General features: G+C 39.9%; 18 protein-coding genes across 20 annotated transcripts in view; 8 read left to right on the forward strand and 10 right to left on the reverse strand.

Moving 5' to 3' along the window:
- The window catches only part of slc5a6a (solute carrier family 5 member 6a), a 33,755-nt gene extending 26,267 nt beyond the window's left edge, over positions 1 to 7,488 (forward strand). The window contains exon 17 of the mRNA XM_080832897.1: positions 4,255 to 7,488. Coding sequence (XP_080689023.1) covers positions 4,255 to 4,380 — 126 coding nt within the window. The 3' untranslated portion in view covers positions 4,381 to 7,488. The remainder of the gene's footprint in view (positions 1 to 4,254) is intronic.
- Positions 7,489 to 12,892: 5,404 nt separating this feature from the next.
- Positions 12,893 to 25,239, reverse strand: ephx1 (epoxide hydrolase 1, microsomal (xenobiotic)). Its single transcript, XM_080860732.1, has 9 exons — positions 25,088 to 25,239; positions 21,927 to 22,113; positions 14,963 to 15,143; positions 14,643 to 14,852; positions 14,331 to 14,460; positions 13,904 to 14,118; positions 13,714 to 13,822; positions 13,480 to 13,602; positions 12,893 to 13,362 (listed from the first exon to the last, which is right to left on the reverse strand). Exons 2-9 carry the CDS (start codon positions 22,107 to 22,109, stop codon positions 13,161 to 13,163), a joined length of 1,353 nt encoding a protein of 450 aa, XP_080716858.1. The 5' UTR covers positions 22,110 to 22,113; positions 25,088 to 25,239; the 3' UTR covers positions 12,893 to 13,160.
- A 3,305-nt stretch (positions 25,240 to 28,544) lies between these two features.
- On the reverse strand, positions 28,545 to 31,933 carry srp9 (signal recognition particle 9). The gene is made up of 3 exons (XM_080833296.1): positions 31,757 to 31,933; positions 29,120 to 29,188; positions 28,545 to 29,015 (listed from the first exon to the last, which is right to left on the reverse strand). The coding sequence occupies exons 1-3, from the start codon at positions 31,826 to 31,828 to the stop codon at positions 28,896 to 28,898; spliced, it is 261 nt and encodes an 86-aa protein (XP_080689422.1). The 5' UTR covers positions 31,829 to 31,933; the 3' UTR covers positions 28,545 to 28,895.
- Positions 31,934 to 33,395: 1,462 nt separating this feature from the next.
- Positions 33,396 to 40,434, forward strand: rpl7l1 (ribosomal protein L7-like 1). Its single transcript, XM_080833410.1, has 6 exons — positions 33,396 to 33,448; positions 34,811 to 34,919; positions 35,658 to 35,821; positions 35,972 to 36,109; positions 39,067 to 39,176; positions 39,292 to 40,434. Exons 1-6 carry the CDS (start codon positions 33,435 to 33,437, stop codon positions 39,498 to 39,500), a joined length of 744 nt encoding a protein of 247 aa, XP_080689536.1. The 5' UTR covers positions 33,396 to 33,434; the 3' UTR covers positions 39,501 to 40,434.
- Positions 40,435 to 52,351: 11,917 nt separating this feature from the next.
- Positions 52,352 to 114,415, forward strand: ncoa1 (nuclear receptor coactivator 1). Of its 2 annotated transcripts, none has more exons than XM_080832498.1 (20): positions 52,352 to 52,830; positions 64,013 to 64,169; positions 66,123 to 66,228; positions 85,644 to 85,810; positions 86,529 to 86,644; positions 86,774 to 86,951; positions 88,524 to 88,703; positions 90,510 to 90,608; positions 92,397 to 92,537; positions 92,717 to 92,864; positions 93,030 to 94,041; positions 94,931 to 95,081; positions 100,787 to 100,922; positions 103,058 to 103,226; positions 105,252 to 105,551; positions 109,065 to 109,160; positions 109,374 to 109,758; positions 109,898 to 110,075; positions 110,157 to 110,328; positions 110,475 to 114,415. In XM_080832498.1, the coding sequence occupies exons 3-20, from the start codon at positions 66,140 to 66,142 to the stop codon at positions 110,640 to 110,642; spliced, it is 3,885 nt and encodes a 1,294-aa protein (XP_080688624.1). In that variant the 5' UTR covers positions 52,352 to 52,830; positions 64,013 to 64,169; positions 66,123 to 66,139; the 3' UTR covers positions 110,643 to 114,415. The 2 variants fall into 2 exon arrangements, with proteins under 2 accessions (XP_080688624.1, XP_080688623.1); XM_080832497.1 differs by having other exon boundaries at positions 52,352 to 52,492.
- A 4,024-nt stretch (positions 114,416 to 118,439) lies between these two features.
- mettl14 (methyltransferase 14, N6-adenosine-methyltransferase non-catalytic subunit) lies at positions 118,440 to 127,743 on the reverse strand. Its single transcript, XM_080833262.1, has 11 exons — positions 127,439 to 127,743; positions 125,356 to 125,444; positions 124,731 to 124,815; positions 124,295 to 124,372; positions 124,008 to 124,095; positions 123,353 to 123,443; positions 123,044 to 123,185; positions 122,833 to 122,925; positions 121,419 to 121,535; positions 119,956 to 120,166; positions 118,440 to 119,034 (listed from the first exon to the last, which is right to left on the reverse strand). Exons 1-11 carry the CDS (start codon positions 127,502 to 127,504, stop codon positions 118,736 to 118,738), a joined length of 1,359 nt encoding a protein of 452 aa, XP_080689388.1. The 5' UTR covers positions 127,505 to 127,743; the 3' UTR covers positions 118,440 to 118,735.
- A 3,308-nt stretch (positions 127,744 to 131,051) lies between these two features.
- On the forward strand, positions 131,052 to 144,300 carry aig1 (androgen-induced 1 (H. sapiens); the record flags this gene model as incomplete). Its single annotated transcript, XM_080832306.1, has 5 exons — positions 131,052 to 131,192; positions 135,987 to 136,142; positions 139,934 to 140,035; positions 141,940 to 142,055; positions 144,120 to 144,300. The coding sequence occupies 5 exons, from the start codon at positions 131,052 to 131,054 to the stop codon at positions 144,298 to 144,300; spliced, it is 696 nt and encodes a 231-aa protein (XP_080688432.1).
- Positions 144,301 to 150,274: 5,974 nt separating this feature from the next.
- adat2 (adenosine deaminase tRNA specific 2) lies at positions 150,275 to 155,661 on the reverse strand. 2 transcript variants are annotated; one of them, XM_080833217.1, is made up of 7 exons: positions 155,584 to 155,661; positions 152,160 to 152,281; positions 151,969 to 152,073; positions 151,024 to 151,174; positions 150,807 to 150,913; positions 150,632 to 150,704; positions 150,275 to 150,526 (listed from the first exon to the last, which is right to left on the reverse strand). In XM_080833217.1, exons 2-7 carry the CDS (start codon positions 152,277 to 152,279, stop codon positions 150,498 to 150,500), a joined length of 585 nt encoding a protein of 194 aa, XP_080689343.1. In that variant the 5' UTR covers positions 152,280 to 152,281; positions 155,584 to 155,661; the 3' UTR covers positions 150,275 to 150,497. The 2 variants fall into 2 exon arrangements, with proteins under 2 accessions (XP_080689343.1, XP_080689342.1); XM_080833216.1 differs by lacking the exon at positions 155,584 to 155,661 and adding an exon at positions 152,910 to 153,021.
- On the forward strand, positions 154,485 to 160,283 carry pex3 (peroxisomal biogenesis factor 3). The gene is made up of 12 exons (XM_080833215.1): positions 154,485 to 154,673; positions 154,866 to 154,997; positions 155,931 to 156,012; positions 156,092 to 156,135; positions 156,220 to 156,341; positions 157,067 to 157,133; positions 157,409 to 157,463; positions 157,609 to 157,759; positions 157,969 to 158,039; positions 158,145 to 158,267; positions 159,626 to 159,722; positions 160,009 to 160,283. The coding sequence occupies exons 1-12, from the start codon at positions 154,604 to 154,606 to the stop codon at positions 160,090 to 160,092; spliced, it is 1,098 nt and encodes a 365-aa protein (XP_080689341.1). The 5' UTR covers positions 154,485 to 154,603; the 3' UTR covers positions 160,093 to 160,283.
- Positions 160,284 to 174,396: 14,113 nt separating this feature from the next.
- atf3 (activating transcription factor 3) lies at positions 174,397 to 180,695 on the reverse strand. The gene is made up of 4 exons (XM_080833760.1): positions 180,644 to 180,695; positions 180,005 to 180,249; positions 179,785 to 179,892; positions 174,397 to 175,224 (listed from the first exon to the last, which is right to left on the reverse strand). The coding sequence occupies exons 2-4, from the start codon at positions 180,239 to 180,241 to the stop codon at positions 175,024 to 175,026; spliced, it is 546 nt and encodes a 181-aa protein (XP_080689886.1). The 5' UTR covers positions 180,242 to 180,249; positions 180,644 to 180,695; the 3' UTR covers positions 174,397 to 175,023.
- A 936-nt stretch (positions 180,696 to 181,631) lies between these two features.
- nsl1 (NSL1 component of MIS12 kinetochore complex) lies at positions 181,632 to 184,794 on the reverse strand (the record flags this gene model as incomplete). The annotated part of the gene is made up of 6 exons (XM_080860332.1): positions 181,632 to 181,823; positions 182,861 to 182,928; positions 183,870 to 183,924; positions 184,157 to 184,284; positions 184,383 to 184,455; positions 184,618 to 184,794. 6 exons carry the CDS (start codon positions 184,792 to 184,794, stop codon positions 181,632 to 181,634), a joined length of 693 nt encoding a protein of 230 aa, XP_080716458.1.
- A 2,698-nt stretch (positions 184,795 to 187,492) lies between these two features.
- On the reverse strand, positions 187,493 to 203,107 carry flvcr1 (FLVCR choline and heme transporter 1; the record flags this gene model as incomplete). The annotated part of the gene is made up of 10 exons (XM_080858270.1): positions 187,493 to 187,579; positions 187,980 to 188,047; positions 189,583 to 189,694; positions 191,127 to 191,232; positions 192,966 to 193,076; positions 193,809 to 193,912; positions 194,897 to 194,964; positions 195,294 to 195,434; positions 199,759 to 199,903; positions 202,526 to 203,107. The coding sequence occupies 10 exons, from the start codon at positions 203,105 to 203,107 to the stop codon at positions 187,493 to 187,495; spliced, it is 1,524 nt and encodes a 507-aa protein (XP_080714396.1).
- Positions 203,108 to 210,512: 7,405 nt separating this feature from the next.
- angel2 (angel homolog 2) lies at positions 210,513 to 220,684 on the reverse strand (the record flags this gene model as incomplete). The annotated part of the gene is given in 11 exon segments (XM_080831753.1): positions 210,513 to 210,734; positions 210,900 to 211,073; position 211,758; positions 211,762 to 211,921; positions 213,476 to 213,515; positions 214,098 to 214,206; positions 214,361 to 214,782; positions 216,226 to 216,295; positions 218,532 to 218,749; positions 220,305 to 220,612; positions 220,614 to 220,684. Coding segments are annotated over 11 exon segments (1,587 nt in total). The 3' UTR covers positions 210,513 to 210,720.
- A 7,890-nt stretch (positions 220,685 to 228,574) lies between these two features.
- txlnba (taxilin beta a) lies at positions 228,575 to 237,625 on the forward strand. The gene is made up of 10 exons (XM_080860483.1): positions 228,575 to 228,671; positions 229,778 to 230,077; positions 230,529 to 230,620; positions 231,561 to 231,710; positions 232,670 to 232,864; positions 234,198 to 234,317; positions 234,532 to 234,606; positions 235,810 to 235,902; positions 236,030 to 236,125; positions 236,262 to 237,625. Exons 2-10 carry the CDS (start codon positions 229,789 to 229,791, stop codon positions 237,390 to 237,392), a joined length of 2,241 nt encoding a protein of 746 aa, XP_080716609.1. The 5' UTR covers positions 228,575 to 228,671; positions 229,778 to 229,788; the 3' UTR covers positions 237,393 to 237,625.
- Positions 237,626 to 237,872: 247 nt separating this feature from the next.
- On the forward strand, positions 237,873 to 250,228 carry LOC308382812 (SRR1-like protein; the record flags this gene model as incomplete). The annotated part of the gene is made up of 5 exons (XM_080860334.1): positions 237,873 to 238,034; positions 248,863 to 248,961; positions 249,248 to 249,399; positions 249,747 to 249,792; positions 250,037 to 250,228. 5 exons carry the CDS (start codon positions 237,873 to 237,875, stop codon positions 250,226 to 250,228), a joined length of 651 nt encoding a protein of 216 aa, XP_080716460.1.
- A 2,147-nt stretch (positions 250,229 to 252,375) lies between these two features.
- On the forward strand, positions 252,376 to 255,758 carry LOC308382813 (GTPase IMAP family member 7-like; the record flags this gene model as incomplete). Its single annotated transcript, XM_080860335.1, has 3 exons — positions 252,376 to 252,385; positions 252,830 to 253,231; positions 254,779 to 255,758. 3 exons carry the CDS (start codon positions 252,376 to 252,378, stop codon positions 255,756 to 255,758), a joined length of 1,392 nt encoding a protein of 463 aa, XP_080716461.1.
- Positions 255,759 to 270,225: 14,467 nt separating this feature from the next.
- Positions 270,226 to 280,805, reverse strand: heca (hdc homolog, cell cycle regulator). The gene is made up of 4 exons (XM_080833538.1): positions 280,527 to 280,805; positions 275,615 to 276,706; positions 273,875 to 274,029; positions 270,226 to 271,614 (listed from the first exon to the last, which is right to left on the reverse strand). Exons 1-4 carry the CDS (start codon positions 280,681 to 280,683, stop codon positions 271,450 to 271,452), a joined length of 1,569 nt encoding a protein of 522 aa, XP_080689664.1. The 5' UTR covers positions 280,684 to 280,805; the 3' UTR covers positions 270,226 to 271,449.
- Positions 280,806 to 283,130: 2,325 nt separating this feature from the next.
- On the reverse strand, positions 283,131 to 287,142 carry abracl (ABRA C-terminal like). The gene is made up of 3 exons (XM_080831862.1): positions 287,068 to 287,142; positions 284,655 to 284,720; positions 283,131 to 283,737 (listed from the first exon to the last, which is right to left on the reverse strand). Exons 2-3 carry the CDS (start codon positions 284,713 to 284,715, stop codon positions 283,559 to 283,561), a joined length of 240 nt encoding a protein of 79 aa, XP_080687988.1. The 5' UTR covers positions 284,716 to 284,720; positions 287,068 to 287,142; the 3' UTR covers positions 283,131 to 283,558.
- Positions 287,143 to 288,358: the final 1,216 nt, after the last annotated feature.

Here is a 288,358-nt window from a genome sequence, read left to right on the forward strand (position 1 = left end):
TAAGAAAGAAAGTTCCACTTCTGTTACTGCATGCTGGTGGCTGTCAAGGTTATGCCGAATTGGTGTCGAACGGTCCCTGTTCCTCTGTTTACATCTTTTTTCCTCTGTGATTTTTCTTCCGTTGGTCTCAAAAATTGTAGTCACTTGGTGGACTGTGTGGCACCACTGCTATTCAATTCAGTTGAATTGATTTATATAGCGCCATTAAAAATAAACATAGTCTCAAAGCGCTTTACAGAGTCCAAGATTTGCATTAATGGAGCAAGTGTACATCATGAGTACATACAAGTTGCAGGGTGCAAAAAGGGAGAGAGAAATTGATCTTACAACATAGTGGGGATTTTATTGGTTTTATTAAAAGCGAATGTAACTCACTTAATTCCGAACTGTTTTTCATAAAAAAGATTTTTTGTTATAATTTAGAGAAATTGAACATGATACTGGTTACTTATCATTGTGCCTTTGCGGTGCACTCTCATATGTTAAAACGTCAAAACATTGCAATTGAAATGGCATCACAGGCATCAAAGTTAGTCCTATGCTTTTACAAACCAGCAAACTTTGCTGTTTACAGCATACCAAGAAACTTAAAAAACATGGACCTTGCAGCTAGAAAGCATTAATATCATTGGTGGGCTAGACATCCAACCCTCCCTTATGGAACTTTGTACTCACTAAGAAAAGAAAATCTCCAAAGGTAGAGTTCACTTTGTACACTGGCTATCTAGCGAGCAAGCAAATTATAACCCTTTCAAAGTGAATATCTAGTCATAAACTAATCTTATGCCAGGAACCAAAGTTAGGCTTGAGTGTCTGTAGCAAACTTTCCCCATTGATTAACACTACAATTTCATTCACACACTGTACAAGAGTTTTTTTTGGCTTTGGCACATCAGGGGCCGTATTCACAAAGAATCTTAGGGCTAAAAGTAGCTCATAAGTGGCGAATTTAGGAGAAACTCCTAAAAATAATGGGCGTGTCAGTCTTAAATTTAGGACTCCTATTTTTTTTTACTAAGAGCAATTCACAAAATATTTTATCCCTAAAAGTAGCACCTAAGTCTAGGACAGCTTAAAACTCCTCATGAGGACTCCTAAGTCACTAAGACCTATTCACAAAAAGTCTGAAAATGGCTGAAGCCAGACGTAACGTGTTGGAGACAATGAACGAGTCTGAATTGTTGAGAAGATATCGTTTAAACCGTGAAGGCATCAACATTTTACTAGAATTAGTGCGGGATGCAATCACGTCTCCAACTATCCGAAACAACCCAATCAGTCCGGAAGTTAAATGTTTGATAACATTAAGATTTTTGGCTACGGGGAAAATGCAACTTTGCAACGCAGACGACTTCAGAATATCGCAATCACCGCACTCTGTAGACCACACATTGTACAACAGTTTATCCGGTTCCCTTTGGACAATCGGCTACTTCAAAGGATCAAGGTCAATTTCATGGCGTTTGCAGGAATGCCCGGTGTCGTGGGTGCCATCGATGGAACACACATTAAAGTAATTGCTCCATCCAGAGATGAGGACGTCTTTGTAAACCGCAAAAAGGTACATTCAATTAATACACAGATAGTGTTTGATCCAAATTTCACAATCATGGATATTGTTGCGAAGTGGCCTGGATCTACTCACGATTCGCGCAGTTTAATGGAGAGCGCGGTCTGCGCCAGCACCATGTACCTGCTGGATGCCACTTGGGTGACGTGACAGTGGCCATCCATGCAAGACATGGCTTTTGACACCCTTCCTCAATCCACAACCGGGAGCACAGTTGAACTACAACATGCAAGTATACGCATGAGGCCTATTTTGGTGACACAATACCTGTAGCCGCGACGGCTCTTTTAAAGTCCACTCCGCAATCTCCATCCTACATTGTGACTGGAGCGCATACCACCGCTTCTCGCAGTCATCGACAGAGCGACACACGGCAGGGAATGAAGCATTTATGTTAACACATATGTCCTCCCATGCCTCACGCATAGTTTGCAGGGTGCTTTAATTATTACTTCTTTGATTTCATGCAATTTCCGTGTTTTTTTCGGCAATTTCTCTTTCTCTTAACGTGCAAAGCGTCATTCTCGTTGGATGCACAAACTTGTCATCATGCGTGTGCATTCTGCTAAGTGCACTGTCCATAACTATTTAATATGACTTAATTTGAAGCCTAGGTTATTCTCTTATTTTCTGTTTATTTAGTGGGATCGTTAGGGGGATGTTAGGACTGAGTTTTTAATGAGAGAGCCTGTCAACAACCAATCACCGTCCTCACCCCTTCTAAACTCGTGCATGAGAAGCGACGTCATCCATAGCAACGGAGTTTTTATCTTAAGCTTAGGAGTTGGTATTATCCTTAGTATGAGTAGGTCTGAGAGCCGTTGTGAATCACTTTTAAGAAATTACTCCTACGTAAAAGGTTTTAGCGCGAGTTAGGAGCACTCCTAGTGGTAAGATAAAAGGCTTTGTGAATACGGCCCCAGGAGAGGCTGGCTGACTGATTACTACAATGTAGCATTAGTATTATCCCTAATGTTTGAAAATGTACATGACTATATAACCACCACTAAAGTGCAGCATGGTCATGTAGTGTTTATCATGGAGAGTTTTTTTCCAATTTGTGTTTCACGATATTATATTCTTAGACTTAATCGAAGCTGATATGGATTATAAGGTTTGATCCCTAGTAGAGGATGGATACCCGACCCGAGCCTGTTGGAACCCGTCGGGACCCGACGGGTCAGGCTGGGTCCGGACAAATATTTAGAAATTATATTCGGGCTCGGGTCTCGGACACCTCAGCCCCGATAATGCATTGAACATTCCATATTCAAAATATCTTAATAAATAGTGAAGTCAACTGTCTGCTTAACATGATGCAGAAATCCGTTTTGAAGAAAAAAATGAATCACATTTAGGTCCTAAATAAACAGCCTCCTTGCCGTGGAGGGAATTTGTTTATATCCGTTACAATGCGATTACAGGTAGCAAAATGGCATTACGGAGGAAGTTAAAGAGAAACTGTCATCTGGAGAGTTTAAAATGATACTAAACGAAGGGAAATCTACTGAATGGAGATATTTCTGCTAAGTAGTCGATGCAGTTTCTAATTAGGCTGTTGGATATGTCCAATGAAAGTGTGAAGTTTTAATGAAATATGATTGATTCAATCCTCGTTCTCCACAACAACATGGCATAAACCTCAATGGTTGGATGTAGATAGTTTTATAATGAACGTCGGCGTGCAAAAAGATCTTCAATGGTAAGATTTGTCTGTTGTGCCTCCTTTGGTGTCGCATAAAACGTAAGTTTTATTAAAGCATAGTGTGTGTAATGTGTAGCTATTTCATTCTGTTTGTTAACCTCTCCTGCTGTCTGTCTCTGACCGTAGTTGGAGATTGCAGGGGAGTAAAATGCTCCAGGGCTGCTGGTTAGTAAATAAATGCCAACTGTATTCTTTCTGAGGATTTATGCATGCACTATGCATCACCGTTCCAGCTCTACGACACCCGCCTTGTATGTGCTCCTCTTAAAGGAGGCGCACCATTTTAAAACACATTCTTGCAAGGTGAATCATTTAATTTAATTATGCTTATTGGCCTTCTTGTGCACGCTTGTGCGTTTAACAGCGCTTGTTTGTGTGAGCGAGCATTTATCTGTTGATGCCCCAGTAAAATAAAGCCAGGCTATTCATAAAAAACGTACGTAAATGTGGCAATAGTATGAACAGTTGAGAAATTCATTACGTCGGGCTCGGTGAGGGTTCAGGAAAAAAAGATATAATTTAATGGCTGTCGGACTCGGTTACTACTCTGTTGGACGCGGGCCGCGCCTCGGACAGAAAAATTTGGCCCGATCCATGCTCTAGTCCCTAGGTGTGTGTGTCCCTTTGTTCAAACTTCACGAAATTTCACAAGCTGCATCACTACCACATTCTTTACAATGGCCAATCAAATTTTGTTTTAGTGAGGATGAAGGAGTTGTGCAGATGTACAGAAAAAGTACATCTCAAAGGGACTGGAAAGATTGGGCAGATCAGTCTATAAAGGTCAAAGGTCAACCTCATGTGAACAGAAGTAAAACAATGATGCTGACCCTGTTGATCTGAAGGGATACTGTGAGGTAGTAGGGACACTGAATTGATGATCAGTGTTTTCAAGGCATATGAGTATTTTGACAATGTTTTAAAATTCTTAGACGTCTGACTTGAAATATCCCCATATGTGTTTCTATCTGTTGTGCAGTCTCGAGCATTGGACCAGCAGCCCTATCGGATGGCTCAGAAGGAGGGGAATGGTGTGCCTTACCCCCAAGATGAGGAGAAGTGTCATGGAGAGGAGGCAGTGGTGGTGCAGGAAACTGCCATGTGAGGCCTCTTACCCGTATGTTCTGTTCATTCTGTCCACAAACGGAGAAGAGGATCTCTAACCTGTACCCTCTGTTCATTCTGTCCACAAACGGAGAAGAAGAGGATCTCTAACCTTTATCTTCTGTTTATTCCGTATACAAATGGAGAAGAAGAGGAGGCGGCTGAGACTTCCATATTTCTAAAAAAAGAATAGTTTGAGTCTCTTTGAGATATCCCTTTATAACAAAGTTTGTCAATGATTAATGATGTGTGTACTAATTAGTAGCCATGAATAGCCATACATTTTTTGTTCATCTGTGACTGCACTCCATTACCTGTAAGTCTTAGAGCAATGGTTCCCAAAGTGTGGAGCGGGCCCCCGGGGGGCGGAGATACAGCCATTGGGCCCATGTTGAGGGCAGAAAAACTCAACGGAAACCAAACAACGGTCAGATTAATGATGCCAGTGCTTTAAAATAGTAGCCTTTAAAAACTATTTGATGATAAGTTTATAACCTGGTCAGGGCCTACTGTTGCGCTTATATATTAGGGATAGCTCGCCTAATTATTAATACAATGGACAAGTGCATAACTGATCCAAAGAATGAAACGATAACTAATCATGAAACTGTATGTGATCCGGACAGATTTGATCCATTTAAAGTCAATGACCTGAAGCAGTTTTTTTTTTGTAATGCAAATAAAACAGTGTTTACCTGAATAATAAAAAATTATGCTGTTCAAATGAAGCAAAATGAGACCATGTTTAAAATAAGATATGCAGAAGAATGATCTGTTTTTTAAATTAGGGATAGGTATTAAATAAATTATGATAATAGTTAAATAAATTAGGGATAATAGTTAATTTAAAGGTGGCTATATGAGCGTCTCAGGCTTGGCCCCTCAGTGTTCAAATGGGGGCTTGCCATGGAAGGTTTGGGAACCACTGTCCTAGAGATCTCAAAAGTTAAAGGTGCAGTCTGCAATTTTGGCAAGGTTTTTCATATTTGATCTCAGCAGCCAATGAAAACAAATCCCTCCCGTCTGTGCTGCTGAAACAACGTGTTGATTGTCTGAAGTAATATATAGCTGAGCCAGACCCACCTTGTTTGTTTCCCATTTTCAGGGTCAGGAGGTTTGCAGAGGTATTTTGAGCACTGAATGGACGAATATTGTATTGGATTAGAATCGGGAATGGACCTTGAAAAGACCAATCTCGTTAAACGTTACCAAAGTTAATTGACTAATTTTCATTTGCAGAAGTGGATTTAGCCAACTTGCTTTGCTCTAGCACGATTAAACATTAGTGGTAGTTCTTTAAGTTAACCTGCTTTGCCTGAAAGTGCTGTTGCAAATACAAAATTGAAATATTAAGCTAAATGATCATCCCCAAACTAGCTGTCCTGAAGATGGTTGTACACAAATTAAAATGTTGTTTGATTCATTTCCTCCCTTTTTGATGTTGTGACAACTGTTGTATGGAATCCATGATATGGGTTTGTAAATGAGTGTGAAATGTTCAAATGATGGCTGGATGTGTATGTGTTGATCAACAGGTGAAACACTGTTTTATACGTTGGTCTTCATCTGTGATTATTTCAATAGAGGATGATGGCCTGGAAGATTAACATGTTTTGCATACCAAAGTGCAAACTGAACTACATTCCATAAAATCTTGTTAGAAGGCTTTTAAGCAAAATAGCCTTTCGTTTTCACCAGCCACTTGTCCTTTTCATGTATTGTTTGTGATGTTAAATGTGTTTTTGTAGGTTTAACTCAGTGGAGATGTTTGCTAGAACTACTCAGATATGTTGACTTGGGGTTCATTATGGACATCTTATGTGTTTTAAAGTAGAACATGACTTAATGACTCCATTTCAACAGATTTTTCAATATAAGATTGTGTCCATCCACACATCAGGGAAAGCATACAAGAACATTTCTGTAGCATTGAAAGAACCCAAGAGCACGGTAACCTCCATCTTTCTCAAATTGAAGAGATTTGGAACCACCAACATTTCCTAGATTTGGTGGCTCAACCCTCAGTGCAGCCCAATCAGGCCTTTATGGTGGAGTGGCCAGACAGGAGCCATTCCTCCGAGCACAAGGTTGAGCTTGAACGATTCTGCTAAGAAGAATGAGAGAAAGATGTGCCAAGCTTGTTAGCATAATTTCCAAGAAGACTTTAGGCTGTCATTGCTGCCAGAGGTGCCCTAACCTAGTACTAAGTAAAGGTTCTGAATACATGTGTTTGCCTTGTCATTGTAGAGTATTGTGTGCAGATTGATGTGAAAAAAAAATGAATGAAGTCCATTTTAAGATGACCCGAAAACCTTGAAAGTGTCTGAAATCATCCACTGCATGTCTGCTGAGATTTGTGATTCGAGACTGCACAAACATGTCTAAATGGGAATGCCACTGGAAATATTATGGGCTGTCATTATCCAGTCACCAAAATCTTGCTATGTTTGTTAAATGGCCAGTCGGGTTGAGAGCTAGTTGTGCTGAATAGAGGGTTGAGGGGGTGTTTTCTTTTTTACGTATACATTGTGACATTGTAGTACATTTCCCTGCTGTGATTTACAGGGAATTTCATCTAGTTGATAGATGGATTTGATTGTAAAAAATACAGAGAAGAATTGCCATTGCAATGCCAAATATGTGTACAGTAGTTATACATTAAAACATGAAATCTGCTAGTATGGCATACAAGAGACAGTTCTGTTATATGTAATTATACAATGACAAGATTTATGGTATTTTTTGACAATGAAATCAGGTTTACATTCAGGGTTTTTCTGGATTGCACAATGCCTTTGTTTCAGATGATGGTTGCTACTTTATGTTTATATAATATATTTTATGTCTTATTCTGATGGCTATTGCATATGCCATATGCTCTGAGAATATGACTTTTCAGGAATGTTCCTGGTCTTTATATTCTGTGATGATTGAACACAGAGTGTATTTAGGATATCAAGAAACTTCTAGAATTGCTTACTATATTGTGGATGAATAACAGGAAGATTAGACATTTATGAAGGCTTAGTCTTGCATAAGATTTCAAAAATGCTAATGTGACTTGACAGAAATGTGAAGTTCATTTTCTGAAATCATTGTCAAATTTGCGTTGTACACACTGTATTTAGACAATGATCAGAAAATAAAGTACTTGTTCTTATACTATGTAGTTTGAGTGAATCCAGTGCGGTCCAATGCAATACATATGTGATGCTGAGGAAAAATATTTACCATGGCACTATGAATTTAATTATTAATCAAACTCAATGCAGTAACGGTTTCATGAAATTGTTCTAGTCATCAAACTTAATTTTCATCAAAGAATACTCAATTACACGATTGCAGCCATTTAGCACCAGAGCTTGTTAGTGTTCTGAGATACTCAGGAGAAATTTCAACCAATATCTCTGACTTGAAGGGTTAAAATCTGGTGAGTTTGCATGCTAGTCCGTCAAAAATGTTTAAAAAACTGCTTCAGGTCATTGACTTGCATGATGAACTCTGCACCATTTACTGGCCACGGTGGACCATAAAGATAGAGTGGTTACCTCTGGTGCATTGCTCTTCGCTCTCAGTATAAAACTCCCACCATACCAGCACCAAAGCAGCCCATACCAGCACCAAAGCACCCCATACCAGCACCAAACCGGCCCATACCACTACATTCTCTCCACCTGGCTTGCAGAGGGAATCAAGTTCTCTTCCAGCATGTTCTTGCTTGTTCTGGCTCACAGTGGAGCCTGCAGAACCTCAACTTCTAGTAGCCTATGCACATTTAAGGCTCACATTAGTGTGTGACCACTATGATTGCCATAGTGAACCACTGAACCACTCAACATGATGAACCACTGCCATCTCTAAAAATCAACCTTTAATCAGACAGCAAATACATTGTGCTTGCAGTTAGGTTGTAAAAACTACATGTCACTTGATCCATTCTATTTTTTTATATAGTATTGTTTTACAGTACGTATTCTTATATGGAGCATTGTTGTTTGTATTTTGAGTATTGTTTTTACTGTGCATATTTCTGTATTATAATGTGCTTGATTTATATGTCCTTTTATCCCTGGTTCTTTGAGAGGGATGTTCAAAAGCACAGACAATACAATATTGAATCTCCATAGTGACCATTAGGTTCATGGTTACCTGGCTGACCCTGAAGGCCCTTCATCCCAGATAACTCACTTTGGTTGGGTAGGCAGGTCTGGGAAGACAGTTGATTCCAAATCTCTTGTGCACTTTCAATGCTACAGAAATGTTCTTGCATCCTACCCCGTATATGTCTTGACACAATACTAACTTGCAGGTCTGCAGACGATTCTCTCGGCCTCATGGCTTGGTTTTCACTCTGAAACTGTGAGACTTCATGTAGACAGTTGTGTGCCTTTTGTAGTTACATCCAGTGAATTCAGTTAGGCACAGGTGTACTCCAATCAAGTTGTAGAAGCATCTCAAATACCATTAATAGAAGTAAGATGCTCCAGAGCTCAAGTGTCATAACAAAGGGTCTGAATACTTGATATTTCAGTCTTTTATTTTTCAATAAATTAATAAAACAAAATATCCGTTTCCTGTTCTGTCATTGTTGAGTATCATGTAGATTGCTTTGTTTGTGCATTCATTCAGTGTTTGTCATACAAGTTCTGGTAGCGAAAAACTGCTACTGCTGGTAAGTGAAGTGACCTATTATGGGACAGACAGCAATGGTCCTTAGCTCGTTTGGTTCTTTTCCAGACCAGAGGGGAATCTCTTTTGCTACACTCTATTGATAATCATTTCTTATTGCTCATTAACTGTTTTCATGTGAAATGAAATATTGAAAATGAAAAATAGTTTTTCTGTTTTTTCTCTTGCTATCTAATAGCTTGTGGTTATATGCTGTATATGTACAACTCTTAGGAGTCAGAGTTCAAATATGAGGAGGACAGATCTCAAGCTAATTACGAAGACAGAAAGGAAGTTGGCTAGAATGAGTGAGTGATCCATCTTGGCTATCCTTCCTCACAGCAGTCTGGCAGTCTTCTGTGAACTTTCTCTTGATCTGTTATGATTCTCTTGAGAGTATTGGTCTGCCCCGCTCCTTACGGCAGACTGACCAAGCCAAGTCAGGGAGTGTGTCAAAAACTTGCTGAATGAATCCAACATGTGATAAGAGAGACACTAGAAGTATTTTAATTATCTTGAGGGTTCAAGGAAACTCAGCGTTCCAGACTAGAACATGTAGATACTTACAAGAACACACACACTAATGCATCAACACTCCCCTATGGAGATGCTTACAAGAGCACACACACTTATGCATCAATACTCCCCTAAGTAGAAGTAGATGCTAACAAGAACACACACACACTTATGCATCAACACTTCCTAAGTAGCAAAACTATTGGATTGGTACAGCCATGAAAACCTTCTTTCATCAGCCATGAGACAAGACATCGTGTTCAATCATCAGTTAAGTGTTATTCTTAGGTCTTAGTTAAATGTTTTCACTCATCCTTTAGCACACTGAATCCTGTTTCAGACATGCTTTTTGCCATTCCAATTTAGTCATTAGCATGAAAGAAGAGGGGATTATCAACTAGCTAGACAGATTTATAGAGTTAGCCTTGATAACTGCACATTTCCTAATGGACTGAAGCCTATATTGTGCAAGAGCCCATGCTCAAGATTTCAGCCAAGTAGTAAGTTACTGTAATAATTCTGTTCTTGTTCAGGGTGCTTTGGGGTATATTACTATGGTTCAGGACTAAAAAGATTCACAGAACTATCTCAATAACTAATTATTGCATCCATTTTTTACAGTCCTATTTACTTTTACCCTTTCAGTGCCATTGTCAACTAAAATTGTCTAAACAATGAACATTCTAGAGTGCCAAAGGCGACTTTAGTGGACAGAAGCGCATTCGCAATGAAAGATGTGCAATGGAATGAACTGATGAGTCAAAGACGATCATATGGTTATCATATAAATGTGTTGTCATATAAATTCTTGTCGATCTTGCAATCTGTACAAATGATAAGGGGCTGTATTTACTGTTTGTTTCAACAAATATAGATTATTGAAATGTGTTAAATGTTGTGCTTAATTTAGGAGGATACATTTTATAAATCTTTAATATTGCCTCATAAGTTATTTATGCATTACTGTAAATTGCACTTACTCATTTAATATTAACTACTGAATTTGCATTTATATGTACTTCTTGGTACTTGTATTTGTACTTGCAGTGTATTCGAATAATTTAGCTATTTTACATCACGTAATACTGGAATAATGTGCCCAAAATTGGAGCTACATGTATTTTTATACATTTGGTTTTGCATTTTGAAGTTGCTAGACTTTGTTTTTTTATACATTGTTACATTGTAGAATACATTGTTTTATTAGAAGTCGTCATATTTCTGAGGTTAGTTTTGTCATTTGTCATGTTGGTGGCCATATTGGCGTGGCACTGTAGGGGGTCAGTGTTCACAGCACCGTGGTCCACATGGTTATTGCTCTCAGTCACCTTGTCTTTGTTACATTAATTAACCATTTTATTTAATTTTTTTACAGTGCATGAATGTATTTAATATATTTTTATGTTCTTTGAGTGCTATGTATTTACACATACATATTTTTTTATAACATTAGATACCTTTTCTAATGCACATCACAGAAAATAAATGAAGACTTTAGTAGAGTATAGGATCAATTTAATTCAAAGGGACATCTTTAAGTGCAAGGCACAACAATATTGCAGGGTGGTTTAGTGGTAAAACCACTAGAAAATACAATGCTCACTTGCCTGGCTGTGACACAGGAGATACAAAGGTTATTAATGTTTATGGCACAAGTGAGAGTGAGAGATACAATATTTTGCTTTGTCAATGGTCTTTGCTTTAACTCCTTTGAAGTTGTTTACCTCCTTGTTAAAACAAACGCATTCCATATTTACTGCATGTTTTGGGGTCACTGTACAGGGGATGCAGAGGTCGTCTCCTGGCTGGCTGGAATGCATGTCAGCAACTTTTCCATACTTCCACAATACAGCAGGGAGCGCATCGGCCATTTCTGTAATGAATAACTAGTGAGCTTTGTCACAGACTTCTTTTCCCCCCTCTAAGTAAAGATGCTATCTTGTCTCTACTGTGTAGTGATGAATGGATTACTTTAAGCAGAAACAATAGCATTTATGAAATAACAGAAGAAATCAACCCACCTTTACTGGATGGAGAAATCCACCAGCCCTGTTTGAAAGAGTGTGCTCACTAAAGCACCTGCTCTGGTCCAGTGTTTCGGTGAGGTGGGCGATGTAGTTTGTGGCCAGAACAAGTATATCCAGCTTTGAGAGCTTGGTGTCTGGGGGCACTGAGGGTAGAGCTGCCTGCAGACTGTGGAATGCCTCTCGCAGGTTCCTCACCCGACTCCTCTCACGAGCTGCATTCTCAGGAGAATTATGAGCTTTCATCCCTTTCGCTACGACCATTCCTGCTTTCATCTAAGCAAGAAACAGATTTGACTCTTGAAGGACTGGTCCAGTGTTTGATTGCACTGTCACAATCGAGACTTTTCACTTGGTAAACTGTCAGCACTCATGGATTGATCCCCTCATATTCAGTTTAATTCAACTCTATCAGGTTTAATTAGCTACTTAGACTCTGTTAGACTGCAGGTTTAACTCACCCATTTATTTGTGTCACTGCGAGTTGCCTGTGTAGAGCCAGGAGGGGCCACTGTCTTGGAGACCAGGCTTTCCCCCATGGGCGCATCCATATCCAGAGAGTCAGATGAAGTACTTCTCAGATACTTATCCATAGGAAGTTGTTAACTGTCTGTAAATCTATCAAAATCAATACCTAAAATACTGCTTGTTGAAATGATCAACGTGCGTCTCCTTTAGCGGGCCTGATGTCATGATTCTCCTCTCTGCGCAGTGGTCTTTCTTTTTTTTAATAATGCATCTATTCCTTCCCCTCCTCTTATCCTTTACTGGTGAGGTAATGCCAGGATCTTGAAGTGCGTTGTTATTTCCTCCCACCACTTCTTTGCCTCCCACGGGTCCAGGCTGCCCAGAGAGAGTCTGCCTGTGCTGTCCCCCTCCCCATCATGAAGTTTGGGAAAAGCCAGGCCTCTTTTTTCAGCTGCAGGCTCTTACCTTGACCGCTAACCCCAGTATGTGGAAGAGCCAGGATTTTAAAATAGTCACCGTAACTGTTCCTATCGTACATTATCGAGGTCATCAGCTGTTCTGATATACCACAAACAAAAGAAAAAATAAGACTGGAGCAACGGAGTCAAATTTGATCATTTATTAAACTAAAAAACATTTAGTGACTACAATTTCAACAGTACAGATTTGGAAAGATTCATCAGCAAATAACATAACTTTTATAACTCCTACTACTGGTCAAATATGTTAAATGACTCTGGTATATGAATTTCAAAAAGTAAGATATTAATAATTACTTATTCAATAATCCATTAGTCTTTTAGCATCCCCTTAAAAAACTGACTATGCTATGAATATGTCTCAGTTTATCAATTCATCCTTAAACACTGAAAAGTCTTTTCAAACCATCCAGAAGTACAACGCAGAACACGGAGTCTCCCTCTTGCTAGTGCTTATCTCAGGCTCTATTTCACTTAACTGACAAAATGAAGTTGATTTGTTCATTATTTACTTCTTCTCCAGGATCTTAATGAAACGTTGACTGTCCTGCTGAAGGACATCATTATTTACTTCTTCTCCAGGATCTTAATGAAGCGTTGACTGTCCTGCTGAAGGACATCATTATTTACTTCTTCTCCAGGATCTTAATGAAGCGTTGAATGTCCTGTGCCATAAGCTCTGGCTCCTCCATGGCAGCAAAGTGGCCACCACGAGCCATAGGGGTGTAGGCCACTAGCTTGTGATACTTCTGCTTTGCCCAAAGTTTAGGAGTGTGCATCAGCTCGTTGGGGAAAGAAGCCAGGGCAGTGGGCACATAGACTGGAATGCTATGGATGTGGGAAGAGGGGGAAAAATCTTAAAAAATCTTTTTTTAAAGTTAAAGTTTAGTTTTACCTTTAACAATTTACAAAAATCACCAAATTTTTTTTTTTTTTGTTATGTACCTTGCATGTGGCTGGTTCAACCCCTTGCCAAAATTCTCTTTGTAGAACCGCATTGATGAAATAATCGACTCAGTCGTCCAATAGATCATCACGTTTGTTAAGAGGTCATCCAAGGAGAATTTCCTAACAAAAAAATTGTACACAATTGTTTTGAAGAGGTTAATGTAATGTTATTTAATAGTGCTGTATGTTAATGTGAATGACGATTTATTTATTTGTATTTATTATATTCACCTTTCCAGTCCTCCATCCTCAAGGTCCCTGAATTTATCATCTGTCCATGTGGAAAACTTCTCTAGTATGTATGCAGCTAAACCAACAGGTGAATCATTTAATGCCCGTCCTGTAAGATAGAAACACATGTTGGGTAAGAGGCGTTTGAGGAAACACATATTCTGATTGCCTTAGTAGCTAGTGCTCTCACCTGCAGTATCTGGCTTGGTAGACTGAATATGCATGTATCCCGTCTCCTTCACCGGCTCCACAACCAGCTTCTCCAAGCAGGGGTAGAGTCGTTTCACATCATGGTCAGTGAAGCCAAATAACTTAGGGAATCGCCAACCCAGCATCAAAGACAGGATCATAGGGAGACCAGGCTTTGCAGGAGGTGCAAAATTAATGTGCAGGCCTCTGACTGCTCTGATGGACAAGAACATTTGGGGAAAAAAAGCTTTGAATTCATTTGAAGGGTATTGTGGAAATACGTTTTTATATAAATATATTTTATTTGTATAGTGCCAATAAGGATGAGCTTTGCCCCATGTCACACCAGCAATAATAATTCTAGCCTCTGATAATATTCCCGTCACTGGGAATAGAGATGGTGTTGCACAACAGTAACAGGCACTCACTTGGGATTCAGCTGAGCCATGTTTGTAGTGATAAGCCAGCCCCAGTCTCCACCATGAGCGTAGAACTCACTGAAACCTAGCCTCTTCATCAGCTTGTGGAAGATTCTGGCTGCACAAACAGAATCAAACCCTACCCAGCCACAATCCACATTTAGTAACCATCACAGGTATTAGTTTGGATGACTTGAGGTTGGACTCTGTAATTGTATTGTTTTGACGCTATATAAATGCAATTGAATTAAATACATTAATTAACTCTGTAAAGGTTAGCTAGCGTGCACACCAGCTGTGATACTTAATGTAATGACTAACCTGTTTTATGTGGTGCCTCTGAAAATCCATAGCCTGGGATGGACGGGCAAATAACCTCAAAGGCCACGTCATCAGGGTCGACAGGCTCAGTCAGAAGAGGTAGAATCCCATAGAACTCATAGAAGGAGCCAGGCCAACCATGGACCATGATCAGGGGGAAACACTTGGTCTTTCTCTTGGGTTTCACATGGACATAGTGGACATTGATACCTGCATTTAACAGCAAGAATATGGTGATGGTTTAAAATGGAGAGAATTTATTTTATAGTTGTATTATACAGTTGACACAAATATACTTGCCACATGTATAATCAACACACCTTCAATTTTTGTTTTAAAATGTGGATATTTGTTTAATTTGTCGACTTGCTTCTTCCAGTCAAAGACATTTCTCCAGTACGTCACAACTTTCTGCAGGACTTTGGAGTTAAAGCCATAATTAAAGTGGCTGTTCTCCAAGGAAGGAAACGGACGAGTTTGATCTATTCTCCTGCGCAGGTCCTACAAAACATTAAAGTAAATTTTTAGTCTGAAATGACAAAATGGGAGATGGGAGTTTCTGTGAGAATATTTAAAATGTGTATGTTAGAAAACATCTTAAAACATGCAAAAATACACATGAAAATTAATGAAGGTAACTTATGGAGGCATAGTATTCCAGGCTTGATGACTGTTTTAACCTGGCGGGAGTTGTTATGATGACTGATGAGTATGTGTAACGGGGGGAAAATGGACACATTGAACATTTGTTTGTGGGGTGGGCCAGCCGATCTCTATCTGTGTATTTGTTCGTGTTGTGCTTGTGAGACATCCCTCCACAGGTGTTCGCTATATGCTGTCTGATTGGCAACCTATGGGATTGGTTGGGTCACCGCATAAAAGCAAACAGAGATTTCTTCTCGGGGTGCTCGCACCTGGACGACGACGGTGTTCGCACCAGCACGACAACGAAATCGACGCAAGGAGGCGAGATCCGGAGCCAGCTACTCTCTCCTCCGAGTGATAGGCCAGCACGGCGACTCTAGGAGGTTTGTTCGACGCACTCAACTGCATACCATAAAGCTCCAGGAGAAGCAGACGTCGCCAGCAGTGACAACGACTACCTCGAGACTGATCAACGCACGCTACTTCCTCGTCCTAAGGGAAGTAAACAAAACATACGTTGCCACTGAGTGATTGGGCTGTGATCCTAACTTTTGTTTGGTGCTGATTAATGTTACCTTGCTTCCCAGCCTGGGCGGAGCTGTTAGTGCACGGGAAAACGACCGCATCCGTCATTCAAACCTCTTCCTGGACTTCTGTTGGCTAGACCGTGGACTGGGCCTTATACTGGACTGTGATTGGCCTTTGGGCCCGTCCCGCCGTTAGAGAAGTGAATGGTGTTTTTAATAAGTGATGGTTAGACTTTCCACAGGCTGCCCGCAGTGTCATAATCTGTACATTGATAACCCTATGTCTAGAGATCTATATTTCCGTGTTGTAACGTTAGGTGATGGTCTTACCTATAGACTCATTTAGTCTTTAGCTGTTTGCACAAAAGATTGCAGTGTTGTATTTTGCACATGCTGATTGCCGTGTTGGATGGCTTGTATTTTGCACAACTGATCTCAGTGTTAACCACTGCTTAGTTTTTGCACATATTGATTCCTACAGCTAGACTATAAGGTTACAACATAGTCGTTTAGAATAACTCTAGCCTTCACATAATATTTATTGCCACTGTCGTCGCCTAGTCTAGCCACTTTGTTTTTAAATCGTGAATGGATGAATTTCTTTCTATGCCACTATTTTATAGGATTGTTTTCCTGTTTAAGACCTTATTAATAAAGCTCAAATATTTCATAAATACGTTTTGGCATTGTTGTGTACTCAAGGGTCTAACGATTCAACCTGCACGGTGTCATATGCATGGCTACATTTTTAGGTTGTGAAATATCAGCCTTCCATTCCATAACAATAACCAATTTCGTAATCTTAGGATTCATTTCATACTATAAGAAAATACTAGGGCTGTCAATAGAAAAAAAAAAAAAAAAAGAATTATTGCACATTTTGAAATTAATAAATCGCGATTAAAAGTTTGTTTTTCTTAAGACTAAATCTTATAAATAAACGAGTTATCACTTCAGACAGCGTCAAGACTCAAGACTATCACCAAAAAGCAAAAGAATCTCCAAAAGAGAAAATTATTCAGAAGAATAATTAATCAGGTAAGAGCCAATCCACACATCACCTCTAAAGAGTTGCAGACCTGTCTGGCAGCATCTGGAGTAAATGTACATGCGTCTCAGGCACCACATAAAAGTGTGAAGCATCCCAAGTCTTCCCATCAGTGAGTGTGTATTTGTGAGCTCCTTTCTGTTGTATCACTTTCAGAAGCTCACTGAACTGAGCAGCTTAGGAGACTTGGCATGACTTAGCATCACTCATGTTTTCATGTATAACTGTTTCGGTGCAGCTCTTTCTTGAATCATGATCTTGAGCAGCTGTGAGCTTTGGCTGGATAGAGTTTGGTTCTCTCTTTCTTCTATACATGAGCCGGAAGGGTGATATCCCTGTGGTTCTATGTGGTGTAGTTTTGTAAGCTTGCAGGAACTCAGTGACATGAGCTTGCCACAGGGCTTTCTCTGTGCCAGTGACATGAGCTTAACACAGGGCTTTCTCTGTGCAGTAAGGTTGCTTTCTTGTAACACCCGGTTTCTACAGCCCCATTTCCTTCTGAATGGTAGATTATGTGTTGGATATCTTATTCTTTCAGGAAAGAGGACTGAAGAGGTAAGCTGTCAGTCATTATCTGTCACACAGTCACCACACTTTTTTGGCTGAACAATGATCTCATGAAGGCAATCACTGTAGCCCTAGTGCACTGGAGTCAAACACACCTCTGGACATTTTGAATAGTAGGCCACCATGGTAATAGCAAACCTGTAGTCACAAGGACCAGTGTCGAATTGGCCAACAATGACTAGAGTATGTTTCTGGCAGGGTCCATCAGGCCATGGGACTGATTTCAACAGTGAAGGGGCTGTTCTTGTGGTCTTATCATTCAGCTTGCAGGACACACAAGAGGCCATGACAGACTTCACCAGCGCATCCATTTAGGCCAATAATACAAATCTCTGAGTCTCTGTTTGGTATTGACAATACCTTGGTGGCCCTCATGCACTAGGTATACCATGTGGGGGAAATTAAATGGAAAATGTATGTTTTATGTTGTTCACAAAAAAAACCCTTGGTGAGGGATGAGGTTGTTGAAAATAACATATCTTTTTTATTTCTATTTTTTAAGTGAAGTGTCCTTGAGCACGGCCTTAAAGGGTTCACCCCTCATCAGACCATGTGTGTCCTTGAACGGGTGCACTCCCAATATGAATGGATTTCTATCAGAGACCAGCTGCTTAGATGTCCTTGAGCAAGACTATAAAAGTTGTGTATAACCAGTGACCCGGGGTTCTTTCTCGTCTCAAGTTTGCTGGGACGGGGAGATCCCTGCTTGGCCCACTGAAACCAAGTCAAGACTAAAGAGATGCTTCTCACAGCTGTGGGGGTTGCCGGTGTTCATTTCTACCACACCTTGCTTTCATCATAGCCAGAACGAGAAGCAACAGCCACTGTTCTTTTAGAGTTCTCTGGATGTAATTGTGTACGGACACCACCTATGCTATAGTCTGAGGTATCTGGGGGCAGTGAGGGGTCAACCAGGACAAGTGCCAGACTGAGTAATAAGTAGTTTGAGTGTTTGGAAGCTATTTTGTACACCATTGGTCCATGTGAATGTAGTGTCACATAGCCCACCCCCTCATTGGCTATGCAACAGTTGCATAATTCTGTATGAACTTGGAGTACCATGCTGTCAGGCCAGGGAAGGACCTGAGAGAGGTGGCATCACTGGGTGCTGGAGCATCACAAACAACAACACAAATAATGTGGTCATCATTGGGCAGCAGTGGAGTCCTTCTTACTCATGGTCTGGTCCAGGTACCTCAGTTTATAGGGGCAGCCGTGGCCTACTGGTTTGGGTTTCGGGATGGAAACAGTAGGGTGGCCAGTTCAATCCCCGACCAGTAGGAAAAATGTGGGCGGGGGAAGTGGCAGACCACTGCTCTCCCATGCCCACATCCACGGCTGAAGTGCCCTTGAGCAAGGCACCTAACCCCAACCCCAATGCTCCCCGGGCGCCGCCAAAGGCAGCTCACTGCTCCGGGTTAGTGTGCTTCACTGTGTGTATCACTACCCTGGATGGGTAAAATGCAAGATAGATAGAATTCAGAGTGTGTGTGTGTCACTATCTCTGCCATAAACATAGTCACTAGGGCTCATTTCCATTTCCATTTATCCTGGAAGTAATCTGCATTTCTCTGTATTGAGAAAGTAGTCTAGCTATTTGTTACCGGTAGAGTACAGCTTTCAGGCGTGTTTAAATCACATTCATTTGATTTACTAGTTGTAAAATGAAAATAAACCCAAAAATGAGATTTTCCCAGCTCAATTGCCAGGCATGTTAAAAAATTATAGAGACATAATATGCCAAATTATAGCATCAACTGCCAATCTGATACTTAGTTTAAAAAAAAAATACTTCAATGGATATTCATGTATAACCACAATATAACTCCGCAGGCTATAAAATGTTAATTAACCAAAATCCAGAATTTTATAGGGGAAAATGGCATTCTAAATCTGAACTGCTATAATCTGAATCTCGCTGGGGGGGGCCTAGGTGGAAATTCTGTCAGGGGGCCCAGAATTCATAGCAGTGCAAACAGACACTATACTGCAGTGACGCTAATAATAATTCATGCACATCTTGTAATGTTAGAGCTTCTACTAGTGCTACGGTATAGTTATCAAGTAATCAGTCCACCTCTCTTGATGGGCTGTAAACGAGTGAATGTTATCTCTGCATTTCTCCCATCATGGACTGTCCTTCCTCCTGTCTTCCAGGAGCAGTGGGCAGCCTTTAGGCACCCAGGAACCAAGTCAAGTGATCCGTCTTGGTCAGGGATGGACAGTTCAGTTCTTCTGCATGTTTTTTTTCTGTTGGGCCAGACATGTGTGGAGGAAAGCCTTGTGAACACGGGGAGAACATGCAAACTCCACACAGAAAGGCCCGGGAGATAGCCCAACTGAGCACTGGAGGCCTGGGGAGAACCTACCCCCCAGGACCAACAGCGCCCCATGCGGGAATCGAACCCAGGACCTTCTAGCTGTGAGGCGGCAGTGCAAGCAACTGAGCCACCGAGCCACAAGGTCTGTTTAGGTCTGTCAAAGCCTAGGCCTAACATTTTGTTCTATGATGTTTTCTTACTAATTGTATGATTGCCGGCCTCGCGGCGATGTAAAAAGAAATGGAGGCAGTGTCTCAGATGTTCGTGGTAAATGGCAAATGTTTTAATGGCCGGTTGCAGCAGGCAAACACGTCAGAATGGAGAAAAAGTAAAAGAAACAAAAACCCCAAACAATAACTAATTCCCTAACAATTCAGCTTCAAAAATGCAAAGGTAAACTCTCAATAATCCTGAGTAAATTTAACAAATTTGTCGCGCTCCAAGATAAACGTTTCACTATGTCGTCTGGAGGGGTTGTAAGTTGTTCCCCATCAGATTATCGTTACCAAAGACCAGTTCTGCGACCGTATTTGTTTACCCCGGTCTGAACCATTACACGTTGCAAATCAATTAACAATAAAAAAACATATTCCGACTCATTGTTCAATAAATACATTTCCCTATCGTACTATAGACAGATTTGCACAAATACAATCATATTATATTAGATAACTTTCTACATCAGTGGTGATTGTATGTCCAATATGCCGTACTTTTCTATTGCAATTCTCAGGAATCTGAAGCACTGTTGTAGAATTCACCTGGGGTATAGACCAAGAACCAACATTTTCACAAATGACTGCATGTCAAAAACAACCAGTGGTTCACCAAAGTGCTCTACCGAGTACGTTTATCAATAGGCCTATCAATCATTCTATTGATTAAGTTTATCATTAGACCTATCAATCTTTCCATTGATTAAGTTTATCAATAGGCCTACCAATCATTCCATTGATTAAGTTGAATTACATAGCCTATTCAGTGCTCAGGTGGGCTATCTCCCAGGCCTTTCTGTGTGGAGTTTGCATGTTCTCCCCGTTCACAAGGGGTTTCCTCCACTAAGAACCCCAACAGAAAAACATGCAGAAGAACTGAAATCCGTCCCTGACCAAGACGGATCACTTGACTTGGTCCCCGGGCGCCTAACGGCTGCCCACTGCTCCTGGGGTTCTGGAGGAAGGACAGTCCAGGATGGGTGAAATGCGGAGGAAAAATTCACTGCGACCTCAGGCCTACGTGTGCGTGTGTGTGTTTGTGTGTGTCCTGATCGCCACTGTATATGCACGTGTGTGTTACTGTGTGTCGTTTGTGCAAATAAAAACTGACTACAGTCAGCCTTGTTTTATTCAAATCAATCCTCCCTCCAGGTAGCTTACAATTAATGAAGCACCATGTTTATCAACCATGTTCATCAGCCATGTTCATCAATGTTCTATTCAATGCTGCATAATTAGAGTTCACATAAGACAGTTCAGTCAAAGAGGGCCCAGGTTGGCCTTCTATGGATGGAGTTTGAAAAAACCTAAATCTAGTTTCTTGAATGAGCCTAGGACAGCTGAAATCTGCATTACGGTGTCTCATCAAAAACAGTTCCTTTTCCATACCTGTACATATTACCCATAAAAAATGTCATCCACGAGTATGTGGTATTATATTTATATTTATTATACGGTTCCTCAGAATGTTGCAAAAAGTTGAATTGATTTGAATGGGCCACCCTAACGTTCGGAGGTCGGATAAGTCTTTAAATTGATCACTGCAAAAAATGAATGAGTGCTGCCATTGGTAATGGGTTTTGTGCTTCCAATTCACATCTTTCATATAATTTAGCGTAACAGTAATTCATTGTAACGTGAAATCAGCAAGTAATGGGTTGCCATGCAACACATGACATTTTTAAGTTCTATTTGTGTGTATAACTATTTTTTCTTAGTAGAGGGTCACAAAACGGCAACAAAATCATTCAAAAGAGGTATTTTGGGGGAATGTCTTCTATTGTTTTGGCGAGTAAACGTATAATAAGCTGGATAATGGATAGTCCGGGATAACGGAAAATAACTCCCTTAAGGACGTTTTGCTCCTATTCATCCTGCTGTACTCTATATTACCCCTTCCATGTATAATAAAAAGGCATGTAATAATAGAAAACACATTTCACTTGTTTAAACTCTCTGACCTCAATCTCTTCTTGAGATGTTTCTACCAAGAAGGTGTCGATAGTCTCATCCTCAGTCTCCTGAGGTTCCTCTCCAACACCCCACCAGCCATCTTCTGTCTTCAGTATCACTGTCTTTCTCTTGAGCAGCACAAGATAGACTACAATACCCAAGATTAGAGCCACCAGTATCTCAGTGAACATGGTGCTGAAAAAAAAACATAGCCGTACATTAGTGTTTAGCATTAGCATACAAAACAAAAACAACACTATTAAATATCAGATTAGAAAAAATTACAATGATGAATGATATCATGGCAAAACATGTTTATAAGCATGTATATGTATTTATATATTGTATATTTTGGCCATTAGAAATTCATAATACTAATAGCCATTCTAAATTCATCTTCAGTGACAGGCCTGTTGGAATGTGGTTGGAACTTGAGAAAGACTTTCTTTTCAACAAACAAATGATGAAACAAACATAGAAAGTGACAAGCAAAGCCATGTGAGGATCCAAAAGAGCCTGATCAGTTTCAATTTAGAGAAAACTCCATGCCTATTCTTTAGTTTTGGTCTCTGTACAGGGAAATCCTGCCCTTGCATTTGATTGGCTGTCTGATAAAAAAGCAGTGTGTCATTGGTCTTACTCAGCCCAGGGGATTCTCTAAGCCAAATAAACACCCTTAATGTAAAGTACAATACAAGCAACAGTAAAACCATCAACTGCACATTCTCTGGTGGACCCTGACATCGGCCCTATTTTGAGGACGAAAAAGGCTAAGCAACATTCTCAGCTGAGGTACAGAATTTTAAATATGAGCGTGGCAAAACATTCTTCTCTGACAGGGAAAATTACAATATGCCAATCACAAACCATCATTGCCCAAATGTGATTGACTAATCTATCTGGAAGATTGGTGCATTATGCCTATTTCTGAAATAAGGAAGCAGAAGCAAACCTGTGTTATGGATTAATGCAATTAATCTATTATGGCTATCATCAAAGTTAACACATATCCTGACAAGCTTTTAAAAAATAATACAAAAATGTAAAGGTTAAACCCCTTGAAAGACTACAATGTAATACTCAGACAGCTGCTAACAAATGTCATCCATAACGTCAGTCGCATGACTTTTCAACATGATTGTTGCTGCCCACCACCCTTACGGCAACTGTTTCGCGTACTCGGTAACCAAACTATTAGGTCACATTAAGTCTTTAAGCAATGTTTCTCGTACTTGACAACAGGTTATGTGCCTCTGATTCACATCTTCCATGACATTCTGCAAGTAGTCCGTTCACTTATCGTAACAGAAATGGATTGTAACTCAAAAGTTATAGTAATAGGTTGCTTTTCAACACCTGAAAGTGTAAGATTTTATTTGCACGAACAGTGGAAGCCACCAAACAGCAACAGAATCATTCAAAAAGAGATATTTTGGAGTCATTCTTAAAAACTAAAATAATTGTATTTTTTTTTATTTTTTTACATTGTTCCTTTAGTTAGCCCTTCATTTAATGAGTGTGACTGGACTTGAAACTGTGTTCAGGAGGAGTGTATACTATCAGAAGGTATCATTGCAAGGGTTGTAATCTGACTCTCACACACACACACACACATTGTTATTGACTGACTGATTGTCTTTTTAATGGAATTGTATGGGAGCCGAATCACATTTTGTTTATTAATTGACTGATTATCTATATATTAATATATTGTATTGAATATTAATACAACATACATATAACAAATATAATTGTAACCGTAATATGTATTCAGCACATTGATTGTAATTCACTAACAGTTTCATATTTTTAATAACAATTTAACAAATTAAAAAAGTTGGAACAGTGCTCCAAACTATTTGTAAAAGGGAGCCTGTGTAAATATTTTCTAAACAGGTATGATAACGAAGAGCAGTGCAGAACAACAATAACACAGGATATATTGTTAAAAAAAAACAACAACAACAACAATAACACAGGATATATTGTAAATAAAAAATATGCTAATGGTTTAATGGCTTCCAGAATAGTGTTATTTCAGAGACCATCATGGTTATAGCACAGTTCAATTATGTAATGAGCTGGTCATTTCCTGTAGTTGTATTTACAGTATCTAAACCATAGTATGTTGCTGGATAAAATTCTGCTAGTATACTAGTGTCATTTTACAGATTTAGTTTTTTCAGTGATAATGTTGCCTATTCAGCATGGTGCAATGTTGGAGGACAAGGTAATTCATACGTGTATGTACAATCATGTTCATGTCATTCATATGCATTACAAATTTTTAATGGCTTTTTTGTACGTTACATACTGATATGAACCTTGACCAATCTAGATCTGAAATCAACCCCTCCAAAGTCCGCTCCGCTTTACAGCCTTATTTTTGAGTTAAGTGCAAAACAAATAAAGACCTAAAAGTTCATGGGCTTTAAGGCTGTATTTGTCTTTCCCTAACTACATGTCTGATTTAAATATAACATTACGGCATGCAACTTAAATTGTATGATGGTACCAATTTACAACCAGCTGGTATGTTTTTTACTGGAATCGACCTCATTTTCACTGCTGAAGGGCAAATACTGACTGGATTAGGCTACCAAAGTGAAATGCTGATCAAAAGTCCTCCTGATATTGTCCAACATTGTACTGAGGAAGGATTATGTAAATCGGCTACAACGAACAAGGCCCCAATAAGAGCATTACTGTAAAGTAGGCCCAAATGCGTGACTCAAGTTGAATTCCTTTGACAAGTGAGCAACACTGCGGTTTGACGATACAGATGCGATTACATTGTTAACTGTGATCCTCTCACAAAACAGTGAAATACATCATAACCACACAAGAGAACACACTAGACAGGCTAGTATTCTAGAAATTACAGTTAAGCTAATGAATGCAGAGCATGGTTCATTTAATTACCCTCCTCTTACATGGTGGCATATAGGCTTGGTTACGAGAGAAACTTGCTCGCACACACTGGTTAGGAAACCAATAATCAAACCAGTCTCAGGAATCCGATTGATTAAAACTGAAAAAGCGATAAAGTTACAGAGCTGTAGAGCAACAGCCTATTCTAAATAAGTTGGCAAGGAACACAAAGGTAGACACCAGTATTCTAAAATCAATCACCTGTAAGAATAAGAAAGAAGTTAGGTTATGCACCTACTTTATTACGACCGTTGCAGGACGAAGCACACAACAGTAGAGGCAACACAAGTGATTCCTTTCTGGCTAAAACAGTCACAACGCTAATACGGTAAGGCGGTCAGCTTCGACTTAGGGGGGCTTTTTTTTTTTTTAAAGGCTACTACGCACAAAAATGGGATTTACAGAACATTTCTATGCAGACAAATAGGCGCATTTCTAGGCATCCTTTCACCCATGCCTAGAGTTTGCGTAAAGTTTTCCAGACCGGCGAATCTGCGATGTCCGACGATGCGATCAGGAAATAAAGCTCAATTCCGGATGGGGGAAAAACACAGATGAAATATACAGCCGCTGAAAAAATTAAGAGACACTTCAAAATTATCAGTTTCTCTGGTTTTACTATTTATTGGTATGAGTTAACTCTAAAATGAACATTTTAGTTTTATTCTAAAAACTACTGACAGCATTTCTACCCAATTTAAAATAAAAAATATTGTCATTTAGAGCATTAACTACACAATAATGCTTTAATTAGGGTTGAGTTCAGAAATCAATATTTGGTGGAATAACCTTGATTTAAAACAACTTTCATGTGTTTTGGCATGCTCTCCACCAGTCCCACCTGGGAAAGGGGAACTCGTATGTGAGGATGCTGTTCATTGACTACAGTTCGGCATTCAACACCATCATCCCCTCCAGACTCGTCTCTAAGCTTGTGGACCTGGGACTTAACTCCTCCCTCTGCAAATGGATCTACAGCTTCCTGACGGGGAGGCCTGACTCGGTGACCGCACGTCATTTGTGACAATGATCACAAACACTGGCGCCCCCCAGGGCTGTGTGCTTAGCCCTCTCCTGTTCTCCTTGTTCACCCACGACTGTGCGGCAATGCACAGCTCCAACCTCATCGTGAAGTTTGCTGATAACACAACCATCGTAGGCCTCATCACTAACAATGATGAATCAGCCTACAGAGAGGAGGTTGACACCCTAACAACTTGGTGAAAATAACCTCTCTCTCAATATCAGTAAAACTAAGGAGATGATTGTGGACTTTAGGAGACGGCAGGGGGTGGAGCATACACCCCTTCACATCAACGGATCTGAAGTGGAAAAGGTCAGCTGCTTCAAGTTCCTCGGGGTCAACATCAGCAATGATTTCACCTGGTCTGCCCCCACTGATAAGGTGGTCAAAGCTGCCCGGAAACGCCTCTTCTTCCTGAGGAGACTCAGGAAGTTTGGCATGAATCCAGACATCCTCACCAACTTCTATAGATGCACTATAGAAAGCATCTTGACTGGTAGCATCTCAGTGTGGTTTGGGAGCTGCACAGCCATGGACCGTAAGGCCCTACGCAGTGTGGTCAGATCCGCTGAGTTTATCATCGGCAGGAAACTCCCTTCCCTTCAGGACATCTACCTCACAAGATGCCTCCGAAGAGCTGGCAGGATCCTGAAAAGACTGTCACCACCCATCCTTCAGACTGTTCACCCTGCTGCCTTCTGGTAGAAGGTTCCGAAGTATCCGGTCTCGCACTCGCAGACTTGAGAACAGTTTCTACCCTAAGGCCATCAGACTCCTAAATGAACAATAATGAACAATAATGCACTCTCATCACTTTACACTCGCCACTTTACTCTACACAGGCTCACTTTCACTGCTGTTTGCACTACATTTGCAAAATGTATAATATGTTCAGTATAGCTAAAAATATCATGTAGGTATGTTTATCTGTTTAGTTTCTGTTTAGTATGTGTATTTATGTTTAGAATCTATATTGTATATTTATTGTTTATCTAGTAGGTCTACTACTCTGTCTTTTCATATTCTTATCTAATGTTCAGTACTTATTGTTAAGTTATGTTATATCATGTTGGAGTACTTATATGTTTATATGTTATGTCTTGTTATGTTATGGTAGTGTGGTATGGTGTCCTGTCCTAAGAATTTCAGTGCCCAGTCCAACTCTGTTGTTCTGTGTATCTGACAATAAACAGACTCGACTTGACCAGTCTTTCACATTGCCGTTGGGTTACTTTATGCTACTCCTGGCGCAAACATTCAAGCAGCTCTGCTTCTTTTCATGGCTTGTGACCATCCATCTACCTCTTGATCACATTTCAGAGGTTTTTTAACGGGATTCAGGTCTGGGAATTGGGCTGGCCATGACAGGGTCCTGAGCTGGTGGTCCTTCATCCACACCTTGGCTGTGTGGCATGGAGCATTGCCCTGCTGGAAAAAACACTCCTCAGAGTTGGGGAACATTGTCATAGCAAAAGGAAGCAAGGTGAATGTCCATTTAAAGCCGCTCCAGCCCTTGTGCACGCTAGTGCATGAAAAAAAGTGATGCAATTTCTGATTCCGTGTAATGTGCTTTAGTGTGATTTTGGCTGGTCATGCACCTCCCAATTTCTGTAAACTGCCGTGCGCAGCTGGCGCATAAGCAAAATGAACCAGCTGGGGAAACGGGGATGACCCATTCAGCCAACCATACCTACTGCTAAACACAACACATACATACACACTAACATTGCCTGTACTTTGGAGATGAGGTTTTAACATTTTTGAGGATAGTTCCCTGGGATGACATACTAGGAGCATCCATTTGGCTGCCTAAGTCACTTGTACAGGGCAGCTGATATGTTGTACTTTGAGAAACAAACACTCAAAGTCCTCATACTTCAGCTCTCAATCAAAAAAGATTTTAACAGATAGACTAAATGTCTTGTCATGACAATCTTCTCTATTTCAATGTCAGCTTGAAGGAGCGAATAAGCTATCAAGTGAATATCTGTAAGAAACCAAACTAATTAGCTTTTGTCTTTGAAATATATCTGGATTATATCAGGATTGACAAATGCGAATTACATTTTAATTATATATGACAAGGTGGGACATTGCTTTGCATGGGACACAGACAGGAACATATAACAAATCTCAGTGTAAATTAGCTAAATCTTCACAAAATGTAGTTAGCTCTTATTGTTACTTTGACTTTGTTAATAGATAGCATTACCTTTTCTAGCTACGTGCGTCTGGACAACACATAGTAGTTGAGGTTGTTAGCTCACTATGGAACTTTCAAAATAGGATTCAAGAAACAAAATCCCACAGCACGGCTAGCTACTTATAGGTTGTTGCTGCGGTGGTCATTCACAAAACCTGCAGAACTGTCAAAGCTGTGCAGCTTCATATTGCCTGAGCTACAAAGTGGGTGTCAGTGTGTAGATTTTGGGGGCATAAATATTAATGAGTAAGGAATATGACGGCATAGTTGGGGATTGAGTCCTTCATGCATGAAGTGTTCCAATACCAATGCCACCCTGCACATGTATGATTCTCTGAATGTTTAAATAGGTGCTGGACATCACATGTTATTTAAGGGAAATGTCTGCAACATCATTCACACTTACATCTGCTCAGAAAAAAAGAAACACTTAAGGTCGCTGACCAACGTTTATTTGGTGACTGGAGATGGAACAGGCACACCTGCTCTTCACAAGAGATTGTGCTACATCTGCTCGCCTCTGATGACAAGTGGCCAACATAGTACAAAAAACCTTATATGAAAAGCAAACCTAACCCTGTAAACAGCAGCTGCCAATGCCTGATTTTAGTCCACCGTGAAATTCAAAATATACACCAGCTAAATGTCACAGATTTCCCTCAAATGGCACAATTCATTCAAACAAAGTCATTGTAATCCAGTCCTTTTCAATGTTGATGATATTGTGGCCCACCTGCTATTACTTCACAGGCTCTTCAACTGAAAGTTCATCAACCCATGTGAATCTATGGGTAGTGATTTAAAAAAAAAGCCATGACATCAATCCGTTTCCATTGCACCACAGTGAGACTCTTTTGAGACCATTAGTCTCATCAGTTTTCCATGTAGCTTTTCAACCTTCTTCACATCTTGTGCTTGATCAGTCTTGTACTGCAAACACTGAAATATATGAAACAGAAAATTTTGAAAAGTTAACATATAACTTTGAGTAGTTCATGAATGAAAAAAAAAAAAATTAATGAATTCAGAAATGTTGACCTTACCACTGAGTCATCTGTAACTTTTATGCAGAGGTTCCCATCACAGTGTCTGTACTTCAGAACCACTCGAACCTTAAAAGGAAAGAGGCAAACATTAGCTCAACAGAACTGGTAACTGGTAAACTGGTCAAAGGTAATGGGCAGAGAGGAAAACTGAAGGGGAAACAGACTGCTGTAACTGAACGTTCAGACAGGGCATATAAACAGGTGTAACTCGGCAGGTGAAATTCCACCTCGGGTGCTAGTCAGAAAAGTCAAGTTTGGCTGTCAAGTAGCAAGTTCAGTTGCAGTGCAGCTCCCGACTGCCGGCGCTGGGGGCAAGGAAGCTAAAGAGCTAAATAGCTGGTTAGTGGATTATTTGGCCCAAATATGTTCATGAGCAAAGGAAACAACAATCAATTGGTTATGTTGACAACAACTCATGTTCTACAGAAACACCATATCATTTATATAAGCATGCTATCGTTATATGTTACTTATAAGCAACTAGCTAGCTAGAGTCATTATTTTAGTGTGCTATGGGAAATAATCATTAAATTAGTCGAATTATCGAAAAAATAGTCGACAGATTAATCGATTACCAACATAATCGTTCGTTGCAGCCCTAGTACACTGCTGGGTGTTGAACCACACACTGGTACACTGCTGGGTGTTGAACCACACACTGGTACACTGCTGGGTGTTGAACCACACACTGGTACACTGCTGGGTGTTGAACCACACACTGGTACACTGCTGGGTGTTGAACCACACACTGGTACACTGCTGGGTGTTGAACCACACACTGGTACACTGCTGGGTGTTGAACCACACACTGGTACACTGCTGGGTGTTGAACCACACACTGGTACACTGCTGGGTGTTGAACCACACACTGGTACACTGCTGGGTGTTGAACCACACACTGGTACACTGCTGGGTGTTGAACCACACACTGGTACACTGCTGGGTGTTGAACCACACACTGGTAAACTGCTGGGTGTTGAACCACACACTGGTACACACTGCTGGTTGTTGAACCACACACTGGTACACACTGCTGGTTGTTGAACCACACACTGTTAACAGGCACAGCCAGCGAGAGCAGCGAACAGTCTTCTCCCGCCAGCAGGAGCAAAGAGCAGCCCTCTCCAGGAACCAGTGAGTGATCCGCCACCGGTAAGCATGGCAAGTTGGAGAACCTTGATTCACCGAGTTCAACAGTATGTGGTGGGGGCGCCCATAGAGTGGGTAGCCATGGACATGTTGGGCCAATTCCACATCACAAAGCAAGGGATCTGCTATGTCTTGGCAGACATTGACCACTTCACAAAGTGGACTGAGGCGTACGTGGACAAACCCACCGATCTGGCTGAGATTGAGGTGTTTCTGACCATTCAGATCAGCAGGGGTTTGACAGAAAAAGGGAAAACCTTTTTTTTGCTTGTGTGATGATGGGAAACCATTTTCAACTCTTGTTCTTCGGTCTTCACAAAACATGCTGAGGATGGAGAAAGGTCAACCAGGCTTAATGGTTACATGGTAAATTCGTGTTTTTTCAACAGTACATGCCCAACAAAAGGATTTTTTTTTTGGTCTAAACATTTGTAGCAGGTCAGTACTACATTAACTTCATGCATCTGTGGCACTGGAGGGGCCTTCAGCTATGACATGGCTCTAGGTAAGGCATGCCCCCACAACTCCATGCTAAGAACTGGGGCCAACCTCCCCCCCCTGTATTTTTTTTAAACGTCCACTTCTAACCGTGTCCTTTCGAGTTGCTGTGTAAAAACATAGTCACGTGCATTACAACCTAGTAATAAGTAAACAAGTGCAGAGCAGGGGTCCTTTGTTAAGGGCATGCAATGGTGAAGGCAGATCAACCTTACTCCACCTCCCAGGTTTTATTGTTCATTTTTACAAATCTCTACAAATGGTGGTTTTACACATGTCTACTCCTTTTGTTATTTGACAGTGCAAAACCGGGGGGAGGAGGGAGGCGGGCACGCCATCAAGAAGATAGGCCTACATGTTTTTATTGAGAATGTAGGTTATCCATATTTGCCTGGCGGTGAGAGGTGCAGTATTCTACAATTCCGTAGCAGTTAGAGTTAAAGCAGAACCAATTCCGAGTGAACTAAGGCTGTCAGTTCTGGCTCACATGCGATAATGGCCTAGATCTAGGTACCATCCATCCCTTATTCTGTGGTCCGATTGGACCCATCCCACGAAAATTCACACCACGTCTTCGCCAAAAGACGCAAATTAGAAGGATAAGCTTTTATCACTGGCAACTTAACGATGCTTGCAAGGGTTTTGTATGCTAGCTAAGTAGCCCCCTAGATTAAGACCAACACTCCACAATTCTTCCTTGATGACACGTTAACCCAAACTTTACACCTAACTCAAGACAAGCTAGCCCTGGAATTCGAGAGTCCCGCAGCCGCTGAAAAAAAAAAAAAGCAGTGGATTCGTGTTCAAACTGAATAGTTCAGTACCCACAAACGTAGTTGCCTTTAGCGTAAATACTTAACAGACACCATTCCCAAGTTTGGCTGGCTAAATATGAGCTAACATGAATTGGAGGTTAGCTAGCTAGCCTAGGTAACATATGTTAGCAAGCTTTCGTTAGCTATTGAGATTCAAGAATGTAATTTTTACCTTCATTGGATCTGTAAGATACAATTTCTCGGCAGCCCGGGCAAATTCGTCCCATGCTTGATAGTATGGCATGATTTGGTAGATAAATGGACGCTCGGGTAGCTTTTAATTCCTCGGCCTTCTTGATTACCCACTAATTCCACCTCATCAAAGTAACAGCAGTTATGGCTGGACTTAATTGCGTGTAGTCAGCGACGACGAAGATGTCAAATGGCCACTAGCAGTCTGAAAGCCAGCGTTAATACCGATTTTTATTTTCAAAATAAAAGTCTTAACTTATTCATTAGTTATACAGTGTCGCAAAAGGAAGAAATACATTCTAATTTAACAAACTGTTTGTGCTACAAAGTACACTTAACCTAGATGTGGGAAAATACAAACCAAACTAGAAAAAATGCTTGAAATTCCTTTAAAACAAAGAACCTATTGGTGTTGTAGGCCTACAGCTGAACACAATTATTTGTTTCTACAAAACAAATCTGGGAAACGAAAAATTCTAAATTTGACAAACAAGAGGAAAGATGTGAACATCTAAATGAGTCATGAGCCTGAGTCTTAGAGGTGAAAGATAGGCCTAAACTAATTACCTACTGATGAACTCCAAAGTGTGGCAGAAAAAAAGGCTGTGTCACATACAGCAAACCTACAATAATGGCTTATTGAATTCATTTAAATTGTGTGGGAAAAAAAATAATTGTGCATCCTTGATATGGAGGTGAAGTGAAATCCTTATAACACGTACTTTCAGGAAATACATAAATACTGAGGTCTGAATCGCCATTGTAGGTACCATGGTGCCATGAGAACAGTTTCTTTCTGATGGCAGTCACATCAACAACGCCCACTAACTCCTGTTTCAGCCCATGCTGGACAACTATTCAATGCATCATTTTGACGCAACCTTGCACAGTTGTACATTTCCAAGATTCTCCTTTTGAATTCATATTATGATAAATATTTAGCTTAGTCTGTGTAAATTTGTATTCGGATTGTCTATATTTATGTAAGATGTCGTTGTCTTGTCACCCTTGTACCCTTAACATATTTGTGCCACACAACCAAGACCATAATGTTTTAAAGCCAATTATCCTATTTATCTAAAATTTGAGATGTTCTATTATTCTACAAGCAGTAAAAAAAAAAAAAGATATTTAAATCAACTATGTGGACCTTGGTGTGACATGCAACTTTTTTCATTTGGTGATCTATAATAGATTTAATGAAAAAATGAATGATAATTAACAACTTAAATCTATATGTTGTGTACCTAATAGCCTACCATTTTATTCCATGGTTATTTGCCAGATGAGTCTTCTTAAATGACTAAATTCACAGATACAATATGCAGTGTATTTATCATGAGTAGCACAACAGTCGTGCAAAACGGCGACACATGTATCAAATCTGATTTTCAAACAAAACTTTGAAGTGGACTTGAACTTCTTATGCCTACATATTGTCACATTTTGTCTCTTATTGTCGTTGACTCCACGGAACTCACGTTGCAATTTTTCTTCTTCTGTTTTTTTTTCTATGGCAGTTGGCAAACAACTTATGGTGCAGTACCGCCACCTTCTGAATTCCCTCACCCAGTCCAGTTGGGGGCAGCACTGAGATATTACAACTGCCATTGCAGCAAACAGAAGATAAACCAGAACAAGAACTTGGAAACAACGTGATGGCGGAATCAGAGTATGTATATTGTGTTATCTTGTTTAATCTGTCTTTGTTTTTAAACGAATGTATTAATGTATTAGCTGTAACGCAAGCACATAAGTTGATGTTTCACTGATGGCAAATATTTATTTGTTTTGGAGCCGAACGAACAAGAAAGAACATGCTCGATACCAGTGTGCACACAGGAGTAACGATTACCTTCGCCAAAACAACCTCGTCCCTTATTATTGCTTCGGTGATTTAAGATATAACGTTAGGAGCTTATTGTTCTGTCGACAAAATCAATGTTAACCTTCAAACTTCAATAATATTACGTTATGTTGTGAAAAACATAATGAACAGATTTCCCCGAATTTTTTGTTGTCAATATAAACTCGGAAAAAAGTTTAGAAATTTGCGTTTGGTCGATGATTTCTCTATTATAACAATGCTAATTAACGTCGTATTTTATATCGTTGGAAAGCCTGTTTGTTTACATTTACAATGATGTCCAACTTGTAAAGATCATGCATTTGTGGGATGAGCAGTACAGCTGGTTTTGTGGGTATCACCCAAGTAAAATTTGCCATAATTGTCAATTATATTGCCAATGCTAAACAGTGAATTCTCCTGTTGGACGATCAAACCCTCGATCAGTAATTAGGAACAAACATGACATGTTGGCCATTTAAGACTTTATTCATTTAATACACCATCTGGAGCCTCCAGTAGCGGGTGGAAGATACCTACGCAGCCACAACAGCCTGGCACCTCCTCAAAAGTGTTCAATTGGGTTGAGGTCTGGGCTCATGGCAGGTATGGCAGGTTGCATTCTCTCTACTCCCACATTCTGGAGTTAGTTTGTTATAACTCTGTCTTGTTTGTTACTTGTTCCTGATCGTGAGTTTAATCATCCAATACACCACCCAACTCTAAAGTCCAAGAACAAACCACTCTAAAGTCTAAGAGTCAATACCAACATGAGCATACACTAACGGCTTTTGGCAGACTACTTTGGCAAATTTTATCTTGGTGGTACCCACATTCCCAGCTGTACTTTGTCATCCAATCGACCAAACACAAAATTCCAAACTTTCTTTATCAAGTTTATATTGTTGTCGTTACAAGTTAGTCATAAAAAGTCATCAAGAAATACTACTTCTTTCAAAATGTTCGTTGACAAAATTAACACACAGATGCCATTGATATCATCATGCGGTGGTTTTGGGCCATTGTACTGTCTACACAGCAATTTAGATATAGATTTTAGAGATGTATAGAAATTATATGGAAAAGATTTATAGACTGGGAACTTGTCTTTGACAAAAAAATGTGTGATTTTGGGAGAAACTAAAACAAACACAATGTTTTTTTTTCCCCTATTTGGTCGGCTGTCAGAACCCCGAAGGTCATCAAGTTGGTTCCTGAGAACCTTCTGAAGAGAAGAAAAGCATATCAGGCTATTAAAGCAACAGAGGCCAAACTTGCACTACTTCAAAAAAGAAAGGTAAGTCAATTATATAGCCCATGCATGCATTTATGTTTTTTTTTTTTTTAATGTTTACTTCTTGCTCCCGGTAGTAGCTGATATTTGTTATGGCGTTGGCCCTAATAACATCCTCCAGGGTCAGCTGCCTGTAGGCCATAGTCAAAAGAAGCTTACTCTCACTCACCTAGGGTACCCTTTAAGCATCTCCTCTGCAACCTCCTGGATTACTGACTGATTACGACTAGACCACAGTGTGTGTCTGAGTTAGTGCTGAAAAATGAATTGCATTTGCAATACAATCGCGAAATGATACATTTTTTCAACCGCAATGTGCACGATTACAATGTGGTCTTAAAAAAAAAAACTTAGGATGGTACATTTTGCACACAGTGTTTAAAAAGTGCATGCCTTGTGTTTAAACTTACTATGACTTTGCTTAAGTTACTTAAATGCACAGCAGCAAGGCCACTGATTTGTTCTTGTTTGTGTAATGAGCAGGTAAATCACATATTGGGGGGGGGGGAGAGAATTGCAATTTGATTATTTTCCCAAATCATTCAGACTTAGTCTGAGTAGATGGTTAGCAGCACATGAGTACTGGGACTGTACGCTCACCTTTCCTCTTCACCCAGTATACCCCAGACTTCCAAGACAACTAAAAGTCCTGTCCATTTACATTTTCAGATGAGACTGCATCACCCCGTCTACTGTAATACTTTATACAGTTAGTTAAGGGTTGGTTTTTGTTATCATCAGGTATCGAAAGGACGCCCGCTGCGGTTCAAGCGGTTGGAAGATTTCCTCAAGCATGGAAAAAGACAGCATCGTGATGAGAGACGTCTTCAAAGGGCCAATCACAGACCACCTACTGCCCTGCCACCGCCTAAAAACAGCCTGGCATTTGTTGTCAGAATCAGAGAGTAAGAGAATCTTGAAGCCTTAAAGGCTATGTCTGATGGACTGCCTCTAAGGCCATGTCTGATGGACTGATAGAGGTATTTCTGTATCATGACAGACTAAGCACGAATAAGCAAAAATTAAAACTTCTTTTTTACCCTGTTTTTCTGCAGGATTAAAGGTGTCAGTCCCAAAGTCATGAAGGTCCTCCACATGTTTCGACTGCGCAAAATCTTCAGCGGTACTTTCATAAGAATAAACCAATCATCAATGAAGATGCTGAAGACCATTGAGCCATATGTGGCTTGGGGGTGAGTTCAGTCTAAACATCACGTGTTTCTCCCAGGATGTGCTTCAGCAGCAAAGCTGTGGAGTGAGTGGTCATGAGTCTACAACAGTGGACCCTTAATGATGTGTGAATTAGAGCAGTATTTAATAGAATATTTTAGTTTTACAAAAGCTTCAGATGAGAAGAGTATAGCAAGACGGGCCGGTAGTTCTCAAGTTGAGCAGGGTTTAGTGAAGGTTTTTTCAGAAGCAGGGTTACCCAAATCTAGGGTTACCCAAATCTAGGAATGCATTTGGAAATGTTCCCGAAGTCTGTGAAGCATTATCACATGCGTGATTGCTGGCACAGTGGTGGGAGAAATGGCTCGGAGGAGGCTGGTAGGAATGGGGCCAAGTGCAGGAGTAGTAGAATGGCTACACGACAGGAGTTTAGATTTGTTGCTCTCTGTGAGAGGAGTGAGTGAGGAAACGGATGCACCACTGTCTGGAGGAAACAGGAAAGGCCTATAGTCATCCTTGTACATGTGAGGCTATCAGGTGCCCTCTGGGTGTCTGAGTGGTTCACAGAATTGGTAACTGACTCGGTACAGAAAGAAGCATAGATATCCACTGAGGGGTTTGTGTGGTAGTGGAGGCGGAGGATTGAGTAGTGTTTTGAAAGTGGAAAATAATTTCATTCCAATTCATTGTAACTTGAACTCGTTGCTGCACCTAAAACTTTAATGTTCTATTTGCGTAAAATATATATTTTTCATCAGAAGCCACGAAACGGAAAAAAAAATCACTTAAAAAGAGATATTTTGTGGCACTGCCTTTGAACCTGTGTTACCCTTCCCATGGTTTCATAGGCCAAGCTGCAGTGCAACAGTAAGTGCTCTTGTTATAACTGGGGCTTCTTGGCCAATCAACCAAGTTGCTCTTTTAAGAGCAAGCTACATCTATGTCTGAAGGTATGTGCCTTTACTTGTATGGGCTATTTTGGAGCAGATGGATCGTCTGACTTGTATTGTAATATTACCGTTCTGCCCAGTCCCAGCACATGTGGTGTTTTCTCTCTTAAGGGTGTGATTTGGTAAATGTATAGTAAAGAGGTTATTCCACACCTGGGTTGTTGAGGTGCTAATAGACGAGAGATAAACTGCAGTGAATGAAAATGATCATCTCACACTTACATTTTGATGCGGAATGATAATGAATAAAAAACTGATGGCCCATAAAGAGATATTTTGGAGGAATGTCTAATGGTTTTGACAAGTAAATGTGGAATAAGCAGGATAATGTATAGCCGGTCAGTATTGGAAAATAGATACCTTCATGAAGAAACATGTCCTGTTCGTCTGGTTGGGATTTATTTTCTGCAGCAGTTTAGGTGAAAATGATTTTACTTTTAAAAATGGTATTAGTTCATTAATAAGATAAATATGAATTATAATTTCATGATTTGAAAAATGCATTGATTTGCACTATGCAGGAGTTTAATGATGTTTAATGATGTTTACTTTGGAGGACTTTTATTTTGATATGTGGAGAATGGGAAAAGATTAGAAGACACAGAAGTAAGATTAGAGCGAAATCGTTTTTTGACCTCGCTCTCACGTTCTCTCTATATTTAGATATTTGACGTACTTTATGGATAACCTTTTATGTATGTAATGTTGCTTCAAGAGTTTAAAGTAAACAGTTAAAAACAAGTGGACTCATGGAATAATTTCAAGTGATATATGGAATGAGAGACTTAAATCGAGCGTCAAGCTAAAGCTTCAAATAGAACCTAGGAAACTACACCTCCATTATCTCTTACTATACATTATCCCTTACTTAAACCCTGGTCTCTATATATTATACATACTGGTCCCTATATACTATACATTATCCCTTACTTAAACCCTGGTCTCTATATATTATACATACTGGTCCATATATACTATACATTATCCCTTACTTAAACCCTGGTCCCTAAATACTATACATTATCCCTTACTTAAACCCTGGTCCCTAAATACTATACATTATCCCTTACTTAAATCCTGGTCCCTAAATACTATACATTATCCCTTACTTAAACCCTGGTCCCTAAATACTATACATTATCCCTTACTTAAACCCTGGTCCCTAAATACTATACATTATCCCTTACTTAAACCCTGGTCCCTAAATACTATACATTATCCCTTACTTAAACCCTGGTCCCTAAATACTATACATTATCCCTTACTTAAACCCTGGTCCCTAAATACTATACATTATCCCTTACTTAAACCCTGGTCCCTAAATACTATACATTATCCCTTACTTAAATCCTGGTCCCTAAATACTATACACTATCCCTTACTTAAACCCTGGTCCCTAAATACTATACATTATCCCTTACTTAAACCCTGGTCCCTAAATACTATACATTATCCCTTACTTAAACCCTGGTCCCTAAATACTATACATTATCCCTTACTTAAATCCTGGTCCCTAAATACTATACATTATCCCTTACTTAAACCCTGGTCCCTAAATACTATACATTATCCCTTACTTAAACCCTAGTCCCTAAATACTATACATTATCCCTTACTTAAACCCTGGTTGCCACTCACATATCTTGGGAAGCATGCATAGCCCAAAAGGAAACATTTGGTTCACTTTAAAAGGAAGCCAACCTGTTAAGTTTGTAGAACTACTTTATTTAGTCAGGACAAGGTTAACATTGGATAGTTTGCTTGATTTAATATATGATTCCCTTGTTGGTAAGCCGTTAGCTTGCTAGCTGTTTCTGATTCAGTGCTTTCTAGCTTGCCAGCTATGTTGTCTAGCAGCCGGCCAGTCAGAAAAGAGTATTTCTCGTCTCAGCGGCACAATGCTGTTGAAAGGACATAGGGGAAACATTGAATCCCTTGGTTTTCATTTTAATATTAGTTTGAATCTTGAGTTGATGTTGTGACTTGATTTGGATATGTTACTAATATCAGTTCAATTTTTCATTTTGAAGGTTTCCAAATCTGAAATCAGTCCGTGAACTGATCCTAAAGAGGGGACAGGCAAAGATCAATAAAAGGAAGGTTGCTCTCACTGACAACACAGTCATTGAAAAACATATGGGTAAGCTTAATAACCTGTTCTACTCAAACAATGGCTATGGAGCAACTACGCATTGTATCTGCAGAGTAGTATACGGCATAATCCTAAAGAAATTATCATTCATTTCTCTCATCAGGTGAACATGGCATCATCTGTTTGGAGGACCTCATCCATGAGATTTATTCCGTTGGAAAGAACTTCAAGGCAGCCAGTCATTTCCTCTTGCCGTTCCGATTGTCTGTGGCTCGCCATGCAGCCAGAGATCAAGTTGGACTCTTGAAAGATATTGGGGATGCGGGACCACGGGCAGAGGACATCAACAAAGTCATAAGACAGCTCAACTAATTGGACTTAACTTTTTGACTTGACTTTGGTAAATGTTATTGTGTTTGAGAATGGAAGGAGGGAACAGGAACGATGTCTGCAGCTACATCTCCATCCGTTGATATTGATATAATTTGCGCCATCTTTTGTTGTTCATAAAGTAATGGCAGCATGATTTCTTGGGGTGACAGTAACTGGTTGTGGAATGTGTTTATATTCAATAAAAATTCATTGTAAATTTGTAATGACTTGCATGTTGAATAAGTTTTATAAAATAATACAGTGTCTGTGAAATCTGTCATGCTATGGTACACATTAGCTCTGTTAAGAGCACTGATGTAACCTGAAACTAGACTGATGGCTCAATCAGAATAAATACTGAATCCATATAAATGAACACTATCAATATTATTGCGCATATTGAACTGGCCAGGTGTTCAATTGGACTTAACTAAACAAGGCTGCTGCATTCCTATGCAGAAGAGTGAATTTGGCTGCGGCCGGCAGCTTTGACGGTTTGAAAATTGTTGGACTTTGGCATTGTTTGTTCGTTCAATTTCCTAAAAATAGTTTGTAGGGCCTGGGTTTGTTAGGGAGGGTGTTCCTGGTACGTTAGATATTTAATCCTGGGCTTACATTAACGAAAAGGAACAGATTTCTGAAATGAAAACCAGGGAATTCCAGTGGTTAATGTATTATTGACATTGTATTATTACTATTACATTTTTTATTATGAAAATTCTGGCAACTAGAATATGTGGAGAACTTTGTCATATATGCTAAATATTTAGTCCATAGGGTTACCCTAACCCCAATTAATCTTTCCTCTTTCAACACTGAAATATTCTCACTTTGCGAACCTCTTAAATTGGTTAGAAATAACAAGAAAAGTGATACACTTCAGATGTTTTTCAAAAGCAATCTTTAATAAACATAGATGAATAATGACTGACAATTAATTCTCTCCTTGTAATAGTTTGTTTTCCTTGTCTGAGTGTGTTTGTGACGACAGCATGGATGCTCTTCAAGAATCAGATGCTCAATGGTTTGATACAGATGGCAGCTCCTGTGCCCTGTCTCTCGCCATGCCACTGCCTGTGTCATCAGATAACCCAACAAAGGGCAAAAGCTGAGGTAATATCTGAGTAAGCCTACAGCCACTCTGAACGACATGTCACTTATACTGATGCAGTTGACATTTTTCGACTAAGCAAAGTAACAACATTTACTAAGGTAGCCGCCGTTGAGAAAACTAAGATTTAATACTCGAAGCTAACTGAAAACTAGCCTTAGACATCAAATAACATGGGGACAAAATAAGCTCATTGGAACAAATAATTGCAGGATTAAAAATGGAAAATGCTATACTAGAACAAACTATCTATGCATCTCCAAAGCGCTCTCCTCTAAAGATCAAGCAGCTAGGGAGCTGCTCTGGCCATTTGTGGAAAAGGCGATGTCAGCAGGAGTAAGGTTTCCTTTTGTTGTCCATTTGCATTTGTGAATGGAAAGTAAACTTCAGTGGCACATATGCAGAGGACCCAGGAGGATGTGACCAGCAGCTACGATGATTGATCATATGGCCTTTACTGCTATTCCGTCTGTAGGTGTAGGTTAAGTAGCTTTAGATTTTGTCTAAATACAACTTTCGGTAACACTTTCTATTAGGCCTACCTTTTTAAAGGCCCTTTAATGTATACATAGTTAAAATAAAACATGCAATAGTTATCAAATGGGGTACTGCTAAGAGTGTGTGTGTGTGTGTGTGTCAGTGATAGGGGCACTTTTTGGCAGTAAAGCTGTATCTCAAAAAGTGTCTAATTGTTGCATAGTGTTACTTTAAACACAAAGTAACATAGTCATCTGAATAATAACAAATAAATAAAAAGACATTGTAGGCCAAATTGATGTGGTTGATTCACAACAGAAGAATAACAGATCAGATGAGAAGCTACAGTTACATACAGTGCCACTCGAAAGTATGTAAACCCCTTGAGCACTTAAGAGTTTTCTGTTTTACCATGATTTTTCATTTTTTTCATCACCAATTTTCCATAGATGAAATGTCAGGTTTATGTTTATCATTTGCATGTACTTGTTTAGAGGGAATTGTTTGAGTAGCCATGGAATTAGTGTATTTTCAAAAGTAAGTGAACCCTCAGCTGCATTGGTAAAGTCAAGCAGGTAACAGATTCGGTGAAACATATTTGGGTGCTTAACTAGTCAATTAAGCAAACCAATCAACTGAGACATCCTTAGGAAAAGGGTTGGGCAACACAGATTAAAAGAGATAGGAAACCAACCAAACTACTGTAGTGCCAAGGTGTACCCACCAATGTTCCCTCTAATTTTTTTCGGCACTGAGCATTTTTTTTTTTTTCTGAGCACACTTTTCAGCGCTGTGAGCAATTCGCAATCACGCAACCTGCCGAAAACGATCATGAGCCTGCGTTAGCCGATAGGACCACTGTGACATCAGATGTGCACACTGTGGCCACACACCAGTATCACACCTGTTCAAAACTTTGGATCATAGCAAGTTACATGGCTTATTAAAATAATCAAATTACAGCAGCAATTTTCATTAGTTTGCTTTTAATATAAGCGATTTGGCACAAAAATCTTGATGATGTATAATTCATGAGATGTATAGGCCCACTTAATATGAAAAAGACAAAAATCTTGTTGATGTATAAATCATGAGATGTATAGTATGTTGTATGTTATGTTAAATGTGAGAGTACTGCTTTGGCCATGGGAAGAGTCCTGCTTTGGCCTGGCTGTGGTGCAGTTGTGGCCTGGCTGAGGGTCCTCTTCTGGAAGAAATGAGACATAAACACCTTTCAGACATAACATTTGGTTCACATTGACACATTCACATTTTGCTCAATGACATGTGCTTGTGATACAGTGGAAATTCCTGTAACTCTTGGTCTGTAAAATATCTAATTACAGTTTTTTTTATTAGTATTTCCACTACCCATAAATGATCTTGTAGTAACAGCATTTAATGATTCATATCCATAAATCAAAAATATGAATAAATGTCACTAGAATATGCACACATTTTGATTTTAAGTTTACCTTATTTTTCACGTCTGTCCTTCTCACTTCTCCAATGGATGCCACCAAACACAGTTTTATAGTTAACATCATTTTCCTCCCTGTATTTAATATAGAGGACTAGCATTTTGTGTACTGATATGTCTGTGCTCTCATCTACTATCAGGGTATGCCAGGGTGCATTTTTAACATTGCACATGGTCTCATTCTGCACTATAGCATTAATTGAGTTCACAAATTCAAATGCATAGTTTTTGCTTTGCCAGCTTTCTGGTATACTGACATACTTTGCCATGTGATTGTGGATTTGTTGAACTGACAGCATTGATGCATTCATTTTGATGGCAAGTAAAACATCGTCAATGAGAATTTTAACTTGCTGGGGGTCAGATTTTGTTTTGTGTGACAGCTCGTTTCTTTTCTCTCGGTCTTTTGCGCTCTCCCGCAATAATGTACCAATCCCCTGTCCCACATTGAATCTTCGTACAATTCCAACGGCTTTCAAATGACTTTTCTGCTGAATGTGACGCTTGAGGTAGTCCAACTTCCATTCAGTCCACACCTTTCCCGCTGAAAGCTCATTTGCTACTTTGGCTTCGTTGGATGTTTTGCAGATTAGACCTTTCTCACTCGAAAAAGAAAAAATCTCACCCAGTTTCACCGCTTGCTCTTCTATTTGCACATACTCCGACAGCCATTCCATCCTAAAAGAACAGTATTTCTTTTTTACTTTGGCTTGGTGAGTGGGTGTGTCGCTGACCGTTCGTTTCGCCATGTCTCTTTAACTCCGCCGTATTGTTGTTAGCTAGCTAACCAACATGGGTTTCTTGTATACTTGTAAACATGTTTGTAAACATTGAAGGCTACGCGCGCAAATCCGCGGCAGAAAGCCATCTACCCTAATACAAATGAATACAGAAAGCCCAGTTTAAATGTATGGTTTATTACTTATTTAGCTTACCGATCCCTATTCTGTTGCCATGAATGCTTGCACACACCCTCAACATATTCCCAAACGTAACCTTGTACATTGTTGAACCCACGATGCCTGGGTACATGTAAATAAGACATGACAGATGAACAATTATTTATTTCTCAATATTTATTGATTAACATTGAACGCCACATCGAGAGAGAGCAAGCGCACAAAAGTATCTTGCAAGCATATAATGGAAAATTGTTGTAAGGATTCTCTGACATGCATGCTAGCAACGGTATTAGTTAGCTGCGACTCAACAAGCAAACTGCAACTTTTCTGATTGATATAGTAAACCTGACCCTTGCTTGATCTACAATCTGCATCGAAGTTGAAATGGGATATTACCGAATTCATTATCAAACTGACATATCATAACAACATTAACTAGAGCTAGCATTGCTAGCTACCGCTAGCGTGCTATCGGCTAGCTAGGTTCTAGTTACCAACTGTTTTACTGAACCAAAGCTACACGATTGAACAGTTTAACGGTAATTGATGAATTAACGTGAACATGGACATTGACTGGTCATGCAGTGTTCATTTTACACTTGATCAAAGATAACTAGCTCTAACAAACAACTTATTAAATGTGCACTGCATACGTTCTTCTCCTTGTGGACCACCTGGACCTCAAACCGCCCTTCTTATAGCGTGAACGCATAACCACCTTCTGTTCATGGCAAATGGATGCCTTTTCCTGGGTATACTGAACATCCTTATCCCATTGCCAACTCTGTTAGTACAGTTCACAACACAGCAACACCTTTTGCCTTCATGACATTTCTTCGACCGCTTTCTCATCCACTTTACCGTTAACTTGCTTCTTTCTGCCTCGAAATTGCGCACGCAACCAGTGATGACGTAGCCGAGAACCTCATGTATGGGCAGTGCACATAATATGTCAATGTTATGATTGGCTGCGTAGCGTAGGTAAACCGTATCTATCATTGGCAGGACACCTGTCACTCACTGTGTTACGTTGAAAATGGTACAAAAAACACATTATTGGTCGAATTAATTAGATTAGATTAGGTCTAATATTTGATATTAATTAAGACGTTTATGGTGATTTTTTTTTTTTGCGCAGCATAGATTTTCTTGTGCGCTGAGAATGTGCGAGCAGTGCGCGATTGCGCAGGCGCGCAGCTTAGAGGGAACAGTGGTACCCACACAGATCAACAATGCCGAGAGGAAACGAGATATCCAAGGACATCAGGAAGAAGGTTCTGAGAGCCCATCAGTCTTGGGAAAGCTATAAGACCATCTCCAAAAGATTCCAGCTCCATCCAGCCATCCAAGACAAATCATTTAGAAATGGAGGGCATTTAACATGACCGCATCTCTGCCTAGAAGTGGACGCCCATCAAGACCATGTGTGGGTTGACTTTTACCTGATTTATTCTTCTTCTGGTGCTTCTTGGTGATGGTCTTGATGGGCGTCCACTTCTAGGCAGATATGCGGTCATGTTAAATGCCCTCCATTTCAACTTGGCACTACAGTAGTTTGGTTGGTTTCCTCTCTCTTTTAATCTGTGTTGCCCAACCCTTTTCCTAAGCATGTCTCAGTTGATTGGTTTGCTTAATTGACTAATTAAGCACCCAAATATGTTTCACCGAATCTGTTACCTGCTTGACTTTACCAATGCAGCTGGGGGTTCACTTACTTTTGAAAATACACTAATTCCATGTTTCATGTAGTTTTTTGGCTACTCAAACAATTCCCTCTAAACAAGTACGCAAATGATAAACATAGACCTGACATTTCATCTATGGAAAATTGGTGATGAAAAAAATGAAAAATCATGGTAAAACAACAGAAAACTCTTAAGTGCTCAAGGGGTTCACATACTTTCAAGTGGCACTGTATATTTGGCAGGAGAGATGTGTAGGCTAGCCTTTCAACGGATGGTACGCCTATATGTTTTTCAGGCTTACAATAGATCATTTCCATAGATTTCCTTTGACAAGTGCAGCAGTCAAAGCAGTAGAAGTTTTTTTTCATCACAAGTCATATGGTCTGTGTGGAGGAAGATAGATGGCTTTGACCCTACTGAACACAGCTCTGAGATCCAGATACTCCAGGCACATTAGAGAGGTGAGAGAACAGAGCACAAGAAAAACACAACATGACATGGGCAAAGACATGGAGGTACTGGGCTGGATCGAGACATTTTGTAATTTCTTTCCCTTGTATGGTGTTACAAGACCAATGTTTATGTTGACCTATGTGCAATGAAGAAGAAAATAAGTAGAAGTAATGGAGGCGCCCCCTGGTGGTAGCATTCGGCACAGGGCAAATTAATGGGATTCTCCATAGAGAAGATGTCCAGTAAGTGTTATGATTATGATATGTTTTGTTTGAGATACTTTATTTAGTTAAATATAACTTTTTTAATTGATTTTGGTGATCATAATTATTATTTTTTCGAATTGTTTCAATTTTTAACAAGGTGATAAGAAACAACAGTGAATATATTGTATAGGCGCACCCACCTGTACACAAAATATGCACACAGCATACCCTAGCAATGGCACAAGATTGTTTTGTTTTGTTAGTTTAGTATTAGTTTAGTATTAGTAGCATATTGAGGCCAGTAATGAACTTGAAAGTAAATTGAATAATGTTAAAATGTTTACAATATAAATAAGCAATGCAGTTTAATTGAACTTTTTAACACCTCAATAAAACAGGAGGCAATGGAGCCTAACTAAGCTGTCACTGAGTTATCATGGCGATGCCCAGTCTGGACTTGGTAGTGGTCGAACTGGAACTCGAGCTGGCGCAATACACCGATGCAACAGGGAACTGATTCTGATCTGTGCACAATCTTAAGAGAGACAGTGGAGATGTTCTTAAATGTTCACAATATAATGAAAGTTCTAATGACGATGCCTGTCTCAACTGCTTTGGTGGAAAGGTCATTTTTGAGACATTTAAAGACATACCTGAGATCGGAGCAAAATGTCAGACATTGGGACTCATTCTCGATCATTTTCTGAAATTCTTCTGAAATGTTTCTTACTTACACGACTTCGTAAAAACAACGCAAGGGAAACACTTCCGCCGCATTCCTGCACGCTTGAAAATGCGTTCATAAGCAGCCGAAGTCTTCTCAGCTGTGTTCCCCGGGATTAGTTTCTTAAATTGATGCGCTTTCTCGTGAAAGTGGATTTGCATACATATCGCCCCGCCAGCTTCTTATTAGGGCACGCAACCGTAGAAACGTGTGCTGTGCTGAATCCACACGAAAGCACCTTGTAAGGCGAGTCATGTCTAAGCGTAAAGCGAGCAAAAAACGCAGATTTAACTTAACCGGTGCAGACATGGAGGTACTGCAGGATGTATATGTGTCCATTCTATTCCGCTATGGCTATTTAAACGCGATTGGGTTTAGTGTTTATTTATTTAGTCACTTACATTTGCAGTGTTCGTGTACATTTACATTCACATTCAGTCATTTAGCAGACGCCTTTGTCCAAAGCGACGTACAAGGGGAGATAACAGTCAAGTTTCGAGCAATAGAGACCTAGTGTAACAATAAATACTACTTTGCATAAGAAATAGAAAAACGAGGTAGAAAAGAAAAAAAGAAGTGCAGGAATGCAACTGCTGTAAGTGCAAGTGAAGCACTAATCGCAGTGACAATTAGGAAGGGAGGTGCTCTCTGAAGAGTTGGGTCTTAAAAGCTTCTTAAAGGTAGAGAGGGACGCGCCTGCTCTGGTATACAGTGCTAGCTAGGCAGTTCATTCCACCAACGTCGATCTACAAATGAGAATAGTCTGGATTAGCATTCTGGTGTAGTCCTTTTCTTTATTTAATGAAATAAAATAAAGAAAATCTTCCATCGGCCATCTTGTGGTTATTTGAGGAATCGCATTTGAGAAGATTCCGGCAGAATTACGACTGCTATTTCGTGTTCTGAAAGTCTTCTGAAGTTCAGAAGAAATCCCAGATGAGAAAACTCATTCTCGATAGCAGTTGAGAAGACTTTAAGAAGGACTTTCTTCTGAACTTCGGTGGATTTAGGAAAACATTTGCCATTCTCGATAGTTTTCTCATCTGGGATTTCTTCTGAACTTCAGAAGACTCTCAGAACGCAAAATAGCAGTCTTAATTCGGCAAAAGTTTTCTCAAATGTGATTCCTTATTTAAGGAAGCGCATTTAAGAAAGTGTTTTTAAGATAGTGTTAATGCTCAATTTGTGAGAAATCGTTGGTGACATCCTCAGAGATCCTCGGATTTAAACAATTATCCTGGTGTAGTCCTTTAATTTATTTTATGACATCACGATGCCTCGTAGAATCATGCCTATAAATGTGAAACATAATTGTTAATGATACAAATATTCTCATATTTATTATTATTATAATTATAATACAAATCCGAGGACGTCTGTAGAGTTGATGTGGACGCAATAACCAACGATTTCTCATAAATTCAGCCCTAAACACTTCTAACACAGAGCGGCCCAGTAGCAATTGCATTTGAGAAAACTCTGGCTGATTTACGACTGCTATTTTGCGTTCTGAAAGACTTCTGAAGTTCAGAACAAATCCTAGATGAGAAAACTTTCATGAATGGAGTTCAGAAGAAGTTCCTTCTTAAATTCTTCTCAACTGTGTTAAAGGCCAATGAAATCAATACATAGAACGTTTTGAGGGCGTTTGGCAGGGACTGTGAAAGTCAATATTTCATTGTAAGCTTGTAATGAATGTGTGTAAAACCTGGGTCTGGTTGCTGTTGGTACACAAAATGAGCTACCGACCAAGAAACATTTCTTCAGAAAACCATTTTTTCAAATCAATGGGCCTCATTCTCAATCTTTTTCTGTAATTCTTCAGAAATGTTACTTACACGACTCCGCAAAAACAACGTAAGAGAAACCCTTCCGCTGCATTCCCGCACGCTTGAAAAATGTGTTCATAAGCAGCCGAAGTCTTCTCAGCTGTGTTCCTTCGGATTAGTTTCTTAGATTGATTCGCGTTCTCGTGAAAGTGGATTTGCATACATACACGCCCCACCAGCTCCTTATTAGGGCACGCAGCCATAGCCAAGTGTACTGTCGGAATTTCCCAAATCCACACGAAAGCAACTCGTAACAGGTGTTTATTAATAAGATGGAGATATTTTCTTACGTTGAACTTCCGAAGTCCGTAAAACACATTTAAGAAGTCACTTTAAAAAAAAAAAAATCGAAAAATGGCTACCATAAGTGTGAAGACAGGTCACGAGTAGGCGTATAAATAGCAGTAAGTGCAGTGACAGTTCTTAGTGATTGGGTTTAGTGTTTATTTATTTATTCACTTACATTTGCAGTGTTCATGTACATTTACATTCACATTCAGTCATTTAGCAGACCCTTTGTCCAAAGTAAAACGTAATTGTTAATGATACAAATATTCTCGTATTTATTATTATTATAATTATTTTAATCCGAGGATATCTGTAGAGTTGACGTGAACGCAATTACCAATGGGTTCTCACAAATTCAACCGTTAACCCTTTTAACACGGAGTTTTTTCAAATGTCATTCCTCAACGCGAATCCTCAAATAACCACAAGATGGCCCGTGGAATCGCATTTGAGAAGATTCCGGCAGAGTTACGACTGCTATTTCGCGTTCTAAAAGTCGTCTGAAGTTCAGAAGAAAGCACAGAAGAAAAAACTATGAAGAATGGCAAATGTTTTCCTAAATCCACCGAAGTGGAGTTCCTTCTGAAATCCTTCCCAACTGCTGTCGAGAATGAGGCCCAATGTTTATTTTTCCTTTCAAAATCCATAGAGGCTCAGGCTAGTCCTCCGTCACTGGGTTCAGTGCTAGCAAGTTTCCTAGCTGGTGCTTCAGTGACCTTAAACGGAAAGAAAATGTGCTCCTAAAAAAATGTAATTGAGTTATTCTTAAAAAAAAAAAAAAAAAAAGACTAAACGTGGCTTGACATTTTCACAGTTAGATGAAAACAAAATATACAAACAATCAAGTAAACAATATTTTCCCTGCTTGTCACTGCAAATTCCTTTTCCTTCATGCTGGCCCTGACACTACTTGTCATCTCTCCACTGCTCCACCTGCCCTGACTGATCATGGGTATAACCATGCAGTCCTTTTTTTATAACAAAAAACTTCTTGAAGAAATTCTTGAAACTTCAAATTGAATCTGAAAAAAAATCTATGATCACCATAATCAATTAAGTTTATCCCAAAGCATATATGACAAGGAAGCCATTGTTGCCTGAGATGTGTTTTTTTTTCTAAAAACATCTGTCATGATTTTTTTTCACCAACAAAAATAGAAAATTCCAAAAACAGAAAAAGGTTCTAACTCTCAGAAGATTCAAAAACACAAACACAACAGGGATAGAGTATCTTGCTTGGCGGCTTCTAGAGGCTAGGAGGTCCCAAATCATGACAACATCTCTATGGAGAATCCCATTCCTTTTGTCCAGAATAAGCGGCGCTACCACTGGGGGGGCAACTCATTTACTTTCCCTTCCCACTTTCTGTGACAATAGGAATATCGTTGTGTGCCCAAACCAAAAAGTTGAGGCCAGCACAGTTGCACCCTATATATTAGGATAATACCCTATATACTCTGAGACAAGCATGTCATGAGATAGATAGATAGATAAATATTTTATTAATCCTGTGGGATAATTCTGGGATCTTGCAGCTCTCTCATATTTACAATAATTACAAACAATATATACAGACAATATGATACAATACAAACAATACAATTCAGCTGTGTACAGTGTAGGATGAAGGATGTATGGTGTAAAGTGCATAATAATCAAAGTTTAATGGCAGCTGGGACAAAGGACCTCCTATGTCGCTCAGTCCTTGAACGTATCGTGTTGAGCCGCCCGCTACTGAGGCTGCTGGACTGTCCTGCCAGGACATGGTGGAGGGGGTGATTAACATTGCCCATGATGGCCAAGAGCTTGCCCCGCATCCGTCTCTCAACCACAGTCCCCAGTGAGTCCAGGTTCTGCCCCACCACTGAGCTCGCCTTTCTGACCAGTTTGTCCAGCCGCCCAGTGTCCCTCTAGACGCGTTGCCTCCCCAGCAGACTGCAGCAAAAAAGAGCACGCTCAGATTGATAAAACATTCGCAGCATCTCTTTGCATACATCAAAGGAGCTTAGTTTCCTCAGGAAGAACAATCTGCTCTGTCCCTTTTTGTATGTCGCACCTGCGTTAGCTGACCAGTTCAGCTTGTCGTCTAGATGCACCCCCAGGAACTTGTAGGTCTGCACCAACGCGATGTCCTTGCCCTGAATTGTAATAGGCTGCAGAAGTGGCTTAGACCTACGAAAGTCAATGACCAACTCCTTGGCCTTGCTGGTGTTTAGAAGTAGGCCATTCCTGTACTCCACCTCCTGCTCCTCCCTCACACACGCCACTATAGCCGTGTCGTCAGAATATTTTTTGGACGTGACAGGACTCAGAATTATAGTTGAAGTCTGACGTGTAGAGGGTGGACAGGAACGGAGCCAGCCCAGTCCCTTGCGGAGCCACAGTGCTACTCACAACTATGAACAAAACTGCAGCCGTCCTGTTAGGTAGTCCGTAATCCAGGAAGTAAAGAAGGGATCCACCCCCATCCTTTCGAGCTTTTCTCCAAGTAGGAGAGGCTGGATGATGTTAAAAGCGCTCAAAAAGTCAACAAAATCCTCACTTGACTTCCCGGCTCGTCCAAGTAGGAGTAGGCCTGGTGAAGCAAGTGGAGGACAGCATCATCCACTCCTACTCTCTCCCTGTACCCGAACTGCAGGGGGTCAAGTGCATGTTCAGTCAGCGGTCTCAGGTGACGAAGAACCAGCCGCTCAAGTGTCTTCATGACGTGAGATGTGAGGGCCACCGGTCTGTAGTCGTTGAGCACAGCCGGGCGTGTAGCGCGTTGGTCCTTTTTTAAAAATTGAATCAGCAGTGCTATGCAAGAAAACATTATTGTACAAAGCAGAAATCTATGGGTGAATTGAAAAGTCAAACAAGTTGGTTTTATGAGAAGATAACAGTGTAAATAACATTTGGTAGCGAATGGCATTTGCATCAGTTTCGCTGGGGACTGCTTTTATATCAAATGACAGAATGTCTTCTTGTGCACAGAACTATTATTGTGCACAGGCACACACTGGACTTTAGCCCACACCCTTGGACACAGGAGGTGGGCATGCTGATCATCACACTAGAATCCCTGGGCTTCTCACTTGACTCTAGCACAACTCTTACAGTTTTGGGGAATGCCGTTTTTCTTCTGTATCCGCTGGCTGCAAATTAACAGAGATATATCCCAGTTGTTTTAAAGTGTATTTTAACACTAAGTGATACATTTAACAGGCATGTGTTTATTGTTGGTCTTGAAGCATTTCATTTTTTTCACTTCAAAAACCTCTGATGGAAAAATAGTTTAAATAGTTTACACTCAATCTAACACACAGAAATATTATATCAAAGTCACAAAAAGACATTATTTTTAAAAGCATCCCGTTCTTATAATTGGATTAAGCTATGAGTCATGGAAGAAGTTCAGTGACATCTCTGCAGGTTTTCAGAAGAAAACTAGCAGAATAAATCTGCAGAATAAGATATTTGGGTGGAAATGCTTGCGCAAACGAAAACCTGAAGGCCACAAGTGCACCGAGTAGGACCATAGATATAGGAGGGAGCAAGGAGCGGTATGTACTATGAGCTGTACTGTGCAGCCCTTCCACTAGTAGTGCACTATTTCGCGTGAGCGCGCTTCATTGACGTCATGGTACGTGCTTGTACGACATTGCCCTGTTTATTTGTGTAAAGGTTGAAAATGGCGGTGGGCAGACACCAACGCGAGAATTAATGCTTTTAAGCAGCTTGTTTTAACAATTGATGCAATACAAACAAGTTACGGCTGGAAAAGTATTCATTTTTAAAGATATTTTTGGAAGGAATCAACCAATGGAAACACAACAGACGATGTGTGGGACGTTTTAGGTAGGGAATATCTTTAGGCAGCCATCAACTGGGTAGTTGTAATTGCAGGGTTGTTCATTTCCAACCAGTATAATGTCTCAAAATGTGTTTTAAACTTTTTTTGTTAATCACGACTTTCTATTGACAAAATTATCATATCGTTCTGAAAGCGGTCTGCTGAGGAGCGCAATCTGGTTTTTCAGTGTTTGCATCTGAATGTATGCAGATAAATAATCGTTTCATCAGGTAATGTTAGTAAGCTAGTTGCTTTTTCGCTAGCAAGCAAGAAATTAGCTAGCTGGCTAGCTAGCGTGAAGTTGCTAGACATTTGGAGATCTGACAGCTAATCGATTTGACAGGTACGTAATTAAAACAACCTCTCTCTTTCCAGCAATGCAGTGCTAACAATCCGTTTTAAGTTGGTAACATTAGTTACACGTGCAACACAATACTGCTTTGCAAGTCCAATGTGCAACAAATGTTTGCATTTCAGCTCAGAGCAACCTAATTTTGCATGTGCGTAACAGTTAGCTGCATCCAGGTTGCAAGCTACATGAAACAGACGATATGATGGTAACTTGTTAGCACGTGATGACATTTGCGTTTTTTAATAGTCAGCGTTTCGACGTGTAAATATCTTAATATGAGGTTGATCTAAACTAATGTAAACATGGCTACCATACCTACGACACTTAGCAACATGAAGTGATGGTTGTTAAAGTTATGTGAGTAGTCAAATGCCCTTAATCGAATGTATTAGTATTCTGTCAGATTTAATTTGTGGCTAGTGTTAAGTTATAAATCAATTACTAGTTGGCCATACATAAATGTAGTCCCTCCTTCCTACCCTGAACTGTGATCCTTAAAAATGAATCACAAAAAGAAAATAGAAAACGCAAGTGAAGAAAATTAAACATAAAAGACAAGCAAATCAAACGTAAAGAACATTTGGGTAACTTCAGCTGTCGGGTTTACGATGCTGTTGTTTACGGTTTGTTATGGCAGCCGTTGTGCACGGCAGGTTCATTAGGTCCAGGAATGAAAAAAACTGACCATTTTAAAATTACCTTTCGAAATGGAAACTGCAATTGCTAGGTTTCACATCTGTCAGTGTCGTGTGTTATAAACAATAGCTTCAGAAGCAATAACTACCACCTCCAGGTGACTTTCCCTATCCCAATGCTGAGATTCTCAAGTAGGTGATCTTGATGTTGATAATTCAAGCTGCTAGAACCTTCAAAAATATTAAGTGTGGATATATTGTAATGGTAGTAGGCCTACATGTTTACACAAACTACTTTTCTACCACATCACCAAAACATGAATATGAAAATAAAGTTAATGACATTGATAATGGGACAATTCAACAAGACAGTGATTTATTTGGATGTTCTTGCCTTACGGAATGGAAATTCAGTTGCAATCCTAAAACTACACTGCTAACATAGTCAAGTCAACAGCTAGCTAACCTCAAGGGTTAACTGTACCTCCTGATGGAGTGGGATGGTATTTCAATAATATATACAGTACTGTGCAAAAGTTTTAGGCAGGTGTGAAAAAATGCTGTAAACTAAGAATGCTTTCAAAAATGGAAGTGTTAACAGTTTATTTTCATCAATTCTTCATAAATTAACAAAATGCAGTGAAGGAACAGAAGAAAATTCTAAATTAAATCAATATTTGGTGTGACTACCCTTTGCCTTCAAAATAGCATCAATTCTTCCAGATACACTTGCGCACAGTTTTTGAAGGAACTCGGCTGGTAAATTGTTCCAAACATCTTGGAGAACTAACCACAGATCTTCTGTGGATGTAGGCTTCCTAAAATTCTTCTGTCTCTTCATGTAAACCCAGACAGACTCGATGATGTTTAGATCAGGGCTCTGTGGGGGTCATACCATCACTTGCAGGACTTTCTGTTCTTCTTTAAGCTGAAGATAGTTGTTAATGACATTGGCTGTATGTTTGGGGTTATGTTCCTGCTGCAGAATACATTTGGTGCCAATCATACGCCTCCCTGATGGTATTGCATGATGGATTAGTATCTGCCTGTATTTCTCAGCATTGAGGACACCATTCATCCTGACCAAATGTCCAACTCCACTTGCAGAAATGCAGCCCCAAACTGGAAAGGAACCTCTACCATGCTTCACTGTTGCCTGCAGACTCTCATTATTGTACCTCTCTCCAGCCCTTCGGCGAACAAACTACCTTCTTCTACAGCCAAATATTTCTAATTTTGTCTCATCAGTCCAGAGCACCTTCTGCCATGTTTCTGCACCCCAGTTTCTATGTTTCCCTGCTAAGTTCAGTCACTTGGCCTTGTCTGTACCTGGGTACCACTGGTTTCTGCCAGTTCTGAGCTGATGCCACTGCTTGAAATCTTCCGATTTCTAAGGTAAATAAGCTTGATGTGTTTTTCATCAGCTGCATTAAGTTTCCTTGGCTGACCACTGCGTCTACGATCCTCAACGTCTTCTTCAAAAGAGCTTGAACTGCACATTTTGAAACTCCTGTCTGCTTTGAAATCTTTGTCTGGGAGAGACCCTGCTGATGCAGTATAACTACGTTGTGTCTTGTTGCTGTGCTCAGTCTTACCATGTAAATAGATAAAAAATAAACATTTATTTTTTACATTTTTCAAAGCATTCTTAGTTCATAGCATTTTTTCACACCTGCCTAAAACTTTTGTACAGTACTGTATATGAACCAGATAATCAGGAAACCACATTTCTCCCCCCTTAAGAGTAAACTACTCTGGTCAGCTTCAACATTAACGGTTACCTTAACTACTCACTATATACTGTAGACGGTAACATTCTGACAAATCATCCTGTATGATTTAACTATCAAGATAATCTAAATATAATCATAACACTTTTTACTATCTTAAAATAGATGTTCAGATGTCAACTTTTTAACTGAAAGTATCATTAGCCTATACATCAATGACAGTGTTTACAGGTGTTGTGCATTGTTTTTTTTTTTTTACAAACATCAGAAAACAATTACTAGGAAGGTGGGTGGACTACCATCCTTCCAGTGAGTCCCAGAGCGCATTCTTGCTTGCTCTTGAGGGAGCTCACTTCTATTTCACAAAGTCTCTCAGATGAGTTGGAGTCTTTTTTGTGCGCTCAGAGCGTTGCAGCACTGGTGATGAGTCTGCACTTGCGTCTGGCGGTTCAGCTGTGGGGTGAACCTTGGCTGTTTCAGTAGGATCACTCCCTTCCCCTCCCACTGATGCTGGAACAGCAGAGTGCCTGGTCAAAGCCTCAGCTGCGTTTTCTGGAACTTGAAGACTCATGGGCTCCAGTGTCATGTCAGGCATGGATGTCTTGGTCATCGAAGTGTGACGTTTACGGATCTGGTACATGTGACGTCTCATGCGCGTCCATCTCCTGTCGGCCCTGTGTTCATCTCAATGACGGCTGGGACCCACCTTGGTCCGTAACCATAGTTTCGAATGTACACGTCATCACCTGGAGAGAAGCTTCTCCATTTGCTGTGTAAGTCATGTTATGCTTTCTGTTTTAGTTGTTTCTTACGAATCTTTGACTTCACATCGGGCAGCAGAAGATCCAGTGTGGAACGCAGTCTCCAGTCATACTTTGGGGTGTTATTCTGTAATTGAAAAGAAATCTTGCTATTCTTGTTTCCAAAGTATCTCATTTAGTTTTCTAAATAACTTGTTTGAACGTTTGCAAGGCTTTTTCGGCTGGTCCATTTGATGCCGGGTGAAAGGGTTCAGATGTTATGTGCTGTATACCATTCTGTTTCAGGAATGATTCGAACTCTTGGCTTGTGAAGCATGTGCCATTGTCAGTTTCTATTGTCTGAGGCAGGCCATGAGTGCTAAAACACTGTCTGAGTTTTTCAATGGTGACTTGGCTTCTTGCACTGTCTGATCAAGCCATTTTGAATGTGCATAGATAACGATAAGAAACATCCTGCCTAAGTGAGGGCCGGCATAATCAACATGCAATCTACTCCAGGGTGTCTCTGGCCACTCTCAGGGATGGAGAGGCCTGCAGCTGGAGCATTTCTGTTTACCTGGCATGTGTGGCAGGACTGTACTTCTCCTATGTCAGCATCCATTCCTGGCCACCACATGTATGAACGTGCCAAGCCCTTCATCCTGGAGATGCCTGGGTGTGTGTAGTATAGATGTTTTAAAAGGGTGGTCCTCCCCTTCTATGGAACAACCACTCTTGCTCCCCAGAGCACAAATCCATCTCTGACACTGAGTTCAAGCCTTCTCTGGCTTTAGGCCTTGAACATTGAAGCCACCTCTTTTGGATATTATATTAATATTTCATCTTTCGCAGTCCACTGGTTCACTTGGACTGTTGTGTTGGCAGGTCTTCCACCACATCCAGCATGAGGACCTGTCTTGTGTCATCCTCCTCTACGGTGTGTGGCAGTGGCAGTGACAGCCTACTCACTGTGTCTGCGTTTGCGTGGTCTTTGCCTGGCTTGTACACGATATTGTACTCGTATGCTCTCAGAAGTATTGCCCACCATTGCACTCTTGGTGACCCCATCTGTGGCACCGGCTTCTTTTCGTGGAAAAGCGAGGTCAATGGCTTGTGGTCAGTGCTGATTGTTAATGTTCGTCCATAGATATATTTGTGAAATCGCTTGATTCCGAATATGATGGCTAACCCCTCCTTTTCGAGCTGTGAGTAATGCTTTTCAGCTGGTGCCTGCGTGCGTGGCATGAAGCCTATGGGCTTTTCACTTCCCTCTTCCATGATGTGTGACAGCACAGTGCCGACTCCGTACAGTGAGGCGTCGCATGCCAGCACAAGTTCTTTGTCTGCTGAATAGTGAGCCAGGACTTTCGTTGATTTCATCAGCTGTTTAGACAAACAAAATGCATCTTCTTGTTCTTTCATCCAAGTATACCAGTATCGGGTCGATACTTCGTTAAAATACTCATACTCGTACTCGTTTTAAATTACCGTTACCAAAAACCGATACCCAGTGTTGCGTCTTAACGCGTGTGTTTTCTTCTCCTCTACTGTCTATGCCTGCCAGGTGTGAGAGCGCCGAGTTGCATAGAAGCCGAGAGCGGTATTGCAGACAGATAAGTTGAGGTTGAACTTGCAGTTTAAATCAATTCAATAACAGCTTGGATACGATGTGTGGAGGTGGCTTGCGTAAGCTAACGGTTTCGCTAGAGATTTTAAACTTAACACGTACGACCTCCAGTCAAGGTAAGTGCTATCTTCGGCTATTTTATGTTTTGCAGTTAACTTAGAACTGCTGTTACATAGGCAAAGTGTAGGGGCTAGCCTACTGTCTTTAGCGACGCTGCGCCTAAAACATATTATTGCCATTTGCGACGGTTGATTGACGGGGACGGGAATGTATTTGTTTTCTCCTCTTAAAGGAGGACATGTGAGGGTAAAAGAGGACGTCTGCCTTGTCTTGTGTTTCAGGAATCTTGTTGACTTGCTAGTTTGTCATAAACACCTGCTAGCAAGTAGCCGCTAGCAAGATATCCCGTTAGCGATGTTAGCAAGGTTGTTTTAACACTCTTGGACATTGATGCTAGTATTACGTTTTTTTTTCCGTTTTTCCGCCTGATGCTAATATAAAGTACTCTTGCGTTAACTTATTTGCAATGTTATTGTGATAGCTATGTTGGCTAGGTTGCAAACAACTTCCCTAAAACAGTAAGAAATCGCTATACCGTTGTGCTGCCTTAACGGCGATTGAGACTAATTTTAAGATAAATTATGACAGGAGTAAGTAGGGCCAATAGTTTTCCGCGAAAACGGAAAACGGACGGAATACGCGGAATGGACCATCTGAAACGGAATGGACCACTGAAAACGGAATTGCAACTTTTCAAACGGAAACATAATTTTGTGCATCAAAATCGCCCAAAACCCCCTGTATTTTACCCTGTAAGACTGAATTTCTTTCAAATAAACTCAACAACGATCGCAACAATGAACAAACATTAATTAAAGAACAAAAGCAGTCAGAAAATGTCACGTCTGCGCTGAACTCTGCTCCGGCCACGCCCCCCTTTTCAACGGTAGTCACGCACTCTCTTCCCAATCGCATTAAAAACTAAAAATGTTAAGTCTTCTGTTGTGTTGATGGCTGTCAAACAACAATCTAAGAAGGGCACGTATTATTCACTGAGTTACCAAGCAGTCTAATTTATGGGGACTAATTAGCACTGCACTGAATTACATTACCAGAGTTATTGCTACACAATAACAATTACACAACTAATATTACTAGATACATATAATAGTGGACATTACACTAGGCAACATGGATCTCATTCATATCTCATCCAGTCGAAATCTTAACAGGATTGAACCCATCTTTATTACAGCGGATCAACATAAGAACAGAACATAGCTAAATCTCCGCTTAGCATCATGCTAATCACTACTAATAGCACGAGCAGGTAGCCCAAAATTTGGTATTTAATACACGATATATCACAGAAGCAACTTCATGAAAACCCTTACTTTCATTAAGTATGCACATAATGCCTCACATACAGGTCGAACAATGATGATTTACGCATTGGAAATGTATAAGGCACAGTATGGTCAACTACTTAGCGACAAACTGAACTCGACAGTATGTTAACTGAGGGTGCTGCACACGCACGCAAACAGCGTTGCTAGGCAACATCACTATCAACAGAGTTTTTCATACAGTTAACGTGCGGAAAGGCATTATACGGCTGTTTTTATTTTTTTGACGCGGAATCACGGAATTACCAAAAACGTGACACGGAATTTGCTTTTTTTTGACGCGGAAAACTATTGGCCCTAAGTAAGGCACAGTGTAATATCTGCACTGTTACAGTGTCAAGGGGCGGAAAGGAAAGTACTTCGTTTGACACAAGCAATTTGATTAAACATCTGAAGACGCACCATAGTGCTAAGCACATAAAGTTCACTCATGCCAGTAGCGCAAGAGACCAAAGCAACCAATCTTTACTGACGTCTTTCAAAAGAAAAAAACGTGCACGCACACACACAGAGAGAGAGAGAGAGAGAGAGAGAAGGGGAGGAAGAGAGTTGTTGATCCTTTTGTAACTGAACTGGCTCATGTTCTTATTCAGGATAGTTCTGTTCACTTTTTGTTAAGCAGACTGTGTTGTTAACTATGCAGCAAATTAAATTGCCATTTGTCTATATTTACATTTTGTCTAATGTGATGATATTGACTTTTTTTTTTTGTTTAAACCAGAAAGCTCTGTTTATTTTTGGCTCGGGATAGCCTTCTGTTAATGTTGTACTAATAGGCTTGACATAACCTGCAGAGGATAAAATAAAATCTTTCATGGAAACCAAATCTTGGAAGTATCGGTATCGGTACTCGGTATCGGCAAGTACACAAATAAAAATACTCGTACTCGTATCGGTTTGTAAAAAAGTGGTATCGGTGCATCCCTAGTGATATGATGCCCTCTTTCAGGAGCCTATCTATCTCCTCTTCTACTTTCGCTCTCATGGCATACGGAACCCAGCGGGCCTGTAGAATTTTGGACGGGCATCCTTAATGCCTTTTAACATGCCTAGTTCTTGCTTGAAAACCTCCTCATGCTTTGATAGTACTTCCTGTAGCTTGTGTGCCTCTGTTTTTACATGTTTGATTTCATCCCACTTGAGCTTTAAAGCCTCTAGCCAGCCTCTACCTAACAAGCTAGGTCCAGTGCCCTTCACTGCCACTAGGTGCAATGTTTAACTTTGCTGAGCATAGTTCACTTTTACTTCAGAAACTCCCACTACTTTGTTTTCTCTCCCGTTTATGACTTCAGAGACATTCATTTAATTTGGGGTGTTTTTATTTTCTCATTGAAATTCTTTTAATTCATAATGCTCAGACTGCGTCCTGTGTCTATTTCAAAGTTTACTTTCTTTTTATTCACTTCCACGTTGACTTCGAAAGGTTTAATTCTCTGCATTGAAGTTTCTGTATTCAGGCATGCCAGTGTAAATGCTTCTTCGTGATCAGAGCTATCATCATCATTTTGTCTCTCACACACACGTGGGTGCTTTGGTTTCACTGGGACGGGCATCATCTTTAATTTTATAACAGGTTATGGTTATCTCACGCCTTGACAACTGCAGTGCTCTTCTTACCCGCCTCTTAGCATGCACTGTGAAACCCCTATTGATGTTCTAGAACGCTGGTGTGCATCTGGTTTTCAATGAATCAAAAAGGGCACGTCAGTCCGCTGCTCATTACCCTGCACTGGCTTCTCATGGCTGCATGCATTCCATTCAAGTCTAAAATGCTTACATACGAGTGTCTGCTGGGTCTGCACCGATCTACCTGAATTCCATCATACAGGCTTTAGCTCCCTCTCGCCCGCTGCTTTCCTCCAAGGAACACCATCTGGCATTGCCATCTTCACACAAGGCAATTGCATCCTATGAATCGATGTACACAGAAGTCTCAACACTGGTCTCTGTAGGATGCACTTCCGAGGAATGTTTTTGTCTAAGTTTGAAAGGATATTCCCTTCTTGGAAGGAGAAAGGAAGATTTTTCCACATAAGGGGAGTCCTAAAGCAGAGGGCTCTGCCTCTAATTTAGATTTTTTTATATTCTTGGAATTACAGAAGACCTGCACCCTTGGAGCGAAGGGGTCTAGGTGGGCAGTAGGGTACAATTCATTCATTGAGATCATTTGGACGTAGGCCATTTAAAGCTTTGTATGAAGGAGTACTTTGCATTCAATTCTGTTTTTGATTTGGAGCTAGTGTAGAGAGGCAAGGACAAGTGAGATATGTTCATATTTTTTATTTCTAGTAAGTGTGCTAGCAGCAGCATTCTGTATTAGTTGGAAGCTATTTATTGAATTGTGAGCAGGAAATTGTTAGTCACCCATGCCTTGATATCTTTCAGGCAAGCTTCTCTCTTAGGGAGTTGTACAATTTCATCAGGTTTTATGGATTGGTGCAGTTGAGTGTCATCAGCAGAGAAATGAAAGTTCTCCCTTATTACAGCACCTAAGGGTAGCATGTACTAAGAGAAAAGAAGGGTTCCAAGCACTAGCCTACGTTTTGGGGAACTCCAAAACCTACTTTTGTACAATTGGATGACACATTGTTGACATGTACAAACTGAAGACAGTCACAAATGTAGGACCTAAACAAGGATAAAGTAAATACTAACATGGTGTTCAAGCCTCTGTTGTAAAATAGAATGATCTATAGTGTCCAAAGCAGTACTAAGGCCTAAAGAACAATACAATGAGTAGATCATTCAGAACTTCAACTAATGCCTTTTCAGTGATGGGACGGGCTCTAAAGCCAGATTGGAGGTCGTCCGGGATGTTGTTTCTAGGAAGAAAGGAAGTTAGAAACCTTTTTTTTTTTTTTTTTTCAATCAATCAGTGCTTTAAAAAAATAATTTAAAAAAATACTTACAAGGTTATATTTCCAGGCCAGGCGAAATACCTCAAGTTTGGTGGAGTACATTTTGTCTCTAGTTTTCAAGTAGTTGGTCTGGTCAGTGTACCATGGGGGCCAGGGTGCAACAATGTTAAGGGTTAAGCGAAGCACGTTTCTGACACCGTCTGTTAGTAGGTCAGCAGGAGGTGGGGATGTGCTAGTGCCACATTCTGTGCTAAGTAAGGTTTGAGGCGAATGCGTCTGGTTTTGACATGAACTCTGTTGTGAGATAAACAATGGCTGGAAAAGTGGATTGACTCAGATGGTGGCATTGGTGAATAGCATATTGAAAGTAATAAGGCCTAGGATTTTTTGTGTGTGTTTCCTGTTTCCCGACCGACCCTAAAAAAAACTGCCGACCCTAGACTTTTTTTGGGGTGGGCCGCGTTTCCCTGTCGATCTCCAAAAAAAAACAAAAAACATTTTTTCATTTTCTAACTGTTTCCTTAGGGACTTCGGAAGACCATAGTCAGAAAATATCTCTGAACACAGCTAAAGTGTACTCAGGAGGATTCTTAAATTGAACTTGAAATTGAATAAGGTGCCAGATTTCTAGAGACTTCCAGGCGAAAAACACATCGTTAACAGCCCTGTATCCAGGTTTGCCCAAACAGTAGATGCTGCGTGTGCTTTCTAATACTGTGTACGCATGGCAAGTGTGAGAGCGCTGAAGTTAAGTAGTGGCCGCGAGCGGTATTGCAGACAGATAGAGATTTAAAATTGGATATGAAGATGAAAATCTGACACATAGTTTCAGCGTTTAACTAATAAAATAATTGCTGTCTGTGGTTGCTGTCTGTGTGTTTCTTTATTTATTATTTTTTTTCAATATCTCAACAGCTCTGAAAATAGGTTTTTATGTGTGCTTATATTTAATTTAACCAAAAATGATCATAATGACAGGCTTTGTCCGTTGTGAGACCTTAGACCGGTGTTTGTCTTTCTAAATCAACTACAAAAAAGGTGAAAAGGGAAAAAAATCAAGGTTTAAAAACATCTTAAAGATGATAAAGAGCAATGGGAGGCACCTGAGCCAAATTTAAAGTGTCGTAGCAGAAGGTCTGCATATGTCAATGTGATATTTCGTTTTTTCCTCTTTTAATAAATTGCCTTTTGTCATGGGATTTTGTTTGAATTATTGTTTTAATTTAAACATTTTAGCGTAAGGCTGCAACATAACAAAATGTGAAAAAGGTGAAGGGGTCTGAATACTTCATGAATGTACTGTATTGTCAGGAGTAAACATGTAGTAGGGTGGCCAGGTGCTTTATGTGCTGTGGTTCTGCTTAAGGTTCCTTCCTGACTAACAGGGAGTTTTTCCTTGGCCCTGTCGCCATTGTGCTTGCTCTAAGTGGGTTCAGACAAGGGCTGAACGATTTGGGAAAACAATCTAATTGCGATTTTTCCCCAAAATATTGCGATTGCGATTTGATAGGCGTTTTTTTTTTTTCATTTTATCCTCTTTTTTTTACAACAAAACGTACTGAATGATTTAAATATGACCAACACAATATAAGATACATTAAGTGTGAAATATTCTTTCCCACATTTTACATTTTTATTTAACTGCTCATTACAGAAACAAATCAGTAGCTTTGCCACAGTGTATTAAGTAATTTAAACAAAGTCAAGTATAAACACAATGAATGCACTTTTTAAAGTGGCCTTATGCAGTAATTGTACTTCAGGTTTAGGGTTAGGATAAGCAGTTTTACCTTAAAATAACAGCTTTGAAAAAATTGGGGCGCTAGTTTGAGCCTATAGCACCTCGTTAGCGATTAGCAATTGATCTTTTATGCTGCTTTAATCACTGTGTGCAAAATGTTCCATCTTAACTTAGAAAATCGTGTTTTACCATATCGCAATTTAATCGCAAATGCAATTAATCGTTCAGCCCTAGTTCAGACCCTGTGCTCCATAAAGCGTCTTTAGTACATTGTATTGTTTTGCCGCTATAAATAAATTAAATTGAATTGAATTGAATAAATAAATTGAGACATGTTTTTGACTAGATTTTGTTAGCATTATTGGCTTAGTTTTCTTCCAATCTGTATTGTCTTTGCAGTCAGATGCCATTGCCAACTGCTCTTTCATGTTAACAGTGGGATGGTGATTGATGAAGGGAAGGGAATGGAATGGCCCTGGAGCCCCATCCCCACCTGACCTGAGCTCCTGCTCCTGCTCCTGCTCCTGCTCCTACTGCAGAGGATCCCAGCCCCTGAAGCCACCCATGAGTGCCATTCTGAAGCCATAGATCAAGTATGTTCAGCTCTCCACTTCAACTCCCTTGATGTACAGTTGTTCTTCACTACCTCTAACCTGTGTCAGAGGACTTGGAGTATAACAGGATTTAAATTTAGGTTGAAACTTTTGTAGCCTTCTTTTGACTGTGATTTGCCCTGACTTCAATAATAGCCTTTCCCTGTTTTTAAAGGACCAGTTCAATCAAGATTGATTTCTAAAACTATATCCAACCCAGTGTATGTTGATAGGTGAGCGATACTATTCATGGCACTTAAGATTAGTAATTTAATGTATAATTGGATAGAGCTGGAATCCCGACAAAAGACCAAAAAGGAAAGGCAAAAAGCATTTTAGTGAGAAAATGATAATAACATTAGTTAGCGTGTGTGTGTGTGTGTGTGTGTGTGTGTGTGTGTGTGTGTGTGTGTGTTTGTTTGTGTTTCAATGCACTAAGCTAGCTTTGCAGTGTTTAAAACCCTCTGAGGTGGTCTACGAAAATATTTCTGGAACGGATGTATCTCACAAATGTGATGGGAGAGATCTATGCTCTGTCCTGAAGAGTTATCTGAAGTGTTTTGAGCTACGTTAACACATGCTCCTACCTCCGTTAGCGGATTCTGCTACTGTGTGCACTACACTATTTTATATTTTTATTTCTGCAAGTATTCAAAAATGTTCATTCACTCTCAGGAAAAGTAGGTGATGTTATCTGTTGATAAATGCTGCTGTTAATAAAAGTTGTTTTTATTTTCTATTCATAAAAGTTTATGTCTGTAATGCAGACAAACAATGTCAAATAAATGTTTCTAGTTTACCCTGTGAATGACGATGTCTAGGTAAGGAGACAATGGCAGAGATCGATGAGGTTGGCTTGCACTGCTTGTTAGCTGCCCCCTCCGCTACCAAATATGCATGTTCCTTGTACATGTGATGTGCATGCGAACATGTAATGCGTGAGTTTTGATTGTTCAGACTTATATATGATATGATGCTACATATGCTAATAAATCTTTTCAGTCTGATGTTGACTGACAGTCTGGACACAGCCTTAGCATAGCACAGCAGGCTACATTCAAATCAAAGTAGAGGTGTTTGGATCACAGAGAAGAATCTTGGGACTAGGGATAGCATGATATGAAATTAGGTGGCATTGTTAATTGTGAAGAACTAACCGTGGTTTGCACAGTGTCACAAAAACATTTAACATAGTGATCATGTCAGTGGTTGCCTGGGGTTCGATTCTAGATTGCTGCCGGTTGTTTAAATCACTTTGGATAAAAGTGTCTTCTAAATGCCTGATATTTAACTTTACCCTTACCTTGAGGAATGTCAAATCAGATGAGATGTTAAAGTTTCATCTGAAGCGTGAGAGACAGATGCGTAGGCTAGGACATGTTGATAATGTATTAACTTCAAATAAACTACACACTCCAATTTAAATGATAGTTGCATTAGCTTTTATCCCATAGAGTTGTCTAGAAACATTACATTTAGCTTAGAAGACCTTCAACTTTCTAACATTAGCTAGCTAAACCTGGACGGTTCTTGCCTGGTAAGCACACATTATGTAGGGAAATGTTCCAGTATTTTAAGAATGAACACGTTCAGTAGAGGGAACCAACATGGGAGCTAGTGTTCCATTTTATATCTCATTGCAATACTACTGTATTTGTGATGAGTGTTAGCGTGATTTTGTTTTGTTTTCCATTTCCCAATGAACGTTTTATAGCATTCAGGGCACTTCAAATGGGCCCAATTTCATCTAACAACAGGCCAGTGACCCGAAGCACTGCTTCACATGGAAGAACGATTTAGTGAAGAAGCAGTCATGCTGTAGTTTTTATTAATTTTGCACCTTTTGGTGAATGAAAATATAAGTTGGATATTCATGAGTGATTTCAAACCAAACAGTAATGTGAACACAAAAACATACAAACATTTTAAACATTTTATTTTTGTTTTGAATAGGTGTGCTGAAGCTCAACATGAGTGCCAGTGAAGACGGCACCCCTGAACCGGTCTCCCTAGAGTCCCGCAAAAGGAAAGGCTCACCATGTGACACATCCGGCCAGAGGTAAGGATAGGGCAGCCAATTAAGATCCATCTCACTAAATGCAGATACATATCTACCAATGATGGGGAGATTTGCTCGACCATCTCACCACTTAATGCAGAGACATATCTGCAAATTATGGGGAGATTTGAATGCAGATACATATCTGCCAGTGATGGGGAGATTTGCTCGACCATCTCACCACTGTGGCAAGTGGAAAAAAGTATAAATGTGAAGCCCACTCTGCCTGCCTGCTGAATCTGCATTATTATTCTCAGAGCTTTTTATGTAAGTTTACAAAACAGTGCCATAGACTGTCCTATGGCTAACTATACATTAGGGAATTCCAATGGCTACCAAAGAGATATCTGAGTACTTGGTAAACTGTAAGATTGGTGTTAATAAACTGGATGTCATGCATGAAATGTTAGTAGAGGAAATTTTTGTGTAAACCAGAGTGTGGTAGAGGTTTTATGTGCAACCTTGTACTTCTGAAAGTTTCAGTTGTTTTTTCAAAGCTACAAAGGAAAGCTACATGTGCTCTTGAGTTCTCGTATGTGTATAAATTCAGTGGTGGACAGTAACGAAGTAAATGTAATTCGTTCCTTTACTTAAGTAACATATCTATGTATCTGTACTTTACTCAAGTATTTCTATTTTGTGAGACTTTATACTTTCACTCCACTACATGTCAAAGTGAAAATTCGTACTTTTTACTCCATTACATTTAGTAAAACCTCTCGTTCCTTTATACCAAAGCGAATCAAATAATGAAAGGTCAAAGTGAGTTCACAATTACACCAATCAGGATTAGCGCTATTTGCTCTAAAGTCCTTTCGGTTTGTTAAGTTTCGTTCGTTGAGCGTGAGCTACGTTGAATTCTGCATCAGTTTGAGGCTGTTTTATGCTCAAACAGCCTACGTAACGCTACATAAATTTGTAAGAAACATGCACAATCAACGGTGTTTCTGCTCAGGCTCACATTTTAAAATGCTTGCCTTTTATCAGGGCACACGATGTCGCAAACTTTTATCATGCAGTTCTTGACTCCCTCGGTAAAGGTATCACTACACACTTCTTTACAGTCTTCGGTGCAGACTGGTATGCTCTAATTTTGTGCAATTTATGCAAAAACTAGTTCCTGTAATGACATTTTCTTTCTTCACGTTTGATCTGAGGTCAAGTGTTTTGTTTTTGTACCTAGGGCTGTGGAATATCACTGCTATCACTAGTCTTCAGCTAAACTAGTATAACACCACATTCTCTGATTTTGTGGAACAAGTTCCTGTAATGGTATTTATCATTAGTCTTCAGCACAAACTAGTATAACACCACATTCTCTGATTTTGTGGAACAAGTTCCTGTAATGGTATTTATCGTACTTTGAAACATAAATCAGGATGTATGTTCAATGTTTATGTTTAAGGGTAACACAGACAGACAGATGTGATATAGTAAAGGAGCTTATGTTTAACTCCACATTTTTTTTATAATTAAATGTGCAACTAAGTTCCAAATAAATGTAAAATTAAAAAGTTGTTCTCTTGTATTTCATAACCACTTTGTCTTACCTAATGGCAATAGATAGCTTTCAATGTTTGTTGCACTATTTAATAGACAAATGTAAGACACTATTTAAAGATTGGCATTAGTGTTTTCAGTTGATTGAGCCGGAGCTTTGATGTGAAAATGATAAAAGGCCATTAGAACCATAATTCATTAAGGTACTTTTACTTTTAATTAGGGATGAGAACCTTTACGATTTTAACGATTCCGGTTCCTTATCGATTCCTGCTTATCGATTCGATTCCTTATCGATTCTCTTATCGATTCTTATTGGGTAAGGGGTGAAAAAAGAGCACAAACGGGTTTTTTACATTAATGTTCTTTTATATAAATTTCTAGAATGCTGCACACACCATAAACAGAATGTTTACATAAATAACCAAAAACTTTTATTAAAAAACAGACATTCTTGCCACTAAATATAAAACAACAATATTTAAATGCATATGTGGTGAGAGTGTCAACTCTAAAGCTACATTGACATTGCAGAGCACTGTTGATTGCTGTTTCACTCATCTATACTGTATAGCAGTGGTTCTCAACCTTTTTTCAGTATTGTACCCCCTGTGAAATATTTTTTCAGCCAAGTACCCCCTAACCAGCGCAAAGCATTTTTGATTGAAAAAAATGTTATACACAGCGCTATGCCATCATTGTCTGATTTATTAAACTGTCAGCACTGAAGATTGAACATTGAATATTGTTGTATTGAACTGAGTGCGTTTGCAATTACATTTTAGTAAGAAACTTGTGCTTGTGCTTCGCTGAAAATCTTTGTCAGTCTTGGTGGCAAGGAGGCAACTGCTATGATCAAGCTCTTCTGCAGGCACAGTCTGTTTCTCTGCTTTGTTTTGATCACAGTCATTGCAGAGGAGGAGGCCTCACATAAATATGTGGAGGCATAGGGTAGTAACTGCTCCAAAGCTTTCTCTCCCAGGTCAGGGTGCTCCTGCTTCACACACATCCAAAACTGTGTGAGTGTGGATGTGGCAAACTTCATCTTGAGTCCACGGTCAGATGACACTTCCATGAGTGTTTCCTGATTAGTGACAGAGCTTCCACATGCTTCGGACAAGAGAAATGGGTTTTTCACCCAATCCAGCTGTGTAGATTTCTCCTCCATGTCAGGAAAGTAGGAAATTGAAAATTAAAAAATGTAATCAAATTGGTCTAATGTCCCACGATGACCAACTGGACTGGAGCTCTGTCCACATCCTCACTAGAGAGAAAATCATCCATCTGCACCAAAGCAGGTAAAATCCCCCTGTGCAGAGGCTCTTCTCCACAGCTCTGCTTTCTTCAGGAAGCCTCCCACCTTGTCATACAGGTTTAAAATGCTGATGTCCTTTCCCTGCAGACATATTCAGTTCGTTCAGTTTGCTGAATATATCTGCCAGATAGCATATATTTGCAAGCCAGTCTGTGTGGCATTGGGGGATCTGTGCTCAATCAGAAAGGTCTGTACTTCAGATCGTAATTCCAACAGCCGTTTGAGTATTCTCCCTCGAGAGAGCCAACGCACTTCTGTGTGCAGCAGCAGTTGTGTGTGTTCAGCTCCCATGTTTTTGCGAAAAACATCGCGCTTATTATACAGTTACTTGCCAAAACGATAGAAGACTTTCCTCCAGAATACCTCTTTTGAATGAGTTTGTTGGCATTTTGTGATTTCTGCTAAGAAAAAAATAGTTCTGCACGCAAATGCTGAGCAATCCACCTTCTGACTTCAAGTTTCAATGACCTTCCATTACGTTAACTACGTTACTTGCTTAATGATATGCAAGGTGAATTAGAAGCAAAAAACCCGTTGCCAATGACAGCGGTGATAAACTTTCCGCAGCAGTTAATATCTAGGAATTACAAACCTGCGAACGCAGACATTTAACCCACATATGGCCCATACAAATCAACGTACATTTTGGAACATTCTGAAGAGCCGTATAATAAGTATTTTTAAATGATTTTTGAATGGAGGCTTATTTTGAATATATCTTTTTAAAAATCTCAAGTACCCCCTGGACTACCTTCACGTACCCCCAGGGGTACGCGGACCCCCGGTTGAGAACCACTGCTGTATAGAGTGTATGAGTGAATGAGTGAAATAGCAAACAACCCCTATACAACCCTTCCTCTGCTACCTACTGATCTTTCTTTTCCAGAGCAGATATACCTCAGGAAATGTCTCATAATTGTTGGAACATTACGCATCCAGGTTTAGTTTAAGTTAGTCCAATCTAAACCCCTCCCTCATTGCACTCTTGAGATAAACTAAATCTGGCAATAAAATGGCACTAACAAAATCGTTGAATTTTCTGATCTGACATGAAGCCCTTGTTATTAAGTAAACTAAAGGACTGTATATTTTCTTGTAGGTTGCTTGGTTGTATGGCTAATTGCGAACTATTATGCTTAACGCTTCTAATAGCAATGTAGAACCCACTACAAACACAATAACGTACTGAAACATACTTACTTGTATCATGCACACAATGCCTCACATACGTATTTGAACAAAGATGAGTCGCAAACTAGGCACTCAGTATATTTAAAACTTAACTACTGGAAGAGAGAGAAAGAAATGGAGGGAGAGAAAAGGAGAGAAAGAAAGGAAGAGAGAGAAAGGGAGAGAAAGTCAGGGATGAAGCGCAAAAGACTCCATTAATAATGGCGTTGCCTAGCTCCCTAGATATGGAAAGAGAAACGAGTCTTTTGCGCTTCATCCCTGACTTACCAAGGTAAAGTCCTCAAAATGTTTTATCATAACGGTGTTACTCGTGTGTTATCAGCAAACTTTCTAGAACCAACAGAGGGGAGGCAAGCACTGCCTCTGCCTCAAGCCAACGGCTGAAAATAGAAGATTCTACAGCTAAGCTAGCCTACGTTATATGACAATGTCCAACATCGCCCATTCTGTTAAGCAATTAAATGCTAAGTTTAGTTATGGGTAACACGACAACGCAAACGTTTGCTGATAACACACGAGTAACACCGTTATGAAAAAACATTTTGAGGAGTTTACCTTGGTAAGTTAGGGATGAAGCGCCGTCGTTAGTTGAGCTGCTGCAGGCATCAAAAACATGACAATCTTGTAATTTAATACCATGTTGTGTGCTCAAGTGCTTATTCATAGTAGATGTACTTCCTCCCTTTGACGAAATACATGTTTTACAGACGTTACAAGTGACCATGTTTGCATTTGTTCGAGTGAAATAAAGCCACACTTTAGATCGCTTCTGTCTAGTTGCCATTTGTGCTGCGGTCTGATTTTTTAAAGGAAGAGTTCGCGCATGCGCAAACGGCACAGAGGTCCGTTTACAGACCCGGTTTTGAATTTGGCTAACGATTCCAAAGATTCGGCTCATTAGGAACCGGTTCTAAACAAGAACCGGGTTTCGGTTCCCATCCCTACTTTTAATACTTAAGTATATATGAAGGCAAATACTTTTATATTTCTACTTAAGTGGAAATTCAAAGTGCATACTTCCACTTTTACTGGAGTAATATTTTACACCAGGTATCTATACTTTCACTTAAGTACGTAGTTAGTGTAGTTCGTCCACCACTGTATAAATTACAGATCCAGTTAAAGACTGTATTGTAAACGTTATCTTCACAACACTGCAAATATGTTTGTCAAAATACATATAAAGATGCTATGGTATTAGAAGAACATTTTACTAATTTAAAAAAAAAAAAAAAAAATTGGTATCTCCCTGAACTGACTACAATGGCTGATCTTGCACATAAGCATTATTTGGCACAGGGCGCCATTTGGAGAAATAATTGGTCGCTTAATCTTTCCTCCTCCCTTTGTCTTTTCCAGCACATACCTAAGCAATATGACAGGAATGAGAGTGGCGTTAATAAATTATATCCCCACGGTTGTGATTCGGCCATAAGCACAAGGTCGAAGGCCAGTCTATATTCAGAGACATATATTCGAGACATATATCCTTGGTTTATCCTGTTTCGCTGCAGACTTTTACAAAATAAAAGCCTTTGAGCAAAATAGTAAAACCTGCGTTAACACGCGTTAATAATTGATGAATAAACGCAAGATTAACGTTTTTAACTTGCCCAGCCCTAAAAAAATCTCTTCTGTAAAATAGAAATCTCTTCTAAAACAAAAAAATACAAATAAATACAACAAAGTGAATTGAATTGAGACTGAAGCATTGAGAGTAGAATCAGTTCTAATTTTACTAGATTTGTCAGCAGCCTTTGTCTGCCATTGTCAGCAAACCATGGCATCCTCCTCTCTACGCTGTCCGAACTGGGAATGAAAGGGAAAGCCCTCAGCTGGTTAGGATCGTACCTCAGTGGACATTGAGTTAGTCATGGCAGGGACAATTGAGCTAATACTATAGATTAAATTGCATGGGCATCCCAACCAGTCTTTGTCCAGCAACTAAAGCTGTGTGCTTAATGTTGTAAGCTTCTGAAGGTCTGTTTCCAGTAAAACTAATGCAAGTTTACTTTGTCTATATGCTTTGATATTGGCACTACTGTTATGTGATCTAATATGGTCATGAAACACGGACATTTACTACATTCAACAGCCAACACCCTTTTTCATGAATTGTGCAATGAATGACTGATGAGTCTAGCTTTACTATGTGTTAGTATATTACTTATATATATTGTTCCTGTGGATAGAGCAATCATGGGTCGAATGGGAGCTCACATGGGCTACTGATGAAAATGGTAGGGGTGGGAATCTCTTGGCACCTCACGATTCGTTTCCGATTCAGAGGTCAACGATTCGATACTAAACCGATTATCGATTCTAAACCCGTTATCGATTCTAAACCTATTGTCGATTCTAAACCGATTGTCGGTTAAGAAAAATGGGTATCTTTTCTCTAAGTTGCTTTGGATAAAGGCATCTGCTAAATTTGTAAATTGGATTAGAGTAAACGCTTTGGAGGATGGTCTCTGGCTGTAGTTCACCATTGCTCTAAAGACAGGGAAGGAAATGATGAAACTGCACAGCAGTAAATTCACCTCAGTACAAGTATGTCTATGTCTGTGTAGGTTGAGGCCGTAGGTTGTTTATGTGTTTGTATGTTTGTGTTTGCTTCTATGACCAGACCGGTCTGTCTATCAATGATTGGAGCTCCTTTAGCAGAGTGATGGAACTGCTTGTTTCCATGGCAACTCCACACAGTGCCTAACCCCAGTACAGTACATGCACACAGCCTTGGCAGTGCGCTGACCTACTTTAAGTGCTGTGTTCTCCCACACACACAGATGCACTACACTGGAAGAGCTCATATGCACTGCTATGCACACCCAGAAGCATGCACCCGTACATGGGCCCCTATACACACACACACACACACACACACACACAATCACACACACACTTAATAAGCTGGCAAACATGTAGGTTGTGTACACATATCTACTTATGTCCCTTCACAGACACGTACTTCCAGTATAGTACGCGTGTAGGCCTATTATACATTTGATTGGGTGCAGTGTCATCACACCTGGCCATATAATATAATGTATTACACAGCAGTTAGTTCCTTTGAAACAATTGATTGATTTCTGATTGGATGATGCATAATAACTTATTTAGTTATTAAGTATATTATTATTGAGATTTGGATGAGAGAATATCACCACGGCTGTGATCCCCTTTGGCACTTGGCCTATGGCTGCATCACTGCCATAGGGATATCCTTTACCAAGCCTACTCTCACTCCTGTCATGTTGCTTACATTGTTAATCTGTATGCAAAGCTTAACAGTTGCATTACTAGCTAGCATTACTAGCTGTGTTTTACATGTAGATGCCTTTTTGTTAACTTCCAAAGAATTCAGAGAGAATTCAGTTAAAAATTCATCACAGCAAAAAGGCAACACCAAAGTTTCAATAGTACTTAATAGTTCCATATAACCCAGTTGGCAGCATTATATGAAAATGTACATAGTACACAGTGTTGTATAGTAACGAAGTAGAAATACTTCGTTACTGTACTTAAGTCGTTTTTTTGGATATCTGTACTTTACTTTACTACTTAAATTTCTGTTGACTTTTACTTTTACTTCGCTACATTTTGCAAAGAAAACTGATACTTTTACTCCGATACATTTCCTGTGAAACCTTCGTTACTTGTTACAAAATCAAATCATCTTCGGGGACTGTAGTAGAACACAGACTGCAAGCAGGTTTGGCGAATCAGCTGTCATAGCACACGTTAATGCGCTTTTTACCGTTCTCAAAAGCCCCCTTAAAGTTACTTAGTTACTGTTGCTACGTCGGACAAAAATCCTAGGACTGTCAACACAAAAGCATGGCTAGGACGAGGACAAGTGCTATATCTGTCAGTGATTCTTTTTGGAGTAATATCTCCGCGATATCCTCCAGATCAGGGCAAAATGGACTGCAATATGCAGTGGAAGGACATATCCAAAACATTAAGATCAACAACGAAGGGGACACAACAATAATCGAAGCAAAAGCATACAGGTCTCATTCAAAAATGAGAAACCTCACGACCTCTTCATTAAATGCCACCAGCACAACCTTGTAAACTAGTCATGTTCTTTCACAGCTGGGTAAGATCTGTATATAATATTTCAAGCTAGATAATAACCTATAAAGATTATTTATTCGTATTCTTTATTCCTTCTCTGTCGAGGTATCTATCTAGCCAGTTAGGATGGTGACAATCTAAAGTACAGAACAGTAATGTAGCAGTGTGGAGCAAGATAGCTGCTAGTAACGTTATTGTTCAAGGGATGTTTGTGCATGTTACTGAAAGTATTTCATGGTCTTCAGCCCAAGAAGAGCGAGACTGAATTCTCGCAATTTTGAGAACCAACTTCTTTTGAAGATGAACAGGCCATTTTTCAAGAAGCATTCCGGATCAATTGCTATTCGCTAACAAAATCTCTTTAAATGTGCTGACTTTGGCATTATGACAAACTAGTTACAACTGTCCTAACACAGTCAAACATCAAGCAAGTGCAACACAAGACAAAGCAAGACGGCAAATAAGCTACTTACTAGTTCGGCAGACAGTAGAAAGCCGGGCGGCGTCAGGCAATCTTACATTTAGCAGTTATAAGCCTATGGACCATGGTATAGCAATGGCACGGAGGCGATTCTCCATATTAAAAGTAGGGTTGGGTACCGAGAACCGGTATCAATACGGCACCGGTTCCATACAACCGGTACCTACCCAGACCAAAATGCAACGCAGATTTCGGTGCTTCCTTTCGGTGCTTCCTTTCGGTGCCGATTTTTGTATTTTTTTTTATTAAAAGATTAATAATCTAACAAAACTAGCGATAGCTAACGAGAAGTAACGTTAGTGGCGTAGATCTTTCTGAGTACGATCTGTATACTTTGTTGGGTTGCTAACAGATTTCGTGGGGCACATATAAAACTGCTCCATCTCCCAATGTAGACACTCGCCTGTGTCGCTCACGCTCATTGGTGATAACGTAGCATTCCATATGGGATTAGTGGAAACGGGATTTGTGTTGAGTTGCCATGGTAATGGGTTGACTTGTGTGTGGTTTCGGTTTCAAGATGAGTGTGGTTGTTCTAAGCAGAAGTTGGATACGCTTTATTAAACGGAGAGCTACCATCTCATCCAAAGATATTCCTTCTCAGTGTGAGTTCTTAAGAGAGCACTAACTCGGACGCTACAATAACATTGCAACAGTCTAATGACAGCGAAGAGCAGGCAGCCTTGCACAGAACAAGCACAAACAGAGCTACCCATCAATATAACGGAGAAAATGCCGAAAGGTAAACGATCAAAAGTGTGGCTGTATTTTCGGACAAAAAGATTCAAACAACGCGACGTGCAGCATATGCAACAACAAAATTGCGTGTAAAGGGGGAGAGAAGGCAAGAGGCAAAGGCAGATCAGAAATCGCAGACTGAAGACTACACGGAAATGCCAGCAGCCCTGAACCTAAACTATTAAAGGGGAAGTAGGCTACACATTCACGAAACCAGTGGGTTTAAATAAATGCAAACAAAATAATATTCGTTTTACTCTGAAGGCAAATATGCTCATATTTCTGCAAAAGAATTACTGAAGTGTGAAGTATGTGTACAGAGTGTGTTTTGTATTTATTTATATTTATTTAAGTATACTGTAAACAGTTGTTAAAAGTTAATATTAGGTTTGAAGCCAAGTGTTTTGTACTTATTTGTATTTATAGTATACCTTAAACAGTTAATATATTGTTACATTTGAAGAAAACTATTTGCCTTGGCAATAAATAAGCCTTTAATGTCTTTAATAAAAAAAAAAAAAAGTATCGGTTCTGGCACCGTTTAGGCACCAGTATCGTTTTAAAAGTATCGGTTAAGTACCGGTATCGGAAAAAAACGAAACGATACCCATCCCTAATTAAAAGTCATTGTAGCGCCCCAATTTTTTTCAACCTGTTATTTTAAGGTAAAACTGCTTATCCTAACCCTGATCCTGAAGTATAATTGTGGCATACTGTTACTTTAAGTAATGACTGGGTTGTTACTTTTACTTGAGTCATTTTCCAGTAAGGTATCTGTACTATTTAACATCTATGGATGGAAATTGGCAATTTCAACAACTGGGTCAAGAAAAAATTGGGCGACTGTCAAAAGGAAATCCATTCAAAAGACTTAAAGTACATAACCAGTAGCCAGTGAAAACAAAACGCATTTCCTAATCAGTGAAGACTTTCTGGACAAAATTAAAATAAGGCAGAAAGTAGTCCACTGAATGGGCAGTGAGTGTGTTTGTTGATCTACAGGCATTTTCTGCGACCTAGCTGATGGTTTGATGCCTGTACCCCAACATCAAACCAAACTGAACAGAGGTCTCACAACTGTGGAACAGCCTCCCACTTATGGGCAACACAGACACTATACTGTTTGAAGACTGGCCTAAAAACCTTTTTATTCAGAAAGGCATTTCCTACTTCCTATTTCCTGCATTTCCTAAAAACGTATAATTTTCACTCTGAGATTCCGCTTGAATGAAGAGTGCTCAACAAATAAAATTAATTATTATTATTATTATTATTAACTCACAATCCAGATCATTTTTTCCCAACGCACTGACCCCCTTTAAATTGAAAGCCCTCTCAGTTTCTTGGGGCTGCCTAGGTTAGAAAACATGTGATTCAACAAGCCATTCAGGTTTGGCTCTCTTCCTCAACATCTGGATGGGAGGCTCATTTGAATTATACTGCCAGAGTATCTGACCCACGCACGGCTTGAGAACTACCTTTGTGACGGCCCATTTTTTTTCTTGCAAGCGCTGGACTCGCTTGTATTATGTTAAAGCTAAGCGCTGAGCTCGGGAACTGCTCTACTCTCGACTGCACAGACCAATACATCGCTGAATCGGCCCTGAGCCTCAGAGGATAGTTAATTTTTGATGGCAACGTCCCAACTACAGTTGGCAAAAACCTGTACGTGTGTGTTAACCACTTTGTGTTTTTTCCAACCTGGTTCAGTACAACATTGGATTGGCAGCGAAACTTTTCCTAAAAGAGGGATCAATACCAACTGTCCGTGGCAAAACTGCAGACAGGGGAAATGTAAGTATTGAAAATATCTTCTAAAACTGATTGTTCAAATGATTGGCTAAAAGCCGTTGTAAAATCCAGCATAACCTTACAAGTTGTCCTCATAACATTCTATGATAACATTCCATATTACTGCGCATGGAATATTTAAAAGAAAAAAAGACGTTACAATGTAGCAAGCAACCTAGGTAAAGAGAATGGCAGATTTTTTTGTGAATTTTTATTTGCTGGGTGGGATGACGTTTGACGAGTGGTGGGAGACTATTGACCGAATGGAGGAGAAAGAGATAAAAAAGACCAGGCATGCAGATATTTGTAGTAACAGTTTTAGAAAAACAATGAGCCCCGCGATTCAGTGGTTAAATAAGCACACCTTTTTAGCCAACATTAACATCTGAGGTAATTTTCTAGAAAGTTATTGTCCTTGCTGTAGGATCCACAATACCGTTAAAACTATTTTTTTGTTATTTAAATGTCTTTAAGATGAACTTCATCTTATAAACACTCTTAAAGAACCTCAAAGTAAAATGAGAGAATGGTTGTAGATCTTTCCAGAGTGTTCCTTGGTGATGATTTTATAGAGACTCATGTTATCACTGAATCACTGAAGCCATTTCAGCTGTGCCTACTGTCCCTCGTGTAGCTGGTCTGCAGTCAAAGTTACAGTTGTGTTCCACTCAGGTAATCAGAGGTTAGCGATATTAGCATGTTGTGGTAGAGGAAATTGTTGTTTACATCCAACTATATTTTGGCAGACTAGCACGCTATGCAGTGTATGTATCACAGTGTGTGTTGCTGCTAGAATGAGGCCTGACCTTGGAGCAAACTGGTTGTTGAATAGCAGTCACTTAATTTAGTTCAGGAGGCACATCTCACTTACTGTTGAACTGGCTGCTACACCAGAAAGAGAAAAGCTAGTTGCAATCACTCTGCAACTCGATCATTAGTATTGTCAATACAATGTTTCTTGCTTTGCCAAAGTTTATTGCTCACTTGGAAAACTCTAGGTCATAGTTAAGGATGTGAGTACCTGTGAGGTTTTTACTGAGAGAAAACATGAAATGGACTATCATCATTATTGACTGTACCAACCATGGAAAGCCTGCACTAGCCGATGAACAAAATTGCAGTAAAGTTCTAATGGAATATCTTTTTTCAAATGCTTATGAGAGATTTGCTTTTACTCCATGTTTGTAGGCATAGGTTTGCAAGGATTATCTGTCAGATGAATTCCCTACTAATTATAGTTATATCTGCATTTATGTTTGCAGTGTATTATTGCTTTTTGTGACATTGGAGCACATACAAAAAGCACATACATTAAATATTGCTGCCCTTGGTGTTTAGGGAAGCACATCTGGACAGTTGGCTGTGTTGTATCATATGGCTTGCCAGACGGACCCACCGAAGGGATGCACAGTTGGCACACAGCTTTCTATCCGAACTCTCCAAACACACTTCAGAAGTATAGGTTGGTTGACCTACATTTACTTTATTAAGGGTCCAAGCAGAAAGCTAATGGATCCCTGTTGTATTTGTTCTGAGTCTTCCCTTTTTTCTCCCTTAAGTCGCACACGCCTGTAGTTTTTTGCCTGTAGTGGGCACTATTACAATCAAATTGATGTTTTTGCTCATATCTCGGGGGCCATAGGTTTTCCTGACATTTTCAAAGAATCACAAGTGAAAGTGAATCAAACTTGTTGGTCTGATGATCCGATTCTCACAAAACTTGGTATGCATCATCTTCAGACCATGCGGACAAAATGTATTAAAAATAATTCTGATCTGACAACCCCTTTCAATAGTATACGTCAATCAAATGTGTGGGTGAGTCTCATAACTAAGTTGACACTATGGCTTATATCTTCTGATGTAGTGGTTACTTAAAAACTTTATAACCTCAATTCAATTCAATTTTATTTATATAGCGCCATAACAATACAATTGTCTCTAGGCGCTTTAAAGAGCCCAGAGCCTGAACCCTAACCCACAATCACTAAGACATTCTTTAGATGCTCGCCAAATCTTTGTGTTTAAAAAATAAATAAAGGCTTATACTTTATATATACCGATTTGCCTACAGTTCCAAAAGTGCCAATCGAATTGGCCAGTCAAAATTCTGCAGCCTATATTCGACATTTACTTTAAATGTCTTTAGACTCATAGAAGATACCAAATATGAAAGAAATCAGCCACAAGTGGGCGCTGTTATAGGCACAATTACTTTCTGGCTCATCTCAGCAACCGCATTGGTTAGAACAAAGCTGCTTCTTTCCTCTGATTCTTTGTTATTCCCCAAAGCAAATGGCCCTAGAACTTCTAATTTACACCCCCTACATTTGTATTGGGCACTTCATCAGATTGCAACAAAATGTAATGGGCCTTATCAAGACCAAGTTTGTTAAAAAGTCAAAGTGTTTCAAAGTTTATGGGTCAATGAAACTAAGTTGTGGCCACTGTTGACTCTAAGGCTCTATCTCATGTTGTGTGGTTGTTATTTTGCTACTTAAGCTAAGAAGTCATGAAATATCAAATGACTCCCTTCAGAATAATGGCTGCAAATAGGCAATCAAAGTTCAGCAGTCCATATTTGCTAGTGTGAATGGCTGATCTTCATGAGATTTAACAAACTGATTAATGATAAAACATAGAGGCTATGTAAAATAGCGCACTATAATGGTTCTTAAGGCAATACTTTTTGTACATAGAGGGCACTCTTTTATATTTCCTACCATTCCACCTCATACTTCTCCTGTTGAAACTGCTGAACCACTTCTAATTCCACCATTGGTTGTGACCGCTGTGACTCTGCTTGGACCCTAATGATCGCCTCTCGTGGCTATATTTATTTTTTCCCACAAGAACTGCTCAATCCATTTAAAAGTTATGTGTCAATCAAATTTGAGGGTGTGGTCCATATTGACTATGGCCAGTATCTTGTGATGTAATGGTCTGAACATAATGAAACGTGATACACACAATCACTTACAAATCCTTCGGACACATGCCAATTTTCATGAAATTTCATCGATGGTGTTGTTATAACGGACATATATATCTATCGAGAAATGTATTACACTTATAGGTGACCCTGTTTGCTAACATTTTCAAAAGTGTCAATTGGCTTACTCATCAAAATGGCTGCCAAAGCCAACATTTCCTGAAGCAGGCAGGAAAACAAACTTTGGTGCAAATCACTCAAAAACAAAGGAATTTGTGTCCATCATTAATTTCCAAGATATGTGGCGATGAAATATTCAGTTGTGGCCCATAATGACTATATGATTAAGATCAGTTCAAATGAGGGTTGTCAAAACAACGTGTTCATTTTGACTATTTAATAGAGAAAATGTGTCCTTAAAATCACTGTTAAGGGGTGGCCATAATGGATTGGTTTTATAGGCAACTAGTTTTGGTACCATCCTCAAATGTATTTTGATAGCCTATGATCATGTGAAGGACAGATAAACAGCTGTGTCTTTCCCACTAGCCTCTAGGATATGGTTTATGTGGTTCTGGGTTCCGGCTGAAATATCCTGCAAAAATGAAAGAAAAGCTTTCACACACGACATTGCTAGCTTTACTGCCAAAATACACCAGTTAGTGTTAGCTTCTATCAGTGACGGCTGGGCTGTTGGTGGTGTTTGCTAGGTTTTTGCATGCCTTTGAGGAAGTTATCTTACTCGTTTTGGAACAGAACTCCTTATTGCTGCTTTAAGCAAAAAATCTGAACTTTTGTGTATTTACACTTGGGTCAATTTGCTCACATTTCCTAAAGTGCCTAAATGTCCTTTTGCACCTGCTGAAGCTGTCAAATCTGTCTACCTTTAGCCACTCAGGGTTTTTCACACATTCTGTTTGGACCCTTATGATCGCCGCCTGCAGCTATGTTTATAAGTTGTCATTGCTTCTCATTTTTGAATTTGGCGTAACAGGAAATTGAATGTCTGTTTTTATGTATCATAGGCACACAGAAAACTGTCCTGCACTGATGTTTGTGTTGGCACCTCAACCCCTCACGACTTCACAACCAAAGTGACCACAGTTGGAGCTGGAGGAGGAGGAGGAGGAGACCCCTTTAGAAGGCAGCTCATCTATGGACAATCGAGAGGCTTTACATGTGTTCCTGCAGACTTCTTGCAAAGCCTCTATAGGCCAAGTATCTGTAACGGCTGAGCAAAGTGTACATGATATCAACAGTCAATGGTGACACCCATTTATAGTATGCCTATATTTTTGTAGTATGGCTTCTTTGAAACCTCTCTGATGAGAAAATATTTTTTTTATAATTTTGCCTATTTATTGCCTATAATAAACAATCAGGACTACTGTACAAGGTGTAACATTGAATAACTTTTCAAAAGTGGTGTGATATTTGCTGTAGCAATAGTTCTGATAATAAACATGAAGTCTATATAAACTGCTTTGTGTGCTTTCAGTTTTCAATATTAACATGTTAACAAGTGAAATCAATAATGATGAACATCACGTAATGAAAGTTAGAGGGAACTGTGATTTATTGTGTTTTTACTTACTCATACATCATACAATTTAAATGCATACAAAAATACTGCATACTGTAACTTGTTGGAAAAATGCCCATACTTGGATAAAAAAGCTCTGGTTAAAAAAAAGAAAAAAAATCTAGCCCTCCTGACTATTTCAAGAAGAAAACTCAACGTAAATCATTGAGCGTCGGTACTACATAATGTATAAAATTATGTTGATGCCAAAGCAACTTTTACAACCGAAGCTAAATGGCTCTCACGCCAATAATTTGCCTATAGTGAACAGACAGCTAGGTCTGTCAAGTGAAGGTTTCTCTCTCTCACTGATCCTTTCAATAAGTACAAATGCCCCTGGTCTAATCATTATAGACATGTACTGCTGTAATTGTCTGTGTTGCCACATATATGTTGTCTATTATGCCCCTGAATGCCTAGTGTGCGTGTTGGTGACGGGGGCATACTAGCCCCTGCAGCAAAATGTTTAGATTCAGATTATAAGTGTTTCAGAGGACCTCTAGTAGAGATGGGAGATCTCAAGATTTGGAATTACCTATAAAACTCTGGTTAATATTTTTTTGTATTGGAGTTGGTTCTTGCTGTGCGCACCTTTGTGTTATGTCTTGTTTGAGTCTTTTGTTTTCTAATAAGGACTTATGATTTATGAACGTTATTAATGTTAATGAGTACTTTAACTTTAGTTTAAACATACATACATTACTATGAGTAAGACAATCCTACACACCCCATGCCTTGCACATTGACAGGTATTGTTGTTGAAAAAACATTGCTTGCTGTTGCCTACAACGTTAAAGCTGGTGAAATGGGAACAGTTTAATTGCATTTACGTTACTTGCATTTATTCAATGCCAGAAATGTAGCTTTTGATAACCAGTAGGCCTACATAGACACAAGTCATACATTTAAACAAGTGATTTCACATTTTTTCACATACATACACAAATCCAATCTCAAATCCACCACCTATCTTACCAGGTAACTCTCACTCTGCTGAATATTCTAGACTGAAAAGGTGTTTAAACTTGTCACTGGCAGACAGCTTGCCTTATTATGTCCCCTACAATGACACATAAAGTCAATGTTTTACTGACTTCAGGTGCCTTCAACCTCTCAAAAAAACTCCACTTTTTTTTTTTTTTTTTTTTACATATATTCTCTTCTCTTCAAGAGGTTTTAAAGCAAATCTCCTTGAAATGTCTCTCATAATAATCAGCTCACTCTGGTTTCAATGCTGGCAAAGAAAGTATGGCAAATGTGACCACATCTGTTGTGACTTAAGTGCAAGGCTAAACACATAGCCTTCAGCTAACAAGTTAAATAGAAGTTATACTTGTGAGTAGATGTTGAGTAGTAAATGTACATTTGTATTGTAATTTGTATGTATGTATATATATATATATATATATATATATATATATATCTATCTATGGATATCTTAACTACCCATCTTTACACATGTTAATATGTGTGTTCCTTTTGTTTTCAACCCTTTCTCAGTACTGACTGAGCACCACTATAGTGACATGAGGTGAAAATAATGTGGGTGTGGTTGGTGTAATCTACCGTGTCATTAGTCGTTAGTAAATGGATACACGTTGTAAAGGGATCAACTTCCTGAAAGACTGCAGTGATGGTAGAGTTGTCTAGAATCAAAGATGTTACAGCTAAGCCTGGGAAACTACACAAGCCAATACAATACCTCCTTTATTTAAACATCTTATTTAGAACAAGAAGATTAATTAGACATAGGAATCCCACAGGTAAACTTAGATTCCACAGTGTCTTATTCACCATGGCAACTAATGGCTCCAGTCAGGCCCCCAAACCTGGTACATAGTCAGGAGGATCGGAAACTGTGTAACAGGGCAGCGAACTCCCAGATACATCCAACTACCTGGCAAGATCGATTGATTGATTAAAACTTCATGGTCATGCATAGCCGTGGCCTCTGCAGTGTGTGTGACCACTGGTCCTGAACATGTTCTGAAGGGTTAGCAATAACAGGTTGAGAGGACTCTATGATCTGCTGTGTGTAAACACTGAACATGTTTTGAAGGGTTTGCAGTCACGGGTTGAGAGGTCTCTATGATCTGCTGTGTGGGTCGCTGGTCTGGAGAGGTGCACGTCATAGCTACACCCTAATTTACAACTAGGGTACTAAGAAATGTGAAAGAATTCCATGAACCTTGTGAGTTTCTGTCCCATCAACAATAAGAGGTTATATTCGTCTGTCTTTTCAGGTCACAGCACCATATATACGGGTATGGTTAGTACCAATGACTGTAAGACCAGTTTTTACAGTCATGGGTTAGCACACAGCCAAGGTTGTTATGTCTGTTGCAGCCTAAGAAGCAAACATTAGCAGCTTTCTTAACATTACCTTGTGTTCAGCAGGTTAGCGTCTACTTTTAAATGTTGCCAAAGCACTTGACATTGTGGGATGGAAACTACACGTTTGTGAATAAACATAATCTAATATAAAATTAGCGAGACATTTAATGTAACAAAGTATAAGTACATTTTTAATTGTGAATGTGCTCGAATATGAGTGAAAAGTGTTCTGCATTAAAGTAACACTGCAACAATTTCACACTTTTTGAGGTATTGTTTTATTGGTACCATCCTCAAATTAATCTTGATAGAATATGGTCATGTGAAGGACAGATAAACACCTGTGTCTTTCCAACTAGCCATCCAGGATATGCTCTATGTAGTTCTGTACTGGCTGGAATACCCTGCAAAAATGGAAGAAAAGCTTTCACAGCATGACATTGCCAGCTAATAAAAGACACCAGCAAGTGTGTTGGCAAGCTTCTATCAGTGTCAACTGGGCTGTTGGTGGTGTTTGCAAGGTAGAGCAGTGGTTCCCAAACTTTTTACTGTCCCTTACCCCTTCAAACAGTCAATCTGCAGCTACGTATCCAAATCCTTTTTTCATGTTTGTAACCGCCGCCACGCCCCCTCCCCATGTGCACATATTCAGCCTATAACACTTGAAACTACTTAATTGTCAGGGTAGGTCCCTAACCTACCTGTAGGAACAATGATTTCAGCTCATTTTGTTCACCCTGAGGTAGATTGAGGGCTTAAAATTAGTGAATAATATGTGCCACAAGTGACTCAAACCTTCTAAGATTGTTGTTGGCCAGCCTTCAACAGAACAAAATACTAAAAAAACATTATTTGCGGGCGATGGGGAGCTGAGCGAATGAATGTGACAGGTTGTTGACAGGTTGTGGAACAGGGGGGCGTGGCCGGCATTTTCTCAGTGGTTTTGTTTTTTAATTAATGTTTGTTCATCGTTGCAATCGTTGCTGTGTTTATTTGAAAGAAATACAGCCTCGCTGGGCAAAATACAGGGGAATTTGAGCGATTTTGATGCCTATTTATAGCTCAGTTTGAAAATGTAATGGGCTTTTTCACCAGTTCGTGTTCCCCTGGGGGTACGCGTACCCCAGTTTAGGAAACGAGGGGGTAGAGCATATGCAGATAGCACTCTAAATAGCCTATTGATAATAATAGTCTATTTTAATACTAGAATGCTTACTCATGCCCGGTTGGTGAACCTCTCATCTGCCATTAACGTGCCCTCTGATAATTCCTTTGCTAGTGACTGTCCTTGAAAACTAAAATCTAAAAGGAATATCCACCAATATAGCTACAAAACTAACAGGAATTCAGACTGATCCTGGCCACCTCAATGTACTGTCACATTTAGCACATAAAAAAAAAATGGTCAAAAGCTTTGTTTTTGTTCACACCATTCTAACTTTGCCTTTACCTCTACTTGTTTGTCCTTAAGTGTGGAGAAGCAGCGACGGGAGCTGGAGTGCCGCTATATTGATGACCTGGCGGACTTGCTCTCCGATAACATGGGCGACATTGCCAGCTTGAGTGTCAAGCCAGACAAGTGCCACATTCTTAAGAGTACTGTGGACCAGATCCAGCAGATCAAACGCCGAGAGCAAGGTAAAATAATCAGGAGAAGAATGGACATACTTGCAGATTTTCTTTTACATATGAATCCAAATATTTGATAAAGTTCAATCGCATAACGATTGGATCATTTTGGTGTTCAAAATGTAGGCACCATTTTCTTGAATACATTTTAAGAAGGTGCCATGTTACTTCTGCATGTTAGTCATGCCATTGTAAAGAAGTAGTAAACCACGGATATACCTTATGCTGTGTGTGTATATATATATATAGCTGAGAGCAAGGCACCTTGAAGCCAAACATGAAGCAGTGCTACTACATTCTCTTTTCTGTCTCCCTCAGTAAATGCATCACCTAAGTGCTTCCCCTCCTCCATTCACCTCTCTCACTGAGAGAGATATCAAAACTCAAAACTGACTTGTAGCCATTCTAGTACATATTTGCTGGGCCCCATTCCTACCAGCCATGAACAGCCCTGTTGCTGATTGGCTTGAAGTGTGGCATGGACTAATGTCCAAATTCCATGGCCTCTTTCCAACAGAATATCAAAATCACCTCTTCATCTCTCACCCCAACCAAAGTGACAAGAAACCTGGGTCATGACTGATGGCCAGCTACCCTTTTCTATCCATGTTGCATCTGTCTCCTCAAGTGGCAACTCTTAAAGCCCAATTGATTTAGATCAAGGAGCTCATTCTGACAGTACATCAGGCGAGGTTACTTTAATTTGTTTCATGCTTTTGTGTGCCAGAAAAAGCAGAGAAAGCAGATCTGATTTCTCCAGATGATGAGGTGCAGAAGAGTGACATATCTTCCAGCAGTCAAGGAATGGTGGAAAAAGAGGCTCTAGGACCACTGTTATTAGAGGTGAGCAATTGTCTGCTGATGTTCCATTGAGTTTGTGGGGCTGTGATCTTGTGTGAGAGTTTCTTCCAGATGGGTTTCACTCACCCCTTGTTGTGGTGCTGTGTGTCCTTCTCTTAATTTTTCTTCCAGGCCCTGAATGGCTTCTTTTTTGTGGTGAATCGAGAGGGTCGTATTGTCTTTGTGTCTGAGAATGTGACCAGTTACCTGGGTTACGCCCAAGAAGAGCTGATGACCTCCAGTGTCTATAGTATCCTCCACGTGGGTGACCATAATGAGTTTGTGCGTAGTCTGCTCCCCAAGAGCTTGGGTGAGTCTCTCTGTCTCTTCTTTTGATTCTTTCTGGATAGAAGCTTAATAGGAGTAAGAGTGAGTGTTTCCCAATCAACCAAGCAAATGAATCCTGCAAATACTACCTTCTCACCTGTCAGTATCTTGGCATCAGCATGGCACATTGTTTTAACATTACTTAAGGAAAACAATTTCACAAACAAAACTCGTCAAAATGAGCCGATGGGATCATTTACCTCACTCTCTTTTGGGAAGAATCCAGACTATCAAAATGAATGTATTGTTTAGATTTCCCTTGTTTTCCCCTAAATCATTCTTTAAAGGGATAGACAAGATTATATATGTTTTCATCTGCTAAAGTAGATGTCCAAGAGTGGCAAAAAGGCACAGGAAACAGTGGTCTTGCCTTACCTCATTTTAATTGTAATATACCGTATACTGGGTAGCTAATTAGCAGAATATTTTTATGTGGGACATTGCTCCTGACACTGACTGGTGCCAGCCAGAAGCTCACTCCATGCTTAAGTCTGTCCTCCCAACATCCCATCTGTGTGATGCTCCAACCCTTTAGTGCAATCGTCACTCAAATAAGATAACACTTTAAAATATTCTTCAAATCCCCCATATTCATATTCATAACCACCACCTACTTCCACCATCTCCACTGGACTCAGTCTTTCCATTATGGGAAGCCTTATATGCTGGCTATGAGTCTTGAGCAAGGCCTTGCTGCCGTGCCCCGTAATAGCTGTTTTCTGAACCACTGATACTCACCCTCGCAAGTTAGCAAGATGATGCTTTAGCCTTTGCTTCCTTAATTAATGTAAGAGAGCCTCATGCCCCTACTAAGTCCCAATGCCCCTACTCAGGACAAATGCCTCTACTGAGCCCAAATGCCCCCACTGAGCCCAAATGCCCCTACTGAGCCCAAATGCCCCTACTGAGCCCAAGTCCAACTCTTCCCCTGGCCATGTTCAGTGAATGTTCTTTTGCTAATTCTTATCCCAGCTCTTATTGTTTGAGCTTATGAAGGATGAATGTGGTATAACGTACCCCCTGCACCTACTGACCTTGTTTTGAATGGTTTGTGAACTGAGTTGTATCTGGTAATTCACATTGATCCCATAAATCCTTGATTTTTAAATATTTTAGCAATGTACGCTACTGTTCTGTAGAAAGAACAGTAGATTTGACTTTGTATTGCTCCAAAAGGTGTTATGTGAATTGGTTGTGTGAACAAACAAAACACAGCAATGGAAACATGCTTTTTGTTTTTTCAAAGCAATGTTTTGGTTTTCTGGGTTTTCATAATTTTTGGTGTCAGTCTTGAAGTGTCTTAATGCACATTAGCACCATCTCCATGCAAAGTTTCCTCCTGAATATTCTCAGAAACCCTAGTTGTGTGTGTGATATTTGCAGTGAATATTCTCAGAAACCCTAGTTGTGTGTGTGATATTTGCAGTGAATATTCTTAGAAACCCTAGTTGTGTGTGTGATATTTGCAGTAAATATTCTCAGAAACCCTACTTGTTTGTGTTATATTTGCAGTGAATATTCTCAGAAACCCTAGTTGTGTGTGTGATATTTGCAGTGAATGGAATGCCATGGCCTCAAGAATCAGGACAGAGGAACAGTCAAACTTTTAACTGTCGTCTACTGAAGAGGCCACCGGACGAGGCCGACTCAGATAATCAGGAGGCACGTCAACAGTATGAGTCTATGCAGTGCCTCACTGTGTCTCAGCCTCGCTCTGTACTGGAAGAGAGAGAAGGTAAGAAATGTCTTGTATGGCAGGAAGGTTGAAATTTAATAAATTAAAGTATGGGATTCATTTTTTGTATTACAAATATATGAAAAATATTCACAATATCACATATACAATCATAATGCCACCTAGTTTATCTGTGACAACCAATTTCGCCTCTACTGTGAGAAGGGGTCATTACGCATATATATGTATTAATGAGCAAGTAAGCAGGAGAATAGATTCATTAAGGGCTATGGCAAGTAATCTTTGTCTATAGTCCTCCACTTAAACACAGCCTGACAGTACTTAAATATCACCCTCGTAACCTAGATTAGTTTGTTGTGTACGCTTCTTGTTTTTTTTCATGGCTCAGCCTCAATAAGTCTCGGAAATATCTTTGATATGACACACCATACATTTTCTTAACTGTTTTTTAGTTACATTTTAGCCTATTTACTGTCACTGGCGGGATTTTTTGGGTAAAGATTAAAACGACCCATTCGGCAGGTACATTAAGCAAGACAATTGTATTAATTTGGTGTTAACTGATTAACTCCTACATCAATGCCTTTTTGTCCACTAGATGACAGAACACAACAGAACAATCTCCTCTATTGCTACATAGAGTAGCTATAATAACAGGTGGAAAGCTATGAAAGAAAGTTGCATCCAGGAGCCTTCAAAACTGAAAAAAATATTATTGATACATGATCCCACTTATTCATTATTCACATTACTCAAATGCTTAACAGTAATGCTTACAAAAGCAAAATAAGTCATCACATAGAAAATAACTCTGTGTTAGTGCAAGTAGCGAATATTAGCACTGTGAAACCAATAAAAAGTGATCGTGGTATAGAAATACAGACCACATTCACAGCCTGCTGGCCACGATTTTCTTTCGTACCAATTCCTGGAAAATCCTCGGATGTAAGATTTCCCTAAAACGTCCTAATTGTTTTGTGGTCAACTTATCTTCATTAGTACGCCGACTAAAAAGTGTTTCTTTGAAAGAGCCAATCGAGTTGTTGCACTGAACGTTAGCCATCTTGACAGAATGTGACTTGATCAAAGCCTTATGACATCCTTATACACAGTTTCGTATTCACAGGTCGTGCAAGCCCTACCGGAAGCCATAGAGATTGTATTGAAAGCCCTGTTTAAAAAAATAAACAAAAATTGATTTAACATGGGAGAGGTCTTGGGCGATTTTCATTTCGACCCACAATCACCCCAAAAGGGGCGGGACCATTTGAAACACGACTTTATCCTGATTGGACAATGACTTTCAGAGGCAGATAAGAAGAGCTAGTGGTAGAATCGGACAGAAAACATTATCTTCTTTTCCCGTTTGGCAGTGCGTTGCCTAAATAGCCCTTATGGACAAACCGCCCCTGGTCACAGGTGCATGTATGTGCAGGGGCGTGGCGGCGGCTAGTGAGAGTTTCAAGTGATATAGGCAAAATATGCGTCCAGGGGGCGGGGGCGTGGCGGCGGTGTTGACAAAAATGAACGTGTTGCCACTTTTTTCTAGTGCAGAGCAATGGCCCTTCAGAATTTCTGTGCACGTCCCTGTATATATATATATAATATCAAAATCTGTTATTTATTATTTATTGTCGCCTATTTGTATGTAGTGTTAATCATCCAGGAATTCCTAAACCTTCATATATTTGTCTTTTGTACTTCCTGTGTGTTACCCCACATATTATAATGTTGACAAAGATAGATTGAAAAGAGACAGTTAAAACACCATTGTGAGTATTTCAATGCTTCCCATGCTTGATCTCTGCTGGTGGTTAACCCTTAACTTTAACCCTTTTTGCACAGATCTGCAGAGCTGCCTCATCTGTGTTGCCTGCCGAGCACCCCGTCCACAACAAGTCCCTGTTAGTACGGAGTCCTTCATCACAAAGCAGGACCCAACAGGTAGCCCGTTTGAATGCCTGACCTGATGCCTAACACTTGCCATATTGTGAGCCCCAGCAGGGAACTGATCTTCACAAAGTGGCTGGAATAGTGGATTAGATGCCTTTTGTATGGCACTGGGGAACTAAGGCTGAAAGAATATTGATCGACGACTTTATGTTAGTATCACACTGGAAGTAACATACAGCTCCAATTATGTGTCATTTAGTGACCCTGCTACAGCCGAGCCCAAAATTATTCAACAGTGTTAAACCATAAGGTATTTTGGTGATTTAAGAACAGTTTAATGAAAATATGTTTATATTTTTTTATATGTTTAATTACGGCCCTCAGGAAACAGTCCATGAATGTTTGAGCATCATATTTCAGTGTCTTTGAGAATCAGTTGCATATCCATCAAAATATCCATTAATAATTTGAGTCTTTGATTTAGAACATTTGTATTTTATATTTTGTAAGGCTAGATGAATGTGTTACTTGAATGCTCCATTCATAAAAATCCATGTTATTTTCATAATAAAAGCCACAGGTCTATTATGCCATACAGAAATAGATGTGTTAAGCTAGAGCTAAAATGAGCTAAAACAGAGACTTTAAGTTTTGCATTGAAAAAAATAAAATTGGCATTGATAAATAGATTTTGCTGCATCTCAGCCTTTTTCAGTGTGGAATTTGTATTTTTGTAGATGTCAGTACATTTCAATACCAAATTACTGTTTCTGTTTTGGTGTGAAGGGCTGGGGTTTGATGGGACTGGCAAGAAACGTATGTTTGCATACATCCTGTGGGAAGCGCACAAGAGGTGCTGCCAGATATATAGGGGGATCGTAAAAAGAAGAGGAAAACCCACATTAGACTGTTCAATGTCCCATCTCATCCACAAAGAAATATTTTAATTGATCATTTAACGCTTGATAAGAAACTACACTACCTAGCCAAACTAGACACTTTCAGGATGAGTTATTGTCCATACAATGTGTGTCCTTGGTGAAAAAATGCCATAATTTCATCCACCTAGTTAATGTTATGATAGCAGACTGGAGTTAGCTTTTTAGAGACTGGCTTTAGAGACTACTTCACAAGTTAAACGGCTTAATTTTCACATACAATTTGGTGATTTACATTCAAGGATCATTTTATTATCTAGTCTTGAACAGGAACACAGGAACACAGTGATCCTAAGCACACGTCCAAGTCAACCTAAATTTAAATCTCATCCAAAAATTGTAGCATTTGAATAGAGCAATGGCAGCATGGAAACCACACTGATCTGTGATCTGTAGCATTTGAATAGAGCAATGGCAGCATGGAAACCACACTGATCTGTGATCTGTAGCATTTGAATAGAGCAATGGCAGCATGGAAACCACACTGATCTGTGATCTGTGGCATTTGAATAGAGCAATGGCAGCATGGAAACCACACTGATCTGTGATCTGTGGCATTTGAATAGAGCAATGGCAGCATGGAAACCACACTGATCTGTGATCTGTGGCATTTGAATAGAGCAATGGCAGCATGGAAACCACACTGATCTGTGATCTGTGGCATTTGAATAGAGCAATGGCAGCATGGAAACCACACTGATCTGTGATCTGTGGCATTTAAATAGAGCTGGTTTGCAATTACTTCAAAATGGTTTCTTTGACAATGTATTAAGGCATTAGTTGATATATTTGTATGGAGCTGGAGTTAAGGGGGTTTAATTTTTTTTCAGTTCAGCTGTATGTAGTATTGAACTACCCACATTATCAATGCTGTAACTCAGATAGCTTGCATATCCTACAGGGAAGATAATCTCCATCGAGACGAGTGCTCTAAGAGGCACTGGGCGGCCGGGTTGGGAGGACCTGGTCAGGAAGTGCATCTATGCCTTTTTCCAGCCGCAGGGCAAGGAGCCCTCCCATGCCAAGAAGCTCCTTCATGAGGGTAAGGACCACACGGCTTGTTTTCTTTCTTTTTTCGTATTTTTGGCTTTCGCATTGATTTATTTTCACGTTGATATTGTTTGTTGTCTGCCTGTCTCTAGCCTCAGTTGGTTTTATATTGGATGTTTTATAACCAAAGAAAGTAGGATTGATTATTTAAGTGTATTTGTCTCTTGGTAGTGATGACCCATGGCACAGCCATCAGTCCACTGTACCATTTCACACTCAGTGACGGAACTTCTCTTAGTGCCCAGACACGTTGCAAGTTCTGCTGCCCTCCCAATCCTGATGTACAGCCCTTCATCATGGGCATCCACACCATTGACAGGTACACGTCCAAATCAGTGAGGATCTCAGCAAAGAGAACACAACCAGATCAGATTCTAATTTTCAAATCAAACTTGGTGTTGTTTTTTTAAATGACCCAAACATTTCAGGGCCTCTCTTAGTGAAGGTGAAGTAAAATGTTCATATCTTTTCTTCTCCCATTCAGGGAACACAACACTTCTAGCTCTCAGGAACGCACTACCCCCAGCCTTCCCCCATCCCTCAGCAGTCCCAGCCAGTCCCTGTGTCGCCCCTCTGCTGTCCAACCAGCCAGTGAGATTGGCACCAGCCTCCATCTGAACAATGGCAACAGTGCTACTACAGGCCCTGCCACGCCCACTAGCCATGGAGGGTACCTGACCCCAAACCATGTTCGCCCCCAGCAAGTCAGTACCCCCTCTCCGTTGGGGAGTCCCCAATCAGTAACCCCTACCTCTTTCATGTCTCCCAGACCTCCACGAGGGAGCCCTGGTCTGGGAAGTCCTCGTGTGCCTGCAGGGTACGCTTTTTTCCCACCTTCTTCTGGAGCAGTCGGCCTGCTCTCTCCAGCAGGTGGTGAAGGTACAGGCACCTCTGTAAGCTTCTCCCTGTCCTCTCCCCTTCCCTCACAGCAAACACTCACCTCCAGTAGCTCCCCCACGTGTTCACCCCATGGGAAACCCATAAAAGACACCCGGGTTGGGGATAGTGGCTCCAAAGTAGCTGTGCTAGGCACCTTGAAGCTCCAGCTGCTGGACGGGGCAGTGTTGATCTCAAGTAGCCAGTCAGCCAATCAAGACTCATCTCAGCCTCCACCTCTATCTGCCCAGTGCCCTGCCTCACACAGTACACTGACGGAGCGCCACAAAATCTTGCACAGTCTCCTGCAAGATAACAGCCCTGTGGACCAGGCTGATGCCAACAGGAAGGAGCCTGATATCAAGAAGGAGCCTCCAGCCAGCCCCAGTCTGCTGACTCTCCCCACCTGTGGCTCCAGGGAGCCTCAAGACCACCAATTGTTGCGCTTTCTCCTTGACACAGATGAGAAGGACCTGGGGGACCTGCCCCCACCAGCTGCTCTAAGCCTGCAGACAGTTCGTGTGAAAGCAGAGAAGAAAGGGAATGGAGAGACCGAGAGTGCATGCGCTGCAAGATCAGCCACTAACTCTCCAAAAGCAAGCAGGAGGCCCAGTAGCTCGGTATGGCACAGTGTATACATACATACATACGAACATATCGGTATGGCACAGTGTATACATACATACAGGCGTGGACAAAATTGTTGGTATCCTTCCGTTAAAGAAAGAAAAACCCACAATGGTCACTGAAATAACTTGAAACTGACAAAGGTAATAGTAAATAAAAATGAACTGAAAATTAACATATCAAAATCAGACATTGCTTTTGAATTGTTGTTCAACAGAATAATTAAAAAATAAAACTAATGAAACTGGCCTGGACAAAAATGAAGGTACCCCTAGAAAAGATTGAAAATAACTTCCTCGAATAGCCTTACAGGTGTCTTCAAAGCTGTAATCAGTCAGCCTGCCTATTGAAAGGGTGAAACGTAGTCACTGTGCTGTTTGGTATCATGGTGTGTACCCCCATGAGGTATGCTAAAACATGCTAAAATAAACTTTTAAAACATATGAACTGCTGCCCCCAATTGTACATAAGGGAGCTGCAGTTACATGTTTTTGCAGCAATAACACATTTCAACTTCAAATTGTAGACTCATTATATGTTCTTGATAATGTAAGGGTTTAATTTTCAATCAATGGTATCTCAAGGTTAACTGTCAGTTACAAGGACAATTTCAAGATCCAAAAGACAATGTATATGTGTCAAATGTTGATTCAGTGAGCTTAAACCTGTTGCTGAAATGCACTTTGCATACGAGGAAGGAGGTTTTCTCAATAGTTTATTGGTGAAAGTCATTAGTCGTTTCCAAATTCTGCAATGTGGGCTTGAATCCCAGTGGACTTTACTTGTGGTTATAGTGTTTATGCTTACAGTTCTTGGTGATGATACTCTTATCAAACCCATGCTTTACACTTTTTCTGTATGTGTGTGTGTGTGTCTATGCAGCACTCTTCTACTTCTGACCTGGACACACTCAACCAGCTGCTTCCATCAATGGGGGCTGTTGGAGAAGAGCAGGGTGTTCCCCCTCCTGCCGAGGACGAGATAACAAAGAGTGTCAGTGTCAAAGAGGAGCCTCCTGGGACCCCTGGCCGTGGTAAGACCAAACTCAATGCACACCTTGCCACTATCAAAAGCTGCTTTTTTGGCAATGAGCACTGGTGATTTTGTGGGATTGTGAACATTAGATGTGAACTAGATGTGCATTTCCTGAAGGAAATACTAGTGCTGGTATAGAAAGAAAAAAAATGAAATGTAAAACAAATACTGTATAAAGCAAAATATCAGAAAGTTAAAAATGTATTTTATTTATGCACACAGATAGAGATAGAGAAAAGCAAGGCCGTGTGAGGGCAGTTAAGATGGGAAAGGTAACAAACAAAGAAAACAAAGATATAAAGAATTTTAGCAGGAAAGATAGAGTGACTATTATGGAGGTAATAAATGTGACTTTGGAACCACTGTTTAAAGAAAATTAAGAAAAATATCACAGCATGTCATAACCTGAATCTATCCCCGGACTCTTGGGGGTTTAAAGACGTATCCAAGACTGTCCGATGAAAGGGAAACATACTGAGTGGAAGATGATTGAAGATACACTATAGACAGATCAGACAGACATAAATTTAGGTGTTTCAATCATAGAAAAGAAACCGTGCAATGCAGAGCAAATGAAAAGATTTTTACAGTACAAGGAATCTTTACCAAGGAACGCTCCATTTGACCTGAACTCCATAGCCATGCCATTCCCTGTGGATGTATGGAGTAAGGAAGCTGTCAGAATGTTCGTGTGTATAAAATAGATATGCGTGCATATTTTTTGAAGTTGAGCAGAAAATGAATATTTGTAAACTCTTACAAACACGAAATGCAACTTCACGATTAAGATTTCTTCATTAGGAATTCGAATTTCACGTATTACAAACACGAAATGCAACTTCACGAATACGAATTCACGAATTACAAACACGAAATGCAACTTCACATTTACGGTTCCTTCAGTACGAGTACGAATTCACAAACGTGACTAAACTGTCAAAAATACGTCACCACTTCCATACGTCACCACAGACATTATTATTGAGCAGAGGATACATCGATCCCAGAGGTTAGATTAGCAAAGTTCGTTGATGTTAGGGGACGTCGTTTAGCTTTCCACCTGCGAGATATAACGATTACCTAAAGTAAACCTAAATTTGAGCAGGTAACAATCGTTCACAACTACAGATAACAACTACAGCCATATTCTAGCTAATCGATCTAACCTGTGGGATCGATGTATCCTCTGCTCAATAATAATGTCTGTGGTGACCAGGCACGTGCAGAGGGGGGGGCTAAGGGGGCTTGAGCACCTGCCCCTTTTGCCCTTGATGCCATAAGTGCCCTTTTGTCAGAGTGTTTTTTTATTATTATTATTTTTTTTTTATTTGTGTGTGAAAAGTCCGTCTGTGCGGCCCAAAATAATAATAAATTTAACAAAATGATAATAATTTTGATCTACCTTGGTCGGTCACATGATCCACAACGTGCCCTCACTCTGCCCTGACGTGCCCTGCTGACCGACGCCTCGGATAAGTTTCTCTGGAGCTCCCGTTTTCTAGGTAAGCCGAGTAGCCTTGTGATGCCAAATGTGCCATGATGACTCGGGAATAACTCGGTGTAAAGTTTACTATAGGGGCTTATATGCCTCTCTCTTGTACGTCGCTTTAAACAAAAGCGTCTGCTAAATGACTGCATGCAAATATGAGCCAAAATAGTTGATTAACTCCCGTAAATAAACGTGTCAATGTATGAAGTTTGTATCGTTTAATATAGAGCATGGTCTTTAAATCTGAGAGCATTTTCGTTCATTTCACGTCATGATTTTGTATTGGTTGGTGAATTTTGGTAACGTTATTTCATATCAATCAGAGAGAGAGAGAGAGGGCCTGATAGCAACAGTGTATTTGAGTGCGACAACTTAAACTGAAACACGGCATTTCTGCAAGCAACAGTGTATTTGAGTGCAGACAATCCGTTTTGAGAAGGATCTCTCCCCCCCCCCCTCTCTCTCTCCATCCGTCTCTCTCCCTCTCTCACTCTCTCCATCTCTCACTCCCTCTCTCTCTCTCTCCATCCATCTCACTCATTGAAAATTGTATGTTGAAATGGACCCACATTGACTATAAACATTGCACCCTTTTGACAACTTTCATACTCACAGTGAAACACAGCTGTCTACAGTACTTGCTGCCTGTAAAATTATAGTTTAAAGGCCTTGTTCCCATATAGTTCCCCTGCTTATTTAAAACCTAATGAGTATGCACCTGTTTGTGAAATGGATGTATGTGTGTGTGTGCGTATGTGTGTGTGTGTGTGTGTATGTGTGTTGGCAGCTGTGGAGACACTGTAATGTGTCTGGGGGTATAAACCAACCCTTTGTGCCAACACTGTCCTATAGTGTGAAATGAACTCAGCGTCACACTGGTGGAAATGACCGTCACACCAGTGGACATAGCCTATAGAAAAGGCCTAGATAAATACATTTTTACAAATCCGTGCTACATGTGCCCCCTTTTTAACTTTGAGCACCTGCCCCTCCAAAGGTCTCTGCACGGCCCTGGTGGTGACGTATGGAAGTGGTGACGTATTTTTGACAGTTTAGTCACGTTTGTGAATTCGTACTCGTACTGAAGGAACCGTAAATGTGAAGTTGCATTTCGTGTTTGTAATTCGTGAATTCGTATTCGTGAAGTTGCATTTCGTGTTTGAAATTCGTGAATTCGTATTCGTAATGAAGAAATCTTAATCGTGAAGTTGCATTTCGTGTTTGTAAGAGTTTACAAATATTTATTTTCTGCTCAACTTGAAAAAATATGCACGCATATCTATTTTATACACACGAACATTCTGACAGCTTCCTTACTCCATATGGATGGCACTTGACTGAAGCCACTTTCATCCTACAACAAGTCACTCACTCAAAGCACAGCTTCAAATTATAGGGAAGAAGCAGTCAAGCTGCAATGCTGCAGTAAGTAAGGTTGTACTTGCTGCAAATTGAGGATTGTCGATGGTTGATCATTTTAAGCGCACAGTTGCAGAATCAGACTTTATTTTTATTTGTCAATGTCCTGACGATTTCCAAATCTTTTTGCACCTTGTTTGATTGATACAAATATGAGTTTTTCTGGAAGACGTGTCAGTTTCTTGTTGATTCCAAGCTCTTGAATGTGGCCAAAGCAAAGGAGATGGTCACTTTAGGCATTTGGCAGATGCTTTTGTGACAAAACATATACAAAATTATTAACAACAGGGACAATACAACAAAATGTGGATAGCAATATTAATGATCATATTAAAGTAGAAATGACTACTTATACATTGTAAGTAGGGGTGGGCGATATGGGCAAAAAATAATATCTCGATATTTTTTTTTCATTTTGACGATAGCGATAATTAGACGATTTTTAAAAAATAAATGTAATTGGAATTCTCAGAGTTAGGCTATACCTTCTTGGAGATTACAATAATAGGCACAATGTTTAAGGAAAACACTTCTTTATTGTCTTTAAACTAAAATAACTTAATTGAACTGCAATGCATAAATATTGAACTCTTGTAATAAAGTGCTCCATGCATCCATGAGAATTATTGCACATCAAAAGCAGTTCTTATGGCCTTATTAAACTTAAATTTCTGTCCAGGATTGTACAAAAATACAAATACATGAGCATTAGAGCATGGATCGGGACGAATTTTTAAACTGGGGCATCAACAGTTAAATGCTCTCTCTCACAAACAAGCGCTGTTTAACGCACAAGCGTACACAATAAGGCCAATAAGCATATTTAAATTAAATGATTCACATTGCAAGAACGTTTAGTAAAATGGTGCGGCTCCTTTAAGGAGCACGTACAGGGAGGGACAACGGTGACTCATAGTTTGGATGTAGCAACAAACATTTATGTGCTGTGAAAGCGTTAACCAGTATGTGAGTAACGTGAGTTTTATTAAAGCATAGCTTGTGTAATGTGTAGCTATTTCATTCCGTTTGCTAATCTTTCCTGCTGTCTGTTACTAACCAGCAGCAGACGTAAAGGAAAGGGAATTAACCCTTAAGTTAAAAACATGTAATCTACTTCGCCCGTGGAGCATTTTACTCCCTTACAATATTCAACTACGTTTAGAGACAGACAGCAGGAAAGGTTAACAAACGGAATGGAATAGCAACACATTACACACGCTATGTTTTAATAAAACTCACGTTTTATGCTACACCAACGGAGGCACAACAGACATCACCATGCGCTGCTAACCTGTTGCAAAGTGGATGCGAGAAGCCATGTCACGTGATCACGTAGACCCACTAGTCGTGTGAGTGCCGTGCTGTGGGGAGCGTTGCTGCGCCGTAGGTTATATTAAGAACATGATGTGAACAGTTTCCCCGTGCGTGTCATTGTTTTTGGCGAAGTCATTTAAATACTCGATAATGTAATTTTGCACATCGTTTGAACAACAATGACGATATTATCGCAGACGATATATATCGCCCACCCCTAATTGTAAGTAATATTTAAATACTTATTATGATAAATAGGCATGAGGGCGAGAGATAAACACCCCTGTTGTTTCCAATGGCAACCAAATCTAAATAAAGATATTTAGTGCTGCGGGTGCTGCGGGTTGTAAAAATGTAAATGTTGTAATTTTTTCAGACAACACATTGACTGTTCAAAATCACTTTCCCTTCCACCCAATACACTCTGAAGTCTGGTTGCCAGAAGATAGTCTAAAGTTCCAAGAATGTCAAAATGGTGAAGTTGAGCACCTACATGTAAACACATTCACATTTAAGTTTCTTTGCTTTTTTTACATCTGGGTAAATATTTGCTTTATTGATTTCTCTAGTGCTTTATTTACAGAACTACAGAACACAATCCGGCAACTGCTTAAGCATTCTACAGAACTTTGAGAGCATAGCACTGCTGCATCGCATTGTGACATCCAATCCTAGCATTTGCCCTGTGTATAGTCAATATATATATAAATTAGGGCTGGGCAATGATTAAAGATTTTAATCGCGATTAATCACACGATTTCCCTGAATAATCACGATTAATCACATTTCTATACGCAAAATCCAATAATCAATTCATAAAGCTAGGTGTTCAGTTAGGTCTTACCCAGAATCGCCGCTCCATGTAGGGTTTAAACCGTCTTCTTTACCTTTTCCACCCGTCGTTTAAGCACACAGAGTACAGTGCTCGCCTTCTGCGTTGGAGTAACGCGTATCTATTCAGGAAAAGTACCTGTACCTGAAGTAAACTAACTACACTAAGTATATTGTTAAGACAGAGCAGCATATTCATTTCACCTTCCATGTTTATTTTGACGTTATAGCCTCTCGAGTGCAAGCTACCCCCAGTGCCATGGCAATGTCCGCGTATCCGAAAACCTCCGTTACACCTGACAACGTATTGCTGCTAGGGTCTAAGTTTGCTGTAACCTCATGAACCAAAAGCTCTAATTCTAATTTTAACTCATCATCCATGGTGGCGGGAACACACAGGCCCTTATTTTAGCATCCCCCTTATAACACTAGAGGGCGCAGGCACTGTCAGCGACGAGGTTCTTGTTTAATAAATTATAATAAACAGGAAACACATTGTGCACTGTATGGGGATTGGCAAAGACGCTGATTACGCTGCGCTCGCAAAATGTTAGTAAATGAGGCCCTCAATGTCAGGCCCACTGAATGAGTGTTTGTATTTTGGCTGTGTTGTCTTCTCTGGTTGGTTATTTGCCGCTACTGTGTTATAGGGTTGCCTAAGGAGGAGATACCAGATGCAGCGAGGCCTCATGGGGAGCCCTTCCAGCCAGTGTCCTTGGGTGATGCACAGCCCTTCGACAGTAGCTTGGCATCCCCAACACCTTCCCACTTGCCTTCCCCACAAGAGTGAGTGGCCCCACAAATCACAAATCTTGTTTATGCTCATGTCCATTGACCTATACCCTTATACATACAGAAGGTTTCCATTTAAACTGACCATAGTGGAAGAGCAACCAAACTATGCTCAATCAGGGGTTTTGAGCAAAAAAAAAAAATATTATTTCCCATTCTTGCTGCTCACCAAATGTTCCAGCCATTTGTCTGTGTTATGTAAAATGAACTTCAAATAGTTACATTCATATTTAATGTGAGACTAAACATTTCAGTCACCATCTAAGACTAAGTTTGCTAATCCCCACCCAAATACATTAACTACCATCAATATTAGGGAGCCGTTCATTTCATTAGGCTAACTCACTTACATGAACTGGTCAGCAAATACATATCAGTTTAGTATTGTGCATGAAGGCTGATGAGTAATGAAACAGCAGTGGTTTTGATACATTCATCAGCCATGCTAATGTTTCCCAAAATAAACCTCAAATCGATGGACGTTAGATTGTGGTGGGCTAATACCAGTAGATAGAAATGAATAGAAGAGACAAGGTTATGTGTGCACAATACTTGTGTTTTTGCACTGAATTAATAATTTGCTGAACTCGTTATGTGTTGTTGTAGTTTTAAGTGAGTTTAGTAAGATACATATAAGCATATTAGCTTCAACCATTGCTATACAACCAGACACAGAATCTTCAAAACTTCATGAAACACTTATATGTATCTTACTAAACTCGCTTAAAAAAACTACACATAACGAGTTCAGCAAATTATTGTGAAGTATTTACTTTCAAGCTTTCCTTTGAGAAAGGTCAGAAGAGAACACAGGGTCAAAATGCATTCTAAGTGCAATACTAGTTACCAGTTGGCAACATAAAACCTAAACAAACTTGATTAGAGTAGAGTGAATTGCATTGCGTTGAGCTAAAGAAAACCTAAACATAATTAATCAATTGTATTTTGTTTGAAAAAAAGAACTACAACTATTTTTACATTAGATTGGTATATTCAATTGTCACAGCACTATTATTATAATAATAATAACATAATAGAGAGAATATACTTACATAAAACTATGAATAATGAATAGAACAAAATGGATATGATGATATAATGGCTAAAAAGGATATAGAAACTAAAGTTAACTAAACAAATGCAGTCCATAGACTGATTCATTAATAAAAAATGTGTTTTAAAAGGGTTTTGAAAGAAGTTTCAAGTTTCAAGTTTATTATCATGTACTCATATCAGTATTATCTGTAATGAAATTCCTTGTGCTCAAGTGTCTGCTCAACTCAAAGGAATACATTAGGTACAAGAATTTAAAGGCTAGAATGAAAGTATGAAAGACAGGATGAAGAAGATATAAATTAAATGAAAGTGGCAAGTGTACGTTGTATGAGGTTGTCTATATTAAGTGTTAGGGGGTATAGGATAGTTTAGCATCCTGATGGCATGAGGGTAGAAACTGTCTCTGAATCTGCTGGATCTGTTGGAACACACAGGATGCACTTCAGATAACGAAGTGATGGCTTTTCCAGCGTTTAGGGGCCAAAAATGCAATGGAATGGTAAGCCTTGGATTTGAATGTGGATTATGGCCAAAAAACGATCATTCTTTGATTAAGAGACCTAAGCAGTTTGAAGGGAATATTACAGTAGGCTAGTTGAGATTAAATTAATGTGTCAATAATCCTCTCAGTTTCATTAAAAGACAATATTTTTCTAATATTCGTGATGTTCCTAAAATGGGCGTGCTATTCCAAGTTGAGATCTTAATCAAAAATTGATCTAGGACTACTATAGTCAACTATTTCAGTTTTGTCATGATTTAACTGTAAAACGTTTATAGCCATCCAATCTTTGACTTCAAGGTAGGTCATTTATTAAGCTCTGTGGCTTTGACAGTAGTATACAGCTGACAGTGTCAGCATATCAATGAGAAGATATATGTTTTTTGCGAATCATAAGGAATACATTTTGGGGGGCAGGGTTTGATTTTGATTTTGATTTTGAACAGGGTTTCCATTATTCAGCATTGGGCTAGGCCAAGCTTGTGAACCCCTCCCCCAACACAATGACATTACAGTCTGAAATATAAAGCTCAAAATATCCTAAACACATGTTTTCCCCATGGTTAAGTAGGCAGTGTGTTCCATATCCGCTGGATGAGATGCTGTGCCCCCCCACCACCCCTGAGGGCCGCAGTGATGAGAAGGCCCTGCTGGATCAGCTGGTGTCTGTCCTGAGTGGCACAGATGAGAGTGAACTGGCAGAGCTGGACCGAGCACTTGGGATTGACAAGCTGGTACAGGTGAGGGCCAGTACAATACAGGAAGAGGGTTTTGGAAATTCATGATAATCTCATGTGTTGTCGTGCATTCAAATGATTTCCCCCATTTTATACGTGACTGACAAAGTTAAAATATTTAACCCTATGAAAAGTCAAAAGTTGGATGTGTGATTGGTCCACTAACAACATTATTTCCCAACGACATCATCACCGGAGTAGTGCCTGATCCCAGCAAGAGCTGACGGCTATTAAAGTATTTTGTCCAAACTACCTGAGCCCCACCGAGTCAATGTCCCTCATACTACTGACACATTTACGTACGTTTTATATGAATAGCCTGCCTTTATTAAACTCCAGCATCAACAGAAAAATTAACTCGCTCAAACAAAACAAGCACCTTTAAACGCACAAGCGCGGGCAAGGGCGAGATAAGCATATTGAAATTAAATTATTCACATTGCAAGAACGGAATTAAATTGCCGACACATGCTAGGCATCTGCTATGCCTAAATACAACTCACATTATATACTACACCAGCATTGACTAGAAATATGTCCATACATTAGATTTCCCCTCGTTTTGTATTGTTTTAAACTCTCCAGGTGACAGTTTATTTTTAAACTCCTTCCATTATACCAATGTTCCGCCTGTAATCGCGTTGTCACACCCAGGCATAAACAATCTCCCGCACATAGGAAGAAGGCTGTTATCCTAAATGGGATTTATGTTATTGTCAAAAACGCGAAGTGGAGTTAACTTACAGCCAACACCATTGTATTACAAACACTGACAACACACACACATAATGAGAAGGTAGCCTACACCTAGCGATTCTCTTGCCTTTAATCTTTCACCTTTGAATAATGTAAAACGTCGTTTTAAAGCGCTGTTCCCGTCCTTATAAGGTGTGTCAATAAACCAACTTCTGCATACTGTGTAGGCTATGTCAGTGGCTCTCAAACGAGAACTTTCGCCCACTCAGGTCACATTTTCATCCCGGTCCACCATCTAATGTTGAAACAGTATTGAATAATGGTGCGGATCCTATTATGGTCTGGCGGTAAATTACTTTCAGCACCCACAGCCGTCGTAGAAGTGTATAGGGCCTGTAAGTACGTTCAAATTCTTCTGAATCCGCCCGCCCGCCCATTTTTTTCGAGGACGGAGAAGGATGCAGAAGTGTTTTTCTGCCCTTATGCTTGGACCTGGGTGCTATGATTTCACCTGTATGGTTTATTGCCTTCCTTTAAACCAAAGGTAATGACAAAGCTTTTAGCTTGTTAATAGAACAGCTAATGAAGTGGTTGGTGTTTACACTGTCCTACTAGTGCTGTGAAGTAGAGCTGTGCATTACATGAACATTTGTTGTTTTACATACTTTTCAAATGTAAATTTTATTTGCTGGATTTATTGGAAGGGAAAGCCTCCAAGCTAATGTCAATGCTATTATCACGCTGGTAGAATAAAGTGGTGTGTATCTTGAAATCAAGATGCAGGTCAAAATGTATCTGATTTTTTTGGGCATCACTGACAAGGAGTTACACGTGTCCTCTTTGGCTGACTACACTAATACCAAGGCTAAACACACAGCCATGTTCTGAATCATGTGGCTCTGATAATATCGATCACACCTGCAGACAGAGAGGTCCCTCTCACCCTCAGAACCACTGGATGGATTAGTTATTCAGCTTTAAACAGACAATACCGTGGATTTGCAGCAGGTTTTAATTGAAAGTGAATCACAAAGTTGATTGTTGAAAATTTGTTGAGAAAAGTACATTTAATTGATGAGGACTCAAAATCACGTTTGCCTGTGTGGAAGAGCATACCTTATCACAGCAAATTTGCCACAAACATAATTATGTTTAATTTGAAGATCAGGGAAATCCAAAAGGATTATGCTAACAAAGATGTATGTCCCTACTATAATGAGCAGAATGTAGTATAATGGTATGAACGTTCTAAACTGCACAAATTTCAAATCATAAAAAAAAAAAAAAATCTTAAAAAGTAATGTAAGATCTCACACGGCCATTTAATTCCAGGGTGGATGTCTCGAACCCATCGCCCAGCGACCCCCAACCCAGCCTTCATCAGCCCCCAGCATGACCATGGATCCAAAGCTGCCAACATATTCAGCTCCGTTCTCCCAAGGTCCTCCTCGGTTCCCCACAGACATGGCTGGGGCACATGGGTTTGGCCTTGGCTCACCACGGGGATCTTTCCAAGGGGTCATGGCTCTCAGGCCTGGACTGTCCCGTACTCCTACCACACCCAGTCCGCTCCGCATGGCCCCAAACCAGCTCAGACTCCAGCTTCAGCAGCGCCTCCAGGGACCACAGCAGGTAATACCAGATCACCACTGTCCTCACCCACTCCACACATGAGTTTGGCCACTTTAATACCAGAACAACATTACTAACCCTTTCAACATGATCACACCCACACAGACCTCATTAAACCTTTTCAACATGATCACACCCACACAGACCTCATTAAACATGACCACACCCACACCAACCTCATTAAACATGATCACACCCACACAGACCTCATTTAACATGACCACACCCACACAGACCTCATTTAACATGACCACACCCACACAGACCTCATTAAACATGACCACACCCACACAGACCTCATTTAACATGATCACACCCACACAGACCTCAGACCTATTTCTAGTTATGTAGGGTGAGCAGATCAACACATACTTTACTGCCTGTGCTCTGTATCATCCTCATCGTTCCGTGTGCTCATTGGTTGCTTGCCGTGTCGCTGATTTCATGTAACCTGTAACTGAATTGCTTGCACAAGAAAAAAAGCAAATCACCTAAATGAAGTTGACTCCAAACAAAACGAACAAACAATAAATACAACGCGTCAAAACTATTTTCAAGGTTTTCTCAAACAAAACACAAAGTCCCCAAATTTGCTCCCAACTAAGCTAGCTGGCTGGTTACACTCTGTGCACTCTGCCTCCAGGGTGACAAAGAGTGTGAAGAAGGCACCTCCCCTATACTATAGCTGTTATTGAAAGGACTTCCCCCTAAAAAAGAGGAAATCTTCGAGTTTGATACGATTTCTTCAAATTGTGATGGAGGCTGAGGATTACGAATGGATGGTGTCTGTGGGGATATTCTTGGATATTCTTGGCGGGGATATTCTTGGAAAGGTTGCGCCATCTGTGATACTGGCTGGGAGACCATTAAAGACGTCAAACTGTATATTTCATTCGCTGCCAAAGACTGGAGTTTGTGTAGAAACAACGTTTGGAGAGACCTTGAAGCACCTGGTTTGGACAGCTGGTTTGGTCTACATCGCAGGGTGGAATAGTGTGTCACCACAAACAGGCTACTTCATCTTTGCCAATTGCCTTGAAAAGTGGTGATTACATTTATATGTGTTGCTGTAGATCCTCAGGCGCCGGTATTACAAAACTTGTAATCAAACAAAAAAACTTTAGGAGCAGTTACACTTAGGCTGTTGAAACCTTTACATGTAATCTCCATCAAATCCACCTCTGAGGTTGGATCAGGGTAATCTTGTTTTTTAGGATCAAACTGATCCAGATTTCCCACTCAAGTTTTGAAATACTCAACAGCAGTTTTTAATCCGGATCAAAGGCAGGATTGGATTCCCAAATCTGAATTTGAATCATCAGGATCAGATTTGCTTTGAAATAACCGTTTTTAGGATCTGATCAGGATTTAATCCAATCCAGGAGGATTAATCCTGTTGGATCATTTTGAAATACCGGCCCCAGAAGACCATGCATGACCTGAAAGACATGACACATCTACATGATGATTCAAAAAGAATGATAGGAAGATTGAGAGTTTGACACATTTTTTAAACGGTGTAACGCTATGGGTATAAGAACTTATTTAGGAGAGTCCAGCCAACAAGTGTGACTATGGGGGATGGCTTCTGGAATCACTGCCCATTCTCTACAGTAAAATGTAGGCCCCTCCAAGGCAGTTCATCCTCCAAAAATTGTTGCCACACTTCATGTCAAAGGTAAATTAACCTGTATTGCCTGAAGACTGCAGCTAGCTTGAGTGTGCTGAACCACTTCCAGCATTGTCTCCAGCAGGATACGATAGTGCTGCCATGGAGAAGATGTGGTTGGATGCCTTGCCCCGCTGAGGTCAGACTAATAAAGGCAGCTCATGCTATGTTATGACAGGCTCAAGGAATGACAGGAGTCAAGACGGGTCAGGCATTTTGGTGATGCCAGTTTAAGATGTCAGTGTCAAATACAATACAAGACAATATTCTAACCGTATAGCTGTAACATGATACGTCAGAAGGGTGTGTTAAGTCAGAACAGGACTTGCTCCGTTGACACAAATGACGATAGAAAAAAAAACATATGTAGAAGTGCCACCTATTTTAGCAAGGGTACCAGACCCATTGCAGGAAATGGTGAAAACTATATTGCTATCATAAGGGACTGATGGGACAGACATTGCAGACAGGATGACTGTTGGGTTGATAAACTACTCTGGGGCTACTATTTTATCTGAGGTTATCCATATCGTAGCATCATAGAATGACCAATGAACTATGAGCATCACACCCTGGAATAACCTGGATGTAACTTACTGGACAGACAAAGAGAGTGCCTTTACCAATGCCAATGGAATTGTTGACACTGATCCACAGCAAAATATTTTTCATGAAAAACTGTGTTGATATTAAAATACAAATGACCCAATCAAAGAATTAATTCTGGCTAATGACGTCGTGACATACAAAATAAACATTCTTCTTACAGCATCGTTGTCTGTGAAAGTTTCTATATCTCTTGCTATAAGACTAGGTCACACTTAGGCATTGTTCTTAGCACGGCAAAATATCCCATTGATATTGAGTTTATCTAAAAAATGTCTCCATTATAGCTGGAATGCATGGAGGAAGGAACACTACCCAAATATATTGTGATAGGCATTGTTGACAATGATGCTTTTACAGGGGCTTATGATTAGAACCGGTTAGTACATTTTTACTTAGTTTGTATATATATACACTCACCGGCCACTTAATTAGATACACCATATTATTCTTAGCAGAAATCACGAAACAAAATCATAAAAAAAGAGGTATTTTGTAGGAATGTCTACTATTGTATTGGCAACTAACCGTAAGCGGGATAACCCCTCCAGGACGAAACAAGACCCCTCGGCTGCGCGTCGGGGTGCTGTTCGTCCCGTCGGGATTTATTTTTGGATAATGACCGCCGAACAATACATTATCCCTTAAATATCATCGGCCAAGAACAATTTATTAATCTGACCGCGCTAGATATTGGGGCTGCAGGTGTTCAGCTGTAAATTGTTGTCAATCCACGTAGACAGCTACAAATTATATACATACACTCACCGGCCACTCAGCGGGCTCTACTCCAGCATCCTGGAACCTGGAACTATTGGCCTCTTACTCTCACAGCTACTCATACTCATTATCAATTTAGATATTTAAAACATTATTTACAGATCACCGGGCCGCAGAAGAGGGCTTCTGGGACATGTCTGGAGCAGCATAGGAGGGTTTCAGGGGGCCATCGATGCTATATTTAGTTTAGTTGTAAATTATAGGGTCCAATCTGAGAATATACAAACCATGGGAAACACTTAGAAACACTAAATCATTGTACCACGGTTGGAATGACCATGGTAAGACAGTTGAAATGACCATGGTTAGGCGGTTGGAATGACCATGGTAAGACGGTTGGAATGACCATGGTTAGACAGTTGGAATGACCATGGTTAGGCGGTTGGAATGACCGTGGTAAGACAGTTGTGTTGAGAAAGCACTTCTAATCAGTGAACCACATATTTCTGTGTCTCTAGAATCGCCTTCTGGCTATGGGGCAGTTTCCACAGGGAGGACCTGTTTCCATGGGACTGCAACAGTCAGGCTTACAACCACCACAGCTGTCATCACAGGTGCGCATCAGTGTGACTTTAGCAGAAGTGCTAATGTCAGTATGTCTGTGTTTCTGCCCATGTTTTTCTTGTGTTCAACTCTTTGTTCTGGTTTGAGAGGTATTTGTTCATATGCATAGACATTCATTGTTTTAACTGTGTGTGGATGCTTGTGTTAATATATGTGGCCATGTGAGGATCTATATGTTAACCTGTTCATTACTACTGTACCAGCCTCCACTGAATGCTCAGATGCTGGCTCAGCGGCAGAGGGAGCTCTACAGCTTCCAGCATCGCCAACGACAGCTTCTCCAGCAGAAGGTCTTGATGATGAGGCAGAGCATGGCCCCGGGCCAGCTGGGGATCCAGCGTCTACCTAAAGCTCTTCAGCAGCCACAGCCAGGCCAGGGCCTATCACAGAGCCAACAACAGCCTTTTGGCTTCTCAGCTGGATATAGCACTGGATCAGGCAGCCCCCCCTCCTCGCCCAGTCATTTCAATCCAATGAGAGGGTCTCTCGAACCCAAACTTCCTGGAAGGGGGACCTTGGGGAACCAGAACATGATGGGAACTGTACAAGGGCAGTTTGGGGCCGCAGTGAATTCCCCTGGACAATACGGTAAGTTTCAGCAGTTTGAAGGACAAGGTAAACTCCCTTCACGTTATTTGATTGTTATTTGATCATAAAGAGCTTTGTAAAATGTTTTCAAAAATGGTACCATGTTCCAAGTCCTTCTGATTTTTCTATTTGCTTCCAGGCCTAGTTCAGCCAGGAGACCCATCTTTCCCGCCTGAACTCAGCCCAACCAGCCCCCTTCTGGCACCACAGAATTCCACCTCACAGAATGCTCTGTTGCAACAGGCCCAACAGTCAACTATATACCAATCAACAGATATTAATGCAAATTGGCAGCAAGCCGGAATAGGCAACAACAGGTATTGAATCCACCCAATCTAACTTTTACCCTTTTTTACATGGAATACCATGTTTATTGACATGTTTTTCTATTTCCTAAGTTTGTTTAGCCAGACTGGACAGAATACCCCCCAGGGCTTATACAATAACATGAGTATCACGGTGTCCATGGCTGGGGCCTCAGGGGCTGTTGGAGCAATTCCTCCAATGGGGTCTCCTGTTGCCATGGGCAACAGCAACCTTGGCAGTGTCAGCTCCATATGTAATGATCAGGTAAAATAGATCTGTACATAAAACAAATCTGTTCCGACTGTGTTGAACATCGTAAGATATACTCTTAATAATGTTTAACCAACACAGAGAGTGTGCGTATTGGACTTATTGACTGAAGCTCCATGTTGGGATTTGTTTTCTTCCAGGTACAGCAGGTTCAGGTGTTTGCTGATGTTCAGTGCACAGTAAACCTGGTAGGGAGTGACTCCTATCTCAACCAGCCAGGTCCTATGGGGCCCCATAAAGGGCCCGGTGGAGCGCAGTCGGCCCAGTCACAGCAGAAGAGTCTCCTGCAGCAGCTCCTGACAGAGTGAACCCCTGAGGAGAGTGGAGAAGCTTCTTTACACATAGAGATCGGTTTTCTTCATGTTTGATTTCTTTACAGTGAGCAGCATTACTGAATCTGGGGCTATACTCCATTGATGGGGTGTTCCCTTGGCAGTAAAGGTATCTTGGAGCTTTCTATTTTGACCACCGACTTTTCAAAATCTACATCTGTGTGGAGGAGGATCCTGTTCCAGACCAGCTGTGTTTGAGGGACGTGCTACCTCTCCCTAGTTTTGCCCTCTCAGTCAGTTTCTCCCAGTGCTGCTTGGAGACCAGGGGAGCGTCTGAATCCAGAGGGGCAACATGGGAAACTTTGGCCTTTTTCTAGAAGGATTTGTTAACACTGGCTTTGGCCAAGTATTGGGGATGGTGTTTCTTTCCCGTGCATTGAAGGCTTAGTTTCAGCTGGGTCTGTGACACATGGCTCCATACAGTGCCTGATGGGATACCTTTCCCAGTTTGTTATTTTTATTATTATAATGTGGGGGCAGTTGAATTCATATCTGTCTGTTGTCAATGGCAGAAGGAACAGATGTATACTGCACTGTAGTATAAAGTCTACTACAGGTTTCACCTGGGAGAGCGCCCCACCCCTCAGCAGCTGTGAAGAAGAGCCTTGCAGGCTCCTGTTGGTCTGGGAGTGTTGTGTTCCAGGCAGGATGGCATTGTTGTGCAGCACAGGCAAAGACATTCTCTTTCTACCTACCTACCTTAAAACAACTGTCACTTTTAAAACATCAATATTGTGGATTTCTTAAATCAGGTTTTCTATGCTACAGGACATGTGCTTTTCTGATGTCCGTATTAAGAATGCCCCAGAATGAAGTGATGTTTTCCACAGAGAAAACACATCGGCCTGCAAATGTATTGACAAAAGAAATTATCATGTTATTGGAATATAGAAATGTATCTAATCAGGTGTGTTAAATAATCATTATAATTCACCTTCAGTTCTTTAAAGCATCTCAAGGAAATATAAATACATGCTCAGTGCAGCAATGTGATGCACCAAATACTTTATTCCCAAGAGTAAAACACCCTTGCGTTCCTTTCCTCTGGATCTGGTGTGATAATGTCACTGGTCCTCCCACTAAAGGCTGCACACTACAGCTTTTTGACTGCTCCTGTGACTACTGTGTTTCAGTCAGACACTGTCTATCGGCACTACAAGTTTTTCTTTCCGTATAACTCAACTGCTAAGGATCCACAACTCCAAGTAGTCCAATGTTCCCACATACCTCAAGGCTGGGAGAAACAGTGTGTCTTACCAAGCAATAACCCTTGACAAGAGGATTTAGGGATCATTAAGATTCCTTCAGATCTCATTCAGTGTGGTGTATCAGTATTTGGCCCTGAGGAAGTCAAAAGCTTTTTCAAGGGGATATTTCAGCCGTTCTTATCAATGTCTTTTTCTGCATATGCAAGGTTCTTCACATAATGTTCAGCATCACTCTAGGATGACAGAGCAACTTAGGTGTTTGATTCTACTCAATTAATATTGATCAATGTAGGTGATGTGTCCAGTTTCTGGTGTGTGTGTGTGTGGGGAGGGTGTCAGGGTGTGCGTGCGTGTGTGTGCGCGAGTGCATGCATTGCATGCGTGTATTTGTGTACTATGTATTCAAATACTGACTCAGAAGCCCTCTCTTATGCCATTCCACAAGACAACCTTTGATGTCGTCTTGGTCACTTCGGTTACATTAAGAAATAACTGTCAAGGAAAACTGAAAGTCTTACTGTCCATTTGGTACAATATACAACAGACCTGAGTACACCCCTGTGCAATGTAAGTTTAATGTCAAATCATTCAAAATTGTATCACCTCTCAATTATTGCATTACTTCTAAGTTGACAAGTAAAATATTTCATCTTATGAACAATCTTTAAACACTTAAGAAAGACTATATTGAAAATACTGGCGTCAAAATAGAAACTCAATGCAATCACTCACACAAATTTAAACCCTTTGATCATTGAAACTAAATGGAGTGCCTATGGATATACCAACAGACTGCCTAACAAGATGACTCACTGTCTCCAGAAGCTCGGCAGAAAAGGAATATTCCAACATCATGACGATTCCAAAGCACAAGAATAATGGCCAAAAAGTGCAAGAGGTTTCTAGAGAAGAAGACATTGAAAACTATGAGCTAGCCAGTATGTTGCCTGACTTGATTCTAATAGAACATCTTTGGGGTATTTTAAAGAGTACACAACCCCTTCAGCAAAAAGCAGCTGCAAAAAATTGTCTGTGAAGAATGGCAGAACATCAATAAAATAAAGAAAAGAAAAGAAAGAAAATGATTGTGAAAAAATTAAAGATTTCAACCTCAGCGATGAAAGTTGTCCTGACTTTTGTTGCATAGAAATCCTAATGTGGGGCCTGTATTTAAAATATAGACACAGAGTAAACACCCTACTGTTCAACTTTCAACATTCTACTTGTCAACTTAAAAGTAATGCTATTATGGTCAGGTAGTACGATTTTTTTTATTATTTGACATTTAGGTGAAATTGCACAGGGTTGTACTCACTTCTGTTGTATACAGTATGTCTAAATGTTTTTGATTGAGATAGAACTTGTATGGTTTGAATTGGTGGATGAGTGATGAATGTTTTTAGACAAGTCCTGGAAATGGTTTCTTACTAATGCATAAGAACATATTTGTGTACGATGGACAGGAAGAATCTCATATGTACTATATAAACCCTGTCGTTTATTTCTGTTTTGTTTATCTGTCCAAGAAATGGTGAAGATGGAGGGTTCCTGAGCCTGTGTTTAACTGATCAATCCCCTATTTTTATAAGATGAATGAATTGATGGATAAAAATATACATGCTCATTGGGAAACTGTAGAAAAGGAAGCCACAAAAAAGAAAACTGCTTGTGACTAGTGTTTTGCTAGTGTGTTGACCAGCTGATGTTGCCTTTAAAAAGTCGTATGGTTTCTAATTTGGTATTGTAACATTTCTGATGTGCCTCTTTGGGAACTGGCTATCCGGTTTTGAGAGTTGGTCAAACGATTCCATTGATCTGATTTATCTACTTTACCCCTGTAACAAGCCCTTTTCCCCACCATATTGGACTTTATGCCAAATATCCAGCACTATTTTACAGTGCCTGTTAACAATGGGTTAGTCTGTTATGCAAGTGATTAGGTGGCAATGGTTTACATTCAGTACAGCACAGAGATACAAAGAAATTTGAAACTTTGCTTAACCAGTAAGCCTGTATATAACAGACAATGTGAATATGTACCTGATCAGAATCAATTATATGTAGTGCTTCAAGTTTGTGGTCATAACTACTCGCTTCCATTTTTCTTTGGTTCTCTTGTCTTTTTTAAGTTGTATGGTTGGTTGTGTGTGTGTGGGGTTGTGGATATGTCTGTCTGTGTGGGTGAGAGAGATAAATACTGTATATCTGATGTTATAATTGGATGTCCAGATTTATATTTCTTGCAAAATGTCTGAATATTTCCTGTGGGTGATCAGATTGCTCTATCCACGAGAGAATGGTTTTAGCGACTGCTGAATGTGATATTGCTGAGAGAAAAGCAGCAAGGACTGGCTTTTGTACGGGTTAATTTAAAAAGGCCATATTATTTAATTTCTCTATTGTGAAAGCTTAAACAAATCTGAAAAGGTGGAACCTTGGTTTTTCAGAGAACACTACTGATGTGCTTTAGCAAGCTTGTATTGGTTATCTGATGTAGGATGGCTTTTCAAGAGCCATTGCAATTTGAGACGTAATGACCAAAGCCTCACGATGTTCAAAACTTCGTGTCATATGCAAGCCTCATCTTCCTGGATGAGACAGAAATGTAGTATTGATTTCCTTTGAGATATGTTCTCAACCTAACAAATCAAACACACACACACACACACACACACACACTCTCACTCTCACACACACACACTCACACCCACATAACACTCACACACACATAACACTACACTGTTTTGCTTATGCATGGTAGAATTAGAATGTTTTTTTTAGTTTTTTTTCGTCAATTCTCTCCATCCTCCTTCCATGTCCTGCTGACATACTGGACACAGTTGCCTCTCTCTCTCTCTCTTTCTCTCCCTCTCTCCATCCTCCTTCCATGTCCTGCTGACATACTGGACACAGTTGCCTCTCACCACCTCTGCAATATATGAGCCCCTCTTTCCACATCTTTTCAAAACTCAAGCGAACATGCAATGTTTACTGGGCAGGACCTTTACTTATGGTTTATGAAGAGTAAAATCAATGCTATGCACCTTCAACTAAGCATTTCTCTGACACTTTCTTTTGATTTAATTTTTTAAGATTAGTAATTGACAGTCAACACCATTATTTTCAGAAATTGCTAAATGTTTTTTTTTATACCAAATTTGAAGTGTCTCGTGTATATATATTTTCGCATAGAGGACTTCTCACTATTTAATGAAAAAGTACACCTTAATGGCAATCTTCTTAACCTTTGTAAAACATATTTGCTGTATTTTACATACATTTTGTACTCAGAAGTATCCAGGAATTTGCAACAAATACAATCTAGTTTTGCACTTTATATTAAAAAAATCATGTTGAGGGGCCATTACTAGTAACACAGAAGAAATATTGAACAGGTTTAGATTGTGATGGAAAAGTAGTCCCATGAATGTAATTTAATGTTTATTTGACTTAATAAACACTGATACAGTAGTGCTTACAATTCTCAGGTTCTTCTGAGAGAACTTGGCCATAGCCCCTTGACACAACTATAGGCTTCCCTGTTCTTTTCTGGTGTTTTGGAAGTGTTTCTGCTGTTCACTCCAGATCCACTGAAAACTATGCCTATGTTATCTTCAGGTGTTTCTTGCCTCTCCCCTCTCTCACCATTCTTCCCTGCTAGTGTGCTTTGTGATTCAGCCTTTCAGTTCATTCCTTCTTGTCATGTACTATCTATTTTGCCGCTTAGTAAATGAAATAATGCAGATGAATGCAGAAGCTGTATACAATGATGTTCTGTGCTTTCATTAGTCAGATATGCAGTATGATGTGTAATATTTATCTAGCAATGTTAACCCCGTTTCCTCCCATTTCATGCTATTTCCAATCTGTTTGGTGTATTATGAATCACTTCTTCACTGTCTGAAAACAGGGGTAACATTGGACCTGAGTGTTGACTAATGTGTTGCCTTACTGATAATTACAGCTTGGTGTTTGTCAGCAAGGGGTTGAGAGATTTTCTCTTCCCATTGCAATTGTAGTGATTGAAACAAGGTTCCACTTTTTCCATGTAAAAGTAATATAAATAATTGAAATATATATATATATACATATATATGTGTATATATATGTGTGTGTGTGTATGTGTGTGTGTATGTATGTGTGTGTGTGTATGTTTGTGTATATATATATATATATATATACAACATATATATATGTATATGTATATGTTACTCCTTTTGTCCAGTTTTGTATATCATTCTTGTTACTTCTTCTGGAGAGGCACCTGTGCAGCTGTGTGGGACAATATGAATGAAGATGTTTTTTTGAAAGACTGCATGTTTCTCTTTTCACGACTCACATGGAGACTTCATTTCCATTGGATGGTTTAGACAATCAGTCACATACTGGGTCCAGCACCTGCGGGATCATCCTGGAGGCTCTCATCTACTGAATCAGTCTTATTTGGAAGTCCATATAATGGAATTATGTGGCTGCTCAAACTGAGATAGTTGGAATTTACTCATGTACACGTACACATCCTGTGCATACAGCCCCAATGTCTTATTTACAAGGTGAACATGCTGACCTTGCAGGAAAAGGTGATGCTTTGACTAACAAAATCTCTTAAACATCCATGAATGTGAGAATGCAACACATTGCAATAAAAGCACCATTCAAAACAGAATTCACAAAATTCATCCAATACCCGTCAGTTGTGTTTGTGTATCTGTCAAAATGACTGTATGGTCTCTAAATGTATATATAATCTATTTCTCTGAACGTGTTAATCATGTAATAACTTGACTGTCATGTTTAAGTTTGTATAATACCAGGGAATGAAACATAGTTTTGCTTTACCAGTTCAGGGAACTCCAACTACTGTCTGCTGTATCAAATTGTTGCATCAGAGCAGGCAATACTAAAACGATAACTTACTGGACAGTGACTATATTTCCTTTCCACTTTCCACTTTTAGTAGGTACAGTGAGCTCAAAAAAAGTCAGAGACCACACCAGGACCCGCTGATAGTTTCATGTTTGGACCCGTACAATGAAGAAATATCTAATATTCTGCACAATTTCCAGAACAGCAATCAAATTTGAGCAAATTGGTGGCATTGACCAAGTTAACAGCTATATATAGTGGTCATATCTTGAGTTCTACCCCTTCCACTGAAGCACTCTTGGACTGTATCTGTTCATCAGAGGATTCCTCAGGTAAGTCAAGCTGGTGTTGGTGAGAAACACTGCATCAAAAGTAAGCAGAAGTGTCATAAGTTAAACTGTTTCTAAGGAAAGAGGTGCTTTTCCAGATCATGGCTAATGGTGTAGAAGTGGGTCGTGCACTGCACTCTAAAGGTCAGCTGCATTGAGTATGATCAGGCTTAACATGTGACCGTATCATCAGAGGGTCAACACATCAAGCTTGTTTCAACAGGAGGTCACTTAATCACAGATCCAAAACAACACTGAATTGACTAAACCTGGACAAAAATGAACTGAATTGACCACCCTGACAAAAGTCAACTGAATTGACTACACCCTCAGAAAAGTCAACTGAATTGACTACACCCTGACAAAAGTCAACTGAATTGACTACACCCTAACAAAAGTCAACTGAATTGACTACACCCTGACAAAAGTCAACTGAATTGACTACACCCTGACAAAATTAACTGAATTGACTACATCCTGACAAAAGTGCACTGAGTTGACTACACCCTGACAAAAATAAAGTGCCTCTCCTTTCTTCAGACATGCTGTTCATTCAGGGTGCATTTTTGTGGAGAAGTGTCATATTACCCCTAAAACACCTCAAAGGTTTGCAAGAACTATTTAAAGTCACCTGACCTGTAAACAGACATGTTTGTTCCAATCCTAGGAACAGTGGTTTATGGAGGAAGTTATCTGCCTGCTTCTGATTCTCTGTTGCTCCTCCCCTCTAGTCAGCCTGAGGACGATGGTCCCAACTTCTCCTTGCCAGTGTTGGGTCTGTGGTTCTCTAGGCGGGGGGTTAAGCCCTTGGGCTTTATGAAGCGCCTTGAGACGATGTTAAAACATGTATAATTAATAAAATGGAAAACTAAATTGAGTTTGATGAAAGCAAGGTTTGAAGCACAAAATTATTTCATAATTATGTCTAATCTCGTCTCTGTCATTTTGTCATTATACGAGTTGATGGATAAGAGTAGGAGACGTTTTCTAAATAATTCTAAACTTGTGAATGGTAGTGTGTATTGGGACTGTATTGGCCTTGTCTTCAAGGGTGCTGGTTGTGCAGTGGTTAACAGAAACACTCTGAATGGCAAACCCAGGTGTGACTTTCACTACAGCGGTATGCCAATGGAAGTCACTTTGCATAAAGGTGTCTACTTAATACCAGACCTATCCCTTTATTTCCCATAAAGAGACATATTTTCAAATTGCCACGTGATGGACTCACCATGATGGCTCTACCCCCATCCTCTACATACATCTGAAAAGATCCAGATCTGTCCATCAATTTGAGACCCCAAACTAGAGCAATTTAATAAGACAAAATAGTTTTCATTACATGGCAGATAGCAGAGACTGTTGTGGGGGGAAACAAAAACATACACTATAGCATGATATTGTTTTACTATGTAAAATGCAAAACATTAGCCCCTGTTGTACTTCAGTTTAAGAGACTAAATACTACCACACAATACCAATCAACTGTTGATGATAAAAACAATATTTGCAAGAGCGTTCGGCATTCAGTATTTGAAACCAGAAATAACACAAAGCACTTATTTCCAAAACAAAACCGGTTTGGGCATAGAGCTGTGTCACACTTAAATCAACACTATACAAAGGAAGTGTCAACATCCTGAAGCTTTTGAAATTGATTGCTTGTACTTTAGCGTGGGGGAAATCCTCTGTGGGGTCCACCACGGCCCCTGAAGCCACCCCGGTCCCCTCTGAAGTTGGGTCGATTGCGCTCCCGCCCGCGGTCCCCTCTGATAGCTGCTGGGCCCCCCCTGCCGCCCCGCTGAGCTCCCCCACCCCTCTCAGTCTTGGATTTGGGGGGTGGAGACTTGGGACGAAGCCTCTCAATGTCTTCTGTGCAGCCAGAGAGGTGGGACATCAGGAAGTTGGAGGAGTAAGCTTCTGCATTCAAGTTACTATTTGTCAGTGTAGGGCCAACAGTTAGCCATCCTGAAATAAACCCACACAGAAAAATCACATTTACATATAGAAAAACAAACATAGAAATAAAACAGGAACACTATCCTATTTACAAAGATGGCAAACAAAAGGACCAAGCTTACTTTTTTACAATTTTACAATAATTCCAGTAAATGTTCAATGTTGCTAAAATAAATGCAACTGCAACGAAAGTGACAGATTTGATTTGAATTACTCATTGTTGGAAAAGCCATATGCCATTGTCTGATGATAAAAAAAAAATTAAAGAAGTATATTCAGTTCTGTCTAGTAGGTCAGCTAGCGTGCAAAATTATTTCATTGTCTACAAGAATGAGGGCAGTGCAGTATCACTATGATGGTCCACTCCCATCTGCATGATAACTTCTACTTTACTTTACTTGTCAAACCCTACTTCAGTTGGCTCCTTATTTCTTGTGAATTCATTATAATACTACTACATTTTATTTAATGGCACCTTTCATGACTCTCAAGGTAACCTTACATCACATCAATATCAATAAAAACATGCAATAGTCATCAATAAAAACGATAAAATGTAGCTGAAGTTAGAGAAAGCATGCGTGTTTAAAAAGGTGGGTTTAAAGCACTCTTTAACAGCTGTGGTAAAGCATGGCGCCGTCTTGAGATGTTACGTAGATGCAGTCCGAGTGACATTGTTAATATGGATAGTGGCTACACAAAGCTGTGCATCATCAGCACCCCTACCCTGAACTCAGGCACTTTTGATATGATGCTAGGTTGGAGATAGGTCAGTGATCATGGAAGTCATCAGGATAACTAGGATATCTATTTTAATTCAATCGTTATTCCTGTAGTGGAAATGTGGTAACAAAGTAAAATGACTAATTTAGGAACATACACACAGTCAAAAGGCCATACAGTAAACAATGTTCTATGTCTGAACATCACCTGGCCGTATGGTGCTGTCACGCCCAAACAGATGCAGCCTCCTGCGTCCAAGACAAAAGTGCTCAATGATGTGGAAGATTTCCACTGGTTTCTCAATGTTCCCAATCTCTGGCTCGTCTGTAATGATCAGGTCAATGTCCACATTTGCATGGATGAAGTCACCGTCAGTACTGCGCCGTACTGTTCCTTTAATACCCATCAGACAATGTTCCTGTACACAAAAATAACACAGCACATAGGTATTTACAGTTCCGCTTTGGACTACACTTGAATTGATCTGAGGGCGGGTCTAAATATGGAAAAGGTTTGTTTTGGACTTAATTACCCAAATGTATAGCAATGCTGTAGCATTATGTGATGACAAATGATTATGCCAACACCGACTAAAAGGTCATTAGTTATAAAATAGCAATTAAATTAGCAGATTATAATATACTAATTATAGAAACACAGGCATTTTCAGCAGGTTTATTCAGTCCAGTATGGCTGAGTGGAAATAGATAATCAGCCATGTAAGGTCTGATGAAGCCAAACAGAACAGTTAACAAATTGCCATTTGCACTCACCAGAACAATCTTTGTGTGTATCATCACAAAATGTGAAGTGGGAATAATGGAGTTGCCGATGACTAACTTTGTGGAGTAATTTAGTGTGCTTAAGTAAGCCTTGGGACTGGCAGGAAGGGAGGACATTACCAGAAAGAAAGAAAGATATTGGTAGCACTTTTATTTACCAATGTGTATGAATTGTCCTATATCAATAAACCGGCCTTGCCTTGAAACTGTATAATATGGGGCTTCCGGTTGGTGAGCAGAATGGAGTAGCCGTGTTTCTTCAGGCTCCTGCCACACAGTTTCTGCTTTGACCATAAGTCAATATAAATTCTCAACTTAGTGACAACTAAACACCAAACGGCACCCAAACAAGTTTTTTTACCCAACAACATGTCGTCCAGACCAAACCAGCCTTCGAAAAAGTCAGAACAAGCTGCCCCAGTTGACACTGCTATCGACAATGCTACGTTAGCAAACCTGCTAGTGGAGCTAAGAGCAGACCTGCTAACCAAGCCTGACTCACTCGCTGTACGATTTGAAAACAAGCTGGCGACCATTGACACAAAGTTAGATGGGATACAATCCACGGTATTTTGGCCACTGATCCAGGATTAGTCTGGTTTACTGGCCACTGATCCAGGATCAGTCTGGTTTACTGGCCTGACCATCAGATTCTGGGCTCAGTTTGCATGCCAAGAATGTTGGGTTTGCCAGGCATGCATCCATCCTACAGATGTGAAGTGGTTCATGGTGAAGCAAGATGCCTTGTGTTTATAGTGCAACTGGAATACATGAGTTATATCAAGTTTTGAGTCAAACAAATACATGCCCAGCTGCGAAAGACACCCACTAAACCATAATATTAAAATGAGATGATTGGCGAAGAAAGATTTTTTTAAACCCTCAAACCTTTGTTCTTTGGAAAACGGCCTTTGGGTCCAGTGTTTTAGTTTTTCCAGGATTGTTCTTATTGGTCTTGATCCAGCATATATCTTCACATCGTCTAAAGCCCCATTTGCGCAGGCACTGCAAAAACACACAGGCTCCTTAACACACAGGCTTCTTAACACATATGCTTATTAACACACATGCACCCTAACACACATGCTTCTTAACACACATGCACCTTAACACACAGGCTCCTTATCACACAGGCTCCTTATCACACAGGCTCCTTAACACATATGCTTCTTAACACACATGCTTCTTAACACACAGGCTTCTTAACACACAGGCTTCTTAACACACAGGCTTCTTAACACACAGGCTTCTTAACACACAGGCTCCTTAACACACAGGCTCCTTAACACACATGCTTCTTAACAGCTCCTACATATTCACAGGCTCTATGCACCATTCATTTTAAGAGGCAGCTCAAAGAAACATTTTTACAAAGTATATGAGTGTGTGGGGGGGATTTAACCTTCTCACAGAGTGGTACTGAAATGTATTTTAAAGTCCTGTCTTGACTTCCTACTTTGTAGTATTTGATAACTATAAATAACTATATTTTTTCTCTCATCATCTGCTCTATAAGAAGTTTTTCCTTCAGTATCACTATACAGCAGTTTTAACTTTCTTTAAGTTTTATTATTATTATTGTTAATCAACCTGTTATTTTTTACTTATCTCTTATACCACAGTGTTCACGATATTAAAACTACTCTGGAATTCACAGGACTGCCCTAATGCTGTGTGTACTTGGCTTAAATCACGGTTTTCGATAGAATGGATTGTTTTCTTTTTGAACTGCCATTTCTAATCACTTATTTGCCCATTGAAAAAAATGGGGGTAGCTAATAGCTTTAATTGTCAGATGAATGTATAAGCCTGTGGATTGATTAAAGCCTATATATTTCAGATGATATTTTTCTTGTCTTCATGGAACTCGGTAAATTGACTGTCTGACTGTTGACTGTCAACAGCAAGTTAATGCCTTTGCATTCTAGATAGCTGCTCTGGCAAGCTAGCAAGCTAACATAAGCTATTCTAAGCTAACCTGGAAAGCCTACAGTAAAGACAACAGGGGTCGGACAAATTATAGCTTCTAACATTACAGTGTGATATTTGGAGGTTCAAAATAACAATCAGTACAAAACACGGCCCGGAATAATATTATAATATATTTATCTGACAATTAAAGGCCCTAGCCCCTAACCCTAACTTTAGCCCATAGCCCTTATCCTAGCCCTAGCCCCTAACCCTTATCCTAGCCCTTATCCTAACCTTTGCACCCACTTTGTCTCTTTTCTTCCCCTCCTACTTTAAAACATTGCCACTCTCCTTCAAGACAACAGTGTTCCCTAATGAATGTGGGGCTTACCATTCTGCCCAGGTCCAGGCCTTCTCCTGAACCACACCACAGAAATACAAATGATCTGAGAGCAGATATCTCTTCAATTTCCAGCTTCATAATCTGAAAGAGTTGCATTGGACCATTATTAACTGTTAGAGAAAAGCACATACACACAGCACAAGCACTGCATTACTCAGCCACATACGGATAAGACCTTAAAAGAAATGCAGTCACTTACATCATCCCAAGTCCAAAAGCGTTCACTAGCGATGATGCCTGACTCTCTGTAGTACTCTTCTAGGGGTGGCTCGATGAGGATCACATCAAACTTGCACTTCAGATCTCGCAGGTCAAAAGCATCCAGATCTGCCTGCAAATACCTACCACACATAAAGCAAATGCCAGTCAGAGATTAGAAATATTGAGTATGTTAGAGAACCTAATAAGTTGGCCTGCCTAAATAGAGATTGTATCTGAGGTCGATGCAATATACTGCACAAGATGAAACATTAGTGATGTAATATTGAAATGTATCTTGGAGACTTGCATGGGTGGTGTATTTGTGGTGGAAATTAGTTCATCTTTCAGTCGAATCAGCTCTCGGAGTTTGGGGTACTCCTCAAATCGGTCTGCCAGACCTAGGGAGAAAGACAAAAAAAACACAGTTACAATAACAATAAAAAATATAATGCAAAGTGCCATCTTAATCTCTAGGTGGTATATAATTAAACGTGGGCTGGTGCCTAAATAAACCTTGGATAACTACAATTGGATAACAAATTGATGAGCAACAGAGGAAGTGTTACCAAGAATGACTTTCCCAGAACACAATTCTATTTGAGTTATTACCAACCATCAGTAAATTGAGTTAATACATCATGGTATTTGGGGAGTTATTGGACAATAGTGGAGGTTTTTCTAAGTATTTCAGCTGTAGTTCCTCTGTATTTTCCTACTTGTTACTTGTAATTAGTACCCTATACCATACAATCATTTCCCATATTACCGGGTAAATACTAGGGGACTGTTAAAAAATAAAAAAGGGTACCCAATTTATGACAGGACATATATTTCATGATGACAAACAGGATCTTGATATAATACAATCTAGAAGAAAAATAAAATGGATAAAAATTGGAATGCCAATAAATAAAAACGTATTTCATTGGGCCCCAATACTGACTTAATTACCCCATGCTTACCTACGTCTCTGATGAAGTTCTGTGGACGATGCCCAGTGTCCACAAAGTGTTGGCAATAATCATTATGAGGATTCAGGCTTTGAGTTCCCTAGAACAATGTAGAAGGGTCAGAACTGAGCATAGTTTATTCATTAATTTCACTTTAATGCTGATCAGTGCTTCCACCATCCCTGTAACAGTGACTGTACACATTAGACATTACAAATCAACTTTCAGAAACATAAAGATTTTAAAATAGTTTAAACCTCACAACATGCATACTAATGACAAATAACTCTGATCTCTACCTTAAGGAAGGTGCTTGAGTCTTTGTAAACTTCATCATATGGCCCATTCACATCTGGCTGCTGAGGTTCAATCTCATCCTTTTGGAAAGAGGCAAAATCAAAGATTTGTCACTTTAAAGTTACAGCACCTCAATAACTAAACCACATGAAATAGATGAGTCCTTTAAAACACCGGGATGTAACCGCCCCTAGTGTCCTCAATGTTCACAGCTCAAAGGTATTGGTCTATGTGTTTTTTTTTATGTCACCGACCAATTCGTCCTGCACATGCAAGTCAACGCATGCACAAACGTTAACATCTTTCACGACACTCATCATCATTCACTCATCACTCAAACAATTTAATATGGAAGCTGCCCAGGGGTGCCCAAATGTTTACATACAACTTTAAGTCTGCAACAAAGGGTACAACAAAAGGTTTATTATTGGTTCTCACCCGGTGATCCACTACATCATCTTCAGGATCCTCTCCCTCCTGGCACTTCCGTTTGGTGGCTGGCACCAATGTGTCCAGAGATACCCTTCAGAATGCACACAATAGACAGAACCCACATACCTTTTAAGAACTAAAACATCCAAATTAATGTTATTTACAGTGTCCTACCACCGAAAAACCTGATATAATGCATCCAAAATGAAAGATATTTCATTCAGATTCTAGGCCAGAAAACGGTAACCTTTTCATTAAATTACCTTGAAAAACCATTTTATGAACATATACACTTTTTGGACAATTCTCAATTAATAGCAATCAAGCATGTAGTTGTCCAGATGCAGCCAAATCTAAAAAAGAATTAACAGAGAAATTTCCAAGAGGAGCGATGATGCAGTAGGAGGTAAGTGTTTTAAGAATTGATCATGTATGTTATTTGGACCCACAGCAATGTCATTATGAATTGATCATGTATGATATTTGGACCCACAGAAGTGCCATGATGAATTGATCATGTATGTTATTTGGACCCACAGCAATGTCATGATGAATTGATCATGTTTGTTATTTGGACCCACAGCAGTCTAACGACAACTCCTTATGGAGTACAAGAGCTACTCCAACTCACCTGCAAATCTCTCTCGTCTCCTCAATTTCCTTCTGTTCATCTTTGCTGTTGAGCACAGCACCAATGCTATCTGCACTCTCAGCCCCAAGCTGCAAGAAAAACATACCAAATATTATTAAAGGCAAGATAGACCATTTATATTTTTTGTATATTTCTTAAAATTCTCTTTATATTCCGATAGCAATGAAAAAATGAAATGCTCTAACAATAAAAAAGAAAAGAAAATCTGTCATCAGTTGCAGTCACAGGGCTGTAAAAAGCTTTTAAATTATTGGATGGCTTACCTGCCTGTGACCCTATCTACCTGTCTGCCTACTTTTGACTAAAAGCTAAAGCTAGCAAACCATCATTTCACACTGCATTTTTGTGACCGTTTGCAGGGCGCAATCCGGGTACTTTCAGTGCCCTGAATTCTGCTGGTCTCTTCAATGTGAATGCCCTACGCCCTGAACGTCAGTGTTTGAAGTCTACAATTTTAGACACAGCCATGGTGTTTGCTAAGGTGTTTGCTAGGTTATCATTATGGTAGCCGTTGCTAGGATGTTGCTTAGGTAACAGATGTGGTTGCTAGGGTACACATGGTGGTTGCTATGGTAATTGAAGCGGTTTCATATGCTGTTGCTAGGGTAGTCTTAGGTTGGCATTATGGTAGTGGTTGCCAGAAGAAGGAGAGTAAAAGAGAGTCAGAGTGAAGAGACTAAAGGTGGAAGGAAGGAGAGAAAATGTGATCAGAGAGAGGGAGTGTAAGAGTAATTGTAAAGGTTAGATAGATAGATAGATAGATAGATAGATAGAAAAACTAGTACAATATGGAAGGTGCCTCTTCTCCTAGATATACAATTAGGCCTATATTGACAGGGACCGAAAGAAAGGGAGCCTTATTTGGGCAGGTGTCAGTGAACCAGGTTCCTGGGTGTACCCAGGCCAATATAAGTCCATGGGAGAAATGTTGTTTCCTTAAATATCTTAAAAAGTACAAAGTTCAGGGAAATTAAAAATATACTGTATACGTGTCCTTTACAAGATCTAGACAACAAAGTTGGGTTCGAAGAGGAAAATACAAAAAAGAAGAAGACGACGAAGAAGAAGCCACCTGATAACAGTTCAGTGCAATGCTTAGCATGCACTAAATTAAACTGGCGTTCACCTGTGTTTCACTGTCACCTGTGCATATATGAAGGCTCCCATCCTCTCTGCCCCTTTGAGCCTGGTGTTGATCATCTTAAAATTGAAGGTAGTTTCCACTATAAGTTACTTTCAAAAAGGTCTACAGACTATTCCTCTACCAAAACAGGCCCTGGTCAGTTATGCTAGGTAGGCGGACTAACGTTTAATAGCTATGCACGTTTTAATTATATTGGTGAAAAAAGAACTTTAATACGCTAAAATTCTCCTAAGTATCTGGGTTTCATTTGAAATACGTTTTTGAAATCTAGCTTCGTTGCTGGGTTTACAATTAAAAAGAATATTAAGTGATTCATTGCAGGTTTTAAGTATTGAAGCTAATACACTGTTAGCCAATTATGCTAGCCCATTTTTTTTGTAATAGCCTGCCCTACAACGTTAGGCTACTTATTCTGGCCATACTGAATTAGAAAAGGAGTAAGACTTATAAAAAGACTAGGGTCCATTGTCCCTCACACAGTGACCAAACGGTCACCGCTGTCCTTAAGACACCCTTTGTAGCACATATGGAGGGAAACCAGCGTACAGCTAAGCATTCACCATGTTCACGTGTTAAAAAAATCGAAATAGCCGGCGTGCACGAATCTATGTTAGAAGTCAAACCCAACTCCCTTGAAACAGCGATCTTGCAAGAAAAGCCATCCCATTAAAGTGACAAGATTTTTTTTGTTTATTGTTGATAACTGGGTCATCTCCGAAGGATGTCATTCAAATGCACAACATTCAGCCACCTAACCTTTGAGGTGCCTAATCAAAACTGCGTACAAACTTTTTAAGGTTGACCTAAGGAATAAACTTCACTTAAAACGTTACTTATCTGACCAAGACCAACTTGGCTGATTGAGAAACTGTTGATGTGTTAAAACTGGCTGCAAAACTTGTGGAAACTTTAACTTACCTGTTGTGCCAAAAGCTGTCGTCTTAGCTTCTGTCTCTCTCGAATTTCTTGAAGTCGACTGTTCATTCTGGAAAAATGTATTGTAATATACTACACAATTCGATTAATCACTAACGTTAGTCCTCGAAATAGCAGTAAGAAATCAGCGTCAATAGGACACGAGAAAGCCACGCTACTTTAGTGAAGAACTCTACACAACAACAAAACCGTCCAACTGGGCGCAACGTAGCAGTAGCATAGGAGAGGGGGTCCTTTTACTGTCTATGATGGATGGGTGGACAACCGATAGTTGCGGATGCACAGTACTATTGTTACTAGCAGAGAATTTCTGGTACTACACATCACCCTCATAACAAATATGTTCACAGTTCCGGTTTCAGGGATGTCAAAATAAAAGCCCGGAACCTTAATTCGATATTTGAACTTTTGTGAAAATTATGTCTTACAAAATAACTATCGACCGCAGTTTGCAAGTCTGCAAAGCCCAACGTAGACTACTAAATCAAGGTTACACTGACTACCTTAAATCAAACAAGCCTATTATGTAAATGTGTACACAACATCAATGCAATCGTTTAAAAACAGTACTTCTTTCTAAAACAGTAATTGCATTTCGTACAAACAGCAACACAACAAATTGTTTATGCCTTAAACCTTATTCATTTAATAAATGTCAGTGCCACCATCATGAAATGTCATTGTTTAGAGCCAAGCCAGTCAAATGCTTAGGCTATGTTATCAATATAACCATTGATCTTTGATAATAACAATTATTTTACAAGTTGCCTTTTACTGTATATCTGTTAAACCTACACTGATTGATGACCAAACCAGTTTATTGCCAATGTGTTGAATATGATTTACAGCAAGTTGCTATCAATGCTGTTAATGTATTCAACACAATCTGGTGGTTCAAGAAGAATGTCGAAGAATGATGTTGGAAACAAGCACTGAAACGGACTTAGTCACAGTTCTGAACGGCCTACTAATCGCATGTGATCATGGGGGCATTTCACAATGGCTGTCTGTTGCCTTTTACCTCCGCAAGTGGCAGCTTCCACTTATTTACTGCCACTTGAGGAGGTAAAAGGCAACAGACAGCCATAACATTACAAGAGAAGATAAAACCGAACTGGGAAAAGAGCTTCAGTCTTCAAAGCTATAAAACTCATGTACAACCCACACTGAAAGCTAAACTTGAGAAGCACATAGATATTTTCTTTGACGACTATGGGAACATCAAAGACTTCAGAACAGAAGATAAGAGTGCAGAGTGAACATGCCAATCTTTCACAAGCCACGACCAGTAACGTATGCTCTGAGGAAATTAGTGTAAAAAGAGCTTGGGTGCCTACAGAGAAATAGAATCAAAAGCAGTGAGAGTGTGCGGTTAAGGTAGGCTCATGCCAAGTGAGCAAGCCCACTCCGGATGTTCAATCTAAGAGAGAGCATGTTAGTTCATGATTTCAGACACGTAAAGGAACTGTGTATTCTAGGGACGATTCTGCAACGCAAGGGACCTTTAACCTGTGAAGTTCAAGTTGGCCATCGTCAGGTCAAAGTGAATCAGAATCAGAATCAGAAACAGATTTATTGTCACGTAGGTATGTGCGTACCTGAAATTTGTTCTGGTGCATAGGTGCATACAGTAAACATAAAAACACAAACATACACAATAAGTAAGTACTACTACATAACATAAAAACATAGGAACACACTAAGTACTACAGAACAAAGTATGGAAACAGATGTATATATAAATAGAGTGTATAAAGAAGTAAAGAAAGGGGTTAAATGCAAAAGAATGCAGTGCAGGTGTGCAAAAGTGAATGTGCAATGCAAAGGAGTGAAATGTGAGTTAACATAACTCAGACTTGGGGTGTGGGGGAGGGGCAAGAGTCCAAGACAGGTGGGGGTCCCGGGCCTTGTTGATGAGGCCAGCTGCAGTTGGGAAAAAGCTGTTTTTGTGGCATGAGGTTTTGGTCCTGATGGACCGCAGCCTCCTGCCGGAGGGGAGGACCTTGAAGAGTTTATGACCTGAATGTGGATCACCTGCTACCATCTGAGGCTTCAAGACACTTCAGCCGAGGGGATGACAGTGATTTCCTGGACTACTCAACAGGCTGTAAACAGGAAGCACAGCTCAAGAAGTTGTTCTTCCTCTTAAGAAGATGTTCTGGATTGTCCCTCTCAAGAAGTTCCAGACAAACGCTGTTATCCTGAAAGGCAGCAGACAGCACTAACAACACTTCATCTCTAAGTGTTAATGTAGAGATAATCCCACAGGCCTAAATGACTATAGACCAGTCGCGCTGACCTCTGTGGTAATGAAGACATTTGAGGGTGTTGTGCTGGCCCACCTAAAGGCCATCACCAACCACCTCCTCGACCCACTGCAGTTTGCCTACAGAGCCAACAGGTCTGTAGATCACGTAATCAACATGGGACTCCACTTCATCCTCCAGCACCTTGATTCCCCCGGCACCTACGCCAGGATGCTGTTTGTGGATTTCAGCACGGCATTCAACACAATCGGCCCAGCTCTCCGCCAAGACAAGCTTACACAGTGAGCGTGCCTGAGCTCACCTGTAGGTGGATCTCTGACTTCCTATCAGACTGGAAGCAGCGCGCGAGGGTTGGCAATCTTGTCTCAGAGCCCCGGACCATCAGCACTGGAGCCCCTCCATCCTAACCTCATCAATTAGGCCTACCATCTGGTTCGCTGCCTCTACTGCCAAGGACAAAGGCAGACTGCAGTGGATCATTCGGTCAGCCACGCCTCCTAGACCTGTTCCACTCCAGGACCAGCAAGATCATTGCTGATTCTTCCTATCGCCACCTATTTCATAGACTCCAATCCGACAGAAGGTTCCTAGCTATCAAGACCAAAACCTTGCGCCATCTGAACAGTTTTTTCCCAACAACATTAGGGCTCACAAACAAGCCCCCTGTATCACACTGACTCTGCACCCCCCCCCCCCCCACACACACACACACATATACACATTCACACAAATGCACTACAGCGTAAATTATTTATATACTGCACTTTGCTAATTCCAATTCACTGCATCTTAGCCCTGCACGTGCCAAAATTATTTATTATTATTTTATCTATCTTTTATTCTTATTTTGTCCTATTTTTTGTTAGTATGTTATATCTTTTATGTCCTATGCACCAACCACACCAAGTCTATGTGCTGTAGGTGTTAATATACTTGGCCATCAAAAATATTTTTGGGGGTTGTAACTTAACACTGAACAGATTTCGAACATCGACCCAAAGAGATCTAAACAATATGGCACAGGTTTGAAAATCCCGAAGTTTCCCTTTAAGTTCCTGGGCTGAAGGCCGACAGTGTGAACGGGGCTTAACCATATGGGCTGAACACCCTAGCAGCGGTGGTGATGCTGCCAGCTGCGAAGACGCTGGAGGTACGGAAGCTGCGTGTTGCTATAGTAACTACTGCCTTTGTTCGAGTGCTGACCTGTGTGCTCTACGTAACCGCACGGGCGCATTCACCTCAAAAGACGAGGAAGGATTCCTCGTCACACCCCACGGATGAAAACAGTAGGGTTCGGTTATTTCTTGTAGACAGGATAAAGCTAGAAAATGGCGCTCATCCCCTCTCAAATATTGAGAGTGGCAATTCTTCTATCGTATTTTTCTGTTCTGTGCAATTATAAAGCAATCGACATGCCCGCTCATCAAACATATGGGGGTAGCTGGAAGTTCTTAACGTTTATAAATCTGGTAAGTGAAAACTGCCCTATTCTTTCACCGTTGCAGTATCATTTGGGGAGTTTTGTTACCCACAGTCTTCTTGCAAAAATCGTTTTGAAGCAATGAATAGCCTTGTCGTAGGCTACAAAAAGCTTGAACAAATGTTGGGTCAAGATGACTAGGCAGAGTGTCTGAAAAACAATATGCAAACCACTTAAACTGTAACGAAATGTTGCAGCCTTACCAAACGAACGAGGTCACATGTGTGGTGTGGTGTGGTGAATTACATACGAGGTTATTACAGAATATTATCTCGATATGGTTAAGTAAATGTGGGCCAGGTTAATCAGTGTTGCACCGAAGGCTGCTCTGGCTGTTGAATAGTAATGTGTCCACTACCATGAACCTCTGGTAACATAATAGCCTACATAGAAAATGTTATTAGCTATAGCCTACACCCACACTATTGATATGAAGCCATATTGACAAATAAATGCCATGCGATTCACAAATGTATTTCAAATATAAATTACTCTCCATAAATAAATGTTTTATGCAGCCACAAATGTAAATTAAAAATACTATCCACATTTAATAATTGAATGTTCCCAAATGCATTTTGCACTGAATGAATGTCTCTTGGAAAGCAAAAGCTTATTCGTTAGCTTCTTAGTGTTTTCAGTGCTTGCAAAGCACTATATAGTTTTCCATAACTATCTTTCTATCCATCTATCTATCAATCCCTGCAAAGGAAAGGCCTGTGGCCTGTGTCTTCATGGTAGGGTGATCATTTTCATGTGAAATGCATCACTTAAACCAGGGGTCTTAAACTCAAATTACCGGAGGGCTGATGAGCGTCCAGTCTGGTCAGTGGGGGGTCAGATTTTTTTAATCTGTTGGCTTGCTTATCACAATACTGTACCACTTTTGAGTTGACAAATTTACCATGTGTGATTAGTGGTACAATGGTTATTGTTGTTGAATAACAAGTAGCTGACCTGAGTTTCAACTCTTTGGCAATGCAAGATGCTCTTTGGATAAAGGTGTTTATTATAATTGCATTTTTGGTTCACTGGTCTCATTGACAACAAAGATAGCAAATTACACAAAGTAATTCCTCTGTCACTTCAAACTGGTTGTTAACTCTGCGGAAAAAAAATCGCAAACTGAGCATCATCATCTTTTCTTCCAGTACACACTGAAACTTTTGCCTCTAATACACAGCTAGATTTATTCCCGATAATGACCGCCTGACTATACATTATCCTGCTTATTATTTGGTTAATTGTCTGAATTGTCTGAATGATAAAAGACATTCATCCAAAATATAAATTGGCTTGGCAGTTAGTTCTTGGTAGCCAGTTAAGGTGGCTCACGCTGCTGAAAATCACACAATTTAATTTATGTTCGCTTCTTTGATAGGCTAAAGTTCTCTCGGCTGCCTTAAAAAGTCATGTAGAATTAAAAGGGATAAACTGGATAAGTGAACACATTGACATTAATCATTGTGACTTATTGGTTGTAAGGTTATAGCTATCAAGCAACAACAAAAAGAAAACAATAGGCCTACCTGTACAGGGCTCAACTTTAAAGTGGTTGCCAAGCTCGGCCCAATTATTATTATGAGTGAAAACCCATTTATTGAGCTTTCTTCTTCAGTGTTATTGTTGGAATGGTCGCTCAACGTTAGAGTTGAATTGTTAATTGATCCCCTGTGTGTGTGTGAATGTGTGTGTGTTTGTACATGCGGGGAGGGGTTACAGGCGTAGTATTTTAAATAGAAATGCCCATCCCTGCTTCACTTTTTAATGACTTTTGATGTGATAGAGCAACAACTCCTGGCCGCAGTAGTTGAGTGGGAATGGACAGCAGCAGGCTAGGAGCAGTGGACAGGCTGCAACAACAGCTCGCAGTGGAGAGAATGAAGTGAGAGGGGAAGCTAAAGGCCCTTGCTTGGTTCTGCGTTGAGCATGAATTGCTAGGTGCTTACGCGTTGCGTTGGGGGTGTTGCCAAACAATTCACACCCAGAACAATAGGCTTGCGTAAAATGGCGCAAGTCTAGAAAAAGGGGCCGAAGCACGCAAGACGTGAAAAGACGCGCAAGGGGCGCACAAGGGGCTTGCGCGGCCTCTTGCGCTTGCGCGGCCCCTACTACAGGGAGAGAGAAGAGAGACAACTAAGTAAATATTTTAAAAACAACATATTACAGAAGCCAGACATCAGAGAGATGTCTATCTATTTCTCTTTCTCTCCATATATTTCTTTATCAGTCTATCATTATATATTTTTAACACCTTTTCCCATCTCTTCCTTATCTCTATACTCTTATATACCCCGTCTGTGCTTGTGTCTCAATCTTCATATATCTGTTAAAAATCTCATTAATCTCTTTTTTTTTAGCATGTGACAGAAAGTACTGTTAGATAGTATTTAGATTGTATTTCCTTCAAGTTCAGTCATTATTGTAAGTGATATTTTGTGAATTAAAAAACAAGAACCATAGGAAGTTTTATTAAATCATAGGTCTTTTAAGCAACACTTGCTATGGCCTCTTTCCTTCTAAGAGCAGGACCGGTGTGAGGCTGCACCAGTGTATAGCCCTGGTCTTGTATTTCCATCAATGAATGCATACACTGGGGTCAGATTGGGAAAAAGGGGGCGGCTTGTGGCAGGATGGGAGGGAGGAGAAGGTGAGGGTTAACATGGCAGATGAAATCACGTTACAGGATGAGCATGCTAGCATACATGTTGTAAATGTACACAATACATACAAAAATAACATGAAACCTACAGAATTGATAGTGGATAAGGTGGGAACAGTTGAGTGGGTATACAGTGTGCTCATAAGGGTTATTTCAAGTAGAGGTCGACCGATATGGGTTTTTCTATAACCGATGCCGATGCCGATACTTAGAGGTCAGGGTTAACCGGTAGTCGATATGGGCTGCCGATTTTTTTTGGCCGATTTTTAGGGCCGATATCTAAAAGTTTTCCCATTAATTTACATGCTAAAGCGTCACACTAATAATAAGTAGATGCACACAATTGTACTCCCCTACTAGTATCTTAAGTCTGAAGTCCGTGCCCCCGTACACACACACACACACACACACACAGCCTAATACTTACAAACATCCATAATCTAGGAATCCAGAGAACCCCCCCCCCCCTTTTTTTAATGTATTATTTATTATTTTTGTTATTATTATTTTAGTTATTCTTTTCTTCAATGTATATACATATATGTGTACAGACTATGATTTGTCTTTATTTTAGGTTTGCTGTCTGGGCCGTGGGAGGGGGCAGGGGGGAAGGGAGAATTCTTTGTAAAACTTGAATCCGTCACATTTTATGTTTTCATGTGTTGTTACTACTTAGAAAAAAAAAAAATAAAAAATCGGCCGATGTATCAGTCGACCGATATATCAGTCGACCTCTAATTTCAAGGGTAGGGATGAGATTTGACTATTAAACTGAATGCCATCCACTGAGTTAACTGCCATTGAAAACATGCATCAATAAAATACTAATATGTTGATACATTTCTTGTTCATTTGTATGGTCATGATGCGTTATGGACAACTGGAATAAATGAAAGGGAATTATATGGACTAGTTGTGCTAAAAACAGAGAGTAGGATAAGGTTCCCTAGGCTGCAAATAAACGCTACTTAAGATAACTTACTGTTAAAGAGGACGACATGAGGACATCATGTGCAAGTGAATAAGCCTATTTGTCCAGGTCAGTGAACAAACACAAGAACAACAAAGTCCATTGGTAAAGGTATCTGTGAGATACTTACATGAAATTCACTAGATTAAACTAGTCATGACAGCACCACTGGAATTTATAGTCAACATTCTGTATCATATGCTAAATACCACCCCATCACCTACCCCTGCACACACATCCAAATTGATGTCGGGACTTTCTCAGTTTCAGAAGTCACGCACACCTTCTGCACAGTAGCTCTGGTTAGAGCACGCAATCGTTTTTTGAAAGACAAATATACGCAGCTGTGTTATTAGTATAGACCCCCAAGGTCAAGTCCCCCTTTGTTGATGATGGTCTGTCTCTGAGAATGATATCCATGGAGTCATAACTTTTTCAGATACCTATTGCTACTTTTATTGTTATGGTCTTTAGGGTCTTTCTTTTGCGCTTTTAGTTTTTTTTAGCTTCTTTCTGTTTGACAAACAGATAGGCTACTGTTCTGATGTCTACATGCACAGTGGAAGAGAACATCTAAAAACCATGAAGGAATACAAGGCACTCAATTCCAGAAAAAGTGAAAGAGTTCAAATGCCTTTTTTGATTCGCCATGGTTAACAGGATCAATACCTTAAATAAACCAGGAATAACAACACGTCTTACCCTAACAATCAATATCAGTGTCAATAGATAGGGGTGTAGTCATCTCATTACCCTGTAGGTTTTTTTACAACACGTTAATCGCGCAATAAAAAATGAACGGCGTTAATGGATTTCCGTTAACACCGTTAATAACGCGTTAAACTGACAGCACTAGTCATTACCTATACCTATACTTATACTTTCATTTATCTCTCCAGTAATTATCTGTGCATGTTTTGCACGACATCGGCAAACTCCTTAGCTTTCTTTAGCTAAAGAACTGACAAAATCTTCTATTCTACTTTGGAATTGACTCTTCTAAATAACTGTTGTGGCATGCAGTGCATTGCCTATTATAGCAGCATATAGTGAAACTTGTGGAACCTTTCACTATTTGAGACAACATAAGACCCCATTTAACATTCAATACATTACACATTACTGACCCTAATGTTTCTCCTTTTCCTTAGGTAATCCAAGCAGTATTCTTTGGTGTGTGTGTGCTGACGGACTTGACCAGCCTCTTGACTAAAGGCACCATGTGCCAAGAACAGGAGAGGCAGCGCAGGAAACTAATTGGTCTTAGAGACTGGTTGATGGCTGTGCTGGCATTTCCTGTGGGTGTGGTGAGTAAATCACACTGTCCAGTCATTATCCCTCTCTGATGAATGATTTATTAACATTCTCCTGCTGATATTGGATGAAATTATGAAGGCTGATGCACCGAAGATGCACTAAATCAGTTTTATGTATGTAAAGGTTTCATAAAAAGGTTGTCACGTGAGTCTAATTTATTTGTCCTGCTACACATAATTTCATCTGTTATGTAACCACCAACAAGCTTGTTCAGACTAACATTTATCAATAATTGGAGGAATTGCATTACAAGGTTTTTCCAACCCTAGCTCCTCTCTATTGCAGAAGTAATCAAAAAGGTGTAGCCAAAATGGTGGAAGCTACATGTAGCATTAAAACATTTTTGGCTGAAAGGTATCTAGGTGACCAGTAATGTCTCCCTGAACAACTACTGTTATTTATGTTACAATAACTTAGTTAAGGCAAAAAGACCCCTGCAGGTCTTCATTTAAGCTTTTGAGGTAGCTGATTAATGTTAACCGATGGGCTTGCTACTAACTACAGGATTGCCAAGCTTGCTTGCTGTTTTTGTACCTGAGAAGAAGGGAAGGGAAGGGAGAGAATCAGAAACATGGCAGGATAATTCATACACGTAGCAAGATAATTATGCATTATAATTATCAAACGCCTCCGCCCCTCAATCACTCCCAACACCGCTGCAATCCTGGTTCACTCCCTTGTCACTTCCCGCCTGGATTACTGCAATTCCCTTCTCTTTGGTGTCCCACACAAACTCCTCCATAAACTTCAACTGGTACAGAATGCTGCTACCCGTATCGTCACTAGAACACCATCCATCAGTCACATCACCCCCGTTATACATCAACTCCACTGGCTTCCTAATAAACACAGCATTGACTATAAAATCCATAACCTCACTCCTCCATACCTCTCTGACCTCCTCCATATCAATGTCCCTACTCCGGTCTTTCAAGTCTGCCTCCTCCATCAGCCTGACCGTCCCCCGAGCCCATCAGTCCACCATGGGATCTAGAGCCTTCAGCCGCTCTGCCCCTCACCTCTGGAACTCCCTCCCCCCTGACATCAGGAACATTGACTCAAATTCAATCGCTCTTTTTAAATCTAGCATCAAATCCCACCTGTTTCGGCAATGGTATAACTTTCAATGTTCCTGTCTGCTGAAGTTGTTGTTCTGCTGCTGCTCTGCTTTGTGTATTTAAAAAAATTAAATTAACTGTATTGCTGACTGTTGTACGGCGACCTTGAGTATCTTGAAAGGCGCCTTGTAAATAAAATGTATTATTATTATTATTATTATTAGTGTTGGTAGATGGCTGGATAATTCTCAGTTGTTTTGGGCCTGCAAGCACAACCTAATTTTCCTCTGAATTAAGGAGCAGGAAGTACAGCCATCTTTCAGCCAAGCATCTATCTCAGGTAGTTGTACAATTTTGTAAGGTTTCATGGATAGGTAAAGTTGGGTAGGCATAGCAATGGAAGTGAATGCCATACTTCCACATAACAGCAGCTAAGGGTAGCATATGCAAAGAGAACAGCAAGTGTCCAAGCACGGAGCCTTGGGGAACTCCATGACTTACTCTGATGTGATTGTATGGCTCATGGTGAACATGAACAAAATGAAGATGGTCAGAAGACCTAAACCAGGATAGGGCACAGCTTTTGATACAAACATTATGTTCAAGTCTCTGTAGTAAACTATGATGATCAATAGTGTCGAAAGCAGCACTAAGGTTTAGAAGAATCAGTATTGAAATGAACTCGTGGTCAGATTTGATTAGTAGATAATTCAGAGCTTTGACTAAAGCCTTTTCTGTGATTTGTTGGGCCCTAAAGCCAAATTAGAGGTCTTCTCGGATATTGTTTTTATGTAGAAAGGAGGCAAGTTGCTTTGCTATTACTTCTTTGAGTATTTTTGACAAGTAAGGCCTTAAAGTTAGTCAGGATCAAGATCTGTTTTGTTTTTTTAGGGATAGTTTGATCTCTGCTATTTTGAATGATTATGGAACATTTGGTGAATTGTTCATTACATTAAGTAGTGTCTCGTTTAATTAGGGCAGTGCATGTTTAAGTAGTTTTGTAGAGATGGGGCATAGTAGTCACGTTGATGATTTAGATGAAGAGATTGGGGAATTGAGTTCAGGGAGGTCATGTAAATGGGTGTGAAGGATTGTAGGAGTACGCTGGTTGTGGGGGTGACAGAAGTAGTCATAGTGCATCCTGGAAGGGCTATAGTGTCAAGGAGGTGGAGGAGACAGATATTTATTCTTGTTGTTAAAATGTTGTTATTGAAAAAAGTCATGAAATTGTTACTGCTACTGGAGATAGGAGCAGAATGTTTGATTGTATTGTGTTTTTAGTTAGTCTATAAATGGCGTTAAAAATAACCCTTAATGGTTGTTTTATTGTTCAATCAATGAAGAATAGTAAGCTGATTATAGCTTACAAGGCTATCATTCCTTGCCAGGTGAAATACCTCAAGTTTGGTGGAGTACCATTTTGGTTTCTTAATCTGTTTCTTACATTTTAGTGGTGCAATAGTGCCAAGGGTTGTGTGGCCTCATTAGGAATGCATTGGTCAGTTATTCTTGGGACAAAAAAAGCATTAAAGATCACGATGACTACAAATATTTCTATTTAATATGCAACATTTAAGGAGAACATGGGAAAACAGTTGCCCAGATCCTAACAGACAACTGTTGTGCTCACATAAACAGGAGTCATATAACAGAATATATGAGTCTGAATATATTTAAAGGCATAAATAAATGCATTTAATTAGTAAAAATGGTATGAATGATAATACTATGTATGTGTGTCTGTGCATTACAATCAAAGTATATAAATTAAAATCTTCAGATACATATTACACATCTGGAACCACAGTTCATAGTTATAGTCATAGTTAAGATATTTAGACCCTTTTGTAGCCTGACGATGTCATACTCATAATTCTAGTCAGAATATGAGTCTGAGACCGGACCACTGGGCTGTGATTATGGGGCGTGTTTCAACGAACCAGGAAAGAAAATTCCTCTTCGCTGAATTGGATACCTAGAACCAATCAGAGCAACGTAGTATTATTACCATCTGATAGATTAAACTTTTACCTGATCCCGTAGGAAGGACGGCAAAAACATCTTTTCAATCGACAAATGCCTTGATCGCGTTTCTCTGTTCCTCTTTCAAAATGAATGCGCTGTCAATATCTGTTGAGATATGCCTGCTCACGTTACTTAATTAGCACTCGAGGCTAGAAGCTACCATTAGTTCTAATGTTTTTTTTGTCTACGCTGTTAGCATAACCTTTCAATAATGGTCTAGAGTGCATAAGTTAAGACCTACAATCCTAGGCAACATTGATTTTGCGTATACACAACTAACCGAGTCAATGTAGACATAAAAAAAGTCGTGTAGATACCTTAAATCATATCAAATATGTCCCACTAAGCTCCCGAGACGGCGCCATCTTTGTTCGATGTATACCGGTATTCTATCTATGTCTGTCCATCAACGTATAAAGCCCGCCCTTACAATTTGAATGGTCAGATCCCTTTTCGGGGCCGTTTAAACCCTCCCAACTAGCTCGACTCCAGACTGAATCTCCCGGACCAAAAATTTTGTGGGCGGAGTTCAGGCTGGTATCCAGGCTAACCCTTTTGTACAATTTGGTCCTTTTGCCTCATCCACACTGTACATACTTCTGGTTCCCAGAATGCACATTTTTTACGCTAACAATGTTCCTCACTGCTTACCCCAATGTATTTCCTTACATCTATTTTGGTCATTTTCTTTTTTATAGTTCGTCGTGACCATGTTTTGGATCCTCTACCTGTATGACAGAGACTTAATATACCCACGACTCTTGGATAATTTCATTCCACAGTGGCTAAACCATGGAATGGTAAGTGTGAAGATTTTAGATTTATGTCTCAGTTCTTACTTGGTTTAACTTACCTATTTAATTTAACACATAGGCACATTAATATCAATATCTGTTATTGTTTTCCATTTTTTTCTGTTTCTCTGTCAGTTATTAGATGCCTGTTACGAGATCAATGCTTGGTTTTCAAACTTGATTGACTTTTAAATTGGTGCTTATGTATACCATGGCTTTGTGTTCAATTAACTGTGGATATTTGCACACCTATGAAGTCATTTTTGGACAGTATTACCCATGTATATATATTCACCAAGTCCGTTGTGAAGTTTAAATTAACTGTCATGTTTACAAATTAGAGGACTGATGGCAGTAGCAACAATGTAGCATAGCATTAGCAGTAGCAGTAGCATAACAATGTTTTGTGAAGTATGTCTGAAATAGCATTTAGTACAAAAAATAAAAATCTAAGGCTCAACCACAAAGTTGAGGCTTAACAACAAAGCTAAGGCTCAACAGCAAAGCTTAAGGCTCAACAACATAGCTAAGGCTCAACAACAAAGGTAGGGTGCCTAGACGTCCTCTTTTACCCAGACATGTCCTTTTTCAATATATAATACTACAAAGAAAGGGTCATACATTTTAGATGGCCATTAATCGGTTCATGTGAATGTGGTGATTAAGAGCTTTTATTTGTCACAGTGGTTCATTGTTGTGTTGTGTTATGTTTTTGGACATATTCAAGCACAGTATGACATTACTATAGATGTGAAATGCATACTACTACCATATTATTCTACCTAAACTTGTGCAGAATTCAAACGAATGAATGTTACTTTGAGACCACTGTCTAAAGTTGCTTACATTTTCAAAAATATCACAGCATGTCAGAACCAAAAGAGTGCTTGAATCTATCCCCAGACTCCTTGGGATTAAGTTTGGTTAGTGCTTTATTTTTATTTTGGGAAAAAAAGGAAAGGAGACCATGCAAAAGTTAGGTCACCCCAAGATTTTCAGACCTTAATTAGCTTGTAAGGGCTATAGCTTGTTCACAGAAAGGCCAGGTGATACAAGTGTCCAATGGACCACTTCCAGAGGTGCCAGCTGAAGGTTTGGCCATGGCCCTCACAGTCCTTCGACCTAAACATCATAGAAAGTCTGTGGATGGACCTCATCAAAATTCTGTGGATAGACCTCGAAAGAGCAATGAGTGCAAGGCGACAATCTCACAGAACTAGAAGCCTTTTGCAAGGAAGAGTGGGCAAAAAAAAACAAAGAATTTACCAAAAGCTTTGACAAGCTGTGATACCTGCCAAAGGGGGGATACTACTGACCATGTATGGTGCCCAAACTTTAGCTTCTGTCCCTTTTCCTCTTTGGTTGTTTTGAAACTGTGAAAGATGGAAATAAATAAGCAATCTTGCTTAAAATATTAAAGAAACGTCATATTTTAATCGCTTAGCTATTCACAGTAACACATTTTGACTAGAGGTGCTTAAACTTTTCCATGTGACTGTATATACAAACACATTTGTAAAGGTTAATATCAATTAGTGTTGACTGTCATAAATGTTCCTTTTGTCTTTCTGTCAAAGTCAACATAAATGGGCCAACATGAAATACTGAGTGGGCTGTATGTTCACTGTATGTGATTCTATGCATCTGTTACATCACCAAACCCAATTTCACATATTGACAAAAAACAATGTGAGTAAATGGACAAAAGTAATTTCAGTAAACTTAGTTTTAAATTAAAACTAAAATGACAAAGTGATACTTTTCAGTAAATTCCTTTCCCAAAGTCAATAACTTCACCTGATATATAAATGAGAAAGAAGTATTTTGTAGATAGAAGATGTATTTTAAATGCATGTATTAGAAATGCTGTCCATCATTGTTTTCACCTAATAATTCATTTCTTATCCAAGCACACAACAGTACTCCCCTTCATCATAATTGAGATGAGAACAACACCTCACCAGTATCCAAGCCGGCTGTGCGGACTTCTGACTGTTTGCAGCTTTGCTATGGGATATGTACTATGGTAATAGCAATTCACCTTGAAGCTCCATTTTGATGATTTGTCTAATCATTTGTCGTAATTCAGTTCAGTAGTTGACAATAACTTCAGTCATTATAATAGGAACTTTTGGAACTTTGTCATAGTTCTTAGAACTGTTGAAGTATTCCCTTTTATGTGTGTCCACACTGAAGGACCTGAGGACGATTATAGTTCTTAGAAAGCTGTTTTAAGGGACTTTTTAGTATGGAGTTAAAATAGTTTCATAAATTCATAAATAAATTGCATGTCACATGATTCACAAAGAAATGTCACATATAAATTATAAGTTACACTTATTTATAGTCTAAAGGACATGCATTTACAGACCCCTCACCATTTGTCAACACCCCTGCATTTATTTCTGGAGGTGGCTTAATTCACAAATGCATTTTTTTCAAAATTTCAGCCAATCACACGAACATAAACATAAACCAGGATAATATTAATTTACAGGACAGTCTACACAGTTAAATCATCTGAAAGGCTCCAGAGAATGTTGTGCAGGGATGCAAACAAAAGGCAAGGAGTTTGTGAAGGCACGTCCATTAGTCTGTAACAGTAACAGTGTTTATATTTGGGAATGGCGTGACGTTTATATGTGAAACAGGAAATACATTTGGGAATTGCATGACATTTCTTTGTGAATTCTGAAACTATTCTAACTCCATATGTTAGCTCTTACTTCAGGGAAGAACTCTTCCAGCACAAGAGGAACCATGAGTTACATAGCCACCGTTCCGGGTTCAGACATAAGTGCCGTTGTTATACCACAAGAGGAACCATGAGTTACATAGCCACAGTTTTGGGTTCAGACATAAGTGACGTTGTTATGCCACAAGAGGAACCATGAGACGTTTTAATTGTACCAAACCTTCTTAATAAAAATGAGGTACTTATTAATTAATTTTATTAATTTATGCAACATTAAATGGCCTTTGTTGAAAAAAGCATGTGAATCCATCCTTTCAGAAACTGATGCAAACCTCTTTAAAAATCTTTGTGGTTTATAGTGAAGATGCTTACATTTAAGCAGAAATCAATAGGGCAGAACCAGCCCAATCACATATCATCTTACAATTTAAATTCCTTACTTTTAAAGACGCAGTCCTCGATTGTGATTAAAGGTTGATTAGAGTTCAAAAGCCAATCATATTATACACCTCCCTTCGGTGCTCCTAAAATAACGTTTTGATTGGCTGGAGAAGTGTATGGCTCGGTCCGAGGAATTTGGTTTGTTTGCCATTTACATAGCCTGGACTGCTCACAAACACAAACATCATGGACACACAAACATGGATTGTAATTAAGGACTGCACTTTCAAGTATCCCTTATAGTCAGCGGAAGGGATTCACATCCTTTTTCCCACAAAGGCTTTTCATTTTAGACCATTTTGTTCATCTGATAAATCAACTTTGTGTTGTTTTATGGAGTTTTATTGAGATCTGTTTTTATCACTTACATACAGATCCAATAACATTTTATGTGAAAACTATGCAGAGTTTCTATCCCTCATTGATGACCCAAAGAATACGGTTGTGTTTCTGGGTCCTAGCAAGCATCTTCTGCTATTCTAGAGACCAATACATATTTGATTTACTACTGTAGAGTGTGTATTTGTGTATATCATCAGAGTGAGCCTATTCAGATGTGTGCTCACTTATGTGTACATGTTTAAATGTGTAGCTTGGTGTTCTGCTTTGTTTTCCTTCGTTGCATCTATGTGTGCAGGCATACTGATCAACACATTGTGGTTAAGAATATCTGTCTAGCATGAGCTCTAAACTCCCCCTCTTCAGGGGAGCATAGGGGATGTACAGGTTATATTTCAAATGGTGTCAGGGTGAGACATTAGGGAATGAGTGTCAGGTTGCATGGAAGAACCAGTAATTATTGATTTTAAAATTTCAGTTTAGTTTATTTTCTTCAGTGTACAATTCGGTTTATGTTGAAGAGAAATAATCCTGATGACTGTCTATTTTACAACCACTTTAAAAAATGAATACAGTATGAACTCCTCATACTATGTCACTCTTTCTTTTTCTCAGGATGTGTTGGGTCCATCATGTGACTGGAGTTTGGGTCTACCCGCTGTTGGAGCATCTCGGCACCATATCCAAAGTCCTGTTTTTCTCATGTCTGACCGTTATTATCAGTGTATACTATGTTCTTGGAGAAATTCTCAATAGTTATATATGGGACTTCACAAAAAAGAGTAAGTCCTCATGAATCAGCATAACCTATGTCTGTCTACATGTTTCTTCAGTCCCACTATTGAGAAAGCAATAATGACTGTGTTACATTTTGTGGCATGATTCATGACCCAATATAGCACAAAATCATAAACATCAGAAATTGATCAATAAAATCATGCTAGCAAAGGAATTCACTGTTAAAGATGAGCATTTCATTATATATTTTCATAATTCTATATAGCAAACATGTGATATTCATTTGAAAGTACATTAATCAGTTATATAGGCTACTTAAATCATATTGAGCTTGAAAGCTGTTTTTTAAAGCCCTAATTTTATTGATTTTACAATGCATGTTACATTACTCAAGGACTAAACCTAATTGTATTTCTAGGCAGCAGACAAGGCGAATCAAACTCCAGTCACGTTATTTGTGACTTCTGAGTTGACTTGACAAAATTTAAAATATTTGCAACTTGATTTGAAAATATTTGAGCCTTGATTATCAATGATTTGGTACTTGAATTGACTTTCAACTTATTGACGTGTTACAATGAGTTGTTATTTCGTTCAAAGAATGAGTTGTATTTTTTTTTAAATTCAATCATCCACAGGCAGCTAAAGACAGGATTACAAATGCCATTGGCTGCGCGCATGTCAAAACATTTTCCTGTGCAGACTGGACAGTTTCTACTCCTATCTAAAGTATGAAAAAGTCACTTGAAAGTCACATAGGAATTACATGAACATAATCGTACATAACATGTTTATAACCTTGATCTCCAGGAACTACAGTGAGTAGGTTACAGTGCAGCAGGTAGCAATGTAACACCATGCCCAATAGGCTAGATGTTCACAAGTAGTGGTTGTACGATTAAAGGTTGGATTTTTCTCATTTCTCCAGTGGGAGACTAAGAGGTGAATTTCTTACAACCCTTTACCAGGGGTGCCAATAATTGTGGAGGGGACTGTAGTACAAAATGGTTTCTATTTCTGGTGACAAATATACGCAAAGTTCCAACCACTCAAGAATTCTCATTAGCTCAGCTTTGAAAGTTGACATCATTATGTTTGCAGCAGGTTATCTATGTGTGATGGCATTTATAGCCATGATCAGTGCCTTGTTCATCAGTCATCTGTCATCACTCCTGAGATAGTTTTATTGGGTGTTTTTCCTGCACAAAATGACAATAAATGAGGCTGATCAGCTCCAGGGATTGGAAACAAGGTGTACGTGTCTCATTTACAGGTCATTGTGATAAATTATACTTTCTTTGTACCTATTAGGTGCAGCAGAACCCAAGAGTATTGTTAGTTGGCATAGCATGTACAGGATTAAGACTTTTTTGAAATATTCACTGACTGCAATTTAGTTGGTCATCCTCTTTTTTTGTGAGCCTCAATGATTAGTGTGGTGCAAGTCTACGGTTAATGAAAAAAATGCGTCTCAAGATGTAAAATGCACATCATTGTTATTTTATGCACTATTAGGCTAAATCTATTCAGGACTACCTGTTTTGAGAAGTGGGTATAAGCAATGCTGACTGAAAAATAAGCGGAGTATACCCACTTATTTTTCAGTCAGCATTGCGTATACCCACTTCTCAAAACAGGGGGTTTATCCTTAAGCAATAAGGTTCGAGAGGCAGTACGGTATCGTCAATAATGTACTTGTTCGAGGGAGTTGTTAGGCCCGACGCGCAGCGGAGGGCCGGCAAACCCTCGAACAAGTACATTATTGACGATACCGTACTGACTCGAGTACCTTATTGCTTTTATAACACGGTTGCCAGCGACTTTATAAATATTAAGTACAATTAAAGTAAACAGTATGCTGCCTTTCAGCACAAAAAAAGTTGTAGTCACCAAACGTTGTGTATCGCATTTCAGTAGCCAAGAGAAAATAGTCCCCCTTTGTGTGGCTGTTGCTATGCAACAGACAAATAGCATTGGAAACTTCACGTCTGTTAGACCTAGCACAAAAGCTACGTGTGTTTCAATGGGTTTTTGGTCTAAGCGCTAAAAGTCACCTACAAATGATATTCGAGACTTTCAATACTCTGCAACATTTTCGTAGCACAGAAACAACTAACCGAGTCAATTTAGACATATAAAAAGTCGTATAGATAGCTTAATTCATATGGAACATTCCCCACTACATTAGCCACAACACGCCGCCATCTTGGATAGATATTTCCTTTTGAGTGCGCACTGATATGGAACGCTCAGGTAGATGAAAACAGGTCGTACAGTTACTATACAGTAACTATACTATATAGTGGCTGTCAAAACAAAGATAGTGAGTGTATTTGCAACTAAGTTTGATCCCAATCTGGCTGCCAGCACTCTCTGTGACTATTTAAAAGAAAAACTGAAACGAGAGGTGAAGTGTCGAAAAATTGAGGCGACACAGAGCAGATTTAGCTCCTTTTGTGTCACCGTCGAATGCAATGATGTGGCGGAGATGTATGACCCACTGCTCTGGCCCTCAGGGGCCTTTGTTCGACGCTACTATGAGCCTCGTCGCTTTAAAGGAGAAGTTGGAGGCCCGTCCAGACCAGAGCAACCCCCCCGCTCTCAGGATACTGAGCTTCAGCTTAGTCTTGATGCTGGGGTGAATGTTGGAGGCCTATCTGCAGAGACCAGGAAGACACCAGCCAGCTGCCCTGATGGGACCGTGGAAGATCATTAATGAGGGTCGTATCCTACAACGCTCGTGGCCTCCGAGTAGGACATACTGCTGCTGATAGATCAAGACGTTTGGTGGTGGACACATTGCTGGACGAGAGTGACATTGTCTGCCTCCAAGAAACCTGGATGGCCAAGCAAGATCTAGACAAATTGAACACCCTAAACAAGAACTTTCATGGTGCTGGAGAGTCCACTACCGATCTCAGCATGAGAATGGTTTGTGGGAGGATAGCTGGTGGCGTAGCTATACTTTGGAACAAAAAATATGACCCAATGGTGAAGGTGGTGCGTCTTAATGTTGACTGGGCTATTGGGTTGGAGTTTAATTATAATGAAAAGAGATTTACTATTTTAAATGTGTACACACCATATGAATCCTATGACCATGAGGATGAATTTCTGAACAGGTTGGCTTTTATTCAGTCCTTCATAGAGGACAACAGCTCATCTTGTGTCTATGTCATGGGTGATTTTAATGCTGACATGTCAGATAAATCTTTATTCGCAAAACATCTGCAGCAGTTCTGTACTGAAACTAACTTAATTATATCAAGTAAAGTTTTTTTGCCTGATACAAGTTTTACCTATGTAAGTGAAGCTTGGCACACAACTTCCTGGCTAGACCATATTGTGACAACAGCCGATGCTCATGACTCACTGGAAAGTATAGAGATATGTTATGGACTGGCCACCACTGATCACATACCAGTTGCTATGCTGCTAAATGTTGAGAGTGTACCCCTGCTGGCCAACAATGGTAATGCTGCTCCCTCAAGAAAACTGGACTGGTCAAAATTGACCAAAGAGGATATGCACAGATATTCTTTATTAACTGATAGCTTACTCAGTGATGTTGAATTGCCTAGGGATGCCCTTATGTGCACGGATATGAGCTGCAAGGATACACATCATACTGAAAAGCTCTGTGCCATGTATGATGATATTGTCAAATGTCTTTATACTTCCAGTGAACCTTTTATTAATTACAAGAGGAAGGTCCCTAACATACGACCTGGCTGGAATGAGTTTGTGTCTGAGCAACATGCTGCTGCTAGAGAGGCCTTTAGACTCTGGTCAGAGGCAGGCAGACCCAGACAGGGAGTGTTGCTTGAAAACAAAAAACTCACAAATGCTAGTTTTAAATATGCACTTCGTTTTGTTAAGAAAAATGAAAACACAATGAGAGCAGACTCACTGGCCAGAAAGATGCAGAATAACAATCTTACTGACTTCTGGAAGGAGATCAAGATCATAAATAATAACAGAACTCCCCTCCCTTCTGATATCGAGGGGATTAGTTGTCCAGAGAAGATTGCTGATCTATGGCGAGAGCATTACAGTAAACTATTTAATTGTGTTAAAAGTAACACCGTTAGAATTGATAATGAATGTAAAGGTCTCTCAGCAGACATGATAGTTAGATCAGTAGATATCTATGATTCCATCCACATGCTTGACAACAACAAGGCTTGTGGTATGGATTGCATTTCTGCAGAGCATCTAAAAAATGCCAGTTATAGACTCAGTCCATTACTAGCCATGTGTCTTACTGGAATTATGGTTCATGGTGTTCTACCAAACTCTATTATGTCAGTGCTGTTAGTGCCTGTTCTTAAGGATAAGTCTGGTAAACTGAACAGCAAAGACAACTATCGACCCATTGCATTAGCCAGTATCTTGTCTAAAGTATTTGAGAGAATTCTATTAATGAAATTGGAAATGTATGTTCTGACTGCTGACAATCAGTTTGGTTTTAAAAGAAAACATGGTACTGATCTCTGTATCTATGCTCTGAAGGAGATTGTCTCTAGGTACAAAAGTCTAAATTCATCTGTATTTTTATGCTTTATTGATGCTTCCAAAGCTTTCGATAGAATTTGTCATGAAAAACTGTTTATGAAGCTGCTAGCTAGAGGTGTCCCTAAACCTCTTGTGAGGATTTTGGTGTTCTGGTATGCCAATCAAACTTTTCATGTTAAATGGGACAATGTTGTATCAGCTCCTTTCTATGTTGGCAACGGAGTTCGACAAGGAGGAATTTTATCTCCCTTTTTGTTTAATGTTTATATGGACGATTTATCAAGCCAGCTGAATAAGACAAATACAGGCTGTCTTATAGGGGAATCTATTGTCAATCATCTGATGTACGCAGATGATTTGGTCTTACTCAGCCCATACAGTGCTGGGCTGCAACAGATGCTTAGGGTGTGCTCTCAGTATGGCATAGACCATGATATTAAATATAATGCAAAGAAAAGCCACATAATGATAGTCAGAAGTAATCAGGATAGGAAATTAACCTTCCCTACCTTTTATCTATCTGGCAGTCCCCTTGGTGCCCGTGAGGAAATAAGATATCTGGGCAATGTCATTTCTGATGATTGGACTGATGACAACGATATATATCGACAGCGCTGCAAAATATATTCTCAGGCCAATATGTTATTAAGAAAGTTTTCTATGTGCTCAGATTCGGTTAAATGTTCCCTGTTTAGAACCTACATAACACCAATGTACACTGCTCATTTGTGGTCTAATTACAGGAAAAGGAGTATACAGAAACTGAAAGTAGCTTACAATGATGCTTTTAGATTGCTGCTTCATGTGCCTAGGTGGCATAGTGCTAGTCAGTTGTTTGTTTCTAAGCACGTACCAACTTGTGAGGCGCTCTTGAGAAAACTGATGTATGGTTTCATGTGTCGACTGGACAAGTCTGAGAACTGCATAGTAGAGGCTCTGGTCAACCCTCTAAAGAGCTGTTATCGCTTTACCTCAAACTTAAGACGACATTGGCACAAATGTCTTCATACTTTTTAATGCACTGTATTATGTGTGTTGTATCTTTTTGTTTTTCTTTATTTCTATTTTTATTTATTTATTATAATTGTATGTCTGTTACTTTATATGGAACTTGGTGTCTGCAATAAAGAATAATATATATACCGTTGAATATAGCACACCCCGGAACTAACTCTCAGAATGGTGGATTCCATCTACCCGTGTTATAATTCCATCTACCCGTGTTATAATGTGCTGTATGGGCTGCTTAAAAAAAATAAGAGTATACCCACTTCTCCAGGGACCACTCACCACTGAACATGACTATTAAACTTGAGTCATTTTGTTGTGTCTGAGTGCCCAACTGTTTATTCTGGCGTTCGTCAAATAAAAGTTCCTTCCTAAATTCATGCATATTTAAGGGTAATTTGTGGGATTTAAATAGATGCAAGACCGTGGCATATACAAGGGTGAGGTGCATACGACCCAAGATGGATCAGAGAATCCGACACACCAAGAAAGAAATGCCCAACAACATATCCAGTAATGAAAACTATTTGTTTTATTGGGTGAAATTGGACCAATAAAGCCTTTTTAGGATGATCTTTTAGACTCAATACCAACCTACCAGATGGCTTTTCTGTATATACAAAGTCCTTAGGTTACTATTAGGTTGTTGAAAGCCATGTGTATTGAAAGATGTCCACTGATAGTGCTTTGACTCCACTTCTGGATTATCACAGCCCACAATCAGCATCATCTCTAGACTTTCCTCACCTTACATTTCGGAGCTAACAGAAAAACAAGGTGATTAAAAATAAACATGAGGGAGAAACATTCATATGCTTTGCAAATGTATGTGCTCATTAACCTCTTGAATAACAATGATCCCTTACCGTTTGGATTTTCTTGCCTGTAAAATCTTTTGAGCATTTCAACCGCTTCTTCTGCTTGATAGCCAGATATACACTGTAAATTGAGTCACAGATCATTTTAAAATGTCTGAAACATTTACAGTGGTATCAGCGCATCAAACAATACAGCTTGCAAATATGTAAAATTAGTAATTACCTTAAAAGATGAGCCAGTGCGTAGTTCATCGTCTGAGGCAATGCTAAGAACAGAGCCACAGCCACCAAATCTTTCATTCCTACAGCCGTACACAATCAGAGGGATATCTGCCATGTGTCAAGGCAATTGCCATCACATAATTCAGTGCAAAATATTTTTTAAGATTTCTACAATTTATGATTTAAATTTTGTTTGTGATTGTGTTAGCTAAGGATACTGAGTAAGCGCAGAGCTGCGGAACACATGATGCAGGGCTCCACAGTCACATAGAGTGTGGTCTGTGCACAGACCTGACTGAGATCAAGATCTCTGGAACAACACCACTCCACCACATGATCAAAAGCCACCATCTCTGCATGGCGAGTTGCCTGTAATACACACCACAAAATGAGCTACAGTATTTTAAGGACACTCAAAATACGTCATAAGAGTCAAATTGTCCTGAATTGGGAAAAATATGTTATAGGTGCCATATACAGTATTAGAACAGTTTACACACCCACACACAGTTATTATCATCTCATAGATATACACAGTCAGAAGAATGTTTGGCTTTTTATCTTTTTTTTACATTTATTTTCTTTTTCAGCTTTTCTATTACACATGCAGTGTATCCTGAGAATATTGGGTTTTTCTTGATGTAAGCTATTGGTGAAAACCTTGTATATTCAAGGGCTACCCATACTTCAAACAATAGGACAAGCTGGCACAGTGCAACACAATCTGCCAAACACAAGGCATCCGCACCAGGACTAGACAGCTGGTGCTAAACTAAGGACTAGGCTGTTGGTGAAGCATTGGAGGTACCAGCACTCTATGCTGTCAGTGGGGGTGGCTAATGTCATGGACTCATGGAATGAGTGTGCAGTGAGACAGTGGAGTGCTCTCAGCCGACATGTGGATGGTTCCCCTAAAACTCGACATGTTGGCTGAGAGCGCTCCACTGTCTCACTGCACACTCATTCTTGGCCTGAACTTGGCACATTTCCAACAGTGGGTTACTAAACAATATGCCAGGGGATATCTGTTGAGCCATATATTTGACAAGCCTTTGACTGACATTCCAATTTCTAGCTTATCAGTCATAGTAGCAAATTCTTGACATTGATGAAAAAAAGGGAGGATGGCTTTGAGGCGGACAGATGTTGTCACAGCAACTTACATTTTTGGTGTCATTCACTTCATTTCCTCCTTTGCCAAGAACCTCATTTCTGTATACCATGAGACAACCAACAGGTACTTCACCATTTTCCAAAGCCTCTGTAGCCTACAAAATATCAAAGCACAAATTCATCCACATTGAACTTTTGAGCAAGATGTTACATTGTAAATGTTGCATATGTGAAATGTTACCAAATCAAAAGCGGCTGCCATCCACCGCTGAATATCATCCATGTTAGGTGGAGAAAAATCTTGCTTCACTATATCATTGCCAATAGATGGCATTCTGATCTTCAATCCTCTGCCTTTCATACCTGCAATACATTTACATTTTTTACTTCGACCAAACTACATCAAAACTATAAAGCATGGCATCCTTGTACTGTTATGCCATTTGACCCTAGTCACAAATACACTTTGAACCGGGCGTTTACAAGGGCATACAAACCGATTGTAATCGATTTCAAACACGCCAACTGCAAGTACATGGCTCTCATGTATGTTGATATGGGATTGTTGACACTTGAGACAATTGGGAAATGAAAACCATGTGAATTTTCCTTTTGTATCAAGCAGCAAAAAAGATATTCCCCAGCTAAACTTTAGTAGCCTATTCTTTCTTTTGTTCCACGTCCATGGATGCTAAGCACGACAGTATGACAGTTTTTGCTGGCATCAAATTAGATACATTTAGCTATGTTGCCATTGTTTTTTATGTAGTCAGGTCGCTTATTTAGTTAGCCATAACTTCTTAACGCTGCTACACGGGGAAATAAAGCGAACGCATTTGCATTTTGCAAGCGAAATCATATGGTAATCCAACGTGACAGGCTCTGAGGCAAAAGGCACACTCTATTAAGATGCCTATCTCCGTGTTGACGTCGGTGAAAGGGAGTTGTGTATGTCCAACACAGCGATTTAAAAAAAATCGTTGCAACCTACCAAAAAATCAACAAAGATTCTTGAGAAGATTCCTGAGAAAGATTGGCGTTGGTTACGCTATGTTTGAGCATTTAAGACTTAACCAACATTATGGAAATGGTCAAGTTAGGAGACTTCTTCTTATTTGTATTCATTGGCAAATTACAACAAACGTATGGTGCATACCGCCACCTTATGTAGAGGAGTGTGTACAAGGCAGAGTACACGTGTCTTGACATTTTTTTATATAAAATAGCCCAGAGTCTTTAAGGAAGACAAATAAAGCCTTCAAATTAGTGATGGAAATTTTGAGTCACCTAAAGGACTATGAATCTTCTGAGTGAATCACTAAAAAGATCCGGATCTTTTGAGTCCTTTGAATCTGAATCAGTAATGACCTGATTATGACCTGCAGTGACCTGCGGCCTCGGTGGCTACGGCGGAACACCACCCGTGGGATTATCCCTTACCTACCCCACTCCCACTCATGCTATATTGCTTAAACAAATGACTATTCCCTCTGTCATTTTTGTATTTGTATGCACACAAAAAACCTTACTGCTCAATTCCCCCAGGCCCATATTCTGCTTTTTAGATGTTGAATGCATTCTGTACTGAGAACACATTCAAGCACACAGGTTTGAGGCGAAGCTGCAGTAGCCTTCTTTTAACCTTGAATATTCGAAAGAGTAAGTCACATGGAATGTGCTCTAAAGACTGCATATGCCCCACAGACGATAATGACCCTCTTTTTATTTCAAAATCATGTCCCACACCTTCCAGTAAAGAAATTTCACCCTTATATTGAGAAGGTACAATTTGTAATTTTCTCAGTCTAAAGAATTAGTATTCTTTGATATTAGGAGTGAAAATCCATGAGATGTTTTTGAGTATTTATTTTTTACTTCATTGTGCAGTGCCGTCCGAAAGGTGGTAGGCTTTTATTTTTATAAAGTTTTATTTTAAGGTGATACATTTCTCTGAACAATTGCGAAATTGGTGTAGTTTGATATATCACCTCATATAAATACAAGCATATTAATAAAACCTAGGCTAACAACATTGGTGCAGTGGAGATGTGTTAGGCGTAGGGGAGAGTGGGGTGAGTTGTGCCACTTAAAGTGACTTTTAATTTTCCAAATTGAATGCAATTCTCTATACAGATCACTGGCACAACTTACCCCAGGCCCTTTGTCACAAATCACCCCAATCCCACCTTTTTGGAAAAAATGCATCATCCAACTGTTTTGAGCTAAAATCATACTAGCTATAGACTCATAGTGTAGCTTACCAAAGCACTAAAACATGTGTGAAATGTTTTTAAACTTGTCTATAACTGTTCAGACACAACAATCCACAAAACAAAAAGACACAAAACAGTTTTTTGAACTTAAATGTGCTTATCTCTCATGCAAAAAGGCTCTCTTCTTTGCAGGATGAGTTAAATGGCTGACTCTTCAAAAATGTGTGGTCATGGGCTTTTACTTTGAATAGTTAACGTGAAGCATCCAGAAATCGAGACCGGAAGCGACCTGATATCTATGACTGCGACCTCACACTTTTTCCGGGTCGTCATATGTCTACGGTATTGTTCAAACTTAAAAAAAAGCCACTCAACATGCTGCTGGGGAATTCTTAGATTGCTGAACCTGCTAATGGAATTCATTATTATCTACCAGCCCCTTTAGTAACTCTATGAGATTCGGAGTAACAGTATGCTCTCTTCATGGACTTCCCTCAAGCGCCACAAAAGGAAGTTCCTTTTCGCTGGTGTTTTCATTGGAGGTAAGTACACTTAGCCTACTTCTGTAGTTCTCCCACTGCACTGCCTTGCAGCTGGCAAGATTGTTTACAATATGTTGGTTACTCAATTCAATACCGATTATCAACAAGAGCATGCTGTTACCAAAGTATGCCTTGGGATGAAGACTAAACAATTAAATGGTGTGTCTGGCCATTTCGGGTTTGTGTCCTCAGGTGGATATCTCTTGAGTAAATATGCTCAAAGAAAATTACAGGAATTCCAGGACCAAGAGGCTACAGAATACATTACTCAAGCCAGACGACAGTACCACTTTGAAAGCAACCAGAGGACATGCAACATGACCGGTACCGTCACCAAAATGATCTTTGTTATAGCAATAGGTCAGGTTCAGATATTAAATACAATATATTATTTATAGATATAATTATTAAATTATATATATATATTAATTAAAATAATTCATTGTATGGAACTTGTTTAGATCATGTTGTGCATTCTGGGCACAACCACTGCTTGCTCTCAGCTGAGCCCGAAACAATGCAGATTAAATACCTTTTGGCAGGCATTGCAATTTGTCACCTTTGTTTTGAGGTTATTTCTCTATAGACATATAGTCTGAGCAATCTTTAATTGTGTTTAATTGAGTTTGTGAGTGCAAATGTCCATCAGGATGTGCTGTCTGTAAGAGAGGCCCAGTTTAGGTTTGAGCCCAGCCAAAAGTGTCTGCTGTATTAGTAAAACCGATCCAACACACAGACTGTGTCTACTACCGCTTACTTTACAGAGTACACTGCAATACATTGTGTAGAGCACACTAAGCACTTACATCTGTAGTGCGTTCTGTCTCTTGATTAGTGTTAGTTTCTCAAATGATTAGTGATTAGTGTCTCAAATGGAACACTGACGGACGCAAACGTGCAAGCCTTTTACCCGTAAATCTGTGAGTCAGCTTCCTCCAGCGAACTGGAAATTTTAAACAGATGGTGGACCGAACTCCACTAACGGTTGGTTTTGTGTGTAAATGTACATCTTTTGGCGTTTTCTCGCTTACATTTTTCAAAAGTTACAGAGAAATAGACACTGTACTGTCAGATAACGCAGTTATTGTAACCAGCAATGATAGTTGAAGTGATTTGTGAGATGTCAGTCAGCCAACTTTCCGAACAGGGCTCCTCCTCTTCCGCCAAGATGGCGCCCGTTTAGGGCGAGTAGTGTCCATCTACACGTACAACCTACACGATACATGGGGTTCATCAGATATGTATCTTCTTTTCTAGTTCTATCTATGCTGCCATCTCTCAAAGAAGCCATTATTATGCGCTTAGATTCAGAAGATCTGACGTCTTTGCTTAAGAAAAGGTATGTTGTGTCATCATCATTGAAAGTTATAAATGAACATCAGAGCAAACACCAATGTCTAAATTATTTTATCTTGCAGGCCAGCAAATAAGTTTGAAATCTGGGAGGACCTTAAAATAATCAGTACGTTTTTTCACACTGATTCTCAGTTTGTAGTTCAATTCAATTACCATTTCCTCATCTCATTGTCTTTAATATGCTATCCAGGTTTTTCCAGAAGTGTAGTAGCTGTGTACAGTACCTGCATGTTGGTTGCACTACTGCGAGTTCAGCTCAACATCATTGGTGGTTACCTGTACTTGGACAACTCTGTGAACAAAACTGGAATGGTAAGTCCTGGAAGATCTATTTTTTTCTTTTAGATGTAGAATGAGGTATTCATGTTATTTTATTATTGTATTATAGTTTTTGGGAGCCCTGTTTTCAACATTGTCCCTCAAAATGATTTAATGTGCTGTGCAGTATGTTACATTAGCTTGAATAAAACTGCATGTTGGGTGGGATTTTCAGATAGTGGAGTTGAATGGGAGACGGAAAACTGTAACTGCTTTGCCAAAGTAGTGTAAAAGCAAAGGCACAGAGTCTTGACCAAGATAATGTTGCAACCAGTGGAAGAATGGACTTCACAGAGTCTGTGAACTTGGTTGTCTTACTACCTCAACGTTGCCCATAGAAACATGGATAAGAACGATGGAGAAAGATCGCTAGTTTTACACTACCTGAAATACTTGTTTTCCTTTGTCCTCTGCATAAGAAATATTTGCACTTTATTCAGTTTGAAATGGTCCATTCTGCATTTCATATTGAAAATATATTGGCAGACTCAGCCTGACTGAGGCAATCTACATTTGAATTTTGTAAAATGTAAAACATTTGAATCTTTTCCATAGAAATGAATGGAATAGCATTTGTGACTTTCCACTGCTTTTGTTATTGATAAGCAAAACTGTATGAGTAACTATAATTCTGTACAAGTTCTTAGAGATAACCAATAACCAGTATTCTGACACAGAATGTATCCTTAAATGTCATTACTGTGTTTTTTGTTTTCAAGAGCCAATTTGCACCACCTGATGTCCAACAACAGTATTTGTCCAGTATTCAACATCTTCTTGGAGATGGTAAGTGCAAAGTCTGCTGTGATTTCATATTTACCTCTGCCAAATAAGAAAGACCCAATAAGGTAAGAGCATGGGCAAGGTAGAGCATGGGCAAAGGAAGAAGCCATTACATTTTGGAGCGGTTCTAGGGTTAGGGTTCCGGATAAAGGGCTGGATTCAGCAATGGGAGATGGGGCATATTGGCCTTGGCGGATGTCTGCACTCTCAGAGTGCCCTTCTAGTTAGAAACATGTTGTCTAATCTGGTCTCTTCTCATTTTCTCTTTTCTCTTTAAGGGCTGAGTGAATTGATGACTGTAGTGAAAAGAGCAGTGCAAGATGTACTGGGAGGGTGGGTACAAACCAATTAAAACTTTGTCATTCGATTCCAAAATGGTATTCCTGGCATGCAGAATTTCGAGAGAATTTCATGTGAAGAACGATGGGATCTTAAGTGGAGCCTGCTGGTGACTGATTGCTTGTTTGTCTCTCTTTAGCATGTCCCTGAAGCAGCACCTGTCACTACAGGAGTTGGACCAGCAGCTGGTTAGCATCAGGCAACGAGTAGAGGAAGGGTTAGGAGCCTCATCACACAAGCCTCTCTCTTGGTTCCTGATGCCAGATGAAGAGAATACACTAGAGTCTCAGGTAATTTTCTCAACATTTCTGGATTAGAGACATCTTTGTTCCTTTTATTGGCTCTGGCTTGAGCTCTCAAATCATCACTTTTCACTGAGTGTGCCCTCCATTATCACCAGCCTAGAAGCACCTTGAGTGTTTAGTCTACTATGAAATACTAGTTGCACAATACCTTTAATTAATGCCTACTTACCTAATGTGTTTGTTATTCTTGTTAGGCTTGTAGTCTGACTGGCTATGATGTCATGACTATTAAGTTGCTGAATGAAACTAGAGACATGCTGGAAAGGTAATCTCTATGCATCCTACAGAACCTCATAACCCTTCTGTCTGCTCATGCTGTAAATGCACAATGCTGCATCGCTCTCCTTACAGTTCTCTTCTGCTCCCCCAGCCCTGACTTCAGCATGGTACTCAGCACGTGTCTGAGCAGAGGGTTTAGCCGCTTCCTTGATAACATGGCAGAGTTCTTCCACCTGCCTCAGGGATGTCCTGTGCCTCTGGAAGCATCTGGAAGGTCAGTTCTGGCAAAGCACTCCAGCGACATTTCACTTTTCTTTCATCAGAATCCAAAAAAAAACTGATATAAGAGGGTGGACAACTGTACCGCCAGGGTCATTTTGGTAATAAGTTAAAATTGTGTGGTTTGGCCATAATCACCAAAGGGGTGCTTGGAGAGAAAAGTAACAGCATTTGATGTAGATTCTGTATGCAGTCAGTAAATAAAAACCGAAGCTGGTGAGGAAAACTGAAGTCAGTATTTTGAGGCTCAGGTAAATTCAGAAACACTTTTTTTTTAGAATGCCTACCCCTTACGGGCAAATCATTTTGAGTGCAACTGTGTGTAGAGTGGTAATGTGTAACAGGGGTTTTTCTAGAAAGAGATAAGGAGATCAGGGATTGAGTGCAGGGAGGTCAATGAGTTTGAAGGATTCTAGGAGTTCACCAGGTTGTGGGGGTGTAACAGATGTAGTCATACCACGCCAGGTAGAACACCTCAATTATTACGTGTAAATTGTTTAAGTGCACGAGTCGTGTGAGTGTAGAGATGTGTCTAAGATAAATATTTGGCCCCTCATGAAAAGTACAGGCTATGAAATTGGTGAGCTAGTTTTGTCAGACATTTTAAAAGCAGTGTGGTAACAATAGCCTTCTGTGTAGGTCATGTAGTTTACACACATGCAATAGAAATGCATACTACACCCCCTACAACGTAGGAGAGACCCAGGGATGAAAGAGAACATAACCCACTTGGGAGCCTTGTAAGCTGTGTGAGAGCACAGAATGTCCCAGATGAGGGTCAGACATACAGTGAACTTTTTTGGTTTTTAACAACTCTAAATTTCTATCTTGCATAATATGCTACACAACCTCTTGTGCAGACTCTGGTAATTTCTAAACCAGAATATTGCGATTCAATTGTATTAGGCTTCGTTCAGCAAACGGAATTTCTGACCCCAACAAAATACACTTGCAGTATAGTCTACAGTGCAAAGTGACAGAACAAACAACCAATGAGAATACGTTGTGTGGAGTCATAATGGGATGTTCTAGGTATTCTGCATTTGGTGTCTGTCATGCCATCTTTAGTATCTATCTGGGCAACACAGTACATTAACATTACATCAAAATGCTTATTTCTTTACATTCTATTGCTATTTCTAGTTAACTTTTGAATGTTTTGAACTGAAATTCTTACATATATGGGCAACAATTTGTGTCTAAATCAACTTTCGGGGAGTGTTTGCACAGCACTGTACTACTACCGTTACACATGATTGGCTGATGAGTGGTAACACATTCTAGAAAAGATGCTGCATTAGCTGCAGACTTAGAAGAATGATTTATATCCATGTTCTCTCTTCTTCCTTCCAGTCTCTCTCATGAACGTCTTCCCCTTGCCAAAATCATTCCCATTGTCAATGGACAGATTCATTCAATATGCAGTGAAATACCAAGTCATTTTGTCCAGGTAAGATATATTGTACTCAATCATGTACATTGACATGTTGTCATTGAACAGACGCTTTTATCCAAGGCAACGTACAGGAGGGAACATTCAAGCTACGGGCAATAGAGCAACAATAGTAACAATAAATACTACTTTACATAAAAAATGTAAAAAGTCAAGGAATGTCACTATTGTAAATTCAAATGATGTTTATATATAAATATAATGGTGATATGTATAATAAACTACTGTACAATAATATGAATCTCGGATTTAAAGATTTAAACCATCATGTTATATCTTCCAGGACCTCCTTTTGATTGACCAGGTGAAGAAATTTGCAGCTAATGTTTATGAGACATTCAGCAGTCCACAAGAACATCAGAGATGATTGGGGCTTTGGTTCAGTCAATGCTAACTATGTTCCCTGCTCACTTAACCGGTTGTAAATTAAATGAAATGAAATGATCTCTGTAGTGCTAACCAACATGAGAGACCACAGTAGAGTGGTTCATATAGTAATTAATTTGCCCAAACATTGTAACCAAATAAAATGTGTTTTATAAGTACCCCATGATTTGCAAAGAGGCTAAATGTATAAAAAAACAAAAAACATGATTTGCCCAGCCATTAAACAAATATAATGCCACTTGTAAATAACATGACTTTTATGCTAGCACTATTTTTTAATTGAATTCAATTGTATTTAAATTGTGCCAAAACAATACAATTGTTGCAGAAGGGCAGGGGAAACAATCAGGAACATGGCAGAAGAAATCATACATGCAACATGATGAACATGCTAGCATACATGTGGTAGATGTACACAACATACATGTGGTAAATGTATTCAGCATTAATGGGGTACAAAACATAGGGCCTCATTTATAAAACGTACTTACGCACAGATGATCTTAGAGTGTGCGTGCGATCAAATCCACGTCAAAGAACAGATTTATAAAAAACGTCTTAGGCGTGGAAAAGGACGTATCTCTACGTCTGGTTCTAGTTTGCGTAAGTACATTTCCTTGCTGCAATACTGGAGTACTGCAGGAATTCAGAACTCTCAGAGCGCCGACAGCCGACATGCAGTTTCATCATCATCATCGTCAGCACCACCGTCACCATTAGGGCTAATGGTGAAAGGCCAAATGAATGTTTTGGTAAATAAAATCAATTCAACTATTAGAATAATTCACACATGAATGAGATTCACGTCTAAAAGGTATTCCGCATTTCGCTCAAGCTGCAGCCTATAAAAAAGTCTAATAGTGGCTAAGTTTTCAGTAGGAGATATGGCTGCATTGGCGTTGTTAGAGGATATTGCCAACTGCGCAATAAGGAGAGAAAAAGGTTTTTTCGTGATCGGACAGACTTTTTGACACAGGATGATGTTTGGGTGATAAGCAGGTACCGCTTGCCGAGAGCGTTGAGCCCAAATGGCCTCTCGTTTACAGAGGCGCACCCAGTGGCGGCACTTTTTTATGACACGTGGGGGGCGGCACGAGCACTTAATTTTTTTAAATAATAATCTTCTGGGCCACGAAGCGGTTTTCTATTATTTATCTATCATATAACCTTGTGGGGAATTGGCAAATTGGCACCCCCTGCGGCTGCAGGCGCCCCTACTCCCACAGATCCTGTGTTAGGGGGAAGGTGAGGGGGCGCGGGGGACAGTTTACCTCTGGGTCTCCCAAATTCCCGTCATCATTAAGCAGAATTTTGCCCGATGTTCTTTGCAGTATTATCCCTCTATATGCCCGCAATTTATTAGATTTCCATACAGTGCCCAGGAACAGCAAAATGTGAAAGAGGATTTCCTGCGTAAAACAGGGTTCCCAATGTATTCTCATCCAGATTGCGCTCACTCAGACAGCCTAGCAGACTAGCCCACTTCAATACAGCACATGCCCGTACACGGTCGGTAGTGGAGTGCACCAAAGCCATGGTGCTGTTGCCGCAGGTGCGGCCGCTGGTGCTTTGGAGACGTGTCTACTACTGTCACATAACAGATGGATTGGCGTACGCGTGTTTTTTTGTGTGAACGTTCGTTTTCTGCACATACCTAAAAGTCTTATTTGCCTGTTGGACTGTGGGTGTTTGCTTGTTTGTCGACTGCAGGTAGAGGATTTTGCAACCGCATTTTTGCCACACAGCACACTACAGCGCCATGGGTGCAACTATCATGGCTAAAGCCACGCACTCAGGTAAACATCACTGTTTCGGACAGCAGATTGTATTTGAATAAAAAATAGAGATGTTTAATGTGCAATGAGGAGGTTGGAGCTGACAGCAGAAGTTATTGCTACTATACAGCAATCCATCTGGTTGAATTAAACACTTATGCAAAAATTTTCATTAGCTAGTTAGGACTAATAAACACTTTCAAACATAAAGTGTACATGTATACAAAAATGTTTTTCTAGGTACTTATACTTGGGTAATCGTCTATTCAAGGGTGCTAGATCAGATCCTACCTGGTGGACTGGTGCAAACAACATCAATGTTCTCTAAATGTATATTGACCAGTGTGCCGTAGCAATGCGTTGAGTACCTGGGTGAATATTTGGCTGAGTGAAGGCTGAGATATAACAACTGCAGATGCTTTAACTGTTTGAAATTATCCGGAGGCCAATATTTGCAAATGTTGCCAGGAGTTTAACAACTGATGGAATGGAATGTGATCGCCGGGTGGAGGGTTCGATGCCGTCTCTGATCTGGTCCAGTAATTGAAGTATTGCGTGGCTGGTTAACCTGTACCGTCTAATGATTTGTGGTTCGCTTAACTGAAAAAGTGTTCTGGCTGAAAAAAATATTTCTGTGCGCTATCTCTGTCTTCTTTCTTCGCCTTGCTCTTATAACTGCTGCCATATCAACGTTTTCAGACTCAATGGAAATGCACTTCCTGGCTAAGACGTGCTTTTATGAGGCGGAGAATTAGCCCGCAAATTAGAGACTTGCGCTCGCCAGGCAGTTTTAGTAAATACCACACAATACATAATTAGGCGCACTTAACTTCTCTCCTCCCATTTATTTGCTCTTCACGCCCACGTTTCCACCCATGTTTCCGTGTCCACCCACAAAGCGTTAATATGCGCCTCTACTCAAATGCGCCTCCTTTGTAAATACTGTTTTATGTTTACGACCGCTATTTTACGCCTGAAATGGGCGCAATCCTGTTAGTAAATCAGGCCCTAGGTTTCAGTCTGTTGGTGTAATGTACAACGCATTTTTTTTCAATTTGTCATTCTCTCACACACATATCAGGCTCATTTAGGTTTGGCGTTCATGGAATGTTGGAAAGATTGCATGCTGCCACCTCAAAGGTTTATGTAGGTGAACAGGTCAATTGATTCACTAACCAACTAACTACTTAACTAAATAAATAAATAAATGCTACTGCCCCCAAGTAAACAGCGGTGGGTTGGGTCAATCACAGCCCTTGCAACGCCTTTTCAGATAGTTACAAATTTGGGACAAGCACGCAAGAGATGCTCAGAAGGGGTTCGCAAGCACACAAGTTGCACATTAAGCACATTAAGCTTTAGTGCTGCCGTGGCAATAGACGGGCATTGTGAGATATTCACAGAGAGGTTGGAGAGAACAGGATTGACAGAACATTAAGCATTCATCATCACCTCCACATGATCACTATTTATAGTCAGTTAGACAATAGTCTTTTAAATGAAGAACCAGTCATAGTGCTGAAAAACTTTTTTTTTTATTATTAATGACAAGACTGAATCAACAACACCTTTAATTGACTGCACATTAGTTAGCATTTAAAATTGATACATACATAAAATCAAACGGTAGATTACATACATCAAGCATTTAGGACATTCCAAAATAAAAAATTACAAATGGATGTGTTAGTTTGAATACATAATTGTGACAACACTGCCCCCTAATGCTGTAACTACATACATGCCGGCTATACATGCCCAAAAGGATAGCAGTGGTTCTCGCACAGCCTATGAGAACTTGTTCAAGATCAATACAACCTTTTCTAAAACAACCTGTCAGTCCCAAGGGGCCTCACCACTAGGGTGTATCCTGGAGTTTACCCCAGCCTGACACACACTATGGTCAAGACTGAGATTAAGATTTAAAACAAAACAGAAGAGCTGATGCCACATAACAGATAAGATGCAACCCTCTCTGGGAATGGGGTCCTTTCATTGTGTGCTGCTGCCCATGGCCACTGTACTTCACTGTCCACTATACTTATTCACTGCCCATGCCCATTATAATTACTCACTGCCCATGGCCACTGTACTAACTCACTGCCCATGGCCATTTTACTTACTTACCTACTTCTAATTGGCAAGGCTAGATCCTATCAACATTACATCCTCTCAGATATGTCAGATCCTTCCAATTGTCTTATAGTATTTAGTTATTGGTGCAGTCCTCGATTCTTGCAAGATGATGTTGATATTTGAGCGCGACAGCCAATCGAATTACACCCCAATTACACAGAAACTACACTGTTCCAAGTGGCAATGGTCAAAGCCATCAGAATGTCCTTATTTATTCTTTTTGGCCTCTACTAGAGTCTCAAGTCAAGTGTTTTGGTTTTTACGGCTATTGCAAATGCCGTTTGGTCAATAACAAAACATGACGCTTATAAATTGATATCACAACCACTACAACTAAAAGAAGCGTACTGACACAAGGTAATTTCAATTCAGCTTCTGTTGTTTTCAGTGAGATTGGCATTTACCCACGTCTCAAGTGACATAATTATACCTGTCAAGTCTCACGTTTATCCGTAACAACCTTATTAACAGTCCCAAGCTTGACATATGTCATATAAGCAACTTCAAGTTTGTTGCGGGAATCAAAAACTGACCTCGCAGGGACCTCTCTCTTCACTCCTGTCCCCCTCTCCCCCTCCCCTATTTAAAAAAAAGTTTTTTTTCAAAATCTGTCTTACTCTGCCGTTAAAACATTTGTGGAGCCTCAGTCTTGATCGCCACCCTCAGTGGCCTTCTTAATTTCAACTACCTTATCGTTCTGAAACACCACCTCCACCCATTTCATCTGCAGAAGCTTCTCCTCAGCCTCATCCTTGTCACAAAACCCCTCTCTCTCTAGACCCAACAAAGGTTTAATGCAGGATTTAGGGACATTAAACGGACTAGGTCGACTAGCTGCCTGTACAGTGATGCATGCTTTAGTGACGCAAATGACTGACTGTGCCGACACTCTGTGCTTGCAGGTAGAACATTTGACAGAAGTGCAATCTGGATCTATCAAAGGCAGCTCAGCATCACAGATGCAAAAGTGGCGGTTCTCCACAAAAGAACTTAGCACCTTAAACTTCCTGCTCTGTTGACTGGAGCAGGCGTCTACCACGTTGCCTTGGGCCGGGACCTCAGTCACTTTGGTGTGTGGTGTGAATGTTAGCTCTTTTTGGTCGCAAAACTTTTTCACTCTAACATGGGAGAAAGTGTACCAGCATCCTGGGTTAATGTCCCGTCCCACCGCCCCCCCCTCCCACACAGTGAGAGTGATGAAGGCACTGTTGTCAGCCAGAAGGTATTTTATCATCATCATCTGCATTCCGTAAACATTTTTAAGACTTCTGTCAGTTTCTTCTTTGATCTTCCCAGTGATGGTGATCTAAAAGACACGGAGGGGTAATTATATTTTCTAACAACCAAAAATAGAGAATAATTAGTTTAATGCATATGGGCCATTCTACCGAATTGATGCAAACTTTGACCGTATGTATATTGTACCATATCTAAAGTACACATATCTAGTAAAAGAACTGTCAAGTTTTATATTGTATTTTCAGAATGTGTTGGAATGTTTTTCCTCTTCCAAAAATTGTCACTACCGAAACATCACATTTACTATAGTTAAAAAGTATTATTATTGACCTGTTCAGATTGTGTTTCCTTCCCTTCTCTGAAGAGTATTTTAAAAAATATTTCTTGAAGATTTTCACAATGAAATCCATAGAAATGAATTTTTTACCAAATTTTCAAGGTAAATTTATCTGTTTCGGTAGTGACTGCACTGTTTCGGTAGTGACTGCACTGTTGGATGGATGTTCATTTCTCTCCCAAAATCATCCAAAAGGTGCTCTGGGCCTCCCTTTAGTCCACACAACACATTTATTTAAAAATTATGGGATTGAACTACTTGCCATTTCATTTTGTCACTACCAAAATCATCTGGTCACTACCATATGTTTCGGTAGTGACTGTTTCGGTAGTGACAATTCTAGCTAACTTTAAGCATAAATAAAGAATTCTAGCAAGCACACGGCTTGCAAACACATCTTTGAAGAGGTGTACACACATACAAACATAAGATTTTCCATGAAACCCCAAAAGGTTTACTTAATTGAAGAAAACATGCGTTTCGGTAGTGACAATTCTTAAAGTTACACGTCGATTTTCAGACATTGGAACACATTTATATAAAAACTATGGGATTTAGCTACTTACCATTCAACCATGAGGGACAGAGATGTAGTGTCACTGCATGGTCAAAAATGCAGAGTCGTGGCTAAAACACAGGCTCAGCCTATGGACTAAAACTCTTGTGTTTCGGTAGTGACATGAAAACTAGGGACATGATTTTTTGAGTATAGTAAATTGATTTAAAAATTAAACCCACAATAAATCTAAATATTCCAAGTTCTGTTTCAACCCAATCATAAAGATCTTTGAAATTAAATCATTGAAAAAAATAAAAAAAAATTGAAAAGTGTTATTTAAAGGCATTGAAATTTAGATGTCAGGGTTGGGGACAGCTACTTCCCAATAGAAAGTACCCTATAAATGATGATTTTGTATATATTTAGCTTATCACTATCTCATGTAATGCATTGGGTTTATATAGACCATAACATTTTCTAATTTAATATCTATGCCTAAATACCTAATTGTTTTGTAAATAGATTTTATTGTTGAGGGACTGCATATTACACGAATTCGGTAGAATGGCCCATATACAGCTCCGGAAAAATTAAGAGACCAATTCAGAATTATCAGTTTCTCTGGTTTTACTATGTATTTGTATGTGTTTAAGTACAATGAACAATTTTGTTTTATTCTATAAACTACTGACAACATTTCTACCAAATTAAAAAAAATATATTGTCATTTAGAGCATTTATTTGCAAAAATGTTGTCCTGGAAAAAGGAAATTGCTTCCTTTTGCTCTGACAATGTTCCCCAACTCTGAGGAGTGTTTTTTCCAGGAGGACAATGCTCCATGCCACACAGCCAGATCAGTGAAGGTGTGGATGAAGGACCACCACATCAGGGCCGTGTCATGGCCAGCCCAATTCCCAGACCTGAATCCCATTAAAAACCTCTGAAATGTTATTAAGAGGAAGATGGATGGTCACAAGCCATCAAACAGAGCAAAGCTGCTTGAATTTTTGCACCAGGAGTGGTATAAAGTCACCCAACGGCAATGTGTAAGACTGGTGGAGAGCATGCCAAGACACATGAAAGCTGTGATTGTAAATCAAGGTTATTCCACCAAATATTGATTTCTGGACTCTTGCTAAGTCAAACCATTAGTACTGTGTTGTTTAAAAATGAATTTGAAATTGTTTTTCTTTGCATTATTCGAGATCTGAAAACACCAGTTGTAATTTTTCAGTAAATAAATGCTCTAAACGACAATATTTTTTAATTGAAAGTTGTCAGAAATGTTGTCAGTAGTTTATAGAATAAAAGTGTCAATTTTACTCAAACACATACCAATAAATAGTAAAACCAGATAAACTGGTAATTTTGAAGTGGTCTCTTAATTTTTTCCGGAGCTGTATATATCTTAGAATAGTATAGTAAAGTATACTGCGTTTATATAGTATATAATCAACAATACAGCCTTTTCTCAGACTGTGCAAACCAGATTTAAAAAAAAAAAAAAAAAAGAAGAACAAACTGCTCACCAACTCTGCTGTAGGACACTGTGTCGCCTCTAAAACAGAGGCAACAGATTTGGGCTCACAGCTTTTGTGGTCATATTCAAAATCAACAGACTTCATGTGAGACAGCTGGGAGGTGCAGCTGAATTTCACCTCCTGATGGGACCTCCCAACGCGTACATTATTCAGGCTCACCGGTACTCTACACAGATAAATAGATCATTATAGATTAAAGATATAGCTATATAGCCTTTTGAAGTCATGTAATTCTCAATATTCTGTTTCAACTGCAAGATATAATGATATTTAAGGGCATAAAGACTGAGAGCCTTATATAATATGCGCAATTACTACAGCATATTCAGCTACTGTATATCTTAGGCATTTCATGTGATAGCTCTAAATCCAACAATAAACTTTAGACAATGGAACCACAAGGTGAATCAAATGTCTTGCTGTTTATTTCTCACATGCGCCTGCAGGGAGTCAATTCCAAATCGAGGAGACAGGGTAAAGACTGAATATCAATGTACAGTATTACTTTTTATAGGGTCAGCTATGGGAGGTCACAGGTCAATGGGGGTGTGTTACTGTTTAGGTACTGGTTGATCATGGGATACCTTTGGGTGATAGGTGAAGTTGGGCAAATGGGGGTGAGAGTGGGAGGGGAGGTGAGGTGACCACCACCCCCCACAGAATGTTCCGGAACATGCTTACATAAAGTCCTGGTATGTGTATTACATAGGCCATGAGTAGGGAGGGGATGTATAGAGAGGTTACGTTTAGCATAGGCCATGGGTGAGGGTGAGGGACAGACTGTGAATACACATGGCACGCACACACAAAAGAGCATTCATGTAGGCAATGGTAATTATATGACTATATCAATTTCCATCAGTCATGTTTGACCCCACTCCTCAGAGAGGTTATGCAACGCCTCAATGTGAGATGACTACTTTTGCATTCAGGCAAGTTTAATATCATGTATTAGTCAATATCCAAACTCAACAGCAGCAGTCTCGCTTAGATAATATTGATTAAGAAAATTCTAATTCATGATTTAATACAGATACAATGGAAAGCCTGAGCACCCTCGAGTGAGAATACTTCCCATCTATATACTATGAAAAGCTATATTTCTCAACTTACTTGTCACTCTGAGCATCACAGAAAGCCTGGTGCGACCTACGGTCGAACACAACCACGCTTACGTTGCCACTGCTCGTCTGCAGGGTGGCAGAAAAGTGCTTCTCTTCCCCAGAGGCACTAAAGGACATGGGCTTCAGCTGGCTGACATCATGCACATATCCACAGATCTCTGAGCGAGTCCTTTTAGTGGCTGGGCCTGCTGAGTCCTAGTTGGACAAGAATAACACACAGGTTTGTGTGTTTAGGAATTATTGGGCTATTTATGAAAACAAATTACTATCAGGAGCATAGACAGGCAAAGTATGCAAAGTCCTGAACCAGTTAGCCTATAAATGTTTTTTTTTTGTTTTGTTAAGCAGCTTTAGTGGAATGTTTGTTGTGCCTAGTTGCACAAATGTACTTAAATTAACATAAATACATGTAAAATAATGATAATAATAAAAGTAACATTAAAAAGCCCAAATTCCATTTTCACCTGCCTCAGAGTTCACCTTTCTTCTTCTTTCTCTATGGAAACCTGTCTCCTTCACTGTAGGAAAACAAATAGACAGACCAATGCCAAAAGAAATATTAGAAAGTTTAAAACATCAACACCGTGCAGCTTCCGTGAAAGGAAGAGTTTCATGCAGATTGCACTAGTAGAAGCAATGATGGATGATCAGTGAGCATTCCCTATTACAATGGTTACAATAAATAGGTCACCCTCCAAAATTGCCTTCTGCGAACCAAAAAAAGCGTTTGTTTAAGTCCAACTCAACTCAAGGTAATGTATGTGTTTGTATGTAAACACTTACCATCAAAATAATTAGAAACACCCCCTCCAATATCATTTTGCCACAAAATAGGTGCTGAAACAATACTCCCACTCTCAGCTTTGATGTTGACAACATGGGGGGTGACATTTCCCAATGGAAAGCCAGTCTTTCCACCTGTAAACAGATGGCTAATTGGTTATATAGCCAGCAATAGAGTTGGTCAGCTAACGTTGGCTGCAAGCTGAAGATTATATAATTAAGGGAGGTTGTGGTGTTATTTCTAATTTCAAAACCAGCCATATTGCCACAACATCCAAGATCACGGAGAACGCCGCGTCCTTTGTAAGGATATTCCACGAAATAAATGTTGCAAAAGCTAAGCAAACAATAAATTATAACCAAACAAAATGTAGAACCTTTTTGGTCTCTCTGAACCATTACGTCCTTTAGGGGTAAGATTCTATTCGTAACCTCTTCCATGTCTTGGTTAAATTGGTCCGTTTAACTGTCTACAACCCCTCCCGTCCTTTTTGATTATTCCCGCGTGGGTTTGCTTTGCCTTTCTAACGTCTCTGCGATTTTGAATATGTTTTTGTGTAGGGCGCCTCCACTTGCGTGGAGTACAGAAACAGTAATCATTGCTAAAACTGAGTAAGATCATCATAACTAATACCAACCTTCTGGTCCAGTAAGTCTCACAAATCCCTTCCAGATAAACCTATCCTCAACTCTTCAGACACTCATCCTCCCTGGACTAAGTCTTTCTGGTTATAGATTATGAATTTGATAAAGCCCTATGTTTATCAAGGTCTTTGTTGGTATATTCTGAGTTTGATATAGGCCGTTTACAAAGGTCTATGTTGAGTGTTATGTAGATTCTGAGTTTACTATAGGCCTATGTTTAACCCCCCCCCCCCCCCCAAAAAAAGAAATCGTTTTAATGTTATGTGGAACTGTGGAGTATATGACTAACAATTAAACAGTTGTAGCCTAAATTATTTGAATTATGAGGTTTTGAGTGCAGTGTTTTAGTAGTGTAACTTTTTTATTACTTTATCAAAACAATTTTACTTGTTACTGTGATTAATGCTTTATAGTTCTGTTTCTGAATGTTTTCAACTGAAACTCCCAAATTTGTACAGGTCCTGTTTTAACCATTTCAATTCTCTTTCTATCTGTTAATTTGTCACGCCATAATAATGAGTCTTCACTAATCACTGTATCACCACCATTGATGTTACTCACATTGTTGACATCACTGCTGTCGTGATCAGCCAACTGTGCTTGAGCTGTGTTCATGACCATGGCAGTAGCCTATCATGCGCGTTGTCAGTGCGGGTGTGTCAGTGTCTGCAAGCAATCGCTAAACTTGGCTTAGCAGCACTTGAAACATTATCAGATGAACTCGACACATTATCAGATATTTCTTCCACTTCCACGGACGAATTCCTTCATTGGAAATTGTGTGTTACCTTAGATAATTTTTCCCTGAACTTCTCATCCTGCCCTTTCCTCTTTCTTTTCTCACTGCCGCTTAACTTTGCAACCACACACGTCACCACACGAAAAATTGTCCTTGACCAGGTAAGGCCAAAGACGCAATCAGGCACATCTCGAGTGGGCGAGAGTCGCCACTTGCGCTTCACGCGATCTGGCCCTCCGCGAGTGGGCGAGACTCGCCACTTTGTGAATGAAGCGCGCTTCACTTAGGACGCGATCTGGCACTTCGCGCCGCATTGCATAGAGACGGGCGCAAATGAGACATAGGCTATACGTTGTTGAGACTAAAGATCTTAGCCTACTATATACGTTGTTGAGACTCTTATTAAAGATCTTATTCATTCTCACAAAGAGAAAAACAAATAGCTACACGTAGCCTATAAAAGTTGTGAGACTCTTTTTAAAGATCTTAGCCTACTCATTCTCGTGGTCGGTAACAAAAAAGAGACAAATAGCTACAGGGTCAAGCAATGTCATTTATTACGTTTTACGACTAATTAAGCACCCAAATATGTTTCACCGAATCTGTTACCTGCTTGACTTTACCAATAAAGCGGGGGGTTCACTTACTTTTGAAAATACACTAATTTCATGTTTCATGTAGGTTTTTGGCTACTCAAACAATTCCGTCGAAACAAGTACATGCAAATGATAAACATAAACCTGACATTTCATCTATGGAAAATTGGTGATGAAAAAAATGAAAATTCATGGTAAAACAACAGAAAACTCTTAAGTAGCCTACTCAAGGGGTTCACTCACATACTTTCAAGTGGCACTGTATATGTCTCATGTGCGCCCGTCTCTATGCAATGCGGCGCGGATGCCAGATCGCGTCCTAAGTGAAGCGTGCTTCATTCACAAAGTGGCGACTCTCGCCCACTTGCGATGTGCCTGATTGCGTCCCGGACCTTAGCTCCCGTGACAGAAAAGTCACGTGACCTGGAATAATTTGTTCCATGGTGGAATTAAGATAATAAGAAAATAAAATAATCGTTTTCCATGCTTATTATGAATTGTCATTATTTTGCAATGACAAGTGATTTCTTTGAATTAGCAAAAAAAAAAAAAATGCGCATGTCATTCATTCCTCTCGATGGGTTGAATCCATACATACATTCATGAACATTAAAATGTAAATGCACCCAATTATAGCAAAAAGGCTAGTTTCCATTGGCAGTCCCCCTGCCAGAGTGAAAAAAGGCTTTACAACCTTAAAAAAAAGGCATTAAGTGACAATATATCAAACACAAAATCCCAATACACAAGCTCCACTTAGTCCTTAACCATGGAGGGAAAGAACAATGGGTATACAAACAATTGGTAAACAAAAATGATTCTACTGCTTACCCACTAATGATCACATTTTTGGTTATTTATCAACCCTATTTTGAGATTTCTTTTAAAGGAGTTGAATGAGGTTGATTCTCTAATGTTCAATTTAATTCAATTTAGTAATAGGTTAAACCGGATTTTGATCAGGTTGCCCCGACTTAAAAGTCTATACTTATGGAGGACTGAACAGTAATGGTGTGATAAGGGTTTTTTTGTTAGGTATTTTGAGAGCCTGTTTGTAAAGAGACATGTCTGGTTTAAGGGTAGTGGAGTTGGAAGTAGACCAGGTGGGTAAGCCGTAATTAATGTGCAGTCCACACACCACGACCGTCAGGTGTTGTCTGTTTAAACCTTTCAGGTCAACCCATCCATCTGCATATGGGGTAATCTGTCTACCCTTAATCCCTAGCAAGTTTGACCCTTGATCTGTTAGTATGGCCCAAGGGAAACCCACCATAGAAAACAGCTGAATAAAAAAATGTGGCTACAGTTCTGGCCTTAACCATCTTTAGGGCAAAACCTCTGGATACCTCGTGGCATAGTCTGTAATGACCAACATGAAATGGTTGCTACGCTCAAGGGGCCCTACGGTACCACATCCATCCATAGGTGCTCAAAGGGACTTTAGGGGAACCTCTGCTGATGGTTCTCTGACACTCTGGGTGTATCTTATTACTGGAATATATATCTTAAATGAGTCTGGAATGGATCAACTTCAAAGGTCCGGCAAAGTCCTAATAACTTATCAAACTATTAAGACATGTCCTTTCAGTTTATATGTCAATCACAAACAAAAATGACAATGTTATTCAAAACAATTTCCCTCTTTGAAACAAAACACTGTAAAATATCTCAACTAAATTGTATACTTGATGTCCATCTTAATTGTTCTTATATCAACAGTGTTGCCAGGACACCCATGCTCTGCATGTTTTCCATCTTTCCCTGCTCTACATACCTGCCCACACTTCAATATAGTTCCTGGAGATGGCATGGATGGGAGTGAAAGTGAAAGTCCTCTCTATGGCAGAGGTGGTGTAGACACACACACTCTGAAATTAACCTCTGCATTTAACCCATCCAGAGAAGTGACACACACACACACACAGTGAAGTGAAGTGAAGTGAAGTGAAGTAACACTAACCCGGAGCAGTGGGCTGCTATTGGCGGCGCCCGGGGAGCAGTGATCAGGGTTAGGTGTCTTGCTCAAGGGCACTTCAGCCGTGGATGTGGGCATGGGAGAGCAGTGCTCTACCACTTCCCCCGCCCACATTTTTCCTACTGGTCGGGGATCGAACCTACGGTTTCCGGCCTGACACCCTGACCAGTAGGCCACGGCTGCCTTGGAGCTGGGAAATGGAAGGGGGTCAGGGTGGGACTGAGAACCACTAATCTGTTCTGTTTCGAAAATAAGTTCTCCTTTACTGTAGGGTAATGTTTAGTCTGTGTGAATCCTGAACAAACATGAGTTCCATTCTGCTACTGGACAACAGGGTTGGTTACATTTCTCAATCAATTTAAATAAAACAACTTAAAACACCAAATTAAATAAGCCACTTCAAATAACCAGAATGTGTACCATTCAGTGCCATTTTTATTACTTTACATATTGTTTAAAATATAAATAAATATTACATGTTGCCTTTGCAATAACAAAATAGTACCTTTCAATAAGATATGACATTGAGAGTGTGCAGAATGTTGTACTCATCTCTGCTTTGAAATAACAGTACCCCTTATCATACATGTTTAATTTAATTTGGCTGTTCAGTTCAATATTTCAAGCTCTCTTAGGGTGTCATAGTCAAAACATGAAATTGTAAAGTTTGTTGGGTGTCAATAATAATTCCATGTGTTGTGTGTGAGAAAAAAAAAATGAAAAATGAGGAAGCATTGCTTGTATGTTTCTGATAACAAAGATAGGAGAATAGTCAAGAATGATCAATCAGGAAACTGGCTTTATTTTTGCAATGATGCATCAAGGGAGAGGGGTAGGTGTCACTCAGCAGAGCCTGTATTCATAGTGGTGGGGGTATAGAGAAGACAATGGACCTATCCTTTTTTTTTTTAGCACTTTGAGATTTGTATAATGTTAAGTGCAATACACATAAAATGTATTATTATTATTATTATTCATTTATAAAAAGTTGCGTAGAAACCATCTTACATTTTGACATTTTCTGAAATGACCTTAAGTGAGATCCACAGGAAACGAACGTACACACAAAAAAACACGTGTACGCCAATCCTTCGGTTATAAATCACAAATGATCGTGGAATTGTGCGAAACTGAATCTCCGCCCTCAAAACGCCCCTATTTAAATTTACCAATGGAAAGTTTACACCTTTAAAAATACCCAGTAATAAGACGCCCTTCTACTGCACTAATAAGTGAAATGATTGTCATAAAATACTCCCTTTCATTACCTTAACCTCCAGTGGATATCAAACTGTGCCCAGAGCATGTATGCAGCTAATCAAGTAGATTATTCCACAACTTTACCATCAGGTATATGCAAATATGGGCTGCATTATTTCAATAGTAGCTGTTTATAACCCAAGCTTTATTTCACCAGGACATAGTATTTGAACACATGATTTGACTATGTTTCCAATTTGCTAGCGTATGGTCAACTATCAGCAGTTACTTTACAAACATTTAGTCCAACAGCCACTACCTTCAAAAGCAGCTTTCTCCTATTGGTATAGCGTGCTGGATAAAGGGGTTTCTCTCGTGGCTGGGAGTTTGTCCATTCTGTGCTTGAACAATGCAGGTGGGCCGGTGAAGATTGAGCATGTAGACCAGCTGCTGTTTCTGCTGCTTCAGCTGCTCAATTTGTTCCTTCAGATCCCCATTAACGTTCTCCAGTTTCTGGGACTCCTAAGTAAAACATGTGTTTCAAGTCTTTAAAATCATTTCAGTCAGAATGTCGTATACAACACCCCTGGAGATCTAAGCAACTAGTCTTTTTGAGAGTCTTAAAAAAAATTGCTTCGCAGAATTAGTGCTGTAGTGCATAATATACTGGGCCTAGTGCCATATAAACATAGCTACCCTGTTATTGTGCATTCAAGAGGAGCTCTTCAAAAGAGAGTTTTTCCTCCACCTGATAGATACAGCCCAGGTCACAATAAAGGAGAGATTTTCACACCTTTTTTGACTTATATGGATTTCTTTACTCCACTGACTTATTGAGAAGCACAGAACAGCGAGGAAAGTTAGATGAATGCTACAACTGGAGAAGGCAATGGAGGTTGTCGATGCACAGGACTTGAAGGTGCTGTTAGATCCTTTCCCCCAAGTATCTCATCACCATGTCAGATGTTAGATTACATATATCAGGAGAATGTCTTGGATATTTATCCCAATTTGAGCATAGCTCTCAGACTTCTTCTCACTCTCCCTGTGACTGTAGCTTCAGGTGAGAGAAGCTTCTCGGCATTGAAGAGGCTGAAAACATATCTGAGATCCACTATGTCCCAGGACAGGCTGTCTGCCCTTGCCTCCATCGCTATTGAACATGAAGTCAGTAGAACACTGGATATGGAGTCAGTGATCGGAAGGTTTGCTGAGGCCAAAGCTCGCAGGGTTAGATTTTAGTATGACTAATCTTAACTGTGCCACCATACGAAGACTTAAGCCGAATTGATAACGGAAGAGAGAGAAAATGCAAATCAAATATAAAATACAAAGTCATTCAAGGGAAAGTGAAAACAGGGACTATGAAGAAGATGAATAAACAATGATCAAAAAGAGCAGGATGAATACAGGCAGAAATGAGCAGGATGAATACAGGGACAAAAGAGATGAAGAGAAAGAAAGTGACAAAGGAGAGATAGACATGGACTTAACATTCCAGGGAGAGAGAGGCATAACACGGAAGAAGAGGGACACAGAAGAAGTGGAAGCAGGAGAGCATTGAGGCAGGGACAACTAGAGAAGGTAATCATTTAACAATACATTTCAATATAATCTCTAACTACTTGAATAACCTGTTGTCATTTTGTGTTATCTGTCAGTAAAACAGAAGTCCATTGTGAATATCTACCAGAGAAATCCTGCTGGGCAACCAAAGTTTCATCCACTCACTCTCTCTCACACACACACTCACTCACACTCACACTCACACTCACATTCATTTGCATGTTGTTTATAAAAACAAGTAGAATGAGTGCAATTTGTTAGTCTCCTGAAATATTTTTGTATTTATTGTGTTCATTTTTAAGGTGGAGTTCTGGACAGGCTGCACCTCACCTATGTGTGAAGACCAGTGAGAAATTACAGCACTTCACACACTTTCTCCCCATCTCCATGCCTTCCTCACTTTCTCTCTCTCTCTCTCTCTCTCTCTCTCACACACACACACACACACACACACACACACACACACACACCCTATGTATAGTTGTTATGACATTATATTGGCATACATTGGTCTGTATTTGCTGTTGTTATTACAGTGCATGAAATGCCCTGTATTGTTATTCCTAGGCATTTTCTTCTTCTTCTTCTTCTTCTTCTTTTTCTTCTTACCTTTTTCTGCGATTAATTCAGCCCGAACCGCTTAACGTAGAAACTTCATTCAAACTTTGTCGCGTAGGTCTTGTAAAGGACACTTATGCTATGTATTTTTCACTTTTCTAAACTTTATACTTTTTAAGATATTAAATAAAAACTAATCAAAATTTTCCCATTGACTTACATTGGGCCATTATGACATCATAATAGGGTCTTTAAACTGGCTTGCACCTGTGCCTCACTGACAGCTGCGCCAAATCAAAGGAACCTCTTATCTGTCCCTCTCAATTTAACTGTAACTAGGAACATTAAGACACCTTCCATTCTCTACTTTTTTTCTCTCCATCTCTCCATCTTTCTCTCTATCCCTCTCAGTCTACTTTCTCTCACACTCAATCTCTCTTCTTCACTCCATTTTTATCTCCTTTTTTCAATATTTTCACTCTCTTTTTCTCTTTCACTCTTCTTTCCTTCTTCCACTCATCTTTCCTTCTTCCACTCTTCTTTCCTTCTTTCACTTTTCTTTCCTTTCTTCACTCTCCTTTCTTCTTTCCTTCTTTCACTCTTCTTTCCTTTTCTTCTTTCCTTCTTCAACTATTATTTCCTTCTTTCACTCTTCTTTCCTTTCTTCACTCTTCTTTCTTTTCTTCTTCCACTCTTCTTTCCTTTCTTCACTCTTCTTTCTTTTCTTCTTTCCTTCTTTCACTCTTCTTTCCTTCATCCTCTCTTCTCTCCTTTCTTCACTCTTCTTTCTTTTCTTCTTCCTTTCCTAACTTTTGCATTTCATGCACTGGTATTTCCTTCAGGAAATGCATTTTCTAGTTGTAATTGTTTTATTTCATAATTGCAATCTCACAACACACACACACACACACACACACACACACACACACACACACACACACACACACACACACACACACACACACACACACACACACACACACACACACACACACACACACACACACACACACACACACACACACACACACACACACACAGTTTCTCTCTCATCCACACTCTCTCTCACACACTCTCTCACACACACACACACACACACACACACACACACACACACAGACTGTATTTCAGCAATGTATGTGTTTTTGTTATTTTGCCAAATGTTATTTTGCCAAATATACATGTTAATAATTGCCATCTCTCTCACACACACACAAGCATACACACTCACTCACTCTCAAAACACAACTCGACCCACACATTGTGTAGTTATAGCCATTCATTGTTTGGTAATTGCCATTGTTACATTGTAATTGTTCATTTTCTCTCTCACACACACACACACACACACTCATATGACTGTTGTGATTTCTTTTGAAAAATAAACATTTGGCATTTTGACATATCTGGCATTTTTACATATCTGAAATATCACCCAGACATATCCGAACACAAATAATGTCCTACGGAATGTCGTACGGCATACGGAGCGTGTTGCGACTGTCACCAGCCAAATGGGCACTCTGCCCTGCAACCCTAACAAAGCCTACGACTAAAATCTCCACATATACTAAACCAAACAAAATGCTCAATGCCAGAAAAACTAAAACACATCTAAAGACTTGCAATACCCCCCTCACCAACAAAACTTGGCTATTGACAGAGTATGTTGTACCGTGGCCAGGAGCTGACTCAATCACTGATGTGCCAGCTCGGAAAAAGAAAGGTGTGCTGAGAGCTTCTTTTTGAGTGTGGTTTGGGTCGATTGATTCGTCGCTTCCTGTACAGCATACGGCGCGGTGGTGAGAACTGATAGAAAATTGATAACAACAACAATCGCCGCCATTTTCTTTATTTATTGGAGCCCACAATAAATAAAGCAGGATTCCAGTCAATGGAAAAATGGCCTCTCCCCACCGGCGATTGTTGTTGTTTACAATTTTCTATCAGTTCTCACCACACAACGACGTCTCATCTTTGCTCCTTGAATGTCGATATGTAATGGTATGGAGTTATTGAAACTTACTACGTGTAAAAAAGACTATAAATTGAATGTTTATTCTTCATTGAATGTTTATATAAAGTTGCACTGGGTGCCTTTAAGCGCCAAGAGGCAATTGTATTGTTATGGTGATATATAAATAAAATTGAATTGAATTGAATATCTGAGACTTCACCATGTCTTAATTTAGTGTAAGGTCGTATACTGATAGGTGCCTTTGAGGTAGCCCTTTTTTTTTGCATTAAAGGAACGGATGAAGATGGCCCCTGGCTATGTTTGCCTTAGGCCCCCAAATTACTAGGTCCGCCACTGCATACATGGCGCCATCACCATGACATCATACAACATATTTTTTGGTAGTGCTGTCTCTGGTCTCACAGAGGTTTGTGCTCACTATCCCATAACATACAGATTCATGTGGGAATGAAGACACGCAGAACTTTACTGTGACTGCGGATTGTTTGTATGGGAGACATTAACAGATTTCGACCCTGTGGTCGATGGTAAATGGTCATTGACGGCCTTACAATAAAACCCTCAATCTGGCACTAAAATGTATGCATATAGCTCCTTTAAAGTAAACTAAAGGAAAAGCACTGCGGGTTGCTGCCATTTACAGCGGTTTTGGTGAGTTCATAAAATGTTAATCCTATCGTGTGTTCTTGCCTATGGTGTGCTTCATCTACAACAACAAACTTTCTAACCTATGGGCATGAGTGGTTAGGCATAGGCCTATGTCGTGTGTATCTACTATGCACATAACCTTAACAATTCATTGGATATTCTGTTCCAAATAGCCCTCACTGCGCAGACTGGCAGCAATTTTAGAATGGAACTCCCATTTTGACGAGATTTAGCTACATTTCTTCATGACGTATCAATGCCTAGGGATGACGCCATGCTGTCCATGAGTCTTACAGCCATTCATTCAACACATTTTAGCCCTATAGGCCTACCTTCTGCAAACAATCCGTTATCTTCTTCTTCTTAGTCCTGCATTTAGTAGCGGCGACTTTGTTTCTCTCTCGTCGTCTTTTCCTCCTCTCAGCTTCTTCAGGACGAACCTGATATTACCCTTTTGTTATTACTTGTTCATTACCATTACATCATAACTAGAAATCCAACCTGACTTTAACTATAGCCTATGGCAACAAACCAATATATAATTATGCTTACCTCATTATTGGTGGTGGCTAGTCCTGCGTTTCTATCAGAGCTCCAAAACTTGTTTCTCGTCCTGGTACTGAAGTCGATGGAAACTTTGTTTTGGCAAGTGTATCGTAGTTCTTCCTTTGGTAAAGGTCTGTAGTACGTGAAATCTTCGCACGCGAGTGATTCATGTGGGGAGAGGCAAAATAAGGTTGACGCGCTGATCTCCATAGGACCAGGGTGACCAAGATGCTGTAGCATCATTCTGAAAACTGAAAAAGGAGGAGATATCTCATTGAAATGGCACATATCTATCACTTTTTCATAACGTCTGTTCCATACAAGATTTGCAGTTCTGACGCAACGAGAGCAAAGCTTCCTCTTTCAGAAATTCCCTTTATCTTCTTCAAAAGAACACGGAACACTTTCTGATTGACATATTTGATTAAAGTAGCCTAACCTAAATATAAATTCAAACTACACAATCTAACGTTAACACTAGACCACAGGTAGTGCCTAATATATTAGCCAAGGCGATCGCATGTCATCTTCCAACTTCGCTAAAATGAACAACTTTTGTGAAAACTCCGAGTGAAAAGATAACATAGCCTACATCCTCGTAACAGCACAACATTGGCTACTTCATTTCAGTGGACATAAACTTACCGTGCGCTTGATTTAAAATAAGAAGCCTTCGTTTTAGTTCCTGTGAGCCCGCTTGATGTCCACGGGAAATTACCGTGGCAATCGATGCGTTGCTTTAACCCTCTTTATAGTTCCGCGACAGCATTTAGTCGAAGATGATCATAGCTTACGTCATTCTATTTATAAAACTAGGAGGCTACTTTGTAATGACGCAATGCAGCAACTCGGTGTAACGTAGGTTACCATAATAGTCCCAACATGTCAGGGCAGTCCACTCCCATAGCCCCCACCTGTCCCCCGACCCACGCACATAAAGTCTTATCTGTAACCTGGCTCATATTTAAGCCGTGTTCACACTCAACTTCTTCCTTACCTTACTTTCTAATAGAAAAACACCACCAAAAGAGCTTTTGGGAAGCTACATAAAAGGAACGTTATTCTGGCCTACCGGTAATTCTAAATGTTCCTAATAACCAAGTTAACACCCAAACAAATATGAATACAAAATATTTAAATCTTAGAGGAAACCTCTACACATATGTAAAACTGTCAGAGTTTGAAACAGATTGTAAGTAAAACATAGCCGTAACTTTTTAATTTTTCTAACACCAGGCTTTTTTATTTTTCTAACACCGGTCCAAGGACAAAGTAAGATAGGTTACTTTAGTTCTGCATTGTTTAATGTTTCCAAAACATTGTGATATGAAAAGATTTCTCCTAAATCAGTAAGTAAGGAGCCTTCGCCTTGTGAATACGAGCCAAGATTATACAGAATGTACTTTAAAAAAAGAATGCTAGCCTACCGCTATCACCCCATGCCCCCATCCATCGAGCCATGGCAGGAAAATCTTAAATGTAACCCAGGCTCCATTACCCTTGGTACAAAATCAAAAGTAGTTATATATATATATATTACAATGGGTTGACAAACAGTGGAGCTGAGAATGTGTCTAGGTTAACTTAACCCAGGAGTAACTATAGATTGTCATAACATGTCAATTTATACAAATCAGGGTACAGGGGAGTGGCATGCAGTAGCTCCTTCATGTGACTTCTCAGAATCGGCCTCGCAGAAAAGGGGGGCTTTTTCCTCTCTGTAGCTGCCAAACAACTCTCTGTGGATCTCCAAAGACTGAGCCGAGGGTTGGACACTTAGCACCTGATGCAGACCTTCTGCCCTGATATACACCTCCTGCAAAGACTGAAAGACATCATTATTCTAATTAAAGAAATCAATAAGAAATATACTTTAAGCACAAGACAAATGCATACAGGTATAACAATTGGAACCACTAATTAACTTTTAAAGAAACTTTAAGAGATCACATTGCCTTGGAAATGAAGATGAATCCGTTCAAAAGACTAAACGGACAATCAGGTAGCTATAAAGTGTGAAAACGACCGTCATCTTTTTGTGTGCAGCAGATTCAAAGTTTCACTAGTTCCAGATTGTTGAAAAAAATCCCTTTGGGAAAATCAGCGAAATAACGCCCATGGTAGTTACAAAGAGAGACCCATTATTCAATTATGTTCAATATAACGCATGTGTAGGCTCTGTCCGTTTAGACTTGAAACACATATGTTGTTTGCCATCCCTCTGATAACAGTGGAAGATGATGGACCACAGAGCAAGTCAATCAGCTTATGTGTCACCAATTTCACAAGCAGGGTTCCCACCCATTTTTACTGACAACATTTGAAAACCCTTCCTTGACCTTTCCCAATCTACACGTACCTATCGAGGCCTATGGAATGAAAATTAAACAACCTTTTCCATTCCTTTTCCAGCCTAATAGGCAAGTTAGGCATATTTCAAAATCAGGCTGCAGAAATGTTATCAACAGAATTTTACCCATGTTAGAGTACAATAACATAATGACATTAGATCAACATAAGACCAAAATTACATTAGATCAACATAAGACTATATTTACATTAGATCAACATAAGACCATAATGACATTAGATCAACATAAGACCATAATGACATTAGATCAACACAAGACCATAATAGCATTAGATCAACATAATGATAGCACACCATGGTGATATTAATTCTAATTATTCAGCTATGCAATGATAGAGGTTGGTATGTTGCGCTCCTCCTGTTTCCAAACCCCCCATGATAAAAATGGGAGATAATAATGTGGAGCATGATTCAGCAAAATTCTACTTCAAAGTACATTTAGTGGCACTAGCACCACCTGCTTCAAATGCCTATTTTGAGCACTGACTTACTTTCATCGCAGCAGTTACTTGTTTGAACTGTTTGGGTGCAGCCTCCAATACATTTTTCATGATGCAGTCTAAGACAAAAATGATATGACATGTTAGAATTAAGAAAAGTTAGTGGCAAAAAATCTTACAAGACCACAGAGACAACATGCAAACTGTTCAACAAATTCATCTCACGGTAAACAAACTCAAGGCACACTATCAGAGGCCAGAGATGCCACTACTCTCTGAGCATTCAATAAATGAACACCTCTGGACGCAGAAAAGTTAACATCCATAAACACTTAAATCAACCTACTTTTGATCATTTTCTGGGGATGAACCTGATAACCTACTTAACTGCAACTAGTAGTAAGTGTTACACACAATACAATTTTGATGCAATATCAGTTAGATTTTCTTTTATTCATGTCTAGGCTTCCACCTGTGGCAGGTGCTGATGTTGCTTTTTGTCACACATAACAATCGCTTATTAATTAGAATTAATGGATTATAGATTCAATTAGCCTAATGGAATATAGATTCGCTAAAATAAGCGGGGTGTCTGTTGGGCCCCGAACTGTTACAAATACGAAAAGTTGGGCCTCAGAGTCGAAAAGTTGGGAACCCCTGATCTAGGGGGTTCAGTCCTTTGCCTCTGTAAAGTGCTCTCACAATGTCACAATGTCTATGTCTATTGTTAATGGTGCTATATAAATCCATTGGACTGAACAGTACAATATTGGAACAAGTTTCCCGGTCCCAATAAATGAATGGCTCTAGGCAGACCCTGGAACCTGGATCCGGACCTCAATCCAGGAGTATTCCAATCAAAATAGCAGGACACCAAACTCCCGGATACATCAGATAATCTGTTGAGTGTACACTAATATAGAGGGATATGCTAATCGAGATACACTACTTTACACCCAGGGCATATTTTTATTGCATCTATCTTATTGGCACCATTGGTTGTACAGTAATAACTGCACATCGAGATTGTATTATAAGATTAAGGAATGTCATAATTTACCTTGAAAGGCTTCCTGTTCCATTTCCTCCGTATCATTTGCATGGCCATACATCTCCTGGAATAAAAAAAATCATTTGAATAAACATACATAACATACATGTTATTTGCCACCATAATACTCAAATACATGAATGTCTTAGTGCTGCTCCACAAGATCATTACAATCTTGAAAATAATGCTTTTATTCTACATTCAATTTTTTTTGTATACGCAACACATTGACGTTATACATCTGAGAATTTGTTTTAAGAATTCTGAAATGAGCGTTTCGAGGAACTTAACCTTACCATTAGTTTTCGCTCTGCCTTCAGTGTTCGCACAACGAAATGGCTGATCCTCTTGGGATAACAACTACGTTTCTTGGAGGTCTCAACGATTTTTTCATCCAGCAAGTCGTCAATTGTTGTTCTTTCACCTTTGTATCAATAAAAGAAAAAACTATCATTTAGAAAGCTAGTTACGTCCAACCAAGTCGATGTAGCTACATAGCTATCCTAGTCGACTTTACGATACCATTCTCATCCTGAGTCTCTTCACATAATTGTCCATCCAATACGATATTGTCTTGAACTGTGGTCTCAAATGTCTGAAAGGACGGACAAAAACACACTCTTTAACTACCAAGAGTACCTGTTAAAAATTGAACTTTCAGTTGTATTACCAAAGGCTTATAATAAATAATATGCTATCAAAAGTAACCAACACAAATAACCCACGAACAGATCGCGAAGCGTTATACTTTACACACCGACATTAGTTCCTGCATGAGACTTTGCTTGATGTCTTCGGTAATCTCATTTTGACCAGCTAACAGGTTATTAAACACCTCTTTGTATTTTCTCAATTGACAAACTGTCATTTTTGAATGAAGTGTAATCCTAGAATCTAAATAGGACACTGCATCAATGTTTACTTTTAGCGCCATGTTAATTCAAACATTTGTAAAGGAAACGGATATTACATCTGAAAGCCCGATCACCAATTTCAAGACAAAAGTCATTACATCAACGGACTGTGGTAGAAAATAGCTCTAGAGCCCGTGCAATATAAATTGTTCTGGAGTCACAGTGTTACCAGATCCTTTCTAAATAGATGTTTATTAGGCTGATATTTAAGAATACTGAGGGCACTTTAGAATACTGTGGCAATAAGTGCCCACCGTAGTCCAAGGCGTATGTTCAGGAATGACGTAATGACGTCCGTTGGAAAAAACCTGGGTGAGTAAACCATAGATATACCAGCACGGAAAGTAGTCGGTCGTCAGCCTGAGTGTATACTAAAGTATATAAGATAAATTCATGTGTGCCAGAGGGCAAAAGATTACAATAATAATAATTATTATATTATAAAAAAAAAACAGCACAGTGCAAGTTTAGACTTTACCTATTCCATTTTAAACCATGATTACAGAAAATGACTCAGACAACGAAATTGTGGAAGGATGAGGACATGCTGAGGGCACTAGAGGAGCTGGCTGCAGGCATGCCAGTGAGCCAGGCATGCTGGGGCTTCAACCTCCCTGGTAACATCCTGAGGGACAGGGTGAGTGGGTGGCTGACCCATGGCTGCCGTTCAGGCCCCAAACAGCTACTGTCAGCAGATGATGAAGAAGCTCTGGTGTAGTACTGCCTGTACTATGCAGCACCAGGGTTCCCACTCACCAAGGCTTGGTTCCTGGTGTATGCCATTGCCAACGCGGTAAGAATGAAGTGGAACCCACCAGAAGGGCAGCCACCACTCGGACATACAGTAAGTGGTGGCATTGCTTCAGGAGGGAAGCAGCTGTGCTTAAAGTCTGGACTCTAAGGCCTGTTTTTGACTCTTTAGGTCAGGGGTCTCACACTCAAATTACCCAGGGGCCGGTGAGCGTCCAGTCTGGTCAGTGGGGGGCCTGTTGATTTTCATCAGTTGGCTTGCTTATCACAATACTGTAGATACCACTTTTGAGTTGGCAAATATACTATGTGTGATCAGTGATACAATGGTTAATGTTGTTGAATAACAAGTAGCTGACCTGAGTTTCAATTCCGGGGCAATGCAAGATGCTCTTTGGATAAAGCGTATGGTTATGGCGCTTTATAAATACAATTGAATTGAATTGAATTGAAATTGAATTGAAGTGCATCAGACATCATACCATCACCCTCTAACACATTGGGGTCAAAGGTTATAAACATAGCTCCTCTCATTCCTGCACTGTCATATTCCACAGGGTGAACCGACACGGCACAGCAGGGTAGGACGTCTGATAAGATGCTAAGCATTACACTGAGATACTGAGAGACAAGGAAATAATTCATTATATGACCCTAACACAACATTTTCCGGTAAAGACAAGAATGATATCATATAATAAGTGCAGCTTAAATTTTACCAGCTGAAATCATAAATCATAAAATACTTCTTGATCAGGCTGTATCCCTGACTGTCTAGGTTAATGATTTAATAAAACTCAAAGAGGTTAATTGTCAAACTTTGAGCGTATACAATCCCCTAAAATTTACATTTTTAAACATTGCACAGTGACAGTTCTAATCAGTTGTTAGCCGACTGGTGCGTAGCTGCAATGAGAACTTTTAACATTTTTCTTCAGTTAAAACATAAAGGACAATGCACGTGTTAAAAGTCCTCAGTTGAGTGGAGCAAACCCAAGAAGTTAACTGAGAGAGATTACCCTCAACAGTAAGGGGGACCATATTCCTATGTGTGAAAAACTGGGTACATAAATGCCCTGTATCAAAAAGTTCCACCATGTTTAGGTTGGCTTAGAGGCAGTAGGCCTCAACTCTTCGGAGGAAGGTGATGACGTCGCTCAGCTCGTCCAGGTTGTCCTGTTGGCTGCTGTACAAACGTCATGGTCTCCGACTTCACCTCCTCTGCTGCACCAGGGAGCAGCTCAGTCAAGGAGTCAAGTTCTCGTAGCTCCATCATATCCCCAGTGGCACCAGCGTCCTCAAGCATCTTCAGCTGGCTTGGGTCTTATGCCGTGGCCCTCTCTGCCCTTCCCTGTCGGATGTGGTGGATCCCCTTGGCATCCATGGCGATGAAGAAGACATCCATGGCCAGGAAGAAGGCAGAGAAAATACTGGTGGCTGTCTCTGCCACTCCCACTGCCCTGGCGGTCTGTGCCAGGTGCATCTCTTCAATTTTTAGTAACAAACCACATTAAATGCATTTGCACATTTATTGCAGAGAATGTATATTTCAGACATGGTTTCATACAGACCACAGTAAAGAACAGTTGCTGTACTGTTGATCCTGTATATATAAAAATGCTAATCAAAGCATTGATAGTAAAACAGAATGGTAACATATGTAAGAGAGTGGCTGCATTTAATGACATAATCAGATGAATGTGTGACATTTTGGTCTGGTACAAGAATTCGGATTGAAAAGTTAGGGTGTTTTTTGATTAGTCTCCAACCTAAATAAGCACTTCTAAATAAAACAAATTTTTGTGTAGTATTGTGTGTTTATTTTTTTAGGGGATACAGATTTACAACATGTAGAGAATAAAGCTTGTTTAATGTGTAAACAAATATATTTCACTGTCTCAGAGTAAATGTCTGCTAGAGACAATATACAGCAAAAAGAGTGTTTAGAGCACTCGAATATAAGGACAATTATAGTGACGTCTCATGGAGAAGTGCTGGAGGACAATCGAGTTTGATGCTGCTGGAGGCTTTGTCAGATGGACATTCACTGGGCACCTTGAAAGAACACAGAAATATACATGCAGGTTGTTGACAGATTATAATGACAATGTGATTACCTTTCAGTCATTTCATTACGTATATATATATATATATATATATATATATATATATATATATATAAAACAGATTCCGTTAGGTTGTCATTACATTTCCAGTATATTTATTGGAGGGTTCCTGTTATAATTCAAAACTTGTGACATATCCTACAAGAAAGTGGTTCTCTGGAGTATTGAAGGGTAAATCCAGACCCAGGTCTATACCCTTTATCTGTATATAACTCAGAAAGGTGCGTACATGTTTTAAAAAAATCTTTCATCTATTATTCACAGATCCAGAGAGTTCCCCACCTTCTTCATCTTATTCTAGTGTCATGTGGTTGGGAAGGAGGACTTACTGGTTGATGAGTTAAGTGCCCACTGCAAATATTCACATTGTGTCTTTTCAGTTCAGATTTGATTAAGGCTGGAATTGGAAAAAAAGACACATTCTTATAATAATCAACTGCATGCACAATATCTATATACGATTGGATCAACAACTAGTCAATAAAGTGTATTATTATTATTATATTGAGCATTTCAATACAGTGTAATGTAAAACAATTAAATATCTCATTTCATAAAATCCTTTGAACCCTTTAAAAAAGAATTGAGCAAAAAGCTTATCTTTCTTATAACGTGATATATTTTGCAATGAACAACCTAAATTCATTATTGTAATAAATTATAACAAAATGTGAGTGCTGCACTTTTTTTAGGAAGACGTAACATTTTGTTATGACTAACCAAAAATGTAAAGCTTCTGCAGCCCTGTGGTTAATACTCGGGTGCCTCCTATACACATTTTCTTTTCGCCTAGTAGTTGCAAACACGCACAGTAACTCAGCCCATAGGCAGAGATCCCGGGGGGGACAAGGGGGACGTGTCCCCCCCTACCATAAAGTTGTCCCCCCCAACAATCATTGGAAACAAAACTTTTTTTCTGTGAAAAATATAGTAATACGAAATAAAATACGACGACACAAGCGGTGCTAATTATCAGTGGTGTATAAAGTACCCAAAAGCCATACTTGAGTAAAAGTACAGATACCTTACTGGAAAATTACTCAAGTAAAAGTAAAAGTCTCCTTTTAAAATACTACTTGAGTAAAAGTATTGAAGTATCTGATCTTTACTGTACTTAAGTATCAAAAGTAATTTTCTGATATTAAATGTACTTCAGTATTGAAAGTAAAAGTACAAGTAAATGCTGTTAATAACAAAAAAGAATTTTGAGAATTATGAAGTTTATTCAGACTAAAATGAGCAAACTTATAAACATGGGCTGATTTTAACACAATTTTAACACAATATGCAATACTAAAGCAGCACAGAAAGTAACAACCCAGTCATTACTGAAAACTTAAAATGTCCTGTTCAACTTCAATAGACGTTGGTTCTCAAAATTGTGAGGATTCAGTCTTTCAGTAACATGCACACACATCCCTTGAACAATAACGTTACTAGCAGCTATCTTGCTCCACACTGCTACGTAACCAGACATCCCAACCTGAAAAAAGTCATTTCAGGGAGGTATTCCCCCCCAGGCCTACGTATTTCTGTTGTGGTCCCTAAAAGTTATAAAAGCATAATATCATTCTATAGGCTATAGCCCTATGCAATTCTTTGTTAATTATGTTTAAATATGTAGATTACTTTTACTATTTATTATATGCTTCTAATTCTATCCTACTTATGTTTACTGCTTTTATTTGTATACCACTGCAACTTTAAACAAGTCTAAGGAGCTTGTCCACTGTGTTAATGGTTAAAGTATTTAGCAGACTTGCCAAAAGTGACTTACAAAACATAAGAAAAGAAACATTACACATCAGTATAAACATCCATAAATAATTATAATAATAATAACAATTCCAAAAAACTAAACAATTTTTGCTTGCAAATGGCTTTCTGGAAAACCACTGTGTGACAATTATTGAATACTAGGTTAAATGTTACCTGTTAGAATGATGCCAACAAAAATCCAAACACACAGGAAGATGTTTCCAACCAGAGGACTGTAGGTTGTGCTGAGTCTTCCCTGAATAAGGGTAAAAAGGATCCCAAATATCTGAGGACAAAAGGAGACAATACTTTGGGTACAATAGATGTCATATTTGAGTCAAGTACGCTTTAAAACATTCTCCTGAGACAAACACACAGAATAGAGATGGCACTCTCAGAGTGCTTCAAAACTTTCAACTTGGTATACCCCCCACTGAAAAAACGCTCCACATAGAATGATATTTGCTTTGGGTTATCATATAATGCCAAGCATTTATAGAAACATGTATTTAACCCAGGTAAGCCTCTGGAGTTGGAAGGCAGAATAAGGCGCTTGACTGTGACATGCTGTGATATTTCTCATAGTTTAAAGCAAATGTAATCACTGCTTCCAAAAGTCAAGTATTTCTTTAAATCTGGCACCTGGGCAGCTACACAATAGAATTCAAGTCATGTCATATTTGTATTTTTTCTGAAACTACAAAATAAGCACATACGTAAGCACATGTAGCTTTGGACTGTGTAAGAATATGTCATAATTATGACTAACAGTTCAACAGTTATAATATGTTCAAGTTTACTTGTGTATTGATCATTTCGTCAAGAAGAGCTCCCTTCCGGTTAACATAACATCCAGGAGGGTTAGTGTTCTTAGATGAATTTATGGTTAAAGCTTTACCAGGGAAAATCTTATTTTCCCAATACACACTGTGCCAGAGCACTTTGCTACTTACATTCCCTGGGTGTTCTATTATCTGTGCCATTTTTCTTTTTATTTATTTTGTTTCTTTATATTTAATTTTAGTATTCTGTGTTTTCTGTTTGCATGCGTGTTCGTGTGTTTCTTTTGTGTCTGTGTTGGATTAGATTAAACAAACAAGCAGGCGGCGCTAAAGGGCCCTAGCACCTGTGTTCCATTACCAGTCATCAAACAATCAGATGTGTGTTGAGGCCCTAGCACCTGTGTTCCATTACCAGTCATCAAACAATCAGATGTGTGTTGAGGCCCTAGCACCTGTGTTCCATTACCAGTCATCAAACAATCAGATGTGTGTTGCAAATTTCATTATATTTAGACATTGGAAGTATTATTTGATGAGACATAAAAAATGAAATTTGTAGGAAAGAAGTATTGTGTGTAGTGTGTTTGCATACAGTATTCTAATAATTCTAGTAGATATCCATGAACGTCACATGATTTAATGGAAGGGATACATTCAAGAAGATCTGACTGTTGGTAAAATATTAACTCAATGCTACAAATGTGCTTAGGTTTGAGGCCTAGACATTGTGCCGAATCTTAAATTTCACAGTTTTTTTTTTTCTCAGATTTTTTGGCCCCACTGTATAGCATAGAAATAACTGACAGTGTGGATCATACTTAAAAACATAATTCTTTCTACAGTCTTATGTGGCATTGAATGCTCAACTGATCATTTTCAACTGATCATCGTTTAGGACGGCTACAGCATAGAAATGTTAATTTACAACATACTGACTTGGGCAAATGCATTTAGAAGACCAGATGATGTTGCCTCTGATTCTGGGTATGTGATCTCAACCCCAAACTCAAATCCAATCGGCAAATATCCTGTCATGAAAAATCTTTGGAAAAGAAGATGGTGAGATCAGTCAATGACTCATCATGTTAAATATATACACACACAAAACTATAAATATATAAGTGCTGTCAATAGATAAAAAAATAAAAAATAATTAATCTCACATTTTGAAATTCGTTAATCTAGATTATTCGCGATTAAAAGTTAGTTTTTCTTCTAAAGACTAACTCTTATAAATAAACGAGTAATCACTTCAGACAGCGTGTATTTTAGACACTGTTGTTTAATGTTTTTTTTTTCGTGCTCTCTCGCTACATACAAGGAATGTATGTGAGACACAATGGTGCCCCTCGACAGTAAATTGTAAGAATTTTCCCGTGAAGCTTGACTACTGCAACGCCCTCCAAAGAATGTTTGTGGAATGTATGTGAGACACAATGGTGCCCCTCGACAGTAAATTGTAAGAATTGTCCCGTGAAGCTTGACTACTGCAACGCCCTCCTAACGGGCCTGCCGGCTTGCGCGGTAAAACCACTACAGATGATCCAGAACGCGGCCGCGCGTCTGGTGTTCAACCAACCAAAGAGGGCACATGTCACCCCGCTACTCATTGAGCTCCACTGGCTGCCGGTAGCTGCCCGCATTTAGTTCAAGTCACTTATGCTTGCCTACAAAGTGCTTACTGATTCTGCTCCCACCTACCTAAATGCTCTTGTAAGGGCAAATGTAACACCCAGGACACTGCGTTCATCCAGTGAACGTCGTCTGGCACTGCCCCCTGTGCAAGCATGGCAATCCAGACTATTCTCAGTTGTAGTTCCACGTTGGTGGAACGACCTGTCTAGCACTACCAGAGCAGGGGCATCCCTCTCTACCTTCAAGAAGCTCTTGAAGACCCAACTCTTCAGAGAACACCTCCCTTCCTAACTGGCACCTTGGCTTAACTTGCACTTAAGCAGTAAGAGTCCCGCACTTCTTTTTCCTTTTCTTTCTATGTCGTTTTCTATTTTTTGAAAAAAAAAGCAGTATTTATTGTTACACCAGGTTCTATTGCTCTTAGCTTGATTGTTCTCTCCCTTGTACGTCGCTTTGGACAAAAGTGTCGGCTAAATGACTAAATGTAAATGTAAATGTAAATGAAGCAATTTCAATCACCTAAATCAGCCCACTGTCTTCAACTTTGTTGATGACCCGACAGTCACCGGCAACCCAACCTGCTTAAGCGTTGGTAACCTTTTCACAAACTGGTCTATTTGTTTTCCTAGAGAAGTCGTGGAGTGTGGGTTGGCGACCATCTAACCTGGGACTGCTTTCTGTCTGGTGCTTTGCATTAAGGTGATAATTTAAAGACGAGCTTCTTCTGTGATAGCTAAATTCAGCTTGACAAATGCTACATACAACTTTCGTTTTGCCGATTGTTCTGTCATTTTGCCTCTTCGCCCGACAATCCCTTAGCTCTCAAACTACCGGCTCAGTCTCTTCTATCTACTCACTGCAGGCACACAGCGGTTTCATCCCAGGGGTCAACGCACGCCGGAAGGAAACAAAGTTGCGTTAACTGCGTTAAAATATTTTATCGCATTAATCTTGGCCACAATAATCTCATAGATTAACATGTTAACTTTGACAGCCCTAATATAAATTTATATATATATTCTTCTATATATATAAAAATGTATATTCACACACACACACACACCAAAATATATACATATTAATATACACATACACACACACAATATACATCAAATTGAATCATCACTATACCCTACTTACCCTAGAACTCCTGCAGTGAAAAACACCACCCATAGATATCCCGTGCCCAGTGTAAATGTAAACATTAGCATTCCAATGAAGGACAGGATGTAGACAATCAATGTGGTCATTCTAAGGAGCAAAAAAACAAAATAGCTATAGGTTTCGGATACATACAATATCTTTGCAACATGCAGTTAGTAACCATTTTAATAGTTGTGGGTCATTGTGCATTTTTCATAATTACTACTGCATTTACTAAACAGCATAAGACACAAGGGCCCTATGATTTCTGTGATGGTGACGGTGACCGTGCAGAAGACGGTAACAAAAATGTAAATCAGTTAAATGTGGAATTTGCATGGACAAACTGATGACTAACTGACACATGTACTTGGTACACAGACTAAACCTGGCCATTGGAGCTGCATCGAAATAATCTTAGAATTACCATCTATGTTTTAGAATATCCATGACTCTGACACTGACACTGACTCAGTTCAAGTGTTGGAATGCAACATCAAGGTAATCTACATTAAAATCACTTTTTTTCATTTGATGAGATGCCATTTAAAATGAAAGTTTAACCCCCAACACAGCAAACCTACCAATGCTATCCTATACCCAAAATATAGGCCGATTATTCTAGACAGATAGATGTGAAAAGCACACTACCCTACATCATGAAGGGAGTTCAATGAATTGGATATACATTTGATGGTCATTAAATGACAACCCCTTAGAAACTATAGAAAAAAAAAAAAAACGTGGAATCTGGCAAGAATTTTAAAACATATTTCATAGTGCACAGTACACTTCAAATGTAATACACACTCACAGTTAATCATAGTTAAATTCACATACTTATATGTTTTAGTGTAATCCAGCCAAACCCCACAAATGACTGAGCCCACCATCCCAGCCAAAACCAGGGTTAGTCCAATCCTACCAGCATTCATCTCTTCATTCTGGTAGCAAACATTGAGAGAGTTAGTGAGAGTACAAAGCATATGACATGACACTGAGAAGCAGCATGAGAAGCCCCACACAATCCCCAATGCATGCTTGTATGTGAGGGGTCTTGGAGAGGGCTCTGTTGGGGCAAAAGCACAAGAGGCAGAATCAAAGTGAGCACAATTAGGAATTAAGATTGTATGACCATAAAAATGCATGTTTCTGAAACTATTCTTTTTATTTTTTCTTGTTGTTGTTGTTGATCATTATTCATTTGTTGTGGTTCATATGCCACAGCTCCAGATTATGGATGTGTAGCAATATACTTAAATATGTTTTGAAAAGGCATAAGTAAAAATAGTGATCATGAAATTATTTTATTTTGTAAATTACAAAAATTACACTATGCCCCTATCTTAGTCCAGTCGTACTGGTGGAGTATAGAGAATTGGATGACATATAATTTGCGTTGCTGACAATTAGGTACACAGTGGTGTTGATACAGTCACAATACAAACTACTCAAGCTCATACTACAAGCTTATACTTATACTACTCAATATACTTACTGTTTTGTGGAGTTGTACTTATGCATGATTTAGCCTAGACATAGAGTAAATGTACAGTAAATGCAGATACTTCTTTTGAAGCTCTTTCCCCTCTCCGGTCAATCAACAAAGATCCAGAAATTACCCTTTCACCATTCAACATTCGACTTCCTTCTTTTTAATTCTCAATACAACTAGGCTCATCTAATCATGGTTGGTGTGAAGGAAGAGGTTAGTTATATCCAAATAGCGCCATCCTTCTTGCTATCAAGTGCTCACTAACCGCAAAATGCAGACAAAAGACTAAATTAATTTGCTCCAATAGAGACCTCAGGCAGAGATGCATTAGTGTATGAATCAGTGGTATGTAAGCAGAACATATGTGTGTGCATCATTCCCAATGCGTGTCCAGCATCAAGGTGTATGTACCAGTGTACCAGTATAAACCTACCTTGAAATAGAATATGATAATCTGATTGAGCAGTGTGGAAACCGAGTAAAAAGATCCTGTCATAATCCCTAAAGAAAAGTGGTTGTATTAAAAAAAGCATCCAATTGGTTGTATTAACACTGCTGGACGCATTTACTCAGAAGACATATTTAAATGGACTTTTGTAGACAGAGAAATTGTAACACCAATTAGTAATACTCTACTCAACTAATACTCCTGCAAGACAAATTCAAAAACACAGTAATGACTGTATAGTGCTAATACCAGAGACTGGGAAGAGGCAGTGACACCTGTTGGTCTGATACACTTGGGACCATACAGGTTAAATAACATGGTATGCCACTGACTCAAACTAATCCTTTTCATGTGGCGGCAATTAAAAAAAAAAAAAACTCACCATAGCTGATAACCAGTAGAATGAAAGACTTGTTCTTGAAAAGGTTGATAATAGACTGTCTGTAGGTGTCGTTGGTTGGCAGGCTATTTACCAGAACAGCCTGTGCACGACTTGGAGGCAGGGGAGGTCTGTCTTTTATTACTGCGAAGACACAGCAAGCATCATTAGTCTCATTCTGCTCCCATGCGACTACACTGACTAACATTAGGTTTTCCATCAATGTGTTTACTTATTTAATAGATAGCACCCTGGCCGTAGCATGTGAACGTTGAAGTTATTAATTTGTGGTTTGGCACAGTTGGCTTTTTACTTATCAACAGGATTTCTACACTCTTGGTGATGCTGACTGAAGTGACTCATAAACCTGACTCAGTTTAGTAAGTGACTGAGGAATATAAGTTAATTAACTTCTCATCTCTATTTAATATAATTCTCATAATCCCCAGAGAAGTATTTGATACTGTACAATGATGTGTCTGCTTTGTCCTAGAGAACACCTTGAGAGAGGGCTCATGCAGGAGTAAGTTACAGCTGTTCATTGAAATTGCAGAAGAGTAAATAATGGCGCATGTAATCATGGGAAGTGTGAAATGGCAACGTGACATTGGGAAGTCCATTAATTGTTGCACAAAACTAAACTCTGTCATTGAAGTGTTTAGTTTGAAAATGAAGAGAGGTCGGTGATAAGCTACATCAGGTCATAATTTGTCATGATATTGCACAGATGGGGCAACATGTAAGAGGGGTGGGTGGTTGTTTGTGGCCGAAGGGGAGGAAGGCGAAGGGGAGAAGAGACATGGCAAATTAAATCATACACGTATCAAGTTGGTAAATGTTAACATGTAATACATACAAACAAGATATGGTATGTACATGACACATAAAAAAATGTATAGTGGATAAGGTGGGGAGAGAGCATTTAAGTATTGAAGAACAGCTTAATGGGTATACAGTGTGCTCATAGGTTACTATTACAAGGGTAAGTAGAGTAATGGAACAGAAAACTATGCCGGTGGTGACAATTATTGACATTGCAGGAAAATGCTAGCACAGAGTATGGGGTAGAATAAGTGTATGACAGTGTGGTGGGGGTGGGTAGGTGTAGGCAGAGGGTTACTACAAGTAGATTGGGTGGAGAGACTACAGCAGCATCCCACAGTGAAGATAGTCTAGACTAGGAGATGAAGAAAGACACAAAGTGAGAGGGTAAAAGATGCCTGCCAATACACATAGTTGTACTTAATGGATATGGTGATGAGGAACAATGTTTCTAAAGCCATTGGCATTTGCGAGCAAAGGTGACACTATAAGAGACAGAAAGTGGCAAAACAGTCAACTATCAAAACAACTATTGATCCCAACATGATGATGTATTTCTTTACAGGAAACAAAGTTCTCTTTTTGCACTTCCAGGTTCAACCAAAAGCAGGTAATCAGCATACCCAAAAACAGATAGAGCTGTGTGTCAGTGGAAAGGGAATCAAAGGGAAGGAAATGAAGACTCATCTAGGCTCATCTTTCCAATTGTTTCGCTTTACTTTCCAAAAGTCAAAAGTCAAAAGTGTAAGGGGAGGAAAAGTGAGACAGACAATAAGCAGAAAAGAGGGAGCACAGACGACTGGAGGGCTCAACTGAGGCAGACGCAGCATTCACCTGCATGAACTGCAACAGAAGGACTGGAGGCTGCTGATATGATGTCTTCTTGAGACTGATGGTCAGGTCAAAGTCTCTGCAAGCATGAACAAAACAGTCAGTGAGTCTCTTGAAGGATTCCTCTGCGTGTGTTGTCTGCAAAAAGCATCTCACGTATCAGTATCCGACGCACATTGATCTTTGTATGTAGTTGAGCAAGGTTTTCACAGAAGTTGATGGGAGCAAGTAGAATAGGATGCCAAAGAGTGTTGGAGTGATGACACAACCCTGCTTCGTGCTGCTGCTGTGGAAGAGAAGTTTGGGCTGGAGAAGTTTGGGGAAGTCCAAGCAGTGCAAAGAGCCCCCTTCTATTGACAAGGACAAAGGCCTTTGTGGAGGCATGAAGGCAGGGGCGGAGTGGCCATTGGGACGACCGGGAGATTTCCCGGTCAGCCGACCGGCCAATGAGTTCACGAGAAGCAGTCTGCAGACAGCCCTGCGCAGCCGTGTGAAGTTCATGAGCGGTTAAAACTAATGTCAATCAAGACATGTTCCCGTTAAAATCTCCAAGTTCTCCGACAGGTTACCGAGGGTAGTCCAACCAATATAACACTTGTTGTCTCTCTACATCTCACTCATGGTGTGTGTCGAAGTCACTCTCATTAATCCAGCCTACTGATTTTTGTTTAGCGTCCTATCTTGATCAAATTCTTTACCAATATATATAACACTTGTTGTCTCTCTACATCTCACTCATGGTGTGTGTCGAAGTCACTCTCATTAATCCAGCCTACTGATTTTAGTTTAGCCTCCTATCTTGATCTAATTCTTTTTATTCAGACGTTACATAACTTTCATGACCACAAATATAAATTGGCCAGCAATTTAATTTGTTTTGTTGTTCTTAAATGAATCTAGAATGGTCGGAGCAAAGCCTCATGGGAAATGGGCTGTGCCTTTATCCAGAGAACGTAGGGAGATTAATGAGCGGCTGTCAGAGAGAGAGAGCAGGTGAAGCGGACCTGATGGAGGGAAAGAAGAGGAAGGAGAAAGGAGGGGGCGAAAAGGCCAGAATGAAGAAGAGGTGGATGCTGGAGGAGAGTGCATCTAAATGGTCAACAAATACAGATTTATTCCGAAACAACCAGCTGGCGTCAACTAGTAATGCGAGTGAGTTGACAGGACACATTGTTGCGAATTAGCATAACATTTGAGCCAATACGGGACACAATTTGCTCATGTCTGTCACACACACATCAACACCAAATCTAGTGGTCATATTTCCGTTAAGTCCATACATTTTGTTTGTGTAGTTCATATATGGGAGGTGGAGGGGATGGGTTGGGCAAGTTGTGGGCTCGTTGTGGGCTGGTGGTGGGCCGGTGCAGTCAGAATTGTCCCGGTGGATTTTTGTGTCCCACTCCTCCCCTGCATGAAGGCGACATAAAGGAGCTGGGTCTTGGCACTTCACCGGCTACTACGTTTCAATGTGCATCGCAAGCCTGTCCAAGCTCATTAATATTGCTTCAATCAAAGCACCAACCCCATCTATTTAATGTCAAATCCAACTTGAAAAAGTGATTCTGTGTCCTGCAGGTATCACCTTCATCATAGGTACCATTAGTTATAAGTAGGGCTGTCAAAAAAATTATCAAATATACATGTTTGTGATTAATTCATCTAAATTAAATCGCATAAATCAAATTGCTGTGAGAGCCATTTAAAAATCCGTCAGGTTAGCCATTGATATGAGCAAACAAGCCTCGGCAGTGTGGGGTTCTCCACACATTAATGGCAAACAACCTGTACTTCAATTCACTTTATGTTTTGACCTTTTGATTAACCCAACTCATGGTTTGTCTTAAACTAGCGAGATAACTTACTGAAAGTAAGGTAAAGTCAGACTAAACCAACAACTTAAGCACTGATCTCTAGTTGAACAACAGTTTGTTCTTACAGTTAAAGATAGAAATATTTTACAAATTACCTTCAGGGATTTCTGAAGTTCTGTAATTCTCCATATCAAACTCAAAAACGAGGTTGCGTACACAAATAATTCCAAGATGAGGTTGCAGATCTAACATCCAACTACCAAAACAATATTGGAGGTCATTTAATAATTTCAAGGAGTCAGATTAATTGTATTTTCCTTAATATTTCCCACTCTAATGCATTCTTCTCTCCCATAAAGTTTAGACACGTTTAAGCCTTACATCCTGGAGTTTTTCCGTTGATTTGGTAACAATTGTGGCTGTCTTGCAGAACGAAGTATTAAATGCAGACTGCCAATCATTGTAAACAGGCGGTTTTGTTAAAAATTATTATTTCTTCTTGATGAGGTATTTTTGTGCATACTGTTAACTTCAAGCCCTGAGTAATGCACTACAAAACAGTTGTCATGTAATATACCACGGGTCTATATCTCAGATGAAAGAAGTAGGGGTACAAAGGATGCGGCTAGTGATCCGATTGTCAGAAATGATAAGCTTGTCTCCTCACGTAGTCATCATGTATTGCATGTTGGACCTTTTGATGCAGATGCAGCATGGTAACCATACTTGATTTGAGTTATAAACCGTGCGTAGTATGACAGCTCATTTTGGATACAGATACATAAAGTAATCTATAATGTGCATTGGGTGAAGTGGTCCATACAGCCCCCCCCCGCCCCACACACACACACACACAGACCCATTTACAGCACCCTCTCCCAGAAAATAGTTCTTTCCCTGGCCTATATAACAGTTACAACCTCTGTGTTACTGCTTGAAACCTCGCTGTTTGCAATAAACCAGGCCACAGCTGATCTTAAACATCTGTATGAGAAACTTACCTGCAACAGCTGTTAAAAACAGCACTGTGGAAACTATAGCAGTCCCATAAAACATAAGGCTGATGTTGTATCCCATCAAGTCTTTATCCTCTACGGTGTTGGGTACGAGAACAGGAGGCAAAAGGAAGCCAATGGCTGTACCAAGCTGAAGAAAAAATTTAACATAGGCTACATATTAAAATGCGTTATCAATGTATCAAATTAGGCTACATGCAACGGGACATACAGTGCCTTGCATAAGTATTCACCCCCTTGGATGTTTTTCCCTTTTATTGCTTTTATAAATCAATCTTGGTCAATATAAGTTGGCTTTTTTGACAAAGAAAATCACAAAATGCCCTCTTCAATGTTAAAGTGAAAACAGATTTTTACACAGTTCTGTCAATTAAATAAAAATATATAATGAAAAATAAGAAATTGCATAAGTATTCACCCCCTTTAAGGTGTCTGACCTTATTCAACAGAGGCCCAGCCAATTGGTACTAGAAGTCTCACAATTAGTGAAATGGGGATCAGTGTGCAGTGAATGTGTCTCAAGTAATTGTAGTATAACGACAACTGTGTCTGGAAGGTACATTCACTGGTCAGTATTCAGTAATCAGTATTCCTGGCTACCCTTACACCATGAAGACTAAAGATCACTCCAAGCAACTCATAGAAAAGGTTATTGAAAAGTATAAGTCAGGGGAAGGATTAAAAAAAATGTCCAAGGCACTAAACATCCCAGGAATTCTGTTAAATCCATCATCAAGAAAGGGAAGGAATATGGCACATGTGTAAATCTGGCTAGAGCAGGCCGTCCCCACAAAGGAGTTCCAAGCTTCAGAAGCTAAGATTGGAGAGACTATGCATACAACAACTTTTGCCCGGATTCTTCACTTTATGGAAGAGAGCCACTGTTGAAAAAAATATGGACCAAATATCGTCTAGAGTTCACCAAAAGGCATGTGGAAGACATTTGTCTTTTCAAAAGAAGCTCTCTTCCATAAAGCTTTGATTGGTGAAGAACCCAGGCAAAAGTTGTTTCTCCCATCTCAGCTGCTGAAGCTTGTAACTCTTTCAGAGTAGTTATAGGTGTCTTCAGGGGTTAAATAGGGATTTTCTATGTGGGGGGGCTCTGACCCGGAGGGGCAAATTTCACAAATCTTTCGTGGATTAAAGTAAATAAGTTGCCAAATTAAACAAAAAACACATCACCGTTAAAGTTGTATTAGTATTGATTGATTCACATCTATATGAATGGATGACATGACAAACAAGTGGTGGGAAATGGAAAGTATTTGTTAGTAGGTTAGTTTTCTCTTATCAAATTTTTTTTATTTAAAAAATATTCACAGGGTCAATGCTAAAAATACACTACTCACCCGAAAGCCAGATATCCCTAACTTTTTGTGAGTAAAAAAAGGAGGAAGATTCAGATGATGAGCAACCATCCACAAGCAGTGAAGCAAGCAGCCAACAACTCCAGCATTTTTTATATGTTGCTTAATATGTACTCTGCAGATTTTGAGTGTGTTTGATGAGGTCACATTAAGAGCTGATTCATAGATACAAATAAGTTTGAAATTCATCCAGCTAGGAATGAGAAATGTGATTCGGAGATCGCATAGACTACTTGCTAAATCATTTAGAATGAGCAGCATTGTTCTTTTTAACTAGCTCTTGCGAGTTGACACACCAGTAGCAGGCTATCCCTGCATGTCTACGGTTAATTTTTCCTGCTCAATGAAAATGCAAGCCCATATCTAATGATATTAGCCTATTGGTGATGATCGACCTCTTTCAAAATACCGTGCACCTTTAATTTTGTTTATCTTACCTCGCCATTCACCTGTCTACTACGATATGTCTGATGATGACCGATTGACGTTGTGTTGTCTGATCTGGGAGGAGGAGCTGCTACGCAAGTTTCGTGCGCGATATGTCTACTTCTCAAACTTGCTCCAGATGTCTAGGCCAGCCTATCCCTACCATTATTTAGAATTGTGTTTTAAAACAACATAGATTTGCAATGGAAAGGTTGTAAATGAGTAGGACAACATTGCTCGTGAATGGACTAGGCAGGCTGCCAAAATCGGCTGGAGCTGCTGCGCAGCAGAACTCCAGACCCGGCCGCTTATGTGCCGGGGCTCCGCCCCGGACAGCCCCGGCCCAATTTAACCTCTGGGTGTCTTGGTGGCCTTTCTCACTAGTCTCCTTCTTGCACGGTCACTCAGTTTGTGAGGACGGCCTGCTCTAGGCAGATTTACACATGTGCCATATTCCTTCCATTTCTTGATGATGGATTTAACAGAATTCCAGGGGATGTTTAGTGCCTTGGACATTTTTTTGTATCCTTCCCCTGACTTATACTGAATACTGATTACTGAATACTGACAAGTGAATGGACCTTCCAGACACATGTGTTGCTACAATCACTTGAGACACATTCGCTGCACACTGATCGCCATTTCACTAATTGTGAGACTTATAGTACCAATTGGCTGGACCTCTGTTGAATATGGTCAGACACCTTAAAGGGGGTGAATACTTATGCAATCACTTATTTACATTACATATTTTTATTTAATTGACAATACTGTGTAGAAATCTGTTTTCATTTTGACATTAAAGAGGGCTTTTTTGTGAATTTTTGTGTCAAAAAAAACAACTTATATTGACCAAGATTGATTTTTAAAAGCAATAAAAGGGAAAAACATCCAAGGGGGTGAATACTTATGCAAGGCACTGTATAATATGCCTGAGCAGTATTCGAATCTGGACATACCTGGTTTCCGAGCACAGCAGTGGCACAAGCAGTTGAGACCTCCTTTGGCCCGAACCACAATGACGCAATCCTCGAAGGCAATCCTAGAATAAACACCTGCGCTATGGAACACACTACCTGTGCTGTCACTGTGACTGAGAACAAATCGGGTCTAACACTACAGCATTTTAACCACGCCCCGACACAGTTAAGACCTGCGCCCATGAGAGCCGCAATTCTCATTCCCTTTCTATCCATGATCCATGTAGCAGGGAAAATCAGAGGCACATATGCTAACATATACACAATTGACAACCAATCGATTTTGTCACTGGGTACGTTATAATAAAAACTGAAAATGTTACTTATAATGCTATACTGGATCCACTGGAAGGCATTAACAAGGGAATAGAGACTAAACACGGCTAAAACAACAAATCGTCTACGGTATAGCTTCGTTTCCAGAGGAATCTCACGGAAAGGCAAGGATCGTTCCTCATCAAGTGGTAGACGTATGCCGCCTTGGTCTAACTCCGTTTGTAGAAACGATTCGGGTGCATTCATCTTCCGACACAGATTTTGGTCCTTCCCCGATGTCGGCATCTCGGAAATCACTGTCATTATTCCTGTGGCGTGTGTGGTCTTATAAAAGCACGCCTGCAACCATGACAATTGTAGGCATCCAGATCTTTATCCAGAATAATTTGTCATTTGATAAATATTTCCTACAGGCCACATGTCTTTTCTTGATAAATGATGAAATCAGTTACCCATTAGAAATGCCTCCTCGACCCAAAACTAATCAATTCATTTAGCACCTCGGCAATCTAGCTAAGGCTACTTGATCTGAGAGCAGACCACTTCACAGCTTAAAAAGAAAGGCTTCTGACCTGACTGTCGTGAAATGCTGTTAGCCTCCTAGCCTACTAACTTATATGTGCTGTGGGTGTTGCAAGCAACCAATCAGATGTTTTGTCTACTCAGCAGCTATTTGTCTGGGCGAAGGATGTCCGTGAGCTGCAACACCGCAGCCCTAAACAACATGACCTTGCATAAGTGGTGGGGAATTTGATGAATTCAAAATTGGTAACTTTAGTTTGTTCTTTTTGCTATTTAATTAAGAAATTGGTAACCCTTTGTTGGCCGAATTTATGAACTTTGATGATTCGTTTATGCTTCATTTTTTCATTCAAGAAACTTTAAACAGGGGTTTAAAGTCAAAGTAAAAATAAGTAGCCTACAGGCCATTTCAATGTGCATCCAATTTCCCACCCCTCTGAAAATGTGGGAGACAGTAGAATTAGGTTGGAATTAGGCTAATTAAAACCCAAATCATTTTTGGTGTTTCCATTAAATGTGTGACATAAAACTACACACTACTACTATAACACAATACAAGTGTGTGAAGCTTTTATTGGTGTTTGCCTATGAACTGTTAGCATAAGATCCTAAAGATGATGCCGTTCCAGTACTGATACATGTCAGCAAAGCGATTTGAGTTGAAGGTATATGAAAACCACAGATATTCTTCGGTCCCCTGTCTGATAATAATCAAACTACAAACTGCCACTGGGGCTGTCTGACCTGCTCAACTGGTTAGGCATTCACCTTGTGTTCATGCTCCAGTTGGTCCTATTCGTCATATTGCATTTCATCATCAGAGCAAATGTTCAGGTAAGTGTTCCGGTTGAAAACATTCTGGAAACACTCATCCTGCACCCCCCCCCCCCCCCCCCCCCCCAGACCTACAGCTCCATCAGCTAAAGCACTTCCTGTAGCTTCCATTGATTCTAGCTATACTGTATGTCTGTCCTGACTTCTGACATCAATGGCTTCTCAGCATCCTGTGCCTTCTCCACTGTCCCACCGCAGTAGTCTTTCCATCTGTTAATGGCACCAAACCTGGATCATTTTTGTCAGTAGCCGCACATAAGCTGCTGACTCTCGGCTGCCATAAGAAGTTGTGAGGAGAGCACATTCACCTTCTCTGGACTGCAGACACAAGGTCCTGTCTCTGATAATCTTTTAATTTCAAAAAACTTTTTTAAAACTCATTTGCCCTCAATGGCCATGTTTCCCCACACCTATGACACACATCATGTGATTGACTTCTGATGTGATTTAAATTCACTCATGGGGTGCCTTCCAGCCATCATCTAGGTTCTATTGATTCTCTTCTAGCCCAGTATCCACAGCCTGTTTCACCATGTCAGCCTCTATGTTGTTTAAAACAGTACACAACATTGAAACAGCATCATATGGGTGCAGCTGATACATTTTGCGCAAGCGGTGATCTTAGCTCATGCTCATCCCTGCTTTATGTGGATGCTGCATGTCCATATGACCATTGGTCAATATCTTGTGGCTTTGCAGGTTTATAACAATGCACTGCATTTTCACAAGTATGCCTAGATGTTAAGGCTCTCAATCTGGATGGGCCATCATTAATGTAGTATGACCCTCTGGGTGCCCCGTACCTGGGGCTGTATAAACGTATATGTGTGTTTTAAACAGTTCAGTAAATATGCCAGCAGGCTAAAGATATGCCGTTGTATGAACTAATTTGTAATGCCAATAACTACATGGTGACAGTTGGTTTTATTGTTAAAACAAACTCAGCCTTTGACAAGAAAGTATAGTTGACAGAATAAGCAACTCAAGACTTCAAGTAAAACACAGATTTGGACGTAAATCAACGCATCGGATCGAGTAAGATGACCGATGAACAGGGACAGTGGCGGTTCAACATGGAAATACGCCCCGGGCGAGATCCCCTTATTATAACTAAATAAATGAAAGATAAACTTTGCACAATGGCACAAATCATTTTAGAGAACTTTAAATAACACACTTAAGGCAATCAATGGGAGTAAACATGCCCTTACATGCCCTGACTGCCTACATTCTAAATATCTGTCTTTAGACGCTATATTATCCTATCTTTCAGGGAGGAACAATTAGCTGCTTGGTTACTGCCTAGAATTCTATGCATGCCACACTTCAACTTATTACTGGTAAACTATACTTTGTCACGAAATAGAGTTGTAGTGGCAAATGGCCTACAGAAGATATGAACATTCCGTTGGCTAATTACACGGTCCAACGTCAATCTAAATGATGAACCTAAAACTGAACGTGTAACAGTTTTGTTGCAAAGCACAGTCTTATCGCGAAAATAGATCTCGTGTTTGTTGAGTTAAAACCAATTTATTGTTGTATAATCATAGGCAGCAGAATAGCAGGCTAACAAGAGTTAAACCACCAATTAACATTAGCCCTTCATCATTACATGGAGAACGTAATCAAACAGAGAGAACATAGTGGCATACCTTTATGTTTTGCTCGTTTCTCCTCTCCTTCTTTTTTTTTTCCGAAAATGGGCACCTGACGGCTTTGGCCTTTTCCTATCCATCTCTGTGCTTATTTTGCACTCGACAATCAACAAATTCCCCATCCCCCAAAACTGTCACTTGTACAGAAGTTAAGACTTAACCAATTCACCTTGCCCTTGGTGACACATCATCGTTCAGTATGACCTATTTGTATAAGCCATTTCACACAATTCAGAAAAACAAAAAACGTGCAGGAATTATAGGCCTGTAATTATAACATTATGAATGTGCGTTTTTTGCAGGAAAGTCGAGGTGTGACTATAGCCTACAGTGGATTCCCCCGTCCCCCCACTTGTCCGTTCCAGTTGGGAGACACAGAGCTGAACTTTTCCCCCGCGCTCCTTTCCCCCTTTTCACACATAGATGGCACATTCTTAGCAAGCAGGGGCGCAAGCAGGAGCGCCTACAGCTGCAAGGGGCGCCAATTTGCCAATTCCCCACACAGTGATATGATAGATAATTGAAAACCGGTTCGCGGCCCAGATTATAATTTTTCTTTTTTTGGTCGTGCCGCCCCCCACGCGACTTGAAAAAGTGCCGCCCCGGGCAATCGCCCGGGTCGCCCGTGCCTAAAACCGCCACTGAACAGGGAGAACGCGCAGGACCTTTTTCTGCAGCTCACGCCGGAGGAGCGTTTCGGATTAGCCTTCCAGAGAAGTTTGACTGCAGAATTGGCCCCGGTGGATTCGGCGATTCGAAAGGTACAAAACAGTGTCTGGATTAGATAAAAAAGGATGAGGCATTCCAGGTGAACACATTAATATATTCCATGGGAGATGAGGCAGAGGATATTTTACATGGTCACCGATAGCAGAAGGGGACAAGCTTGTCTACAACAAAGTAATAGACTGTTTCAATAATCATTTCATTGGAGAACACAAGCTAATTTTCGAGAGGACCAGGTTTAACCTGCGAAATCAAGAGCTGGGGGAAACGGCTGAGTGCTTTGTTACTGCAGTGCACAAGTTGGCGGAATATTGCCAGTTTGGAGCCCTCAGAGATGAACTGATACGTGACCGTATAGTAGTGGGCATAAGAGACATTAAACTGTCCGAAAAACTTCAGTTAGATTCGAAATTGACTCTGTCTACAGCTACGAACTTAGTACGACAAAGTGAAACTGTTAAGCTGCAGCAAGTGGTGCTGCGCGGCTCGGGAAACCACACGCACAGCGAGCCCAGTGATGAAGTGCACGCGCTTTCGCCCGCTCGAAGGAAAGAGTGGAATTCAGAACGAAGAGCAAAACATAGTGCTGCTGGAACATCAGGGATGTGCCATAAATGTGGGAGGATGCCATACCATAGTTGGAAAGACTGTCCGGCCAAGGAGGCTGAATGTAGGAAATGTCGCCCAAATAGCAAGATACTGCCTGTAGTAGGACAGATGCAGAATAACCTAGAAAGTAAAGATAAAAAGACCACTCAGTCTGTGTTTGTCATTGACAACTTAGCCAGGCCACTGCTGGGCTTACCAGCAGTCACAGCACTGCACCTCATTGCACGAGTGGATGCAGTTGAAGAACAAGGGGAGAAAGACGAGCCAGGGGAGGTCTTCAAAAAGAAGTTTCCGAAGGTGTTCAGTGGATTAGGGAGACTTGAAGCCGATTACCAAATCCGCCTGAATGAAGAAGCCGCCCCTTATGCTCTGTCCACCCCTCGTCGCATACCAATTCCCTTAACTGACAAAGTCAAGGATGAGCTGGAAAGAATGGAAAAGATGGGGGTCATATGGGGACAGGAATAGTAGTGGTCCCAAAACCCAATGGTACGATAAGACTCTGTGTTGACCTTACCAAATTCAATGAGGGAGTGTGCAGAGAAAGACACATATAACCCTCAGTGGACCATTCATTAGCCCAGCTGAATGGTGCGTTGGTGTTGTGGGTTTTGGGAAATACCCTTAGCACAGGAGAGCAGGGAGCTCACAACATTTATCACCCCCTTTGGCCGATTTTGTTTTAATGTCCTCCCTTTCGGAATTAACTCAGGGCCCGAACATTTTCAGAGATGCATGTCCCAGCTCTTAGAGGGGCTGAGTGGGGTGATATGCCATGCAGATGATATCCTCATATGTGGAGAAAATAGGGTACAACATGATGAACGTCTCACAGCCGTCTTGACACGTCTCTAGGAGGCGGGTCTAACACTAAATGAAAAGTGTACCTTTGCACAGCCTGAAGTTCTGTTTGTGGGACACAAAATCAGTGCGGGAGCCATAGAACCTGACCCCGGGAAAATCAGAGCTATCAAAGACATGCCCATCCCACAGAATACAGCAGATGTTAGGCGTTTCTTGGGAATGGTAACATACATTGCAAAGTTTATGCCTAAATTTGCAGACACCACCAAACCGCTCAGAGACTTGCTGTCAAAGAACAATGAGTGGTCTTGGGCCCACAGGCAACAGACATCATTTGAAAACCTCAAGAAGGAGCTGGCATCAGTGTTGGCTCAGTAGAGCCACAAGCCAAAACAAAAGTGTCTGCAGACGCATCATCCTTTGGCCTGGGTGCTGTCCTTATGCAGAGACAGGATAACATGGAGTGGCGTCCAATCGCATACATTTCCCGAAGCCTCTCTGAAACAGAGCAACGTTATGCCCAGGTTGAAAAGGAGTCGTTAGCCGTCACCTGGGCATGTGAAAGGTTGAGTAGATACCTCATAGGCCTATCATTCACGATAGAGACAGACCATAAACCACTACTGGCCCTGTTGGGGACAAAAGCATTGGATGATTTACCTCCCAGAGTGCAGCGATTCCGCCTCAGACTGCTGAGGTTCACATACGATATAACTTATGTGCCAGGAAAGGCGCTCATCACAGCTGATGCACTCTCCAGGGCTCCTGAGAGACGCCCACTGACCGAAGAAGAGGCACAGCTTGAAGGGGAAGTGCAGGTATTTATCAATATGATACGTGAAAACTTACCTGCATCCCAGTGTAAACTTCAACAGATAGCAGAACACCAACAGCAGGATTCCATCTGCAGCCAGCTGATGTCACAGTGCAAGAGAGGGTGGCCACGGCAAGAAGAGCTGCCAGGGACCATCGCCAGCAGAACTCCTGATGGGCAGGAGACTGCGCTCACCATTGCCAGTCTCACCTGTTCAACTCAAACCTCAATGGCCAAACAGGAAGGTATTTGCAGACAAGGACAAACAGCTGAAACACACACAGGCAGTTGACTTTAACCACAAACACAGAGCTACTGTGAGACCAGAACTAAAAGCAGGTCAACGAGTCTGGATCACAAACACAAAAGAATCTGCCACTGTGCTGACAAAAGCAGACACTCCCCGCTCCTATGTAGTGGAAACAGACTCAGAAAAGGTAAGAAGAAACAAAGCACACCTCAGACCCCTCCCGGAGATACAAGCCCCACCACCGGCTGTGGAGGACACAGAACCGGCAGCAGGCCCAGAAGAAGGGGAAGGGGCGGGGGAGAGGATGCAGAGGGCCTACCCAAGGAGAGAGGTGAAAGCCCCAGAGTGGCTTAAATATTTTGTTATCTAGCACCTAGAATTTAAACATGTTCATGTTTAATCCGTCTGATATCTGTGGTTCAGGTTTAATAATTGCAACAGAATATGTGACCTACAGTTAAGGCAGTTCTGCCAGTGAATTTTCATTTAAGGCTTTATTACCACTTTGGGGAAAGGGGAGATGTAGTATGACCCTCTGGGTGCCCCGTACCTGGGGCTGTATAAACATATGTACATGTATGTGTGTTGTGATTTTAACAGTTCAGTAAATATGTCAGCAGGCTAAAGATATGCCGTTGTCTGAACTAATTTGTAATGCCAATTACTACAATTAACACTTGTTGTTCTAAACATTCAAGCCCCTTTCTAGCTCAGTCTTTTCATGTTTCAATTTCGCCAGTGGCCGCATGAAGTGCAACTGATGTCATGGATTTGAGTGCAGGCCAACAGATCCTTCTTCTCTCTACTTCCGGGCCCACTGTAGGGGGGTTCACTTGGAGGCTCTGGGTACTGTGAAGTGCCTCCAGACCCTGCTTCTCCTGTGTCTGACCAGGTGCTGCTCCTGTGCACTGTCAAGAACCTAAGGGAATACTGGAATTCCTTGGATGAATTAGTCTCTCAAAAAATGTACTGTTGATTGGCCATACATGAATGAGGTTGTGTATGAAATTTGACCACAGGACCTGGATGACATCATTAGTGTATTGGGCTATAGTTGTGAAGCTTTTCAATATGGATTTCAATTGTAAGTCGTAAGAGTTTTATGCTAGCAACGTCATAATGCTTGGTATGTTAAATAAATACGAGATATTGGATCTCCGCTCTGTGTGCAGACTTCTATTGTTTTCAAAGGTGAGGAATGGCATTGTCACACTGAGCCAGAACTGAATAGATTCACACTTTTAATCCCAGGCAAGGGTTTAGATAGATAGATGGATACTTTATTAATCCCGAGGGAAATTCATGTATACATTCATGTAGTTACATCCAAACATAATTGGATAGTATGAGGCAAAAGTTATACAATTCACCCAGAGGATGGTTCAACCTGTGCAGCAAGTGCTGTCAGGAAGTCCCAAAAGGAAGATCAATAGGTCTTTACTGTTAACATTTTTTTGTACTATTGCCATATATTTTCACAAAAGTCTAAAAGGTCCAGGTTTAGGAATGAATCAACAAAAGAACAGGTACATGTGGCCATCCATGACACTGAATGAAGCAGCCAGCCGTTTTACAATGCTCCATGAAGGATCTGGTAATGTTGTGCAGGTGGTACAAGGATTGTGGACCAAATCATAGAAGCCTTAGTGTGGAGAATACACTTTGGGAGCATCTGGTGGTCTCAGCGATCCTTTGCTGAAATATAGACAGAAACATTTCTGTTATATCATCAAAACTTTTATCAGGATCACAATTGGTTCACAATGGTTACTGTATTTACATAAATCTTTACCGGTAATTCTCAAGGTTATTTGAATTGGTAATTTAAGTTTATTTAAGTGACATTCTGTTATCTCATACTTGTTAACAATAATGTTGTTTCAGGTTGCCGCAGTCTGAAACGGGCCAGCAAAGGCAGGTGGTCTGAGGAGTTGTTTTCATTGGGCAACCCGTTGACTGTGTGAAGATCAGTTTCATCGAATAAGGCAAGCCTGGTCAGCAAGTGCAGACCTTCCCCAGACAGGACATTGGATTCTGAAAGAAAACATGACACCTTAAAATCCAACCATTCAATTCAATTGTATTTATATAGAGCCAAAACAATAAAAGTGTCTCTGGGTGCTTTACAGAGCCCAGGGCCTGAACCCTGGATATCAAAAACCCTGGATATCAAAAATACATTTTCAAATCATAATAATCTCATGAGAAAAAGTGTCTTTGACTAATGTTAATTAAAAACAAAATAATAAAAATGCAAGGCTGCCAATATTTCCTGCCACAACTGACTTCTGACCTTAAGGATGTGTCCCTGACTTTAAGGATGTGTCCCTGACTTTAAGGATGTGCCCCTTGATGCTGTATACCTGACCTTAAGGATGTGTACCTGACTTTAAGGATGTGTACCTGACTTTAAGGATGTGTCCCTGACTTTAAGGATGTGTACCTGACTTTAAGGATGTGTCCCTGACTTTAAGGATGTGTACCTGACTTTAAAGATGTGTACCTGACTTTAAGGATGTGTCCCTGACTTTAAGGATGTGTACCTGACTTTAAGGATGTGTCCCTGACTTTAAGGATGTGTCCCTGACTTTAAGGATGTGTCCCTGACTTTAAGGATGTGTCCCTTGATGCTGTGTACCTGACTTTAAGGATGAGTCCCTGACCTTAAGGATGTGTACCTGACTTTAAGGATGTGTCCCTTGATGCTGTGTACCTGACTTTAAGGATGTGTACCTGACTTTATGGATGCTGCTGAATAAAATATGTAGTCCACAGTCATCCCCCTATTTGAGTGACAGGTTGTGATCTCTGGTTGTCCTCTTTTTGAAGAATGATGGGAGTAGGCAGAGGTGAGATTCAAGCTATGCTCAATACAAGGCCTGCTAACAAAAGAACCACAGTGAAAAAAACGTGTCATGCCCAGCAAAACTTCTGTAAGTAATGATCACTACTAATCTGGTTGCTCTCCACAACTGTGGTCAAGGACAGTTGAAGTCCTGTTAATATTAGTTATTAAAACATTTTGTGCCCATTAATTATAGCTATTACTTTGTTGCAGGACAGCAGATATGAGTTTGCGGAACTATGCAGGATATGCATGAGAGACAGAAATTACTATTATTAACCCACAATTGTATGTGAATACAATTTTGATATTCGAGGCATAGGGTGACAACATGCTACACATGCTTTAACTGCTCTTGCAAGTATAAAATGTTGCTCTGTGATCGGCACAGTACAATCTTATAGTTTTGTTAAAATCACTTTTTTGCAAGATTAATAAATAAATGGACCAAATGATAAAAAGACCACTAATACTTCATTGTCCAGTCTTTTATTATAAAAGTAAAGTATATTCTTCTTTTCAGGAGCTCTAGCTTTTTCACTCAGCTAGCCCATTTTGTCACACTATCATTCTTTGCTAACTGCCCATCAAGCGGCTTTAAGAACGAATAACATTTGGGCAGATAGATTTTTGACAATCAATTAGAGTTCAATTTTTTAAATGTGCAATTTTTGGGAAGATGACTGAAAACACACAGTTAATATTTATCGACTGAGCTTGACTGGACTTGACTAGGCCACACACATTTAAAATTAGCCTGGATACCAGCCTGAACTCCGCCCACAAAATTTTTGGTCTGGAGATTCAGTCTGGAGTCGAGTTAGTTGGGAGGGTTTAAACGGCCCCGAAAAGTGATCTGACCATTCAAATTGTAAGGGCGGGCTTTATACGTTGATGGACAGGTATAGATAGAATACCGGTATACATCGAACAAAGATGGCGCCGTCTCGGAAGCTTAGTGGGACATATTTTATATGATTTAAGCTATCTACACGACTTTTATATGTCTACATTGACTCGGTTAGTTGTGTATACGCAAAATGAGTGTTGCCCAGGATTATGGGTCTTAACTGAAGCACTCTAGAGCATTATTGATAGGTTATGCTAACGCGTAGAAAAAAAAAACATTCAAACGAATGGTAGCTTCTAGCCTTGAGTGCTAATTAAGTAACGTCTCAACAGATATGACAGCGCATTCATTTTGAAAGAGGAACAGAGAAACGCGATCAAGGCATTTGTCGATTGAAAAGATGTTTTTGCCGTCCTTCCTACGGGATCAGGTAAAAGTTTAATCTATCAGATGGAAATACTACGTTGCTCTGATTGGTTCTAGGTATCCAATTCAGCGAAGAGGAATTTTCTTTCCTGGTTCGTTGAAACACGCCCCATAATCACAGCCCAATAGTCCGGTCTCAGACTCATATTCTGACTAGAATTATGAGTATGACATCGTCAGGCTAATTTAAAATAGATCTAGTCATTGAAATGCTGAGCATATGGTCACCCTAATTATGTAATAAACCTACAGTAATATACTCTACAACAACAACAACAACAAATATATGAATGAAATGACCCACAGATAACTTACCCTTTAATTCTGGAACCTTCACAATTACTTATGGCACCGTCTATAAAAAAATATTTGAAGGAAACAATATTGTTTTTAAAAATGTAATTCATTTACATTTAGCAGCAATATTCTTTTCCAAAAACACAATGTACATGGAATATGTAATTTATCAGTATCTGAGCTTCCTCTGAAGGAAACATTGGTGTTCTGACATTTCATGTTACAAAATATTATAGTTATATTGACATGCACACAGTGTTCGTTTCTGTTGAAATGAGGATGGACTTTAACTTTGATACCATGCAAATGCTTGTATCATGGGATAAAGAAATTTGCCGTGAGTAAGTTACGCACGTGGTGAAAGCCTATTGTGTTGCGCTTTCCCTCTCACCTTCGAAAACAATGGCTTTAAGTTTTTGGTTTTCTCACATTAAAGTTAATTTGTATACGTGACCTACATATACTTTTTATGAACTTTTTTTTACATTGAAATGAATTAATATCAATATATAGTGCTTGCAACTCATTTTAACAGAAAGTTAAACAAAATGGCTCCAGATGAATTGACTGCACAGCTACGGAACCCTTCCACAGCACCGAAATATAGCAATGAGAGAAAAGATATAGCACTTCTGCTTACGTGAGGTAGGACCCTCATACTGGCACTGCTGGCTAATGCCCAGATGTTGGGGCCAGAGGGGCGCACTAAGAATGCGCTGCCCTTTAGGGATGACATCCTGCCCAGACACCTGAATGAAATATGAATTATACATTTTCAGCTTGTGACTCAAAGGTTATGTTTCATTATATAAATGATCAATACTCTGGATACTGGATGTTTTAGTACTTTTCTGATGTGCTCTTTTGTGTGCAGCTCAGCAGTTGCATACTGCAGGTACTCACCTTGCCACTGGGCATCCCATGATACTCAAGCTTGCTCTCTCTGATAAAGCGATAAAGAGGAGACCAAGGCACAGAGTTAAAGTCCCCACAGAGTATGACCGGACAAGTGCTACCATCTGACTCCTTTGCTACATGACTTATCTCTGCCAGCAGCAGACCAAGTTGAGCCAACTTGATGTCCCCACGCCGTGGATTGTATAGAAGGTGTGTATTAGCCACACAGAGGCGATTAGTGATGCCCTTCTCTACCCTGGGCTGTAGGAGTAGCACCAAACCCACATTATCCCGGTCCAGTAAGGGAATGCCCGTTTTGAAGTACTCCACAGGGTGGCAAGACACCAGAGAGAAGGAGTCTTGTTTGAAGACCACAGCACAGCCATCTGGCTTCTTTCCCGTCCTTTTCTTATACTCACAGTGGTATCCTAAGGAAAATACACAACATGACAGGTGTATTTTATTCACCATCTTTTACAAGAATCTTAAATTACTTTAATATGTTAAAAAACTACCCATACCCATGCAATAATTGAGTGTCCTTTATTATTATAACTGTGGAAGCTTGCCGGTGAGGAAAAATATTTCATGTCTTATATGTTTTTGATAACATCCGGCAAAAAAACAATATTTACATTATTTTGTTAACCTCCCGCAAATACTGAGGACCAAGTGCCAAACCTGGGCAGACAGGGCGTTTTCGGTCGCCCCCCCTCCCTGTGGAACTCATCCCCAAACCACTTGAAAAATGGCCCCACACTGTCATCATATCAAAGGCTCTTAAAACCCACCTCTTCAGCCTTGCCTTCCCCAACTTCCCCTTTATTCTTTAGTTTTTACCTTTTATGTCTTGATTACCGAATTTGTTGTTTGTTTTCTTTTATCCCACAGACTTTAAAGCATCTTTTAGAATGTTGAAAAGCGCTATATAAGTGTGAGCGTATTTATTATTGTATTATTATTATACTTGATTAATGTCAGATAGAAATTTGTGTTGAAAGTTCTTTGTTCTATGTGTGCATGCAAGTGGCACAAGAGAGTGACATAAGAAGAGGGGGAAAGTTTCCCTGAAATTTCACGTGTAGTTGTTACAGTTGGATTTGCAGTTCTATTTTGCCCTTCGTAAAAGTAGAACAATGATCAAAAGAGGATAGGGTGAGTGGGAGGCTTCAGAGGGGAAAGAATGTAGGCCTCCACCCTATGTCAACTGCAACTTTATCCACAGCTGCCCGTGATGGGGCAAGGTCCAGCAGTAGGATTCAAGGGTGATATTTCTGGGGTTGCAGAGGTGAAGAAAGAATATAGAGGAAAGCTAGAACAGATAGTAGAGCAGGTGGAGCGGAGGTATTCAGAGAAATGTTTTAGGAATGTGTCAATTTGAGCAGATGAAAGAAAGTGTAGAGAATGTTGATACAGGAGTGGTGATGGGATTAGGGAAACCACCCTTGGTATCAGAGTTGTGGGAGGTCGGTAAGAAGTATGGTTACTTAGCAGCAGGACATCCAGAAAGGGTCAAGAGAAAAATGTAATCGGAGATAGTGAGAAAACAAGAAATTGAGAGGACATCGGGGGTTGAGGAGAAGGTGTTGGAAAAAGCAAGGGGGTTAGCTGATAACCAAGGGCAGAAGGCACACGGAGGTATCTCAAGTAAATGAGAAGAAAAAGTTGAAGGAAGAGAGAGACAGAGAGAGATGGGGTACAGGCTGTAGTCCGTAATTATGCCCTTATTTACACAACGTCACCAAACTCACTACCAGCCCTGGGGACATACAGATGTGGCAGGGTTAATCTCAAGATTTCCCAATAATATTCTAGAAAATAACAACATTTCTAGCTGGATAAATACATGTGTTCAATGTGGTAATCAGCACCTAAAGACTCCAGGGTGGGTTTAATCTGGGTTTCATAGTGGTCCTCCTGTACCTCTTGAAGACACAAAATCTATGGAGACACAATTACACATGTAAAGGTTAACTGCACCATAATGACAAACATGACAGTCTGTTCTTGGGCTGTAGATGGGATTACTTCACTTATTTTCTTACAAAATATACAGTGGCTTGCAAAACGTTTCCAACCCCCTGAAATTCATCACGACTTACAAAAGATGCTCACACATATTTTCCAAAACAGTATTTTCATTATGAACGCTAATACTGTGGTATATTTCTAAAAGCTAAATAAGGTAAATGTGTCTATTATGCATCAATACATTTTTTAATAGTCTGCTAGCATAATACGTTTTTAGGGTTTTCAATCCCTAAGCATTAATACAAGGTAGAACATTTTTGTCACCGCCCTTGCCACGCCCCCGTCATCTGATCGCATATTTTGCCAATATCATTTCAAACTCTCTCTAACCGTTGCTGCCACGCCCCCGTCATCTGATAGCAAATTTTGCCAATATCATTTTAAACTGTGGCAGCTGTGCCCTACTGGTTAGGGTTTCGGGCTGGTAACCGGAGGGTGGCTGGTTCGATCCCCGACCAGTAGGAAAAATGTGGGCGGGGGAAGTGGTAGAGCACTGCTCTCCCATGCCCACATCCACGGCTGAGGTGCCCTTGTTGAGCAAGGCACCTAACTCTGATCACTGCTCCCCGGGCGCCGCTAAAGGCAGCTCACTGCTCCGGGTTAGTGTGCCCCACTGTGTGCTTCACTACCCTGGATGGGTAAAATCCAGAGACTAAATTCAGAGTGTGTGTGTGTGTCACTATCTCTGCCGTTAAAACAGTCACTAGTCACTTTTGCTGTAAAAACAGCCTTTAAGGCAGGGGTCTTCAACTTATTTCAGCCCAAGGACACCTTGGCTGAGAGAGAGACTGAGCAGGGACCCCCACCCCGGCCGCCCCAAATTTGGGCCTGATATTCATATATTTTATTTGGAACTAAGTGTCAGTCACACACACACACACACACACACACACACACTGTTTTTTTTTTACGTGACTGAACATGGTTGTGAGTTATTGTGAATACGCTCATTAACGTTTGAACAATGTTGAGAGTTATTGTGAACACGTTTAATAAAGTTTGACTGACTGACTGGTTTGCTTCGCTTAATGCACCCTATAGTCCGGTTTATTATACATAAAAAAAGATCGAGAATAGACCATTCATTGACAGTGCGCCTTATAATCCAGTGTGCCCTATAGTGCGGAAAATACGGGTATATGGTATATCCTTTCTTTATTAGCCTATGAAGGTTCTGTATTAGCCTAGGAAGTTACATGTTAATGTTGCTTTACTAGCATGACTTTGCACAGTAGAATATAGTATAGTAGAATATAATTTATAGCACATACAGTATAACTGCAAACTAATGTCGATTAACACAACAACTTTACCTTTTTAAGAAAAGACACACACTCCCATTGTCTCCCAGTGGCAGGCTACAACATAGGCCTACTGTATCCTGCCCTTCTCACAGCATCTGGCCCTTCTTTTAGATCAGATCCACTTTTCTAGTATAATCAGCTTCACAATTACATTTACAATAACAGCTTCACAATTTAATTAGCTTTACTATTGTTTTCAAAGCATTGAGCTAACCTTTTACAACTGTATTAGGGCTCAATGCTCTCTTCACCTGTTTTTTTTTTATTTTTTATCCCTGCCCACATAAAGAGGGCCCTTAGATTTCTGACTTCAGTAGACTTTACAGATGTTGGATGTTGGTTTCTGTTTCTATTAACAGGGAGTCTTTTCTTGCCCCGGTCACTATTGTGCTTGCTCTAAGGGGGTTCTGGCCCTGGGCTCTGTAAAGCGCCTAGAGACACTATATAAATAAAACTGATACGTGCTTATGGCTGGGGGAAAAGGGCAGGACAGCTGCAGATCCCAAGTCCCCCATGTCATCAGAAATGTAATAAAGGTATAACTGTTCGTTTGTACTGTAATTTCTTTTTTTAACTGACCAGTGACCTAAAAGTTACTTAAAAAACCTAACCGCATAACATTTAACCAAATTTTCTTTTAATGTTACTTTCTTTTAATAATTGCAAAAATGGTGGTGACTTTCAGGGGGTTTGCATACTTTTGCAAGCAACTGTAACAGCAGGTGCAAATAAAGATGATGGCTGAATGGTAGACAAAATTAGTTGAGATGATAGCCTAACCAACTATTAATTTTAAATATTAGAATTAACGCTACATTACATAAGCAATATAAACAACTTACATCAGAATTGTGCCGTTGTATCTCTTTGATTATATTTGTATAGCGGTAATTCCAGTCGAGGATGGGCAAGGAACAATGTTTGTACAGGTGGGCGTTGTCTTGTAACAGCTTTTGTGAAAGGATGTTGTAGGACATCACAGAAAAGTCGAAGAACCTCCCCTTAAGGGATTGACATCTTCCACTGATGTGCGAGAAGTCCTCCCATTGCCTCTCTTCTTCTGCAGAGAAAAAATATGGCCTGAAGTGAGCAGGCTATTTGTCGTGTGAAAAGACTACTACCACAGCCTGTCAACAGAGAGCATGTTCACTTCCTATTAATGCCATTGTAGCAAATTGGGCTGCAATTCACCTAGAGGGCGTTCGTGAGATGATGGGGAGTGAATGGAGCTAAATGGCTTAAATAATGATTTACACCTGCTTCAAGTCAAACAAGACCATATCTTATTGTAGGCAAATAACATATCAATTGTATGTTATTACATGAAATTAAAAACTAATGTGTTTTGGTGTTTCATTCAGCAAAGATGATTGGTCCACTAGCTCAGACAAGTTGCAACCATTTTCATCAACTCCTGTGCTCTGGTGGCAGCATTCGAAGTGTTTGGTGCGGAGATGATCCAGGGAAACTACATAGTTGGGCCCAAGTGGCCGGCTATGAATAAAAGAATAGGAGTCAGTGGGTAGCATTTATATGGTGAAAGCCATAGATAGTTTGCTCATGCCGATATAAAGGGGAGCGTGCCTATCTTCTCACGGCCCTATGTTCCCACAGCCCAATGTTCCCACATTTCTAGATTTTTCTGAAAATTGAACCCTATGGTCCCACATTTCTTGTTAAGCCGTTATCGGGACAAAAATGCCTGCAAGTGCATGCACCAAGTAAATGATCAATTCCTCCACAATTATAAGGCCAATTTGCATGTTCTTGACATCTACAAACATCTATATGTCAGAGAATGTATTCCCACGGTCAGAAATAGTCTGTCTGTTACTCTGCTAACCTTAACCATACTTACACCTAACCTCACCTGTGCCATTGGTCACCCAGCCCTCTCCCAGTATCCACTTTCACCTAACCCTAACTATTTGCATAGGTCTGTGGGAACATAGAGCCTAATTTTCTAAATTGCCAGTGAAAAACAAAATCCTTAGAAATGAGGGAACATAGGGCTGACCCCATAAAGTAGCTAGCATTATTAATGCTCATCTGGCTAGTGAAGCTAGAGTTAGAAATGTAATGGTAATCACCATAGGCAAATAATAGTAGCCAATAGTATTATTATATAGTAGTACATTTTTCTCAGTTTTATCTTAGTGGGCTAGCGCATGTCATAAAGTGGCTTGCAATGAGTCATGTCACCAGCACCACAAAACTAAGTCTCTAATTCTAACAAACAGCATACAAAAAATAAAGCGGTGCTGTTCTTATTTCTATGGTGAAATATGTCTAAAACAGAATTGATATTTCATTTCCAGAGAACACTTGCAATCTCTGACTGCACTTGTAGTCTGTTAGTTTTCGGGATATTTTAGAGATATAATGGGTCTGTGATGATCAGTATACAGAGACGACATACACGTGTATTTTAATTAACATAATCGAATGCGGGGTCTGTCAAGCAGTTAAAAAAAAACCATTAATTCTCCCCATTCATCGTGCAAAAATGCCAATCCGCTGCATACAAAATCACCACGCTCACTCCCACACTCTGTTACGCACAAGATTAACGGGAACAACAGCACATGTGTTCTAAAGATCGTAAGAGAACCTGCCTGAAATAGGACTTTGGGAAGTCTTGCGACTAGGACTATTGGTATTTGATGAAGGTTTCTTCTGACACCATTGGCGATGGTTCAATGACTTCCTTAACCTTTTAGTAGGGCGGTCTTCGTCAGAAATGCTGAATAGAGTCCTGGCGAGGTAATAACTCCTTGCACAGTAAAAGTTTAAAAGGGGTCTGAGAGCGAGTTTGTCCTTAACTGTGTGTTGATGTCGCCACGAAGCTCCGGTCACTTTTTGAATGAAATCGCTGCGACAGCAACTGATAAGGAAAAAGGGACAACATGCTTGGGACCACATGGTTGGGATTGTAAGGGTTTCTCCAAAGAAAGGTATGCCTCGGAAGGTGTAGACTGGAGCTAAATGAGGTCATCGAGTCCAACTTGATAGTAGATAGGAAGGAAACACTGTTAAGCTAACTAAGTTTGGTTAGAACCAGTGAACCAAGTGTAGCCTCCTTCTTCTTCTTCTTCTTCTGTAGTGTTACTGGCAGTTTACAAACAATGTGTACTACCGCCATCTATAGGACTTGAGGTGCGATCAATTGGATGTCAAAATAATAATAAAGGAAAAACAACAGAAAACAACAAACTTAAATCCTATTTGCTAATTTGCTTCTTTAATGAACGTTGGCTGTCAATTGTCGAGAATGTAGATAAAACAAATTATATATATATAATAATAAAGGAAACCACGTATCAGTTTTATTTATATAGTGTAATAAAGGGAAAACAACCAACTTAAATCCTATCTGCTAATTTTGTTTCTTTAATGAAAATAATGAAAGCACTAGTTATGTTTTCTGACCTAGGCTGACCTTATAAGGTGTCTAATGATAAAACCTTCTTGACTTTCTCCACTTCCCTCTTTACTTTTTCTCTTTGTCTGGAAAATTTAAACACCATAAAAGATGTTCAACATCTTCTGTTACTCCACAAATCTCACACGTTTACATATTGTATGCAAGTTGCTATTTAAACCAGTATGGCCTATTCTCATCCTTGTAAACCAAACCTCCTCCTGAGTCCTGTCTGTTCGAGTAGCTGGATTTGCTATTTGAAATATCTTTTTGAATTTTGTACAGGTGTCTACCCTTTACCTCCTTATCCCATTCTGTTTGACATATGATTTAAATGTTGTGTTGAATGAGTACCTTGATTTCTGACTTACTGAGTGGAATATTTAACTGAATAACCTCTTCTTTTGTTGCCTCTTTTGCCAGCTTATCGGCTTTCTCGTTTCCATCTATTCCTTTATGGGCAGGGACCCACACAAACTGAATTGATATTCCCTGTTCATTGGTTTTAAAAATGATGCTGTTAATTTCATTTAATCCTGTCTGCATGATGATTCTCCACTTTGAATGGATGTGAGAGATGATAGAGAGTCAGAACAAACAACTGCCTTAGGGGGCCTGACTTCTTCTATCCACTGTAATGCAATGATAATTGCCATCATTTCAGCTGCAAATATGGACAAGTGATCTGATGGTCTATTTTTGATACAAATTTCATGATCATGGATACAAACTGCTATACCCGTTTTACCCTCTGAATCTTAAGATGCATCTGTATAAATCTGTGTCACGTCATTGTATCTCCTTTCCAGATATTGCTCTACATTCTGGTACATTCCTCCAGATTTAGCTATTTCTTTAGTTTCCATGTTTACCATAGGGGAGCAAAACAACCAAGGAATTGTTACCAGGGGCACAGTCTCGCTACAGTCGATTTCACTAATTTCCAAATAATTTGCTATTTTGTTACCATCCCAACCAAAGCTACACTTCTGGGATCTTCCATACTCCCAACAATCATTGAGAATATTCTTGGTAGGGTGTGACATATCATGCCTTTTTAAATTAACCCAGTAAGCCATACTCAAATTGATGCGTCTTAGACTTAATGGCATTTCTCCTGACTCTATTTGTAAAGCTGGTATGGGAGAAGTTCTAAATGCCCCACAACATATCCTCAGACCTTGTGCCTGCACTCTATTGATCTCATTAAGCAGTGTTTTAGACGCTGAACGGTAAACTATACACCCATAATCTAAAACTGATCTTATCAGTGCAATATAAATTATTTTAAGGGACATCCCTGAAGCTCCCCTGTACCCTGCTAAACATTTCAATACATGTATTCCCTTCTTGCATTTTTCAATTATTTTCTGAATGTGTTCCTTAAATGTTAACTTTGCATCCAGCCACACTCCTAGGTACCTTATAATGCTAACTTGTTTCAATGGCTGGTTGTACAGCTTAAGCTCCATTGTAGGCTTCATTCGTTTCTTTGAAAAACAAATAAATTGAGTTTTCTCAATAGATAAATGAAAACCCCATTCACATGCCCATTTTTCTTCTTTGTTTATAGCCAATTGCATTTTAGTTCTAATATGATCTATATTTCGTCCTTTTACCCATAAAGCTCCATCATCAGCATATAATGCTCTATTAATTCTAGCATCTTTTATTGTACTAAAAATTTAATTTATCATAATGTTGTCCTTCCAGAGGGTTCAGCAGTGAGATCCGGCGTCCCAGGCTCACTCCCTAGATGCCATCACTCATCCGACAGCCCAGGTGGAGTCCTTCCACTTAGTCCACAGCCACTGAATTCTCTTTTCAGCAGCCCTGAAAAGGTCTTTGACTGCCTACCTGTGGGCCATACCCCGCACTCCCATCTCTCGGAAAAGCCTGGATGTTGAGGTGGCTACAAATCCTCTGCAGCCTACTTCAACTGGGCAGACCTTAGCTTTCCAACCTTATTGTTGTGCATCTGCGGCAAGCTCCGCATACCTTGGCTTTTTGCGCTCGTAGGCCTCCTCCACCACACTCTCACAGGGCGCCATGAGCTCAACGATATTCACCTGCTTGTGTGAGGTCGACCAAAGCACAAGGTTAGGTTGGTTTGTTGGTAGGTTTGTTGTTTCTATTTTTGCTGGAAAGCGGAGCTTCTGGCCTAGGTCTGCCAGCATCTTCCAGTCCCGTGCCCCACCTAGCTGTCCAGTTTCTGGTCTTGAGGTGGTGAGAGTGGCTTGGCCCCCGCCCGGACAAATGTTGTTGCCGGCCTACGACATGGTGGAGGAAGGGCATTGACGCTCATCCGTCGACTCTCCAGCACTTCCGCAAGACACTGTAGCACCTGGTTGTGCCGCCAGGTGTACTTGCCTTGAGTGAGGCTGGTCTTACAGCCCACCAGGATGTGCTTTAGTGTAGCTGGAGTCGGGCAGAGGGAGCATGTGGGGTCTTCTCCGACCACTGGCTAAGATTCTTGGGAGACGGCAGTACATCATAAGCGACAGGGATTAAAATTAACGTCGTCCCGTCGTCCCGGGGCCGTATTCAATTGTCATTGGGACGATCAACAATTTAATTTGGGACGACAAGAATTTCAGCCCGCTTTTTATTGCACTTGCAACTCATTTAAACGGAAAAGAAACGCAATTTCAATGTCCTTGAATGAAGACATTAGACACTGACAATAAATCTGACTTGACTTGAAATGGACTCGCGCCTCACGTTTGTGTTCTATTAGTGACAACAGTGGCGGTCCGTGCATTTCACGACTAGGCCTTCAGTGATGTCCTACTACACGATGTTAAAGGCACCCAGTGCAACTTTATGTAAACATTCAATGAAAAATAAACATTCAATTTCTAGTCTTTTTTACACGTAGTAAGTTTCAATAACTCCATACCATTACATATCGACATTCAAGGAGCAAAGATGAGACGTCGTTGTGTGGTGAGAACTGATAGAAAATCGTAAACAACAACAATCGCCGGTGGGGAGAAGCCATTTTTCCATTGACTGGAAGCCTGCTTTATTTATTGTAGGTTACAAAAAATAAAGAAAATGGCGGCGATTGTTGTTGTTATCGATTTTCTATCAGTTCTCACCACACAACGACGTCTCATCTTTGCTGCTTGAATGTCGGTATGTAATGGTATGGAGTTATTGAAACTTACTACGTGTAAAAAAGACTAGAAATTGAATTTTTATTTTTGAGCCTCGAAAGTTGCACTGGGTGCCTTTAAACTGAGTTATCTCCCTCTGGAACGAAATACTGTTTTCTGATTGGCTAATGGGGTGTACATTAAGTTCGTGGAACCGCACACCTTGGACGTAGTCCCAGTAGAAAAGTTAAATCACCGTTCCATATCAATGCTCTTGAATGGTTACCATTGACAACCAACGTAATGTTTTGTTTTTTGAAAAACAGCCGGTTCCAGGCACTACTTTCTCTAACGGGAGCACTAGGCTTCAAATCAAGAATTCAGCAGGTTATTATGCATATTACATTTCCTAAAGATAAAGGAAATTCTAAATAATAATAATACTAATAATAAAAACATTTTTGGATGTTGTAAACGGGAGATAAGCTTCCGCGTCGTGGTGTTCTTTGCCCCGCAGCGTCCATTAACTTCGTAGAACTGCACAGCTCGTCGGCCGTTATCCCTTACTGAATCCACCCCTTAATACCATCATTATGTAGCCTGACGATGTCATACTCATGATTCTAGTCAGAATATGAGTCTGATACCGGACCTTTGGGCTGTGATTATGGGGCGTGTTTCAACGAACTAGGAAAGAAAATGCCTATTCGCTGAATTGGATACCTAGAACCAATCAGAGCAACGTAGTAGCCTATTACCATCTGATAGATTAAACTTTTACCTGATCCCTAGGAAGGACGGCAAAAACATATTTTCAATGACAAATGCCTTAATCGCGTTTCTCTGTTGAAAATGAATGCGCTGTCAATGTCTGTTGAGATATGCCTGCTCACGTTAATTAATTAGCATTAAGGCTACAAGCTACAGTTTATTTCGATGGGTTTTTTGTGTACACGTTAGCAATGATATAACAATAATGGTCTAGAGAACTTTAGTTAAGACAAATAATACTCTGTAACATTCGTGTTGCACATGCACAACTAACCGAGTCAATGTAGACATTAAAAAGTCGTGTAGATAGCTTAATTCACATAAAATATTCCCCACTAAGCACCCGAGACGCGGCCATCTTGGTCGGAGTTCGAATCTACCGGTTAATTCAACTCAAGCGTTGGTATCTGTCCATCAACGTATAAAGCCCGCCCTGCCAATTTGATTGGTCCGGTTTGATCCTACCGATGAAACTCTCTCCCAATTAACCCAGAGCCAGACCAAATCTCCCTGACAAAAATGTTTGTGGGCGGGGTTTGGGCTGGTATCCAGGCTAATCATTATGACGCCATGGCTCTCGAACCATATATTTATACAGAAAGGCAGTATAAAAGTGAGCATTGCATCACCTTAACATAGACGAGTACAACAGACTTAATTAATATTTCCGGAGCATTTAAAATCAATACACCCGTATTAACAATACATTAAGAGTAGTAAACTCTCAGTTATATGATCGCTTGGATATTACTGTCACAACTTTAAAATACAAGGCGATTTTCAGGGATTACAAGGCGATTTTCAAGTTGTATTCAGTCCACCGAAAGTAGCCTATGTGAGCTTTAACAAGTTTGTCCACTAAACATCGCATTGTCCCACCTGCAAAGCAGTTTCATTAAACTTCATATCCTCACGATATCCAGTTTTTCTTGAAAGTTTCGTCTTGAAAATGGCGTTGTAATTGTATCAAAAACTGGAATTATCAAGTTGGTGTAAACTAGTTTATTTGAGTTGGTTAATGTAATTATATTTAGTCTTACCAATTGAAACAACTAGCATAATAAGCATTGCAACCGATGTACGTCGTTTTCACATTAGCCAACTAAACTTAGCACTGAAGCATTGCACCGGTCTGCCTCAGTATCCAATCAAAGGACGTTTACGTGTCACGTTCAATTCTGAAGGCCTCAGGGAAGATTTCTATTCTCGGGGAAGATTCTTGGAGCCTGGCAACACATGATAGCTGAAATATGATTGGATGAAAGCTCTCACATAAATAAACAACGCTGAAAGCTATGAAATCAAGAGAATGGACTATGGGGAATAATTTAATACATATTTATGAAAAGAAAATATTAAAATTACATTAAATTAAAAAGGAAGTTCCTTCCTGAGTGGAAAAAGACATATTCTTGTATTAAATGGGATGCAAGAATAGGAATGTCATCTCAGTTTTAAGAAATGACCCAAACCAATTGAGAGAGTTTTAATAAACAGTTTTGGATTTTAAATCTATTGCCAGCAGCAGTTTTTATTCTTGTATAATCTTAATGGAATTTGTTGTTTGAATTAATTTGCACCGATTTTTTTAAATTTTTTTTTTCATAAAATTTGGGACGGTTCCGGGACGTTTCGGGACGGTTGAAAATTATTTTCGGGACGGTTCCGGGACGGTGGTGAAAAAAGTTAATTTTAATCCGATGGTGAAGCTAGCCTTGAATGCCTTCATCTCCCACAGCTCCTGCCAGGAGATCTTCATCTTCTCCACACCCTCCCAAGTCATCCACTGCCCCTGCCTTGTCTGTGAAACAGATTTTGCATACCTTGCTGCTTAGAGGTGATATATACTGTATTTTACTTAGTGCTGTCAAACTATTACAATATTTAATCGTGATTAATCGCATTTTTGTCATAGTTAACAAAAAAATGTATCGCGATTAATCGCACATTTGTATCTATTCTAAATGTCTTCAATTGTTTTTTCCATCATTTTTTTTTTATTTGAATGCTCTTATAAACATGGAAAAGTGGATTGGCTTGCTTTATGCAAATGCCAAACAGGGCGGTACAAAATAAAATGATAAAGTGCACATTTCAGGTAAACAAGGACTCAGCCTATAGTGCAGTTAAACCATGGCTTAATATCTTCTTTTTTTTTCAAGTTTGAAGTTAGAAGTCAGGCCTCTTATTTCAAAAACAAAGAAAGGTAAGCCTACTACTTCTTTGCTTTCAGCCAGCTGCCTGTTGACATTTTCAGACAACAGTGGAGCTCGCTTCTTTTGCAACACAACTTTTAAAAGTAAACTTTCTATTTAGAAGCTTTTTATCATCCATGTCGCCGTATCGCGCTCACCATTCACTCAAACCGTAACGTTAGCCTACTTCACAGTTTGCGAGCCCAAAAAAACGTTAATCGCGAAAAATGTTATGGCATTAAAATGGGTTTGCGTTAACGCCGTTAATAACGCTTTAAACTGACAGCACTTATTTTACTATATAGTGCTCTCAAGCCCAACCGATTAAAAAATGAAATGAGTCATATTTGCTTGTATCTACTTTTTAACAACATTCATTTTGCATCAGTGTAGTAGCCTAATGTATAACAGAATTGATGTTTGAGCCAAATTACGAAATCTGTCCACAACTCACAATTGCTGCACATTACAGTAATTAGCCATTTTCTCTTTTATCAAAGAACTTCCTCTTGTTTATCAAGGGCTCTGAGTGAAAGCTGAGTGTGTGAGAGAGCTAGTGTCAAACTTAATATCCTTGGGAGGAGTTATAACAATCCAAAACACTCATCTTCTTCTCTGCCCTCAACTCCCTCCAAAACCTGTTTCACCCCAGACTCCAAACAAAGCAGTATGGGAAATGTAGTCAATGTGCCTTCTAACAATGAACAATATTTAGAAACCAACCCATTTTCAGTTCTTACATTAGAATCACGTAAATAATGAGAACTAATGTAGCTGCTCAATTACTCAAATACTCATGTACCCTGTGCCACCCCTAGGATACACTAATGTGTTTGAATACTCGTGTACTCTGTGCCACCCCTAGGATACACTAATGTGTTTGAATACTCGTGTACTCTGTGCCACCCCTAGGATACACTAATGTGTTTCAATACTTGTTTACTCTGTGCCACCCCTAGGATACACTAATGTGTTTCAATACTTGTGTACTCTGTGCCACCCCTAGGATACACTAATGTGTTTCAATACTCGTGTACTCTGTGCCACCCCTAGGATACACTAATGTGTTTCAATACTTGTGTACTCTGTGCCACCCCTAGGATACACTAATGTGTTTCAATACTCGTGTACTCTGTGCCACCCCTAGGATACACTAATGTGTTTGAGTGAAAGTAAGGGGATTTGTTGTTGAAATATATATTTGAAATTGTGTACGCGGGAAAGATCTGTTTTCTGCTCTCTACCTTTTTGTCAATGCTTTTTGTTTTCTGCACTAGAGATATCTATTGCAAATGCTATGACACCTCTTTGCCACTAGGCAGAACTAGTAAATGTAGTTAAATTTGGACTTGTCTCTGAAACTATTTTGGGAAGTTGCCTGTCGCAGCTGTTGTTTGAGATATCAGTTCCATTAGACCCTGCCCTCTCCTCTCCTCTCTTTCTCTCCTTTGCTTCTGTGAAGTAACTCGCTTCATCTGTCCTGCATTCTTACACTTGGTGAGTTTCACTGTTATAATTATGTTTAATTGCGTACAACCTGCATGTTTAATGTACGCATTGTGTATGGGTAGAGACTGTACTTTGATTAAAGTCACTGAAGTGAAGGCTGTCATCATACGGAGTGTGACGGAAGTGAAACATTAACTGTAGAAATACATGTTTTGAGATAGATAACCATCAGAATATCAGTTTTATATTTCATTATGCTCTTGCCACTCTCTTCATGATATGAGAGTTATCATTTTATCCCACTAGCAGTGGTTGAGAGTTGGAAAAAATGACAAAGGTCCAAAAATAGTGTGTTATTTCAGAACAGTTGCTATGTGGGTCTTTGCTGGAATGTGTGTGTGTGTGTGTGTTGGGGGTAGGGGTTGCTAATTTTATCATGGCTTACTGGAGAGCACTAGTGTTTCTCAAATCATTGCTTCGCTTATGTAGCTTCCTATTTAAATGATATTGCACTCCCAAAATATGCCATATTGTCTTTCCTGTTCATCATGAGAGCCTCATAGGTTGAACTTAACTTGTTTCCATTAACTTTGATGCTCACAAGCCAGTTCAAATGTTGTTTAGTCTTTTTCATATTCATGTATTTCAACATTGTGACAACTTCTTTTATCTTCTGTAATTTTACAGATAGGTGGATATTTTAGTCTGTTTTGAACATGTGCATTTGCATATAGTCCATGAACTAACACATTTGACACATTTCAAATACTCTAATGACATGACCTGCCATGAAAACAGTACCTTTTGTTTTCAGCAAGCCCTGTTTGGTGAACAAAAACAAACCATGAAATAAACTACTGTGAGACACTTAATACACTCCTCCTTTTTTGGTTGCTTGAATGATGTCTTAAGTTGTCAAAAATGTCAGTCGCAACATGTTTTAAAGGACTGTAAATGCAAATTTATGTCATAAACTTAATAAGGAAATTACTCAAAATGTTTGTTGCAGCATTTTTACAGTCCAGATGTCTTTATTTTCTCAGTTTTTTCTCAGGCTTCATTTTCTTAGTGGTTCCACTTACACACCCATATTGTTTATCTGTCCCTTTCTTTGTCTCTCTCTTACTCTTCCTCCCATTCTTTCATTCTTCAAGATTCAAAAGTCATGGAGAAAAATGCTCAGTGTCCATCAGGAAACCCTGATCCAGGGAGTGACAGTGAGAATGAAGACACTGACCCCATGGAGATCTTCAACCAACAGCTGGAGGACATAATCAAAACCTACGGGTCTGCAGCCTCACTCATGGAGCAGCAAATCTCCAGTCTGGAGGCAGGTGAAGATACGGGTGAGCGGCAGCAGGAGGAGCCTGGTGGGGATCGGAAAGAAGTATCCGGATCGGCTCAGGGTACCAGATCAAGCAAGGAGGCAGGAAAGAAGCCCCTGAAACAATCTGGTAGGTAGATTTAGAGCACATAGAGGTTTCTCAACCAGGCAAACACGGAGTGGAACAATGGTCAGGTTATCAGCTGAAGAACAAGTACCCAAATAAGCAGCCTAACATAAATCATGAGATTCAGTGTACTGGTAAACTTCTTATGACGGGAGTCTCCGATTATCACTGGGATCTTATAATTACCTGGTAGAATATACTAATAAATCAAATCAGCCTGGGCAACTAATACATTATCTCTTATAATTTAACTAATAATCTCTAGATAGAAGAAGATGATATGTCTGCATTTACATCAGCTCAAACAAAACAGAAATTAAATATTAAAAGTTAAAAACGTACACTTTCAAAATTAACAAACCTTTTCCACATATTTACATCTTCTTGTTAACACAAAATCACCAGCAGTGGACGCATTCAAAATGAGTTACTGTTCTGCTTCATGTGCATGCAGGGAATGACATCGCCCATCTCCTTCAGAGTCTGGACAAGATTAAATCACCAGAGGAGAAAATGAAGATCGTCCTGAAGAAGTATGCTGAGATGGTGAGTGGGAGTCACCAGGGATAGCTGTAGCTCAGGATAGCTCATTATTCAAACTTTCTTTAAAAAAATAATACAGTACTGGACATTGACGTATTTACACCCTTTTTGAGCATTTATGACGCATAAGAAGCAGTCATGTCGAATCCATGGCAAATTTGTACTTTTGAATGCATTTTATCTACAAGAAAAAATCTATTGACCAAAAAAAAATGTGAGTTGCTTATCCACAGTGTACCATTCAACATTACATGATGTACAATATACCATTCAACATTATATGATGTACAATATACCATTCGGGCCTATTTAGAACAAACGCATTGGCACAACTACATTTTTTGTTTGTAGATTGACAATATACATGACAATCGCTCTTCTACCTTTTGCTTATACACCATGTGCGTGTAAGCACTTTACAGCGTTGTGCTTCTGAAGGGTGTAGTTAGTCAAGCAGCACTACAAGGCATTTTTTTGAAATGTTTTAGACATGAACAAATATTTTTTTTAATAAAAAATGTGTATGCAATATATATATATATATATAATATGTATTAGTTTGACTGCTCAGTGACAAAGCAGTTTAGAGCATTATTATTCTCACTCCACCTGTTTCATGGTAACAGTTCTGCTTCTACTGCTTTTGAGATATTGATTACTCCAACACTTGCCCAACACCTGGCATTGGGGCATGGGTCATCTGATCTCAAGTGAACAGCTCTAAGTACATCAGTTCTGCCATTAGAATGTGTATATTCAAATAACACGTACATAATTTCAAAAAAAATCTCATTGCCTTGTCTTTTTTAGTGTTAGCTTTGCCACATTTTCTACTCAGCTTGAAAATATTCGACTTATCTGGAGGCTTGCTAAAGATGACCTTGAATTCAATAGGTGGATAAAGAAAGAGTACAACTTACAGTAAACAATGTGATTTACATAGATGGAGCATCAGCGGGGGGAGCAGAGGAAGAACATCAATCTGATGATGCAGAAAGATCAGCTCCAGTTTGACCTTAGCAATGCTGTCCTGGCTCGCACTAAGCTGGAGGGCCTCTGCAGAGAGCTTCAACGGTACCACAGGACACTGAAGGTGAGTGCTAACTGCTCTCCAATTATCTGTACATCTGTACTTTTTTGTGTCAGTGTCAGTGCATTTTGTCAAAATTGTTACGAAGATGTATACACACATGCCCCCATTTTGAAACTCTGGAGTACGCTGTGATGAGTGCTGCTTTATCAAAGGAGATTTATGTTGGTTTGGTATGAGTATGGCAGGTACTGATGCATATTACTAATACGAAATATATCAATATCAAATTGACATTGACATTTTGTGTTGGATTGACAACAGTCCAAACCACCACAGCAGTAACACATAAGACCCCAGTTCAACTGCTGTGGCAACCTAAGAAAAGAGATACAAGCAACCTGAGAAGTCCACTTTAAAATTTGAGGTTGAATAAAAAAAAAAATAGAGTTGGATTTCCTGAATAAAAATGCAAACTGTGATTGTTCAACATTAGCAGAGGATCGCTTACCCGTGCCCAGCACATGATAGATCATACAGCCCAAACACAGATGAGATAACATTTTGTGATTGGACATTTAAATTATGATATTAAAATACTAGCTATTTCGTTTACATCTTTAAAAGTCTGTCTTAAAAAGTCTATTTTGAAGTATATAATTATATGTGGGAAGATAGCAGTAATGAGTTGGTAAAAATGTATTGTGATGCCCACAGTATATGAAGTGTGTCATGATTCTAATAAAAAAAGTAGTAAGTATAACAGTGTGATTGCTTTGTGTTTTATATGAACTCTTCATTTGCACATGCTTCTTTGCCACATAGCATTCCATTGTAACTACATAGTCATATATTTATTTATTCAAAGTGATAACTTGATTTGGCAGAAGATTGGCCCCTGCCATATAACAGAAAAGGGATGAACACATTTCTTAGTCTCATAACAGGGAGAGGGAGAGGCTGGGGAATGGTCAAATCTTACAATGAATGCTGGCTGATGTTGAATTTCCATTGGCTTGCAGGGCGAAAATCTCCAAAGGAGTCGTGAGGATGAGATGAAGAGAAAGGAGATCACCACTCACTTTCAGAGCACGCTGACTGACATCCAGGCTCAGATAGAAGAGCATAGCAACCGCAACAACAAGCTGTGCGCGGAGAACTCAGTCCTGGCTGAAAAACTGAACTCCATCATTCGCCAGTATGAGCAGAGGGAGGAAGTAAGCCATGTCTACAATTTTAACAGTTATCTTCGTAATGGTTATTTTAACATTCATTTTCATAATGGTTATTTTAAGACATTCATCTTCGTAATGGTTATTTTAAAACATTCATCTTCGTAATGGTTATTTTGAGACAAACTTAGATTTTCATGCGGCGCTTACAGATCACATGTCAGGAGATGTTGTGAATTCATGAAACAAAGCCATGAACAACCATGTTCAATAGTTTGCATCATTGTGCCGGTTACACCAGCAAGATAGAATCCACTTATTATACAGCAACACAAATACAAATCTACAAAAGATTAACGTTAAAAAGGTACAAGCATGTGGAAATATACAAGTGTCTGGTTGTTGAATTCAATAATTTTCCATGAAAACTAAAATGAAAACAAATTCATCCATGATTAAACTGTCCAGTCAGACTGTGAAAAAACCCTCGAGCCGGCCATCTCACCATGTGGGATGTAGCCTGGTAGAATGGGGTTGCATGCACGAATACACGGCGCAGGAGACAGTGGCTTCCACAAAAATAGGTATATTTATTTACAATAGGGTTTTTGTAAAACCCCAAAACATTTAAAACACAAACTGAACACACTCAAGCCTATACGTAAGGGATAACGGCCGACGAGCTGTACAGTTCTACAAAGATAATGGACGATGCGGGGCAAAGAACTCCACGATGCGCAGCGTCGCGAAGAATGTTGGTTGGTCCCCTCTAGCAGACAGGAGGGAAAAACACTGTATTTTATTTGTTTATAAAGCCTAAGTGGGGAAACTACCTTATTATCTCATGTCACTTTTAAAATTAAAATCCATCTGTTATAACACACGGTCACAAAGCCTCATCTCACTTGAAATTCCCCTTACAAAAACTAATTTAGGTAAAATAGCTTTTAAGTTATTTGCTTCCCATAAATGGAACATTTAAGTGTTAAGTGGATTTGAAACTAACAAAGTTTTTGTCTCTCAGCCAATTTAAGAGCCTTTTAGATGCTAAGGATGTGCCTCAATGCTGTTGTTTTAAATGATTCTCTAATTACATTTTTTTACTTTATGTAAAAAAAAATTATACTCAATTTCTGAGTTTTTTTTATGTGTTTTGTTTATTTATTTTTGTCTGTTTTGTTTTGTTATGGTTTGTTTATTTATTGTATTCTGTAGCCTCAGTCAGGGCATTGCTGCAAAAGAGCCCTGTGCTCAGTCAATTCTCCCTGAATAAACAATCATATGAATATCATATGGCAAATCTGGATTGTCTGAACTGAACGTATAGCATGTACTGTCTGTGTGATGTGCAACTCTTATTTTCTGTTTTTTCATTTAGAGCTTAGAAAAGATCTTCAAACATCATGATATCCAGCAGAAACTGGCTGAAACCAAATTTGAACGAGCCAACCTATTGCTTAAGGAAGCAGAGGTCAAACACAAGACGGAAAAAGAATATGTGAGTCTAAATGTGAATGTGAATTTACACAGCAGATACATTATTTAAATTCAGGAGGTGTTCAGTTCTGTGTTCTTTTGAAGTTTAAGTCTGTGAGAGCTGTAAAAATGTTCAATCTTGATTGTATGTTTCCTTCAAATTTGAATGGTCAGTGATCCTTGAATGATGATATAAAAGGAAGAACAAAATAACCTCTTTGTGTTTTTGTTGGTAGTTGCTTAAAGAGGCCATTGAAAAAACAAAGAAATGCTTCACAATGAAGGAGCAGGAATTGCACATGAAGAAACAGGTAATAACCCGGCTATTTGGCTTTTGCCAACTACTACCTTCCATCTTTTGTATTTAACCCGTTATCGACACAAGCTACAGAATCTCCAAACTAGACAGCTGAAAGAGCAGCAGACAGTGCTGCAGGGCAGGCGTGGGTGAATATGTGTGTCAAGTACACTCACAGCTCGTCCTACATTACCATCGGGTCATAGTTTGGTCAGAAATATCATATTTATTAATATGAATAAAAGCCATATTTACAGCAGTGCAACTATCATTCCTCGTAGGGAAACACTATCCCATGTTCAGGAACACTTGATGCAATTCATGGAGGAATGCATTCATAAAGTCAGTGTAAGATTAAGGGGGGGGGGGGGGGGGGAATCAGTTTTGATTAATTCATCCGCACATTATGTGTACAGTAATATTCTACCTCATCCAGAAAATCTTCAGCTAACTTTGAACAGAAAGCAATGAGGGCTATCCTCCTTGGTACCTTACCATGCATACAATCCTGGTTCAGTCTTCTCCTGATAATGGACTGATGGACATTGTTATAAGGCAGTGCAAAAAGGCAGATCCTAAGATGTTAAGACCAATTGCTTTTTGACCAACTGTTACACAGTCTGTCGTGCTCTTGGAGGGATTTTTTTTGCTGGATAGCAACTCTGAGTGAGGGTGAGAAAGTTGCTGAACTTTCTTAATTGACAATTGAGATTATCTTGCTATCTAATGTGAACTATGCATGGAAGTTATTTGTATCTATATGTGTTTATCTATATCACAACTTAAAAAAATCTCGGTTGTGACACAGGAACATGATAAAATGTCACAAACACATGTAGGTACCACCCAATACCTTTCACACAAAATAGTAAGGCATGGTTCACAGCCAGACTGAAACTTGGTCCAGCCAAGGAGGATTCCCTCAGAAGCGGGGATAGAGCCCTATACAAGCAGTTCAGAAACTCACTGAATAAGGAGTGGGGTTAGGCCTCATATTCATATAAGAGCACAACACCTGTTTATTTGTTTTTGTTTCTGTGCTGTGTTTTTTGGTTTTAACACTTGTTTTTTTCTGTTAGTGGTTGATTATTTGTGTCTGCTAAGTAGGTTATATTACTATTATTTTTAGAAAAAAACAATAATAAGGTATTTTAACCATTGTAATAATTCCGTTCTTTTCTTTGTCTAATTACGATCTTCTCTATTGTCTTCATAGCTAGTTATGTACTCCGAGAAGTTTGATGAATTCCAGGAAACACTATCAAAAAGTAATAATGTGTACATGAGCTTCAGAAATGAAATGGAGAAGGTTTGTGATTCTTTCTCTTACCCTTTCTCTTCAAAGTCATTAGTAAACTGTAACATACTAAGTTATGTTGTATGTACTGTATGTATATCTTGTTTACATATATTGTTGTTATATTTATAATTTGTAGATGACCAAGAAGATGAAAAAGCTGGAAAAGGAGTCCGGCATCTGGAAAACACGTTTTGAAAGCTGTAACAAGGCTCTTGTGGAAATGATTGAGCATGTATGTACTGCGTTTAAAATATTCACATACAAATCAAAGCAATCGTCAGTGGTGGATATTAGGATATAACGTTATGATACATAATTATAATTTTATCAAATCACATGATATATTTGTTCCTTTATCTTCGACACAGAGAAAAGAGAAGGCAAAGGAGTTTGAGATTTTTATCGTGAAGGTGGACAAACTTGAGACTTTGTGCAGGGCTCTGCAGCAAGAGAGGAAGGGCCTGTATGACAAGATCCGAGGCATTCGACATGAAATGTCTCAAGAGAACGTGCCAGAGGAACCCATTGTAATATCCCCCGAAAAAGACATGGGTTTCGGTCTCACTATCGAGATGGAGAGGTTGACACTTGAGCAGAAACGATTGCAAGAGTTTGCTGCTTCTTTTACCACCTCAAACCTATCTGAACTAGAGGACTCAGATACAGAGGAAGAGTCAATGGAATGTTCTATTAAGATGCCTTCTGAGAAAGAGGAGCAGGTAGGAGCTGTCCCTGTGAGCAATGAATCAGGTCCCTGCCACCTAGAGACGGGACAAGAGCAGATTAAACCAGATATCATTGAAGCAAAGATTGTGCCCTCCACAGAAAAAGTAACTATTCAAGCAGAAAAGGTTAAAACAGAGGCGATCCAACCAACAGCCCAATCTGTAAACCATTTGGAAGCCAAACCAGAGGTACAAGCCCCAGAGCAGGTCAATCAAGAGAATACCAACATAGAGAAAGCATGTGAGCAACATGTTACACCAGAGGTAGGTTTGTCAAAGGAAGCTGTACCAGATGCAGTTGTACCTAGTGTGTCAAAAGAAGCTGTACCAGATGCAGTTGTACCTAGTGTGTTAAAGGAAGCTGTACCAGATGCCGTTGTACCTAGTGTGTTAAAGGAAGCTGTACCAGATGCAGTTGTACCTAGTGTATCAAAGGAAGCTGTACCAGATGCAGTTGTACCTAGTGTGTTAAAGGTGGACGCAAACCAACAAGAATCGATAAAGCCACAGCCAGCCCAGGCAAACCCAATACCTGTGACAACAATACCAGAAATGGCTAAACCACTGGAGGCAAAGGTAGACACTGTAAAAGTACAGGCTGGGAAACCAGCACCTAAAACCCCCCAAATTCCCCAAGAGAAGCCTGTTGTAGAGGGGGCAGCTGAGGGGGCAGCGGCATCCCCTAGTAAGCCACAGACTTCCAAGTTACCAACTGCCAAACCTCAAGGGAAAAAAACAGGCAATCTCAAGAAAAAAAGAAATGCAAAAAAATGATGGATCACATTTATAAAAGTTCGTATGTCTTTTTTCAACCCAACAGGAGTGGTTAACTTGATTGTTTAATAATGTGTGTTGTGCAGTAGCTGTAATCTTGTACATTTTCTTCTGGATGTTGACCAAGCTATACCTGCATTTTCATTTTGAACTGAAGCCTGTGGTAAGCTCTTTGAGAACTCCTTGACAATGCTGATTAAACCTTTTTAATGTCATCATGTTTGACATTTATACATCTTCATTGCATCTGTTTTATTTTTTCTCAAGATGGCTGAACTAATACAATCAGTCTGGGGTTACGCTCTAATAACCATGCAAATTCATGAGTGTAGTATGATATTTTTGTCATATTTATTAAACAAAGTAATGGAGTCGGGTACCCTGGGTTGAAGGAGTCGGGTTCCCTGGGATAATGGAGTCGGGTACCCTGGGATAATGGAGTCGGGTTCCCTGGGATAATGGAGTCGGTTCCCTGGGATAATGGAGTCGGTTCCCTGGGATAATGGAGTCGGGTTCCCTGGGATAATGGAGTCGGTTCCCTGGGATAATGGAGTCGGGTTCCCTGGGATAATGGAGTCGGTTCCCTGGGATAATGGAGTCGGGTTCCCTGGGATAATGGAGTCGGTTCCCTGGGATAATGGAGTCGGTTCCCTGGTGTAATTGATTTGGGTTCCCTGGGTTGAAGGAGTCGGGAACCCTGGGATGGAGGATTCGGTACACTGGGATAATGGAGTCGGGTACCCTGGGATAATGGAGTCGGGTACCCTGGGATAATGGAGTCGGGTTCCCTGGGGTGATGGAGTTTGGTTTCCTGGGATAATGTGTATTTGGGTATTTTGGGGTACAGAAACAAACAACCGTTCCATACCTATGAATCATAAAAATTCACACACTCGCAACCACAAAAGTATAGCTAACAATGAATCGTCTTTTTGTGATTTCACAAGATATTGGAAGTCATTTGATTAGCTCAACCTAAAATTGGATCAGAGCTTAACTTCATTAAAGCAGATATAAGGTGTTTGCTTCTAAAACTATTGAGCTAACTAACTAGCTAAAGGGTTTGGAAAAATCTAACAAAAAACACCACAAGCACACTTGGCTATTGAATAAAAATGAAATAACATACTAAACGGTATTTAGCAATATCATTGGCTGTGAAAGCTTTTTTTACATTTTGTGGGGTGTTCTGTCCCGGACCACAGAACTACAAAGTGCACATCCTGGATGGCTAGTGGGATGGACACGTGTGATTATCTGTCCTTCACATGTCCAAATACCATAAAAAATAAATGTGTAGAACACCCAGTTGCTGCATAGTGCTGCTTTAATGTAAGCGTTAAAGCTCTGTTTCTAATCACAGTAACTGATCTGTCTGTTGGTTAGCTGTCACAAGTGTTTCGCAATGTGCCTTCAGGGACTGCAGTGCATCAACACATTATTTTTGGCACAGACCTGGCTCATTTCCAAAGTGCAGGCCATGATTTGCACACGGTAACATGGACAAGGTGTCATAAACATGACCAATCACAATTGACCTGCAGAGCAGCATTGCAAAATTGGAGACTGGAGCCTTAAAATATCCCTCAGAGATAAACACAGAAGCTCAGTTCAATTCAACTATTGAAACTGTGTCCAGGCGCTTTGCAGAACCCAAAGCCTGACCCCCCACAAACAAGCACTAAGGCGACTGCAGCAAGGATAAACTCCCTATTTACAGGAAGAAACCCTGAGCAGAACCTCAGCTCACAGGGGGGACCCAGTTAAAACCAAATAAAAAGGGTTCTGATTCGTATTTGCTTGGAGCCAGCTGGGTAGAGAAAAGAGATAGAAAATTGAGGGGGGAGAGAAGGAAAAGAGGGAATCATATCCATATAGAGGATGCAGCATATTAACACACATGCAGGATGTGTGCAGGATAAATGCATGATTCCATGAAACATAGAGGGAGGCATATACATGAAAAATACAGAAGTAATAGCAGCAGCACCCCCTAGTGGAAATCTGAATTAATAGTGGATTAAAAAGGAGAGCGCCAGCATTCAAAGTGTTGTCTATTATACGGATGACTAATGTTTTTTCTCTGCTGAATATAAAAGAAAAGAAATGGACAAAGGTGCAGAGTTGTTTTCTTCATGGATTTTGATGTTTTAAGAGGAGGGTGCAGAGCATGTGTGTATGTGTTTACATTTGTGTATGCCTACGGTGGACTTGTGTTTGAGCGACGGAGGTTAGGTTACTCATTAAGGCAGAGGATCACCTAGTGTCTTAAAGGAAAAACTGAGCATAACAGGACCACTGTAAAGATGCCATTGATCTGTCATAAGGAAAGGCAAGTTTTGAAATTCCTTTTAAAGTAACAAGACTTCTCACCACATAAATAGGGTCCGGTAGATAGAGTCCGGTTTTCTCTTTGGAGTTTATTGCATCTCCTGTGGCTTCAGCATCACTATTTGGGATTCCAACAGAGAGCCAAATACATACATACATACATACATACATACATGATACATACATACATACATACATACATACATACATACATACATACATACATACATACATACATACATTACATACATTACATACATACACTTCTTTTTTTCAGATGACACATGTTCTAGGTTACCCTGTAATGCCCGATGACTGCAAGGAACTTTTATTTTGAAAAACGTGGAACTTTTAGTTTGATGACTGTAGCTGTCTGTCGCTATCGTGCCAGGAAACTGACTAAGTAGCTGGATACATGCAACGTTTGTCAACACGTGAAACGGCCACCGTGAATTTACTTTTGAACTGTTATATCGAAAACGAAAAAACGTCACAGAAACCGATAAAATGTGCTGTAGATTACGTATACTAACTGTAAAGAGACCTAACGTTATCTACATCGCGTGCTCTAACTTGTATTTCTGACTTGGGCAACTGTATGATGGCCAGTAACAGTGAGTGGCAGGTAGCAGGTCGGCGTAAAGGTGCCTCGGGTAAAAATAAGAAAACACGGACTGTTGATCATCCAGACGTCGAAGCTGGAGACAGCCAACGAGATCAGCGACGTGTCACGGAGCAGGGGCGGATTTAGAGGCGGGGCCAGGGGGGCAGAGGCCCCTCCTCTAATTGGATTGGCCCCTGATTGGCCCCTGTTCTGCCAATCACCTGGCGAGAAAACCAAGCAGAGAATTAAACTAGAATGCGTTTCGTGAACGAACTGCGAGAGTGTGCTTGCTCTGTGACAGAGAGAACAAGTGCCTATGAATTAACATGTATTTACATCTACTCAATCAGTGTAGTGGGGCCTCCTTCCAATATATTTTAGCAAGCAACCAAGCTCAACCATTATATTTTGGCTCCACTGACGTTTAGACATATGAGGGTATCTCAGAGTTTCGTTATACTGACTTACTGAGCTAAGTGAATTGTTGAAATTGCTATCTTGGTAAAAGGAAACATCTCTGCAACAATATTGGAATGAATGCGGTTACATAGCCAGCTTTACTTAAAGTTTATTGTAAGATAGGCCTATATGTTAGACTTAATGCAGTTAGAGTTAGACTGTAGGTCTAGTATCAAACGTAAGCAACACTTTTACTGTATAGATAGACAGCACGTGTATCACATTGGTTTATAGTCTGTCAAATTAGTTCTAGTTATTGGTGTTCGTTGGCATAAAAAGTTAGTCTTCTCTTATAAGCCTAGGTAGTACATCTGATTAGAGTTAGCAACCATGAATTGCAGATTAAGGGGTCCCCTATCTCAGTGTTCATTTTGGCAGCTATTTTTAGATTCAGTCTTAAGACAAAAATGCATATTAGTTTTAGTCACATTTAGTCATAGTTATCCTTCTTAGTTTCAGTCTAGTTTTCGAAAACTCATTACAATTTAGTCTAGTTTTAGGCACATTTAAAATTCCATATTATAGCCACATTAAACTCCTTCCCTTCCCTTCTCAGGCCCAGGGACCTCCTGTGTTGTGTCTACTGCATAGTAGTCTAGCTTGCAGTACTTAAAATGTGGATGCAATTAGTCTCCAAGATACAGATAAGCTGAATTCCAATTAAATCAATGTAAATAATAATTTAAGGCAATACTTGATTAACAGAATTGTCATTCAAATATATGTGAATATCACGTCTAGATTAAATCAACCACATATCCTCCATATGAAATGCTGTGAAATCTCATTACCAACAGATTTAGCTAGACGGATAGTTTTGACAGTTGAAAGTGGTGTCAATGATAATAACAATTGCCCAAATAAACAAGGCTATTCAAACCAGTCACATATTCATTTATTTTTTGCTTGATTAATGTTGTGCGTAGCCTGTCCGAAATTGTTATCTTGGTAAAAGGAAACATACTGCAATGAGTTTACTAGCTAGCTATCAAAAGCTAGTATAACTTGGGATATGCTACCTCATTGTTAGCTAACGTTAGCTAGCTAAAGGTTTACCGAGGCTAACGTGAAGCTTCAATCGAAAATTATTAGCTAGCCCTGTCCTTTAGCCCATACTGCAATGAGTTTACTAGCTAGCTATCAAAAGCTAGTATAACTTGGGATATGCTACCTCATAGTTAGCTAACGTTAGCTAGCTAAACGTTTACCGAGGCTAACGTGAAGCTTCAATCAAAAATTATTAGCTAGCTTTCCAAGCTAGCTGACACAACCTAAACACTCGACTGCCCCTTTGAAGTCAACTTAACGTTGGCTAATATATTCTAATAACTAGTTATCATTGACAGTTACTAGCTAATTTACCAAACTCCTTTCTGTCCTAAATTGAGCAGTTGCTGGTGTGAGCTACAATATGGGAGCTAGCAAAGCCATTTCTAGCTCTACAGGCTGATTCATGCTTCTTTACGTAAGCGTAAGCGCAAGCGCAAGAGGCCGCGCAAGCCCCTTGCGCGACTTCTTACGTCTTGCGTGCGTCGGCCCCTTTTTCTAGACTTGCGTCATTTTTTACGTAAGCCCTTACGCGAGCCTCGCAGCCTGCATTCTATCAACGAATGATACGAGATGAGGTTACTAAAATATTCTGCATGTCCACTCAGTTTTACAGTGCTTCCCAAGTAAAGGTTTGAAAATAACTTCAAGCTTCAGACTTTCTGTTAGGGAACCTGTTATCTATCTGCAGAGCAAATGTCAGGCTCATACAAAAACATTAACGTGAATTACTTGATGCTAATACCTAGCGCGGTGTCTATAGGATTTTCCATATACGTTAGCATTAAGCTAAAGTATTTTCTACCACAGTAAAACATGCAATACTATGTGATTGTTTTTAGAAAACGAATGTTACGTGATGAGATTACTCAAATGTAGTCTGCATGTCTGCTCAGTTTAACAGTGCTACCCAAGCAAAGGTTTGAAAAGAACTTCAAGCTTCAGACTTTCTGTTAGGGAAACAGCTTTCTATCTGCCAGGCAAATGGCAGGCTCATGACAACACGCGCAACCTTTGGGAGCATGAACTGCACCGAGTAAATTTTGCGCAACCGTTAACCCCCAACGCTGTAGCATGCAGCCGCCTTACTTCACAATACTGCTGCCTAGTGTAATAAGTTAACGTAAAACATAAATGTTTATAAAGTATCAGACATAAACAGGATACAACACACCAGTTACCAATTGATATTATGTGTTTATATATACCGAAAATGTCAGTAAATCCAGATGATTATGATGCTGCGGCTGTTGGTCCCGTCGAAAACCCTGGATTCGCGACCCTGTCACTTGTTTCCATGTGAAATCAATAGAATGCTTCACTTTTTGGCGCCGTATTGACAACTGTCTGTCACTCGCACACTGTGCTTGTAAATTATTTTTCAAGTTTGCACGTACCTATTTATGCGAGTGAAATACTCGCACTGTAGAGCCCTGGCCTGTCTCTTAATATTCCTACAGTTGAATGGAGAGCGACTGATAGAGCGGGTGACGTCACAATGGCTCAACCTTCCTCCATGTTAGTCAATGAGAGAAAAAGGTGATGAAAAAGAGGAATAAAAAAGGAGTGGCAAGGAGTACCGCCACGAAAAGTCATAGCAACCTGCACCGGATCGGGCCGGACGTTTTGGTGTTTGAATGGCGTCTCTAGCTCAATCGGGCGAGGAGTAGTTAGCTGCAAGAAAAACGGGGAGAATAAATAAATAAACTAGAATGCGTTTCGTGAACGAACTGCGAGAGTGTGCTTGCTCTGCAGTGCAGTGGCCGAGTGCGCATATGTTGTTGAGGGGCCTCACAGACTGATATCTGAGAACAAAATCTGTATAGTACTGTGTTTTCTGTGGTCATAGTCATAATAGTTCCAGAGTTTCGTTATACTGACTTACTGAGCTAAGTGAATTGTTGAAATTGTTATCTTGGTAAAAGGAAACATCTCTGCAACAATATTGGAATGAATGCGGTTACATAGTCAGCTTTACTTAAAGTGTATTGTAAGATATAGCTTGTTAGACTTAATGCACTGAGAGTTAGACTGTAGGTCTAGTATCTAACGTAAGCAACACTTTTACTGTATAGATAGAGAGCACGTGTATCACATTGGTTTATAGTCTGTCAAATTAGTTGTAGTTATTGGTGTTCGTTGGCATAAAAAGTTTGTCTTCTCTTATAAGCCTAGGTAGTACATCTGATTAGAGCTAGCAACCATGAATTGCAGATTAAGGGGTCCCCTATCTCAGTGTTCATTTTGGCAGCTATTTTTAGATTCAGTCTTAAGACAAAAATGCATAATAGTTTTAGTCACATTTAGTCATAGTTATCCTTCTTAGTTTCAGTCTAGTTTTCGAAAACTCATTACAATTTAGTCTAGTTTTAGGCACATTTAAAATTCCATATTATAGCTACATTAAACTCCTTCCCTTCCCTTCTCAGGCCTAGGGACCTCCTGTGTTGTGTCAACTGCATAGTTATCTAGCTTGCAGTACTTAAATTGTGGATGCAATTAGTCTCCAAGATACAGATCTCATGCCTACAGCTGAATTCGAATTTGTTTGTAATAAATAATCGAATGTGATGATGAAGTACGGTACGCAGCGTCTTAACTGAAGCTCAACTCAAGCAGCTAGCTTGCCGCTAACACTAACTGAAAACACACTGGAACACATAGTGGCTAGGAGGTAGCTAGCTGCTAATAAGTAACATATATAAGTAACACATCAGCAGTAATGAATCAAGTGTACTGATATTAAATGTGCTACTAAATGTACTCCTAACATGCCATTCTTAAATTAAAGCCAGTGACATGATGGTTAACGATTAACGAGTTAATGATGGATACCGACAGTTAGCATACCTAGCTAGGTAGCATTACCATTGGATTTCAATGGCAGTTATGCTAGCTCTGGCTATCCAAAGGAGCCTTGTTTTTGGACACGTATCACTTGACGAGCGGGGGCAATACAGTCATCTGGAAAGTTTAAAATGATACTAAACGAAGGGAAATCTACTGTATGGAGATATTTCTGCTCAGTAGACAATGCAGATTCTAATTAGGCTGGTGGATATGTCCAATGTAAGAAGTGTGAGGTTTTAATGAAATATGATTGATGCAACTCTCGTTCTCCACAACGACATGGATTAACCTGGATGGCTGTATGTAGTTTCAGAACGAACGTCAAAGATCTTCAATGGTAAGACTTGTCGGTTGTGCCTCTGTTGGTGTCTCGTAAAACGTGAGTTTTATTAAAGCATAGCGTGTGTATTGTGTAGCTATTTCATTCCGAGATGGCATGGGAGTAAAATGCTCCGCTCTGCTGCTGGTATGCAGACAGCCGGAAAGGTTAACAAACGGAATGAAATAGCTACACATTACACACGCTATGCCTTAATAAAACCCACGTTACTCACATACTGGTTAACACTGTTAGAGCGGGTGTATAACTGTACCTGAAACTGTTGCCACTACATTCGTTTTAATATTTTGCACTCTCTATCTAACCGGTTTTCGATTAGCATGATTTTTATGGCATTAAAGAGAGCTTCGCCTTCTCCTATCTCAGAGTGGGTGACGTCACAATGGCTCAACCTTCCCCCATGTTAGTCAATGAGAGAAAAAGGTGATGAAAAAGAGGAATAAAAAGGAGTGGCAAGGAGTACCGCCACGAAAAGTCATAGCAACCTGCACCGGATCGGGCCGGACGTTTTGGTGTTTGAATGGCGTCTCTAGCTCAATCGGGCGAGGAGTAGTTAGCTGCAAGAAAAACGGGGAGAATAAATAAAGAAAACTTGACGATAACAATACTGTGCTTCCCTTCGGACAAGCACACTAACTAGAATGCGTTTCGTGAACGAACTGCGAGAGTGTGCTTGCTCTGTTGCGGCCATGACCGAGAGAACAAGTGCCTTGGAATTGGGGCAGGTGTCAGCTCTCCAGTTCTCCCTGCTGGATGAGCATGCACAAATGAGTATGCATGAGTGAGTATGCATGAGTGAGTATGCATGAGTGAGTAAACATGAGTGAGTATGCACGAGTGAGTATGCACGAGTGAGTATGCATGAGTGAGTATGCATGAGTGAGTATGCATGAGTGAGTATGCATGAGTGAGTAAACATGAGTGAGTATGCACAAGTGAGTAAACATGAGTGAGTATGCATGAGTGAGTATGCATGAATGAGTAAACATGAGTGAGTACGCATGAGTGAGTACGCATGAGTGAGTAAACATGAGTGAGTAAACATGAGTGAGTATGCATGAGTAAGTATGCACGAGTGAGTATGCATGAGTGAGTATGCACGAGTGAGTAAACATGAGTGAGTATGCATGAGTGAGTAGAGCCCTGGTATGGAAGGTGTCTCTTAATATTCCTAGTTATACAGTTGAATGGAGAGGGACAGAGAGAGAAGAGGAACCGTGCGCAGGTGTCAGTGAGAGTTGTCAGTGAATCACAGGTGCAAGCCAGTTTAATGAGCCTATTATGATGTCATAATGCCTCAAAGTTCTTCCTATGGAGAAAAAAGGTGATGGAAAAAGAGGAATAAAAAAGGAGTGGCAAGGAGTACCGCCACGAAAAGTTATAGCAGCTTGCACCGGATCGGGCCGGACGTTTTGGTGTTTGAACGGCGTCTCTATCTCAATCGGGCGAGGAGTAGTTAGCTGCAAGAAAAACTACTAGAATAAAAAAAATAGTAAAAAACGAAGAACAATAGTGTGCTTCCCTTCGGGCAAGCACACTAATAAAGAAAACTTGACGATAACAATACTGTGCTTCCCTTCGGGCAAGCACACTAATGATCACTGCTGCAGTTCCACCCCTAAACTGTTGGTGGCAGTGCGCCGGTTGCGTCAATACAAGTGAATAGAAGAAGAAGCGTTCTGTTCTGAATCTCAAATAGTGCACTTGTACCCAGAGGTTACACAGAGCGGGAAATCTACTGTATGGAGATATTTCTGCTTAGTAGACTATGCAGATTCTAATTAGGCTGTTGGATATGTCCAATGTATGAAGTGTGATGTTTAAATGAAATATGGTTCATGCAACTCTCGTTCTCCACAACAACATGGATTAAACCTCGATGGTTGGATGTCGATAGTTTCAGAACGACCGTCGGCTTGCAAAAAGATCTTCAATGGTAAGACCTATCTGTTGTGCCTCCGCTGGGGTATCATAAAACGTGAGTTTTATTAAAGCATAGCGTGTGTAATGTGTAGCTATTTCATTCCGTTTGTTAACCTTTCCTGCTGTCTGCCTCATTACGTAGTTGGAGATTGCAGGGGAGTAAAATTCTCCACGGCCGAAGTAGATTAGCCTACATGTTTTTGACTTCGGGGTTAATTCCCTGTCCTTTACGTCTGCTGCTGGTTAGTAAATACAGACAGCAGGAAAGGTTAACAAACGGAATGAAATAGCTACACATTACACACGCTATGCTTTAAAGGCACAATATGCAACAATTATGCTTCAGGATTAGGGTTAGGATAAGCAGTTTAACCTTAAAATAACAGCTTAAAAAAAATTGGGGCGCTACAATGACTTTTAATATGGAGAATTGCGTCCGTGCCAATGGCATAGCGGGGTCGATAGGCATATAACTGCGTTCTGTAGTTTTGCCTGCCGATGCCCGCCGACCTGACTTTGATTACCTTCTGCCGATCTAGTAAGTAGCTTATTTGCCGTCTTGCTTAGTCTTGTGTTGCACATGATTGATGTTTGACTGTGTAAGGACAGTCGTTGAGTAATTAGTTTGTCATAATGTCAAAGTCAGCACATTTCAAGAGATTTTGTTAGTTTTAGCTGCTAGCATACCTTTAGCGAATAGCTATTAATCCTTAATGCACCTTTAATAAAACTCACATACTGGTTAACACTGTTACAGCACATAAATGTTTGTCGCTACTGTCCAAACTATGCGTCACCGTTGTCACTTCCCGTACGTGCTCTTCTTAAAGGAGCCGCATCATTTTACTAAACGTTCTTGCAATGTGAATCATTTAATTTTAATATGCTTATTTGCCTTATTGTGCACGCTTGTGCGTTTAACAACACTTGTTTGTGTGAGAGAGCATTTAGCTGTTGATGCCCCCGTTTAACAAAGCCAGGCTATTCATAAAAACGTCAATGTGGCATTAGTACTATGAACAGTTGAGAAATGGATTCCGTCGGGCTCGGTTCGGATTCGAAAAATATGTATTTTAATGGCTGTCGGACTCGGTCCGGGCTCGGTTACTATTCTGTCGGACCGGGCCGGGCTCGGACAGAAAAATTCGTCCCGATCCATGCTCTAGTGTGTGTGTGTGTGTGTGTGTGTGTGTGTGTGTGTGTGTGTGTGTGTGTGTGTGTGTGTGTGTGTGTGTGTGTGTGTGTGAGAGAATATGTTGTTGTATATAGGCCTACAGTTAAAAGCTGTTGCTATCTTTTATGTTTTGTGAGTTTTATGTGCCCTTTATGCACACTGAATTAAAACACATATATATATTACAATTACTGATTCATGATTTTTTTTATTTCAGTTTCAAAAGGGATACTGAGTTATTCATATTTGCTTTTGGATAGTTGACTAGAAGTAGATGTTCTTTACTGTCAGTATGTGTGTATTGCCTTGTCGCAAATTGATGTTTATTTAAGCAGCGTCATCACTGGATATCAGATGGTGATGACACTGTTGGCCCCTGAAGGTTACATTTGGCCCCATTGTGGCCCCTGCTTCAGAAAAATCCTAGAACCGCCACTGTCAAGGAGTCTATGTGAGCAACACACAATGCATTTGTAAATACGAGCGTCGTTTATTGTTGACTCGCATATAACTTTATTCAAAACTTCTCTCCAGTTCAGATAACACCAGTATCTTGACAGCTGCTCAGACCTACACACATTCACACACAAACACATAGTTTACGTGCACTCCTGCTGGATGCACTCAAGGTAGGCCATGTACAAAGCAAGCTAAGCTAACGCCTGGCATGCAGTCTGGACCATGCACATGCTTGCAAACACAGCATGTCCTCAATGTCACTCACAGGCTTTGCTCTGTACAGATTCCAGTGGAGCGCTGCAGTGTGTATGATCCTGTGTTCTCTCCAACAGAGCGTGAGACACTTAGAGCACTGGGCTTTATTGTTCTCACAGAAAATGAGGTAAACACACACAAATGCATGCAAACTGCAGGTGTCACTCGTTTTATTGTTAAATTAATGTAATATTTTTTTGTTAAACATTTTAAGTGTTATTGTATTTACTGTCATAAGATACTCTTTAGAGGAAGTCTCAGTAAGATCTGAATCTGTGTATATAAGTTGTACAGTTTTAAGGGGCTTTACAGACAGTGCTTGTGTGTGTTATTTCTTTTTTGTTCTTCAACCCCTGTGTTTTGCATTTTGGAATATACCCGGACACTCATCCTGTTACATGTGTTTGTTTTAGGAAGGCAAGCGAGCTGTGCATCAGCCAACTCTCTTCTACCTGATGCATTGTGGGAAGGCTCTGTATAACAACCTACTCTGGAAGAACTGGAGCTCTCAGACCCTGCCCAAACTCCTTGTCATTGGCAACAGTTTCCTTGGCATCCAAGAGAGGTATGTTCTTACTGATGGTGCTAAAAATGTAATGAGAAATTAAACAAGTCCGTACAGTCCAGGTTCAGGTAAACCATTTCGCTTGAGAATTCACAGGTTGTTGATATTTCAAAAATATAAGCTGGACTAAAGGGTGTTTTATAAGATCCCTTATTCCCGGTTGTTTGTAGTGCTGAGCAGAATCCTATTTAATATAGAGCATCAACAAATTAACAGCAGTTTATTCTTAAATCTGCCACTTAAATTGCCATTTAAACTGTGTGTGTGTGTGTGTGTGTGTGTGTGTGTGTGTGTGTGTGTGTGTGTGTGTGTGTGTGTGTGTGTGTGTGTTTGTGTCCACTTTCTAGAACATTGCAAAGGGAGCTTCAGAGAGACTATGCCTACCTGTCTACTGTATCCTTTCACTCAAAGAATACCAACATCAGTTTTTGTTTCTAGTTCTGTACTGTTAAGAAGCAAAGATCTAAAAAAGATCAGTTCTATCAAATATATTATAACAATACTGAAAGACTTTTGCAGAGTAAGGGGATCACTAGTGATGCGTCATCTTGTAAGCTTTTATCTCTCACAGTTTCGCTACAGTTGTGTTTGTTACGCAGAATTGTGTTCGGACCTTGACTACTCACACTGTTGCCAGGCGATGAGTGTGTGTGATGAGAAGACACTGCCGTGCTCGGCACTGTTTTTGGATGTGTTCAACGACACAGCACTGATCCAGTTCTCCCCTCAGAGCCTCAGCAAGCTCCCAGAATCCACCTGGGCTGACCCAGAAGAGCCTCAGTACCAGCATTGCCAAGACCTGGAGATCATCAGGAGAGAGCAGAGATGACGTGTGTGTGTGTGTGTCTGTGTGAACAGGTGCATGTTTAAGAAAAATAAAGTGTGTGTGTGAGAGTGTATGTACTGGGACCTATGTGTGCTATCACTGGGGGGTTATTAGAGTATAAAACAATGTTATGTGAGAATATTATTGAAATAAATGTATTTGCACAGTAGGTTACCATGATGTCCTGCTCACTGATTTATTCAAAGTCATAGAATTTGACCATGGGCTAATAACTTCTATTGATATTTATATATGTTATGAAAACATAAAAAAGAGGTATAAATAAGGATAAGGATCATGTGGCAGTTATGTGAACAAATACTATTCGGGGCAGAGCAAGCCTAATGCAACAAATGAAATATTTGTTTTTATGTTTACACACCACTCCCGTGTTTGTTTCAGTTAGACTAAGCTAACCCCTTGTCTGCAAACAGATAATATCTACCAAACAGATATACCTACAACATTAATGTTAGTTTTTATTTCCCACACATTTTCCCTCTATCTCAGTAAATCCTATCAAATGGCAACTACCTTTTTCTCACAAATATTTCACAATGCGAAAAAGTTAAAATTTGGTATGAAGCCAGGAATTGCCACCTGACCTTTCAAACCTGTCAGCAGATTATACTTTACACTACAGGGTGTGTGCAGTGTGTTTTCAGTGATGCAGACACACAGTAATATAATAATTTTATTTGAACAGACCACACCCTCAAAAGTCAAATTGGTCTTCTCTTCCCAAGTTGTCATTACAGTGTCACCGGACTGCAAGAACGATCATCTCAGGGTAGGTCTGTCATTACATTTAATAGTTACAAATACTTCTACTGTTAGTTTTACTAATACTACTACTACTAATAATAATAATACAAATATCTATTTGGTTATTATGGGAACAGGCAGACAGGCTGACAGATATTACCAATTGTATTTTTCTTACTTTTCTGTTGTCTAACACAGATCTAATAACCTTACGTGAAGTTGGGGCAAGCACTAAATCAAGGCATTAAACACTTATGGATATGCCATGTATGTTCTATTTACATACCAAATGTATCTATAGTAGAAATATTAAACTTGATGTATTTTGTTTTTACTTGAGGTGCCACAGAAGATAAGTAACATTTGGTGAATGTGTTTCTGGACTGAAAATGGCATCATCAAAGGCGACATCACCAAAAAGTAAGCTAAAAGTTCACCAACATTATAATATTGCATACAAAAACATTTACTTGTTGCTTTCTTTGGCTTTGTACTTCGGGTTTGCAGTTCTATGCAAAAGTTTGGGTGTATTTTGTTACAAGTACAGTATATACAAACAGGAAACAGACATCCAGGTGTTCAAGACGACTCTGACTTTATATTGTCCATTGTACTTTTTTTGTAGGAGGTCAGAAAAATCACGACTTCCGAGTTGTCTGAAACACAGCAGTTAAGACTAACGTTAAGTTTAACCTTTCAACTATTTTACAAAAAGCTAACATTAAATAATGATGACAACACTTGGGAGAAAGAAACAAGCACATTTTTGGTAAAATGGGGCTGAGAAAAAGCTGGAAGGAGTAGCACAAATCTTAAGCGCCACATTAAGCGTTACCTCAAAGATTTCCAGTGTATGTTTTTGTAGGTAGCAAGTTAATTTGTCATTCGTCTGATATGTGAAATGGTAGACCAAAATACCACAGGTATGTAGTCTACCGCCTTTTTTCTACAGTTATTCTGTTGACATCCACCTGTGTGTGACTGAACAAGCCTCCGGTTACCGTCGATACGTGGGTGTGGCCGAACGCTCTGAGACAGAGTGAGGGTTCAGAGTTATATGGTTTATTAACCTCTTCAAAATATCCAGAAACCTGCTAAGCCTCTCAATAAGCAGAGGACAAAAATCAGCAGTCCAGGAAAGAAAACCTGTTAGGCCTCTCTATAAGCAGAGGAAAACTATCAGCAGCACAATTATGAACTTCAAGAGGGCAAAGGGGGATGGTTTCAGGCCCAAATCTCTTTTAAATCTGCAATGCTGTTGATTACAGAAATGTTTGTCAGCTCAAATTTCATTACATAAGAACTACATCAGTCTAACGAAGCAAGTCTTTAAACACTTTGTGATACTCTTTAAATGTATGCTACCATGGCTGTCGCTTGATAACATGGCACTAGGTCAGTCATTCCACTAATAAGGCACCGCTAATGAAAAGAGTCTTGCTTCCCATTTCTTGCTGTGGAGAAAAGACAAAGACAGAATGAAGAGTTCCTACTAGATCTCAAGTAGGTGCACTGCACCAACTGATTTTAAACATTGACTGATTCATATTTTAATAGCGTGTGTGTGTTCTCTGCCTATGAGTGCCAGAATGTCAGTGGGTCATTGGTGTTAGAGAATTGCCGCTTTGCACCTTTTTAGATGATATTTATTGCTAATCCATCAGGTGGTAGAAGAGTCAAACCTTGCTTTCGTAGGGCGAAGTGTTTGCATCCACTTCATTGCATAGGCAATGGCCGACTGCTGCTGCAGCTCAACACATTTGCATTATTATGTGGAAATGCATCTCTAGTCTACTGTATATCCTTTCTCCTCTATCCTTGCTTTTCTTAACTCTACAGTGTCAAAAGCTGGCGAGGAACTGAATCTTGTGCTCCTGGGGAAGAGTGGGGTTGGGAAGAGCTCATGTGGGAACACCATCCTGGGGAGTGAAGTCTTTCAGACCCGTCTTCCTTTATCCTCTAATCCTGTCACCCTGAAACCACAAATCGCCCATGGAGTAGTCGGCAGCACAAATGTGGTTGTCATCGACACCCCAGACCTGTTTGACTCCCAGCTTACCTACAGGGAGCTACAGGAACAGATGGGCTCCATCGTCGCCCAGACATCTCCAGGGCCTTGTGCGTTCCTCTTGGTGCTTCCCCCAGTTGACGTTGGCCACAACTTTGAAGAGATGCTTGCACCTATCCGCAAGACTTTTGGAGAGAAGGCAATGGATTTCACCATTGCCCTTATCACACACAGTGACCACAAAGAGAGACCTGTCGACAGAGGGATTAGTGAAAAAATACATATTTTCGACAACACAAAACCTGAATATCAAAAGCAAGTTATAGACCTTTTGTATAAAATAGATAGAATGCTAGAGAAGAATGAGGGCTTCCATCTCAGTCAGACCCTCAACACTAAACCAGCTATCAGGCCAAAACCTCAAGCAAAGTTTGCACAACAAATGGCTGAACACACTAAACAAAGACAAGAATCTGAGGAAGACAGATTGGAGACACCTCTTTGGTTTTCGACAAAACTGAACACATGTAAGTATTTTAACATTTTGGTGTGGCTTTGTGAGTTGGTTTAAAGCTTTATTAACAGATGTTTGCCATAAAGAATATGTAAGTTTGCTGGAAGCTTGAAGGTTTTAGTGTTAAAGGCACCCAGTGCAACTTTATGTAAACATTCAATGAAAATTAAACATTCAATTTCTAGTCTTTTTAACACGTAGTAAGTTTCAATAACTCCATACCATTACATATCGACATTCAAGGAGCAAAGATGAGACGTCGTTATGTGGTGAGAACTGATAGAAAATCGTAAACAACAACAATCGCCGGTGGGGAGAAGCCATTTTTCCATTGACTGGAAGCCTGCTTTATTTATTGTAGGTTACAAAAAATAAAGAAAATGGCGGCGATTGTTGTCGTTATAGATTTTCTATCAGTTCTCACCACACAACGACGTCTCATCTTTACTGCTTGAATGTCGGTATGTAATGGTATGGAGTTATTGAAACTTACTACGTGTAAAAAAGACTAGAAATTGAATGTTTCTTTTTAAGCCTCGAAAGTTGCACTGGGTGCCTTTAACATTTTGACATTTCCTGGTTCCGAAGAAAACATTTCCTAGGGACAAATTAATGGGAAAATTGCCTCTTAGTCTCTTGGTGGTGTGCACAGTTACCAGAAAACTCTTAACTCACACCTGGTGGTATCTTATGAAACGTTACAGCTCTAGCACCTAAAAATCGTATTTATTTGATGTGACAGGTTGCAGCTATGAAATCCTTACTCAATGTGTTCACTGTGTGTACTTCAGTAAAGTGTATGATTCTTGAGAGAAGACTTGTGATCCCCATACGATATAGCTAGCAATGGTTAGTTTCTGTCATTTCGTGAGGTTAGCAGAGGCATATTTTAGATTTTCTTAGTCTATACAGAGATTAGGTACACATGCGTTTTGTGGGGTCTCTCAAACAGTTATTTAACTACCACGGACAATATTTTTAGTTTATTCTTATTTTCTCAAAGTAATTTGCTAAATGCTAATCCACAGCCTAGAAAATTATGACATGGCTCACTAAGTGAATTTTGTTGATATTCTTCATGTATGTGTGTGCGTGTCTGTGTGTGTGTGTGTCTTTGTCTGTCTTTTACTCCCTTTCTCAATAGGGCTTGAACGAGAAAAAAATCACACAGGTACTGCTTTGCATGTTTAACACCTGTTTTAGTCTGTAATGCTTTTTATCTACATTTAAACAATTCTTACAAGAAAACATTTTCTTTTACCCTAGTGGACTGCGTGAGGCTGGTCCTGATTGGGAAGACTGGGGTTGGAAAGAGTGCCACAGGAAACACCATTCTTGGAAAACAAGAATTTAAGTCATCTGCTTTAATGGTGTCTGTTACCAAAAAATGTGAGAAAAAGACGGCAGTAATTGGTTCAAAAATGTTGCAGGTCATTGACACCCCAGGTCTGTTTGACACGACTGTCTCCAATGAGAAGATCAGAGAGGAGATTGGGAAATGCATCACCATGTCTTCACCAGGGCCTCATGTGTTCCTGTTGCTGCTCTCTGTGGGACGCTTCACCCAAGAGGAGAGAGAGACGGTGAAGATGATCCAGGAGATCTTTGGCGAGTACTCCAAAGCCTACACAATTGTCGGTTTCACTAGAGGTGAGCTTCTGAGGGAAGAAGGCATTGGCATTAAGAAGTACATTGAAAAAAGCCCAGCAATGTTGAGAGATCTGATTGAAGACTGTAGTGGTCGGTACCATATCTTCTACAATAAGGACAAAGACACACAGGCGCAACAGCTCATGTCTCTCCTGGAGAAGATTGATAGAATGATTCAGCAAAATGGAGGAAGCTTCTACACCACTGCCATGTTTGAAGAGACAGAAGAGAGGATTCGAGCAAGAGAGATGAGACTCTTACAGCAAAAACTGGAAGAACTGGGGCAAGCAAATAAAAACGAAGATGTCTCATTTTTAGTCAGTGAAATATCCAAGATCAAGCTGGATCTGGAGAAGAAGCTCAGTAACTTGTGTGGCGAAGCTGTCAAGGAGAGGGATGAAGACATAAAGAGACTTGAAGAATTACAAGCCAACCTGGAGAAGAACTATGAGAAGAAAGTCGATGAAATAGATGACAAAGTCTTCACTGAGCTCGCTAGAAGTCGCCATAGTATTCGCAGACGAGCAGAGAAAGCTGAGGCTAAGGCCATGGCTATGAGCTTACAACACAACCAGCAGAAATGCATTATTTCATAACAGTAGTCTGAGTAGTAGTGCAGAGTAACAGTAGTCCTCCCATGAACAGAGATGTTATACAGTGAACATTTTGAGCTGTCCTATTGATAGTTGTTTCTTCTATAATTAGGCACTGATTTTACATTGATCCTGGTCAACACAATTAAAACCCATACTGTGTATGGTGAGGTAATGTTGTACTGTAAAATATCTGAGCTCCAAGATGCGCAGTAGGAAAAATTAAGATATCATCTATATATACAGTAGAAGGAAGGAAGCAGGACCCTAACTCTCAGTAACATCTAGTCAACATTTAACTAAAGCTGTCTGATTCGTTACACACTGTGGGTGTGGATGTTTAGGAGACAATATATTGTAGGCAGTAGATGATTAAGTCTTGACTCATCAGACTAGCTTCATATTGATTTGTATACAGTGCAGCAGGCACGGTTAACAACACATTTCTGTAGGCTGGAAGAGTATTCCATTGTAAGGTGGTTGTTACCTCTGTGCTCTACTATATTAACCATCCAACATTTACCTTTAATATATATAATCTGTTTATTGGCTTATGTGTTGTGATCTGACAAATTGTTTAATAGAGTTGTTGACTGGATGTCAACACAAAAATAACTTGCAGTAATGTTATTGGGTTTACGGGCTAATCATAAAATTGTATTATACTGTATATGTTAAAATTTTGGTAATCATTCTTTTGTAATGTAATCACAGTTTACAAGTTTACACATACACAGTTTACAGTAACTTTAAATAATACTTACATCAGGCTTCACTGAACACAAGGATTTTATAGCACATTTATAAGCACTGGATCAGTTTCTTTTAAAAAGCAGTACATGTGTGAAGACCATATGTCAGTATTTGCAAGATTCGTAAGGATAGGCGCGCTCTACTTCCAAAATGAAAGCAATTTTGTATTTTGTAAAGTATTTGCAAGATGACATAACATTTGTTAATAACATTGTACTGGCACAAGGGACAGTCGCATCGTAGGTAAACTGTGCGGGATGATGAAATGTGTATCATACCCATAACATGAATAGTTCAGGGTGTCATATCTTCCCTGCTGTCAATGCTCATTGATTTATTCCATCATACATTTTATGTAATTTTGCAATTACTGATGCAGGGTCTTACACAGGGATGAACACATACTGTATATATCGTTTTTTTTTTAAATGTTACTCTGCGAATATTAACTATATATCAACTAAAATGATCCCCTTGCAATGATATGCTTGCTGACATTACATAATGTAGGTATCACAAAATCGCCTCCTAGATTGCAGATGTCACTATGCTGTAATTCTCAGTAGGATTGCAGTGTTGTACTGTTCCAGTTGTTATCAACCTTCATAATAATAGGAGATTCTATTTTTTCCCCAAATTATTTCTATACTTTTTGTTTTGCATTATGTACTGGGATGGTTGGGAACGTTTGTGTCGCCTAATTTTTTTTAAATAAATCTGTGTGTTTATTGCACAAGTCACACACAGAAGTTTTTTGTTCAATAGCACGGTTGAGATGCATGGTTTGTGGGAAAAGGAATGTGTCAATACATGAGAGCCAATGAACAACAGAGGGAGTTCCCTGGACAAAACCAAAATGTGCATGGGTCTAGCTGTAGATGTATACAGTATGTACAGATGTGGACAGATCATTAATGATGTCCTCTCATTGGGCCTCATTCTCGAACATTGTCTGAAGTTTCTTCTGATATGTTTCTTATGGGCTTCGGAAAAACAAAGTAGAAAATGACCTCCACCAAATCCATGAACGCTTGAAAATGCGTTCTTACGCAGCAGAGGTGTTCTGAGCTGTGCTCCCCCGAAAGAGTTTTCTTAAATTGAAAGCGCGATCTCATGCACCAGGATTTGCATACATACACACCCCGCCAGCTCCTTATAAGGGCACGCAACCGTAGTGACGTGTGCTAGTCTGGGAAGTCCCGCCCCTCTTCTACCGGCCAATTTGATTTTGCCTCTGAAAAGGGTCTGGCAAAGATTGCACAGCCGTTCAGTACAGCATTCTCAGGATCTCTGGGACCAATCACAAACTGTCTTTTGGCTACCTGTCGCGCCATTGGCGGATTTAAACTTACCACGGCTATGTTACAAAATCTACTGCACGGAGAGTTTTTAAACATTGGACATGGTGGCCGCCGAAGCACCGCAAAACTTCGATAAGGCAAGTTTTCTTTGAAAACAGAACAGAAACTTGCCCTGGAACAATTCATACAGAAAAAATATGTGTTTGCTTTATTACCGATCGTTGTATAGTATCGTTGGTCTGATTGGTTAAAGGCGTGTCCAATTACGTGAGTGAAGTGGATCGCTGTTGAGTAGTTTGCCAGACTAACTGAGCAAATGAAATGCAGTGAAGGGGCGGGGAATTCCCAGACAAGACGTGTGCTGTTGGAATCGATTGAATCCACGTGAAAGCAACTCGTAAGCGAGTCATGTCAAAGCGGAAAGCGGGCACCGTTCATGTTAACACAGATCCAACTTAACCGGTGCAGAGCTGGAGGTACTGTTGCAGCATGTTTAGAGTTTAGTGCTTATTTATTTATTCACTTACATTTGCAGTGTTCGTGTACATTTAGTCAATTAGCAGACGCTTTGATCTAAAGTGACGTACAAGGGAGAGAACGGTCAAGCTTCGGGCAATAGAGACCTAGGGTAACATTTAATACTAACTTACATAAGAAATAAAAAAAGGAAATAGAAAATAAAAAAGAAGTGCAGGAATGTAACTGCTGTAAGTGCAAGTTAAGCACTAGGCGAAGTGCCAGTTAGGAAGGGAGGTACTCTGAATAGTTGGGTCAAAAGCTTCTTAAAGGTAGAAAGGGACGCCCCTGCTCTGGTAGTGCTTCATTCGTTCCACAAACGTGGAACTAGAAATGAGAATAGTCTGGATTGCCGTACTTGCACAGACGGCAGTGCTAAACGACGCTCACTAGACGAGCGCAGCATCCTGGTGTAGTCCTTTTATTTATTGTATTACATCACGGTGCCTCATAGAATCATGACTATAAATGTGAAACGTAATTGTTAATGATACAAATATTCTTGTATTTATTTTATTATTATTATAATTATTTTAATCCAAGGATGTCTGTAGAGTTGATAAGAACGCAATCACCAACAATTTCTCACAAATTCAGCCCTTAACACTTCTAACACGGAGCCGCCAAGTAGGGCATCTTGTGTTTTTTTGAGGAATCGCATTTGTTCAGAAGTTCAGAACAAATCCCAGATGAGAAAACTTTCATGAATGCCAAATGTGTTCCTAAATCCACCGGAAGTGGAGTTAAGAAGAAAATTCTTTGTAAATTCTTTTCAATTGGGTCCGAGAATAAGGCCCATTGTTATTGGCACTCATTGACACACTGATTTCTGATCAGTAAGTGTACCCTCCTGTCTGACAGGAGACTGCACATGACGCCTAGTAGGTGTTTTGGCCCCACCAGGTCACCAGTAGTCCAGTGAGGGTGGTGTCACAAATTCCAGAAGTTTGACAGACTGATGCAGCTGTTTATAATACAGGGAGAAGAGTAGAGGGGAGGAAACACAGCCTTAAGGGGAACAAGTGGTTATGGTCTCAGATGTGTGCTTCCCCAGCTTCATGTTCTGCCTCATGTGCTCCTAGCTTTACATTTGGTGAGGCAGATGTATGGAACATGTACAGGCAGGTGTAATCCAGGTAGGGTGTTTGCAATTCAAGGTAAAGGAGAAAATCCAGGTAGCCTGTTAGCTTTTTATTAGGGCTGTCAAAGTTAACGTGTAAATCTATAGATTATTGTGGGCGAGATTAATGCCATAAAATATTGTAACGCAGTTATCGCAACTTTGTTTACTTCCAGTGTGCGTTGACCCCTATCTTAAAACCGCCGTGGGCCTGCTGTCAGTAGAAGAGGCCGAGTCGGTAGTGGAAAGTGGAGAGAGCTAAGGGATTGTTGTGCGGAAAGTTTTTGTTTAAGAAGCAAAATGACAAAACTAAAGTTGTATTTAGCATTTGTCAAGCTGAATTTAGCTATCACAGAAGCAGCTTGTCTTTAATAATAATAATAATTCAATTTTCTATAGCGCTTTTCTGAATACTCAAAGACGCTTTAGGTTGTCACCATAATGCAAAGCTCCTGACAGAAAGTAGTCCAAGGTTAGATGGTCGCCCACCCACACTCCACGACATCTCGTGGAAAATAACTACACCGGTGCGTGAAAAGGTTACCAATGCTGTAGCAGTTTGGGTTACCGGTGACTGTCCCATCAACATAGTTGAAAACGGTGGGCTGACTAAGGTGTTCCGAATTGCTTCAGGGGACAATTCTTACGATTTACCGTTGAGGGGCACCATTGTGTCTCACATACATTCCTTGTATGAAGGCGAGAGAGCACGAAAAAATACCATAAACAACATTGTCTAAAAAACACGCTGTCTGAAGTGATAACTCGTTAATTAAGAAGATTTAGTCTTGAGAAGAAAAACAAACTTTGAATCGATTAATCTAGATTAATGAATTAAAAAATGTGAGATTAATTAGTTGATTTTTTTATCTATTGACAGCCTTACTTTTTTTATGGAAGGTCAGTCACAATCTTGTAATGAAATCTGCATTTATCAAAATCTTGATAAGGTGTAAAAATCTTAAGGTTTTATCAAATAAGAAATTGCATTGACACTCTCTTAGATCACGTGAATTGATAAGCAAGTCAAGCACGGTCAACAAACTGAGATAAGGTACATTTTCAGATTTGCATGTTAATCATAATCAGTGACAGCAGTGGCCCACTGTTAGGGCCTGCTAAGCCTTCTCTGAAGGTCTAACCATTTTCAAAATGTACATAATAATTGTTGAGAATTAAGAACTTAAAATAATTGTAAGAACAGGTTTTTTGTGTGTCCCAATATTGTATTAATTACAGCCTGTCATGCTCACGTGCAGTGAACCCATGGTAAGAAGATCCAGTTTGTTGATCCATTGAGTTTCTTGTTCTCTATCCACCGTTGCAATCTGTTGTTACACTGGGGGTTAGACAATGGCGGTATTGTGAAGCACATCCCTGGTCATACAGTTCTACTGGGCAAACACCAGGCGCAAGCTATCCCACTTCTGATACCATTTGCAGCAAAGGGGAATAGTAACACCATCCGGCTGTGAACCCTTTTCCTCATGACCAAAAAACATGTTCTGCAGGTGGTATAGGATGCTGCCATTAGGTTGATTGATTTACAGTTTAACATTATGTCAGGTCACACTAATATGATACTCAAGTAATGAGTTTTGATTATGCTCTTTTTCTTCTATACAGAGTCAAGTGCTAGCAGATCCCCTGATCTAAACATTGTGCTCCTGGGGAAGAGTGGGGTTGGGAAAAGCTCTTGTGGGAACACCATCCTGGGGAGAGAGGCATTTGAGACTCGTGCCTCCTCATCTTCCGACCCTTTATCGCTGGGAAGTGAAATGTCCAGTGGCCATGTCAGAGGCAAACGTTTGGTCGTCATCGACACCCCTGACCTGTTTGGCTCCCAACTCACCCATGATGACCTACAAAAAGAGATTGCAACCATTACCTCTCTGTCCTCCTCCGGTCCCTGTGTGTTCCTGTTGGTGATCACTCTAAAGGAAGTAGGCCCTGACCTTGAGGGGATACTTGCTATTATCCAGGAAGCTTTTGGTGAGAAGGCAGTGGACTCCACTATGGCTCTGATCACCCTAAGTGGCGTAGATGAGAAGAATATCAGCTTGATAACCAACAGAGCCAGTAAAAGGCTTCCTAAGCCACTGAGAAATAAGTTTGTCGTGTTGTTTAGGGATAACCGGCAAGATCAAGTTAGCAATCTACTGGAAAATATTGAGGCAATGTTAGAGAAAAACAAAAGCCTCTGTGAGACAGCTAAGGAGAAGCCACCTGTAAAACCAAAATCCCAGGTAGTGAAGCTGTTCCAAGCAATGAAGACAGGACTAGAGGACGGACAGAAACAAGAGAGAGAGAGCAGGGAAAACATCTGGCAGGAAGAAGAGGGAGAGAGACGATACCTTGAATTCTACAGATGTAAGTATGAATGCAGATTTGTTATGTGTGTAGTACGACTAGGTCGATTAATCGAATTTCAATTCTGATTATGGCTTCCAACGATTATGAATCGATGTTATCAAGATACAATGATTATTTTGCCTAATTATGTTTCGCAATGATGCTCTAATTTTTTTGTATCATAAGTCCAGCGCACCCCTTCTGCTCTGTTACCGTGGTGCGCTTTCACCCCTCCCTTAAGGCCCCACGTCACTAGCCGGGCTGTGGCATGTTAAGCTCAGCGTGAGCGTGAGACATCACAACCCCATATGGAAACATAACCTAAACCAGCAGCTTTTTTTGAAGTGGCAGTGCACCATCAATAAGTGTAGGCCTACGTCATCTTTACAGCACCTATCTCTTCAACTGAGTATGAAAAAATCTCTCAGTGCATAGTACTAAGTAAATAAGTAATAAAGACAAGATATATGTTAAGATATTATTATAATATATGAATATAATATGCATTGATGATAAGATAAGATAAGATAAGATAAAACTTTATTGACACACAACAATGTTGATGGTATTCTTTGTCATAGGTAGCTCAGGCCAGTAGGAGGGGAGAGAAGGGGGTAGGGAAAACAAAAATAAAAATAAAAAAATACTCCAGGTCAGCATTGAGAGTTCAGGAGTCTGACAGCAGAGGGGAAGAAGCTGTTGTTGAAGCGTGTCGTTCCAGCTCGCATGGATCTGTAGCGTCTTCCAGAAGGTAGAAGTTCAAAAAAGTCATGGCTTGGATGGGAGGAGTCTCTGATAATGTTCTTTGCGCGATTTAAGCTACGATCAGCATACAATGAGAGGACTGATGGAAGGTCACAACCAATAATGTTGGAGGCTTTGGTCACCACTCTCTCCAGTTTCATTTTTGTGCGACTGTCAGAATTTCCATACCAGACAGTTATTGATGCGGTGATGACACTTTCTATAATGCTAATAATAAAGTAAAAACAAATATTCTATTAAATAAAAGCACTGAGGGTTAACCGTCAGGCTCATGTATACAACCACATCGCTGCTGAAAGAAATCCTAGGGGAAACACTTAATGATTTATGGTGTTTAATAATCGTAATCTCAATATAATTCTGTTATGATTTTGCCTTATAAAACATATGACAAATATTCCATTAGTCAGAGGCACCACATCAATGATGTTTATAATTCTGCCACCAACCAGTTAAGGAAAGGTCACCTGCCTAGCAGTCTGTCTTCACTTTGTTGATGACAAATGATACCAGCAATATGGTGACAAATGATCACTTATTTATCTCGTACCTGTATTGACCAGCAGCATGTATATCTGGTATAGTCTGGAACATTCTAAATATTCAACAAAAAATGTAGTGTGTGATTACGTTATTGTGATTATATTATTCACTTGTGTATGTGTTTGTGTGTGTGTTTGTAGGGCTTCAAAAGGAAAACACGCAGAGAGGTACAGTTAAACATGTGTTTTTGACTGTGTATGTTTGAGAGAGTATCTATGTCTAACAACCAAACTACAATAACACCTTCCTTCTTCCCCTAGAGGACTGCGTGAGGCTGGTCCTGATTGGAAAGACTGGAGTTGGAAAGAGTGCCACAGGAAACACCATTCTTGGAAAACAAGAATTTAAGTCTGCTGGTTTGTCACTGTCTGTTACAAAAAAGTGTAAGAAAAAAACAGGATGGATTGGTTCCAGACAGGTGCAGGTCATTGACACCCCAGGTCTGTTTGACACGACTGTCCCCAATGAGAAGATCAGAGAGGAGATTGGGAAGTGCATCACCATGTCTTCACCAGGGCCTCATGTGTTCCTGTTGCTGCTCTCTGTGGGACGCTTCACCCAAGAGGAGAAAGAGACGGTGAAGATGATCCAGGATACCTTTGGCGAGTACTCCAAAGCTTACACAATGGTTGGCTTCACCGGAGGGGAAACTCTTAAGGAAGAAGAACAAAACATTGAGACGTACATTGAGGAAAGCCCAGTGGGTTTGCAAGAACTGATTAAAGACTGTGGAAGTCGATACCATGTTTTCTGCAACAAGGAAAAAGAGAAGAGTCACCAGGTAAACTTGCTGTTAGCAAAGATTGATGAGATGATTCACCAAAATGAAGGTCGTTTCTACACCACGACCATGTATGGAGGAACAGAGAAACGAATTGGAGAAAGAGAGATTAAACTCCTACAAAGGAAACTGGATGAATTGCACCGTAACATGAAAAAGAAACAACATGATGAGAAAGAATACAAATCAAAGAAAAAGTATGATCAAGTTTGCAAAGAAAAGGAAGATGCTATGAAAATGCTGGAGAGATACAGGCAGCAGCTGGAGGAAAATCAGGACCAAAGGATCAAAGCAGTTGAGGAAAAGATCTTCACTGAGATCATAAAAGAGAGAGACATTTTGCGTAAAGATGCAGAGAAAGCTCAAGCTGCAGAGACAGCGAAAACCATAAAACCTCCTGAAAAGAAATGTGTAATTTCATGAGAACTAATGGGCAGCAGATTTATCAGAAACAAAATATGCTTGGCTATTACTGCAAAGACAAATAATATCTTGGTAGTTTTATGTGCTGTGTGAAGCTATATGAAAATATTAACCACATGTATTTTTAAAACATTGATAATTGGTGTATTTGAGAAATGGCAAAGGGGAAAAAAAATAAAGTTGTACAAGTTGTGCCAACACTAGTGGATGAAGGGGAAATGTAACAATGTTTGTTTTGTGTTTTTGCAAAAGGAATAAAGGGTATTAAAAGGGTTATTATGTATTATAGTATTTATTATCTGCCTCTGGAACGAAATACTGTTTTCTGATTGGCTAATGGGGTGTACAATAAGTTCGTATAGATGGACACCTTGGACGTAGTCCCAGTAGAAAAGTTAAATCGCCGTTCCATATCAGTGCTCTTGAATGGTTACCATTGACAACCAACGTAACGTTTATTTTTTGACAGCTAGGATAATTCGAACAAAGATGGTGGCATGTTGGGAGAAGTTAGTGGGAAATGTTTTATGTGAATTAAGCTATCTACACGACTTTTTATAAGTCTAAATTGACTCGGTCAGTTGTTTATGTGCTCCACGAATGTTGCAGAGTATTGTAAGTCTTAACTGAAAGTCTCGAATATTATTTGTCGGCGGCTGCTAACGCGTAGACGAAAAACCCATTCAAACAGATAGTAGCTCACACGGCTAACTCGCCGGCTCGATTGTGAGCCTACGACCAAAAGCACCAAACTTGACCTCCCTGTTGCTCTGTCCAACTTCACCATCAACGGAAACGTGGAGTTCAACTTTAAATAGTAAAACCTTATGAACAACACCTTTGTCCGTGTGTCCGTTTACAGAGGAGAGCTCATGAGTGTCACTTTGCAGCAATGCCCGGGGAAACTAAAGGTCATATGATAAGACCAGTTCCACGCACTACTTTCTCTAACGGGAGCACTAGGCTTCAAATCAAGAATTCATCAGGTTATTATGCATATTAAGTTTCCTAAAGATAAAGGAAATTCAAAATTATAATAATAATAATAAAAACATTTTTGGATGTTGTAAACGGTAGATAAGCGGGATAACAGCCTCCGAGCTGTACAGTTCTACAAAGATAATGCTACGCTACGCGTCGTGGAGTTCTTTGCCCCGCAGCGTCCATTATCTTTGTTGAACTGTACAGCTCGTCGGCCGTTATCCCTTACGTATAGTATAGCATTATTATGACCGCCGCACGATTTTCTGTCAACGATTTCCGGGACACTGAAACACCGGGGTGCACAAAATTTGGTGGGCATGTAGCCTTACTAGATCAACGTGGAACCACTGATTTTCGTTTTGATCCGTTGCACCCCCGTCGGACTGGACCCGTTTTAAAGAGGGTGGGGCGATTCAGTTTTCTGTGAATAAGTCGAAAACCGTAGGGCTTAGGAGGACCACATTGTTTTTGTATGTTGGTTTTAAGAGGCAACGTCAACCATTCCACTACCACTTATTTCATGTATAGCGTCACCTTGTTACAAATGAAAAGGCAAAAATGGAGTGTTGTAAAAAAAATGTTAATTGTAAGTTGACAAGGTCAGAACTGCACGAAATCGGAGGTGTGGGATCATTATGACACCTTCTGATTGCACATTAAGTTTCGTGGAATTCTGTTCACGGGGGTGGCATGCAATAAATTGATGATTATACACCAACTGGCCTATAGGTGGCGCGACACAGTTTTCTTCGAATATCCCGAGAACCGTAGGGCCTTGGAGGGCCAAATTGTTCTTGTATGTTTGTGTCAAGGGGCCATGTCAACCCATACCATAACCAGTCATTACATGTATAGCGCCACCTAGTTAAAAATTAAAAAGCAAAAATGAGGTGTTTTAATCAAATATATGTCAAAGTGCTCGAAAAATTACCAAATTTGCCAGGGACATCAAGCCTGTAACTGTCCATTTTCGGTAGAGTTTTTGTCCATGGATGGAGCAAAATGGCTCTGTAGCGCCCCCTAGAACATTGCAAAAAACCCTGCGCATTGGGGTGATTTTGGCGAAGCTTGACGGAATTCGGTACACGTCTTCATCATGCATGGACGCACCAAAACGTCTCTTGAAGCCATGGTGGCAGGTCCACAGGAAGTCGGTCATTTTGAGTGGAAGATGCGTTTTGACGGCGTTTGCACACCTCGCATCTGATCGAACTCCTCCGACAGATTTAATGGTAACGCCTTGAAATGTGGTCCGGCTACTCTTCAGCCGTGGGCGACTAAAAGTTATATAAGATTTTCTCATTAGTCGGAAGGTGTGGGCATGGCAGACCCTCAAACTTTGCCAACTTGCCAGTGCTTGCCACAGAACACAAAGTCTCTTATAACTCTTGCGTACATTGTTTGATCCAGACAAAATGTCTTAGGGTGGACGCTGGATCCAGCCCGAACGCGTACATATGCCTGACTGATATCACCTATAGCGCCACCTGTTGGTGGTTGGAAACTTCACTGTTTCCACACCTCTTTATTTGACCTGTTTTAACAAACTACATTGCAAAAGAAAAATATACCAAAACAATCCACAAAAAGTAGTACACAAAACATTACATAACCAAATCATCAAAATCTATCACAAATAATTCCTTTAATACATAAAAATGAAACACAAACCAATGTACACACACATAACACATAAAAACACACAAACACACTGACAACCATGACTCATTCTGTGCCAAAACCTACTGAACAGTTCGGCGGTCATATTTTGTAACGCTTTGCGATACGTCTAGTTTATAATATTATAGTGCTCCATTGGCACTTTCTTTGATTGCATGGTGAAGACTCAGTTATGTGAAACTACGTTCTTGGACACTATCAAAGTTGCAAAATTATGATTGGTGTTTCTTGGAAACATTTACTTAGGGACAGAGGTGGGTAGATCAACTACAGCAGCCACTGGAATGATCAGCTGAAATCCTCCATTGTTTCAGTAGCAAACTGGATATGAAGAGCATTGCAAACTCCATGGTTTGGTACCAAACCAGTGAATGTTCCTAACTATCTCATAGGTCAGTATAGGCAAAGTGCTGATATTGATCCACCACAGAATATACTGCATGACAAGAGGCCTATAAAGAAAACATGAACATGAACATCAGCTACAAATAATAAATGATATAATAACCGCTCTACTTCTGCTAAAGATTTATTTTCTGCAGGTAATTTGATATGTTCTCAGATGTGCACAATGCAGAAACATTTACTGTAAAGTGAAGGATCTTTAAACCCCTAATATTCAGGTGTCTAACCACCAAAAAAGGGAAACAACAGTGCTTTCAGTGAATGAAGTATCATCACTCAACGAACACTTCATCACCAGGCCTCAGCCATTTCCAGTCTCTGTACGGCTGCCGCCACCCGCTGGTATAATGCAGAATCCTCACGCTCTGCTCTGGGAGGCCGTGGTGGAGAAGAAGGACAGTGTCTTAACATAAATAAATGTAGTACGTAAAGTCCAGTAAAAGTATAACCTGCACCGTTTCTGATGTATGTTTTTCCAACACTATATGTCGACTTGTTTTGTAATGTTAGTGGAAATATATATTTAATTTTCTCTAATGTCTGTTAATCTTGACCTACTACAACTTTACACATCAGTGTTTATATTTAACCTGTAGTTCTGGAAAGCACATCGTATTTTCATTGGAATGAATTGTGCATGAAGTTCTTGCTTACAACTACACAAAGCATGAAGATAGTACTGCCAACTGAATGTAACAAATTAATGAGTTGATCTCTCCTGCTTTAGCTGACAAGTTATCTGTCTCTCTCTTTGACTATTTTACATACTATTTACACTGAAATTATTTATAAGGCATAATATATTTATATATTGTAAAACAGAGGCAAAAAAGTCATATTCAAATCTGTGTTTCCCTTAACCTAAGACAAAGTGAATACCCTATGTGCACAACCAGCTGCTGTATGAACCTCTGTGAGGGCAAAAGCAAATAAAGTTGGTGTGTGTTGGCCAGCACTGGTTACACACGTGAATGGACACGGTACCATCTGTTACAACGCAGTCAACTGCGCTAGGGAACATCTCGGTTATGTATGTAACCTCGGTTACCTGAGCAGGGACCAGATGTAACAAGCGTTGTGTGTACAGTGTTTTGTTCTTGGTTGTGTTTCTACGCTCAGAGTCTTCCAAGACTGTTGCGTCGTCATCACCCCTTACCATGACAATCCATGCCTTAATCATGTTGATTGGCAGGATTTACGCCTAGAAATCTTCCTGGAAAAGTTCCCCCTGCATGTTACGTAAAAGCTTTTAAAGTTAAAAAGTTTTAATGAGTGATTGATATGATGGACATCTGTGTGAAGTAACCATATGTAGCCACACAAGTAAATTGTGACACTTATCAACTTTCAAACTCTGACAAACATGGCAGTATTTATAAATGAGGCCCATTAAAGAATGTTTCGACCACATAACCTTAAAGTCATATTAAACTTACATATATAATGCACAGCAGTTTATAATATACAGTAACAACAGCCTTTTTGCTGTGGATGGATGGGAATGGGGAAATTGCACTTAAGGATACCGCTTGAGATATTTTGGCAAAAGACGTTTTTATGAGGTCAAATTAAAAAATGATCTTGACCAACTGCATTGGACTTCAGAGTGTGTACAGATGGAGGTGCAATGATGAGGAGCAGACAGGTGATCATGTTTCCCACCCATTTTCACTGACAACAACATTTAAAAAACTTTTCCATGACACAAAATTGCATAAGTTAGTCCACAGTTTGGTTGTAATTATTGAATAAGAGCAACCACCTTTTCCATTCCTTTTCTTATGGGCTAGTCCTCTTTCATTTCAAGTGGAAACTGTATCACTCTGCATGGATTCACACAACCAAACATTACCAATGGAACTTCATTAATTCAATTAGCCTTGCACACAACAAAATCAAATGTCATGACTTTTTCAGAACCTTTAATGAATTGACTACATTGTATGACTTTGCCAGGCCTGGAAAATGGTATTTCAAAATTCCATGACTTTTTCAGGGTTTCCATGACTGTAGGAACCTTAATTTAAGGACCTAGGCTTCCTTGACACAGAAAAAAGGGTCTGTTGTTGCAGCCAGCCAGCTGGTTGTTGAGCAGAACACCCAGGTATTTGTAGCCCTCCAACAGCCTGCTTGTAGAAGATTTAAGGTAAAATTGTTACATAATGTTGCTTTAAGAAGAACAATATGGGATGCGTGAGGAACTAAAGGGTGAGCCCAGTCATAAAAAATACCAATTCTCACATAACCAAGCTTTCATAATGTGTATGACATCTGTCATAAAATGTTTATGACATGGTTGTGTCAGTCTTACAAAGTCAGGTTTTAGGAAAGCTTTATCATAATTTCTATGTGAATTAAGTTATTGTTTAAGTGTTACAGGAAACATTGCTGAAAACATTAGTACATCTGTTGTCTATGTAATGAAAACATCAGTATTTCTGTTGTCTTTTTAATGAAAACATCAGTATGTCTGTTGTCTGTTTAATGAAAACGGGAGAGGAAGATAGTCTGTTATTTTTATTATAATCAACAATCCAGAAGGGATTTAAATTAAATTCAGAAAGTTTTTGATCATAAAAATACATATCCATTTTAACTTTTTCACAGGCATTTTTTAAATTTGCCTCACTGGAGATCATTTTAACCTAAAACAGCTTCCTTTCCAATACAGGATTGAGTCTGGTCTCAAGAGTTCAGAGTCTGGAGAAAAAGTTTAAACTGGAATAAAAGCTAATGAGAATGAATGGCAGGCTTTTCTTCTTACTTTTGAACGAAACGTCCCTGTTTATTCAACCAAACTATTTCCAATTGTTTCCATTGAATTTGGTCAGAAACTTAAACCTTACATTTAAAAGATTGTTTCGACAAACATCTAGTAAACATTTATCCCAAGTTGTCTCCAGACATACATGTGAATGTCTGTCTACCTAAGACTATGGACAAGCTCATTATTGCCTTGTAAACACAGAGAGATAACACTGCTCATGTGAACCAATACACCAAACAACCAATTGACTTTCTATATTACAATAGAACATTTGTGAGTAAGCTTACCTCACAAATCACTTTTTTTCATTGAAGAATTGTGACTTTCAAATTAGGATTGAACTAAAATGATGAATATCTGTGAATTGTTTTCAAAAAGGTAAAACAGTGTATTATACAGGGCAGCCGTGGCCTACTGGTTAGGGTTTCGGGCTGGAAACCGTAGGGTGGCCGGTAGGGGAAGTGGTAGACCACTGCTCTCCCATACCCACATCCAAGGCTGAAATGCCCTTGAGCAAGGCACCTAACCCCAATCACTGCTCCCCGGGCGCCGCCAAAGGCAGCTCACTGCTCTGGGTTAGTGTATCACTACCCTGGATGGGTAAAATGCTAGATAGAATTCAGAGTGTGTGTGTGTCACTATCTCTGCCATGTCATAGTCACTTGTCACTAGGGCTCATTTCCACTAATTTCCATTGATAAACAGACAAACTTAATGTCAACCATTAAAACATTTTTATACTTGGACAATGATTGATTTTCGAATTTAACAGTAACTGCACAAGCTGATTTTCGAGTTTAACAGTAACTGCACAAGCAAACCTTGAATGTGCTAATCTTGTAGTAATGTAATATATATACTATTCACCCAGTTCTTACAAATGTTTAGTTGTGTGGATAGGTGTGGAAATACTGTGTGAATAGTTAGAGATCTAATATTTCTTTTTTATTATATACACAAAATAGATATTTTGGTTTTTAGATACATTCACTTGTCAGTACATTTTATTTTCCTCTGAACAGGTTTAACCCAGTGTCTGCTGCAAACATTTTATACTGTAAAGGCTCAGCTTGTCATCTCTTCATACAGAATTCAACATAAGGATGGAACATGTATTCTCATGGTGCAAACACTCATTAAATCCACGTTAAACCATTTTTAACCTAAATTACATTTAAAAATGTGACAAAATATTTTATCCATAACATTCTTAACAACACCTATCCTTATATATATTACAGTAAAAGGCATAGAAAAGATTAGAAAATCATAGAAATAATGCTAGGACACAATTATACCATTTGTCAATAAGCTTCTAAGACCTTGAAGGATGAAAATGGTTTAACAAAATGATAATCCAGGTTACCACAATGTGGACATTGTTGGACATTGCTATATTCAGAGAAGTACTGCATCCCAACCCTCACATCAATGACTGGCTTTCCACAGTGTTTGCAGTTCAGGCGAGCCTATAAACACAAGAAAAGGACACATAGTTTAACAAGTTTCTTAAATACATTTCATGCCTCTGGGGGGCACCACAATAACAACTGATGTGTTACCCTGAGAGAATTGAATCAGTCCGTATCAGAAAAAAATCCTGAAAGGACGAACAGGACCCTGATGCACAGCAAATACATTATCCTATATATATATATATTATATACATCCTGCTTATTATACAGTTCTATGACTCTGATGCCAGCCTCCAGAACAAAAAAGCACACCTGATCCCATCATTCCAAGTTCCAGAATCGTGGCACCTGTTCGCTAGGGAGTAAGAGACAGAGATGGTCTCATCAGTCATCACTGCCCTTCCACTTTCAAAAGGTAAAACTGTCCTCCAAGACTTTGTCGACAGGTTTTCAAGAGATGTATGAGACTGTGAATCTGTGAACATGTATTTCAAGTGTATGGTCTTCCACAGGATAATGTTTCTGACTAAGGGCCGCAGTTTACCCCCTAGTTCTGTAGGCTTATTGGCATCAGTCTCTCCATGGGCTTCCATCATAAGTCCAATGTCCATACTGAGAGGGCGTATCAGAACTGGCAGACAATCCTGTGTTGCCTGGCCCTTATGCGTTCTATGTCTGATCAAAGACCAAATGTGGTGCTACATTGTGGATCTTCTGGATCATCATGGTCTCACCGCACATGCAGGCAGGCCCCTATGACTAGTGCTGCAACAGTCTAGTGCAGAAATGAGCAGGGCCTGTACAAGGAGTTGTTAAACTCGACCTTCAAAAGACTGAGCTCAGAAACATACTCTAAGACGAATTTTTCAAGAATTTTTGATAAAATCAGAAGAAAGGAGATTATTGACCTCAGACGGTTACGTTTTTTTCTTTAGTAATGGAGAAACTTGAGCCTGTAGTAGCAGTATCAGTTATGCTTGATCATGCAATCATCACACAATAGTCATGACATAATCCAAGTCCTGATGTTAGAATCTGGCACTCTCACAGAATCTGAAGGTGCTTTGTTAGGCTCTATTCACTATTGGGGAAGAGACATTTTGGCGAGACCTTCATCAGCTTCTGTGTTTTTGTCCATGTTTATCTTCTTATTTAACCTTTTTCATTGGTCACACGATTAATGAATGATAGTGGGCCAATTAACCTTGGAAATTGTTTAAAGAATAAAGGACTTGTGGCCACAGAGGATAAGGCCTCTACACCAATAGATAACTAAATCTGCCAAGGCATGGTGGTGGTTCCTGACTACAAGGTTGTTCCTGTCCATGAGGTGGTTCCTCTTTTCCATGGTTCCTGTCCACGAGGTGGTGCCTGTGCCCGAGTCCGGTCCACAGTATGAGTGTGTGTATGAATGTGACTGGGTTCCCTTGTTGGCTCCAGATCCCATTTTTGATTTGTTGCCATAGCTCCTGATTCAACGCCAAGCCTGTTCGCCACAGGCCTCTTGCCTGGCCTGCAGAAGGGTTCCGGCTTCGCCACAGGCCTCCTGTCGGGCCCCCGTTGACCTCCAGCGCGGCTTCCAGAGCCTTCTGTATGTCAGGCCTCCCTGTCATCCTCCCGAGCGGCCAGGTCCATCAGTTCTGCCTCTGGGTCATCCAAGTGATCAGATTTTTTTTTTTTCAGGAGCCAAGCGAAACTTACAAAACTCTCACAGTCATATTGCTTCCACTACTTAAAGAACCCAGCTTTTACTGAAGACCTGACAATAAAATCAGATCTGCGTTTATTTCATATGAGGTCAACTACTTTTGACATTCCTGGCTGGATATCCAACCACAGAATGTATACCTGTGCATTAGCAATTAGCAATGTGACCAAGGAACATAGAAAACCATTGGTTTCAAAACTAGTGCAAAATTGGTACCATACTGAACTTTAGTGATCTCTGAAAAGACGTTTTCAGACTGATCACTGATACTATGCCTCTGAAGCAGCTTGATATATATATATATATACAGAATGTAGTCATCACAACTAACCAATGGGAGTGGAAAACCAGTGGAATACCAATTCTGGCTTGACTTATCACTGTTGTAATGTACAAATGAGCGTTAAAAAAACTGAGTGCACAGATGTCACCATTCCAACATTTTAGTGCAGGCGCCCCCTGCCGCCCCTCAGCAAGAAGCACCTAGACACACCACTGCATCCATGTCTGTTTATTCTTAGTTTTCAGCAAGACGGGCTTAAGACAAATCTACAAGCTGTGGAACAGAACTGCATGTATTAAGTCGTTTTCAAATGGCTGACTTACCTGACAACAAGGTGATGCTGCCAATATATCAAATGTGTACAAAGTCCCCAACTGGTGCCAACTGCCATCCCATCGCGATTTACACTTTATACAGACAATTTTGTGGACTCCTTCCAGACAGTCCACACAGATGGCATAGAGGTGCATCAGTCTCCCTTTAAGGACAAATGACAAATTTAAAAGGTGCTTTGCAGTATTACTTTACTTATGATTATTCATTTATACATTGTCTTTTTCAATATTCCTCAAACATTTTGCCCTCAAGTCCACTTCTCTGGCCATAGAAAAATATTAAAGCAATACCAGAAACATGAGTGATGATAATATCTATGAAATGTCTATGAAATACACTCAAATACATTAGTAAATACATAAATACATAATAAACGTTCATAATTGTATTATTTATAATCATTTTTGATCATATTCAATTTAATGATTGTATAGGCCTACATTACATTCTTGGGTGCTCTCATCTTTGAGTCTTTGAGCATTTCCTTAGACTGCACTTTTTCTTGACTTGTTTCGGGGATTTCTAACTTTGTTTGAATGTATTCAGCCAAGGTGTATGTAAACCTCCGAACTCAACTGTACACGTTAGGCCCAAGACGTGAAACATAAGCCTGTTCTTTTCCACTTTCAAGTGTAGCCTACAGAGAGTGGCATGCTGCAAGGCCAGCAAGAGTGCTTTGAGGGCTAAGAGAAAGAGGTTGAGGACAGTCAGTAAATTAATAAAGGTCTATAACTGATTTTGATGTAGCATAAGTCTTGCATAGGTTTGTTACTCTGCTCTGCTCTCATAATATTTTTGAACTCTTATTCATCATTATGGACATGGAACTTTGTTCCCCAAACCATCTCACTTTCTACAACAACTAGTGAGTTAGACATATTAGACCAGTGGTGGGCAATTAACTAGACTCTACTATGACCCCTTCCACCAACAAAAGAAATAAAATAAAATAAAGATAAGCGAAGACAAATGGCATCAGTAACGATTCTCATTTAATAACTTTGCCAATTATGTGTCTTTAGTTTGATCATATTTCACAAATATATCATATATTAAAACTAAATAAATAAAGGTGAAAACAATATAAAGACATACAAATATAACAAACATACGGTTGCAGTAACACTGATAAATTGATTCATAGTACGTCCTGCTGGTGACTCCAGTGAGAATTTAATTTAAAGCCTTTATCGTCATTGTATTTGCATAAAACAAAATTTGGAGCACTGTTCCTGTTGGTGCCACAAGGGACAACATATCACATTAAAAAATACAATACCTAAAGAAGATAAGAACAAGTACAGTGGTACTCCCCCTGATGCACGTTCTAAATAAATAGATACACATGAATAAGGTGACTGGGATGGCATAAGTGACTTTCAGTAGAATAAAGTGATAGAAGTGCTGATATTGCACACTGAATTTCCCGTTTTAGTGCATGTCTGAATTTAATGTTCTGATAGCTGTCGGGGGAATAAACTGTGCTTTGGACGCATGGTTATTGCCCTCAAGGACCTGTACTGTCTGCCAGAAGGCAGGAGAGTAAACAGGTGGTGGCCTGGGTGTGGTGTGTCTTTGATGGGCCGCTTTATTCCATACCTGCTAAATATTACTTTTATCCAAATTAATTCCCTTACCTGTACCTTACCAAATTAAACACAACATTTTTAAAAGCTGATGCCTGACTTATAACAAGTAGAGAATTCAGAAAAATCAAGTATTACTACCTTGTAGATGGCAGGGGACATCATATTCAATTTCCTCATGTCGGGAGGGGCTGAGAAAAAGGGTTCCATCAACAAGTGGGAACTGCTCAAAGATAGGCAAAGTCCGCTGGCAAAGAGCACAGTTCACCACATTGCGATGGCAAGCACTCAGGGCAGACAGGATGAATTTTCTCAGATCCTCTCCTTGTCCAGCATAGGCGTCATCTTCCATTCGAACGTGGTAAGTGTTCAGCTTGTGGCGGGGGATGTGAGTGAGCAGCTCAGACAGGTCAAGCCTCCGTAGGAACTGTACAGGACTGTCCCCTGGGGCAAAGTGGGGCAGTGGAAACCCACCTATGTGCTCCATGTGACTGCCACGGCCTGAGACTCCACCGGTCACAACATTCTTTCTGTGATTCTCCATGTGAAGAGCGTTCTTCAAGAACTCACCCAAGTGTCGAGAACTACGAGGTCCCACAAAAGAACCGGGGGATAAGAAGGAGAAGCCTGAAGGAGGGGAATGACTTGGTAGATCACTGGGAGAGTGAGGGCCAAGGTTACCAACACTATTAAGCAAGCTTCCATGAGCCCTCTCCAGAGAGTTCTGCCTGTCAACCAACTGGCGGTGGGATGGATCATGACTGGGAATTCTAGGGACCAACTTATTGCCAATGGGCTGCTTCCATTTTTTGGAGTCTTCTGGGGGTTCCCCACCAGTGATCCCTCCTCCTGAAGAGCTGATGGGCTTTCCTACACTTTTTTCCAACACTAATTTCTTTTTTCTGTCGTCGTGCATGCGTCTGACCTGGTACCAGTCCGTGTCTTTCTTTAGATGACCCATACCACAGCGACAGGAACAGAAGCGGAAGGCAAGGTCATAACCCTTCTTAGTCCACATGTTCTGACGGCATTGTTTCTCATTCCAGCTTCGAGCCCGGCCTATCGAGTTAAACTGCACTAAGATGCTGCTTTCCCATTCGTAAAAGCACTGCAAGTGCATCCAGGTGCTGTAGGGGCAGCCTTCACTGTTGCACAGCACCTTCTGGTAGTCATCTCTTTCAAGGTTAATGGGTCTTCCAAAACTGCAGACAAGAGGGGTGGCACAAGGGGCCTCTGAAAATCAAAGCATACAAGCTTTTGATTAGTAACTGCATGCTCAGGTGTCAATCAGGGTGTTACTTTTAAAGGGTTAACAAATAAATGTAACCTGCTAAACAGAATACATTCAAGCATGGATTGGTCATTCCGTGTGGTTTCATCTAGAGCGTTTAAGCTAATCTCAGAATTTCTTAATTTTTCCAATCAATTTTTTTACAAGAATATCTATTACTTAATAATCTATTAATAATTAGGAGGCAAAATATCAACATATTTACAAATAAATGTATGCAGGATTTGACACTTCAAAAGTCATTGTGGCTCCTTTGTAAGGTTGGACATAAGTGATATAAGTAGATATAACAATGAAGGTACTTCATACAAATGTTCACACAACAGTGAGAGCTCTGGTCTAAAACTAGTGAGCCTGACAGGCACGCCAAAGCCTTGCAAACACAAACAAAAGCACAGTTGGCACCCATAAAAACTTGCTAGCATGCTATCTGGTATCTTTTGGCAAATGACTGCTTCCCGTTGCTTTATGATTTGTAATAAAAAAATCAATCTGTTTAAGGGACATCAACCAGGTTGTGAAATAATACAGAGAATGAAGACTAAAGAAACAAGGTGATTCAAATGCTTAAGCGAGGAAAAGACCTCCAATTAAGTGTTTTGATGGCCAATTAAGCACCAATGTGTCCATATGAATCAAGTGGAAATGGCATGACAGCACCCAGATGCTTTGTAGAAAAGCCTGCCCCCCAAACCAAACATCCAAAGAAGATATACTATTGGTGATGGAGGTCACCACTGTCCACATATCACCCCCCAAAAAATCAGTTCAGTGGCTTACAATCTTAAAGAGCTATCCATCCTAAACTGGACTCTATTGGTGGGTGGAAAATACAACATTGTCATAGAAGATCCACATTGAAGCATGTTTAGAGGTTGCCTAAGATATGGGAAAAGGTTTACATGGGGAAACGTGTATATGGTCATATGAGACCAAAATAGAACTTTTTTAGACCACCTGCTGTGGGGATATTTCTCCACAGCAGGAACTGGGGACATCTTTTTTTAAATTGAAGGGAGGATGAACAGAAATAAAATCTACAAAATACCACAAAGAAACCAGTTGCAGTCTGTTGTGAAGGGTAAAGGCAAAATAAACACTGGAGTGGCTCAAAAACAGTAAAGTGAACATTGTAGAATGGCTCAGTCAAAGCCCTGATCAAAATCTTACTGACAATATGTGACACTACAGTCCAGGAGCACCATCCCATCTACCTAGATGCTAAACATAAATGATTGGTTGCCAGGATGTTGGCAGGGTAATTGAGGTGGTTGCTAGGGTGTTGCTAGGTTAGTCATGATCATTCAGTGTGGACACATGTGTCCAATTTCCGATTTCAGTCCGATTTAAATTGGAGATTGGACACATGTGTCTCCCCAAATCTAGATTCATTGTGTCCGACTTGAGTCCGACTGGACTCCGATGTAAACCCCTGGATACACGATTCGATTCCGCTGGGAATTGGACTGGGCGCGCATGTGTCTCTCGAATCTAGATTCAAATTGGACAACAACAACTTTTGCACGTGCTTGAGATCGTGCCCACAGACATAAACATGCATCATATATGTCTATGATATGATAATCGCTGCTAGACGCTCAGTTCTTGTGCTCCCTCTCATTCACGTTGAAATACTGAAACCGAAACTGAAACTTTGAAACTGGAACGCAACTGTTTGGGACAGAACGGCTAATTCAGTGAACAAATATTTTCATATTACTTTTCCACCAGTTGTTAGTCATGTAATCCATTCATATCGATGTGAATCAATCAATACTAATACAACTTTAACTGTGGTGTGTTTTTGTTTCATTTCACAACGTATTTACTGTATAATCAACGGTAGCAGATGTAAACATTCCGCATTTGATTTGAACTGACGCGGCCAAGATCTAGATTTGTCACTGCCATGTGCTTTGAGATAGAGCAGTTAACCCCCCATGGAGACCCCATGGAGAGAATCGGATGGGATCGGAGTGCTGCCATCATGTGCCCGCACTGATTGCTATAGTTATTCAAGAGTCTCCTATGCTGCTGGCTAGGGTGCTGCTAGTCATGTTTTAATGGTGGTTGCTAGGTTGTCATGATGATAGTGGTTGCTAGGGTAATTGAGATGGTTAGGGTTAGGGCGGTAAGGGAGCCTGGATTGCCATGAGAAAACAATGGGAATTGATGGACAGAGTAATAGAAAGAAATATGGGATGTAGATTGAAGAGTGGATACACTTAAAGTAACACTATGCAACAATTTGACACTTTTTGAGGTATGGTTTTATAGGCAACTAGTTTTGGTACCATCCTCTAATTAATTTTGATCGCATATGGTCATGTGAAGGACAGATCAAGACCTGTGTCTTTCCCACTAGCCATACAAGATATGCCCTTAGTATGTAGTTCTGTTTAACGGGCTGGAACACCCTGCAAAAATGGAGGAAAAGCTTTCACATGCATGCCTTGCCAGGTATACTGCAAAAAGACACCAGTTAGTGTGTTGGCAAGCTTCTATCAAAATCTATAAAATATGTTCTGCGCATGAGACCATGACTCCCCTGAGATCACTCGCTGATAGTGAGCCCTGCCTTGGCACTCCCTATAAGAGGCTGGGGTCATCATACATGTCTATGGGGGTCATCTCCACGCAGGCTGTCACCGCCGTCACATCGGCCTTATTTGACACGACCTTTTCTGAGCTGAACGATTGGCGTAGACCACCTCTCTCGAAAGGCTCAGACATTGTCGGAAAAACGACCGGATCACATTTAGGCGTGTGCTACATGAGGCAATTATAAGCGCATTACGAGTTTTGATCGGATCACACGCGATCTTATCGGATCACATTGACACATGTATAAGGGGCTATTGTCAGCTGGGCTGTTGGTGATGGTTACAAGGTTTTTGCATGCCTTTTAGGTAGTTAGCGTACTAGTTTTGGAACAGAATTCCGTATTGCTGCTTTAATAGACAGGGTGAAGACAACCAGTGCACAAGGGGGTTGTGGGCACTTGGTTAGGGTTGATGTATAGTTGACATACAACCTCAACGTCTGACACAAAGTATTTAGAATCCATTGCTCACCTTGAGTAGGCCTGATCTCAGGGAATAACCTACGTTATAGATTACATTTTAGAACATGAATTAAACTGTGTAATCTGAAGTAGGCCTGCAATGCATTTTTTTTAAAAGTAACCCTCCAATCACATTTTAAAAGAATTCCAAATAGCCTACACCTGAAGTGGAGACTTCCAAAGCTAAGCAACAGAAATTCTACACACAGTATTTATTCAAAGACACTATTGCTCTCACTTAAAGGAAATGTTGTTGTTGTTTTTTTTTTAAACAGAATTGGGATAGGCCTGGGCCAGAGTTTTTTTTTTTCTCTCTCTAAGCACTACCCAGTATAGTTTGGGTCAATTACTGTTTTTACAGTCATTGGTTGGGGTTCAACACTCGGGTCAACTAGGCTACCTAAACTAAAAGTGTTTTATATAACAATCTGTGTAAAGCTATTTTGCCCCGAGGTAGCCTATAAACTGCCCGTGAGTTAGTACGTTAGCATTCAGAACCGACTCCAAACAAGGCTAAACATTTACGAAGCCTCACAATATTTTTGCGCTGAAGGCCTAGCTACTGTGACATTGGCACACCTGGAACCAGACGTTCTACGTGATTAGCCTAAAACACATGTTGGGAGTAAGCGAGGCATCTTACCGAGCCGTACAACATTAAATCTTCAGAGCAGTCAACACACTATGCAACTCCTTACCACCCCTGTTGTCTTGGCATGGTCCCACCGTTGCTCCTGATAACGCTGTTGCACCTCCTTGGGCCCCCCCTGATGCAGTGGTTCCATTTTCTTGTTCGTCGCCGCTGCTGTTTGTGCGTTTATTTCGCTTCCCTTTGTTGGTTTTCTGGTTGGGCATAATGGTGTTCCTTCCTGTCACAAATGAGGACGACCTATCAGTGAGTGTTGACAAACATTTCCACAATCGATCGGACACGGTCTGACAAGTGCACGGTTTCCACCTGCTTTCCGCCCGATGGTGATTCCTGATCTTACTGTTACAAGATAGGCTTGCTCCAAATTTAGATACGAAGGTAAATTGCAAAGAAGGCGTGTCCGTGTTTTGTTTTCATTTTTAGCTCTCAGTCTGAAATGGTCAGGCGGCGTTTCCTCTAGTAGTGACGTAGTCAACAGTCTCCACCTCTAGGACTGACGCTCATTGCTGCAACTTAGTGAATGCTTAAAAAGGTGTACAGTAAAAGCAACCCACAATCGTACAAATAAAAGCAGAAATACCTATTGTTACTAGCCTGCATTCAAAGTATAGACTAGTCCTAATCAACAAAGACACATTGTGAGACAGCCTTTGTAGCCTGGTAGACTAAGGTGGATAATATAGTAAGGAGTGTATATCATTTAATTTGTTCAGTGCCTTATTAAGTTAGATTTGTCTGTCCATAATCATTTTCAATCATCTGCTTTTGCCTTTTTAATCTTTTCCTTTCAATTATATTTATTTGCAATTTGTTGTATGGGATAGCGTTCATTTCTGAGAATAACAAACTGACAAGATTCTGAAGGTCTTTGCTACTATTTTTATAACCATACCACATTTTACAATGGAACTGTAGACCATGATCGAATCCAGAGCTGCACTCAAGTAGCCCACAGACAACCAGTTTTACTGCCTCCCAAAACAACACAATGCTTTTCAGCTGCACAAACCCAATTGCATGATTTACCGTCTGAATAATGTGCCATTGAAACACAGAAGAAATGGTTGCACAAGCTGGGCCTTTGTACGCCTATCGAGACATCCAAAATCTGCTCTTTTTTCCCCCAAATATAAATGGGATGTGGATACATCTCACTGTATTACTACAAATGGAATCTCCATTTAATACATAAAATACTCCCCGTAGGGCAGAAACAGCGGTGTGTATGCATTGCCAATCTCCTCTGTTTTCACTTCAGAAGCAGAGCGGTAACAGAAAAATGGCCATTCATACAAATGCAATTATGTTTAAATAAGGTACAAATGACACTACTAAAACCTGTTATCGATATGCTGGGTTCACCACCCATTCAAAATGAAATGCAGATATTTAAATAAGGACAACCTCCATAAATCAATGTGTTTTGTGGCAATTTGTCCAAAACCCCCAAATAATTGTTCACTTTGAGGATGTTTTAAAGGTGCGCCTTAGATTATAGAAATGCACCTAGGATGCACTGCTCTCAAAGGGGCCATACATACCAACACCCATACATCATCACACTATATTGTTGAAAAGATAGCTTGTTTACTGGTAACGGACAATGATTGTTGGTGTTGTTACCTTTTTAGTCATGGTCTTATTAATATCCAGTTTACTTTTCATAATTATGTGGTATTCTGATGTGCCTGTTCCTTATGTGTTATCAGAACATCGAACGATTGGTGCAGTGGGTTTACTGGGAGTGTCTTATATGTGTCAAGCTCTCCCCATGACCATGAGAAGTGTACTCCAATGGTCTGCACAGTCACCTCAATCCAACAGAACAAATGTAGGATGTGGTGGAAGGGGAGATTCACAGCATGAATGTACATCTGACAAATCAGCAACAAATGTGTAGCATCAAGTCAACACTGTCAGGACTACGTTGAATCCTTATCACAATTAATTCAGCCTTTTCTGGGGCCACTCAGGGTCTACATAGGTATACAATTTAATTACAGAACTACCCACCCAACTATGACACTAGGAATTACAAGTGAATCATAGTTCATGAAGTTTATGAAGGCACATGTGATGTGCCAAACTACATTGCCAAAATACATCTGTTAGCTTGCTGGCTTTCAAAAGGTGCCAAATATGCTGTTGCTGGGGTTTGTTGGTCTTTAGCTAATTAAGTTTGCTAATTTTACACACAAAAAACACCCTCTTGAAATTGCAAAACCGGTAGTTTTCTTTAAGAGGACACACCTGAATGTATATAAACATATTAAATATGACACCTTCCCATCTCTCAGTTATCTAAACATGGACAGAAATACCAAGTCCAGTTGGAAATGACACATTTTTCACGAGGCAAACGTCATGACACAAAGAGTTATTGAAGAACTTTGAGGTGAACGGGTGTAGAAATGTGGAAGTCTTTTTATCCATCACAAATTTTAAAATGCTCTCTTTCCAGACAAATGTTCTTGCTTGTACCTCTGAACAATTGTTAGATGCCCACAAATGTGGTGGTATAACAACTAACCAAAATAAAGGTATGGTGTTCTACAGTCTTAAAAGGAATGATTTCCAATTTAAGTACAACAATACATTTTATTTTTAACAAGTTGAAACGTGTATGAATGTATGAAAGCTAGCCTAACTAAATAAGTGGTGGGTGTGACTCAAATCTGCCTGATAATTAATCCTTGGATGGATTGTACAATTCAGTGGTCTGATTTGCTATGATACAGAAGAAAACATGAAGATCAAAAGACAGTCATTCTTGTTTTTATAACAAAATATGAGAGAGAACCTTTGATTTGACATTAGTGGTAATATCAAAAGGATTACCAATGAAATCATCAAGTCTGCAAGAGGTAGCAACCTCTTAAAGAAGCAATGTAATCAGTATTTGGTAACGGACATAACTGCACAATACTTTGTCTTTCCAGATGGCTAAAAATGATTTCTTAAAAAATAGGTGTTGACATTTCCATATCAAAATGAGACATTGAAGCATTATCAAATGGACTGTTTCAAGGCAATGGTAGAGCTCTGTTAAATACAGAAGAAAATACTGTGTTGCCAATCCTACAGGAGAATAACATCAACATTGTCATGAACACCTTGAAGAAGCAGTTCTCCTTCAAATGTTAAGATCTTCTTTCTCTTGGCGGCCCTCAACGTCCCCACAAGGGCTTCAAACAAGTTGGCACACTTATCATCATTGAAAAGAACTCCAAATTTGACGCTGATCTTCCCAGCTGCATCTGAAAAAAAAGAAAGAAAACCATACTTAATGACTTTCACCATGGCAATCTGACTTGCTTTGCCAAATGCATTGTCAAATGCTGCCTGCTTGACTATCAATAGATTAGAGTGGATTAAACAAATAAAAATGGTCTATGACCACAAAGCATATGTGTAAAATATTAGATCAATATATATAAAATATAAAACTCAAAAAGGTGCTACTGCTGTCACCAGCACATCTCTTCAGGTGCCAGGGTTAGGTGAGCTTTACTCACTGCACAGCTCTGTACCCACTGGCATGGTAACATCTACTTGTCAGAAATATAACAGATATCAAGCAGTGTGTAGTGTTTATATGTATAGGGGTCTCTTAAATCACAATCCTTATTATTGTGGTGCAAAAAATTCTGTCAAGCAATGTGTGACATTCCAAGCAACACATGAGGAAGTAACATTGCCCATGAGTGCTGTGAGCAAAAAATCAAAGGTGAAGTGAACTTTGAGCCTCCAGTGGACTCTGAAAAGTCACACCAAGTCCCATTGCTGACCAGATAAATCATAGAGCGGTCATAGATCTGCCCACATGTGAACAGATCACCTATGACACATGTTTATACTAGGTGTGAACAGGCTCATAGAATCGGACAGCTCTGATGAACTACGTTACAATGTGGGCTGTAATGTCTGAATTTGTTCTTATAATTTCCCCAAATCCAGATGAAGCATACAAGATTCTTAGGCCTCAAGCTAAACAGGAAACGTAGCATTAGCCACTCCTTTCAATATGCATATGACATTTTCAAGAGAGAGGTAACAAAAACATCATGAGTTCCACCACAAGACTAAGTCATCTTGAGTTCATGCACTCATACAAAGTCTTGAGTGATGTACACACAGACTGAACAACGTTCATACTAAGCTGTGGAACTCTTACCCTCAGTGCCAAGGCGACGAATCTCTTCCACCAGCAGTGTCGTTTCGTGCTCCACATTCATTGTTACTGTAAAACAGAAAATCATTAATGGACAGGGAGATAATTACTTAAATGTTTTAAAGAGGGATTAATTCAATCGGTCATCAAAATGCTAACAAATCATTGCTAAATCATGCCATTAATGACATGACTTTTCAAAATCTTAAATTATTGCCCTTCACATAAGTTATGTTTTTATAGGCTGTGAAAATCAGTGCTGTCAAATGCCTTTTCCAATGCAAATGTGTGAAGCGGCCGTTAGAACAAAGACTTCTAGCTATCCTTTGCCTAGAGGCAATTGTATTGTTATGGCGCTATATAAATAAAAGTGAATTGAATTGAATCCTAAAAATAAATCTGTAAAAGTTTTTTTTTTAAGAACACATTTACATAATCAATGGGTCCAGTCCTTTTGTTTAGCCTCACAATGCTATTGGAGAGTAAATGTGTATATAGGTCTGGCCATCCAACACAACCTGCAAACTTTCTTTAGGCTCATCTCTTTGTTTTATTTATTTTTTGTTGATAATGCCAATGTCTAGAATCCACTCACCAAATCAGATTTTGAGTTGTTATGGAGGTGTTGCAATTCCACACACTGGGTGAGGTTGGTAGTCAAAAAAGCATCTGCACCTTACACATTACATATGTGTTACAAATGTGTTTTCCTTGTGAAAGTTCTTACTTTAGACCAGAATGAAATAAATAAACAAACATTTTTTGGTTGCAGTATATGAAATGCATCTTATCAGTTTATATACATTTAACTGATCCTGGGCTTTTTCTGAGCTTTGTTAATTTACCTAAATAGCTGCTTGTTGCATTTGGTAGAAAAAGGTTCTAAATGTTTGAAATATTTTTAGGGATGATGGTTGCATTGTTTAGGGACCGGTGAGAATGCTCTTGAATGTGAGGATGCAAGTGGGGGGTTGCATGTATCCTTTTAGTATGGAGCACAATCCACTAGACAGTATTCTATGACTTCAGTGGCATTTGCAAATTAATTTGCATTGAAATTAAGACAGGAAAATAGTTAATACTTTCTCATTTTCAGTATGCCACTAGCAAAGAGATGTCTTATGTACAGTGTGTGATGCCATCCAAAATGGAGATAATGGAGATAACGGAGATGAAATGAGAGACAACATTGATGCAAATCGCGAAAAGGCAGTATAGGCTGCCAGTGAAGTGAAGAAAGAAAACCAACAACCCGCTGACTGCCCAGTGATTATGTGGACAAAGAGCCTCAAACAAACTAACATACCATACCCTGTGACCTGTATCACTAGCTGAACAAGCATTTGATCAGTCCAAGAAGGTGGTTTAGTGACAAACCTGGGCAAGTTAACTAATTTCACCCAACGCTTGTCCTAGACGGGCAAAAGTAGTTTAAAACTAACGAAGCACCGCGTATGTGTGTTTATGTTTATCACAGAGCTTTTAGGAGGAGGTAATGCAAGTTTGTTTCTATTCATCAGCGCTAGCAAAAATAAAAGTTCACAGAAGGCAATGAAGTCAAAGAATGGGCACTGAAGGTGCATTTTTGAAGACGACAAAAAGAACGCTGAAATGCGCCTGTTTTTGTATAGCCTACGTATTTTTGTTGTGATAGGTTTGTATGAAAGCGCAATGGTGTACAGTATGCATTGTGCTTCCGCGTAAAGATGTGAAGCAAAACCTCATCGTCTATGGCCAATATGGGTTAGAGATGGGGTGGGGTTTTAATAAGGAATTCTCGAAATAGCGTCCGTAGACCATAGGGGAAAAAAGTGTAGATGACTTGATGCCGGTCAGAACTATGTATGAATACCGACGGGCAGCTAGATGACCACGAGCAATAATTCGCTGAATTTGACAAAAACTTCAGGCTAATATAGGCTAATGAAATCCCGCACCCTACATTAAACTTATTCGGATAAACATTTTCTGAGATCACGGAAAGCTTTTGCGGAATGCAATTAGTCCATCCTATTATTTGGATATTAATTAAGTTTTATTGGAGGTTTCTTTAGGGTGAAATGCTACGCAATGAAAAGACGCCGCATCAACTTGGAATCCCTACTCTAAGAAAAATCAGCAGATCCAGACGACGGAAGAACCAACGCGGAAGTAGGATAACAGTGCTTGCAAAAGGCTAGGACCCTAATGGCAGAGAACTGGGATCTTAAAGAGGCAAATATAACCAAATCTGAGATTCGATAGGTTGCCTAAAATGACAAGTTTGTCCGGCAAGCAAAATCCCTTTGGGGAGAATTGGCTATAAGCCTATAGGCCACGTTAGCCTACAAAGACGACAAAGAATATATAACGCTCTACGACAACCTTTTTAAAATCATCTGAGCGTATTGAAATCAAAACATCTCTTAATGCTTACCTGCGTTGAAAGGCGTTGGTTCGCACACAATGCAAGGTCTATAGTCAGAGATGCTTGCTACTGCTGCAGGACTAAACTAAAACCTATGGGATTGGAACAGAGAGGCGGAAGAGGAAGACAAGGTGCTCAGTTATTGGATGACGAAACTATGGCTTTATTGCTTGAATGGGAGTGTGTTGGAGAATCAGGAGGGGGGGTCAATTGAAAGATTACAGACAACATTATTAAGTGTGGAAAAAGACATTCAGACGTTTCCCATAAAAAAACATTCACTTCATCAGTGGAACACGGACTACACTGCTGTTTTGGACATTGCCATGTTATGCTCTTATTTCTAATATAAATCATTTATTTGGTGTTACTCAATGACATGTTGGCCATGTAGAGTAAACCTTGCCAATCATGCCAATAAAGCCCATTTACATTTAAATTACATTTTTTAATTTGTGTTACCTTTGTGGTCCTGTGCATTTTTCATGGGGCACAGATCTTTTAATTCCATCCACTTATTCAGTGAGTTATTTGCCCAAATATTAAACACTCAATTTGCATGTCTGACATCTGTCTGCTCATACAAAAATATCCGATTTTCCAAGTGTGATTATCTTCAAGTCACCACTTTTGTAACATGCAAATGTACTGGCGTAAGGCTTTATGTTATACCACTGCATAGTGTGCTCCTTTCGTCATAGCACAGCCTCATTCTCAACTGCCCGTCCACGCTCCATCTTTGTTAAGAGGTGGAATCACACTCACTCAGGTTTTTCCTTGGATTATAGTCGGGACTCACTTTTCAAATTCTGAGGGCAACACCAATCAGCAACCAGTGAGGAGAGTCTCAGGAAGATTCTGATGAAGATGCCCTATGAAAAAAAGACCTATCGCATTGTTACTTAGTTCACTGGATTTTCATTTTAATCCAATGAAAGAAGAGAATGTATGTTATTTTTCATTCAGACCTACAGTACACTTGACCAGTTTGTCCAATGGAGGCCTGTATCTGTATCTTGAAGATTAACAATGCTATGTGGCTGAAAGACACAACATGTAATGTCTTTGCCCCTACCCACTCTGCGTTTTCATCTGTGCATGTGTAACGGTAGCCAGCAGGTACAGTGCTGTGCAGTGATTCTTTACAACCCCAAAACATGTTCACACACAAAATAAATAAACATAAATCAAAAACACAGAGTACTCATAAAACAAGCAAATTCTAGGCACATTGGAACTACCAAAACTAGGCAACATAACCAGGCCACATTGTAAACACCATTAACACCTCTCACAGCAG

The sequence above is a fragment of the Sprattus sprattus genome (assembly GCF_963457725.1).
Source record: "Sprattus sprattus genome assembly, chromosome: 2".
Taxonomy (NCBI): domain Eukaryota; kingdom Metazoa; phylum Chordata; class Actinopteri; order Clupeiformes; family Clupeidae; genus Sprattus; species Sprattus sprattus.

Coding starts and splice junctions, on each gene's coding strand:
- heca (XM_080833538.1), bottom strand. CDS start 280,683: ATGCCCAACCAGAAAACCAACAAAGGGAAGCGAAATAAACGCACAAAC. Junction 276,707..280,526: donor ATGCCAAGACAACAGGGGTG/GTAAGGAGTTGC, acceptor TTTGATTTTCAG/AGGCCCCTTGTGCCACCCCT. Junction 274,030..275,614: donor TGTCCCCTGCCATCTACAAG/GTAGTAATACTT, acceptor TTGTCCTTAAAG/GGAGACTGATGCACCTCTAT.
- rpl7l1 (XM_080833410.1), top strand. Junction 34,920..35,657: donor CACTACTTCAAAAAAGAAAG/GTAAGTCAATTA, acceptor TGTTATCATCAG/GTATCGAAAGGACGCCCGCT. Junction 36,110..39,066: donor GAGCCATATGTGGCTTGGGG/GTGAGTTCAGTC, acceptor TTCATTTTGAAG/GTTTCCAAATCTGAAATCAG.
- ephx1 (XM_080860732.1), bottom strand. CDS start 22,109: ATGTTCACTGAGATACTGGTGGCTCTAATCTTGGGTATTGTAGTCTAT. Junction 14,853..14,962: donor TTTTAAAACAAAAATTGAAG/GTGTGTTGATTA, acceptor TGTTAAATGCAG/GTATCAATGTCCACTATGTC. Junction 14,119..14,330: donor ATGGCTCAGCTGAATCCCAA/GTGAGTGCCTGT, acceptor CTTGTCCATCAG/AGCAGTCAGAGGCCTGCACA.
- adat2 (XM_080833217.1), bottom strand. CDS start 152,279: ATGAAAGGCAGAGGATTGAAGATCAGAATGCCATCTATTGGCAATGAT. Junction 151,175..151,968: donor AAGTGAATGACACCAAAAAT/GTAAGTTGCTGT, acceptor TGTGTATTACAG/GCAACTCGCCATGCAGAGAT. Junction 150,914..151,023: donor CGCAGCTCTGCGCTTACTCA/GTATCCTTAGCT, acceptor GACACATGGCAG/ATATCCCTCTGATTGTGTAC.
- abracl (XM_080831862.1), bottom strand. CDS start 284,715: ATGAATGTGGAGCACGAAACGACACTGCTGGTGGAAGAGATTCGTCGC. Junction 283,738..284,654: donor TCGTCGCCTTGGCACTGAGG/GTAAGAGTTCCA, acceptor CTTTTTTTTCAG/ATGCAGCTGGGAAGATCAGC.
- srp9 (XM_080833296.1), bottom strand. CDS start 31,828: ATGCCATACTATCAAGCATGGGACGAATTTGCCCGGGCTGCCGAGAAA. Junction 29,189..31,756: donor ATCTTACAGATCCAATGAAG/GTAAAAATTACA, acceptor TTTCCTTTTAAG/GTTCGAGTGGTTCTGAAGTA. Junction 29,016..29,119: donor AAGTTACAGATGACTCAGTG/GTAAGGTCAACA, acceptor CATATATTTCAG/TGTTTGCAGTACAAGACTGA.
- txlnba (XM_080860483.1), top strand. CDS start 229,789: ATGGAGAAAAATGCTCAGTGTCCATCAGGAAACCCTGATCCAGGGAGT. Junction 230,078..230,528: donor GAAGCCCCTGAAACAATCTG/GTAGGTAGATTT, acceptor ATGTGCATGCAG/GGAATGACATCGCCCATCTC. Junction 236,126..236,261: donor TTGTGGAAATGATTGAGCAT/GTATGTACTGCG, acceptor TCTTCGACACAG/AGAAAAGAGAAGGCAAAGGA.
- ncoa1 (XM_080832498.1), top strand. CDS start 66,140: ATGAGTGCCAGTGAAGACGGCACCCCTGAACCGGTCTCCCTAGAGTCC. Junction 86,645..86,773: donor TAGGACCACTGTTATTAGAG/GTGAGCAATTGT, acceptor TTTTTCTTCCAG/GCCCTGAATGGCTTCTTTTT. Junction 110,076..110,156: donor GCCGGAATAGGCAACAACAG/GTATTGAATCCA, acceptor CTATTTCCTAAG/TTTGTTTAGCCAGACTGGAC.
- atf3 (XM_080833760.1), bottom strand. CDS start 180,241: ATGATGCTACAGCATCTTGGTCACCCTGGTCCTATGGAGATCAGCGCG. Junction 179,893..180,004: donor TAGCCACCACCAATAATGAG/GTAAGCATAATT, acceptor GGGTAATATCAG/GTTCGTCCTGAAGAAGCTGA. Junction 175,225..179,784: donor TAACGGATTGTTTGCAGAAG/GTAGGCCTATAG, acceptor TGTTTTACTTAG/GAGTCCCAGAAACTGGAGAA.
- mettl14 (XM_080833262.1), bottom strand. CDS start 127,504: ATGAACAGTCGACTTCAAGAAATTCGAGAGAGACAGAAGCTAAGACGA. Junction 124,816..125,355: donor GAGACGAGAGAGATTTGCAG/GTGAGTTGGAGT, acceptor TGCATTCTGAAG/GGTATCTCTGGACACATTGG. Junction 122,926..123,043: donor GCTTTTGGACTTGGGATGAT/GTAAGTGACTGC, acceptor CAACTCTTTCAG/ATTATGAAGCTGGAAATTGA.
- pex3 (XM_080833215.1), top strand. CDS start 154,604: ATGCTCTCTTCATGGACTTCCCTCAAGCGCCACAAAAGGAAGTTCCTT. Junction 156,342..157,066: donor CTGTGAACAAAACTGGAATG/GTAAGTCCTGGA, acceptor TTTGTTTTCAAG/AGCCAATTTGCACCACCTGA. Junction 157,760..157,968: donor AGAATACACTAGAGTCTCAG/GTAATTTTCTCA, acceptor TATTCTTGTTAG/GCTTGTAGTCTGACTGGCTA.